This window comes from Mastigoproctus giganteus, chromosome 10, assembly GCF_048544385.1.
Source record: "Mastigoproctus giganteus isolate SK-2022 chromosome 10, ASM4854438v1, whole genome shotgun sequence".
Classification (NCBI taxonomy): Eukaryota; Metazoa; Arthropoda; class Arachnida; order Uropygi; family Thelyphonidae; genus Mastigoproctus; species Mastigoproctus giganteus.
This window is the reverse complement of record NC_143584.1, coordinates 97,163,215-97,451,572: the sequence shown is the minus strand read 5'-3', so window position 1 is coordinate 97,451,572 and position 288,358 is coordinate 97,163,215. Positions and strand designations below refer to the sequence as shown.

The 288,358-nt window shown below is 36.9% G+C and overlaps 1 protein-coding gene across 1 annotated transcript; it reads right to left on the bottom strand.

Annotated features, from left to right (window-relative positions):
* Window positions 1-113,206: 113,206 nt before the first annotated feature.
* LOC150079181 (intermembrane lipid transfer protein VPS13D-like) lies at window positions 113,207-273,926 on the bottom strand. The gene is made up of 10 exons (XM_090382984.1): window positions 273,845-273,926; window positions 271,655-271,772; window positions 260,119-260,247; window positions 239,734-239,875; window positions 226,921-227,096; window positions 206,457-206,653; window positions 198,069-198,277; window positions 191,022-191,195; window positions 173,110-173,403; window positions 113,207-113,395 (listed from the first exon to the last, which is right to left on the bottom strand). The coding sequence occupies exons 1-10, from the start codon at window positions 273,924-273,926 to the stop codon at window positions 113,207-113,209; spliced, it is 1,710 nt and encodes a 569-aa protein (XP_090239110.1).
* Between the last annotated feature and the right edge of the window lie 14,432 nt (window positions 273,927-288,358).

The window sequence follows — 288,358 nt, the reverse complement described above, 5'->3', positions numbered from 1 at the left end:
TTAACTAGACAGTTGAACTCGGATGGTTCAACCTCCTCGTATGTCGTCATGTCTGAAATGGTGTATAATTTATTTATATAATCTCGTTTATTGAGAATAACTACTGCATCACCCTTGTCAGCCTTTTGAATAATGATATCGAATTTTGTCCAAGCATGTGTAATGCTTTAGCTTCTTCTCTATGTAGTTTGGATCTAGAGGGGATTGTTTGGTTTATAGTAGTAGTGGCATGTGATGCAAGAAAGCAAGTGTGTGAGCTTATGCAGCATCAGCCAAAAAAAAAAAAAAAAAAAAACACACACCATTCCCTCCAAATGCTTGTCCAGTTCCTCCTTAAATTTATTCAACCTATCAACTTCCACAACGACAGATGGAAGTTTGTTCCAGCAATTAACCACCCGCTGGCTAAAGGCAAATTTCCACACATCAATTCTACATCTGTCCTTTCTTAATTTGAATTTATGCCCCCTTAGGTTTGTAATCTGAACAAGTGGAAGGATTCCATCAGAATTCAGGCGTGCTTAACCCATTCAAGGCCTTATACACCTCAATCAGATCACCACACAGGTGCCTAGTCTCCAGCCACTGCAATTTGCAGAACTTAAGCCTCTCTTGGTAAGAGGATCCTTTCATTCCCCTCACCAATCTTGTTGCCCTTCTCTGTACACGCTCAAGTAAATCTACATCCTTCCTAAAATGAGGCCTCCAGACCTGTACGCAGTACTCAAGGCGTGGCCTGACCACTGCCTTATACAGAGGGACAATTACCTCCTTCTCCCTGCTAGCAAAATTCCTATATATCATTGACAAAACCCCATGACATGATCTGGCAGCCTGTCTGCATTGCTCAGAAAACTTCATATCTGACTGCACAATTACTCCCAGGTCTTTTTCATTTTCTAATACCTTAAGTGTAGTACCATACAGTTGGTACGTTTCTCTGGGGTTACTTCTACCCATATGCAGTACTTTGCATTTGTCAAGGTTAAACTTCAGTTGCCACTTCTTAGCCCATCTGCCCAAATTATCTAGATCCTGTTCCAGTAGCAAACTGCCATTACTGTCATTAACAACCCTGCCAACCTTTGTATCATCTGCAAACTTCGACATTAAGCCTGATATACCTTCATCAATATCATTGATAATATACAAAACAACAGTGGACCCAACACCGAACCCTGTGAGACTCCACTAATAACATTAGTCCATGAAAAGCAGCACCCATTGATTACCACCCTCTGTCTTCTCCCACTTAACCATCCTTTTATCCATTTTAGCAACTTACTCTTAATACCATTCTGCTCCAATTTGTACAATAGTCTTCCATGCGCAACAGTGTCAAAAGCTTTCCTGAAATCCAAATATATAATATCAAAATTATTTTTTGCATCCAGTTCCTTTGTAACAACATCATAATATCCAATCAAATTTGTCAGACAAGACTTTCCCTTAACAAACCCATGCTGTGTCTGAATTATTGCTGCAGTCTTGTCTAGATGATCCTGCAATGCATCTTTAACCAGCGACTCCATTATTTTACCCGGGACAAAAGTTAAACTAACTGGTCTGTAATTACTCGTGTCGCCCTTCGATCCCCCTTTGTGAATTTGGGATACATTTGCACATCTCCAGTCCGTGGGAACCTCCCCTGAGTCCAAGGATGCTCTCATAATGATGCCTAAGGGTTTGCTTAGGTGCTTTGCTGCCTCCTTTAATATAACTGGATAGATCCCATCCACCCCAAGTGCTTTACTTATGTTTAAATTCAACAATTTCTCCTCCACTTTGCTCTCAGTTATTACAAAATCATTAAGTATCCTGCTACAATTTGATAACCTTCTGCCATTTTCAAAACTTAATAATTCCTCGTGTGTGAATGTAGATGCAAAATACTCATTCAGTTTGTTTGCTATCTGAGCAGGATCATCAACAGTCGAACCATCGATATCAAGTGGACCAATCAGATTCATCTCCTTCCTTTTAGAGTTTATATAAGTAAAGAAATCCTTGCTGTTTTTCTTAGCATCTTTTGCCAAGGATTTCTCATAATCTGCCTTCGCCTGCCTAACCTCTTTTGTGACCTGATTACAGACTAGCTTATATCTGCCATAGGCTTCTGAGTGGCTTGATAATTTATATGCATCCCATGCATTTTTCTTCTCTGTCACGAGTCTCATTAGTTCATTTGATAACCATTTTAGCCTAAACCTTGAACAATATTTCTTAATAGGTATGAAACTTTTAGTAGCATCCACAATTAATTCCTTGAATGCTTCCCACTTAGAATTTACTGTTGGTAACATCGTCAGTTGATCCCACTGTACAGAATTTAAAATTTATGATATGATACGCTATGATACACTTCTTTTCCAACCAACTCTCCTACTCCAACGCGCTAACAATTCTTTGTGAAAGTGATATAGATTTTATAAAATATGTGAAACATCTTCCCCACTGTCAGAACAGTAGTGTTCCAGACCCCTCGGTCTCAATATTGAGCCCTCAACCCAACTTCTGTCTACAAACACCATACCTCTGCCAGCTGTTGTTGTTGTTGTTATTGAGTTTAAAGACACAAGGGCAAATGAGGCCAAATTGTGTCTATTCATCGTTTAATTGCATAACCCTATCTTTATAGTTGTTAAATTATATACTTTTGTATAGACCAATACATTTTAAGTATATTAAAAGTTCTTCAATATTTGCATCGTTTCCTAGGATATGAGATAAATCAGGTGATACGTTAAACCTGGAAACTGATTGAAATGTGTTTGACCAGATGGTTGAATGCAAGGGACAATCAAGCAGAAAATGGCGGACCGTAAGCCGACTGTTACAGGATGAGCACTGAGGCGGGCTTTCTCCCAATAGCAAGTAAAGATGGGTATGATGCGTGTGTCCAATTCTTAGCCTTGCCAACACCACTTCCTCACGTCTGTTTGGTCTGAAGCAAGAGAGCCATAGCTTTGGTTCTTGCTTTATTTGGTAAAGTTTGCTGTTAATATTCCTTTTCCATATCTGCGACCAGTTGTTGTAACATGCTTTACGAATAACAGGCTTGTAATCAGAGTACAGAACCTGAGGATGTTGTGAGAGAGTGGGTTGAGGATGTTTAGTGGCAAAGTCTGCACTTTCATTTCCTGAAATGCCAGAATGGCCAGGGATCCAGCAAAACTTGATTGATTGATTCGACATGCTACAGAAGTATAGTTGGGAGTGAATTTCTTTTAATGCAGGATGAGAAGAGGAGAAATTCTTCCTTATGGCATAGATAGCACTGAGGGAATCCGTGTAAATTATTGCAGGTGAGATGCAAAGTTCAATAATCTTACTAAGTGCTAACTTGGTGGCATAAAGTTCAGTAGTGAAGATACTGCATGATAAAGGTAGTGTGGCTGAAATTGTACATGAAGGAAAAAGAAAAAGGAACAGCAGCACCTGCCATACTGTCAGTTTTCAACCCGTCGGTATATATTTTACAGGCATGGGAGTTAAGAGTAGCATGAGCTGAGTGCAACTGTCTCATGTTATTGGGAGGTATGACATTCTTCCCCCACTGGAGAAAATGTGTATCATGGGAGGCACAAACATACGTCCAAGGTGGAACAGGTGCAGTTGTGTTCTGAAAAATATTAGCTAAATCAATGTTCCAATTCTGAATAAGATCTCTGATCCTGAGTGAGGCAGGTCGATTTTCATGTGGTTTATTCTCATAAAAAGAATCCCACTGAGTGTGATAAAGATACTCCCAACTGGGGTGAGATGGAAGACTCTGGATCTTAGAAGCATAGAAAAGCAATAATGTTTTTCTATGAAGATGTAATGGAGGCTCGTGGGCTTCAATATAAAGACTTTGCATGGGAGAAGTCCTGAATGCGCCCAGAGCAGTCCTCAGGGCACTGTGCTGGATGACATTTAGCTGATCTAATGTGCTTTTCCTAGCTGAGTCATAGACGGGAGAACCATAATTTAGGCGTGAACGGATCAGAGATTTGTAAAGATGAAGTAAGGAGTACCGATCAGCTCCTCACGACATGGCTGAGACTGATCGAAGCATGTTCAACTGTTTCAGACAAGTAGTTCGTAGATACGTGATATGTGCTTGGAAGTTAAGCTTACTATCTAATATCAGGCCCAGAAATCTGATGCTGTTTACTACTGGTATCGGACTATTGTTTAGCCGTAATTCAGGATGGTGGTGGTGGACAGCACGTTTCTTACAAAAGTGAGTGGTGGTAGACTTTTGTTCAGCTAGTCGATATCCGTTGCATGACATCCAAGATTCAATTCTGTTAATGGCAAGTTGGAGTTGATGTTCAATTGTTCATGCTTTGCGATTGGCAGGAGATGGCGAGATCATCCGCGTACATATAAGCCTCCACAGTTTTGGGGATGTCTCTGGTTATGTTGCTGACTCAAATTGCAAATAACGTTGCGCTGAGTATAGATCCCTGTGGTACTCCTTCTTCCTGAATATGGGGTGTAGACAGTATGTTCTGATAACGGACCTGAAAAGAGCGGTGGCGCAGGAAATTCTGAATTATCAGAGGGAGATGACCCCCTTAGTCCTAGGTGATAAAGGTCCATAATAATACCATGTCGCCAGGTGGTATTAAATGCCTTTTCAATATCTAAATTGACCATGACTAGATGTTGCTTCATGACAAAGGCATTGCGAATATTCCATTCAGCTTTGATAAGGACATCAAGAGTGAATCTGTTCTTACGAAAGCCACTCTGATGATCTGTTAAAAGGTTCTCTGCTTCTAAGATCCAGGTAAGCCTCGTATGTACCATTCTTTCAAAAATTTTCCCCATGCAGCTTGTGAGAGATATTGGCCTATAATTGTTAACCAAAGAAGCCTTTGCCTAGTTTTGGTATGGCAAGTATGAGAGAATGACGCCAGGAAAGCGGATAAGCATTTTCTGAGCAGATTCGATTATAGAAGATCAATAGGGTACGTAAGTCCTCTTCAAGCAATTGTTTTAGTATGTAATGCAAATGTAATGTATGTCAAATGTAATGTATGTCATCTGGGCCGGGAGCACTGTTTGAAGATTTATTTAAGGATTCTTTGAGTTCTGTTATATTAAATGGTTGATTGTATGGAAGTGAGAGCCATGTGGAGAAGTTAATTTTGCGGCGTTCTGCATCTGCCTTGATGCGCTGAAAGGAGATCGAGTAGGAAGCAGAAGCAGTTATTGCAGAGAATGATTCTGCTAGCGCATTGGCGATTTCCTTAGGTGCCGATAGATCTTTCCCATTCCAACAGAGTATTGGAGAGGGTGGTTGAGTGAATTTTCCATTTAGTGCTTTAATTCTTCTCCAAATGAATCGTGGGTCAGTGTCTTTGGTGATAGTTGAGGCAAATGAGATCCAGGAGTCACGTTTGGCTTTTCTCCTAATCTGCCTTGCTTTGGCTTTAAGTCTTTTGTATTCTATTAGATTACTGGTTGTCGGAAACTTACGGAATTTGTTCCAAGCATGGTTTTCTCACGCTTAGCATTAGAACAATCTGTAATCCACCAGTTGTTATCGTGGGAGCACTTGTGAGGTTGTGACTTCGGGATTGAATTTTTTGCTGCATTTAGTATCTGATTGGTAATGTAGTTAGTTATGTCTTCAATTGGATGTTGCTGAACATAACTCCTGTCTAACTGGACCTGGGTACAGTAGCTCTCCCAGTTTGCCTTCTTGAACTTCCAGGTGGATCGGAACTGGAGATTTGCAGTTACCCGTGTTTGTAATGAGCAAACGATTGGAAAGTGATCGCTGTTTAGAGGATTGTTTAACACTGACCATGACATACTTGGGAGAATTGCTGGTGAGCAGTTAGACAAGTATATTGCAGAAGTAGATCCCGTAGATAGGTTAATATAAGTGGGAGATCCAGAATTTAGTATAGTTAGGTTGTTATTATTCATGAATGTTTCGATTAATTTGCCTCTTGTGTCAATCGCAGGTGATCCCCATAATGGATGATGGCCATTGAAGTCACCAAAAAGGCAGATTGGAGATGGTAGTTGCATAACCAAATTATCAAGTTCTGTATTTGAAAATGGTTGAGAAGGGGAAATATATATAGAAGTTAGGGTAATTGATATACCGATTGAAATACGTGCTGCCACAGCTTCTAGACTAGTTTGTAAATGAATTTGCCTGGACGGTATGTTTGATTTTATAAGCACAGTTACTCCTCCACGAGCAGGAGACTCCAAAATCCTGTCTTTTCTATATATTGTATAGTTTGTAAATTTTGGTGAAGCTTCATATGATAAGAAAGTTTCTTGTAGCATACTCCTATCGGATTGTATTGATTCAGTAAATCTTTTATGTCGTCAGAATTGCTTCTTAGTCCTCTGCAGTTCCACTGTATGATATTAGACATTATTTGAGTTTAGTTATGGTCGATTGTTCTGACTGTTTTTTAGAAGTGGAGCATTTCGGTCTGTCTTGCTTTATTTTATCTTTTTTCAGGAAATAGGAGCATACAGAATCCATGGTGTCATTTGAATGGAGTTCCAAAATGGGCTCCCCGTTATCTAAACGCTCATCTACTTCCATACTGTTGGTGGGAGTTTCCATTTGTTTTGAACCTGTGTCAGATTTCCTTTGCTCTGTGTCATATGGGACCGATGCAGTATCACTAGGGATACTGACTGGGGTATTTGTAGCTTCGCTAGTTTTATTTTGAGGATTTTCTTTTTTTGAATTTGAAAGAGTAGATTTAAGCCAATTAGCCATTGAGGTATTAGGCGGGATCGATACATCTGTTTGTGCTCCAGTAGATACATAGTTTCTAGTGCGTACAGCGTAGGATCGACAGCTAGGCATGCTCAACATAACTTGCCTACGTGCCTCAGGAAAAGTAACTTTATTTTCTATTTTATATTTTTGAATTTTTTTCCCTGTAATCCATAATTCGCAAGATTTGGAAAAGGCAGGGTGACTTCCCTTGCAGTTTGGACACGCAGCGTTTGCGGCCGAGCAATCAGCTTGAGTATGTTCTTTAGATCCGCAGATGGGACAAATGGAGTCACCTCTACATGCCTGCTGTGAATGACCATATTTCTGGCATTCGAAGCAACGAACTGGATTCGGAATATATGGTCTAATTCGACAATTCAAATAGCCAGCTTTGATTGAGGATGGTAAGTCTGGAGTACTGAATGTTAAAATGATGGTTCTAGTTGGAGTTAGATTCCCATCTTTTTTATTCGTGATTCTTTTTACACTTGTTACCTTTTGACTACTAAGTTCTTGGAATAGTTCTTCTTCGGAGACTGTAATTAGGTCCCACTCACTGATCACACCTCTTGATGAATTTAAGGTTCTGTGGGGAGTAACTGATACTGTCAGCCCCCCAAATGACGTTGTATTTAACAGCCGCTCAGAATGTTTTGAGGTGGCTGTTTCGATCAGGAGGTCTCCAGATTGTAGTCACTTCACCATTTTTGGTGACCCTGCAATAGACTCTAAACACTTTTGTATCAAGAATAGTGATAACTTGCCTACAGGTTGGATATCTCATTTGGATATTTTGCTTCCGTTCGAAGCCTTTTTGGGTGAACACAGTCATGGTCAATGTCGGAAGTCTCTTGTCTTGAGCTCAATGGCTCTAAAGGGGATAACTATTTGCACTGCTCCTGCCTCCCCGGCCCCGCCACGGGGAGGCAGGAGCAGTGCCGCTTGTGGCCAAGCGTAGAGGTTAGTATAGTTAGTAGGAGTACTAAATTAAAGAAAAAGGTTCTTTCCTTTCCTTCTTCTGGGCTCACTTCTTAGTGTTTTAAGAAAATGAAGCTACTTAACGAAAAGGTTTAATAAGTAAGGCAGAAAACAAAATAAAACCTAGTCGCTTACCAAAAAACGCTCTTTAAACACACAAGAATTGCTTGGCCACAGAAAATATGGCACCCGGGGCCACCTCTGCCAGCAAGGAAAACATTACGTAGATTGACAAAATTAAAACTTAAAGGTCTAAAAAGCTTAATGAATATGGAGCGATTATTCTCTTTGTTCCTGTAGATTGACATTAAAAGAGATGAAACTATGTGAAAATTCAATCAATATCCTTAGACCATTCTTATCATTCGAAGATTCGTCACTTATGCGCATGCGTGAAGAACAAACATTACAACATAAAACAAAGGTTTCAGATTAATTGTGTGTTGCTCTTATTCCTGTGAACATGTCACTTCTAAAAGTTTTAGTCCCACTTATGAAGAGAATAATCGCTCCATATTCATTAAGATTTTTAGACCTTTAAATTTTAATTTTGTCAATCTACGTAATGTTTTCCTTGCTGGCAGAGTATGGTGTTTGTAGACAGAAGTTGAGTTGAGGGCTCAATATTGAGACAGAGGGGTCTGGAACACTACTATTCTGACAGTGGGGAAGAAGATGTTTCACATACTTTATAAAATTTATATCGCCTTCACAAAGAATTGTTAGCGGGTTGGACTAGAAGAGAGACTAGTCCAACTTGGACTAGCATGTTGGTTGGAAAAAATGCATCCTATATCAAAAATAAAGGTAATCCCGGTTGATTTCATAATATAATAGAAATTAGAAACTACTAATTGAACACATCATCAGGGATGTCTGATTCAAATTACCTTCCACTCAACTCCTGGATTTTAAAAACACCAACATGGAAATAATGTACAAATGTTAAAGGAAGCAGTTGGCAAACAGTTTGTAAATTTCTGTGAATGTATCTCATCATTTTTCTTTTCTCTCCTCATTTAATTGTAATCGCACTGCTGCTCCTGCCCACCCGGCTACGGAGGCACCACATGTGTACTACTTGATAACAGGTTCTTGTACAATGGAACACAACGTTCACAATGATGTTATAAGAGTGATGCTTTTTGAAGTCGTCTGTAAAGAAATGTAATGTAAAGAAAAAAAAAACTCCAATTTATTTATGTCTTTCCTGTTGAACATTACGTGTAAAATTTCAGAACTGTACATTTTTAAATTGTATATTTATATATTCATAATTTTTAAGGGAACACCCTCTAAAAAGCCATTGGCTTATGTGTTCTCCCTCCCTTTTTGCTGTTATCTCCCAAAAAAAAATGTAACATAAAATAGGGATAAATAAATTATTATTATTATTATTATTATTATAGGAATTATCAAGCACTTAATAGCTCTCTATTATCAAAGTGTTAATTTCTGCACATAATGTATCTTCAAATAGTAACCCATACAGTTTTATGCAGTTTCAAAAATGTCTTTTTTTAATTTAAGGTCCTGAAGTCAACAAAGTTGTGTGAATGAGGAATCATGGACAAAATCAGTCACCATGCAGTCATCGAATATTTGAGGAAAAATACACTACTGCTAAAGGTAATTCATGAGGATATAGTTACAATACTGGGGGATGATGATGCCCCTTTCTATTTCGTGGTTAAGAAGTGGGCAGCAGAATTTAAATGAGGGAGGAAGAGCCAGAAAGATGACTCAATGAAAGTCAAACCAATTCCTTCTACTGGCGAGGTAATGGAATTGGTTTATTGGGATGCTGATGGCATGTTGCTAGTGGACTACCTTCAAAAAGCCAGACAACATGGACATATTACACAAACCTTGAGTTTTTTGCATGAAAAAAAAAACACCGAGGAAAACTCAGCAAAGGGATCTTGTTCCACCAGGACAGTGTACCTGCTCACATGTCTGTCATTACCAGGGCTGAACTGCATGAGTGCAACTTTAAAATAATGGACCATCCCACATATTCACCAGACCTAACATTATCACACTTTCACCTATTTCCTGAAAAAATACCTGGCCATCATCCACTTCCCCATTGACAGTGGCATCACTGCTGCAGTGAATGCATTCCTGGAGGTCGAAGAGAAAACTTTAATTGTGGCTGGAATAAATGCATTACAGCATCAGTGGCAAAAGCTTATTGTCTCTAATGTTGAACAGAACTATGTCAAAAAGTAACATGTTACCAGCCTCCTTAAATAAACCCTTCATACGCGGGACTATTAAAAAACATTCTTGTTTATACTCCGGCACGACCACCAGGTCAGAGGAGTTCACAATAAATTATTAATACAAACATTAATCATATTTAGCAATCACAGGCTTGAAACTTGGTTCACTATAAGAGCGGTGCAACTGCACTCTCACTCTTGACCACTCGGCTGTCAGGCCTGATTTATTTTAAACTTTGCATCATTATTCCTTTAACACAAAATGGGAGGTTGGCATAACCTGCCCTAGTGACTGTCTGACCTTTCTGAAGGAAATCCACTTATACAGTAGCTTCAGCATTTTCAACAGCGCTTTTGTGTACATTTCAGAACAACCCAATTATCCCCTCAAAGAATAAGCAAATTTATTTCTAAGCGATTATTTTAAAAAATTTTCTGATAATTATGTAAAATCATAAATTTAATTTCACCCCATGGAGGATTCTGTCTACTACATTATTTTCCCCCATTCCAACTCGTTTATTATTAATATTTGTATTTGCAGCAAAACAACTATAGCTATAAGGCACCATTGTACTGTGCCTGAAAAGTGCATGTATTCTATGGTATGATAGGTTACAGAGGAAAAACCATGAAAATTTTATCCAATAGCAACTAACTCAACCACAGTGTGAAAAAGACCATTAAATTCTGTCCAGATTGATGGGATTTGAAAACAAGCCTTTCCTCACAAGGTTAAGGACATTTATGGAAACCATTGTGTCACTTGCTACCCTGTACCACAAGATTGAGAAATATTGTCCCTTACCTCACATGTATCAATTTGTATCTTATTCATGTGCAATTGTTCTTGTGGCTATCAGTTGGGCTAGCTGTTATTTTACCAATAAATAATTACCAAAGTGTTGATAATTATTACATTTTAACAAAAGGCCTTTTGATATATCTTTAGATTCTGTTATTGCTAAACAGCAATAACAGAATCTAAAGGAACCAGCAACCAGAAACAGATAGATTCAACTAATTATAATTTGGACATACTGAATGGTGATAACAAATCATTCAATGTATCCCATTAATAACTAGCCTTAATACATTAATTTTATTTTGTATATATGTTCTTTTTTTTTTTTTTTTTTTTTTCCTAAGGGCTTTTTCTTTGTTTTAGCTCACGGCACACTTAATTTTCCCTCTCCATTTAACTGACGAGTCTATTTCTTTTTGCTCCTACTAGGACTTACAAGAGGCATTTGACAAGTTCATGGCCTAAGTATGAAGGGGTTTATCTGAGGAGTTTGGTAACAATTACTTTTCAACATAGCCCCCTTTGGATTCAATACACTTTTGTCAACAATGCTGCAATTTATTGAGGTAAAAGTCCAATGGTGCTACATCTATTGAATATGGGGGATAGTCCAGGATTTCGATCTTGCACTCATGCAGTGCAACAATGGCAATGAGAGACTTCTGAGTAGGGGAAGTGTTCTGGTGGAATAAGACACCTTTGTTAAGTTTTCCACAGTGTTTGTCTTTGATGTTTTCAAGCAAATGCCTCAACAGGTCAGCATAACCTGCCCAGTGACTGTTTGACCTTTCTGAAGGAAATCCACTAACACCCCTTCAGCATCCCAACAAACCAATGCCATCACCTTGCCAGCAGAAGGAATCAACTTGACTTTTTTTGGTGGGGAAGAAGAGCTGGGTTTCCACTATTTGGACCACTTGTTTATCTCTAGGCAAAGTGCTTGACTTGTGTATCATCCATGGTCACAAACCTTGAAAGGAAACTTGCTGGATCTGCTTGAAAACAATGCAAATGGTCACTTGACTTGAAAACTCCAGTGTTTTCATCTACTGTCAACAACTTTGGGCCCACTGTGCTATCATTTTCATAGCAATAACCTGCTATTATGTAGTACAAACATTCAGATGAGAATCTCAAGATGCTTGTAATTAACTGAACTGTCACTTGTCAATCATGCATTGCCATATCACATACACTCACAACAACTCCTGAAGTGACGAACATTGCAGATCTTCCCAGCTATCCCTCTCTCTTTCAAATTCTACTGCCCACTTCTCAAACAGGGAACAGTAAGGGATACCCTCGTCCAATGCTGTAACCATATCCTCATGAACTGCCTTCAGCTTAATTCCCCTTTTCTCCCAAATATTGGTTAACTGCACAGTGAGAAATTTTGTCCATCTCTCCTCATTCACACCATTTTGTTGACTTCAGGACATGAAAATCAAAATGATGTTATTGAAACTATATGAAACTGGAGGTCACTACACTGCTCAACAAAATTAAGAGAAAAAATTTTTTCATAAATATTTTATTGTGAACAATATCGCTGAAGACGAATATTTGATGTAATAGGTAAACTGGCATGCAAATTACGAGAATCCAATAGAAATCGATCTACCACCTTACAGAGCTGCACATTATGGATATTATTCAGGCCCATAAAAACACAGATTGTGACCACATCGGTTCATTCCTAGTTTTTGGTTTGCTCAGTGGGATAGCCACATCTCCAGGGTATGTCTGCCAGGGTCAAAAGTTGACATTGTAGAGCAGATAACATCTTTTAAGGACACATGGGTCGATGCTCAAAAAAAAAGTTGCAAGATAGGGTTAAATTTGAAAGAATCTGCAATCTTGCACAGACACGATAGGAGGGAGTATATATGAGAGCCTTATAAATCATGGGGTATAATTTTTCTCAGCGTGGTCTGTGCTTGTTAACAGGAGAGACTGCTTTCTACAGGGATGGGATACACTTAAATAGAAGGGTGCAAGAATATTTTCTGATGCTATTGAGGCAATGTTAGGTGGGTAGGAAACCTGCAAGCTTGGGGGGGATTCACAGACTAATATATTAACAGCAGCCGCAGGCAGAGGTGGAAATGATTCTTGCACTGCTTTTATGGGAATGTGTAGCAGCCCAGAAAGCCAGTTGCTGGGGATTTCAGGAACTGCTAGGGGTCATGAAACAAGTAAATACATGGGCTGAGTTAGAGAGTAACTAAGAGTAAAAACAGGTGCATGTATACTTGCATGTACACCAATGCTAAGAGTATAATAAATAAATCTGATGAATTTGAAGTGCTGATTAAGCACTGGAATTTGGGGAGTACAATGTGTACAAAAAGGATAGACGGGATAGAAAGGGAGGAAAGGTTATGCTGTTAGTTAAGAAACAAAATCTAAGGAAGTGCATCCAGTTCACATAGATGGACAGTGCAATGTTGGGTCAGTTTGGTGTGACATAAGAACTGGAAAGCAAAAATGAGTGCAGGTTTGTTATTGGCCTAATGACTCTGACAAGTACAATAAACAATTATACAGACAAATAGAGTGGGCCAGTAAATCAGAATGTCTTATAATGGGGGATTTTAACTTCCTAGATATTGACTGGAACTTGAGTTGGTCACTCACACACTAGCAAGGCTTTTCTAGATTTATTGGATGATTGTTTTATACAGCAGCATGTTAGAGAGGCAACAAAAGAGAGTAACACTATTGATCTGATTATCAGCAGTGATTATTCATACATTAAGAACTTACACATAAAGGAACCACTGGGTGGCAGTGATCACAGTGGGATTTAGTTAAAGATGTAACTACCTGTAACTACCATCAAGGGTAAAGGGAAGGGTTTTTGCTTTCGTAAAGGTGACTACAGTGGTCTCAGAGACTTTTTAGGTTCTATACAGTGGGACCAGCTGATGATGTTACCAACAGCAAACTCTAAATGGGAAGCATTTAAGGAAGTAACTTTGGAAGCCACTAGGCTTTTTGTTCCAACTAAGAAATACTGCTCTAGGTTAAGGCCCAAATGGATGTCAGATGAACTAATGAGACTCGTGGCAGAGAATACAAATGTATGGAATGCACACAAATTGCCAGGCAACACACAGAAACCTATGGTAGATACAAACTAATCTGTAATCAAGCCACAAACTAGGTTGACCAGGCAAAGGCAGATTAAGAGAAATCTTTGCCAAAGGAGCCAAAGAAAAACAGCAAAGACTTCCTTACTTATATAAACTCTAAAAGGAACGGGATGAATTAGATTGGTCCACTTGATATCAATGGTTTGACTGCAGATGATCATTCTCAGATAGCTTCTGAACTAAATGAGTATTTTGCATCTACATTCACACATCAGGAGTTATTCAACGAGGAGAGAGCCAGATGTTCATCAAACTCTAACAGGGAGTTAAATGATTTTGTAATAACTGAGAGCAAAGTGGAGGAGAAATTGTCAAAGTTAAGAAAGGCACCTGGAGTAGATGAGATCTATCCAATTATATTAAAGGAGGCAGAAAAGGAAGTAAGCAAACCCTTAGCCATAATTATGAGAGCATCCTTGGACTCGGGAAGTCCCCAATGACTGGAAATGTGCAAATGTATCTCCAATTCACAAAGCGGGATCAAAGGGTGACATGAGTAATTACAGACCTGTTAGTTTGACTTCTGTTCCAGGGAAAATAATGGAGTCACTGGTTAAAGAAGTATTCAAGGATCATCTAGACATGATAGCATATTAATTCAGACACAGCATGGGTTTGTTAAGGGGAAGTCTTGTCTGACCAATTTGATTGGATACTATGACATGGTCACAAAGGAACTGGATGCAAAAAATTATTTATTGATATCATACAGGAACGGAAATTCGACTTCACCTAAGTTTTGGCTGGTTGGTGTAATCTTAAAAAAATCGTGGAAACGTATTTTGCATTCCGTAGGAATAAATGGAGGTATCGTGATGTGAACCCAATAACGTTTTTTTTTTTTTTTTTTTTGTAATTTGTTCCAAGTCCTTGGAAGTTGAAAATTTTGCTATATTACTAAGCTATTTATCTCTCTAAAAGGTCATATTTATAATGGAAATTGCACTACCCTTTCCGGTTTATTGGGCTTTTCTATTAGTGCAATCTATCATAAACGGGTAGTAAACCCGATCTTATTGCCTTTGCAATAATACCAATAACTGCAATTGTGTGGGTTCATTATTATGGTGAAATGGATTCCCCTTCAGTGAAATCTTCAATGATATAAAACAGTGGTGTCCAACCTTTTCCAGTACAAGGTACATATTGAAAGATAGATTTGTTTCCCAGGCCGCACTGAGTGATTCGAGAAAAATTAGTGTGTTACATTTTCCCTATCCTGTTACATGTAAAAGGAAGTTTCAGTTTTCATGTTACCGTGTTTTAATTTCAGGCTATATATAAAAAATGGAAATTCCCAACACTTTTATGTGCAACAATCTGTCAGTGATTTGTTTTTTAGATTTTATTAAAATAAAAAAATATGACTTAATTTTGTTTTTTAAATGGTTTACTTTTGCCTTTTTTAAAAAATTACTTTACTTTTTTTTTAATACCTTACTTTTGCTTTTAAATGCTCACTTGAGAAAATTTATAGCCTGAAAAGGATCACTGCTTTTCAATATTAAGGTGAATAAATAAATATAATGATACCCCTAAAATGGAAAATATTAAAAAATTTTATTACATAGAATACACAACATTTACTGAACAAAACTTAACATTTAATGAGATGATTGAGGCTAAATGTTTTTAGATAATTGTTCAAAATTTTTTTGAAAATTTGTGACACCAATTCTCAATACGGAATGAAGATGCTCATCTGCTATTCTTTCTTTTTAAATCTTTATTTGATTTCATGTTTGAAACAATTTGCTCGCAAACATACATTGATCCAAACAAAGTAGCCATTTTCATGGCATTTTCTTTTATTAGTGGAAAATCTTCAGATGGGCGAGCCTTGTGGAATTCGTGTCCATCTACTTATTTTTGAACCATGTTTTGGCTTGAAGATCAATAACTTCAAATTGCAAGCTGGGATTATAGTTTTCAGCCATAGAAGTAAATGGATTCTCAAGCAAGCTTATGTCATGGGATCTCATATCAGCAAATCGACTTTCAAACTCGTCAAAAACTAAATGTAATAATGATAGGCAACGATTCTTTGGAAATGTGTTTTTCTGTTTTTCTGGTTTTTTTTTTGGTTTTTTTTTGTTAGTTCTTGGCGCATCGGCTTCTGTGGCCATAATGCACCTCCCAAGGTTTTTGCAGTACTTTGATCCAAGCCCGAGGTGGGATTCGAACCCGCGACCTTTGGGTTGCCAGGCAGGCACTTTACCCACCCGGCTAGCCCGGTCGGCGTGTTTTTCTGTTAGCTCGGTACAACGTTCAAAGTGAACTAAATTGCCCTTGCTCAATTTGGGATTTAAATAATAACAATGTATTCTGAAGACCAATTTCCTTTCCCTTGCAGTTTAAATTAAGACCATTTAAAGGACTAGAAATGTCTGTAAGAATTGCCAGATCAAACAGCCACTCCATATTTGATAGTTGTTTTTTGCCGTTTTCCCTTTTTCTGTCATAAAAATATCAATTTCATGATGCAGTTTAAAGAAACGATATAACACTTTGCCACGACTAAGCCATCTCACTGCACTGTGTAAAATTACATCATCATATTTAGCTTCAATTTCTAACTGTTGAAACATCGGGTGATTAAAGTCATGTGATCTTATATAATTTACAGTTGAAATAACCACATTCATTATATGTTAGAGATCTAATACATTTCCACACAGAACTTCTTGATGCACAATGAAGTGAATTCCAATCTGAGGTTCAGCTCCTATATCTTCATTTTCTTGGTTATTCTAACCATAAGTGCAATGTTTTTACCAATCATATTTTTTTTTTTACTGTCAGTCATGACTCCTACCAGGTTTTTAATATTTAACCCTAACTTTTCATTAGACTGGCAAAAATGTTCAAAAAGATTTTTACCTGTAGTTGTTGCAAGCATACTCTGTAGATTAGCTAAATCTTCAACTGGTACAAATTTATCATTAATTCCACGTATGAAGATAAGGAGTTGGGCTGAGTCCTTTACATCAGTATTGTCACTCAGTGATACACTAAAATATTTAATTTATTTTATACTTTCCACAAGTTGTTGGAACAAATTCTTTCCAAAATCTTCTACTCTTTGCATAATTGTTTGCCGAGACAAACTAATGTCTTGTATCATTGCTCGTTTCACTGGATACATTTCTTTCATACCATTTAAAAATGTTTAAAAAATTCACCATCACCAAATGGTTTACTTTCAAAAGCGATCAAATGTAAACTTGATAACTGACACTTACAGAAGATAAATTTCTTGATCAATACGTTTTCAGTCTGTTTTGTTGTTTTCTTAATTCCAATATCTTCTACTCTTTGCATAATTGTTTTTCAAGAAAAACTACAGTATATCCTTTAAAAAGTGATACAGTATCCTTACACAACAAACATACAGCTTTTTTGTCATACTCAATGAAGAAATAGTCTTCAGTCCACCTTTGATTAATAACACGACAATCGAAATTGATGTTTCTCTTTCGGAACAACTTCAATACAAATTAATAATAATTCAATAAAATGAACAAGTTATATCAAAATAGCAGAATTTCACAATATGAAAAGATTGATGTGTACATAACTGTATTTAGCATACAAGCTTAAGGTCAAAGTTTGCAAATGATACAAAGGTGGTAGGGTTGTTAATAACAGTAATGACAGTATGCTGCTGCAATAGGATCTGTAAAAGTTGGGTTGATGGGCTGAGAAGTGGCAACTGAAGTTTAACATTGACAAATGCAAAGTACTCCATATGGGTAGCAGTAATCCCAGAGAAATGTACCAACTATGTGGTGTTACACTCAGGGTAGTGGAGAATGAAGTGGGGGTATTTGTGCAGTCAGATATGAAGTTTTCTGAACAGAGTCCCTCAGTGCAGACAGGCTACCAGAGGGGTCTTGGGGGCTTGTCAGTGATGTACAGGAATTTTGCAAGCAGGGATAAGGAGGTAATTATCCCCTTGTATAAGGCAATGGTCAGGATACACCTGTAATGCCAGCATTTCTGAGGTATGACTGCACCCTAAGTGAGAAAATGAGGGAAAACATTGGTGTATGTTTTAAGCCTTGTGAGACAAGAAGACAAACTCATCATTAAATCTAAATAGCATAAAACTTACCAATTTCACTGTGTGGCAAGGTGCTGAGTCTTGTTGAAAAATGCAGTTTTGGATGTCTGTGTGGTGATCCCTGATAACGAGTTGCAGGCACTCCTCCAAGATAGCAGTGTAGGTTTCTGATTCATCATTCCGTAAATAAACTTAATTCACTCCATCCCTTTGCTTGTTATGCATCCCCAGACCATCTGACCAGCGGGGAACTTTACAGTCGGTGTTGTGCAGTCAGGATGGTACGCCTCTGATTTTCATCTTCTGACATATCGCTTCCCATCCGAGCCATGCAGGTTGAATCTCAATTCGTCAGAAAAGATGATAGTGTCCCATTGCTCATCTGTTCATGAAACAGCCGTTTTAGCCCAAGAAATTCAATTCTTCCTCATTTGTTGGGTCAACAAAGGCTTCTTCTTGGGCCAACAGGCATGCAGACCACATTCCGAAAGCAGTCTTTGGATAGTGTGTATACTTGTTCCAACACCAGAGGCCATCTCAATCCAGTTTTAGATCAGGAGCACTAGCATGGCGAAGGCATAGCCGTTTCAAATATCGATCTTGGGAAGTCACTCTCTTACGACTTGATCCATGTCTTCTCTTCAGATCACCGGTTTCACACTTTAATTTCAACACTTGGGATACTGTTGACTGGTCGTAGCCTATTTTATCAAAGATAGCACGTGTAGAAAGCCCTTCCTGGGATATAGTAACAGCAACATTTTTTTTTTTCTTGGTGTCAACTGAACATATGGAGCCATGCTTACACTTCCACAAAACAGGATATTAATGAGCATGTATACCCTTCCAACGATGTATTTATAGAAATGGCTGATGCAATAGCTTGCAATTACTGTATGATGCAACAGAAGCATCATCTGATGCGACAAACTTTGTATTGCGACAAACAAAATAACTGTTATCAAACAATATCTTATATGTTACTATAAATAACTACAAATGTTACTTTTTTTAAGGTGATGCAGTTTTTTCATCCACCACTGTACCTTCTCCACAAATGCCGGTGTTTCCAAAAGTTCAGTTCTTTCTCCCACTGTTTTCCTCTTGTATATTAATGCCCTTCTTGCACTGACCAGAAATCCTATCCATGGTTTTGCTGATGATAGCATATTCCATTCCACCTTCCAATTTGAGAAAACTTGCTCTGCACAAATAGTTTCAACTTCTCAAATATCCACTACCAATTCCTTAAATGCTGACCTCCATGTAATTCTCCAGTGAAGTAAAGATAACTTAGGTAATTTCAATCATTCTAAAACTCAATCCTGTCATATCTTGCAAGAAGGATTCTTCTGCTGCTATGCTTATTTTCACTGACATTCTAATTTCTAGGCAAGATCATATATCTCTATTAGGGATTACCTTGACTTCTAATCTCTCTTTGCATAAGCACATTACAAATATTGCTTCCTCTGCATCTAAAAAACTAGGTTTTCTCTTTCACTCGCAATTTTTTTTTTCTTCCAAACATCTGTTTACTCTGTATAAATTGCAAATCTGCCCTACCACCGAATATTGTTCCCAGATCTGTGGGGGGGGAATGTCCCCAAAACCGCTCTCAAACTTCTAAATTCCATTCAAAAGAGGGTAGTTAAGTTAATTAATGACTCCTCTCTAACAGAGTCTCTCCACTCTGTCTCATAGATTTTCTGTTTCTGCTGCATGCCTTTTCTATAGCTGCTTCCTTGGGCACTGTTCTTCCGAACTGGCTCCAATAATATCCGCCCTCTCCTCCAAAGCAATCCGAAAACATGCCACAAGCAGTCAACATCCTTTTACTGTCCAACTTCAAACTCAGAAACCAACTTTTCTTCTTCCTAGTTTATCCATTGAACTTCAATTTTCTTGAACAACATTCCTTCATATATGTTTCCTAATAATTAGAATCTACATAAATTCAAGTCTAATGTCAACAAGTACCTTCTTTCATCTTCTAACCTTCAGCCCACGCATGGCACTAAGTACTGTAGGTTCTAATATCTCTCGTGTTTGTAATTTTCATAAAAAAAAAATAATTAGGTGTAAAAAACACAAATTAATGCAATTAAAAATAAGAAAATTAATTTAATTAAAATAATTTTTAATTAATTTTCTTATTTTTAATTGCGTTAAATTGAATTTATTGTGTTAAATTGATTTTTAAATATCTTTTAAACTATTTGTTACTCTAATGTAAGTTTTTCTATTTTTCCGTTTTAATTTCTGGAGAGTATCATAAGGAAGTGTTCTACGTACTATACTGAGGTAAACTTCTCTTATTATTTTACAATGTAGAAACGTAGTGGTCAAAAATAAGCAAAACAACAGATTAACGTTCTCCCAGTGGCAAACAGGTCTGGCACAGAGAAGCAACCTCTATTAATCACTGGAAGCATTGCCACATTAAGTATTGAGAAACCAAAATGCTGGGATGTCATCAAAAATTTATCAAGAATGCATTTAGAATGCAAGATGAGCAGGATTGTTGTTGTTATTTGGTTTTTAGGAGCATTAGCAACTAAGACCATATTGCTCAGGGGATATGCAGTGGTCATTCCCTGACCTTTCCGCATCCTCCGTATTTGGTGGTTACAGGCTCGAACCGTGGTCTAATCAAGAAGCATGTGCTACGCACTGCTGCTCTTGCCCACCTGGGTATGGAGGCACCGTCTCAAAAGCAAAACAACACAAAATTAATATTCTTCAGGCAATGTATGATTCGTTTAGCATGGAATGAGGTTGACCAAAAAAAGATTACCAATTACTTAAAACAGTGGATTTGCTGCCCTGAATGATACAACCAATGAAGCTCTGTAAGCTTCTTCCTATATTAATTGCAAATAGTCCAATAATAGCAAATAAAATTTTGAGGATGTGAATTATTACCTAAACTTAAAGGGATTTGAAGACTATTCCAAAGTGGATGCAGATATTACATGTTTTAGGATAAGCATGAATGAAGAGGAACTCATTGAAGATGTAATATAAGCTGCAATTTGTAGTGATAAAGAAGCAGAACATACTGTGATTATTGAAAGGAATTATGCTGTTTGCAATTAGGCCTTGATATATATATATATAAGAATGTACACATATCCATAGATAATCTACATATGCGTATGCACATGTGTGTGTGATAGAGAGGCAGAGAGAGAGAAAAAATACTCATATTCAGTGGAAAGCTCTATAAATAATTGCGAATCGCCCGACACTGAAAAATTGCTTGGCACCCAAGGTCCTACATGAAGGAAAACACAACATGGGTTTGTTAAGGAGAAATCTTGCCTGACCAATCTGATTGGATACAATGATGTGGTCACAAAAGAACAGGATGTAAAAAATAATTCTGATATCATATACTTGAATTTCCAGAAAGCTTTTGATACTGTTGCACATGGAAGACTACTGTACAAATTGGAGCAGTATGGCACTAAGGGCAAATTATTGAGAGGGATAACAGGATGGTTGAGGGGTAAAAAACAGAGTGACAATCAATAGACACTGCTCTTTGTGGAATAATGTTATTAGTGGAGTTCTACATTCAAAAAAATAGCCATTTGTTATTTTCTGTATTTATCAATGATACTGATGAAGGTATATATCAGGCTTAATGTCCAAGTTTACAGATACAAAGGTTGGCAGGGTTGTTAATGACAGTAATAACAGTATGCTACTGCAACAGGATATAGAAAAGTTGGGCAATGGGCAGAGAAGTCGCAAATGAAGTTTAACATTGACAAGAGTAAAGTACTCCATATGTGTAGCAGTAACCCCAGAGAAATGTACCAACTGTGTGGTACTACACTCAGGGTGGTAGAGAATGAAAAAGACCTGGGAGTAATTGTGCAGTCAGATATCACGTTTTCTGAGCAGTGCAGACAGGCTGCCAGGGCAGGTCATGGGGTATTGTCAATGATATACAGGAATTTTGCTAGTAGGAATAAGGAAGTGATTATCCTTTTGTAAAAGGCAATGGTCAAGTCATACCTTGAGTACTGCATACAGGTCTGGAGGCCTCATTTTAGGAAGGATATACAGTTGCTGGAACAAGTGCAGAAGAGAAACAAGGTTGGTGAGGGGAACGAAAGGGTCCTCTTACCAAAGGCTTAAGTTCTGCAAATTGCTGGACTGGAGACTAGCCACCTGCAAGGTGATCCAATTGAGATGTATAAGGCCTTGAATGGTTTGAGAAAGCTCAGTGCTGATGGAAATTCTTCTTCTTACTCAGATTATGAAACTCAGAGGGCCTAAACTCAAATTGAGGACAGACAGTTGTAGAACAAATGTGCAGAAAATTGCCTTAAATAAATTCAAGGAAGGACTGCACAAACTTTTAGAGCGAATGGATGGGTGAAATGGGAAGTGTTTCTTTTTTGGCTGAGCTGTATAAAGCTTGCCTTCTTGCAACATATGCCTCTACTAGTACTAATGCTAATATGTTCCCATCTTTTTTGAAGTGAGCTAAAAAAGGAAACACACACATACAGGATCAAAATATAAATGTAAGAATACCCTAGAAATCTAAACAAGTAAGAATGATACTAAAAACACCACTAAATGGGTAGGGTTTATATTGTGATATATTATACCAAATTTTATTCTGAATTTTATTTTTTAAAGGTAGACTAAAAAATTACTAAGTTTTAAAAACCAGTTATGCTATGAAGAATTTAAAAACTTAAATTCTTAAGGATTAAGAATTAAGAATCTTAATTCTTAAATATGAATAAAGGATAGGTTTTCAATAATATATACTATACTCTCAAAGGATTCGGGTAATATTACTTTTCAATAAAATGATTACTTATCTAACTGCCATGATCCTCCTGGGAAAAGGAATAATTCTGTACAAATTCTAAACAACATTATACAACTAATAAATCTATCCCACACTTCCTTCCAAATATTCACAAGTCACATAGTCCAAAAGAATGGTTTTTGACCACACTCTGATCCAGCATTCCTGCTCATCCCAGATACATTCTACACTATTCAGCTCAAAATTCTGTGCCAGCAAGCAAAGGATTTTGCAACATTCTTCTCTATTCTTCTCTAAACTAGATTCTTGCATATGTCAATGTATGCAATAGTACATTCATTTCTAGAGGTGTAACAGTATAGTTGGGACAATTTTTTAACTCCTGTTGGGTAACTTTTTTCAAATGAATTTTGGCAGTATACAGGATGATTGGTATGGCAACCAACAATCAAATGTAACTGCAACTCTTAGGGCTCTACAATACAGTTCACGCTTGCTACTATTGACATCTGCGGTGCTACCATAATACTTGATACTTTCTTCTAATCCACATACAGATAGTCTGATCAATGTCTCTGAACTGGAAGCAAGGGAACCTCCAAATACTTCTGAGAGTATAGTATAAATCTATAAAATTCTTGAATGGAAATACATAAGAATATACTTACAACAACTGAATTTTTATCATATATATTTTCTGGTACAATTATCTCAGGAGCAGAAAGAGACATCTGTATATCCCACCTACTAGTCTCCAACTGAAAATAAATAAAATTAATTTTAAACAGTAACCACTGGTGAAATCTATATACCATTCCATACATAAATTTTTAAATCAAAAATAAGAATCAGCAAAAGCAGAGCTCAAGTTATAAGCAATTCTGTTTCCAAGTAAATTGGGCAGCCCACCTTGTTTCCACAACAATTAAAATTGATACAGATGGTCTTGTCAGAAGTTCCCAGATTCTGGTTACTTTCTGTTTTAAGAGTTTGTACAGCCATTTTAATGTTTTAACGTTACATTTTATATATTGTTTTCTGTTTTGCTAAATTTATTCTTTTCCTCCAGTAGGTTGTTATGATTTTTACAATTGTTAAGTGCATATCCTTAATGTACTGGAGGCATACAAATAATTACAATTTTCATATATTCTTGTGCTATTGCTATTTCTCTTCTGATGTCGGTACCGGAAGACAATCAGAGTAAGGGTAGATTTCAGTGTTCTATTTATAATGCTTAAGGGTTGGTTTAAACCAGAATCTTGAGAGTAAATTAGGAAGCATGCTAGTTTACTCTACAAGGATAGAGTAAACAGCAGGCTGCTGTAAATAATATTAAAAGCATCCAAACATTTTGTAAACCCTAATTTGAACCCAGAATCACACAATTAAACAAAATGCTACCAGAAAAGTTTTAGTAAAGTTGGCCTTAAATTTTCAAAGTGCAAAATGTGCTTCAACAATTAAGATCCACATTCAGTGTCATTTTCTGTGTTAAGTAACTAGTCTATTGCAGTGCAACAAACAATATATACTGCAGTAATACACATGTAAACAGATGTAAACCAAGTCTATAAAAATTTAATACATAATGCTTGAAATAAGTAGTATAGTATAAATATTAGTAGTGGCAAATGACACAAGAAAGCGAGCTTAAACAACATCAGAAAAAACAAAAACGAACACTTCCATTTCACCTATCCATCTCACTACATTCTTCCTAAAATGAGGCCTCCAAATCACTACGCAGTACTCAAGATGTGGCCAGACCATTGACTTATACCAGCAGTTCCCAACCTTTTTTGACTTGCAAACCCCTTTCAACATAATATTTTTATTGCGAACCACTAAGCCTATATAATCTGAAATTGTATAATAATTCTGAATTTTTATTATAAAATATTTCTGATACTACGTTTTTATAAGCGATACTGCGTAATAATATAAAATTATTTTATATTATTATCTTTGAAGATTAAAAAATTATATTATTTATCTTTGAAGATTAAAAAATTATATATCTTTGAGGATTAAAAAAGATTTGGTATAGAAAACATTTTTATTTAACACAATATACTGTAAGATAGCCAACTAATTATAAGACATGTGGGAGATGAGATTTCTTTTTTTGAAAATTCTTTACTTTATATTTAATTTATTTTATTTATTCTATCTTTGTTTATTATTAGATATAATTTTTTATAACCCCTTTACCACAGACAAATGGTACGGTACATATCGGCACATTCGCACCCAATCCCCACACTAACATCCTGTCATGCATTCTCACTATGTAAAGGTGCGACCCAAAACACAACTATATGGGTTTGTTGAGGGAAAGTCTTGTCTGACCAATTTGATTAGATATTACGTGCAGTCACAAAGGAGCTCTGAATGCAAAAAATAATTTTGATATCATATACTTTGATTTTATGTTGAAAAGAAGAAAATAGCCAATCGGTTGGTGGTAGAAGCGAAAAATGAAGAATGGAAAAGGAAATGCGCAACTATTAATAGCAAATTGGGCTTCAAGCAGTCAGTGGAATCGTGGAAGGTATTCCATGATTCCGGGGGTGTATACCAACGGAGAATACCAGTGGAGAATACCATCCGTAGTGCAACAAACAATATATAATGCAGTAATATGAATGTAAACAAACATAAACCAAGTCTATAAAAATTAAATGCATAACACTTGAAATAAGTAGTATAGTATAAATATTAGTAGTATAGTCTTATAATCAGTTTGCTATCTTACAGTATATTGCGTTTAATAAAAATGTTTTCTTTTCCAATTTTTTTTAATCCTCAAAGAAATATAATATAATTTTTTAATCTTCAAAGATAATAATATAAAATAATTTTTATTTTATTACTAATATATTACTAATATATTTTATCACTACTAATATTTATACTATACTACTAATTTCAAGTATTATGCATTAAATTTTTATAGACTTGGTTTACATCTGTTTACGGTGCGTCCGTAGCCAGGTGGGAAAGAGCAGCAGTGTGTAGCACACGCTTCTTGATTAGACTGGGGTTTGAGCCCGTCACCACCAAATACGGAGGATGCAGAAAGGTCAGAGAATGACCACAGCATATTCCCGGAGCAATATGGCCTTAGTTGCTAATGCTTCTAAAAACCAAATGACAACAACAACACAACACCTGTTTACATGCGTATTACTGCAGTATATATTATTTGTTGCACTGCGAATGGTATTCTCCGATGGTATATTCCCCTGATGGTATTCTTCACCTCGTCGCGGTGGAGGGGCTTGCGTGTCCCGATGACCCGGAGAGCTAAATCGGCGGTAGCTTAGCTACTGGTAAGTCCTCCCAAGCCAGACAGGTCAAAGGGTAGGGGCCAGACTAAGAGAGATACCCTGGTCCTCCAGGTTGGGGGTTGCTGCAATGAGCTAGCTCCTCATTCGGTGTAAAAAATACACAAATGCTAAACGACCTACAAGTGAAAATGAAAACGGACTGCACTTTCGGAATCGACTTGGCAAACGAAAAAGGACTATGATTTTTTGGGTTGCTGGAATATTCAAGGCCTTTCAACTAAAAGAAACTTTCTTCCGGATGAACGGCAAAAATTCAATTTAGACATCATCGTGTTATCAAAGACAAAGAAAAAGGGATGTGGAGAGGAAATAATGGGAGAACACTACCATTTTTGGAGTGGAGTCGATAAAAGTGAAAAAGCAAGAGCAGGAGTTTCTATTGCTGTTAAAAAGAAATTGAAACAACATCAAAAACTGGCAATTTATTAATGAAAGAATGATCTCATTGGAACTGACAATCTATGGGAGAGAAATATGTATTTTGGGAATATATGCCCCGACTTAGAGGGGGCTTAGAGGGGAACAGGTATCCTGTGCATTATCAGCCACTCAGCCAAAAACTGATGGATCCAATATCTCTCTATTACAGAAGATTTAGGAGAAGTCCGGTTGGCCTGCCTCACTAAAATCCACTCATGCACACCTTCTCGATGGTAAGCCCCGTTATGTCACTTAGGTGGCAACGAACGTGTAGAGTGGTTCTCTTCAAGACGCCTGGTCAGCGTGAAGAGGAAAAGACCAAACCCTCCAGCATATGACAGCACGACAAAAGAAATGTCCCTCGGTCCCCAGCAGCTTTCACTCTCCCTCTTACGGCAACAAGAGGATCAGAGTGGAAGCAGAGGGTGCTAAGAATCTCTGGGTACGACCAGGCTGCCATGCACGGAAACAGAACTTGGCCTGTTATAACGTAAGATCACTCATCAGTGAAGACAGGATATTAGAGCTGTAAAAGGAATTAGAAAATGTGAATTGGAATATCATCGGTTTGGTTGAAACAAAAAGAAGAAATGAATCACTTATACGTTTATCAAGTGGAAATCTGCTGCACACCAATGGAAACAGTGAAAGGAGTGAAGGTGGAGTTGGGTTTCTGGTCCATAAAGATTTTAAAAACAACATTTTGGAATTCAAAAGTACAATACCAAGGGTGTCAAGACTAATACTCAAGATTTCTAAGAGGTACAAGCTAAAGATTATAATGATTTATGCACCAACATCGAGCCATGATGATGAAGAGGTTGAAGAAATGTACACCGAAATTGAGAGTCATCTAGATGAGCAGAAAACCCACTACACTATTATTATGGGGGACTTCAATGCTAAGGTTGGAAAAAGGCAAAACAGCGCAGAAAGAGGAACTATAGGAAATTTTGGAATTGGTGAAAGAAATAAAAGAGGTGAAAGACTTGTGGAATTTGCAGAATCTCAAGGACTGTCAGTAATGAACACTTTTTTCAAGAAAAGGGTGAACAGAAAGTGGACATGGAAGAGTCCAAATGGATTAACTACTAATGAAATCGACTTTATCCTCACTAACAGAAGATATATTGTGAATGATGTTACCGTCCTGAATAAGGTAAATGTTGGAAGTGATCACAGAATGGTAAGATGTACACTTGATATAGATGTAGGAAAGGAAAGGAAAAAACTGACTCGACTAAATAATACAAAGGTCTTTGACATAACAGAGGAGCAGAAAAAGCAGTATGTACTGGGACTTAAGAACAAGTTTGAGCTTCTGCAGACTGATCAGGACCAAGATATCGACGAGGAATACTACAACTTTCTCAAAGTGATAAAGCCCAAGAAACCTATAGGGAAAAAGAAATCCAAAGAAGAAAAAATTAGTCAAGAAACACTTGTCATGATGAACCGAAGACGACAAATGAAGAGCAAGAAAAACACTGACAGGGAGAAAATTGAGTATACTGAGTTATGCAAAGCCATTAGAAAGAGACTCAGAGAGGACATAAGAAGATTTAACACAAGAAAAATAGAACAAACATTAAGGGAAAACAAAGGATTTAAATCAGCAGCCATGAGCAGTAATACAGAAAGACAAATGATACTGAAACTGAAGAATAGCGATGTTGTACTTATAAACAGTAGAGAAGGCATAATTAAAATAGCAGAAGACTACTATAGAGAATTATACAAGGAGCGAGGGACTGATGCCAGCAGTGGGGAAGATGGATTGCAAAGTAGCAACACGTACGACATACCCAATATTCTTCCTGATGAGGTAGAACGTGCATTGAAGAAAATGAAGAATCAGAAAGCCCCGGGGGAAGACGAAGTTACTGTAGAGTTGTTAAAATTGGGAGGAAGAGACATAACACAAAAACTCTCAAGGCTCTTCACAAAGTGCATTAGAAAAGGTGTGACACCTAAGCAGTGGAATAATGCAATCATAGTTTTGCTGCATAAGAAAGGAGATAAATCAGAAACTGGAAATTATAGACCAATTAGCTTGTTATCGCACATCTACAAGTTGTTCACAAGGGTCATAACTAAAAGATTAGAAAGAATACTTGATGAGAATCAACCGAAAGAGCAAGCTGGCTTTAGGACAGGATTCTCAACTATGGATCACCTTCACGTAATATCACAGCTAATGGAGAAAGCAAACGAATATATAACAAACACCATTATGCCTGGCATTTGTGGATTATGAAAAGACATTTGACTCCATACAGCATAAGGCAATGTTTCCGGCACTGGAAAGACAAGGCATACATACCCCTCATATTATGATTTTGAAGAAAATGTATGAGAATGCTACCTCCTTTATTAGACTAGACAAAGACAGCAGGAAATTTAAAATCGAGAAAGGAGTTCGACAAGGAGACACGATATCTCCAAAGCTGTTTACTGCTGCCCTTGAGGAAGCTTTCAGAAGATTAGACTGGTCGCAGAAAGGAGTCAATGTGAACGGAGAGTACCTAAACCATTTACGATTTGCAGATGATATTGTGGTCATAAGCCACGACCCCAAAGAATTAGAGGAAAATCTTAATCAGTTATGCACAGTTAATAAGGATTTTGGACTAAAGATGAATATGGCTAAAACAAAAGTAATGGCCAGTGCTCAAAATAGAAGGAACTGGAAAGTTGCTGGAGAGGCCTTCATCCTGCAGTGGATTGAAAATGGCTGATGATGATGATGATGCACCGCCGATACCTTGAAGGATGAATTTTGGGAGGATCTGAGAGAACTAATAGAAAAAAATCCCTAATCCCTAAGAAAAGAGATATTTCTAATGGGAGATTTCAATGCAAGAATAGGAACTGAAGAAAATAGTAAAGTTATTGGAAGATTTTTGGAGAGAAAGAGAGGAACGATAACGGAGATAGACTATGCAATCTACGTGAACAGTTTGACTTAAGAATAAACAACACATTTTTCCAACACAAGGATATCCATAAATATACTTGGTCACAGGAGACAAGACAAATTAGATCAGTTATAGATTACATTATTTCAAAACATTCAGGGTTGGTTGTGTTTTATTGGCGCATTAGCAACTAAGGCTATAATGTGCCAAAACCTGGACATTCAGGGACATATGTATTGAAAGATGTCAGAGTTTATAGAGGAGCCGAATGTGGATCTGACCATTTTCTTGTTAAAACAACACTGAGGTGGAACTGGATTAAGAAAATATGTATGGACAACCAACAATGCAGGGAAGGAGAAATGCTACAAGTGGATCAATTTAACGTTGACCTACTCCAGGATGACAGCATCAGAAACAACTTCACCCCGAGACTGGATGCTGCAATTAACATAGAGATAAAAGGTAATACTGAAGAAATCTACGAATATTTAAAAATTACCGTTAAAAAAATAGCTCGTGAAATCCTAGGCAAAAAGAAGAGCCAAGGACCAAAAAAGACCTCGATAACAGAGAGAGTAAGAGCTGCTGTAGAGGAAAAGAAACTTGCATATTAGAAATGGCTGGGTGATAGGAATGATGCATATAGGAACATTTATGTTGAAAAGAAGAAAATAGCCAATTGGTTGGTAGTAGAATCGAAAAATGAAGAATGGGAAAGGAAATGCACAACTATTAATAGCAAATTGGGCTTCAAGCAATCAGCAGAATTGTGGAAGGTCCTTAAAGACTTAAAGAGTTCAAGATGATGGAGGATTTTGGTGTACAAGACTCGGGCTTAAAAGTTTCTGTTAGGGAAGTGGAATTCATGCTGAAGGAAAGAATGGCAAATCACCTGGACCTGGAGGAGTTTACATGGAACTTCTGAAATATGGAGGAAGAGGAGTGGCTGTTCTGATACAAAAACTGTTAAATAGTATACTGAGAGGATAAGAAATACTGAAAGAAATGATAACAAGATATATTACATCAATTTATAAGAAGGGCAACTGGAAAAGCTGTTCAAATTACAGAGGAATATACGTCCTGAACCCGCTGTTAAAGATCCTTGGAAAATGGATCAGGAACCATTTAGAAGCCCCGAATCGAGGTATCAGAAGAAAGAAGTGGTTTTTCAGCAGGGAGGTCATGTATAGACCATATCTCAACAGTACAACAGATCCTTGGAAAAATGCCAATTAAAAGGGAAAAAAAATCTTTATGATTTTCATTGACCTTGAAAATGCATATGACAATGTTCCAAGAAAACTCTTATGGGAAGCACTGAAAGAGGCAAATATTGATGGACAACTGATTAACATTATTAAGGCAATTTACAGGAATAATAGATGCAGAATTAAAGTGGGATCAGCTTTGTCACCTGAATTCCACACTTCAAAAGGCTTATTACAAGGTTGTTGCATGTCACCAACACTTTTCAAAATTTATATCGACATCTGCCTATGATCCTTGTCAAAAAAATGCAATAAAATGGGATTGCCGATTAATAAGAACATCTACATTCACAATTTACTTTTTGCAGATGATCAGGTGGTGATAGCACAAGACTCAGAAGATGCAAAGTATGCATGTCGTCAATTGTTTGAGGAATATAAACAATGGGGTCTAAAAATCAATGCGTACCGGCACCAGGGTCATCAAAAAAAATCATAGTACAGATTTCCACATACATACCTATTTTTAATATTTTGTCTAGTAACATCATAAAAAATGTAAAAGAAAACAATATTACATACATACAACTTTGTTCTAATGTCATTAAAATTTTAAAAGAAAACAATATTACATAATTATATTTCTTTTTTGAAAAAGTCATCCATTTTTTTTTGTTTCATTACCCCCCAAGCCTTTTTGGGAGGCAATATTACGAATTTTACACAAAAGTAATGCTTGCAGAGCATTTGCTTCTTGTAACGCAAACCACTAAATGCAATTTGACAAATAGTTTCAGCTTCAGAGTGGCTAATTACATTTGTTGTTCCATTAGCAGCAGCTTTTTCTTCTTCTTCTTCAGTTTCAGAATCATCCGAAATTGTCATCACTCTTTCCACAATTTCATCTTCTTCCAAAATTTCACATCCGACATCCATTTTGTCCATATCCAGCGAATCATTTACTTCCTCCATCGAAATATTTTTAAAACCAGGAACATTCGAACACAGCTGCAAAATTTTCATTTCTTTTGGAATGGTTTCTGTATCATTTGAGGCGCCTCCGTAGCCAGGTGGGAAGGAGCAGCAGTGCGTATCACACGCTTCTTGATTTAGACCGGGGTTCGAGCCCATCACCACCAAATACGGAGGATAGGGAAAGGTCAGGGAATGACCACCACATAACCCCGGAGCAACATGGCCTTAGTTGCTAATGCTCCTAAAAACCAAAAATAACAATATAACTGTATCATTTGAATATATTTCTGGCCATAACTTATTCCAGCTTCTTTGTATTTTATGAACTGGAACATCATTCCAGGCATCGGCAACACTGAATATTGCATCTTTTATAGTGTAGCCTTTCCAAAACTCTATCAAATCTATTTTCTCTCGAAACAAGTTTCTGAATGAACATTTTGCGATAATGATGTTTCATACTTTCAATCACGCCTTGGTCCATTGGTTGAATGAGAGATGTCGTATTTGCTGGCAGAAAGTGGCATGATATTTTGCCATCATCACTTTTTAAATCACATATGTGTATGGGATGAGAAGGCTGTTGTTATTTAGTTTTTAGGAGCATTAGCAACTAAGGCCATATTGCTCCGGGGATATGCAGTGGTCATTCCCTGACCTTTCCGCATCTTCCGTATTTAGTGGCCATGGGCTCGAACCCTGATCTAATCAAGAAGCATGTGCTATGCACTGCTGCTCCTGTCCACCTGGCTACGGAGGCGCCTGGATGAGTAGGCGCATTGTCCATCAGTAGCATTACATAGTTTGTTTGTTTGTTTGTTATTTGGTTTTTAGGAGCATTAGCAACTAAGGCCATATTGCTCCGGGATATGCGGTGGTCATTCCCTGACCTTTCTGCATCCTCCGTATTTGGTGGTGACGGGCTCGAACCCCGGTCTAATCAAGAAGCGTGTGCTACGCACTGCTGCTCCTTCCCACCTGGCTACGGAGGTGCCTTTTATTACATATTGTGGTAAACCTTTTGATCCCAAATGTGAAGATACATGCGGTACAAATAATTTATGAAACCAATCATGAAATATATCTTGGCTCACCCACACATTGTTTTGTGAGAAGTATTTAAATGGCAAAGCATTTAAATTAATATTTTTAAATGATCTAGGCATTTTTGGTTTTCTTATAACAACCAAAGGCAATTTTTGACTACTGCTGGCATTAGCACATACCATTATAGTGATACAATCTTTTTGCATCTTATATCCCAGTTCCATATGTTCAGTCATTGAGGCCAGTGTCTTTTGAGGTAGCACTTTTCAATTAAGGCCAGTCTCATTGCAGTTGTATATTTGGTCTTTAACCAAACTTCAATCTGCTATTTCCTTCTGTAGTTTATCATAATAAACAGAAATTGCTGCATTATCTGCACTTAACTTCTCACCCTGGATTGATAACTGTCGAATACCATAGGAAAATTTAATTTTGTCCAACCATCTGATGCTAGCCTTGAATGAAGGATCTCTGCCTAGTTTTTTATTGATTTCAATGGCTTTTTCGATTATTATAGGTCGCGACAATGGAATTCCTTGGCTACGTTTTTGAAACATTGCAGTATCCAACTGTTCATTTTTAGCAAGCTTCATTGTTTTACGACTTTTAACCTTACCATCAGCGGTTTCCATTTTTGCCAGGTGGTTTTAAATTTTGTCTGCATCAAGCATAATATCATTTACTGTTTTCTTCCTATTCCATAAACCATAATTGTAGCACTTTCACCTTTTCTTAAGACGATTGATTATTTCAATTTTTTTGTAATAATCCCAACACTATTCGCTTATGTTTCTCTGTCATTTCAATTGGTTTACTAAATAAAAGTTATTAAAATGTGAAAGAAGAGGTTAAAGTACAACCATATACAGTGAGTTGCATACAAAGACTGAGTGACACATGGTGCTCACAATGCATTACGGCGTAGTGGAGTTAAGTGAGGGTTAACAGAGACTGATGGCAAATAGCATGACGGACAATCAAAGTTCTACTGTACTTAATATTTGATGACTTTAAAATGATAGGAATGTTACTTGGAAAAACAAAATTGTCTTGCTTTTTGTGAGTGGGACAGTTGGGCAAAGATCAACTGGGATGTCAAGATGTTGCCTTGCTTGTTTGCAGGGTGGTGTTATTTGTTTCCTGACGAAAAAGGGGCTCAGAGAACATAATTCATAAACCCCTGGTAGACCCAAACTGGGTTTGATGAAACAGTTTGTGAAAGTTTTATCTCAGGAAGGTCCCTGCTTCAACTACCTTTTTAATAAATTCCCATTGATCAGATCGATGGGGATTTATTAGAGATACTTAAACAAGAATTTTTGTTGATCCTCAAATTCGAAAACTAATGAGGGACCAGATTTTGAGGGAACTATCAATAAAAAAATAAAAAATAAAAAAACCACCATGGATTAGGTGTCTGTTGTTGAAAACTTAGGGCACAACAAGGATCCAGACTACAAGAATATAGTTAAAAATATATTAGTAAACTTCAAGAATCTGGGCTATAACATGAATGTCAAGGTATTTTTCTCAATTACTTCCCAGAAATCTAAGCAGTGTTAGTAAAGAGCAGGGTAAGATTTCACCATGGCATTAAAGACATGGAGACAAGGCACCATGGTTGTGGAATTTCAACATGATGGTTGACTATTGCTCGATGCTGAAGAGAGAGAGAGAGAGAGAGAGAGAGAGAGACTGTAAAGTAGAAAGAAAGAAATGAAAATTTGACCCATCGTAGATCAGTTTTTAAAATGAGGAATAAGTGTTCAGTGGACTTTTTACCACACTGCTGCCATTTTAATATTGTTTTCAAAAAAAGTCTGATAAAAGTAGCATTTTCTTATAATTTCAGTGCACAAATTCTGCCAAAATTAATCAAAATTTGTGAAAAATCAAATTTTCTTTTGTGACTTTCTAACACGTTGGAAACAACAGAAGTCATTTTTGAAATCAGAAAATGATTCAGAAACACCTTTTCCTGAGAAAAAGTTAGTGATTTTTTTTCAAAATGCAGAGTAGTGTAATCACTGCTGATGGCTGGATCAAGAATAATGCTTTCTTGTTGCTTCTAAAGCATTCAAAGAATTAATCTTGGAAGCTACTAGGCTTTTCATACCAACAAAGAAATATTGTTCAAGATTTAAGCCTAATTGGATGTCAGATGAACTAATTAGACATGAGACAGAGGAGAAAAATGCATGGGAAACATACAAATTAACATGTGACACAGAAGCATATGATAGATATAAGCTGGTCTGTAACCAAGTTACAAAGGAGGTTAGGCAGACAAAGGCAGATTACGAGAAATCTTTGGCACAGGATGCAAAGAAAACAGCAAAGAGTTCTTTACTTATGTAAACTCTAGAAGGAAGGGGATGAATCAGATTGGTCCACTTAATATCGATCTTAGAAAAGCCTTTGATACTGTTGCACATGGAAGACTGCTGCACAAATTGGAGCAGTATGGCATTGGAAGCAAATTACTGCTATGGATAAAGGAATGGTTGAGTGGGAGAAGACCGAGAGTGGTAATCAATGGCCACAGCTCTTCGTGGACTAATATTATTAGTGAAGTCCCTCAGGATTCAGTTTTGCGTCCATTGTTGTTTTCTGTATTTATAAATGATATTGATAGTAATAGTAATAGAGGCATGTGATGCAAGAAAGCAAGTGTATGAGCTTATGCAGCATCAGCCAAAAAAAAAAAAATCACTCCATTCCCTCCAAATGCCTGTCCAGTTCCTCCTTAAATTTATTCAACCTATCAACTTCCACAACGACAGATGGAAGTTTGTTCCAGCAATTAACCACCCGCTGGCTAAAGGCAAATTTCCGCACATCTAATCTACATCTGTCCTTTCTTAATTTGAATTTATGCCCCCTTAGGTTCCTAATCTGAATAAGTGGAAGAATCCCATCAGAATTCAGTGTGCTCAACCCATTCAAGGCCTTATACACTTCAATCAGATCACCGCGCAGGTGCCTAGTCTCCAGCAACTGCAATTTGCAGAACTTAAGCCTCTCTTGATAAGAGGATCCCTTCATTCCCCTCACCAATCTTGTTGCCCTTCTCTGTACACGCTCAAGTAAATCTACATCCTTCCTAAAATGAGGCCTCCAGACCTGTACGCAGTACTCAAGGCGTGGCCTGACAATTGCCTTATACAGAGGGATAATCACCTCCTTTTCCCTGCTAGCAAAATTCCTATATATCATTGATAAAACCCCATGACCTGCCCTGGCAGCCTGTCTGCATTGCTCAGAAAACTTCATATCTGCCTGCACAATTACTCCCAGGTCTTTTTCATTTTCTACCACCTTAAGTGTAGTACCACACAGTTGGTACGTTTCTCTGGGATTACTTCTACCTATATGCAGTACTTTGCATTTGTCAAGGTTAAACTTCAGTTGCCACTTCTTAGCCCATCTGCCCAAATTATCCAGATCCTGTTGCAGTAGCACACTGCCATTACTGTCATTAACAACCCTGCCAACCTTTGTATCATCTGCAAACTTCGACATTAAGCCTGATATACCTTTATCAATATCATTGATAAATATACAAAACAACAGTGGGCCTAACACCGAACCCTGTGGGACCCCACTAATAACATTAGTCCAAGAAGAGCAGCACCCATTGATTACCACCCTCTGTCTTCTCTCACTTAACCATCCTTTTATCCATTGTAGCAACTTACCCTTAACACCATTCTGCTCCAATTTGTGCAATAGTCTTCCATGCGCAACAGTGTCAAAAGCTTTCCTGAAATCCAAATATATGATATCAAAATTATTTTTTGCATCCAGTTCCTTTGTAACCACATCATAATATCCTATCAAATTTGTCAGACAAGACTTGCCCTTAACAAACCCATGCTGTGTCTGAATTATTGCTGCAGTTTTGTCTAGATGATCCTGCAATGCATCTTTAACCAGTGACCCCATTATTTTTCCAGTATTTCCACTATTTTTCCATTATATCTGTGTGACACCACGTCTCTGATATCCCAACAATATCAGATGATGATGGTATATCAGGCTTAATGTCCAAGTTTGAAGACAATACGAAGGTTGGCAGGGTTGGTAATGACACTAATGACAGTACACTGCTGCAACAGGATCTAGAAAAGTTGAGCAGATGGGCTGAGAGGTGGCAAATGAAGTTTAACATTGACAAATGTAAAGTACTACATATGGGAAACAGCAACCCCCGAGCAATGTATCAACTCTGTGGTACCACACTGACAGTGGTAGAGAATGAAAAGGACCTAGGGGTAATTGTGCAGGCAGATATGAAGTTTCTGAGCAGTGCAGACAGTCTGCAAGAGTAACTCATGGTGTCTTGTCAATGATATACAGGAATTTTTCTAGCAGGGATAAGGAGGTGATTATCCCCTTATATAAGGCAATGGTCAGGCCACACCTTGAGTACTGTATACAGGTATGGAGGCCTCATTTTAAAAAGGATGTAGCGCTGTTGGAACGAATACAGAGAAGGGCAACAAGATTAGTGAATGCAACAAAGGGTTGCTCTTACGAAGAAAGGCTTAAGTTTTGCAAATTAAAGTGTCTGGAGACTAGGCACCTGCAAGGTGATGTGATTGAGGGTTTTTTTTTTTTTTTTTTTTGGTAGTTGTTGGCGCATAGGCTTCTGTGGCCATAATGCACCTCCCAAGGTTTTTGCAGTACTTTGATCCAAGCCCAAGGCGGGAATTGAACCCGCGACCTTTGGGTTGTCAGGCAGGCACTTTACCCACCCGGCTAGCCCGGTCGGCTCTGATTGAGGTGTATAAAGCCTTGAGTGGCTTGAGCATGCTCAATGCGGATGGAATTCTTCCCCTTGCTCAGAATAATTGCCTGAGAGGGCATAAATTCAAATTGAGGAAAGATGGTTGTAGGATAGATGTGCGGAAGTTTGCCTTTAGCCAGCGGGTGGTTGATTGATGGAACAAACTTCCATCGTCTTTGTAGAAGTTGATAGCTTAAATAGATTCAAGGCAGAACTTGACAAACACTTGGCGTGAGTGGATGGGTGAAATAAGGGTTTTTTTTTTTTTTTTTTTTGGCTGATGCTATATAAGCTTGCTTTCTTGCATCATGTGCCTTTGCTAATGCTAATATTGCTGTATAAAACAGTCGTCCAATAAATCCACAAATGTCTTCCTAGTATTGAGTGACTAACCTTCAAATTCCAGTCAATATCTGGAAAGTTAAAATTCCCCATCATAAGACATTCTAATTTACTGGCCCACTATATATAGTTGTACACTCTGTATAGTTGTTAATTATACTTGTCACAGTAATTAGGCCTACAACACACTCCTAATCTCATTTTTATTTTTCCAGTGGTATTTGAAATATCTAAAAGGCAACCCCCGTATAACACAGTACTTTACAATACAGTTTTGCTCTAACACAATTGATAAATTGCGGCAATCCTCGCACAACACGGTACTTATATAACATGATTTTGCTCTAACATGGTTAGAGAATTTTGATAAACCTCGCATAACAGGGTATTTTTGAGCTTTTGTGCAGGGGAAACCTACTATTATGTTGGATGTAATTTTTCAACATTTCCAATCTTTTTGAATCCCCACTGTTGACTCACTAGTCAAAAAAAAATTATTGCGAAATCCCTGTATTTTATTTTGTTGGGAAATTCCTGTGTTACATTCTGTGCTATTGATCTTGTACTTGTTGAACTTTTGGAAAAATCTAGATTTCAAAGTTTTATTCCTATTGGATAGCACACCAGGTCATCCAAAAGATTTAAGTCATCCAAATGTTGAAGTTGTTCCTAACGCCACAGTTGTACTGGGTTAATAGTACTTCTTTCATTCAGCCGTTAGATCGAGGCATTATATCCACCTTTAAAACTCATTTCAAATATATTGCCTTTATTTCAAATAAAGGCATGGAAACATTTCTCAATTGTGGGCTGTTTCAGAATCATAGCTTTATTGCTCAAAGAAGTAAAACCTTCAATGTTAAATGTGTGTGTAAAAATTTTTGACCAGAATCAGTTGATTCAGGAAATATAGTCGAACTGGCAGAAAATATAATCGGTGCAATAGTAGAACTTGCTACGTTGGTAGGAAGGGAAAGTTTTGATGATATGACTACTGAAGCCCTCGTGGTAGCACAGTTGACAGAATTGCCCTCCTCCACACACCAGCTTGAAAAGACCCGAGTTCGAATCCCGTCGATGAAGGGAGGAATTTTTATGGGTCTTTTTCACAATGTGGCTGAGTTAGTCAGGCTCGGGCGAGGGTAGCATGGTTTTTATTCCCGGAAACTACAGTTTTTCATCCATCAAAACAGAAAATCTAACTCATGACACGCAACTTAAAGACAATATAAACAGAGCAACATGCCCTTAGTCACAGATGCTCCTAAAAAATAAAAAAAGATATGATTACTGAAGACGTTCAAGAATTACTGGTAGAAAAAGAAGGCGGCATAGCAGATTTGGTGCAAATGCCATCAGAGGTAAAATTAAATCAATTCAGATGATGATATAGCAGATGAAAATTCTAAACTTCCAATTTTACACTAAAAAGCATAGAGGAAGGCATAAAGTTAGCCAAGCAATTAGCATCTTATTTTTTAAATGCAGATTCTTCAAAGAAAGGAGCCCAAAGTTCAAAAGGGAGCTTCAAAAATACTTAGTTCCATACGATGAAATTCACAAAGATTTTTCAAGCAAAAAGCAAACAAACCCAGATTACTGATTTTTTTTAAATAGAGCAGAACATACACAAAATCCAGAATGGTGTATTTTTTGTTAGTTTTGTTAACAAAATAGTGTATTTTTGAAAACTTTTGGAATGTAACCTCCCCCTTTTTTTGTACTTTTTCTTAGTCCCATATAACACAGTTTCGCACAACACATGACATTTTACAGGAACCCAATAACCGTGTTATACGAGGGTTACCTGTATCAGCAAATATTCTTATTTCAAGTGTTAAGAAGAAACTAACACAAATTACACTATATTGTTCAGTAAACAATAATCTGTTATCATTAACAATTTTGAAAATGATCACAAATTTCCATCTGAAACCAAGCAAGCAATTTATTATTGAGTGTCAAGGTATATTTTACAACAATGTATTTTGCCTTATACTCTATTAACACATAGCCTAGTGACTATGTAATGTCTTGGAATAGTTACATCAGATAAATGGTCTCAAAAGTTACTTAACAAAAAAACTGATCTAAACTTACAAACTTATCTTCTCCTTCCAAAATTCTGTCTAACTTGTGTTTCAATTCAGCTTTAGTTTGCTCTTTCAATACTTCATAACGCATACGAGCAACAGCAGTCAGTTTTAAGTCACTTGGAGAGGGTTCATATCCTCCTGATTTACTTTTCAATGAGAAGAACTCAACAAGAGACTTAATGGCATAAGGATTATATACAACATCAAGTGAATGTAGATTCACAATTAACCTAAATTAATTAAAAAAAATAAAGTCATACACTGAATCATAAACATCACAAAAGCATAAAAAAATTACTTAATCTATGTAAATAAAAAATAAAATTTATTTAAAATTCCAGTATGAGTCCAATGTTCTTCAGAGTATGGCATAAGATCTAACACTTAATAATGAAAATTCATAAAAAAAAATAAATAAAATAAATAAATAAAAAAAAGCTAAAATAGATCAATCAGAGTGCAAGTCTACTACAAATTAAGATGTTTGCAAGTAGACATATTTATAATGGTCACACTTGATCATGTTATCAGTGGGGAATGGGCATCTACCAACATGCTATAGCACCCTATCAAACAAAAATTAAAAATAAAAATTAAATTATAGGACACTAATTTTAATATTCCTCCAGTATGGTCTTTACTTTTGATCTGTGTTACTGCTGATTATTTTTTTAATTGGGGAAGAATAGCAATAAAAATTTATTTTATGGCTCTATGACCATGAAAAAGATGCATTGAATACCCACATCTGTGTGGTGTGAATTTTCCATGGAATTCATATTCTGGTTTCATTTTCACATATATCATTGCTACAATCTTTAGCAACAAAGTAGTTTGGATTTTTTTTTTTTATAATAACAAGAATGCTATTATTCAAGGTGTTATTCGCCATTTTAAATTATTCTAGCCTTTTTTTTCCCCTAAAAATTACCAATCATTAATATAATCAGAATATAATCTGAAGCATATTAATATATGCTTCAGAGAATATGAAATGCAAAGCATTTTCAAATTATTTTCTTCATTTATTTATTTTATAATTTAATTTTTTCCTCATTCTGTTGAATTACACAGTAATTTTATTTTCAAAATCTTATTGGTTCACATGAAGATTTTGTTGAATTTGACTATGCCCATTTATGCAAATTGTTTACCACAGAACAATCACATCGCTCAACAAATTCAAAGTAGTATAATCTCCTTTCATAAATAAATGCTCTTAAAAAGTGAAACACTTACATATTTAAAACTAATCAAACCTTTTAACAATAAACTCTACAAAATTCAACAGAACTGTATTTTGTAGATTAAATGATTAGTTGCACATGGCAAACTAATCAATTACTAGTAACAGCAATGGTGCACTAAACTTGCCCTAAATTGCTAATACTATTTAGGGGGGGGGGGGGGAAGAAAGCACTAAAATTAAGATATTAAAATTAAACCTTGGTTACACAAATCATGTACTTAAACAGTGCCAAACGTTAAGTTATAAAAAATGAAGTCCAGGTATGTTTTTCTACCTAATGTTGTAAACATGTACTTTTTATTATTATTATTATTATTATTATTGGCCATATGGTACAAGGAAGCCTGAGGCTTGTGCTGCACCAGCCAAAAAAAAATTCCCAGGTTACCCCTGAGAGAGAAGTAGAAAGGAATCACCAAGAAAGAGAAGAATGATGATATCCAGCTCAGGACCCTGGGTTTGCCAAGCCCATACTAACCAGATGTGAGCCCCCGTGGTGATCACTACCTAGCATTAACCTTTAAAGCATATCATAAAATTCAGTAGGTCTGTAATTAAAAAAACCTCTCAATACTTGAAAATCAACACAAACTTGAATAAAAACCAGAAGAGTAAACTTATCAGAAAACCAAAAAACACCTAATTATGGAAACTTCCAACTAAATCAGAAGAATTGGCAGGTATGTAGAAGCCACAACAGCAAGAATGGGACATATCTTCCGTGCAACAAATAGTGCAAATGCTTACAGAAACCAGGAAAGGGATTACATTTCTTGGACCTAACAAGACCACATGAATCTTATCTTTAAATCAAAGCATCCATACAGTGGGACCAGGCCCTGCACATTAAAGAGTAGCTTGCCTTTGTATGCCTCTGAAAGAAAAGCAAACTATTTTCTTTATTATTTAATGAAAAGCATATAGTGACAAACTTGAACTGATGAATAAACATCACATTTTTATAAATCAAGATAATTAGATGTAGGTCACTCCTCCATATTAGCAAACACAAAAAGGACAGGGCGATGTCTTTTTTATGTTAAAATGGATGAATTGTATTGGGTGTTTAGTGGCAAATTGTACTTTTCAAGATTTGTGGTGCAATATTACTGTCTCATAAGAAATCTAGGTATATTTTAAAGTCACAACAAAATCGAGTATAAAAACCAATTTGTTTAAGAAATGTAGAGAATTCTGTTAAGGTTGGTATTTTCTCTATTATCACATGAAGTGTAAAGGGTTCCAGAATATGTGATAGGGATTGAATAGTGAATGCATATTGCAATCTATGAGAATGAGTCAAGAGTGACATTGTAACACTGAGGCAAGTCTTTCCCATTAAGCAAAAAGTTAGACAGGCATGACCAATGTGTGCCAAATGTGGTATTTATGCACATGTATGCTTTGATAGTCCCTATCAGAGACAGTAATTTGGAATCCCCTCTTTTTGATTTTCTCTGGCTTAAAATCTGTCTATACACCATTCTGACAAATTCATCTGCTGCCTATATTGTTCAGCAACCTCCACTAATCAACTGGAACTCTGACTTCCTTTCTTTGAAACTCCACTTTCTCCAGTCCAACTTTGTTAATAGTTAGATAATTTTCCTTGGTGACGTTAATGTTCAGAACTCCAGGTTGCTTACTTTTTCTAGTCGCATGGACACAGTTGGTCAATATGCTGAGGCCTTTCCAATTACTAATGATCTCACACACACACTGTTCATTTACCTACCAGAACACCAGACAATTCTAACCACATACCCAACACACTCTTGATCTTTTTCTCATGAACAAACCTTCAAAGCACACGGTAGAGTGGTCCTCTAGCCACCTCAAGTCTGAATTTGGTGATGTTGTCTTCCCCAATGGAGCATTTCTTTCATAGCCATTCTCAGCCACGTGTTGTCTGGAATTACAAGAATGCAAAATGGCATAGTCTGCAAGATTTCTATTCTTCTCCTTGATTAGCTTACTGTTAAATCTTGTGACATCAACATTTGCTCAGATTGTGTCAGTGAAATTCTTGTGGGTATGAAATCCTTTATCCACACTCCAACTTAAAATCTAATACTTAAAAAAATCTGAACCTTGTGTTTTCACTAATTGTGCTAAGAACGGCCTTAGGCACAAGCAATATACAATGAATACTGTATATTGCAACTGCCTCAGAGTAGAAAACTTGCTTCTTGTCCAAATGGTAGTCAGGCATTCTGGTCTTCTGCCAAAGCCATTGGCCACAAATTTACCCATCTATACCCCCACATAATTTAAAATGTGACAGTTCTGTTGCCTCCTCAGCTAAAGATAAAGCTGACTTATTAGCATCCCACTTTTCTTCTAATTCTTGTATTGATGATCTAGGTAAGCAACCACCTACCATTCCCAGTACAACCCACTCAGTATCTCCTGTAGTCTTCTGCAGAAGAATTTTAAACAATCTTGATGCCAAGAAAGCTCCAGGTCCTGATGGTATTTCTCCACTTGTTCTCAAAATCTGTGCACCTGTTCTGAATCACCTATTCATGCTTTTTATTCCACTGATGATTTTCCCTCTGCTTGGAAATTTGCTCATATCCAACTAGTACCTAAAAAAAAGATGACAAATCAATCCCTCTCATCCAATTATTGTCCAATGGCATTTACTGCTAATCTTTCCAAAATAAGGGAGAAATTCATTAACCACTTAATTGAGAAATTCATTAACCACAAACATCATCAATTTCTTAAATGCTGCTCTTGAGGTAATTCATCAATAAGGCAAAGATAACTTAGTTAACTACAATCATTCAAAAACACTGTCTTGTCCTGTCTTGCATCTCACAAAAAGGATTTTACGCTGCTCCGACAAGATGTGCCTGAAAAGTTTTAGGACAACATTCATAAAAAAAATCAAAATCCAAAGGGGGAAAAAAATTTATTTACCATTTAATCTTCAAATTATAGTCCCCATAACTCAATACACCACTTTGCACAGTCATAACAAAATCCCAGCAAAAGGGGCACCATTTTGAGAGGATTTCAGAGATCGAAAGCAGCATGATGAGGGAGTTAAAAAGGCTTCCACAAGATCACTTGTCCTGTTTAACTCCCTTATCATGCCAGTTTTGATCTCTGAAATGCTGTCAAAATGGTGCCCCCTTAATGTGGGATTTTGCCTTTGGGAACAGAAAATAATCATAAGATGCTAAACCCGGTGAACGGTGCTTGCTTTTTTGATGATGGCTCCGTTGAGTGAAGGCGCACCGTCATGAAGCAAGAACCACTGACCTGACTCTGCTATATCTGCTCTAACATGACAAGACATTCTTTCCAACACTCTATCCATCATTCTTCTATAATAATTAGCAAATAGTTTCAACAGCAGCCAATGTAATGTGCTAGTAGTATTGTTTAAAAAAAATCAGTACTGTAACTTTTCACACACACCTTATATGTTTGTTTTCAATGACATTCAGATTTCTAGATAAGACCATATATCACTATTAGGAATTACCTGACTTCTAATCTCTCTTGGCATAACAACCCCAGGGGCTCACATCTTGTGAGTATGGGCTTGGCACACCCAGGGTCCTGAGCTGGATATCATCATTCTTCTCTTGGTGATTCCCTTCTACTTTTCTCTCTCTCTCTCTCTCTCTCTCTCTGGGTAACTTGGAAATTTTTTTTTTAGCTGGTGCAGCATAAGCCCCAGGCTTCCTTGCACTATATGGCTAGTAACAATAATAATAATAAAAAATAACAATAATAAGCATGTCAGAAATATGGCTGCTCCTTCTTCTTCTGCATCTAAAAAGTAGGCTTTCTCTTTATCTCTGAGTGTTACTTTTCTTCTAAACAACTACTCACTCTGGACAAAGATATAGAAATATTGTTCGTACATGTGAGGTGGTGCACTCCAAACCCTCCATCAGGCTTCTAAGGTCAATTTAAAAGATGGCAATCATAGTAATAGTAATGGAGGCATGTGATGCAAGAAAACAAGTGTATAAGCTTATGTAGCATCAGTCAAAAAAAAAAAAAAAAAAAATTTCACACATGCAATCCCTCTAAACATTTGTCCACTTCCTCCTTGAATTTATTTAAGCTATCAGCTTCCACAACAACAGATGGAAGTTTGTCCCAGCAATTTACCCCTGGCTAAAAGCAAATTTCTGCACATCGACTCTACAATTGTCTTTATCTCAATTTTAATTTATGCTCCCCCTCAGATTCGTAATCTGAACAAGCAGAAGAATCCCATCAGAATTCAGCATGCTCAACACATTCAAGGCCTCATACACCTCAATCAGAGCACCTCACAGGTGCTTAGTCTCCAGGCGCTGCAATTTGCAGAATTTAAGCCTTTCTTGATAAAAGGACCCCTTCGTTCCCCTCACCAATCTTGTTGTCCTTCTCTGTACATGCTCAAGCAACTCTACATCCTTCCTAAAATGAGACCTCCAGACCTGTATGTGGAAAGAAGGCGTGGCCTGACCAATGTCTTATACCAGGAGTAGCCAACTTAATTTGTGATGTGATGTACTTTTTTTTCTTCAAAATTAGCCATGATCTACCATCTCAAGAATTTCATTGCACATGGTTAAAAAAGTTAATCAACACGTATTGAAAAATGTTCATAAATTGTAAAATTAAATACAATTCAGAATCCTTATTTTAAATTTATACGTATTTAATTTTTTTATTTTTTTGAAGACTAAATGTACAAGTTATAATAGTGCATTTAAGTCTTCAAAATATTATCATTATCTTCACCATTTGGAATCTCTCATATTGTGGAATTAACTTCACAATCATGATGGCATGGCTGCATTATCAGGGTACCTCTGCCCGCCCACCAATGAGTGAGCCAACAAACTCCAAAAACACATCTGGGTGGTGGTGCCCACCGAGAATAAATAACAATAGTCTCCTCTACTAGATAAGCGTTATTTATTTGAAGTAGCGCAATACCTGGTATCTCATTGTGAAGGTAGCCACAATATGAGATAAAATCAAACGATGCAGTTACACTACTTATGTAGTTTAAATTTATGGGTCAACTATGGTGTATTTACACTGATATTATAAAGTTAAATTTTTAATATATGTGAAGTTTGTGTCTTCTTGTCATCTGCCAAGCTTTCAAAATCAGGGATATATTGTGATAAGGCCAACCATAAAGAATCTTCTGTATGGAAGTCTGTAAGAGTAGAGCGATTCTTCGTCTTTATATGTTTCAAATATGAAAAGGTGGATTCACATAGATATGTGGAACCAAAACAGGAATTTAAAAGTTCACTGCATTTTTTTTACATTTGGGTACTTTTCTTGGCAAACGTATTTCCAAAAGTCCTTTTCTGATGATCTGGCTTTTAGGAAGATATCGTTTTGCAATGTAATAATTTCATTTTCAAGTAATATTTTCTCCATGTGAAAAATGTCAGCTATTTTTTTCTGCAATTTGTTTCGTATCTAAGTCAACATTAAATAGATAAGAAATATATTGAACAATGTCTTCAATTGTTTCAAAATCATCCACAACTTTCTCAATTTCAGAAACATATTTCTCACTATTAAATTCAAAAACAGGATATTTTTACAAATGTTCTTGCATATTGGCAAAATGATCGCATTTTTTTTTTTTTCTTTGAGATCCTTAGCCATTGCCAAAAATTGATATTAACAAGTAATTGACAACTTTACGAGTTAATTCATTCCTAGCGCAAGCTTGAAAAGCAAAAACTCGTAAAGCGGGAATTTATTTCCAATAGACAATGTTAAAAATACAGGTTACATTCTCAACAATGAAATTAGTTAGCTAATTAAAGTTTAAACAATGACTGATTTAGCCAAAGAAATGAAAACGTAGCCTGTAAATTCAAGCAAATTTTAATAATAAAGAAATTATTTATGACTTACAAATATGGAAAAGGTAAAGAAAGCCAACACGAGAATGACGAGAAACATCGGATAACTTACGCGGAAAATTAGTTTCCTGATACAGCACTCTAGCGCTGCTCGCTCGGTAAACAGACGGTACGTGTTATTGGTCTGGAGCAAAGTTGAGAATGATATATTGATTGACAGGTAGGCGTGGCAAACAATGTGTTGATTGGTGCGCAAACACAACACAATAATCAGTTTAGTATCACTTTAGTAGCACTCAGAAGCACTAATGGTACCTTGCCATAATAAATGCTTTCCATAAGGGTGAAAAAAGATCAGGTTACCTCAACTTGAATCCCGTGGGAGCTTGAACCCCTCCCGAAATGGAGGGGATAACCTAACCTTTTTTCTTTAGAATCATGGGTGGACTAGTGCATAAATTGTTTATTAACAAAATATTAATTTTTTATTACTGTACTTTTATTTTTAAGGTCAGGTTACGAAATATAACGAAAAATAAAGAAACTTTTTCCTTTTTTCGTAACCAAACCTAAATCAACAGTATAGTAAAAACACTCATGAACTCCAAAAATCTGCTTTTAATAATGAGAAAAAAACATAATTAAGAACATAAAAATGAAAAGAATGAAACTTTTATTAATTTAGTTTTCATCAAAAAATCAACTGTTTTATTTTCCTTAATATCTTCCATCTTTAAAAGATTCATCGCTACTATTACCTGTTTACCGTTCATCACAAAACTATTATGCACCATTCTTTATTCATAAATACACACTATAATGCCAACCAATGACTACACAGTAGCTTGTCGTCAGTCGCACCCACCACCAATCATTTAGTTTGCCACGCCTACCTGTCAATCAATATATCCTTCTCGATTTCGGCTCCAGACCAATAACACCTATCGACTGTGAACCGAGCAAGCAGCACTAGTCCAATGTCACAAAACTAATTTTCCGTATAAGTTATCTGACGTTTCTCGTCATTCTCATGTTGGCTTTCTTTACTTAGCCACAAATGTTAAAGAATGTTTATTCTTCATCATCATCGACTAAATGCACACTCGTTGATCACTCATTATTGGCTCTGCGCTCGTTGGTTTGTTGCACAAGGAATCGTCTTCTTCAGAAATGCTTCAAGAGATGTTTGTTTCCAAGATAATCTTCTCTTTTCTTTATAAATTTCAATAGCATGTATAAGCATTTTTTAACGGCACACACATATTGCAACTATCATGATTTGCACGGAATAACAAGTTTAAGAAGTTTAAAAAAAAAAAAGGTTGAAGAGAAGATTCTGAAAATTTATTTATGTTTTTTATATGAATGAACATTTCAGTGAAGGAGGAACACATTTCACGATAATAACGTAAAAAACCACACCATTCCACTTATCGGTATTTTTGCAAATGCAATAAGATCAAGTTTACTACCAGTTTATAATTGCTTGCAGCAACAGAAAAGTCCACTAAACCAGAAAGTACAAATTGTTTCTATTGTTTTATGGTCGTGACCTCCAGAAATGTGCTCCAGAAAAATGTCACAAAGCCAATCAAAATTGGTTCTTATAACAGAACATATGATAATAACGAAAGTATAGTGCATTTTAATGATTTGAATTAGTAACTAATACAATTTGCACTATAAAAACGACCTTTTAGAGAGTTATATAGCAAAAATTTCAACTTCCGAGGTCATGGAATGAATTACTAAAAAAACATTTTTGGTAATTCGTTCGTTTGTTTGTTTGGTAAAACAAGGTTCACGTTACAATATTTTCACGATATGATGGTGTCACTGGAATGGATTAATATCGTAAAGCGGGGTACACTGTATTGTATAGCTACACATGTGGTTTGAAATGCGCTATTTATGAATGTTTAACATTCATTTTTTGCAATTAGCATTCATATTTTCAATTTTGTTGATACTTGAAAAAAAAAAAAAAAAAAACTGGTAACCCAGGAACTCGTAAAGCGAAAACTCGTAAAGTGGGAACTGCCTGTATCTGCAGAAATACTAATAATCATGTCGTGCACATTTTTTTTTTTTTTTTTTCCTTGCAATTCCAAATTCAGATCACTTAATTTACTGGTAAAATCTGCCAAAAAGCTAGTCACACAACCACTCCATATCTTGTAGCTGCTGATAATCATCTCCCCATTGATCAACAAATTTTTTAATTTCATTCAGCAAATTTCGAAATCTCCGTAGATACTTACTAAGACTGAGCCACGTCACATCTGTGTGTAATATCGGATCTGGTTCATTTTCGTTGAGTTGCATTTTTGAAAAGTCTCCTGTGAAGAGATTGTCCTCTGATGGAATTTATGATTTTGAAAGCTATGTCCATAACACTTTTAGTATTTAATCTTTTGCTGGCTAACACTTGTTGGTGGATGATACAATGGTAACTCAAAAAATCTGAGAATTCATCATCCTATAGGCACAATGTGATGAATCAGTTAAGATGCCCAGTCACTGCTAAAGCAATGACTGGGTATCCTAACTCCATCTGTTGTTATTAACATAAGCTTAAATAGTGGTAATTTAATTTTTTCAATAAAATTTTTGAATGCATTAAATATATCAAGACCTCTAGTTCTTTTAATGAAACCATACCCAGCAGTTCTTCTCTAGTGGCAGAATCATCGAAAACCATACGAATAAAAACGAGCAATTGAGCTGTATCACTGACTTCTGTAGATTCATGCAGTTGTAAAGGACACACAATTAGTAAATGAGCACACAATTGTTTGCTCATATTTTTACTCATTTTTTCGATGCATTGCATCACAATATTTCGAGATAATTGCTGATCTTGAACTTTTAATAACATTTTTGTTCTTAAAATTTTCAAATGGAGTATCTGTTATTTTTAAAAATGCATCTTTGATTAATTGACCATCAGAAAATGGTTTGCATTTTTTTGCGAGATGACTCACTTTAAATGATGCTACAGTTACTGCTTTAGATTGTAAATTAGGTGTAATGAAGAAATTTTGTTATACAAATAATCTAGATTTAAGCTCTTTTAATTTATTTTTATTAAGTCACTATTAGGCAGAAAATCTGATTAGTATTTACCATGGAGTGAGTTGAAGTGCCTTTCTAAATTTCCTTTTCTGGGTGTGGCCACAGAAGCATTGCAAATAAAACAACAATGTTTTTCTTTTATCATTACAAAAAATTATTCTAGTTCCCACTCTTGATGAAAATGATACGTTTCACTCTTTTTTGTAGTATTAATTTTAAATCAAAAGGTATTAAATTAACATAAAGTACTGTCCAGTTATTAATATTAACTAAGCTAAATAAAAATTCGATACATACACTATGCTCTCCACAACGCAACTGTGTTAATTTTCGCTAGGGAAGCCTAGCGGTTGCGCAGCAACAAGAGAAGTTGCATGCTTCAATTTGTAATTTTATATTTGTAATAAGCTTATGCAGTGGGGCACATAATAATAACATTTAGATTTTGACTAATCCATTATATATATATTGTAAATTCATCATGATCGACCAAAATTAAAATCGCAATCAACTGTTAGATTGCAATTGACCTGTTAGCCACCCCTGCCTTATACAAAGGAATAATCACCTCTTTTTACCTACTGGCAAAATTCCTGTATATCATTGACAATAACCCATGACCTGCTCTGGCAGCCTGTCTGCATTGTTCAGAAAACTTCAAATCTAACTGCACAATTACTCCCAGGTCTTTTTCATTTTTTACCACCTTAAGTGTAGTACCATACAGTTGGTACGTTTCTCTGGGGTTACTTCTACCCATATGCAGTACTTTGCATTTGTCAAGGTTAAACTTCAGTTCCCACTTCTAAGCCCATCTACCCAAATTTTCTAGATCTTGTTGCAGTAGCACACTGCCATTACTGTCATTAACAACCCTGCCAACCTTTGTATCATCTGAAAACTTCAACATTAAACCTGACATACCTTCATCAATATCATTGTTAAATATACAAAACAACAATGGGCCCAATACCGAACCCCAGGAGACTAGACTAATAACATTAGTTCACGAAGAGCAGCATCCATTGAATACAACTCTGTCTTCTCCCACTCAACCACCCTTTTATCCATTTGTCGCAACTTACCCTTAATACCATACTGCTCCAATTTGTACAGTAGCCTTACATGTGCATCAGTACTAAAAGCTTTCCTGAAATCCAAATATATGATATCAAAATTATTTTTTGCATCCAGTTCCTTTGTAACCACATCATAGTATCCAATCAAATTTGTCAGACAAGGCTTTCCCTTAACAAATCCATGCATTGTCTGAATTATTACTGCAGTCTTGCTAGATGATCCTGCAATGCATCTTTATCTGGGGAAAATAATCAGTGACTTGATTATTTTCCCCGGAAATCATCAACAGTTGAACCATCGATCAAGTGGACCAATCTGCTTCAACCCCTTCCTCCTAGAGTTTAAAGAGGTCCTTGCTGCTTTTCTTAGCATCCATTGCCAAAGATTTCTCGTAATCTGCCTTCGCTTGCCTAATCTGCTTTGTGACTTGATTACAGACTAGCTTATATCTGCTATAGGCTTCTGTGCGTCACCTGATAATTTATATGCATCCCATGCATTTTTCTTCTCTGCCACGAGTATCATTAGTTCATCTGACATCCATTTAGGTCTATGCCTTGAACAACATTTCTTAATCGTTATGAAAAGCCTATTAGCTTCCACAATTAGTTCCTTGAATGCTTCCCACTTAGAATTTGCTGTTGGTAATATCATCAGTTGGTCCCACTATACAGAATTTAAAAACTGTCTGAGACCACTGTTTATGGAAGCAAGAACCCTTCCTTTTACCCCTGATAGTAATTATATCTTTAAGTAAATCCCACATCAGTACACTATGATCACTACTACCTAGTGGTTCCTTTATCTGCAAATTCTTAATGCACGAATAATCACTGCTTATAACCAGATCAAGAGTATTACACTTTCTGATTGCCTCTCGAACATGCTGCTGCACAAACCAATCATCCAAGAAATCCACAAAAGTCTTGCCAGTGTGCGAGTGACCAACCCACAAGTTCCAGTCAATATTTGGTAAATAAAATCCCCCATTATAACACAATCTGATTTACTGGCCCATTCTATTTATTTATACAATTATTCCGTATACTCATCCTACTCTCATTTTTGCTTTCCCAGTGCTTATGTAACACCAAACTGACTCAACAATGCACTGACCATCTATGTCTACTCGATGCACTTCCTTAGATTAATTAGCCATGTTAATTAGTGACCCATGTCTTACAAAATCTCTCTACTCTGCCTCAGATATTCTGTTTCTGCTACATCTCTCTCTCTCTCTCTCTCTCTCTCTCTCTCTCTCTCTCTCTCTCTCTCTCTCTCTCTCTCTCTCTCTCTCTCTCTCTCCTAAGCCAGTCCGAACAAGTGCTGCCACATCATTCAGCATTTATTTAATGACCGAGCATCCAACTTAAAGAACCAAGTTCTCTTCTTCCTCACTTATCCCTTCAACTTTCTAGAAAAACTTTTTTTACATGCATTTCCTGATAATTACAATCTAAAGAAATTCAAGTCTGATGTCAAGTATTTCCCTCTGTCTTCTTAACCTTCAACCTGTACTGAATACTATCAGTTCTAATACCTTTCATGTTTGAGGTTTCCATTAAAAAAAAAAAAAAAAAGCAGGGCACTGCAAAAGCACACTAGAAAGATTTTGTTCTGTAAATAATTCTAAGTTATATAGCAAAGGTTGTTATGTAATCAAAAATAATATAGGGATTTGAGAATGCCAAAATGCCATGCAGTAGCAAATGCTTTCTCAACAGCATTGATAACTATAACCAGGTGTTCATTTCCAATAAAAGTATTTTTCTACGTGATTCAGCTTTTATCAAGAAATCCAAGGGGGACCTCATTTTATGAAAGCCATGTTGAAGATTATTCATGAGATTCTGAAATTCAAATACCATGTAAGTAAATTATGAATTATTTTTTCTAACAAACCTTATGTTTATTTTCAATGACACTCAGTTTTCCAAATTGTCAGATATTGGTGTTACATAACCACATATAACTTGTAAAAAATAATGGTCAATAATTTATGAAAATTAAATAGTCTTTTCTGGGTTTCAGACAGAACAACTGAGCATCTTCAGGAACTGGGATAAACATTCTTGCTGAATATTCTATTATAATAGTTTAGTAAAAAAATGCAAAGCAGTGTCATCTAAGTGCTTCAACATTACATAACATATACTCTATTTATTGATTCCCATAATTCAAATATTGTAAGCGATTGGTTATAAGGGAAAAATAGTAGTGTGTGTGCAAATTTATATTATTGTTTTCTGTTGAAGTTTTCGTTTTTTTAAAAGATTCATCATATGTATTGATACTTGGGAGAATGCATCTCCAGGATTTTCAATATCATAAGAAGGGAGAAACTGGAGAGGTTCATATAGTTGGTAAACTAAATAAAGTATCTTCTTTTTCTTGGCTCTTTCTTAGTATTTTTAAGTAAGAAAGGCTACTTAAATGAGAAATATACAGCTATCTACGAAAAATGAAAATATCAATCAGTCAATGGAGAGAAAATGCTATTTAAGTTAACAAGAATCACTTTTCCACAGAAATTCTTGGAACCAAGACCAATGGCTCAATGGAAAAAATATTCAATAGATAAATGTCACAATCCTGCATGATAATGACCATTACTCCAGCATGCAGATGTATAATACAAACATAATAAAAATATAATCATAGGGTGTTCACGTAAGTTTAATTCAATTAGTTTATTTAATTTAAAGGAAATACATAGAGTATTTTTTTTTTTTTTTTTTATTATTATTATTTACATAAGCCAGGTGCGCATTATAGCCTAAGTTGCTGATGCGCCAATAAAACTCAACATAAGCCAGGCCTCAATTAGCATATTACCTATGATCAGCTGAAGAATTAACAGGTTTTCTTTCATAAAGAAGCTCAAAAAGGGGACTCTCTAAAGATGCTTCTGTAGGCTTTTGAAAGAAGTGAAAAGATCTTGGATAAGTAAAATTGGCATTAGCACATTTGGTCAAGCTATGGTTAGATTCCTAAAAAAAAAAAAAATTAATTAAAAATTAATATCAAGTAAAAATTAAAAATTCTGAAAATCCTCTCTTTCTTGCACAGGAAATTTGTTAAGAATATTATGTATTTGTGAAAACAAATACATAATATTCTTCTTATAAATTTGTTTGAAATATATAAGAAGAATTTGTTAATTCTTCTTATGTATTTCATTTAAATTGTAAAGAGAAATTTTTTTAACTCACACAAAGAAATGTAGCACCTTTTGAAATTAGTATTAGTAATGGCCACATAGCACAAGGAAACCTATGACTTATACTGCACCAACCAAAAATAAATAAATAAATAAATAAAACATACAAATAAAATAAAATAATAATAAAAAAATACTAACGTATAGGTAAGTGCAAAAGCATCAGTTAACGTAGCTATCTACCAAAGTAGTTAAGTTAAATTGGCATCTCATATTGTGAATACCTTTGAGTTGCCATGGTATTGTACTACCTCAAATAAGTAACACTTCGCCAGTGGAGAAGACTACTGTTACTTATTCTCGGCAGATACCACCACCCAGATGGTACCATTTCAAAGCTTGTTGGCTCTTCATCAGTGGATGGGCAGGTAGTCTTCTCCATTGGCGAAGTGTTACTTATTCGAGGTAGTACAATACCATGCAACTCATTGTGAAGGTATCATTTCTAACCATGAAAATTTCATCCTCATTCATTTTACTTATGCCTCTCAGAGCCTTAAACACCTCGAGTCTCCTCTAAGGTGCCTAGTTTCCAAGCTCTGCAACCTGAATATTTGAAGTCTTTCCTCATACGGATGCCACTTTTGCCGATCTCACCAGGTGGTGGGATCAGTAAAAGGTTGGTTGGTTTTATTTTTTATTGGCGCATTAGCTGCTGAGGCTATAATGCGCCAAGACCAGGTCGTATATAAAAAAATTTTAAACTTTCAGTGACCTACTTAGTTAGGTCACTATGTCAAGATGTAAAACATATGTATAAAAGAAAAATGTAAATTTTATATAAGAGCAAAAATGTTTATTGACTTTAAAAAGGTAAAAACAGCAGACACATGGTCATTGTCAGATAAAATCTGACTGAGTGTATACGGCTCAGTCAGATGATTAAAAGCGGTAAAACGGATATTGCTAAAATCTGGACAATCAATTAAGATGTGTCTAAAGGTTAAAATTGTGCCACAGGACTCACACATAGGAGGGTCATCAGCCCTCAGCAAAAATGAATGTGTCAAATGACTATGTCCTATGCGGGTCCGGGCAAGAACAACTTCCTCCTTACGATTCCTGCGCAGACTAGACTGCCACGGTTCAATTACAGGCTTTATACGATATAGTTTATTCCCAGTCTGTCTATTCCACGAGTCCTGCCATTGGGAGTGTATCTTCTGCTGTATTGTTTGCCTGTAGTCTGTATAGGGGACTGACAGGCAGCGATTGTTATTGGGGATTGCTGATTTGGCTGCGGTGTCAGCCAAATCATTTCCTTAATCCCAACGTGGCTCGGAATCCAGCAGAAGCGGATATCATATTCACGTTCCCGGAGGAAGTGAATCTTCTGCTGGATACTAGACAGAACCGTATGAGCATTATATCTCACAGATATTAAAGCCTGTAACACACTGAGAGAGTCAGAATATAAAATGAACCGTTGGTATTGGCATTCACTAATGTGATCCAAGGCTAACTCTATAGCGTGCAGCTCTGCAGTAAATATGCTGCATTCAGAGGGAATCTGCTCCGATGTAGTGCTGTCTGTAAAGACAGCAGCAGATCCCACGTATGATTCCGACTTCGAGCCGTCTGTGTAGACTGGCGCAAAGTCGGAATATTCAGTTCGGTGTGCTGAATGAAGCTGCAGGTAGACATATGATGGAGTGTCCGACTTTCCCCAGTTTCTAAGCGACAAGTCGCATGCCGGGACACGAGCATGCCAGGGTGGAAAGGGTTGCTTTGATGTTTGGGCAACCTTGTCTACCTTGATATTAAGTTCATTGAGTAGCTCTTGGAGACGAATACCAAAAGGACGATTGGCAGTCTTACTAGTATTGTACAAGTTTTCCCATCGTGGCTCAAAAACGAAGGGCCACGTAGGATGGTCTGGCAGGGATTTCAGTTTTAAAGCATACTTTAAAGACAACTGCTTACGTCAAAACGATAACGGTGGTTCGTTTGCTTCGACGTATAAACTCTGGACAGGAGATGTTCGAAATGCTCCAGTAGCGATACGTAGGGCCTGATGATGGACAGGATCCAGCCATCGAAGGGCACTGTCTCTGGCTGAAGAATATACTTGGGACCCATAATCTAATTTGGATCGCACAAGTGCACGGTAAAGCCGTAGAAGGGTGCATCGGTCTGCACCCCAAGATAAGGAGGAGAGCGAGCGTAGCATATTAAGGGCTCTTGTGCACTTTGTGCGGAGTTGACGAATATGATCCAAAAAGGTCAGTTTTTTATCGAATATGAGTCCCAAGAATTTTGTGTTCGCTGCTACTGGAATAGCATTTTGTCCGAGCCTTAATTCAGGTTCAGGATGAAGATTACGCTTGCGACAAAAGTGTACGCAAACGGTCTTCTCCGGCGAGAACCTGAAGCCATTAGCAAGTGCCCAGGAATTCAGACTATCAATGGCTTTCTGCAGTTGTCTTTCAATAACCCTCATGTTGCACGACTGGCAAAAAATGCTAAAGTCGTCCACATAGAGGGCACTGTTTACAGTTGGAGGAAGTTGTTCTGTGATGGAATTAATTTTGATGGCAAAAAGCGTGACACTTAATACTGATCCTTGTGGTACTCCCTCCTCTTGGCTGAAGGAACGAGAGAGTGAGGATCCCACACGAACTTGGAAAGATCGCTTGGCTAAAAAGTTTTTAATAAAAATGGGGAGTTTCCCCCTAAGACCAAGGCTATGCAGATCTTTTAAAATGCCAAATCTCCAAGTTGTGTCATACGCTTTCTCCATATCAAAGAACACCGACACCAAGTGTTCGCGTTTTAGGAAAGCATCCCGGATGGATGCTTCCAATCTAATAAGATGGTCCAAAGTGGACCGGTTCCTTCGGTAGCCGCACTGGATGTTGGAGAGAAGGTCATTTGATTCGAGATACCATATTAAACAAGAATTAACCATTCTCTCCAGGATTTTGCACAGACAGCTAGTCAGAGCAATAGGACGATAATTGGTGGTGACTTTTGGATCCTTTCCTGGCTTAGGAAAGGCAAGAACGATTGCCTTTCGCCAGGAGTCTGGAAACTGTCCTTCAGTAAAGATTCTGTTATACAGAAGGAGCAGACAATCCATAGATTTTGGTGAAAGATGTTTAATCATTTCATAATGGATGCCATCTGGTCCAACGGCACTTGCTTTGGATAGAGCGAGGGCTCTTTTCAGTTCCTGAATAGTGAAATCCCCGTTGTAGGGATAAAAGCTCTTAGATTTAAAGTTAAGTGCCTGTTTTTCGATTTTATATTTCAGGACCAGGAACTCTGGGGAATACGAAGATGTTGCAGAGATGTTAGAGAATGTTTCCCCAAGAGAATTGGCTATTGCAGTTGGATCTGCAATAGCGCATCCATTATAATCTAGGATTGAAGAAGGGTGGGATGTATATTTTCCCTTCATTTTCCGGATTTTATCCCAGACTACCTTAGAGTTGGTAGACTGGTTAATAGATGACGTAAAACGGATCCACGATTCCTTTTGACTCTGACAGCGAATGTAGCGTGCTTTGGCTCGTGCAAGCTTGAAGGCTATTAGATTAACAGTGGTAGGATAACGGCGGAATATCCCCCATGCTTTGTTTTGAGCCTTTTTTGCTGCTGTGCATTGTGAATTCCACCAAGGTTTGGGAAATGGTGGAAACCGGGCAGATGTTTTTGGGACAGCATTCGCAGCTGCTTGGACAGTGACTTCTGTGATGTACGTTACTGCGTCATTGATAGGCTCCTGACTGACTGTACTGAGGTCAAAATTTGCCTGATGTTGGAAGGCATTCCAGTCAGCCTGATCAAACTTCCACCGTGGTAACCTAAAAGGAAGACACGGTCTCCCGCTGTGTAACAAGGTTATCACAGGGAAGTGATCACTTCCGTATGGATTCTCCTCCACTTCCCAAGTGAGTGAAGGGAGTAGAGAAGGGGAGCAGATAGAGAGATCAATGGCAGAAAAAGTACGGGTAGGCATGTGGAAGAAAGTATTTGTTCCACTGTTTAGAAGGGAAAGGTCATTGTCATTTAGCATATGCTCTATGACTCGTCCCCTTCGGTTGATGTTAGCACTACCCCACAGGGTGTTATGTCCATTAAAATCCCCGAGAAGTAAGAAAGGGGGAGGCAACTGCGTTAGAAGATCATCAAGGTCTTGCTGGGAGATGTCAGTCCCAGGTGGCAAATAGATAGAGCAGACGGTTAATAAAAAACCCACCGTAAGGCGAATTGCAACAGCTTCTATGCTAGTTGTAATTAGCAAGGGCTGCACTGGGGTCTGGTTACCCACAAGGATAGCCACTCCCCCATGTACAGAGCCATCTGCAATCCTATCTTTACGAAAAATTGTGGTGTTATGCATCGTGGGATCGTCATTTGCCTTTAGATATGTCTCCTGCAACTGGCTCGTGCTTTTGCAGGAGGGCCTTGATGTCATCAATATTTCTCCGGAATCCACGACAATTCCATTGTAGGAATTTAGCCATTATTTTGGCTTGGTGGGTCCATCAGGCGGCTTCCGAGGTGCTGAGGGCTTACTTTTGTCAAGCTTGGATTTGTCTTTTTTGGGGAAGAATGGATGCTGTCCCGTGTCCATTTCTTCCTCCGCAAAGAGTTCCAAGACTGAATCTTCGGGTACCTCCTTCTGCTCGACATCCATCTTTTCTTGGGTACTAGGGGGGACTTCCCCTTTCTTATTCTTTTCTTTCATAATTACCCTTGTTACTTGTGGAGCATTAGGAGGTACCGATATAGGAGTGGCAGCTGATTGGTCCTTCTGTGCAGGTTTTTGAGAACTTAAGAGGTAACGCGCGATGGGAGTGAAAGACTCCTTTGGAGGAATGGTCATGTCCGTCTGAGTTCCGACGGAACATCTCCCTGCTACCTTCTGGGCGTAGGTAGGTTTGTTGATGTTGAGCGGTTTCACTGCTTTCCTTGCCTCCTGGTACGATATGTTTAGCTCTGCCTTCAGCCGTTGTATTTCTTTTTCTTCTTTCGACCTCTGGCATGCTCGTGAGTAGGCCGGGTGTTCTCCCTCACAGTTAATACAGGTGGGTTTTACGGCTGAACATGCTGTTGTTTTGTGGTCCTTTGCACCGCATCGAGTGCATGCAAGGACTCCACGGCAGGCCATTTGAGAATGTCCGTACTTCTGGCATTTAAAACACCGTAAAGGGTTCGGAACGTACGGACGCACTGAACAGTTGATGTATCCAGCTTTAATCTCATCAGGAGGTTTGGGAGAGTTAAAAGTCAGGATGATGCTCCTGGTTTTAACAATTTTTCCATCCCTTCGCGCAGTAATTCTCTTGACGGCAAGAACTCCCTGGGGTTTTAATTCGGAGCAGATTTCCTCCTCGGTTACGTCGAGAAGGTCCCACTCCGAAATGACACCTCTCGATGAATTGAGTGTTCTGTGTGGTGTCACTGTTATAGGGATTCCTCCGATTGATGTTACTCGGAGTAGATGTTCTGACTGCCTGTCATTTTTTGTTTCAATCAAGAGGTCCCCAGAACGGAGCCTCTTAACTGACTTGGGTGAACCTGCTAACCCATCCAACCCTTTTTGAATGAAAAAGGGGGACATTTTACCAATTGGTGTCTCATTGGTAGAATGCATAATTAAAAACCTTGGGACAGGCCCTGATGGTAATTCCGTCCGCTGCCTCTTTTTAGCAATAATACTATCTGTTTCCTTTTCATTGATTTCAGATAGGGACCGGGTTGGGGCCCCTGAAGAAGTTTGTTTATCAGGATTCATATAGGTTTTATAAGTTTCAGTGCCCGGGCTCCCCACCCACCACAGAGCCCAAAGGGATGCCCACTACCCGGCATGCAATAAATGCGCTCGGGAGTGGGACGCCAGGGCTACCCAGACACTATACCCGCACCGCCGCCAGCCTGAATCCTGTCCCTCGGACCATGAGGGTAGGGGCGTGGCATTAACACGGTTGACCCTCGCAGGCGAACCTACTAGCTGATTGATCCTAGCCGGGCCTTCCAGGACCACCCGTCTTGTCGAAGCAGGGACCAAAGTGGTGTATTGAAGCTGGGCCCCTCAACAACCAGGATCCCCCTTTCCGAATTTCCATGGGTCGCAGCGCACGGCAAACATGCCGGATTCCATTGATGTAAGCCCGGAACCTAGGCTGTGGGCGTTGGATCCCAGTGATGCTAGTCTGGAAGTCCAGCAGCGTCACTGGGAGGTCCCCTCACCACGTACAGGTGCCCACGTCGAGGGGATCAGTAAAAGGAAAGATGGGTAACCAGGTGAGTTAAACATCTTTGGACCCTTTCAAGAAGAACAATGTCTTTCTTTAGATGCAGCCTCCAGCTTGAACACAGTATTCCAAGTATGGTCTAACAATAGCTTATATAATCCCTTATATAATGGGATTATGATGTCCTTATCTCTAAAGGATAAGGTGTTATAAAGGAATTTTTCTTTTTCTAAGGAGTGTAAGCAATTCAATGCCTAGATTAAGTAAACCAAAACAAATCATAATTGTTACTATTTAGAAACATCCAGCCAAAAATATGCAACAAAAAGAAGAATTTGTTAATTCCAAGTTAACAAATCATAGTGGGATACTTCAGCACTTAATAGCATAAAATAAAAATATTGTAAATACAAGAAAGAAGTGGTGACCTTTCATCTCAAATATACAAATTTGTAACCAAAAGTTATGAGAATGTTTTAAAAATAAAAAATCAATTAACTTAACTAATTTGACATTGTAACTTAATACACCAGGTCCAGCAATTCTGCTATTGCTGTGAGCATATGTAGAATTTTTTTATCATAATACCATCAAGTATCTCCACAAGGTGTAATTAAAACTCTTTCTCGTGAATTTTATCTGATAAAATATGAAATAACAGAATCTATAAGGGAAATCACAAACATTTTTTTCTTTGCTAGAAACTGTGAGAGAAAGCAATGTGTGGATATGCTGCCAGGATAAACCACCCACACTCCATTTTGCCATTTCTCTGAACTATTATTTTTTGTTTTTCATGATTTTTTTTCAATATAGATTTTTCCACAGACAGTTTAAAACCAGAGAAGGAATAACATTTAAATTCATTATATTCTACAACAGTACAAAATTTTTTTTTCATTGTTTAGCATTATATTCATTATAGTCTTAAGCTTCACTGAAACATTTATATGGGGAAAGATTTGGCCCTTGATGCTTGTTAACTTAGTGTTTTTACAATACATCCATATGAAATAAAGTATTTCAAAATAACAACAAATCACAAAAAAATAAAAAAATGATAGACTGTTTGTAAACACCCACTAATTAATAATGCCTAACCAATAGTGTTGAATAAAATTTAGGAATGGAAAAGACTAATAATAAAATATTTAATACAGTTAAATATTTTATATGGTTAAAAATATTAAATATATTTTTTAAAAAGTGTACATTGAACTTATTTGGTAAACATCTGGACAGAAAACTCTGGAAGGCAAGCACACATGAAAATGCAAAGAACCGTATGAAGACTGTGGGGTGAAAAGTTTTATCATGCATATTTAAGTTCCCAATATATCAAAGTTATGAAGATTATATTGTAATTTTATCAAAGGAAATATGGTCTTTTTTTCTCATATTAACAAATGTTAATATGAGAAAAAAATTTCTCATATTAACAAATGTTATTTTACATTAACAAACCTTTTTCTGATCCCTCAAGAGAATGATACAAAAATAAAAACATTTAATCTAGATCAGAGAACACTAAATAAAACTTAATAATGTGACAGGTGCTCCTATCATTTAGGCCTTGACCTTGAAAGAAAAATAAGTGAAAGTTAACATAGATGATCTGACCATTGAGTGAAGTAAGTCTAATTGAATCAGGTACAGTGCTCAATTGTCACACATTTGGAGTGGTTGACTCCTAACATTTCCACTTTTGAATTAAGATATCAAAATTAAAATTGACTCTTGCTCACTGAAAGGAAAAGGCAAAAGGACTAAATTCTGTGTAAATTTCAGGCGAACACCATCTGCACCACACCGATTATATCAAGTAGGAAAAAATGTCACATATTCAAGCTAAAAATGGAAAAGAATCCCTAGACAATAAACTCTTTACAATAATTAGCATTAGTAGAGGCACACGATACAAGAAAGCAAGCTTATGTAGCATCAGTCAAAAAAAAAAAAAACTCTTTCCATTTCACCCATCCATTCATTCCAAATGTTTGTCTAGTTCAGATGGAAGTTTGTTCCAACTATCATATATCGCTGACTAAAGGCAAATTTCTGCACATTTATTCTACAATTGTCTTTCCTCAATTTGAATTTATGTCCCTTCAGGTTAGTAATCTAAGCAAGAGGAAGAATCCCATCAGCATTGAGCTTGCTCAAATCATTCAAGGCTTATACACCTCAATTAGATCACCTCACAGATGCCTAGTCTCCAGACAATGCAATTTGCAGAACTTAAGCCTTTCTTGGTAAAAACAACCTTTCATTCCCCTCACCAATCTAGTTGCCCTTCTCTGTACTAGTTCCAGCAGCTCTACATCCTTCATAAAATGAGGCCTCCAGATCTGTATGCAGTTCTCAAGGTCTGGCCATTGCTTCATACAAGGGGATAATCAACTCCTCATCCCTGTGTATCATTGACAAGACACCATGAGCAACTCTTTCAGCCTGTCTGCACTGCTCAGAAAACTCCATATCTCACTGCACAATTAACCCCAGATCCTTTTCATTCTCCACTATCCAGAGTATACTACCACCCAGTTGGTACGTTATTCTGTGGTTACTGTTACCCATATGCAGTACTTTGCATTTGTCAATGTTTAGCTGCACATGGTCCTCCATGTGCAACCAAAACAGCTCATACTTGGTGAGGCATGGAAGCTACAAGATTTCTAAATGTCTTGTGATATCTGGTACCAACATGTAACCAGCAGATCCTTTAACTCCTGTAAGGTCCATGGTTGAGATGCAGCAGATCGGAGTTGCTGTTCCAACACAAGTCACAGATGCTTGATGAGATTGATGTCTGGGGATTTTGGAGGCCAGGGCAATACCTGGAAGTCTTTCTCGTGTTCTGCGAACCAGTCTCGAACAATCGGGGTGGTGTGGCATGGCGTATTATCCTGCTGAAAGACGGAACTGCCAGAGGGTAAGACCGTTGCCATGAAAGGGTGTACCTGGTCAGCAATGATAAATAAATAAATAAGATCTTTATTGTACAGTTCACCGGTACACGCAGGTACCACGACCATACAATACCCTTCACGGCACCATGCCAGGGGTTAACAAGCGGCAGAGATAATAAAGGAATTGTAAAGATTAATTATAGGCGAATTATATTAAAAATAAATAAATAAATAAAATAAAATAAAAAAAAGTACTCATAGCAGATAACAATGACTTGAAAGGAAAACTAATACAAAATAACAAAACAAATTGTGATAACAAAAGATTTTCCTCGAGTCCAGTTTTCTGAGAGTCTCTTGCGATCTGAGATCTGAGATCAGTTGGTAGTTCTGGAGACCACGTGCAGATCTAGGATGATCCGTCTATACTTTTTATCATCTATGATTTTAAATAAGTCAGCATCCAGGGATTGAACCAGATGGAGCTTCTGATAAGGGAGGAACCGATCTTTCAAATGTAGTCTCGAAGGAAGAGCAAGAAGCTTGGGAGTGGAGCGGACACCTGGTTGGGGAATCCGCCAGCACACGGTGTCCCAAACGTTGGGTGCTGAGACTCTCCCAGCAATCATTTTTATGGTGAAGATGAGTCTTCTCTCGTGCATTAATGCTGAAAACCTGGTTAAATTCAGCGCGTTGGCCATCGGTGTTGTGCGCTGCTGTGGTGGGAGATGACACTTCCAGGTTGCCCATTTCAGGAGCCAGTATTCAGCGGCTTTTAATGGTTTAATTGTGGTGTCTGCAGCTGAGCCCCTCAACTCTACTCCATACAGTACACTTCCAAAAATCATCATCCTGATATACATTTCTATCAGGTTTGTGTTGTAAATGTGTAGCAAGTGCTGCTTGGCAACCCACCGTTTCTTGTTGAATTTAGCACAGAGTTCTTCTATATGATAATGGAATCGTAATTTTCTGTCAAAGATCACACCCAGATCTCTTTGCTTTTCAACGCAGGGGATCGGGACTCCGTCAATTGCAGGCTGAATTATGGTTGGTATGGGTTTAAGTGAGAATACCATGATGGCAGATTTCTCAGGGTTCACTTGCAGGTCAAAATTCGAGAGGTACTGCTGTACTTCTGATAAGGTCTTGTTGATGGTTACTGTGGCGTTTTTGGCTTCATCGGTCAAATTTATTTTTGGGAAGATCTTTAAATCATCTGCATATGATATCATATCTGTTCTATTGTGTATTAGTGGGTAGATGATAGCAGTGAAAAGAATTCCGGACAGGACTCCTCCTTGTGGAACGCCTGCTTGTAAATGTCTAGTATACCTTTGTTTAGTATACCTTATCTAGTATACCTTTGATGTTTAGGTATAAGTATATTTGGGTCTAACGGCTCCTGGGATTTCTCCCATCTCCACGTATGTACATTGCATCGGACAAGCCAGGGATTTAAAAGTATATGGGTAGCATGTTGTGCCCTTGTTCATCCAGACTGTTAGCCACCGGCCCCTAATGGGACCTGACGTTACCATGCCATGCCATGGGGAGGCCAGCTGGGTGTTATAGTACTGTGGCAGATCTTGACACCTACTTTCCTGGGATTTCAGTAGCGGACCTATTAAAAAAAAAAAAAAGTGCTTGCAGTTTGTCATAGTGTTTGTTAAAATAATTTAGAAGAAGCTTGCAAGAGGCTATACACTGAAATGATATTTTTTATATGCCTAAATGGGTTGGGCAAGAAATTTTGATGTAGTTAAATTTGGATGTGTAGGGCTGAAAACACCATGAGAGATGTTTAGGTAAGATGTCAATGAGATTAGGAGCCCAAAAGAGTGATGCACAGCTAAGCAGTTTAATTTTGAATTTAAATTTTGGTTGTGTGGAACATACGTTGTGGTGTTTAGAAGTAGTGGGGGAGAGAGAGACTGAAGGCTAGGGGGAAAAGATAATGGATGGATGACTGGACCCAGGGTATCCCAGCATGACACCGCCACCACCAGCTTGTTTTTGTCCCACAGTGCATCCTGGCACCATCACTTCCCCAGGTAAACGACACACACGTACCCAACCAGCCACATGGTGCAATAGGAAATGTGATTCATCAGACCAGATGACCTTCTTCCAATCACTCAAAGTCCAGTTTCGCTGCTCGTATGCCCATTGTAGGCGCTGTCGCTGGTGAGCCGTCATTAGCATGGGCATTCAGAGGGGCCTGTGACTACACAGCCCCATTTCAGCAGGGTTCAATGTACTGTGTATTGTGACACATTATTCCCGCCACCAGCATTCTAATTACCGGCAAACTGCGCTACAGTTGCCCTACTGTTGCCAGGCCTTGAATGGGTTTGAGCACACTGAATTCTGATGGGATCCTTCCACTTGTTCAGATTACGAACCTAAGGGGGATTAAATTCAAATTAAGAAAAGACAGATGTAGAATAGATGTGCAGAAATTTGCCTTTAGCCAGCGGGTGGTTAATTGCTGGAACAAACTTCCATCTGTCGTTGTGGAAGTTGATAGGTTGAATAAATTTAAGGAGGAACTGGACAGGCATTTGGAGGGAATGGTGTGATTTTTTTTTTTTTTTTTTTTGGCTGATGCTGCATAAGCTCATACACTTGCTTTCTTGCATCACATGCCACTACTACTACTACTACTACTACTACGTACCATCTGAGAGTGCCTTAGCTCACCTCGAGTATGAATGAGCCGTGGTTGTCCAACACCTAACCGGCGGTTCATCGGTTTTCCCTCCTCGGACCACTTCAGGTAGGTACTAACCATGGCTGACTGTGAGCAATCTACCAGCTGTCATTTTGGATATGCTCTGACTAAGTTGCCTAGCCATTACAATTTTGCCTTTGTTCAACTCGCTTAAGTCCACTGCTTTTCCCATCTGAAGAACAAGAGTAACACTGATTAACGGATCTCAGTATGGGTATTTTTTATACAGAGTCCAGACCTGCGCATGTGCCATAGTTCACCTGCAGTTGCTTCGATTTGCATAACGACTCGCTGGTCAAATTGTTTTGGCTCACTGGTGTATTTCTCCCATCTATAGATCAGTTATTTAATGCCTTGATCATAGAAGTCCGCACTTTTTGCCAGAAACCACGAATCCACTTCACTGGTGACTCGATAAGACAAATGAAGGCGGCACCCATGCAATGGTTTCTTCATTTCTCAAAAGAGGAAGACGTCTGACAGTGCCAGGTTAGGAGAATAGGGTGGGTGTTTCAGTAGTTTGAAGCTTCGCACAGTGTAAATGACGGTGATATGAATGTTCCTACTATCCTAGCTCCATTGCTATCTATTTTTAGTCTTTATTTATTTAAAATACTCCTTTCTCTCCCTCCCTCCCCATCCTTAATTTAATACCTCCCCCTATACTATGTGATTTTTCCAAATTTATTTATTGAATCATTCAAATCCTATCTATACATAATTAAATCCTACACTAAATTCTACATATTAATATTAAATATATTTACTTTAACTTTATCCTTATTTTTATCTAAATAAATTACACTGCATTGGGACTACCTTGTTCATACTGCATTAGAATGTGCTAATTTAATTTTCATTGCTTTTTGGCCTATCACTTTTCTTCTACTACAAAGGAACAAGTATAGAAACAGTTCCTGATACATGGTCAGGTGTAGTCCCCTGATGAAATACCTGATCATGTATCAATATTTATTTATTTCAGCTGACATCAGATCAAGTATATTTGCCTTACCTATATTCGACCATTTTCTAAATATGTTTCCCCCCCCCCATATCTGAAGACAGCTCTAACGCTATCATTTTCTTTTCATTTTAATTTTATTTTTATTTTAAAATTTTTATTTAAATTTTATTTAAAAATTTTATTTTATAAAAATTTTACTTTACATTTCTTCCACTTTCTATTGGTTTGGTAATTCAGTCCATAATTCTCTTAATTTATCATAACCTTTAGGATATTAACCTTTTTTTTACCTTTCACAAATCTATAACACACCTTTTTCTACTTTCCAACACCCTTCTAGTTACTGGTACTATGTGTAATTTTGACATCACTTTATGCATACTTTATTCAAAAATATTAACACAAACACATTAAAGGAGGCAGCAAAGGAAGTAAGCAAACCCTTAGCCATAATTATGAGAGCTTCCTTGTTGGACTCAGGGGAGGTACCCATGGACTGGAGATGTGCAAATGTGACCCCAATTCACAAACGAGGATCAAAGGCTGACACAAGTAATTATAGAACTGTGAGTTTAACTTCTGTTCCTGGAAAATTAATGGAGGCACTGGTTAAAGAAGCACTGCAGGATGCAGGATCATCTAGACAAGACTTCAGTTATAGCTCGGACACAGCATGGTTTTGTTAAGGGGAAGTCTTGCCTTACCAATTTGATTGGATACTATGATGAAGTCACAAAAGAACTGGATGCAGGGAATAACTTTGATATTATATACTTGGAACTTAGAAAGGCTTTTGATACTGTTGCACATGGAAGACTGCTGCACAAATTGGAGCAGTGTGGCATTGGAGGCAAATTGCTGGTATGGATAAAGGGGTGGGTGAGGGGGAGAAAACAGAGAGTGGTAATCAATGGACACTGCTCATCGTGGACTAATGTTATTAGTGGAGTCCCTCAGGGTTCAGTATTGGGTCCATTATTGTTTTCTGTATTTATAAATGATATTGACGATGGTATATCAAGCTTAATGTCCAAGTTTGCAGACGATACGAAGGTTGGAAGGATTGTCAAGGACATTACTGACACTATGCTGCTGCTGCAACAGGATCTGGAAAGGTTGAGCAGATGGGCTGAGAGGTGGCAAATGAAGTTTAACATTGACAAATGTAAAGTACTAACATATGGGAAACAGCAACCCCAGAGCAACGTATCAACTCTGTGGTACTAACTGACAGTAGTAGAGAATGAAAGGGACCTGGGGGTGGTTGTGCAGGCAGATATGAAGTTCTCTGAGCAGTGCAGACGGGCTGCAAGAGTAGCTCATGGTGTATTGTCAATGATATATAGGAATTTTTCTAGCAGGGATAAGGAGGTGATTATTCCCTTGTATAAGGCAATGGTCAGGCTACACCAAGAGTACTGTATACAAGTCTCATTTCAAGAAGGATGTAGAGCTGTTGGAACGAGTACAGAGAAGGGCAACAAGATTAGTGAATGGAACAAAGGGGTGCTCTTACGAAGAAAGGCTTAAGTTTTGCAAATTACAGTGTCTGGAGACTAGGCACCAGTGAGGTGATCTGACAGAGGTGTATAAAGCCTTGAATGGTTTGAGCATACTCAATGCTGATGGGATTCTTCCTCTTGTTCAGAATAATCACCTGAGTGGGCATAAATTCAAATTGAGGAAAGACAGATGTAGGATAGACGTGCGGAAATTTGCCTTTAGCCAGCGGGTGGTTGGTTCGTGGAAGAGACTTCCATCCCTTGTCGTGGAAGTTGATAGCCTAAATAAGTTTAAGGCTCAGCTGGACAGGTATTTTGAACGAACAGAGGGGTGAAGTAAAAGTGGTTATTTTTTATTTTATTTTATTTTTTTTTTTGTCTGATGCCGCATAAGCTTTTTTTTTTTTTTTTTTATGTGAACCCCAAACACGAGAGGTATTAGAACCTATAGTACTTAGTACCGTGCTTGGGTTGGAGGTTGAGAAGACGAAAGAAGATATTTGTTGACATTGGACTTGAACTTCTGTAGATTGTAATTTTCAGGAAATACGTATGAAGGAAGGTTGTTCCAGAAAACGGCAGTTGAATGAATAAATGAGGAAGATGAAAAGTTGGTTCTGTGGGTTTGAAGTTGGACAGTAAATGGATGTTGGCTGGTGGCGGCACGTGTTCGGACTGTTTTGAAAGAGAGAGCATGAATTATAGAAGCCAATTCAGAAGAACAGTGCCCATGGAAGTATTTGTAAAAGAGGCATCCAGCAGAAACAGTGCGTCTATGAGAAAGCGAGTGGAGAGACTCTGTTAGAGATGAATCATTAATTAACCTAACTGCCCTCTTCTGAATGGAATCAAGAAGCCTGAGAGAGGTTTTGGGGGCACCACCCCAAATGTGGGAACAATATTCCATGGCAGGGCGGATTTGCGATTTATACAGAGTGAGCAGCTGTTTGGAAGAAAAGTAACGCCGAGAGCGAAAGAGAAAACCAAGTTTTTTAGATGCAGAGGAAGCAATATTTGTAATGTGCTTGTGCCAAGAGAGATTAGAAGTCAGGGTAATCCCCAAAAGAGATATATCCTTTTGCCTAGAAATTGGAGTGTCACTAAAGATAAGCATAGGAGCAGAAGAATCCTTTTTGCGAGATATAAGACAAGACTGAGTTTTAGAAGGGTTGAAATCAACTAAGTTGTCTTTGCCCCACTGGAGAATTACCTGGAGATTGGCATTTAAGGAATTGGTAGCAGATTTTCGAGAAGTTGAAGCTGATTGAGCAGGACAAGATTTCTCAAAACGGAAAGTTGAATGCAATGTGCTATCATCGGCAAAACTATGGATAGGATTTCCAGTCAATGGAAGAAGGTCATTGATATACAAGAGGAAAAGAGTGGGGGAAAGAACTGAACCTTGGGGGACACCGGCATTAGTGGAGAAGTTAGAAGACAGAGAGCCATCTACCATCACCCTCAGTGAGCGATCAGAGAGAAAACTGGATAGCCAATTACTAAAAACAGTTGGCAAACCATAAGATGGAAGCTTGTTTAGAAGACCTTTATGCCAAACACGATCAAAAGCCTTTGAGATGTCAAGAGCAACTACTTGTGTTTCACCGAACCTTTCCATTGAAGTAGTCCATAAATGAGTAACATAAGCCAGGATATAACCAGTGGATCGACACTGACGGAACCCATACTGGTGATCGTTGATCAGACGGAAGGTTTCTAGGTAGTTTAAGAGTTGGCGGTTAATTGATTTCTCCATTACTTTAGAAAGAGTAGAAGTAATTGCAATGGGACGATAATTGGATGGGAGGGATTTGTCACCCTTTTTAGGAACTGGCTGGATATGAGCAAATTTCCAAGCAGAAGGAAAAACACCTTTGGAATAAGAAAGTGAAAAAAGGCGGCAAAGAATAGGAGTAAGTTCAGGAGCACAGATTTTGAGAACAAGGGGAGAAATACCATCAGGACCTGGACCTTTCTTAGCATCAAGATTCATCAAAATCCTTCTGATATCCTTTTGACGGAAGACCACAGTAGGCATTGAATGGACCGTGTTGGGAATGGTGGGAGGTGTTTTACCAAGTTCATTAATACACGAGCTGGAAGAAAAATGGGATGCTAGCAGGTCAGCTTTATCCTTGGCTGAAGTGACAACAGAACCATCTGGTTTGGACAGAGGTGGAAGCAGAGATGGGCAAAAGTTGCGGCCAATAGCTTTGGCGAGAGACCAGAATGCTCGGCTACCATTAGGGCAAGAAGCAAGTTTTCTACTCTTAGCCTGTTCAAACTCTAGTTTGGACTGATTAATAACTGCTTTACAATTGTTGCGAGCTTTGGTGTAGGCAGAAAATGAAACTGAAGAATTAGAAACAAGCCAATTACGATATGCAATATTCTTCTCTTGAACAGCCTTAGCACATTTATTGGAAAACCAAGGTTTAGATAAAGGACGAGATTTTAAAGTGGAGTGTGGGATAAAGGATTCCATTCCTGCAAGAATAATTTCACTGACACGATCTAAGCAAATGTTGACATCAGAAGTTTTGAAACAGTAATCAGACCAAGGAAAAGAAGAAAAGAAGTCTCGCAGGTCATCCCATTTTGCATTCTTGTAATGCCAAACAATACGAGGTTGGGAATAGCCATGAGATAAGGGTTCCATTGGAGAAGAGACAATCACCAAGTTGTGATCTGAAGTGCCTAAAGGACCTCTCACTTCGACCGTGTACTTAGAAGGGTTGTTTGTGAGAAAAAGATCAAGCGTATTGGCTGTATGATTCGGATTGTCCGGTATTCTTGTAGGTAAATGAACAATCTGTGCTAGGTCATTAGTAATTGCAAAAGCCTCAGCATCTCGACCTGCTCAGTCGGTGTGACTAGAAAACGGAAGCCAGCTGGAGTTGTGAACATTAAAATCACCAAGGAAAATTACCTCACTGTTAGGAAAGTTGGACTGGAGAAAGTCAAGTTGCAACGAGAGGAAGTCAAAGAGCTCCAAGTGATTAATGGAGTTGGGAGAACGGTAGAGACAACAGATGAATTTGACACAATGAGGTAGAGAGATTTTAAGCCAGAGAAGATCAAAGAGAGGAGATTCCAAATTGCCAAGTCTCTGACAGGGAATATCAGAACGGACATATGCACAATTACCACCTTTGAGGCGAAAGGAATCATACAGCGAATAATTTGGGCATCTGAGATGAGCAGTAGTTGAATCAACCGATAACTGAGATTCTGTCAGAAAAAGTACATGTGGTTTGGCAGACTGCAAGTGGAAATGGACATCGTTGAGATTAGAATTGAGACCACGTATATTTGTGAAATGAATTAGGAAGTCCTTGGGAGGTTTAGATATTTTCGCAGATAAGCTTGTTCTATTAGTTTGACAATTCATGGCGTATTCAATAGTAAGAAAAAGTGGGTGGGACATGCTGTATGAAGTAATGAAATTTTTGGATATGGCGTACATGTGGTAAGAATATACCCAGATCCTTGACATAACGTGGCCTCGACAATGCTCCCCGCATACACACTACTCGGACTCCCTCCAGTCACTATCAAGGTAGCAAGATTATACACTAGCTGATCCGGAAGTTCGGTCCGGTGTACTAACTAGCGGCCGGCATGGGAAAACCGTTTTAGAGCTGTACCCTCGAAATGTAAGGAATATTGGATCTCACCACGACGTTCATCAAAACCTCAAAAGTCATCAATCATACTGCATGATGGAAGAGATAGGGAAGGGTTGACCGGAACTTAGCTCTAGAGACTAAACATGGGTTCCACCACTTCAAGCCTCCAATAAGCAAAGTGGTGGTATTTCACCGGTTGATGAGAGTCATCTACCACCTAGTACTGCCTCGTAACATAGAGGGGCGGCGTTCCTCCATGTGGTGTGGACGCCACACCTCAACCCCTGCTTACGTTGGTTCACACCTGGGTGGTCACCCACCATGTGCTTGTGCATGGAGGTTATACCCAGGATTACTAACAGTCCCACCATCGTGAAGGTGCAAGCAGAGGTTTGGCTGTCACAGACCGTCCGGACTTCGCCGAAATTGGGTCCACTTGACTTGAGTGTCACCCGAATATCAGTTCCATCAGCGTTTTAGACTCCAAGGTAGCAAGTACAGCTTGTCTGGCATATCTGAGAGAATGTCTGTGACAACCTCAAGGACCAAAGCTTGCTTTCTTGCATCAAGGCTTGCTTTCTTGCATCAAATGCCTCTACTAATGCTAATCCTATATATATAATCTTGAATCCTCTAATACTGCTTTGCGCTTTTAGATGCATCTGTAATACCTAGTACTGCGTACAGATCTGGAGGCCTCATTTTAGGAAGGATGTAGTTTTGCTTGAGCATGTACAGAGAAGGACAACAAGATTGGTTAGGGGTATGAAGGTTGTTCTCTTACCAAGAGAGGATTAAGTTCTGCAAATTGCAGCAGCTGGAGACTAGACACCTGCAAAGTGATCTGATTGAGGTGTATAAGGCCTTGAATGGGTTGAGCACATTGAATTCTGACAGGATTCTTCCGCTTGCTCAGATTATGAACCTAAGGGGGGGCATAAATTGAAAGTGAGGAAAGAGTTGTAGAACAGATGTGCGGAAATTTGCCTTTAGCCAGCGAGTTATTAAATGCTGGAACAAACTTCCATCTGTTGTTGTGGAAATTGATAGCTTAAATAAATTCAAGGAAGAACTGGACAAACTTTTAGAAGGAATGGTTGTATTAATTTTTTTTGGCTGATGCTACATAAGCTCGCGTGCTTTCTTGCATTACATGTCTCTATTACTACTACAACCTGAATTTATGACAGAATGAAACTAAAGCTTTAAGGATTGATTTTTTGATGTTAATAAGGAAATTGTTTATTATGGATAAATTAAGAGTAGCATGGTCCCAAGCACTGAGTAAGTTATTAAAATCAAACTTTATATTTTTGTATGGATTATGTTTTTTGTTACCACATGATTGTCTGTGTTTTTTAGTTGCATGATATGACTAAGATTAAATAATTTGTAAAATAATTAAATAATTAGCATATATTGATCATTACAGAAACAGAGAACTTCTTGTCATTTTTTGCCTTCAGTCTGGGTGGTTGGCCCCAGTTGAAGTCATCTGGATTGTGGGTAAACAGCGATAAGTTTTTTTTTTTTTTTGCATTTTCTTAGTTTCCTGCTTGGTATTATTTGACTGATTTGCCTTCTCTATTATTATCTTTAATATTGATTTTACACATTTTATATACATTATGGTTGTAATGCATAATTGCTCCGCAACTGCATTGACCCATAAATATTATTTACAGTTTGTTACAATTATTAACTTTCTTTCCTTAATACTCATATATATATATATATATATATATATATATATATATAAAAAAAAAAAAAAATTAAAAAAAAAATATATATATATAAGAATTAGAAATAATTAACAAAAGATATAATAAGATGGAAAAGTTATTAACAACAACGTGCCAGGCCTAATGGAAGAAAATAAGAGAAAAAGAATGTTAAGAACCTAATAAATCAAGTGGAATTAATGGCTGAATCAACAAGCCAAATCATATTTACAAAAGCTAGAAAGGAAGTGGAAATTAATGAATATTAAAAAATAGTGATAAAATAGAAATAAAAATAAAATTGAAAATAAAAATAAATTGGTACATAGATCAGGTATTTCATCAGGGGGACTACACCTGATCATGTACCAAAACACTGTTTCTATACAAACCCATGTTGATGGAGGTAGCATTAAAGAATAATAATATTGTGGGGAAAAAAAAAAAAAAAAAACAGGATATTAATAGTAAAAATAAAACCTCCAGAAACGTAAGTAAGGTAGTCCCAACACTGTGTATATTTAAGTAAAACTGTTGAATTAAGTTAAGGTGAAAAAAAAAAAAAAAAAAAATGTATAACAGGCAGCAGCATAGAAATGGGAAGTAATACAAAGTAGGGGAGGGAAAAGGTAGTAAAAAAAGAGAGGCGAAGAGAGCGAGAATAAGAAAAGAAGGAATGTCCGAATCGCCCTCGTATTGCACTAATAGTTCAACAGCCGGAAAAATAAGAGTAGAAAGTAGAAAAACGTAAAGAGAAGGAAAAGATTGTAAAAGATACTAGGCAAGCTAGGTGTGTAAGTACCCAACCTCTTAGAGAGGGCCTTGGCAGTGAAGATGTTAGTAGAAGAGGAAAACTAATACCGCTGGCCTGTGATATGTTTTTTGTTAATGTCAGATGTAGAAAATATAGTGAAAAAACAAGTAAAAAGAAGAAAAATTAAGAAGAAGAATAAAATTAATGTATTTTCCGGCTTATAAGACGCGGTTTTTTTTTCGCGAAGAAATACTCGGAAAATCACCCTGCTTCTTATATGATCGATGTCAGATTAGGCCTAAAGACTACCGGCAATGCATTTTCGATGACAGAGTGCCGGTAAACTGAGTTCTGAAAACTTCCCTTTAAAATTCACACCAATTTTACTTAAGATTTATCTGTTGAAATATATTTTTAACAATTATCAGTGGTTACAATCTATGGCAACAATACATACAAGTAATCTTTTTTTCATGGAAAATTTGTTGAAATCTGCGTGATATGAATCACGCAATCAGACGTAAGTAAAAACTTGTTTCATTTTCCCATGTGTTTGCTTCCTCTATAATATGATCTTGCACTTTTATGGTATTCCTCTATGACTCGCACTTTTATGGTATGGCGGGCTAATTAGACTGGATCAGGATTTTTCAATTCCAACCGTCTTTTACAAAGAGAAAGTGATGAAACAAACGTTTCATTATTGGATGAACATTTACCCAAGCATATACCATTAAAAAATATTTTTTTTAAATAAATGTAACTCCATTTAATTTATTTTTAATACCTACCCCCTGATTACGTCCCGTATCATGCCAGGTCACCATATTTGTTTACATCAGTCGGTAAAAGATCGCTTCTTAGTTTCACCGTAAACAGTATTGAAGGATAATAGAAGGGTTATTATTTTTTCCAAAATATGTGGCCAAAACTAGGGTGCGTCTTGTATGCCCGTGCATCTTATAAGCCAGAATGGTAAATACCTCTAAAATTATGTAGCATCAATTAGTAAAATGCATAATAAACATGATTAATAAATAGAATATAAACAGGGAGAGCTATGACGACGGTGAAGTTGCTTAGTAGGAAAAAAAAATACAGAATTTTTCTACTAAGCAACTTCACCATCGTCATAGCTCTCTCTCCCTGTTTATATTCTATTCATTAATCATGTTTATTATGCATTTTACTAATTGATGCTACATAATTTTAAAAGTATTTAATTTTATTCTTCTTCTTAATTTTTCTTCTTATTCTTCTTTTCACTTTTCTTTTTACTTGTTTTTTCACTATATTTTCTACATCTGACATTAACAAAAAACATATCACAGGCCAGCGGTATTAGTTTTCCTCTTCTACTAACATCTTCACTGCCAAGGCCCTCTCTAAGAGGTTGGGTACTTACGCACCTAGCTTGCCTAGTATCTTTTAAAATCTTTTCCTTCTCTTTACATCTTTCTACTTTCTACTCTTATTTTTTCCGGCCGTTGAACTATTAGCGCAATACGAGGGCGATTCGGACATTCCTTCTTTTCTTATTCTCGCTCTCTTCGCCTCTCTTTTTTTACTACCTTTTCCCTCCCTTACTTTGTATTACTTCCCATTTCTATGCTGCTGCCTGTTATACATTTTTTTTTTTTTTTTTCACCTTAACTTAATTCAACAGTTTTACTTAAATATACACACTGCGTTGGGACTACCTTACTCATGTTTCTGGAAGTTTTATTTTTACTATTAATATCCTGTTTTTTTGTTTTTTTTCCCACAATATTATTATTCTTTAATGCTACCTCCATCAACATGGGTTTGTATAGAAACACAGTGTTTCGGTACATGATCAGGTGTAGTCCCCTGATGAAATACCTGATCTATGTACCAATTTATTTTTATTTTCAATTTTATTTTTATTTCTATTTTATCACAATTTTTTAATATTCATTAATTTCCACTTCCTTTCTAGCTTTTGTAAATACGATTTGGCTTGTTGATTCAGCCATTAATTCCACTTGATTTATTAGGTTCTTAACATTCTTTTTCTCTTATTTTCTTCCATTAGGCCTGGCACGTTGTAGTTAATAACTTTCCCATCATATTATATCTTTTGTTAATTATTTCTAATTCTTATTTTATAGTTGTATCCTGTTCTGTAGCCTTGCACAATCAGGTACATCTATTTTCTTATCTTCTTATTTTCTTCTTTTCTTTAGCATTAGCATTAGTAGAGGCATTTGATGCAAGAAAGCAAGCTTATGCAGCATCAGCCAAAAGAAAAAAAAAAAAAAAAAAACCACTTCCTCTTCACCCCTCTGTTCGTTCGAAATACCTGTCCAGCTGAGCCTTAAACTTATTTAGGCTATCAACTTCCACGACAATGGATGGAAGTCTGTTCCACCAACCAACCACCCGCTGGCTAAAGGCAAATTTCCGCACGTCTATCCTACATCTGTCTTTCCTCAATTTCAGTTTATGCCCTCTCAGGTGGTTATTCTGAGCGAGAGGAAGAATCCCATCAGCATTGAGCATGCTCAAACCATTCAAGGCTTTATACACGTCTATCAGATCACCTCGCTGGTGCCTAGTCTCCAGACACTGTAATTTGCAAAACTTAAGCCTTTCTTCGAAGAGCACCCCTTTGTTCCATTCACTAATCTTGTTGCCCTTCTCTGTACTCGTTCCAGCAGCTCTACATCCTTCTTGAAATGAGGCTTCCAGACCTGTATACAGTATTCAAGGTGTGGCCTGGCCATTGCCTTATACAAGGGAATAATCACCTCCTTATCCCTGCTAGAAAAATTCCTATATATCATTGACAATACACCATGAGCTACTCTCGCAGTCCGTCTGCACTGCTCAGAGAACTTCATATCTGCCTGCACAACCACCCCCAGGTCCCTTTCATTCTCTACCACTGTCAGTGTAGTACCACAGAGTTGATACGTTGCTCTGGGGTTGCTGTTTCCCATGTGTAGTACTTTACATTTGTCAATGTTAAACTTCATTTGCCACCTCTCAGCCCATCTGCTCAACCTTTCCAGATCCTGTTGCAGCAGCAGCATAGTGTCAGTAGTGTCCTTGACAACCCTGCCTACCTTTGTATCGTCTGCAATCTTCGACATTAAGCTTGATATACCATCATCAATATCATTTATAAATACAGAAAACAATAATGGACCCAACACTGAGCCCTGAGGGACTCCACTAATAACATTAGTCCACGACGAGCAGTGTCCATTGATTACCACTCTCTGTCTTCTCCCCCTCAGCCACCCCTTTATCCATAGCAGCAATTTGCCTCCAATGTCACACTGTTCCAATTTGTGCAGCAGTCTTCCATGTGCAACAGTATCAAAAGCCTTTCTAAGATCCAAGTATATAATATCAAAGTTATTCCCTGCATCCAGTTCCTTTGTGACTGCATCATAGTATCCAATCAAATTGGTCAGGAAAGACTTCCCCTTAAAAAAACCATGCTGTGTCCGAGTTATAACTGAAGTCTTGTCTAAATGATCCTGCAGTGCTTCTTTAACTAGTGCCTCCATTAATTTTCCTGGAACAGAAGTTAAACTCACAGGTCTATAATTACTTGTGTCAGCCTTTGATCCTCCTTTGTGAATTGGGGTCACATTTGCACATCTCCAGTCTGTGGGTACCTCCCCTGAGTCCAAGGAAGCTCTCATAATTATGGCTAAGGGTTTGCTTACTTCCTCTGCTGCCTCCTTTAATATAACTGGATAGATCCCATCCACCCCGGGTGCCTTTCTTGTGTTTATCTTCAAAATTTTCTCCTCCACTTTACTCTCAGTTATTACCAGATTCTCTAGCTTACTGCTAGAGTTGAATACACCTCTGGCATTCCCCTCGCTGAATAACTCCTCATGTGTGAATGTCGATGCAAAATATTCATTTAGTTTGTTAGCTACCTGAGCAGGATCATCAACAGTTGACCCATCGATATCAAGTGGACCAATCTGATTCATCCCCTTCCTTCTAGAGTTTACATAAGTAAAGAATTCTTTGCTGTTTTTCTTTGCATCCCTTGCCAAAGATTTCTCGTAATCTGCCGTCGCCTGCCTAACCTCCTTTGTAACTTGGTTACAGATCAACTTGTATCTATCATAGGCTTCTGTGTCACATGTTAATTTGTATGTATCCCATGCATTTTTCTTCTCTGCCATATGCCTCATTAGTTCATCTGACATCCATTTAGGCCTAAACCTTGAACAATATTTCTTAGTTGGTATGTAAAGCCTAGTAGCTTCCAAGATAAGTTCTTTGAATGCTTCCCATTTTGTATTTGCTGTTGGTAACATCATCAGTTGGTCCCAATGTATAGAATTTAAATACTGTCTCAGACCATCGTAGTCGCCTTCACGAAAGCAATAACCCTTCCCTTTACCCCTAATGGTAGTTACCTCTTTGAGTAAATCCCACTTCAGCACACTGCGATCACTGCCACCCACTGGTTCATTTATCTGCAGATTCTTAATGCATGAAGAATCACTGCTGATAATCAAATCAAGAGTATTCCTCCCTCTAGTTGCCTCCCGAACATGCTGATGTAGAAAACAATCATCCATTAAATCCACAAAAGCCTTGCTAGTGTGTGAGTGACCAGCCCCCAAATTCCAGTCAATATCTGGGAAATTAAAATCTCCCATTATAAGACACTCTGATTTACTGGCCCACTCTATTTCCCTGTACAGTTTCTTATTATACTCATCAGAGTCATTAGGCCTATAGCACACTCCTACTCTCAATTTTGATCTCCCAATGCTTATGTCACACCAAACTGACTCGACACTGCACTGTCCAGCGATGTCGACTGGCTTCGCTTCCTTGGATTTTGTGTGTTTCTTAACTAATAGCATAACCCCTCCCCCCTTCCTATCCAGTCTATCCTTTCTGTAGACGTTGTACTCCCCAAATTCCAGTTCTGCATTCCTTATATCTGTGTGACACCATGTCTCTGATATCCCAACAATATCTGCCTTTGATGTTTTGAGCAATACCTCAAATTCATCAAATTTATTTACTTTTCTCCTCTCTCTTTCCGTTTTCCTTGTTTCCTTTTCTCTTTCTTATATTTCTTACCCTTTTATATATACTACTGCCCATATGTAAAACCCACCAATAATAGGTAACATTCAAACAATTAGAGACGAAATACTACTATATATATATATATATTTTTTTTTTTTTTTTTTTTTTTTCCACAGTGGAACTTCTCTATTACGAACTTCTATTTAACGAATTTCTCTATATTACAAATTTTTCTCAAAACATTGCACCTTGAAACAAAATTACATGTAAAATTAACCCCATATAGCAAAGTGTTAATAAACGAATTTTATTAACGAATTTTAAAAAATATTATTAAAAGCATTTTTGAAGATTTTCAAGCATTTACTGCTAAACAGCTGCTCAAATATACGGCCTCCTTCTCTCCGAAATTGGCGCATTAGCATCTGGAATTAATCATCCTTTTAGTGAATACTTGTGGCCATTGACGCCCATAGGAGGGTCTGTTTCATTTTTGTTACAGTTATAAAACCAAATGAGTTTTCTTAAAAGTGGTCATAAACTTTACAATAAATAGGGTAGATTTGTAAATTGATGTTGGCTCAGGGGAAAACGGAATTCGCTGAGGTAAGCCTTTAGCGACTGCGGCAGAAATACATAGAATGCTACCATAGTCGGTTTTTAGTAACGCCTACTGAGTGACATTCGCTTCTCACCTAAACTGTACCATGTGACCATCCTGTGAATCATTATATGACATGTCCGTTCTCGTCTATTGGGACTCCCAGTAGATGATTTCATGAATTTTTTTTTTTTTCCAATTTCGTTCTTTTAGAACAATTTGTTATCAATCAAGTAGACTATATGCTCTTGTATTTTTATTTTTTTTTCTGAAAAGTAACATACAGCATACATTTACCATAAATTTTCTTTCGTGTATATATGAATGAAAGTCATATATTTCTTCAAAGTGATTGATAGGAAAAGTCATGTGATACTGTTTAATTGGCAAGCAAACGTCATTGAGTAGGTGGTACTAACAATTCACTATATGGCCAGCGCAGCGAAGTTTGCGGTGTATGTATCAGCAAGAGCTGCATTCGAGTAATTTTTACAATTGCGGAAACAATGTCAAAGAGAAAGTGTTTAAGTATTTTTTTTTTTTTTTTTTTTTTTATGAAAACCCCAAACACGAAAGGTATCAAAACCTATGGTACTTAGTACCGTGCATGGGTTGAAGGAGAAGTATGGGGGAAGGGGGGGTGCCGGAAACTTTGCTCTAGAGACTAAACATGGGTTTCACCACTTCAAGCCTCCAATAAGCAAAGTGGTGGTTTTTTAATGATAAAGTAAAGATTCTTCATGATATGACCAGGGTTTTAAGAAAAAAGATATTGCAGAGAAATATGGCATACCTGCAAGCAGCTTATCTACGATTTTAAAAAATCGAGAATCAATTTTAAATGCAATTGAAGGAGGAGCAGACAAGAAGCGAATTAAGTTGTGTATATACGAAGATGTTGATAAAGCTGTTCTAAAATGGGTGCATATGATACGTGAAAGAATATACCAATATCAGGTCCAATAATTAAGCAAAAAGCTCTGAAATTTGCACAGTCACTGGGACATACAGAATTTAATGCAAGCACTGGGTGGCTACATAAATTTAAAAAGCACCACAGAATTGTGGAAAAGTTTATTTGTGGATAAAGTATTAATGTAAGCGAAGAAGATCGCAACAGTTGGAGGAACAATACCTTAAAGAAGATTTTGGAAGAATATGAACCTAAGGATATTTTTAATGCTGACGAAATGGGTTTATTCTTTAAATGTTTACCGAATAGAACACTTGCTTTTAAGGATGATAAATGTTTTGGCAGAAAAAAAAAGCAAAGAAAGAATCACTGTGCTAGTTGGAGCAAATATGACAGGAAGTGAAAAATTAAGACTTTTAGTCATCGGAAAATCAAAACACCCAAGATGTTTTAGAGGCACAAAATCTTTGGAAGTTGACTACACCTTTAATAAAAAAGCATGCATGACAAGTGATATCTTTGAAGACTGGATATTAAAACTAGCCAAGCATATAACAAAAGAAAAAAGGAAAATCATGTTCGCAATTGACAACTGTCCGGCACATCCTGCCAGTATTTCTGCCAAACTTAAAAGTGTGAAGTTGTTGTTTTTACCACCAAACGTGATGTCAAAACTCCAGCCAATGGACCAGGGCATTATTAAAAATTTTAAATTTCATTATCGAAAGAGAATAATAATGAAGATTGTCAATGCGTTATCAGAAAATAGAAACTTGGAGATTCACACTTTTGGTATAGCCCTTACATAACCAAAAAACAGACCGAAATGTATCAGAAACTCAATACCCCTCTCCACTATTACAGATTATTTTTCAACTAAAAGGCAAGTCTTACTGTTCTGTTAATTTTATCTTTTTATCACTATATTGATAATCCTAGGCCCAAAAGCACAGATTACAAAATGTAAACCTGAAAAAATAAATTAATAAGTTACCATGCTGTAGCTTACCCTGTTCTGTGGCGCTATAAGAAATGGAAAGATGCTATCACAACTAAGTCTGTCGTGAAGATATAATGCACCAAGCTTAATCTCAAAAAGAACAGAGCTACTTCTAGGTCTGGTTTCTATAACTGTCTTAACATCTGAAAATTCTAATTCCAAAAGAGGGACAGAGTTAGATAGCCTCTCCAAAAATGATTCATGTGAATCATTATTATCCAAGTGAACTTTTGTTAGAGTAAATGATCCTTGAGAAAGACAAAAGTTGAGTTGTGCAAATACAGTATCCCTTCTTAAAAGAGTGTCATTTTCAGCACTATCAAGGACATCCAAAATCTCTTCCTCTATAAAGAAAAGAAAAGAATAAAATTAACTTTTCATTTCATATAAAACAAGTTTAATGAAATTCCAATTTTAAAATAAAAAATAAATAAAAAAAATAAAATTAATGTCAGCAGAAGAAAATGATATCTGTAGAAAGGGTGAATCGAAGTGCTTACTAATAGCAAATTTCTGAAGACCAGGGTATCTACACACAGAGCTCACCAGGGGAGGGTGAGTGTGCTTGCATGTGGAGGGATGCATACACAATGATGGTGGCTATCCAAGTGATATTTGTATCTATAATTGATTAAAATTAAGCAGCTTGTTTCAGAGGTACCTTACCATAATCACATGGTTAAGAATAAAGATTTAAGATAAAAAGCAATCAGTATAAATTGAGAATCAATAAGTAACCTGTATAAATTTAGAGTCAAAGGTCATTAATATTAAATAATAAAATAAACAAATGTAGACCTTACAATGTTTAATTAATGAATACTAGTTGATATAACCATTCTTAGCCTTGTGTCATTTAGCATTATGAGAATGTCAAATGGGATGATCTAAGTGATTTCTATTCCTCTTTTCCTTAGTTGTATTACTGTTATAAACTTTCAAATTCCAATGTTTGCTCAGATCATATCAGTGAAATTATTCCTGCAGGAATGAAATCCTCTATTCTGCATTCCATCCTAAAAACCTGTTCTTTATCTATACTTTGGTTTCTGTACTAATGTGATAAAGCTGTTCCAAATAAGAATGTGGCATATTACAATTGGCTTGTAAACTCCCTAAATTCATTTTCTGCAAACACTAAACTCACAACAATTGCAAAAATGCCATCCATCCAAACTTGATTTTCACCAGGCTAAAAGTAGAAACCTTGCTTCTTGCCCAAACTGTAGTTGAGCATTGTGATATTTTGCCAAACTACCGGCTACAACTTCTCTCCAACTAAATGCCCACATTTTTACAATCCGACATTTCTACTACATCCTCAACTAAAGATAAAACAACTTATTACCATCCTACTTTTGGCATTAGCGTTTGTAGAGACATCATATGTCTCTACAAACGCTATTCTGTATAAGCAAGCTTATACAGAATCAGCCAAAAAAAAACCTTCCCATTTGACCTATCCATTCGCTCCAAATGTTTCTCTAGTTCTGCCTTGAATTTAAGCTGTCCACTTCTACAATGATAGATGAAAGTTTTTTTCAGAAATCAACCACCCGCTGGCATAAGGCAAATTTTTGCACATCTATTCTACAACTGCCTTTCCTCAGTTTAAATCTATGTCCCCTCAGGCAATTAATCTGGGCAAAGAGGAGGAATCCCATCAACATTGAGCCTGATCAAATCATTCAAGTCCTTATACACCTCGATCAGATCACTTCACAAGTGACTAGTTTCCAGACACTGTAATTTGCATAAATTAGAAGTCTTGTCTAGATGATTTGTACACTAATCTTGTTGCCCTTCTCTGTACTCGTTCTAACACCACTACATCCTTCTTAAAATGAGGCCTCCAGACCTGTATACAGTACTCAAGGTGTGGCCTAACCAATGCCTTATACAAGAGGATAATCACTTCCTTATTCCTGTTAGAAAAATTCCTCTATATCATTGACAAGATACCATGAGCTACTCTTGCAGACAGTGCACTGCTCAGAAAACTTCATATTTGACTGCACGATTATCCCCAGGTCTTTTTCACTTTCCACTTCCCCGAGTGTAATACCACACAGCTGGTACGTTCCTGTGGGGATACTGGTACCGATATGCAGTACTTTACATTTGTCAATGTTAAACTTCAGTTGCCACTTCTCAGCCCATCTGCTCAACTTTTCTATATCCTGTTGAAATAGCGTACTGTCATTAGTGTCATTAATGACACTAATGACAATACGCCAATCTTTGTATAGTGTGCAAATTTAGACATTAAACCTGATATACTTTCATCAATATCATTAATAAATATGGAAAACAACAATGGATCCAACACTGAACTCTGGAGGACTCCACTAAAACCATTAGTCCACTGAGCAGTTTCCACTGATTACCACAATCTGTCTTCTCCCAATGAACCATCCCTTTATCTATAGCAGCAATCTGCCCCCAATGTCACACTGCTCCAATTTGTACAGTAGTCTTCCACGTGCAACAATATCAAAAGCCTTCCTTCCTAAGATTCAACTATATGATATCAAAATTATTCTTTACATCCAGTTCCTTCGTGACCACATCATAGTAACCAATCAAATTGGTCAGACAAGACTTCCCCTTAACAAATCCAATCTGAGTCTGAACTTTAACTGAAGTCTTGTCTAGATGATCATGCAGTGCTTCTTGGATCAGTGCCTCCATTAATTTCCCTGGAACAGAAGTTAAACTAACAGGTGTGTAAAGTTGTGTCACCCTTTGTCCTCCTTTGGGAATTGGGATCACATATGCACATCTCCAGTCCATGGGTACCTCCCATAATTATGGCTAAGGGTTTGCTTCCTTCCTTTGCTGTATCCTTTAATATAACGGATAGATCCCATCCACCTGGGTGCCTTTCTTATGTTTATCTTCAAAAGTTTCTGCTCCACTTTGCTCTTGGTTATTACAAAATCATCTGGCTCACTGACAGAGTTTAATTCATCTCTGGCATTCCCCTCCCTTCATAACTCCTCATGAGTAAATGTAGATGCAGAATACCCATTCAGTTTGCTAGCTACCTGAACAGGATCATCAACAGTTGAACAATCGATATCAAGTGGACCAATCTGATTCATCCCCTTCCTTCTAGAGTTTACATAAGTAAAGAATTATTTGCTGTTTTCCTTTGCATCCTTTGCCAAAGATTTCTAATAATCTGCCTTTGCCTGCCTAATGTCCTTTCTGACTTGATTACAGACTAGCTTATATCTATCATAGGCTTCTGCGTCACCTGTTAATTTATATGCATCCCATGCATTTTTGTTCCCTGCCACATCTCATTACTTCACCTGACCATTTAGGCCTAAACATCGAACAATATTTCTTAGTTGGTATGAAAAGTCTAGTAGCTTCCAAGATTAATTTTTTGAATGTCCCATTTAGAAGTTGCTTTTAGTAATATCATCAGTTGTTCCCATTGTATAGAATTTAAAAACTGTCTCAGACCACTGTAGTCACCTTTACAAAAGGAAAAACCCTTCGCTTTACCTTTGATGGTAGGTACATGTTTGAGTAAATCCCACATCAGCACATTGATCACTTCCACCTAGTGGTTCCTTTATCTGCAGATTCTTAATGCATGAAGAATCACTACTGATAATCAGATCAAGAGTATTACTCCCTCTAATTACCTCCTGAACATGCTGCTGTACAAAACAATCATCCAATAAATCCACAAAAGCCTTGCTAGTGTTTAAGTGACCAACCCGCAAGTTCCAGTCAATATCTGGAAAATTAGAATCCTCCACTCTATTTCTCTGTACAGTTGTTCATTATATTCATCCAAGTCATTAGGCCTGTAACACACTCCTACTCTCATTTTCTCTTTCCCAGTGTTTATATTACACAAAACTGACTGAACATTGCACTGTCCACATATATCAACTGGCTGCACTTCCTTACATTTTATTTTGCATTACTAATACCATAACCTCTCTTCACCTTCTATCCTATCTATCCTTTCTGTACACATTGTACTACCCAAATTCCAATACTGCATTATATCTGTGTGACACTAGGTCTCTGATATCGCAACAATATCTGCCTTTGATGTTTTGACCAACACCTCAAATTCGCCATATTTTTTATTTACCAAACTCCTAGCATTGGTGTACACACAAATATACATGCACCTGTTCTTGTTCTTAGCTACCCTAACACAGCCCATGTATTTACTTGTTCCACGATGACACCCAGCAATCTCTGAAATTCCCCACACCTTGTTTTCTAGGCTGCTGCTCATTCCAGAAGAAGCAGTGAAAGAATCACTTTCACCTCTGTCAGCAGCTACTGCTAATCTATTAGTTCGCTAGCAGTTTTCCAACCCACCTAACGCTGCCTCAATAGCATCAGCAAATATTCTTGCACCCTTTCTATTTAAGTGTATCCCATCCCAATAGAAGAAGTCTCTCCTGTTAACAAGCACAGACCAGGCTGAAAAAAATTCTACCCCATAAGCCTTGCACAGTCTCTCCAGGGCCAAATTGATTGACATGGCTCTCATCATATACTCCCTCCTATCGTGTCTGGGCAGAATTGTAGATACTTTCAATTTCAGCCCTAACTCTCAGCTTTTTTTCAACATTGACCTGTACTTGTTAAGTAATTCCACCATTCTCCTACTCTTAATATCGTTAGTACAACATGTACAACAATCTCACCTTTTGTGCCCTTAAAAAATGATATCTGCTCTACAATGTCATCAACTTTTGCCCCTGGCAGACATACCCTCGTCCTGTTCCACCTATCCATTTTGCACAATATATTCACCATTTCCCTGACAATAGAGTCACCAACAATTTTCTTCTAGTTCTTGTAAGAACTACCTTAATAAACCACTTCCTAGCACAAAACGTGCACTAAATTCAAAGCTCCCATGGTCTTCCAACAGAAGGATGTTAAAAAAATTTCTAAATATCTTCATACTACAAAAATGTTAAATACTAATTACAATTCATTGCAATAACAAAAACATTAAATGCTTAATAAAATTAATGTAATTTAATATATGTTTAATTAAATACTAAATACAATTCATTGCATCAATAAAACTACAAAAATGTTAAATAATAAATACAATTCATTGAAACATTAGGTTTCACATAATCAAAGTATTAATCATTTGTTGGTTTCCCCCACCCGCCTTTTTTGTTTATAAGGACTGTGCGCTTTATGGAAAGAATAACTGAAGTTAATTTTCCTACAGTTCCAAGGAAAGCACAGATAGACAGATGATGCTTTAAGAAGCTGATGATTTCAAGCTTCCGGACCTGATGGCATTTTGGCACCTGGGGTGGATGAGAACTGTCAAGTTATATTAAAGGAGGCAGCAAAGGAAGTAAGCAAACCCTTATCCATAATTACAAAAACGTCCTCAGACTTAAGTGAGGTCCCCATGGACTGGATATATGCAAATGACTCCCCAATTCACAAACGGGGATCAAAGGGTGACACGAGTAATTACAGAACTTAACTTCTGCACCAGAGAAAATGATGGAGTCGCTGGTTAAGGCAGCACTGCAGAATAATCTAGATAAGACTGCAGTAATAATTCAGACACAGCATGGGTTTGTTAAAGGGAAGTCTTGACTGACAGATTTGATTGAATACTATGATGTGGTCATAAAGGAACTGGATGCAAAAAATAATTTTGATATCACATACTTGGATTTTAGAAAGGCTTTTTTGATACCGTTGCACACAGAAGAATAGCAGTAGTAGTGGCATGTGATGCAAGAAAGCAAGTGTATGAGCTTATGCAGCATCAGCCAAAAAAAAAAAAAAAAAAATCACACCATTCCCTCCAAATGCCTGTCCAGTTCCTCCTTAAATTTATTCAACCTATCAACTTCCACAACGACAGATGGAAGTTTGTTCCAGCAATTAACCACCCGTTGGCTAAAGGCAAATTTCCGCACATCTATTCTTATCTGTCTTTTCTTAATTTGAATTTATGCCCCCTTAGGTTCGTAATCTGAACAAGTGGAAGGATCCCATCAGAATTCAGCATGCTCAATCCATTCAAGGCCTTATACACCTCAATCAGATCACCGCGCAGGTGCCTGGTCTCCAGCCACTCCAATACAGTACAAATTGACAGTATGGCACTAAAGGCAAGTTGCTGCTATGGATAATGGGATGATTGAGTGGAAGAAGACAGAGAGTGGTTATCAACAGGCACTACTCTTCATGGACTAATGTAGTGGAGTCCCCTAGGGTTCGGTGTCGGGTACCTTTATTGTTTTCTGTATTTGTCAATGATATTGATGAAGATATATCAGGATTAATGTCCATGTTTGCAGATGATATGAAGATTGGAGGGTTGTTAATGACAGTAATAATAGTACACTACTGAACAGGATCTAGAAAAGTTGAGCAGATAGGCTGAGAGGTGGCAACTGAAATTTGACATTGACAAATGTAAAGTATTGTATATGGGTAGCAGTAACCCCAGAGGAAAAGTACTAACCGTGTGGTACTATACTCAGAGAATGAAAAGGACCTGGCAGTAATTGTGCAGTCAGATAAGAAGTTTTCTGAGCAGTTGCTCATGGTGTCTTGTCAATGATATACAGGAATTTTGTGTGGCGCCTCCTTAGCCAGGTGGGAAGGAGCAGCAGTGCGTAGCACACGCTTCTTGATTAGACTGGGGTTCGAGCCCATCACCACCAAATACGGAGGATGCGGAAAGGTCAGGGAATGACCACCGCATATCCCAGAGCAATATGGCCTTAGTTGCTAATGGTCCTAAAAACCAAATAACAAAATAACAAATAACAGGAATTTTGCTAGCAGGGATAAGGAGATGAATGTCCCCTTGTATAAGGCAATGATCACTCTACAACTTGAGTACTGCATACAGGTCTGGAGGCTTCATTTTAGGAAAGATATAGAGCTGCTGGAAAGGCTACAGAGAAGGGCAACAAGATTGGTGAATTGAACAAAGGGTTGCTGTTACCAAGAAAGGCTTAAATTCTACAAATGCAGCATCTGGAGACTAGGCACCTGCGAGGTGATCTAACTGAGATGTATAAGGCCTTGAATGGTTTCAGAAAGCTTAATGCTGATGGGATTCTTCCTCTTGCTCAGATTACTCACCTGAGAGAACAAATTCAAATTGAGGAAAGGCAATTGTAAATAGATGTGTGGAAATTTGCCTTTAGCCAGCAGGTGGTTGATAGTTGGAAGAAACCTCAGTCTTTGAAGTGGAGGTCAACAACTTAAATAAGTTCAAGGCAGAACTAGACAAGTAAACAGAGGATGGGTGAAATGGGAAGATTTTTTATATTTTATTTTTTTTATAAGCTTGTTTTCTTGCATCATATGCCTCTACTAAGGTTAATGCTGAATAATTTAGCTCCATGTTAGAATTTGATACACTTCTGAGATCTTCATTCCAAAAAAATTCTTCACATGCAAATGCAAAATATCTACTATGTTCATCAGCAATGTGAGCAGGATCATTAACAGTTAAACTTTTCGTATCTAAAGCCCCACTGTGATTCATTACCTTTGTTCTGAGGTTTACATAAGTAGTCTTTCATGCTTATCTTTGTAAACTTTGCGAGATTTCTCTTAATCTGCCTTAGACTGCCCAGCCCACTTTATGACTTGATTGTAGACTAGTTTATACCTACTGTATGTTTCGATATATTCTCTGATAATTTATATGCATTCCATGTAATTTTCTTTTCTGCCACTAGTCTCACCATTTCATCTGCCATCCATTTAGTTCTAAGCTGTGAACATTTTATACTAACTGTGAGATACTATATAGTCACTGCATAACACCTTATAATTGATATAAAGTCTTGGAGTTTCCATGTATATTCCCCATTTAAAATTTGCCATCAGTAACACCATCATCATCATCAGCCATTTTCAATCCACTGCAGGATGAAGGCCTCTCCAGCAACTTTCCAGTTCCTTCTGTTTGGAGCACTGGACATCCATTTACTACCCAAAAACTCATGAATTTCATCTATCCATCTCCGCCTTTGTCTTCCAGGTTTTCTTCTAGCTCCTCTTGGGTACCATTCTGTTATTTTCTTAGTCCATCTGTCATCATGTCTTCGAGCTATGTGTCCTGCCCAAGACCATTTTAGTTCTTTAGTTTTGATAAGAATGTCCTTTACTTGAGTTTGCTACCTAATCCATGTGTTTCTCTTCTTATCTAACAGTCTGATTCCCAATATAATTTGTTCCATTCTTCGCTGTGTAGTTCTCAGCTTCTCTTCCATTCTTTTGGTGAGTGCCCAAGTTTCACTTCCATAAGTCATGGTGGGGAGTATACATTGGTTCATTATTTTACGTTTCAGACAAACTGGGATATTGCTCTTCAGTATGTGACTATATTTCCTGAATGCGATCCATCCAAAATTTATTCTTCTCTTGACTTCCAGCCATTTATCATTATTACAGCTAATAACTTGTCCCAGATAAGTATATGACTCCACCTTTTCAATTACTGCCCCTTCAATCATTATTTCCCTTTCTGTGGCATACTTGTTCATCATTACTTTTGTTTTAGCCATATTCATCTTTAGTCCAAAATCCTTACTAACTGTGCATAACTGATTAAGATTTTCCTCTAATTCTTTGGGATCGTGGCTTATGACTATAATGTCATCTGCAAATCGTAAATGGTTTAGGTACTCTCCGTTCACATTGACTCCTTTCTGCGACCAGTCTAATCTTCTGAAAGCTTTGTCAAGGGCAACAGTAAACAGCTTCTGAGATATTGTGTCTCCTTGTTGAACTCCTTTCTCGATTTTAAATTTCCTACTGTCTTTGTCTAGTCTGATAAAGGAGGTAGCACTCTCATATATTTTCTTCAAAATCATAATATGTGGAGTATCTATGCCTTGTGTTTCCAGTGCCCGAAACATTGCCTTATGCTGTATGGAGTCAAATGCCTTTTCATAATCCACAAATGCCAGGCATAATGGTGATTTATATTCATTTGCTTTCTCCATTAGCTGTGATATTACGTGAAGGTGATCCATAGTTGAGAATCCTGTCCTAAAGCCAGCTTGCTCTTTCGGTTGATTCTCATCAAGTATTCTTTCTAATCTGTTAGTAATGACCCTTGTGAACAACTTGTAGATGTGGGATAACAAGCTAATTGGTCTATAATTTCCAATTTCTGATTTATCTCCTTTCTTATGCAGCAAAACTATGATTGCATTATTCCACTGCTTAGGTGTCACACCTTTTCTAATGCACTTTGTGAAGAGCCTTGCCAGTTTTTGTGTTATGTCTCTTCCTCCCAATTTTAACAACTCTACAGTAACTTCATCTTCCCCTGGAGCTTTCCGATTCTTCATTTTCTTCAATGCACGTTCTACCTCATCAGGAAGAATATCAGGTATGTCATATGTGTTGCTACTTTGCAATCCATCTTCCCTACTGCTGATATCATTCCCTCGCTCCTTGTACAATTCTCTATAGTAGTCTTCTGCTATTTGAATTATGCCTTCTCTGCTGTTTATAAGTACACCATCGCTATTCTTCAGTTTCAGTATCATTTGTCTTTCTGTATTACTGCTCATGGCTGCTGATTTAAATCCTTTGTTTTCCCTTAATGCTTGTTCTACTTTTCTTGTGTTAAATCTTCTTATGTCCTCTCTGAGTCTCTTTCTAATGGCTTTGTATAACTCAGTATACTCAATTTTCTCCCTGTCAGTGTTTTTCTTGCTCTTCATTTGTCATCTTCAGTTCATCATGACAAGTGTTTCTTGACTAATTTTTTCTTCTTTGGATTTCTGTTTTCCTATAGGTTTCTTGGGCTTTATCACTTTCAGAAAGTTGTAATATTCCTCATCGATATCTTGGTCCTGAGCAGTCTGCAGAAGCTCAAACTTGTTTTTAAGTTCCAGTACATACTGCTTTTTCTCCTCCTCTGTTATCTCAAAGACCTTTGTATTATTTAGTCGAGTCAGTTTTTTCCTTTCCTTTCCTACATCTATATCAAGTGTACATCTTACCATTCTGTGATCACTTCCAACATTTACCTTATTCAGGACGGTAACATCATTCACAATATATCTTCTGTTAGTGAGGATGAAGTCGATTTCATTAGTAGTTAATCCATTTGGACTCTTCCATGTCCACTTTCTGTTCACCCTTTTCTTGAAAAAAGTGTTCATTACTGACAGTCCTTGAGATTCTGCAAATTCCACAAGTCTTTCACCTCTTTTATTTCTTTCACCAATTCCAAAATTTCCTATAGTCCTCTTTCTGCACTGTTTTGCCTTTTTCCAACATTAGCATTGAAGTCCCCCATAATAATAGTGTACTGGGTTTTCTGCTCATCTAGAAGACTCTCAATTTCGGTGTACATTTCTTCAACCTCTTCATCATCATGGCTCGATGTTGGTGCATAAATCATTATAATCTTTAGCTTGTACCCCTTAGAAATCTTGAGTATTAGCCTTGACACCCTTGGTGATGTACTTTTGAATTCCAAAATGTTGTTTTTAAAATCTTTATGGACCAGAAACCCAACTCCACCTTCACTCCTTTCACTGTTTCCATTGGTGTACAGCAGATTTCCCATTTCAGTTAATCCCACTGAAAAGGAAAGTGAAAAATGTCTGAGACCATTCTAGTCACCTTTATGAAAACAAAAGCACTTTCCTTTGGCCTTGACATAGTTAACTCTTTAAGCAAATCCCACTTCAATACACTCTGATCACTACCACTTGTTATGCTATCTGTAGATTCTTAATGCATGAAGAGCCATTGCTGATTATTAGATGAAGGGTACTGCTTCCTCTTATTGCCTTTTTAACATGCTGGTGAAGAATACAGTCATCGAATAAATTCAGAAAAGTGTTATCACTTATGAGAGTGACAAAACCACAACTAACTATATAGAAAGTTAAAACCTCCTGTTGTAAGACACTGATTTACTGATCATCACTCTCTCTCTCTCTCACACACACACACACACACACACACACACACACACACACACACACACACACACACACACACACACACACACACACACACACACACACACACGTTGTTTGTTACACTCATCACAGTCACAAGGACCATAATACAGCAGGCCCTCGTTATAACGCTGTTCTTATATTATAACCCATATCCGACTATAACGCTTTCACAAATCACTATAACACTCTTTAACAGATTACATTTTTGGCATATTTAACGAAATCATTTCATTTGATGGAGTTGATAGCTTGAAAAACAGCATTAAAACGTTTCCCATGCCAACTTGAAAAATTTTCCCAAGCTCAATGAAATTTTCTCGCACGCTAATTTAATTGCAGTACAGTGACTTGTTACGTAGTTCCGAGATCAATATTTTAAAAAATTATCAAGTATATTGCTTTTAATATTTGCGTTATATGCATTTATCTGAAGTCTAGTCATCACTCAGTACAGTATTAGACATCATGCATAATGGACTGTTTACTCGAACATCGCATCATAATTAATGCAAACAATGAAGTTACATTTTCAAAGAGTTAATAATGGTGGATGAAAAAGCAACAATGTATGGATGCAGTACGAAGACTACAAATGTAAGAAAAAGACTGAATTTGAAAATTAAATTAGACATTTTGAAACGAATCGATTCTGGTCAACGACAAGCGGATGTGTGCCATAATTTAGGACTGGCAAGTTTAACTGTAAGAACAATTATAAAAAATAAAGAATTAATTTTATCAGTGGGAAAGACAGCTGTTCCACTGGAAGCAACTAGGGCTAGGCCAGCTATTAGGATTGAAATGGGGAGACTAACTAATTTTATTGAAGATAATAATTATATAAAAAAAAAAAAAAAAGACAGAGATTAGCCTATATGATGATCTGAAGAAAACTCACCAAAAAATAAAAAAATAAAAAATGTGGAACCATTTAAAACTAGTAAGGGCTGGTTGAATAGAGTTAAAATCCAGAGAGAAGCTGTAAGTGCAGATCAAGGAGCCAAAACTTTCAAAACAGAACTTGTTAAAATTATTGAAGAGAGGTATTATGTGTTATACTTCTCAACAAGTTTTTAACATAGATGAAGCAGGACTTTTTTGGAAACATATGCCTAAAAGAAGTTTCATATTGAAAGAAGAAAAAAACATGCCAGGTTTCAAAGCGGCGAAGGATCGGTTTACTTTATTGTTGGGTGCTAATGCTGCGGGAGATTTAAAATTAAAACCTCTTTTAGTTTAGCAGGAAGAGGGCCAAAGTATAACCCAAAATCGACACATTTTTCATGATTAAATTCATCAATTAAATTATCATCATTCATCATCATGGACTTGGTACCCGTCTTAGGTCTTTTAAGACCTGTTCCATTGTAGCTCTTGGAGGTGGTCTTGATCTCGCTATCGTTGTGGTCGACCAACATCTCTCTTGCCTGTAGGTTTGTAGTTAAAGGCTAATTTTGGGATCCGGTCTGGGTTCATTCTTTCTATGTGGCTGATCCATTTTTCCTGATACCGTTTTATGTCATTTACTATGTTATCTACTTTTAATTTCTCACAGATATCTAAATTTCTTTGGTGGTCTTAAAAATCTCATTTGTGCTGCTTCTAGTTTCTGTGCATCTTTCTTATTTATGACCCAAGTCTCACAGCTGTAGAAGAGGGCTCATTTTGAAGTGATGTTGTGCAGTCGTAATTTTGTTTCAGTTGTCATTTGTTTTCTGAAGTGGCATTTAATCATTCCATTCATTTTATTATATTTTTATAGTTTATAGTGTGGATGTCTTTCCCTTCATTTGATATTAAATTTCCCAAATAGGTGAAGTCAGATATTTGTTCTATTATTTTATCATCAATAACAATTTTGACGCTTAGTATGTTTTTTCCACATAATCGTATTTATTTTATTTTTGAGGTGGAGATTTTCATCTCGTACTTTTTACTATTTTATTAAGTTCATTTGCTGCTATTTGTAGTTCATCTTCAGATTTTGCAATTATTACTTGATCTTCAGCATATAATATAGTTTGGATTTTATTCCTGTTGTTCAACTGTATTCCGCTGTTAATTGTTTGTGTCCATTCTTTAAGAATTTTATTGATGTAGATATTAAATAAGTTTGGTGGTAGTCCACATCCTTGTTTCACTTCTTTATTGGTGTTAATTGGGTCTGATAGTTGCCCATTAGAATATTTTATACAGACTTTTGAGTTTTTATATAGGCTTTGGATCACTTTCTGGAGTTGGGTTGGGATATTTTCTTCATGTAGAATCTGCCAAAGTTTTTCCTGGTTTACATTGTCATATGCTTTTACATAATCAATAAACAGCAGAAATGTTGGTAGATTGAATTCTCTTCTTTTCTCCAAAATGTGTTGTAGTGAGAAAATGGCATCTATTATGTTTCTCCCTTTTCTGAACTCACATTGTTCTTCTTCTAAGAATGGTTCACTGTATTTATTAAGTTTATTCTTTAGTATATTAGATTAAAGCTTTGCAGCAGCTGATAGCAGTGTTATCCCTCTGTAGTTGTTAGGGTTATTTCTGGAGCCTTTTTTGTGTAAATTGATTACTATTCCTGTTTCCCAATCTTTGGGTATCTGTTGCTTATGCCATATGATGTTAAATAATTTTAGTAGTGCTTTATTTAGTAAGGTGCCCCCATATTTAAATAGTTCTACATTCAAATTGTCTATGCCTGGGCTTTTTCGGTTTTTTTAATATTAACTCTAGTTCTTCCATTGTTATATTTTCTTCATCTTTGGTTATCACAGATTCATCTTCCAATTCCCTAGTGCCTGGGTTATATCATAGTTTGGAATAGTGTTGCTTCCATTCTGCTTGGGAGATGGAGTTGGTTTTTATTTGATCATTTGTGTCTAGTTGTAATTTCTTAAAAATTTTAAAACCTCTTCTATGTGGGCCCATGATATCGCATTCTAAAGATTTAACAAATTTATCCCAGTTATCTCGTTGGATTCTTCTGGTTAGTTTTCTGACTTCTGCTCTAAGCTTTTTATATTTTATGTGTAGATGTAGGTCTTTAGTTTGTAGGAACAGTTTATAGGTCTTTTTTTTCTCATTGATTGTTTGTTTCAATTCTTCATTCCAAGTTCTTGGCCAGTTTTTATTTTTTATAGGTTTATATCCAAGACTTTCTTCAGCAGCTCCCAGAATTGATTTTTTCATGTTTGACCAGATTTTCTCAACATTATCACTTTCATCTGATTTGAGTTTATCTTTCAATCGACTTTCATACAGGAATTTAGTGCTTTCATCTTCCAACAAATGTATTTTTAATTTCTTAGTAGTTTTTGTTGGTATTTTCTTCTTTTTATTAAGATAATTTCTTTTTATTTTGAAAGTGCTTTCTACTAGGTAGTGATCACTGTCAATTTCACTGCCTCTGAATACTCTAGTGTCTCTAATTTTGTCATTTAAATTTTCATTAATGATAATATAATCTATTATAGACTTTGTGTTTGTTGCTTCCCATGTGAATTTATGGATATTCTTGTGTCTGAAAAAAGAATTTGTAATTTTAAGTTTATTAAAAATACAGAAGTCTATCAGGCATCTTCCATTATTGTTGACCACGGTTTCGCCTTCTGATCCTATACATTTGTCTACTGATTAAACACCAACCCTTGCATTAAAATCTCCTGCTGGTATGAGATACTCGTTTTTGTTAGTTTGGTCTATGATTTGTTGTAATTCGTCATAAAATTCTGTTGAAATTCGTCATAAAATTCTGTTGAAATTCGTCATAAAATTTAATTTATAAATCAATTAAAATCAATTTAGATCAAATAAATTCATGATTTTAACTGGAATTTTAAGTTTAATTTTGATACGTAAGTAGTTACCACATAATTATATACATATGTAATGTACAAATATTTGAATATTAAATATTTTGACCGACATTTGTGCATATTTTCACTACCATTTATTATTGATTAGAAAATACCCTATGGCACTGACTGCAACTCACAAATACATATGTTACCTTATGGGAATGCAGCATTCGCAGAGCACGGATTCACTTAGCGCTCTGTTTTTCCAGAACGAATTATCAGCGTTAAGCGAGGGTCACCTGTACACTAATACTTACATTTTTGTTATTCCAAAGCTTACATCACACTAAACTGCTTCAACATTACACTGGCAACCCATGTTTAATTGTGTGCACTGTCTTAGATTCTAATTGACTCTTAACCAAGAGCATAACTCCTTCTCTCCCCTCCTGTCCTGTCTGTACACGTGATCATCATATTCATAATCCACATCCCTTATATCTGAATGGTACCACATCTCCAATATCCCTACAATGTCCATGTTCAAAGACTTAACCAATACTGCAAATTCTTCAAATTTGTTTATTACGCTCCTAGCACTGGTGTAAATGTTGGTGAAGTATACATGCACTTGCATTTACTTATAGTCATCATAATACAGCCCACATATTTGCTAGTTCCATGAGTACCCCAGCAGATTTTGTAATACCCATCACCTTACTTTTGAATCTCCTGCATGTTCCAATATAAGGACTTTCACCTCTGCCTGCAGCCACTGTTCAGATATTAGTCCATGCAACCCCCTTCACTGCAGACACTGTTCAGATATTAGTCCATGCAACCCCCTTCCCCCAAAGCTAGCAGTTTTCTGAACCACCTAACACTCCCTCAGTAGCATTAGGACTAACCCATATTTCACCCCCCCAGCAGCAGATGATCTTACAAGATAGTTTGAATAATTTGTCTTCATCCAAACTTTGTTAATCCTTTATTTTATCCAACATCCAAAATTTTAATAAACTTTGTAAGTTCTCTAGGCAGTTAAACTATTTCTGAACTTTTAAACTATCCTACAGAGAAATGTTTAACTTTCACAATTCAGTATCATAAAATAATATGCACTTCTGTCAAATTTAATACCAATTAAAAATCATACTTTAAACAGGGAGTTTCTCCAAATGCTCTGTCTAATATCACTAAAAAAGAAAATATACTTTTATGGTCAGGGTTAAAACAGTTAACCGTGAGTATCCAAACTATTCAATCAAAAAAACTCTATACAGGCAATGCTCAATTTAGACCAGTTTGATTTGCATTTATCTCCACTTACAACACAAACTGCACTTGTCAGGTTATTATCAGATTAAATTATTACATGGGGGATGCAGTTTTTCTGAGTTAAGTTTGCAGCTTGTCTGTGTCTCAACACACTCAATCTGTGTATTTCTGAAATTTTTGATTTCATAATTCATCCTTAAACATGACAGGTAAAATGAAAAGCATTAAATTAATGATTCTCTCTTCCCTCAGCCAGCTTGGAAACTAGACACCTTAGAGGATACTTGAGACGTTTAAGGCTCTGAGAGGCAATACTAAAATTAATGACGATGAAATTTTCAAGGTTATAAATGATTCTAGAACTAGGAGCCATAAATTCAAGTTACAGGGAGAGATGTTCAGACTGGACTGCAAGAAGTTTTATTTTAGCCAGCGAGTTATAAATTACTGGAATAAGTTACCTACATGGATGGTTGAGGCTGACAGTTTGGAGAAATTCAAAGGTCAGCTGGATAGTTACGTATGGGAGGAGGGAAATGCATAGGTTGTCTCTTTCCTTTTATTATTCATTAAGTATGTATTTTATTTAATTTTATTATTATTATTATTATTATTTTATTTTATTTTTTGGCTGGTGCAGCATAAACCTTAGGTATCCTTGTACCATATGGCCATTACTAATACAGGAACTAACCAACTTACGTAAGGGTTGTGTTCCCCGGAACACTACGCAAATCGGAATTCCCCCATGTTTGTGCAGCACTTGCAACTGTGCTCGCTGAATTAATTAAATCAAAAAAGAAATGTTCAACGAACATGTGAACAGAATTATTTATTGTATTTCTTCAATTTTTATCTAATCTGCAGGAAAAATTACAAAAGCATGCAATTTAAAAAATTTAAAAATTAAAATTACAAAAAAAGAGAGGAGACAGGCATAACTTCAGTAAGTTTTACCTCTCGAGAATTGTTGCCAGAATCAACGCCTTCAGCTGATAAGTACGCCGCTGTGGAGATTTAGAAGGGGCCGGCTACTCAACCTTATGAAAGAACATACTAATGGAAGATTGGATGGTGCCTTTTCTCTTTTCATCATACATTTCTTTGTAACAAGCAAGCATGCATATCATTCACCCCTCTGTTAACTTTTAAGAATTGTCAGGATCCATCTGACGGAGCCCAGTGGTCAGGAGCGAGAGTGCATAGCACGCGCTCCTTGAGTGGACTGGGGTTCAAGCCAGTGACTTCTAAATACGATAAATATTTGTATTGATGATTTATTGTAAACTCTACTGACTTGGTTGTTGTGCCGGAGTATAAGCAGAAAATTTCTCAAACCTCGCCATTGCCATCTCTCTGGTGACGAAGCATCTCGGCTCCTCATTTGGTTCATCTTCAGCTTTGTCAGCATTTTATTCTTTCACTATCGCTGCCTGCCAGTCAATAAGTTCTTCGTTAGATAATTCCTTCTCTTCTTCCTCTATTAACTCCTCCACGTCTCTGGCATCAACCTGCAACTGAAGTAGCTCTGCAACCTTTACAATCTTATCTGTAACCTCTTCATATGATTCGTCTTTTTCAAATCCTTCGAAGCCTTTTACATGCCGTGAGCATATTTTCTTCCGTGCGCCATTCAAACAACTTTTAGTAATTTCTGTCCAGGCCTTATTAATGTTTAAGATGGTATGGTAAATACTGTAAGATTTTCAAAAATCTCTTAACGTAAATTTTTTCTCATCTTCTACTGCAGACAATGCCTGAGCAAATCAATTTTGTTTCGTTTCCTGGCACTAAAACCGCTTGCACTTTCCGTTGGTTGCTTTCCCTTCACCATTGTAATACGTAAATAGGAATGAAGAGGTTTTTCATAACAATCATATAAAAAATTTTCCGAAATTTGTTTTCATATGATTGACGATTTCAGTGAAGGGGAACACATTTCACCATAATAACGTAAAAACCCACACATTGCAGTTATCGGTATCATCGATGCAATAAGATCGAGTCTACTACCCGTTTAAAATTAGATGCACTAATAGAAAAGCCCAATAAAGTGAAAAGTGCATATTGTTTTTTGGTCGTAACCTCCAGAAATCTGGAGGTTTGTTTCTAACACGGCATGTTTCTAACCTTTAGAAAAATACCACAAAGGCATTCAAAATTAATTCTTATAACGGGAACATATGATAATGACGAAAGTGTAGTGCAATTTCCATTATAAAAAGTACCTTTTAAAGGGATAAATAGCTTAGTTAAATAGCAAAAACTTCAACTTCCAAAGTCTTGGAACGAATTACCGAAAAAAAAAAAAAAAGTTCACGTTACAATATTTTCACGATGCCTCCATTTATTCCTCCAGGATACAAAATATGTTTCCACGATTTTTTTAAGTTTGCACTGGCCTGCAAAAACTTACGTAAAGTCGAATTTCCGTAAGTCGAGTTTTACTTAAGTTGGGGATTTCCTGACAGCAGCAAAATTAAAACCCACTTCAGTCTGAAATGAGAAGATAACTGAACTTTGCTCACAGAACTGGACAAACAATCCATAAAGTACTGAATGTATATTAAAACATTTAATATTCACATCCATAAAGTTTTAGAGCCATGATCAACAGTGAAATCTCCTATTATACAATGATTTCCACTGCAGATTTGATCCTGACTTCAGCTCATTTTCTAGGAAAATAACCATAAACAACTTGCACAGTTATCAAATTTTTACTTTCAAAAAAAGTTGGAGATCATTTGTAAGCAGGAAGACAATTACCAGTTTTTGGCCCAAAACAGGCAAGAAAGAGCTTTTTTACAAAGAGCAAGAGTACTTCCCAAAAGCAGGAGGAAAAAAAGGAGGCTTTTTACAGCTCTATTTTAATAAAAAATACACATTTTATATTAAAATAGAGCTGAAGGATTGTTTACCACCACAGTAAGCTGTTAAACATTAGCTTACCTAATATTTAATTGTCTGTGGATTTTTCTATTTGGATTGTCTGTTAAGGCATCAACTGATTATGATTTGTTTTAGAAAGACACTGTCACAGATTTTTCCTTATCAGAAGTGCTCAGTTAAGTTTTGTTCATAATAATAGCCATACTATTTAGACTGGGGCTGTTGGGAGCAGCACTTAGAGTTCACCAGAAAGAGATTTTAATGCTGTTTTTGTTTTTCTAAATTGGCTGAATATTATCTCACATTCAGCATTGCTATAAAGAATTGTTAAAATACCAAGCATCACTTGGGATATTTGTTATCCTGCATATAAATTATCAGTCAACACAGAAGCCTATGGCAGATATAAGCTAGTCTGTAATCAAGTCACAAAGGAGGTTAGGCAGGCAAAGGCAGAGTAAGAGAAATCTTTGGCAAAGGATGCAAAGAAAAACAGCAAAAACTTCCTTACTTATATAAACTCTAAAAGGAAGGGGATGAATCAGATTGGCCCAGTTGATATCAGTGGTCAGACTGCAGATGAAGAGAGCTGCTGAACTAAATGAGTATTTTGCATCTACATTCACACACGAGTTATTCAAGGAGGAGAGGGTCAGATATTCATCAAACTATAACAATGAGCTAAGTGATTTTCTAATAACTAGAGCAAAGTGGAGGAGACATTGTTGAAGTTAAACCAAAAAAAAAGGTATATATGGCCCAATGGATGGAATCTATCCAGTTATATTGAAGGAGGCAACGAGGGAAGTTAGCAAACCCTTAGCCATAATTATGATATCATCCTTAGATTCAGGGGACATCCCCATGGACTGGAGATGTGCAAATGTATCCCAAATTCACAAATGGGGTTCAAAGCATGACACAAATAATTATAGACCTGTTAGTTTAACTTCTATTCCAATGAAAATAATGGAATCAATGGATAAAGAGGTGATACAGGATCACTAAGACAAGACTGAAGTAATAGTTCAGACGCAGCATGGGTTTGTTAAGGGGAAGTCTTGTCTGACCAATTTGATTGGATACTACGACGTGGACACAAAAAACTGGAAGCAAAAAATAATTTTGATATCATATACTTGGATTGCAGGAAAGCTTTTGATACTGTTGCACATTAGCATTAGCATAGGCATTTGATGCAAGAAAGCAAGCTTATGCAGCATCAGCCAAAAAAAAAAGAAATAAATAAATAAAAAATACCCACTTCCACTTTACCCCTCTGTTCGTTCGAAATACCTGTCCAGCTGAGCCTTAAACTTATTTAGGCTATCAACTTCCATGACAAGGGATGGAAGTCGGTTCCACCAACCAACCAACCACCCACCCACCCACCCACCCACCCACCCACTGGCTAAGGGCAAATTTCCTCGTCTATCCTACATCTGTCTTTCCTCAATTTGAATTTATGCCCTCTCAGGTGATTATTCTGAGCAAGAGGAAGGATCCCATCAGCATTGAGCATGCTCAAACCATTCAAGGCTTTATACACCTCTATCAGATCACCTCGCTGGTGCCTAGTCTCCAGACACTGTAATTTGCAAAACTTAAGACTTTCTTCGTAAGAGCACCCCTTTGTTCCATTCACTAATCTTGTTGCCCTTCTCTGTACTCGTTCCAGCATCTCTACATCCTTCTTGAAATGAGGCCTCCAGACCTGTATACAGTACTCTAGGTGTGGCCTGACCATTGCCTTATACAAGGGAATAATCACCTCCTTATCCCTGCTAGAAAAATTCCTATATATCGACAATACACCATGAGCTACTCTTGCAGCCCGTCTGCACTGCTCAGAAAACTTCATATCTGCCTCCACAACCACCCCCAGATCCCTTTCATTCTCTACCACTGCCAGTGTAGTACCACAGAGTTGATACGTTGCTCTGGGGTTGCTGTTTCCCACATGTAGTGCTTTACATTTGTCAATGTTAAACTTCATTTGCCACCTCTCAGCCCATCTGCTCAACCTTTCCAGATCCTGTTGCAGTAGCATAGTGTCAATAGTGTCCTTGACAATCCTGCCAACCTTCGTATCATCTGCAAACTTTGACATTAAGCTTGATATACCATCATCAATATCATTTATAAATACAGAAAACAATAATGGACCCAATACTGAACCCTGAGGGACTCCACTAATAACATTAGTCCACGATGAGCAGTGTCCATTGATTACCACTCTCTGTCTTCTCCCTCTCAACCACCCCTTTATCCATAGCAGCAATTTGCCTACAATGCCACACTGCTCCAATTTGTGCAGCAGTCTTCCATGTGCAACAGTATCAAAAGCCTTTCTAAGATCCAAGTATATAATATCAAAGTTATTCCCTGCATCCAGTTCTTTTGTGATTGCATCTTAGTATCCAATCAAATTGGTCAGGCAAGACTTCCCCTTAACAAAAACCATGCTGTGTCTGAGCTATAACTGAAGTCTTGTCTAGATGATCCTGCAGTGCTTCTTTAACCAGTGCCTCCATTAATTTTCCGGGAACAGAAGTTAAACTAACAGGTCTATAATTACTTGTGTTGCCCTTTGATCCTCCTTTGTGAATTGGGGTCACATTTGCACATCTCCAGTCCATGGGTACTTCCCCTGAGTCCAAGGAAGCTCTCATAATTATGGCTAAGGGTTTGCTTACTTCCTCTGCTGCCTCCTTTAATATAACTGGATAGATCCCATCCACCACAGGTGCCTTTCTTGTATTTATCTTCAACAATTCCTCCTCCACTTTACTCCCAGTTATTACAAGATTCTCTAGCTTACTGCCAGAGTTGAATACACCTCTGGCATTCCCCTCGTGAAATAACTCCTCATGTGTGAATGTCGATGCAAAATATTCATTTAGTTTGTTAGCTACCTGAGCAGGATCATCAACAGTTGACCCATCGATATCAAGTGGACCAATCTGATTCATCGCCTTCCTTCTAGAGTTTACATAAGTAAAGAACTCTTTGCTGTTTTTCTTTGCATCCCTTGCCAAAGTTTTCTCGTAATCTGCCTTCGCCTGCCTAACCTCCTTTGTAACTTGGTTACGGATCAACTTGTATCTATCATAGGCTTCTGTGTCACGTGTTAATTTGTATGTATCCCATGCATTTTTCTTCTCTGCCATATGTCTCATTAGTTCATCTGATATTCACTTAGGCCAAAACCTTGAACATTATTTCTTAGTTGGTATGTAAAGCCTAGTAGCTTCCAAGATAAATTCTTTGAATGCTTCCCATTTTGAATTTGCTGTTAGTAACATCATCAGTTGGTCCTACTTTATAGAATTTAAATACTGTCTCAGTCCATCGTAGTCGCCTTTACGAAAGCAATAACCCTTCCCTTTACCCCTAATGGTAGTTACCTCTTTGAGTAAATCCCACTTCAGCACACTGTGATCACTGCCACCTAGTGGTTCGTTTACCTGCAGATTCTTAATGCATGCAGAATCACTACTGATAATCAAATCAAGAGTATTACTCCCTGTAGTTGCCTCTCGAACATGCTGATGTAGAAAACAATCATCCAATAAATACACAAAACCCTTGCTAGTGTGTGAGTGACCAGCCCCCAAATTCCAGTCAATATCTGGGAAATTAAAATCCCCCATTATAAGACTCTCTGATTTACTGGCCCACTCTATTTCCCTGTACAGTTTCTTATTATACTCATCGGAGCCATTAGGCCTATAGCACACTCCTACTCTCATTTTGATCTCTCAATGCTTATGTCACACCAAACTGACTCAACACTGCACTGTCCAGCAATATCGACTGGCTTCACTTCCTTGGATTTTATGTATTTCTTAACTAATAGCATAACTCCTCCTCCCTTCCTATCCTGTCTATCCTTTCTGTAGACATTGTACTTCCCAAATTCCAGTTCTGCATTCCTTATATCTATGTGACACCACGTCTCTGAAATCCCCACAATATCTGCCTTTGATGTTTTGAGCAATACCTCAAATTCATCAAATTTATTTACTAAACTCCTAGCATTGGTGTACACACAAGTATACATGCACCTGTTCTTTTTCTTAGCTACCCTAACACAACCCATGTGTTTACTTGTACCCCAATGATTCCCAGCAGTCTCTGAAATATCCTGCAGCTTATTTTCCAGGCTGCGGCTCATTCCAATAGAAGCAGTACAAGAATCACTTTCACCTCTGCCAGTGGCTACTGTTAATCTATTAGTCCTTGTATCCCTCCAATCTAGCAGTTTTCCGACCCACCTAACACTGCCTCGATAGCATCAGCAAACATTCTTGCACCCTTTCTATTTAAGTGTATCCCATCCCTATAGAAACAGTCTCTCCTGTTAACAAGTACAGACCAGGCTGAAAAAAATTCTACCCCTTGAGCCTTGCACAATCTTCCCAGGGCCGAATTGATCGACAGGGCTCTCATCATATACTCCCTCCTATCGTGTCTGGGCAGAATTGCAAACACTTTCAAATTCAACCCTAATTCACGGCTTTTTTTCAACAGTGACCTGTACTTGTTAAGTAATTCCGCCGGTCTCCTACTCTTAATATCATTAGTGCCAATGTACAACTATATCACCTTTTGTGCCCTTAAAAGATGATATTCGCTCTACAACGTCACCAACCTTTGCCCCTGGCAGACATACCCTGGTCCTGTTCCACCTATCCTTTTTACAAAGCATGTTTCCCTGACAATTGAGTCACCAACAACTACTAGTTCCTTTGGGACCAGCACATTCTGCCTTGGGGGCTGCCGCTGTGTTGCGTGATGACCAAGTGCAAGCTCTAGCATTGGTGTGGGCAGCTGAGAGCTTGATGGGTCCCTCACTTTTAATCCTTCGAGGGCATCCACCCTGTCCTACAAGTTCTCATATAGGCCCATAACAACACTGAGTTGTCGCCTGATTTCTTTACACTTGCATCGCGCATACACAAAGACATCCCCCGTGGCAGTATCATGTATCGTACCCGACTGCTCCACAAACATCAAGCAAGTAGTGCATTTTAATAGGCTGTGATTCAGAGGGCAACTGCCCCCCTCAGTTCTCCCCTGAGCCACACCACTCCTTAGCTTGAGCCTTTTGCTTTGCTGCTCTGGTCTCAGTCATGATTTCGGTTTAATTTCAATAAAATTTCAATTTCAGTACAAAATTAAAACCCTAAACTTATATCCCAACACAGTTATAACTCTATATTTATGTTTCAGTATCGAGTGTTATCTACAAAATCCCTTTATATAACTTCCGTATCAAGTTAAGTATTAATTATTTATTTTTTATTAATTATTTATGTTACATAACCCAAGTCGTTATATGTATAGTTAAAAGTACAATTTAATTGACAATGAAGTTCAACAAGATTAATAGATTTTACTGATTAATTGACAATATTATGTACTGTACTATACTATATTAAGCTTATGCTATCTATTTCGAGATATTTTGTATCTCGTACAATGGCGCCAATTTACAAACGGTAAACACGTGGATTTGATACCCTTTCCGATACTAAGTAATACCTACAAAATCTCTATCTAAGTTACTTTAAACTAAGTATCGTAAATAGGAATATAAAGCTACTCTAGAAAATAAGTTAATATGCCAATTTAAGCTAATAAAACAGAAAATAAATCAGAAAAAACTTCTCTGTTCCAGGAGCGGCAAAAATTTACGTCCGCACAGGCTACTCTCGTTCCAAAATTTTTTGGAAGACTGCTGAACAAATTGCAGCAGTACAGCATTAAGGGCAGATTGCTGCAATGGATAAAGGAATGGTTGAGTGGGAGATGGCAGAGAGTGGTAATAAATGGACACTACTCTATGTGGACCGATGTTATTAGTGGAGTCCCCCAGGGTTCAGGTGCTGGACCCATTGTTATTTTGTGCCTTTATCAATAATATCAATGAAGGTATATCAGGCTTTATGTCCAAGTTTGCAGATAATACAAAGGTTGGCAGGATTGTTAATGACACTAAAGACAGTATGTTATTGCAACAGGATCTAAAAAAGTTAGGCAGACGGGCTCAGAAGAAGCAACTGAAGTTTAACATTGACAAATGCAAAGTACTGCATATGGGCAGCAGTAACCCAAGAGAAATGTACCACCTTTGTGGTACTACACTCAGGGAGCTGGAGAATGAAAAAGATCCTGGGGTTAATTGTGCAGTCAGATATGAAGTTCTCTGAGCAGAGCAGTTCATGGAGTTTTGTCAATGATATATAGGAATTTTGCTAGCAGAGACCAGGAAGTGATTATTCCTTTGTATAAGACAATGGTCAAGCCACACCTTGAGCTCCTGGGATTAATTGTGTCGTCAGATATGAAGTTCTCTGAGCAGTGCAGACAGGCTTGCAGTGCAGACAGGCTTCCAGAGCAGGTCATGGAATTTTGTCAATGATATACAGTAAACCCCCGCTATTCGTGGTTTCACGTATTCGCGGTCGCTGATTTAACATAAAATGAAACCTAAAAAAATGTGAATTTTAAAGCGCCGTGAATATCTTCCGGCATAAAAAAAACATGGGCGTGGCTAAAATTATCTTTCCCGGTCAAAACAGCGCTCAGTGGGTGGGGGGGTGACAAAATCGCGAGCGTGGATGTTTCTCGCTAATCCTTGTTCGGTATGTGTTATGCGCTTGCCATGGAAGGTTTCGTCGTTTGTTTTTAATTTATATAATTTTAAAATTGAATAAATTTATCAATTTATAAATTGATATGCTTACAAAATTGATAAATCTACCATTTTGCGGTGTAAAACAGACTTTTTCGAGTGTGTTAACGGAAGAAAGTGACTTTATTTGGACAAGTTCTTTCTAACCCATACAAAAATGTGGCTACGAATAACAAGGGAAATGTGAATGTGAAATTATCAAAGAAGGTGATGACACTGGCGAATAAAATTGAGTTATTAGACAAAATTTCTAATGTTGAAAGTGTCTTCTCAGTGGCAAAACATTATAAAATCAATGATTCGACGGAACGATCAATCAAGAAATCGGAAGAAAAAATCCCATAGTGTCCGTGAAAACGCGCTAATGGCTTCAAAAATTTGCTCTGTAACTTGTGATGTTAAATTAGAAAAAAATGGAAAAGCTTTAAATCTGTGGATAGAAGACCAAACTCAAAATAAAATTCCATTAAGTTCACTCATTTGTGAAAAGGCAAAACTCCTTTATCAACACTTTAGCGAAACTGGTAATAGCACTGGCGGATAAGTTATTTTAGTTAGCAAAGGCGCTGGTTTGAAAGATTTGTTTGAAATTTCTAATAAATATTACATTTAATATTAAAGTGTTTCTTATTTTCGTTTCGATGCCATATGCTTGCATTTCACTATGTACATAGTCATATTATGAAGGTACCTATAATACATACATAGACAAAATTTTAGACTAGTTTTTCTTACATATTTCATACTTTGGAAGCCATAACTCAGTATTCGCGTTTTCAGTATTCGTGGCATTTCTCAGGAACATAATCCCTTTACTGTATAGGAATTTTGCTAACAGAGACCAGGAAGTGATTATCCCTTTGTATAGGGCAATGGTCAGGCCACAGCTTGAGATACTGGGGGTAATTGTGCAGTCAGATATGAAGTTCTCTGAGCAGTGCAGATAGTAGTAGTAGTAGTGGCATGTGATGCAAGAAAGCAAGTGTATGAGTGCTTGTGCAGCATCAGCCAAAAAAAAAAAAAAAAAAAAAAAAAATTACTGTCTTTCCTCAATTTGAATCTATGCCACCTCAGGTTCTTAGTCTGAGCAAGTGGAAATATCCCATCAGCATTGAGCCTGCTCAACCCATACAAGGCCTTGTACACCTCAATCAGATGACCTTGCAGGTGTCTAGTCTCCAGCTGCTGCAAGAGGAATGAAAAGGATCCCTTCATTCCCCTCACAATCATGTTGCCCTTCTCTGAACACACTCAAGCAAATCTACATCCTTCCTAAAAATGACACCTTCAGACCTGTAGGCCATACTCAAGGCATGGCCTGACCATTGCCTTATACAGAGAGACAATCATCTCCTTTTCCCTGCTAGAAAAATTCCTGTATATATAATTGACAAGACCCCATGACCTGCCCTGGCAGCCTGTCTGCATTGCTCAGAAAATTTCATATCTGACTGCACAATTACTCCCAGGTCTTTTTCATTTTCTACCACCTTAAGTGTAGTACCACACAGTTGGTACATTTCTCTGGGGTTACTTCTACCCATATGCAGTTCTTTGCATTTGTCAAGGTTAAACTTCAGTTGCCACTTCTTAGCCCATCTGCCCAAATTATCTAGATCCTGTTGCAGTAGCACACTGCCATTACTGTCATTTACAACCTGCCAACCTTTGTATCATCTGCAAACTTCGACACTAAGCCTGATATACCTTCATCAATATCATTGATAAATATACAAAACAACAGAGGACCCAACACCGAACCCTGTGGGACTCCACTAATAACATTAGTCCACGAAGAGCAGCACCCATCGATTACCACCCTCTGTTTTCTCCCACTCAATCATCCTTTTATCCATTGTGGCAACTTACCCTTAATACCATTCTGCTCCAATTTGTACAGTAGTCTTACATGCACTATGGGATCAAAAGCTTTCCTGAAATGCAAATATATGATATCAATTTTATTTTTTGAATCCAGTTCCTTTGTAATCACATCATAATATCCAATCAAATTTGTCAGACAAGACTTTCCCTTAACAAACCCATGCTGTGTCTGCATTATTGCTGCAGTCTTGTCTAGATGATCCTGCAATGCACCTTTAACCAGTGACTCCATTATTTTACCTGGAACAGAAGTTAAACTAACTGATCTCTAATTATTTGTGTCCCCGTTCGATCCCCCTTTGTGAATTGGGGATACATTTGCACATCTCCAGTCTGTGGGAACCTCCCCTGAGTCCAAGGATGCTCTCACAATTATGGCTAAGGGTTTGCTAAGTTGCATTGCCGCCTCCTTTAATATAACTGGATAGATCCCATCCACCCCAGGTGCCTTTCTTATGTTTAACTTCAACAATTTCTCCTCCACTTTGCTCTCAGTTATTACAAAATCATTAAGCACCCTGCTACAATTTGATAACCTTCTGCCATTTTCAAACATTAATAACTCCTCATGTGTGAATGTAGATGCAAAATACTCATTCAGTTTGTTTGCTATCTGAGCAGGATCATCAACAGTCGAACCATCCATATCAAGTGGACCAATCAGATTCGTCCCCTTCCTTTTAGAGTTTATATAAGTAAAGAAATCCTTGCTCTTTTTCTTTGCATCCTTTGCCAAAGATTTCTCATAATCTGCCTTCTCCTGCCTAACCTCCTTTGTGAATTGATTACAGATGGGCTGCCAGAGCAGATCATGGAGTTTTGTCAATGATATATAGAAATTTTGCTAGCAGAGACCAGGAAGTGATTATCCCTTTGTATAAGGCAATGGTCAGGCCACACCTTGAGTACTGTGTACAGGTCTGGAGGCCTCATTTTAGGAAGGATGTAGAGTTGCTAGAACGAGTACATAGAAGGGCAACAAGATTAGTAAGAGGAACAGTTTACGAAGAAAGGCTTATGTCTGCAAGTTGCAGCATCTGGAGACTAGGCACCTGCAAGGTGATCTGATCGAGGTGTACAAGGCCCTGAATGTTTTGAGCAGGCTCAATGCTGATGGGATGCTCAGACTAAGAACCTGAGGTGGCATAGATTCAAATTGAGGAAAGACAGTTGTAGAATAGATGTGAGGAAGTTTGCCTTTAGCCAGCAGGTAGTTTATTGCTGGAACAGACTTCCCTCTGTTGTTGTGGAAGTCAATAGCTTAAATAAATTTAAGGCTGAACTAGACAAACGTATGGTGTGACTGGATGGGAGAAATGGGAAGGGGTTTTTTTTTTTGGTTGATGCTGTATAAGCTTTCTTTCTTGCATCATGTGCGTCAACTAATACTAAAAAGATTTGAAAACTGTTAGTGAAATACATTTGTAGATATCACTCTTCAACATATCTAGAAGTAATGACCTCAATACATGGATATGGGGTATGCTGGATTGAAGAGCTATGTTCAGATTTTTAAACATTCATATAACATTTAAAAGAAGCAAATTGCTTTATTCAAGTCAGAGGAGAGGAATATGAGCAGACTTTTCTGTCCAAGCCAGGATAACATTCCTACAGCTTTCAGTTTTCTTGTATAAGAATTACTTATATCAGAAGTTTGCAATTCACTTGTTCTTTTTACTTAAGTTCATCAATTTGTCACCTTTCAAAACTTTTGGATTGTGAAATGGATTTTAACACATCAGTGGAACTCACTAGTGATCATTTGTTTGGTAGCTCTCAAAAGTGCTCATATTGCCGTTTTCAACTCGTCTTTAAACACACTTGTGAGAGGATGCCACTGTAACAGTATTTGTAACAGTCTAGTTACAAATTTAACAAAGGCAGCCAAATGCACACATACATGCACTTTAAAATCTTTTTTATTTTAGTGGAATGCACAAGTTTAAATTGGTTTATGTTAGGGATAAAGTATTTGCAACAACAGTTTCTGATTTGTCAATATTAAAGAAAAAATAATTGAAGAAATCTCTTCATCTTCACCTTAAATGTCTAAGAAATGTATGATAAGAGGTTGAATACAGATTTGACATCTGCAGAGCTACAAGAGGGGTACATGTTCAAATTTATTGACATACATAAAAAATTTGTGAGCTATTATTTGTAACTATAATTAGTGTAAATATGTATCCATTCCAAAATTATGAACCTTTGATAAAGTAAAAATTTTTTTCAGACATCCAGTATTGTTTACCACTTCACTACTACAGGAATTGGCATGTCCTCTCTGACCCCATGATTATGTTTCCAATATTATTAATTTTTTTAAAAAATTCATATTTGACTGAACAAATACTTTTAAAAAACAATATAGATTTGGAAATTACCACAGAGCTCATTATGATCCATATTTAACAAAATATTGTTTATAATATCTTCACTGAAGAAGAAGAACACAACTTGAACAGGTATATATATATAAAATCATTAATGGAAACTGCATGAACACCTCCCTTTTTGCATTATATCTCTTATTGTACTCCAGCTTTTAATTATGGAGACAAAAACTTTTTTTTCTTTTCTGTATCAAACTGACTATAGTAAATATAATCCGGTATTCTATTTACTGTTATTTGAAATGTAAATAAATATGTTTCTTTTATTCCTTTAAATTAACTTAATTCATTTCCACTTATTAGTCTTATGATGATCTTAATTTTATTCTTTTAAATAAATTTGATCCATTATGCAAATTTCATAAATATTCATAACCAATGATATTGTAACAAATGTAAAATTAAGTAGTTTTTAGTTTAAAGATTGAAGGTGCCTCCGTAGCCAGGTGGGAAGGAGCAGCAGTGCGTAGCACACTCTTCTTGATTAGACCGGGGTTCGAGCCCGTCACCACCAAATACGGAGGATGCGGAAAGGTCAGGGAATGACCACCACATATCCCGGAGCAATATGGCCTTAGTTGCTAATGCTCCTAAAAACCAAATAACAACAACAGTTTAAAGATTTAAACTATGTTCAAGTCCTACAAAGTAGGCACTTGGTGCTGTATTAGCTCCTGAAAAATGTCTTTTTTTTTTTTATGTTAATACACTGTTCACAAGATCTACATTGAAATTTAATTATGTATGAACCATAATAATATTAAATTTAATTCAGTGATCTCTATGTGCAGTGCAATGTTTATGATTACTGTTTCCTGTGTTTCACATGGCTTTCAGCACTCTAGTTCATAAAAATAAAATTATTTTGCAGAGGTGGATGGGAAATTTCAATCACATAAACTGCATTACCTACCTAATTTTATTTTGAGATCTTCTTCAACACTTGTCCCTTCTAATTTTGACAATTTTGTTTGTGTGCAAGTATCTTTCTCTTCTTCACACATTTCTTTGTAAGATAATGTATACCATCCTGTCCATGCTGGAAACCATCTCTGTAACAGGCTTTGCCCTTTTGACTTTGAAACAGCACTTTCCTAAAAACAGACACAAAAAAACTGTAGACTTCCTGTCACATACACATTCTATTGCAGTTAGAAATTTATAGCAAAACTTCTTACACCTAATTGCATATCAGTAATCCAAAATTCAAAACAATAACAAAATTTTAATTTGATTTCAAATAAATCCATTTCAACTTCAATAACACTTTGTCTTATAAGAGAAAGAAACCTAAGCAGCATTTTTTTTTTTATCATATGATGTGAGCAAAACACAAAGGAACCAGTTTTTTCCTGCTTCCTTCGTGTATCGTGGCCGTGAGATCCAACCGAATAGTGCAGCACCATTGTGATATCCAAGCCCAAAGCGGGATTCGAACCCGCAACCTTTGGATTGCCAGGCAGGCAGGCACTTTACACACATGGGCTAGCCCAGTCGGCTAAGCAGCAATGAAGCCTGCCCACATCACTTCATCCAAATATTTACCTGTGTTTCCATTAAGGTTTTTACTATATTATTACCACTCACATGTAAAATGAATAATAGAGTTTATCAGATTGCTATCCTAAATTACTATAAGGTGACGTTTCAGGCATCTTACCAATACCCATCATCAGACTATGCTGCTGACAGACTCCTCTTGCCGATGCTCCCAGAAACCTGATGGGAAGTTAAAAAATAAAAGAAGCAACTGCTGTGTATGGGATGTATTCAATTATATTAAGGGAAGCAGGTGAGCAGACCCTTAGCCATAATTATGAGAGCATTGTTGGATTCAGAGGAAGTCCCCATGGACTCGAGATGTGCAAATGTATCCACAATTCACAGAGATCACAGAGTGATATGAGTAATTACAGACCTATTAGCTTAACTTCTGTTCCAGGGAAAGTAATGGAGTCACTTGTAGAAGAATTAATGCAGGACCATCTAGATAGGTGTGCCATTATACTTCAGTCATACAGCATGAGTCTGTAAAGGGGCAACCTTGTCTGACCAATATGGTTGGATACTATGATGCAGTAACAAAGGAAATGGATGAAAAAAATTATTTTGATATCATATATACCTGGATTTTACGAAAGTTTTTGATACTATTGAACATAGACTGTTGTAAAAATTGGAACAGTTCTCCAGGAATGCTGGACCTATTGTTGTTTTCTGTATTTATTAATGATATTGATTAAGGTATATCAGGCTAAATGTCGCAAGTTTAAAGATTATATGAAGGTTGGCAGAGTGGTTAATAACAGTACTGGTGGTATGCCACTACAACAGGATCTATAAAAATTAGGCAGTTGGGCTGAGAAATGGCAACTGAGATTTAACATTGACAAATGCAAAGTAGTACATATATATGGGAAGCAGTAATCCCAGATTAAAGTACCAACTGTGTGGTACTACACTCAGGGTTGTGGAAAATAAAATGAACCTAGGAGCGATTGTGCTGTGAGATATGATGTTCTCTGATCAATGCACACAAGCTGCCACATGGGGTCTTGTCAATTATATACTTCAAGGAGCTTTAGGAACTTTGCTTGAAGGGAAAAGGTGATTATTCCATTGTAAAAAGGATTAGAGCTGCTGGAATGGACACAGAGAAGGGTAACAATATTGTTGAGGGGAACAAGGCATCAGTTCTGCAAACTGCACCATCTGGAGAACAGGCACCTGTGAGGTGACCTGATTGAAGTGTTTAAGGCTTTGAACGGATTAAGCAAGTTCAATGTTGATGGGATTCTTCCTCTTGCTCAGACTACACACTCAAGAGGGCATAAATTCAAACTGAGGAAGGATGGTTACAAGACCGACATGCAGAAGTTTGCCTTTAGCCAACAGGCAGTTGATTAGGGTAACAAATTTCCATTTGATGTTGTGGGAGTGGATGGCTTGAATAAATTCAAGGAACTAGAGAAACTGTTGAAGGGGGAATAGATAAGTGGTGGGAAGGGGTTTTTTTTTTTTTTTTTGGCTGATGCTGTATAAACTTTGCTTTCCTGCATCATTTGCCACTACTAATAATAATACTAAATGAAGAAATGTTATAATGCATTGGACCTCTTATTATATATGGACCTTTTAATAGATTGAACCTCTGAAAATACCATCTCTTACTGTATTCGTGGCTCTAGTTAAGTAACCAAATAAATAAACATTAATTTGAGCCACAGTAGTACACACATGCACACACAGTATCAAATCCCTAACTCAAGTGCTTTTAGGTGAGGGTAAATACTTATTGACTACTCTTCATATAGGCTTAGCAAAGTAGTACATATGGAAAGTAGTACATATAAATGTAACCAATGCATTTAGCGCTACGCACTTTTTACAATATATTCTTAAATTTTACATATATCTCATTTTACATTCCATTCAAGCTGCTTTGCACTTTGATATAAATTCCTTATCCCATTTCTACTCAAACTCTAATCCATCCAACAGTTTTGTCTACATCATAATAAATGGCTTTCTTCCTATCCTTATGTGCATGTGTGTACAATTTAGAAAATTATAATTAAAACAGGTATGTATAGATTGCCAGCTTATAAGAAAAAGAAGAATAAAAAATGAAATAAATGAAAAGTTCAAAGAAGCTTAAAACCTAAATCATATTATAGACAACACACACACACACACCACATAAATTAACCATGAAAATAAACAGTTCAATGATAAATAATGCATAATATCAAATTTGATACTTGGGGACTTCATAATTATATGTCAAAGGGGAGGGAACGAGCAAGTTTCTAAAACCAAAGTACATAAAAAGTACATATAAAGTGCTGGAAAAAAATTAATAAAATAAAGAAAATAATAATAATAAATTGAAGCTGTTTATATGCCCCTCAGTGAATAACAAAAATTTTCATTATGTTGAAAGGATGTTATATAGATAGTTCATAAAATCAGCAAACGAAGAATGAAATGTCTAAACATTGATGTAATACTACTAATATAATATAATCTAATTCAGAATACGTTCTACAATATCAAACATGAAAATGAAGACTATACATTCTGCAAACGTATACAGTCAGATTAATTTGTAAATTATGTATTTACAGAAATCACTGTATATAGCATATATGAACAGTACCTGCATATACATATTTTGTACATGTTAAGCATTGAGGTTTCTGGGCATTTCCAGCGATTAAAAGAGGAAGCTTCTCTGTGCCAGATATGTTTACCACAAGGTAAATATTAATCTATTCCTTTGCCAACCACAACATTTCTCACTTTTAAATGTAAACATTTGATCCAATAACAACTTATAAATAAAGAAGTCCAGCTTTGTCGGCATTGAAGATGTTGTTCAAGACATATGTCAACAAAATATATTTTAAACAATTCTTCTGCCATTCCTTTATAACTTCAGTGTCAACAGCTGCACTTTCTCCACACATTTTTGTAAGACAGTTCTAGAATGAGAGACTATATCTTCTAACTCAAAACAGCACATGAAGAAGTGTGAAATATATAAATTATATATTTATATATTTCACACAACATAGGTGTAAAAATCATAAGTTGCATTGTGTTCATTGTAGAGTTTGTCAGCCTATAAAAAGAAAAGAATGATAAAATTTCTAGAACTATCCATCAGAAAACTTGAAATATTCAATATTCATCTAATGCACAAACAATTTAGCCTTCATTTTTAAGAGATTTCCAGCTAAGGCAACATTTCTTGCATGCATCATCACTAGCCATTCCAAGAGTACCTTTTCAAAAACCAGATACCTGGTGAAACACGCCTATGGATACCTTCACGTGTAGCACAAGCAACAAAAGCACAAGGACCCATCATGCATTGTGCCCACTATACAAGCAGGTGGTGGTAGTTGCTTAAAACGGAACATGTTTTGCTGGCAAGAATTAAAATCCCTGGTGCATATGGACCAAAGCTTCACTGGTGAGGTCTGCTGGCAGCTTTTAGGAGGCCATGTGCATCCTGCCATGTTGCATTTTTTCCCCAACCAGAAACAGGATCTTCCAAGATGATAATAAGCTATGTCATTGAGCCTGCACCGAGCACAAGTGGTTTGAGAAACACAGTGACAATATCACCCATCTTGACTGGCCTCCAAATTCGCCTGACCTCAATCCAGTTGAACACTTGTGGGATGTTTTGGAACAAGACGTGAAGTGTGTGGACATGCAACCGTCATATATTCTAACACTGTGGAAAGCATAGCAGATCCCTACAGATGTCTTCAGACATCTAGTAGAGTCAAAGCCTAGGTAAATAGCAGCTGTTATCTGATCATATGGTGGCCCAATATGGTATTAGGTAGGTGGTCATAATTCAGGGTGTGTGCTTGCATGCACATTCTAAAAAATATAAAGCAACTTATAAAAATAAGCCAACTAAAACAGTAATTGTTAAAAATAGATTAAATAAATACAGGTTCATGTTAATCTGGAATACAAAACAATATCTTCTAACTCAAAACAATATATGAAGAATGTTGTGTGACATATATAAATTAGAAATGACAAATTAAAATAGGTGTAAAGATCGTAAGTTGCTGTGTTCATTGAAGAGATTGTCAGCTTATAAGAAAAACAAAAGAATGATAAAATATGAAGTAGTCAAAAAGCTCAAAGTGAAAACCTAAACCTGATTGTAGATACATAACATTATGTACAGAAATATGAATATGTACATACTGTTATGTATCTAGTATGAATAAATAATATATAATATATCAAAGTTGGTTTTTTTTTTTTTTTTTTTTTTTTTCCCCACAGTGGATAATCTTTATATGCCAATGAGAAATGAACAGGTTACTTGAGTATATATGATAAACAAAATTAATAATAATCTAAAGAAAATAAAAATAATGATAACAGTAGTAATAATAATAATAACAGCTGATCAAAGAAAGTTTACCATATTACAAGTACAAGCCATACTAGACACCTGTACCGACAAACTATGCTGAGACCTTACCATAATAACGGACAACACGATCCCACACAACAGACCAGACATAATAACCCTCACTGACAAGAAGGAAATGGCTACCTAACCAATCGATATAGCAGTGCCCAACACCAGCAACCTAAGACAAAAAGTCAAAAGGAAGCACTCAGACATAAGACAAAAAGTCAAAAGATATGTGGCACATGGAACAATTAATGACCATCCCAATCATCATGTCAGCCAACAGCATAGTGCTAAAGATCATCCTTAAGAACCTATACAGCAGCAATAAGCCTCCCAGAGAACGACTCCACAATCCTAAACACCTTTATGATAATAAGGGAGTTCCTAACAAAAACAATAGCAACCAGACACAACCAATCATTCCATGCATTTGGTACCAGTACCATCAATTTTTTGAATTTTTCACTCACCAAAAACCAATTTTTGCCCCCATCAAGAATCCCTGTTCTAGACCAAAAATTCATTCAAACTTTATAGCAACACGGAATGATGAATCAATTTAAGTTTGTTTTAGGTATTTTAAGTTAAAACTTCACTTCTTTGAGATTTTTTCAAACTTCTTTTGATATCCTCTCTTAAAAGTTCCAAACAGGCAGGTCTTTGAGATATATAAGGTCTAATGCAATCTACCAGGTTTTGGTAAATTATGTTCTCACTTCAAACTTCTTCACAATTTGCTTTATGATCTTTATTGTGGGTGGTTTATGTCTTAAAATTGTCTTGAACTTTTTTTTTTTTTTTTATGAAAACCCCAAACATGAAAGGTATCAAAACCTATAGTATTTGGTACCGTGCATGGGTTGAAGGAGAAGTATGGGGGAGGGGGGTGCCGGAAACTTTGCTCTACAGACTAAACAGGGGTTTCACCACTTCAGGCCTCCAATAAGCAAAGTGGTGGTATTTCACCGGTTGATGAAAGTCATCTACCACCTACTGGCACGAAACTTCTTCAGCATTTGCACATTTTGCATATAACTTCACAATTTCAATCCTTTCAATTACAATTTCCCTCTCCAATAGATAAAAAAAAAATCATGAATTATTCTTAAAATAAATTATACATATTTATATCAGCAGTTAATCAGACTACCCTATATTTTTCAAATATAGCACGAACAAAGTTAACAACAATAAATTGTCCAGCATAAATCATATCTTATAAGCATACTGAAATACTAGTTGGTAATTCCACTAGCTATTAGTGAATTGCCACTAATAGCTACTGATAATTCACTGGATCCAGCATACAAATTATATACCTTAGTTCTGAAACATTCCTAGGATGTGAAAATGGAAATGTGATGGATTGAGTGCAACCATCGGAAAGCACTCTTTTTTTTTTTTTTTTTTTTTTTGGATCAATCATATCAAGTAGAGACTCACTAATAATCAAGTATAGACTTCAATGCTTGGCTGATTTTTTTTATTTATTTATTTATTTATATATATATTTTTTTTTTTGTTGTGAAAAAACAACAAGGTTATAATGCGCCATTCAATGCTTGGTATAACCTAAGGATCCAATGATCTTCTCCCCCATGCTGTTGCTGACAAGGCTTTAAAAATACTGAGCACTTACCAGAAAGCTGGAAGATGCTCAGTATGCTTGAAGTCCTGATATGTTTGATGTATTCCAAAAAGGTTAACTATTTTTCTAAAGCTAGCTTTAAAAACTTTACCATTGGTTTTACCAGAATTGTTCATACTTCTAATTTTCATTCAAGATATGGTGAAGATTATGGTTTTGACAAAAGTATATGCAGTTTAAATGCATTGTTCTTGACCTATTTGCTGAGTGTTGAAATTCTATAGCTGTCGTTCTATAGTTCTCACATTCTGGGATTGGCTGGATATACTAAGATTATCAACATAAAGAGTACGTATTACTGTGGGTTGTAACTGCTCTGCAGCAGCATTTATCTTAATTGAAAATAGGGTGTGTGCTTAGGAATAACTCTTGTGGTATTCAATCCTCTTGGTAGATTTCAAAGTGGTAATAGTCCCTAACTAGTAGTCAATATTGAAGAATATGGTTTCCTTGGTGTTCAGTTCCAATTAAGACATCTTGAATGCTTTCTTCCATTTTCACTAAATGATCCAACATGGATTTATTCTGTCTGAAATTAAACTGTGCTTTACTCAGTAGGGTATTTCTCTCTCTAGTACCACTATTGTTACTATTTCCTCAAAATTTTTACAGGGACATCTAGTTAGCATTAGCATTAGTAGAGGCATTTGATGCAAGAAAGCAAGCTTATGCAGCATCAGCCAATAAAAAAAAAATAATAAAATAAAATAAATAAATAAAAAATAACCACTTCCACTTCGCCCCTCTGTTCGTTCGAAATACCTGTCCAGCTGAGCCTTAAACTTATTTAGGCTATCAACTTCCACGACAAGGGATGGAAGTCTGTTCCACCAACCAACGACCCGCTGGCTAAAGGTAAATTTCCTCACGTCTATAATACATCTGTCTTTCCTCAATTTGAATTTATGCCCTCTCAGGTGATTATTCTGAGCAAAAGGAAGAATCCCATCAGCACTGAGCATACTTAAATCATTCAAGGCTTTATACGCCTCTGTCAGATCACCTCGCTGGTGCCTAGTCTCCAGACACTGTAATTTGCAAAACTTAAGCCTTGCTTCGTAAGAGCACCCCTTTGTTCCTTTCATTAATCTTGTTGCCCTTCTCTGTACTCGTTCCGGCATCTCTACATCCTTCTTGAAATGAGGCCTCCAGACCTGTATACAGTACTCTAGGTGTAGCCTGACCATTGCCTTATACAAGAGAATAATCACCTCCTTATCCCTGCTAGAAAAATTCCTATATATCATTGACAATACCATGAGCTACTCTTGCAGCACGTCTGCACTGCTCAGAGAACTTCATATCTGCCTGCACAACCACCCCCAGGTCCCTTTCATTCTCTACCACTGTCAGTGTAGTACCACAGAGTTGATACGTTGCTCTGGGGTTGCTGTTTCCCATATGTAGTACTTTACATTTGTCAATGTTAAACTTCATAATTCATTATTGTTACTATTTCCTCAATTTGCCACCTCTCAGCCCATCTGCTCAACCTTTCCAGATACTGTTGCAGTAGCATAGTGTCAGTAGAGTCCTTGACAACCCTGCCAACCTTCGTATCATCTGCAAACTTGGAAATTAAGCTTGATATACCATCATCAATATCATTTATAAATACAGAAAACAATAATGGACCCAATACTGAACCCTGAGGGACTCCACTAATAACATTAGTCCACGATGAGCAGTGTCCATTGATTACCACTCTCTGTCTTCTCCCTTTCAACCACCCCTTTATCCATAGCAGCAATTTGCCTCCAATGCCACCCTGCTCCAATTTGTGCAGCAGTCTTCCATGTGCAACAGTATCAAAAGCCTTTCTAAGATCCAAGTATATAATATCAAAGTTATTCCCTGCATCCAGTTCTTTTGTGATTGCATCATAGTATCCAATCAAATTGTTCAGGCAAGACTTCTCCTTAACAAAACCATGCTGTGTCCGAGCTATAACTGAAGTCTTGTCTAGATGATCCTGCAGTGCTTCTTTAACCAGTGCCTCCATTAATTTTCCAGGAACAGAAGTTAAACTAACAGGTCTATAATTACTTGTGTCGCCCTTTGATCCTCCTTTGTGAATTGGGGTCACATTTGTACATCTCCACTGCATGTGTACATCCCCTGAGTCCAAGGAAGCTCTCATAATTATGGCTAAGGGTTTGCATACTTCCTTTGCTGCCTCCTTTAATATAACTGGATAGATTCCATCCACCCCAGGTGCCTTTCTTGTGTTTATCTTCAACAATTTCTCCTCCACTTTACTTTCAGTTATTACAAGATTCTCTAGCTTACTGCCAGAGTTACTGACAGAATAAGGTAGAGAGAGCGAGGTTCCGAGTCTCTGACAGGGAATATCAGAATGGAGATATTGACAAGTACCACCTTTGAGGCAAAAGGAATTGTACAGCGAGCAATTTGGGCAACTGAGATGAGCAGTGGTTGAATCAAACGATAACTGAGATTCTGTCAGAAAAAGTACATGGGATTTGACAGACTGCAAGTGGAAATGGACATCGTTGAGATTAGAACTGAGACCACGTATATTTATGAAACGAACTAGGAAATGTTTTGGAGGTTTGGATCTTTTCGCAGATGAGCTTACTCTATTAGTTTGATAATTCATGGTATATTCAACAATAAGGAAAGTAGGGATGGACATGCTATATGAAGTAATGAAATTTTTCGATATGGTGTACTCATGGTAAGAATATACCCAGATCCTTGACATAAAGTTGCCTCGACAATGCCCCCACATAGACACTACTTGGACTCCCTCCAGTCACTATCTGGCAGAATAGAGGTAGCAAGATTATACACTAGCCGATCTGGAAGCTTCCTAGAGAGTTACCAATAGGTTCAGTCTGGCGTATTAACCAGTGGCCGGCCTGCGAACACACTTTTAGATCTGTACCCCTCGAAATGTAAGGAAGATTGGATCTCGCCATGATGTCCATCATAACCTCAAAAGTCATCAATCATACTGCATGATGGAAGGGTTGACTGGAACTTAGCTCTGAAGACTAAACATGGGCTACACCACTTCAAGCCTCCAGTAAGCAAAGTGGTGGTATTGCACCGTTTGATGAGAGTCATCTACCACCTAGTATTGCCTGATAACACAGAGGGGTGGCATTCCTCCATGTGGTGTGATCGCCACACCTCGACCTCTGCTTACATTGGTTCTCACCTGGGTGGTCACCCACAGTGTGCTTGCGAATGGGGGTTATACTCAGGATTACTAATAGTTCCACCATCGTGAAGGTGCAAGCAGAGGATTTGGCTGTCACAGACTTCACCAAAATTGGGTCCACTTGACTTGAGTGTCACCCGAATATCTGTTTCATCAGCTTTTTAGACTCCCAGGTAGCAAGTACAGGTTGTCTGGCATATCTGACAGAATGCCTGTGACAACCTCAAAGACCCTATTAAACCTGTATGTATTAAACATAATGAAAATGAATCAGTATGGATTAGACATATGTGGACTTCTCATATTGCAAAGGATTTCATAACACACACATGAAATGTTATAGGATGATTCCATTTTGCAAACATGCTTGCTTCTTTTAGTTTACTACATACTACATGTTAAAATTTGAAGGATAATGAGTTTATGCAGACAACTTTTGCAATGGTTTTTCCTGAACCAGTTGCATTTCACTGGGTTCTGCAATAATATTTCCTTCACATTGTAGTGGTCAGAAGTGCACATCATATTCCACATGGTTTACTAATTTTCTGGTTTAATGTTAATATAAGATGTATCCCTGAGGTTTTTTTTTCTACTTGGACATCTAATATACTCTGCTCTTACTCTAACTTTTTTTTTTTTTTTTTGCTGCTGCTGTACAAGCCTCGCTCCACCAAGAATTTAGATGTAGTGGGAAGCCTACTGATGCTCACGGAATTACAGTTTTTTTCTGCACAGAGGATTTTCCAAGTGAATAACTTCTAAGTTAAGTGTTGCGAAACAACTATATTTTTCATAATGTTGGAATTGGCTGGGATGCCAGGAAAACTGGCTGGGACTGCCTAGTACGATAAATAAATTAAAATAATAATAATCTTGGAATTAACCAAGGATGGCAGAGGGACTCTCTATCAGGATTTTGATCACTGCTAAGAGGATTATTATTCAGGTAAAATATTATTATACAGTAAATAAAGTAAACCCTCAATTTTACCAAATAATATGGGGAAGGGGTTGTCTGTTTTTGCCAAATGACTGCTCAATCAAGATTTTTCAAACACATTTGTAGCCCACATAATCAAAAATTGAAATGGTTACTCTGTATAGGTATATATTAGTAACAGAGAAGAAAGAGTACCCCACCATATTCCATTTTTATGCAATCTTTTTTTTACAAAAATGTATGCAGCATAGCCTTGATTAGTACAAAATTCAATTTAGTATGAATTATAAAATGATATCAGACCTTATTTGATAAGAGTCAAAATTCGGCTAGTATGAGTTTTTATTCCAAATTGGGAAAAAAATTGCATGTAGTAATAGTAGTGGCATGTGATGCAAGAAAGCAAGTGTATGAGCTTATGCAGCATCAGCCAAAAAAAAAAAAAAATAAAAAAATCACATCATTCCCTCCAAATGCCTGTCCAGTTCCTCCTTAAATTTATTTAACCATTCAATTTCCACAACAACAACAGATGGAAGTTTGTTCCAGCAATTAACCAACTGCTGGCTAAAGGCAAATTTCCGCACATCTGTCTTTTCTTAATTTGAATTTATGCCACCTTAGGTACGTAATCTGAACAAGTGGAAGAATCCCATCAGAATTCAGCATGCTCAATCCATTCAAGGCCTTATACACCTCAATCAGATCACCGTCCAGGTGCCTAGTCTCCAGCCACTGCAATTTGCAGAATTTAAGCCTCTCTTGGTAAGAGGATCCCTTCATTCCTCTAACCCATCTTGCTGCCCTTCTCTGTACACGCTTAAGCAAATCTACATCCTTCCTAAAATGAGGCCTCCAGACCTGTACGCAGTACTCAAGGCTTGGCCAGACCACTGCCTTATACAGAGGGACAATCACCTCCTTCTCCCTGCTAGCAAAATTCCTATATATCATTGACAAAACCCCATGACCTGCCCTGGCAGCCTGTCTGCATTGCTCAGAAAACTTCATATCTGACTGCACAATTACTCCCAGGTCTTTTTCATTTTCTAGCACTTTAAGTGTAGTACCACACAGTTAGTACGTTTCTCTGGGGTTACTTCTACCCATATGCAGTACTTTGCATTTGTCAAGGTTAAACTTCAGTTGCCACTTCTTAGCCCATCTGCCCACATTATCTAGATCCTGTTGCAGTAGCACACTGCCATTAACAACCCTGCCAACCTTTGTATCATCTGCAAACTTCGACATTAAGCCTGATATACCTTCATCAATATCATTGATAAATATACAAAACAACAGTGGACCCAACACCGAATCCTGTGGGACTCCACTAATAACATTAGTCCACGAAGAGCAGCACCCATTGATTACCACCCTCTGTCTTCCTGTTGCAGTAGCACACTGCCATTACTGTCATTAACAACCCTGCCAACCTTTGTATCATCTGCAAACTTCAACACTTACTCTGATATATACCTTCATCAATATCATTGATAAATATATAAAACAACAGAGTACCCAACACCGAACCCTGTGGGACTCCACAAAGTGGAGTCCCACTTCGTGGGAGTCCACGAAGAGCAGCACCCATTAACAACCACCCTGTCTTCTCCCACTCAACCATCCTTTTATCCATTGTAGCAACTTACCCTTAATAACATTCTGCTCCAATTTGTACAATAGTCTTCCATGCACAACAGTGTCAAAAGCTTTCCTGAAATCCAAATATATGATATCAAAATTATTTTTTGCATCCAGTTCCTTTGTAACCACATCATAATATCCTATCAAATTTGTCAGACAAGACTTTCCCTTAACAAACCCATGCTGTGTCTGAATTATTGCTGCAGTCTTGTCTAGATGATCCTGCATTGCATCTTTAACCAGTGACTCCATTATTTTACCCGGAACAGAAGTTAAACTAACTGGTCTGTAATTACTTGTGTCACCCTTCGATTACCCTTTGTGAATTGTGGATACATTTTCACATCTCCAGTCCGTGGGGACCTCACCCGAGTCCAAGGATGCTCTCATAATTATGGCTAAGGGTTTGCTTAGTTGCTTTGCCGCCTCCTTTAATATAACTGGATACATCCCATCCACCCCAGGTGCCTTTCTTATGTTTAACTTCAACAATTTCTCCTCCACTTTGCTCTCAGTTATTACAAAATCATTAAGCACCCTGCTACAATTTGATAACCTTCTGCCATTTTCAAACATTAACTCCTCATGTGTGAATGTAGATGCAAAATACTCATTCAGTTTGTTTGCTATCTGAGCAGGATCATCAACAGTCGAACCATTGATATCAAGTGTACCAATCAGATTCGTCCCCTTCCTTTTAGAGTTTATATAAGTAATTTATATAAGTAAAGAAATCCTTGATGTTTTTCTTAGCATCTTTTGCCAAATATTTCTCGTAATCTGCCTTCGCCTGCCTAACCTCCTTTGTGACCTGATTACAGACCAGCTTATATCTGCCATAGGCTTCTGAGTCGCTTGATAATTTATATGCATCCCATGCATTTTTCTTCTCTGTCACGAGTCTCATTAGTTCATTTGATAACCATTTAGGCCTAAACCTTGAACAATATTTCTTAATAGGTATGAAACTTTTAGTAGCTTTTACGATTAATTCCTTGAATGCTTCCCACTTAGAATTTACTGTTGGTAACATCGTCAGTTGATCCCACTTAGAATTTACTGTTGGTAACTTCAGTTGATCCCACTTAGAATTTACTGTTGGTAACATCGTCAGTTGATCCTACTGTACAGAATTTAAAAACTGTCTGAGAGCACTATACTCACCTTTATGGAAGCAAAAACCCTTTCCTTTACTCCTGATGGTAATTATATCTTTAAGTAAATCCCACATCAGTACACTGTGATCACTGCCACCTAGTGGTTCCTTTATCTGCAATTCTTAATACACAAATGATCACTGCTGATAACCATATCAAGAGAATTACCCTCTCTGGTTGCCTCTCAAACATGCTGCTGCTGAAAACAATCATCCAATAAATCCACAAAAGTCTTACTAGTGTGTGAGTGACCAACCCACAAGTTCCAGTCAATATCTGGGAAGTTAAAATCCCCCATTATAAGACATCCTGATTTACTAGCCCACTATTTCTCTGTACAATTGTTCATTGTACTCATTCGAGTCATTAGGCCTATAACACACTCCTACTCTTATTTTTGCTTTAGCAGTGCTTATGTCACACCAAACTGACTCAACAGTGCACTGTTCATCTATATCAACTGGATGCACTTCTTTTGATTTTATGTTTTTCTTAATTAACAGCATAACACCTCCTCCCTTCCTATCCTGTCTATCCTTTCTGTACACATTGTACTCCCGAAATTCTAGTTCTGCATTCCTTACATCTGTGTGACACCATGTCTGTGCTATCCCAACAATATCCGCCTTTGATGTCTTGACTAACACTTCAAATTCTTCAAATTTATTTACTATACTTTTAGCATTGGTATACATGCAAGTATACATGAATACCAATATGTGGGTTAACAATGACTCACACCACAAAACACTCACTCATCAGTCTATCTGTGCCTATTGTTGTGTGAACGCATGCTGCAGCTTGTTATCCTATATATGGCATAGTACTGTACAGTCATTAATACATTTTAAATTTTGATAAACTGCCTGTAGCATATATGGACAAAAGGAAGAATACTTGTAGTGCAAATAATGCAAGCACAAAAAAGAAGAGGCATGTTATTACATTAGAACAAAAATTTTATGAAATAAAACAACATACACGGGGCGATAACAATCCTAAAATAGGCTGAGATGTGTGAATGCATGAATCTACCGTACGTAATATTATAAAACACACAGATGAAATAAAAGAAAAATGTAGAGTTGCATCAGATTTTGTGGCTTCCAAACAACTATTACTAGGAATAGAAGCATTACAATGATAGAAATAGAGTGTCTCTTATCTGTGTGGGTGGAAGACTGCAACCAAAAACGTATTCCTCTTAGAAAAGCAGCAATTCAAATAAAAGCTTTGCGTCTCTTTACTGCAGTGAAAGAAAATGGAGTTCATGCGGAAACTGAAGAAACTTTTATTGCAAGCAATGGTTGGTTTGCCCATTTTGGAAATCGAATGAACATCTGCCACAATAAGGTATAACGGAAGCTGGGCGTGCATATTATTTGTTGATACATACTCTCAAAATTATTTTCTACTTAAACACAAATTGCATAAATAAATTAATATGATCAACTAATTAATACCCTTCGCAAAAATGCACCATACACATATTATGTTGTGTGCTTTGGTAACCCAAAATATACAACATGATACTGTCTGATATAAATCACATTTCATTGCTATTACAACTGTTATATATATACAGTGCAATCTTGATATAATGTGCCTCTTCACACCAGGATTTCGGATATAAAGCAGATATGATCATGTCACCCAAAATGAAGTATATTTAGGATTGAAAAAACTGCAAAGAGCTAAACTAGACAAAAATATACATGAACTGACAAGTGATTTATGGAAAAATCACGTGACTTCACTTTGGCACTATGCTAGGCCAGACAGTTTGCTTTTGATTTAGGTTTCTCAAAACAGTAGAATCTAGGGCATTAAAAATAAAATAAATACACAGCAAAATTAGTAACTAGGACTGAAGAAATGGCTACCGAAATAAAAAATTTTATAGTTGAAGAAAAGTTAAAAAGATTATCAAAAGAGTTGAGTCGCGAAACAAAATGCAGCACATTTAGCGAATGTGGAATTCTAGAAAGAACGATCCATGGTTGGATGAAAGAGGAAATAAAATTGCATTGATTCATAAACCACAGAAGATGAATGCCTCCAATTAAAGAAATCTTCTGTAGAAACTGCTTCTGCAGTTTCTACAGAAGCTTAGTGAAGGAGTATGATAAATGGGGCAATTTTGAAAGCAGAGGCACTTAAAATTAAGTGCCTGTGCTTTCAAAACTTATGCTCACATAAGCTGTTTGTTATTTGGTTTTTAGGAGCATTAGCAACTAAGGCCATATTGCTCCGGGATATGCGGTGGTCATTCCCTGACCTTTCCGCATCCTCTGTATTTGGTTGTGACGGGCTCGAACCCAGGTCTAATCAAGAAGTGTGTGCTACGCACTACTGCTCCTTCCCACCTGGCTACGGAAGCGTCGCTCACATAAGCCTGTGCTTAGTTGAGCATAAGCTACTTGGTGGAGATGACATAATTAAAGCTTCTGAAAGATGGCTTTGGAGATAGACGGCTCGTCCTGGGATATCCCAGGTTAGTCTTGTACAATTTTTTCAAAGCAAATCTGCATTTGGTGAATTACAGAAGCAGCTTTTGTTGAATTTCTGTGTAATTCAAGATGGTGATTTCACAGATGAACAATTGTACAACTGTGACGAAACAGTGCTGTACTATAAACTTCTCCCCAACAAGTCTCTGAATATTAAAAAAGGATCCCAACAAAGCAGGCATGAAAACTAACAAAGGGAGAATATTACTGTGTTACTTTGGGCAAACAAGAGTGGAAATCTCAAGATTAAAGTTAAGCCATTGTGCATTGGTAAAAATCGAAGTGCCCGATGTTTTAAGCATGTAAAAAATCTCTACCTCTGATTTATAAAAATAGCTTCAATGCTAGGATGACGAGTGATAGTTTTGGTTCACGTTCTGAAAATGAGTTTGTATCACTATTGAGATACCACTTTATTTCCAAAAAGGTTGAAGAAAAGGCACTGTTACTGTAGGATCACTGCCCAGCTCATTATTCAGCTTATGGCCTGAAATCAAAGAAGAGCAATATAAGATATCAGAGCCATGTTTTTGCCAAGGTCCAGATACTCAGTATCTGGAAAGTTAAAATCCCCCCATTATAAGACATTCTGATTTACTGGCTGACTATTTATGTGCACAACTACTCATTATACTCATCAGATTCATTAGGCCTATAACACACACCTACTATCATTTTCCCTTTCCCAGTGCTTATGTCACACCAAACTGACTCAACATTGCATTGTCCACCAATGTCGATTGGATGCACTTCCTTAGATTTTGTGTTTCTTAACTAACGGCATAACCCCTTCCTATCCTTTCTGTACACATTGTACTCCACAAATTCCAATTGTGCACTGCTTATGTCTGTGTTACACCATGTCTCTGTTATCACAACAATATCCACCTTTGATGTCCTGACCAGCACTTGAAACTCATCAAATGTATTAACTATACTCCTAGCACTGGTGTACATGCACCTGTTTCTACTCTTAGTTACCTTAACACAGTTCATGTATTTACTTATTCTACTGACTCCCAGCAGTCCTGGAAATCTCAAGCATCTTGCCTTCCAGGCTGTGGCTCATGCTAATAGAAGCAGTGCAAGAATCACTTTTTGTCTCTGACTGTGGCCACTGTTAAGCTTTTAGTCTGTGTATTCCCCCCCCCCAAGCCAGCAGTTTTCAACCCACCTAACATTGCCTCGATTAGCATTTGAGAAGATCAGGGTAAACTATATGTAAACCATATTAAACCTTGTGCATCGTGCACAGTGGCATTTCCAGGATGGTTGAATGAAAAATTTCAAATGAATCCTATTTGCAGTGCCAATGATACTGAAGAAACAAAAAGGCAATTTTCAAGAAACAAGGACTTTAAATGAAATTATGTCATCTCGAAGATGAACAAACAGACCAACAATGGCAAAGAATATACGTACCAACTCAAGATAGTCATCATCATCATTTGATTGCTGAAGTAGAACTAAATGAGATTATTAGAGCCTTAAATTCTTCTAAGAGTATAGCTGGACTTTTCATCCAGATTAGAGGGATGGAACATATTCACACAATCATATCTGCATATCACAGCCACCAAATAATTTAATATATAGTATCTCTATGACAAAGATCTCAGATGGTAAAACTTTCTCGTTCATTCCACAAATATACATGGTGTTAGTTCCAATCTCAATGATGTTCATTTTGACGTTGTAGAGCGAATATCATCTTTTAAGGGCACAAAAGGTGATATAGTTGTACACGTTGGCACTAATGATATTAAGAGTAGGAGACCGGCCAAATTACTTAACAAGTACAGGTCACTGTTGAAAAAGAGCCGTGAAATAGGGTTGAATTTGAAAGTGTCTGCAATTCTGCCCAGACACGATAGGAGGGAGTATATGATGAGAGCCTTGTCGATCAATTCGGCCCTGGAAAGATTGTGCAAGGCTCAAGGGGTAGAATTTTTTTCAGCCGGGACTGTACTTGTTAACAGGAGAGATTGCTTCTACAGGGATGGGATACACTTAAATAGAAAGGGTGCAAGAATGTTTGCTGATGCTATCGAGGCAGTGTTAGGTGGGTCGGAAAACTGCTAGCTTGGGGGGAGACAAAGACCAATAGATTGACAGTAGCCACTGGCAGAGGTGAAAGAGATTCTTGCACTGCTTCTATTACAATGAGCAGAAGCCTGAAAAACAAGATGCATGATAATTCAGAGACTGCTGGGAGCCATTGCGGTACAAGTAAACACATGGGTTGTGTTAGGGTAGCTAAGAATAGAAACAGGTGCAGGTATACTTGCGTGTACACCAATGCTAGGAGTTTAGTAAATAAATTTGATGAATTTGAGGTATTGCTCAAAACATCAAAGGCAGATATTGTTGGGATATCAGAGACGTGGTGTGACACAGATATAAGCGATGCAGAACTGGAATTTGGGGAGTACAATGTCTACAGAAAGGATAGACAGGATAGGAAGGGGGGAGGGGTTATGCTATTAGTTAAGAAACACATAAAATCCAAGGAAGTGAAGCCAGTCGACATCGCTGGACAGTGCAGTGTTGAGTCAGTTTGGTGTGACATAAGCATTGGGAGATCAAAATTGAGAGTAGGAGTGTGCTATAGGCCTAATGACTCTGATGAGTATAATAAGAAACTGTACAGGGAAATAGAGTGGGCCAGTAAATCAGAGTCTTATAATGGGAGATTTTAATTTCCCAGATATTGACTGGAATTTGGGGGCTGGTCACTCACACACTAGCAGGACTTTTGTAGATTTATTGGATGATTGTTTTCTACATCAGCATGTTCGAGAGGCAACTAGAGGGAATAATACTCTTGATTTAATTATCAGCAGTGATTCTTCATGCATTAAGAATCTGCAGATAAACGAACCACTAGGTGGCAGTGATCACAGTGTGCTGAAGTGGGATTTACTCAAAGAGGTAACTACCATTAGGGGTAAAGGGAAGGGTTATTGCTTCCGTAAAGGCGACTATGATGGACTGAGACAGTATTTAAATTCTATACAGTGGGACCAACTGATGATGTTACCAACAGCAAATTCAAAATGGGAAGCATTCAAAGAACTTATCTTGGAAGCTACTAGGCTGTACATACCAACTAAGAAATATTGTTCAAGGTTTAGGCCAAAATGGATGTCAGATGAACTAATGAGGCGTATGGCAGAAAAGAAAAATGCATGGGATACTTACAAATTAACACATGACACAGAAGCCTATGATAGATACAAGTTGATCTGCAACCAAGTTACAAAGGAGGTTAGGCAGGCGAAGGCAGATTACGAGAAATTCTTGGCAAGGGATGCAAAGAAAAATAGCAAAGAGTTCTTTACTTATGTAAACTCTAGAAGGAAGGGGATGAATCAGATTGTTCCACTTGATATTGATGGGTCAACTGTTGATGATCCTGCTCAGGTAGCTAACAAACTAAATGAATATTTTGCATCGACATTCACACATGAGGAGTTATTCAGCGAGGGGAATGCCAGAGGTGTATTCAACTCTAGCAGTAAGCTACAGAATCTTGAAATAAGTGGGAGTAAAGTGGAGGAGAAATTGTTGAAGATAAACACAAGAAAGGCACCCGGGGTGGATGGGATCTATCCAGTTATATTAAAGGAGGCAGCAAAGGAAGTAAGCAAACCCTTAGCCATAATTATGAGAGCTTCCTTGGACTCAGGGGAGGTACCCGTAGACTGGAAATGTGCAAATGTGACCCCAATTCACAAAGGAGGATCAAAGGCTGACACAAGTAATTATAGACCTGTGAGTTTAACTTCTGTTCCAGGAAAATTAATGGAGGCACTGGTTAAAGAAGCACTGCAGGATCATTTAGACAAGACTTCAGTTATAGCTCGGACACAGCATGGTTTTGTTAAGGGGAAGTCTTGCCTGACCAATTTGATTGGATACTATGATGCAGTCACAAAAGAACTGGATGCAGGGAATAACTTTGATATTATATACTTGGATCTTAGAAAGGCTTTTGATACTGTTGCACATGGAAGACTGCTGCACAAATTGGAGCAGTGTGACATTGGAGGCAAATTGCTGCTATGGATAAAAGGGTGGTTGAGGGGGGAGAAGACAGAGAGTGGTAATCAATGGGCACTGCTCATCGTGGACCAATGTTATTAGTGGAGTCCCTCAGGGCTCAGTGTTGGGTCCATTATTATTTTCTGTATTTATAAATGATATTGATGATGGTATATCAAGCTTAATGTCCAAGTTTGCAGACGATACAAAGGTTGGCAGGGTTGTCAAGGACACTACTGACACTATGCTCCTGCAACAGGATCTGGAAAGGTTGAGCAGATGGGCTTCGAGGTGGCAAATGAAGTTTAACATTGACAAATGTAAAGTACTACACAAGGGAAACAGCAACCCCAGAGCAACGTATCAACTCTGTGGTACTACACTGACAGTGGTAGAGAATGAAAGGGACTTGGGGGTGGTTGTACAGGCAGATATGAAGTTCTCTGAGCAGTGCAGATGAGCTGCAAGAGTAGCTCATGGAGTATTGTCAATGATATACAGGAATTTTTCCAGCAGGGAAAAGGAGGTGATTATTCCCTTGTATAAGGCAATGGTCAGGCCACACCTAGAGTACTGTATACAGGTCTGGAGGCCTCATTTCAAGAAGGATGTAGTGATGCTGGAATGAGTACAGAGAAGGGCAACAAGATTAGTGAATGGAACAAGGGGGTGCTCTTATGAAGAAAGGCTTAAGTTTTGCAAATTACAGTGTCTGGAGACTAGGCACCAGCGAGGTGATCTGATAGAGGTGTATAAAGCCTTGAATGGTTTGAGCATGCTCAATGCTGATGGGATTCTTCCTCTTTGTCAGAATAATCACCTGAGAGGGCATAAATTCAAATTGAGGAAAGACAGATGTAGGATAGACGTGCGGAAATTTGCCTTTAGCCAGCGGGTGGTTGGTTGGTGGAACAGACTTCCATCCCTTGTCGTGGAGGTTGATAGCCTAAATAAGTTTAAGGCTCAGCTGGACAGGTATTTTGAACGAACGGAGGGGTGAAGTAGAAGTGTGTTTTTTTTTTTTTTTTTTTTGGCTGATGCTGCATAAGCTTGCTTTCTTGCATCAAATGCCTCTACTAATGCTAATGCTAGCCTAAGTCCTCCAAGCCAAATTCTGGATTATCAGTTGCTTTATCCACTACTCAGCTCAGCTTCCCTAATTATTCTCTTTATGATTCCTTTTGCTTCAAAGGTGATACTTGTTCACTATGATTCAAGTGAACAAGTCTCTGACAAGGAATTCAATCTGATATTCCTTGTCAGAGACTTCCTAATTTGGAATCTCCTCATTCTGATCTCTTCTGACTTAAATCTCCATCCTAGTCTGTCAAATTTATCTATTGCCTCTAGCCTTCTCCCAACTCCACTAATTACTCTGAACTCTGACTTTCTTTCTTTGAATCTCAACTTTCTCCAACCTGAATTTCCTAAAAATGAGGCAATTTTCCTTTTTGATTTTAATGTTCACAACTCCATCTAGCTTCGGATTTCTAGTTGCATGGACCAAGCTGTAGGAGACGCCAAGGCTTTCAAGAATTACTAACAACCTCAACTCAGCTTGTTCATTTACATTCTAGAATACCAAACACTCCTAACCACAAAGGCAAAAATCTTGATCTTTTTCTCACAAACAACCCTTCGAAGTATGTGGTTGACGTTAGTGGTCCTTTAGGCACCTCAGATCACAACTTGTGAATGGTCATTTAACAAATGGACAACCCTCACACACACACACACACACACACACACACACACACACACACACACACACACACACACACGGCCTTATGCTGTTTGGCATTAAAAGAAACTGTTTTAAATCTCCTGATCCCAATGTTTGCTCAGATCATGTCAGCGAAATTATTCTCATAGAATGAAATCCATTATTTCACTTTATAACAACATCCTTTATCTAAACCTTTGTTTTCCAATAAATGTGCTAAATATTAGAAAGGAGTTCTCAAGCATCAGGATTAGACATAAGGAAATATTGCTGCTTCTGACTTCAAACAGTTTATTAAATTAAACAATGATACAAAATTAGAAACTGAAAATATAAATAAATATATACAAGAATTTAAAATCAAATCTTGTATATATAAATTACAATTCTTGTAAAATAAAATAAAACAAGATTATATACAATTGAAATATAAAATAAGACAACCAAATAAAATTGCTAAAACATACATGCTTTATATAAAATAAAATGAGAAGCTTTCAAGGCAACAGGCCTCTTCTTCAGCTTGATACGATCAACAACAGTCAAATTATAAGAGGAAACCTCATACCTGTACTTGTGCTTGGGAGTCTAAAGTGCTGATGGAACTGATATTCGGGTGACACTCAAGTCAAGTGGACCCAATTTCGGCGAAGTCCGGATGATCTGTGTCAGCCAAATTCCTCTGCTTGCACCTTCACGATGGTAGGACTATTAGTAATCCTGGGTATAACCTCCATGCACAAGCACACGGTCGGTGACCAACCGGGTGTGAACCAACGTAAGCAGGAGTCAAGGTGTGGTGCCCACACCACATGGAGGAATGCCGACCCTCTGTGTTACCAGGCAGTGCTAGGTGGTTATATTTCGAGGGTACAGCTCTAAAATAGTGTTGCAGGCTGACCGCTAGTTAATACACCGGACCGAACCTATTGGTAACTCTCTAGGAGACTTCCAGATCAGTTAGTGTATAATCTTGCTACCACTACTCTGCCAGATAAGTGACTGGAGGGAGCCCACTGTTGAGGGGGACTGTTGAGGCCAAGTTATGTCAAGGATCTGGGTATATTCTTATGTGTACGCCATATCCAAAAATTTCATATAGCATGTCCCACCCCCACTTGTTCTTACTATTGAATACACCATGAATTGTCAAACTAATAGAGTAAGCTTATCTGCGAAAAGATCCAAACCACCCAAACACTTCCTAATTCATTTTACAAATATACGTGGTCTGAATTCTAATCTCAACGATGTACATTTGCACTTGCAGTCTGCCAAACCCCATTTACTTTTTTTGACAGAATTTCAGTTATCAGTTGATTCAACTACTGCACATCTCAGTTGCCCAAATTATTTGCTGTATGACTCCTTTCGCCTCAAAGGTGGTACTTGTGCATATGTCCGTTCCGATATTCCCTGTCAGAGAATTGGTAATTTGGAATCTCCTCTCTTTGATCTTCTCTTTCTTGAAATCTCTCTACCTCATTGTGTCAAATTTATCTGCTGTCTCTACCATTCTCCCAACTCCACTAATCACATGGAGCTCTTTGACTTCCTCTCTTTACAACGACTTTTCCCAGTCCAACTTTCCTAACAGTGAGGTAATTTTCCTTGGTGATTTTAATGTTCACAACTCCAGCTGGCTTCCATTTTCTAGTCACACTGACCCAGCTGGTCGAGATGCTGAGGCTTTTGAAATTTCTAATGACCTTGCACAGATTGTTCATTTACCTACAAGAATACAACCAACATGCTTGATCATTTTCTCACAAACAACCCTTTTAAGTACATGGTCGAAGTGAGAGGTTCTTCAGGCAACTGAGATCACAACTTGATCTCAATTGTCTCTTCTCCAATGGAGAAGAGACAATTGTCTCTTCTCCATTGGAGAAGAGACAATCACCAAGTTGTGATCTGAGTTGCCTGAAGAAGAAGAGACATTGGAGAAGAGACAATTGTCTCTTCTCCAATGGTGATTGTCTCTTCTCCAATGGAGAAGAGACAATCAAAAAATTTTATATGTTCATGGCTACTCCCAACATCGTACTGTTTGGCATTACAAGAATGCAAAATGGGATGACCTGCAAGATTTCTTTTCTTCTTTTCCTTGGTCAGACTACTGTTTCAAATCTTCTGATTTCAACGTTTGCTCAGATCATGTCAGTGAAATAATTCTTGCATAAATGGAATCCTTTATCCCACATTTCACTTTAAAATCTCGTCCTTTATCTAAACCTTGGTTTTTCAATAAATGTGCTAAGCCTGTTCAAGAGAAGAATGTTGCATATCGTAATTGGCTTGTTTACAATTCTTCAGTTTCATTTTCTGCCTACACCAAAGCTCGCAACAATTGCAAAGCAGTTATTAATCAGTCCAAACTAGAGTTTGAACAGGCTAAGAGTAGAAAACTTGCTTCTTGCCCTAATTGTAGCCGAGCATTCTGGTCTCTTGCCAAAGCTATTGGCCGCAACTTTTGCCCATCTTTGCTCCCACCTCTGTCAAAACCAGATGGTTCTGGTGTCACTTCAGCCAAGGATAAAGCTGACCTGTTAGCATCCCATTTTTCTTCCAACTCATGTAATAATGATCATGGTAAAACACCTCCCACCATTCGCAACACGCTGCATTCAATGCTTCCTATGGTCTTCCGTCAAAAGGATGTCAGAACGATTTTTACGAATCTTGATGCTAAGAAAGCTCCAGGTCCCAATGGTATTTCTCCACTTTTCTCAAAACCTGTGCTCCTGAACTTACTCCTGTTCTTTGCCGCTTTTTTCACTTTCCTATTCCAAATGTGTTTTTCCTTCTGACTTGGAAATTTGCTCATATCCAGCCAGTTCCTAAAAAGGGTGACAAATCCCTCCCATCCAATTATCGTCCCATTGCAATTACTTCTACTCTTTCTAAAGTAATGGAGAAATCAATTAACCGCCAACTCTTAAACTACCTAGAAACCTTCCGTGTGATCAACGATCGCCACTATGGATTCTGTCAGTGTCAATCCACTAGTGATATTCTGGCTTATGTTACCCAATTATGGACTAATTCAGTGGAAAAGTTCAGTGAAACACAAGCAGTTGCACTTGACATCTCAAAGGCTTTCGATCGTGTTTGGCATAAAGGTCTTCTAAACAAGCCTCCATCTTATGGTTTGCCAACTGTTTTTTGTAATTGGTTATCCAGCTTTCTCTCTGATCGCTCACTGAGGGTGATGGTAGATGGCTCTCTGTCTTCTAACTTCTCCACTAATGCCGGTGTCCCCCAAGGTTCAGTTCTTTCCCCCACTCTTTTCCTCTTGTATATCAATGACCTCTTCCATTGACTGGAAATCCTATCCATAGTTTTGCCGATGATAGCACATTGCATTCAACTTTCCATTTTGAGAAACCTTGCCCTGCTCAATCAGCTTCAACTTCTCAAAAATCTGACACCAATTCCTTAAATGCCGATCTCAAGATAATTCTGCGGTGGGGCAAAGACAACTTAGTTGATTTCAATTCTTCTGAAACTCAGTCTTGTTTTATATTTTGCAAAAATTATTCATCTGCTCCTATGCTTATCTTTGATGACACTCCGATTTCTAGGCAAAATGATAAATCTCTTTTGGGGATTACCCTGACTTCTAATCTCTCTCTTGGCACAAGCACATTACAAATATTGCTTCCTCTGCATCTAAAAACTTGGTTTTCTCTTTCACTCTCAGCGTTACTTTTCTTCCAAACAGCTGTTCACTCTGTACAAATCGCAAATCCGCCCTACCATGGAATACTGTTCCCACATCTGGGGTGGTTCCCCCAAAACCTCTCTCAGGCTTCTTGATTCCATTCAGAAGAGGGCAGTTAGGTTAATTAATGATTCATCTCTAACATAGTCTCTCCACTCGCTGTCTCACAGACTTATTGTTTCTGCTGCATGCCTCTTCTACAGATATTTCCATGGGCACTGTTCTTCTGAATTGGCTTCTATAATTCCCGCTCTCTGTTTCAAAAGAGTCGAACATGTGCCGCCACCTACAAACATCCGTTTACTGTCCAACTTCAAACTCACAGAACCAACTTTTCATCTTCCACGTTTATTCATTCATCTGCTGTTTTCTGGAACAACCTTCCTTCATACGTATTTCCTGAAAATTACAGTCTACAGAAGTTCAAGTCCAATGTCAACAAATATCTTCTTTCGTCTGTTGTTGTTATTTTTGGCGCAAGGGCTGCTTAGACCATATTGCACCTATCAGTGATATGAAAGTTATCAATGGTGACTGTTGTGGAAACAGTCAGAGACGATCATATAATTTTATTCGTTTAAGAAAACAGAATAACTCGAAGGGATTAGCATCGTTGCCTATGATATGAGAGAGTTTTAGAGGTTCTTTTAGATTTGGAAGGAAGCTGAATGAGCATTGCCGAGCATGTTTGTACAGAGTGCATTCAACAAGATCACTAAGTATAGGCCAAATGGGATGGATGGCCAGTGGCTTTGAATTTTAGCAGCATAATTCAGAAGTAACACCTTTCTTTTGAGGCAGAGTGGAACTTCATGGGCTTCAGCGTAGAGACTTTGTACTGGCGATGTTCTCTAAGCACCTGTAGCAATCCTGAGGGCAGAATGTTGAATAGGAGCAAGCTGTACTAGCACACTATCTCTAGCAGAGTCATAGACCGGGGGCCCCATAATCAAGACAAGATCTAATTAGAGTTCTATACAGGTGAAGTAAAGTGTAACGGTCTGCACCCCATGTTGTAGAAGAAAGAACTCTGAGAATATTCATTTTTTTCTGGCAGGTTGTCCGGATATATTTGATATGTTCTAAAAAATTAAGTTTCCTATCAAAAATTAGACAGGAGGCAAATGCTACTCATAACCGAGATAGGATTATTTGTCAGGTGTAGCTCTGGGTCAGGATTCACTAGATTTTTGATGAGATAGTGGGTAACTGTTCTGTGTCATAAATAGTTCAATATTGTTTAGTGAGATTTGTAGTTGCCTTTCAATGAAGTTCATATTCGGCGAACTGCAGGAAACAGTCAGATCATCGGTGTAGAGGTACGAGTTCACAGTGTTGGGAATACATTTGGTAATATGATTTATTCTCAATGCAAATAAAGTAGCACTGAGAACTGAGCCCTGTGAGACTCCTTCCTCTTGTATATAGATTTGCGAGAAGACTTGTCTGTAGCGAACTTGAAAAGATCTATACTGAAGGAAGTGATGTATGTAGCATGGTAAATGACCTCTCAGGTCAAGGGAATGAAGATCTTTCAAGATACCAAAACACCAGTGGTGTCAAAGGCCTTCTCTATGTCAAGGCAGACCATGACAAGATGTTCATTTCGGATAAATGAATTCCTGATATTTGTTTCAGCTTTGACCATAAGATCTAGGGATGAGCGATTTTTTCTGAAACCAAGCTGGTTATCAGAGATTAGATGTTTTGAATTCAGATAGCATGTTAATCGGCAGTGTATAATTTTTTTTAAAGTTTTACTCAAGCAACTGGTAAGAGAAATGAGTCTATAATTGTGAGCGATAGAATGATCTTTCCTTGGTTTGGGAATTGCCAGTACATAGGAGTGATGCTAGAGAGTAGGGTATGAATGTTCAATAAATATACGGTTGTAAAAGGTCAGCAGCACGGATAATGATTTATTGTCTAAGTGTTGAAGCATTATGTACACTCCGTCAAGACAAGCAGCATTGTTCTTTGAGGAATATATAGCTTCTTGAAGTTCGATCATAGTTAGTGTTTGATTGTATGGTAGAGAAGCAGTGGTTTTGAAGATAAATTTTGATTTTTCGGCTGAATCTTTGATCTTCTGAAATGACAGATCATATGAGGTCGAGGCAGACAACTGGGGGAATACTGTCCCCAGAGTATTCGCAATCTCTACAGGAGTAGAGAGCTCCTGTCATTCCAGTTGAATATTGGCAAGGATAATGGAGGAAATTTGCCATTTAGCTATCTTATTTTTTTCCATATTATTTTTACCTGTATTTTTATTTACTGAAGTTGCAAATCGGATCCAAGAGTTTTTTTTAGCTTTCTTTCTGATGTGTCGGGCTTTGGCTCTGAGTTTCTTATAATTTATAAGATTATTGGCAATAGGGTATTTGCAAAATATATTTAGGTTTAGGCCTAAATGGATGTCATATGAACTAATGAGACATATGGCAGAGAAGAAAAATGCATGGGATACATATAAATTAACATGTGACACAGAAACCTATGATAGATATAAGTTGATCTGTAACCAAGTTACAAACGAGGTTAGGCAGGCGAAGGCAGATTACGAGAAATCCTTGGCAAAGGATGCAAAGAAAAACAGCAAAGAGTTCTTTACTTATGTAAACTCTAGAAGGAAGAGGATGAATCAGATTGGTCCATTTGATATCGATGGTTCAACTGTTGATGATCCTGCTCAGGTAGCTAACAAACTAAATGAATATTTTGCATCGACATTCACACATGAGGAGATATTCAGTGAGGGGAATGCCAGAGGTGTTTTCAACTCTGGCAGTAAGCTAGATAATCTTGTAAAAACTGAGAGTAAAGTGGAGCAGAAATTGTTGAAGATAAATGCAAGAAAGGCACCTGGGGTGGATGGGATCTATACAGTTATATTAAAGGAGGCAGCAAAGGAAGTAAGCAACAAACCCTTAGCCATAATTATGACAGCTTCCTTGGACTCAGGGGAGATACCCATAGACTGGAGTTGTGCAAATGTGACCCCAATTCACAAAGGAGGATCAAAGGCTGACACAAGTAATTATAGACCTGTGAATTTAACTTCTGTTCCAGGAAAATTAATGGAGGCACTGGTTAAGCACTACAGGATCATCTAGACAAGACTTCAATTATAGCTCAAACACAGCATGGGTTTGTTACGGGAAAGTCTTGCCAGACCAATTTGATTGGATACTATGATGCAGTCACAAAAGAACTGGATGCAGGGAATAACTTTGATATTATATATTTGGATCTTAGAAAGGCTTTTGATACTGTTTTGCACATGGAAGACTGATGCACAAATTGGAGCAATATGGCATTGGAGGCAAATTGCTGCTATGCAAAAAGGGATGGTTGAGGAGGAGAAGACAGAGTGGTACACTGCTCATCATGGACTAATGTTATTAGTGGAGTCCCTCAGGGTTCAGTGTTGGGTCCATTATTGTTTTCTGTATTTAAAAATGATATTGATGATGGTATATCAAGCTTAATGTCCAAGTTTGCAGACAATACAAAGGTTGGCAGGGTTGTTAAGGACACTACTGACACTATGCTGCTGCAACAGGATGTGGAAAGGTTGAGCAGATGGGCTGAGAGGTGGCAAATGAAGTTTAACATTGACAAATGTAAAGTACTATATATGGGAAAGAGCAACCCCAGAGCAACGTATCAACTCTGTGGTACTACACTGACAGTGGTAGAGAATGAAAAGGACCTGAGGGTGGTTGTGCAGGCAGATATGAAGTTCTCTGAGCAGTGCAGATGGGCTGCAAGAGTAGCTCATAGTGTCTTCTCAATGATATGCAGGAATTTTTCTAAGAGGGATAAGGAGGTGATTATTCCCTTGTATAAGGCAATGGTCAGGCCACACCTTGAGTACTGTATACAGGTCTGGAGGCCTCATTTCAAGAAGGATGTAGTGATGCTGGAACGAGTACAGAGAAAGGCAACAAGATTAGTGAATGGAACAAAGGGTTGCTCTTACGAAGAAAGGCTTAAGTTTTGCAAATTACAGAGTCTGGAGACTAGGCATCGGCGAGGTGATCTGATAGAGGTGTATAAGGCTTTGAATGGCTTGAGCATTCTCAATGCCGATGGGATTATTCCTCTTGCTCAGAATAATCACCTGAGAGGGCATAAATTCAAATTGAGGAAGGACGGATGTCGGATAGATGTGCGGAAATTTGCCTTTAGCCAGCGGGCAGTTGGTTTGTGGAATAGACTTCCATCACTTGTTGTTGAAGTTGATAGCCTAAACAAATTTAAGGCTCAGCTGGACAGGTATTTCGAACGAACGGAGGGATGAAATGGGAGTAGTGGTTGTGTTTTTTTTTTTTTTTTTTTTTGGCTGATGCTGCATGAGCTTGCTTTCTTGCATCATATGCTTCTACTAATGCTAATATTCCTCGTTCATTTTTTTCCTTTTTTGGCATTCTTGCATTCTTCATTCCACCATTAGTTTATGGGTCTATAGGGGTCTGACTGTGATTGTGGGATGGCAATAGATGCAGCTTCTAGAATTTGTTTGGTGATGTGATCAGTGGCTGTGTCAATTGGGAAAGATTCGATGATCTGTTTATCTAATGAAACATGAGAGGTATAGTTCTTCAAATAGGCCTCTGGGGTTGGGTATACTCATACTATGATTTTTAGTGTTTCTCACCAACCACGGAATGAAATGAAAGACGAAAAGCCAAATTTTAAAATTTAATATTTACAATGAATTATTTACAAACAAAATACCATATTACTGATAGTAATTTTAAAATAAGACAACTGTAATATACAATACCGAATTTAAAATGCAATAAAATATACTAGGTTAAAAGCGCTAAAATACTAATTGAAGCTTTCTCAACAGTGTTCTCAACACTGTTGAGAAAGAAGGCAGAAGCCTTTGAAAGCTTCAGTTAGTATTTTAGCGCTTTTAACCTAGTATATTTTATTGCATTTTAAATTCGGTATCGTATATTACAGTTGTCTTATTTTAAAGAAGCCTTTGAAGGCTTCAGTTTTCAGAAGCCTTTGAAAGCTCCAGTTAGTATTTTAGCGCTTTTAACCTAGTATATTTTATTGCATTTTAAATTCAGTATTGTATATTACAGTTGTCTTATTTTAAAATTACTATCAGTAATATGGTATTTTGTTTGTAAATAATTTATTGTAAATATTAAATTTTAAAATTTGGCTTTTCGTGTTTCATTTTATTCCATGGTTGGTGAGAAACCCTAAAAATCACAGCATGAGAGGTATACTTGGCCCAATCTGCCTTGGAAAATTTCTATTATGTGGTTTTCTGCAGTTGAAGAGTGTGATGTTTGGATTTTACAGATTAATGGGTAGTGGTCACTGTTTAGTGGATCATCTAGAGCTGTCCACTCAATATTAGGAAACAGGATCGGAGAGCATATAGATAGATCTATTGCAGACACTGTTCCTGTTGGGAGATGGATGTAAGTTGGTGAACCAGTATTTAGGATGGTTAAGTTTTGTCTGTCAATAAGCATTTCAGTGAGTTGCCCTCGTCCATCTGCATTGGGAGAACCCCACAACGGATGGTGTCCATTAAAGTCGCCCAATAAACAGAGAGGAGTTGGCAACTGCAGGATAAGATTTTCAAGTTCGTGAATAGTACAAGGATGATTGGGTGGTAGATAGATCGAAACAAGAGTCAGAGTAATGCCAATTGCTATTCGAGTAGCAACGGCTTCTATAGAGGTTTGTAAAGAAATGCGTCTGCATGGGACTCGCGAATCTATGAGAATGGCTACTCCACCACGAGCATTATTTGCAACAGATCTCTCTTGTCTGAAAAGAGTATAGTTTTATATCAAGGGAGATACCTGAGGCGTCAGATATGTCTCCTGTAAGCAGATGCCCACTGGATTATGCTGCTTAATTATGTCGTATATGTCATCAATATTGCTCCTGAAGACTCTACAATTCCATGGGACAACGTTGTTCATTGTTTAAATTTAGATGAAGGAACTGAATCTGACTGCTTTTTGGAAGTCTGTTTGACATGGTCAATTTTAACTTTATCTCTTTTTGAGAAAACAGGTCTTGTGTCTATTTCATCCTCTGGATGGATCTCCAGAATGGTTTCGGTATCATCTTGACTGGAAATTTCATTAATATCCATAAGGGAGGAGTCAAATGTCTGTTTTCGATTATAATCTGCATTATCTGCTTGGACGGATCTTACAGGAGCTGCATTGGCAGAAGGTGGTATCGTGACTGGTGTGTTGTTAGCTCTGCTAGAAATCTGTTGCTTTGAAGGTTGAGGTACAGAACTGAGCAGGGAACGAGCCCATTCCGAAATAGAGATATTTGGAGGAATTGAGGTATCAGTCTGGACTGCTACTGAATGAAACTTTTTAGAGGCTTCAGCATACATGCATCTAGGTGTCATAGGTTGTATTTGCTTTCTTGCTTCTGGGAATGGAACTTTCTTTTCTATTTTATATTTCTGGATTTTTTCTCATACTTCCATTGTTCACAATTTTTAGAAAAGGCTGGATGGTTGCCTTTACAATTGGAGCAGAGCAGAGCCTGGGCTTTACAGTCAGCCTGGGAATGATCTTTTGAACCACAGTTAGGACATACAGGGTCTCCTTGACAGACTGTTTGTGAGTGTCCGAATTTCTGACACTTGTAACATCTTATTGGGTTTGGAATATATGGGCGAATGCAAATATCCTGCTTTTATTGATGAAGGTAAAATTAGGTGAGCTGAATGTCAAAATTATGCTGCGAGTTGGAAGGAGTTCGCCATCTTTTTTCATCATAATTCATTTTGCCTGCGTGACTTTCTGACCCTGCAGTTCCTGAACAATTTATTCTTCTGAGACATTCATTAAGTCCCATTCAGAAATAACACCTTTGAATGAATTAAGTGTGGCATGTGGGGACACCTTAACTGGAACTCCACCAAATGAGGTGAGTCTGAGTAGAGACTCAGAGTGTTCGGAGTTGGTGGTCTCAACAAGCAGGTCGCCAGATTTCAGTCGTTGTACCATTTTAATCGGTGGAAAATTGTCACATTCCATGTTTTGCTCCTTTTGGCCCTGGGGGTTGGTTTTACCATTCAGATTTCCGGCCCCGCCACAGGGAGGCAGGAGCAGTGCCACAAGGTGACCAATCGGCTAAGTTAGTTAGTTAGTACTAATAGAAATAAAAAACAGAAAGGTAACTTTCCTTTCTGTGAGCCTTTGCCTACTTCTTCCAGTGCAAAAGAGCTACACTAATTAATAAATAAAGAAAATGGTTGAAACAAAATATAATCTATAACTTGAAGGCTCTTTGGAAATAACGCTTTGAGATACGCACAGAAATCGCTTGATCACGGAAAGTTTGGCACCCGGAGCCTTCTTTCGTCTTCTCAACTTCCAACCCACGCATGGTACTAAGTACTATAGGATTTAATACCTCTCGTGTTTGGGGTTTACATTAAAAAAAAAAAAACTTTTTAGTAGGACTGTAATTCTCTCGACACTCAATCGTGGATGAATGTATTATTATATGAACCCACCCCATGTACTTAGTCTTAAATAAATCAAATTAAAAATAGCTACTAATTGAAATCCTCAAGCATTCAATTCTCATATTACACCAAGCGCATCGAGAGGAGCCATAGACAGTCAGCAGCTACCAATCACCAAAAAAACTAACCAATATCGAATGCTACCATAATAATTGAAAAACAATTCTTGCAAAAAATTTTAAAACCAAAAAACAAACATTCATCAATACACAAACAAATTAAACTTTAAAACCGTTTCAACTTCTTTAAGTGGACCAACTTATTCGGATTTTCCGAAGGATTCTTCTTGTTCACAAGAAGTACAAAATCACATGTGAATGATATCCCCGTTATACTTAGCCATATCCCCGTTATACTAGTCATAATTATGAGAGCTTCTTTGGACTCAGGGGAGGTACCCATAGACTGGAGATATGCAAATGTAACCCCAATTCACAAAGAAGGATCAAAGGCTGACACAAGTAATTATAGACCTGTTAGTTTAACTTCGGTTCCAGGAAAATTAATGGAGGCACTGGTTAAAGAAGCACTGCAGGATCATCTGGACAAGAATTCAATTATAGCTCAGACACAGCATGGTTTTGTTAAGGGCAGGTCTTGTCTGACCAATTTGATTGGATACTATGATGTAGTCACAAAAGAACTGGATGCAGGGAATAACTTTGATATTATATATTTGGATCTTAGAAAGGCTTTTGATACTGTTGCTCATGGAAGACTGCTGCACAAATTGTAGCAGTGTGGCATTGGAGGCAAATTGCTGCTATGGATAAAGGGATGGTTGAGTGGCAGAAGACAGAGAGTGGTAATCAATGGACACTTCTCAACGTGGACTAATGTTATTAGTGGAGTTCCTCAGGGTTCAGTGTTGGGTCCATTGTTGTTTTCTGTATTTATAAATGATACTGATGATGGTATATCAGGCTTAATGTCCAAGTTTGCAGACGATACAAAGGTTGGCAGGGTTGTTAAGGACACTCCTGATGCTATGCTGCTGCAACAGGATCTGGAAAGGTTGAGCAGATGGGCTGAGAGGTGGCAAATGAAGTTTAACATTGACAAATGTAGAGTACTACATATGGGAAACAGTAACCCCAGATCAACGTATCAACTCTGTGGTACTACGCTGACAGTGGTAGAGAATGAAAAGGACCTGGGGGTAATTGTGCAGGCAGATATGAAGTTCTCTGAGCAGTGCAGACGAGCTGCAAGAGTAGCTCATGGTGTCTTGTCAATGATATACAGAAATTTTTCTAGCAGGGACAGGGATGTGATTATTCCCTTGTATAAGGCATTGGTCAGGCCACACCTTGAGTACTGTATACAGGTCTGGAGGCCTCATTTCAAGAAGGATGTAGTGATGCTGGAACGAGTACAGAGAAGGGCAACAAGATTAGTGAATGGAACAAAGGGTTGCTCTTACGAAGAAAGGCTTAAGTTTTGCAAATTACAGAGTCTGGAGACTAGGCATCGGCGAGGTGATCTGATAGAGGTGTATAAGGCTTTGAATGGCTTGAGCATGCTCAATTCCGTTGGGATTCTTCCTCTTGCTCAGAATAATCACCTGAGAGGGCATAAATTCAAATTGAGGAAGGAAGGATGTCGGATAGATGTGCAGAAATTTGCCTTTAGCCAGCGGGCAGTTGGTTTGTGGAATAGACTTCCATCACTTTTGTTGAAGTTGATAGCCTAAACAACTTTAAGGCTCAGCTGGACAGGTATTTCGAACGAACGGAGGGATGAAATGGGAGTAGTGGTTGTGTTTTTTTTTTTTTTTTTTTTTTTGGCTGATGCTGAATAAGCTTGCTTTCTTGCATCATATGCCTATACTAATGCTAATGCTAATATATAAAAAATTATTGAAACCTCACACAAGATTATTTATATAGACCAATGTATGAATTACTTTACATACTTGTGCATTAAAGTCCACGAGTCGGAAATATTATAAGGTCTGCGTATATTAAGTACTAATTCATTTCTAATGTTTCAGCAATTAATAATTTAAATTATTCCTGCTGTGTACTAAGGATTTTCGATTCATTAAAAAGGAACATGTGTCCATCATTGAACGCATGAAACGCAAACTCCGAGGCACCTGCTCTAACCGATGCCACATGCTGCCGTATACTTATCGAAAGTAAATTTTGGGTATGAGCCAATATAACCGGAATTGCACCCACCACAAGGAATATTGTAAACAATGTTATTAGCTTCCATGGTAGGGACTACACCAATTGCTCTATGTTTCAAGATGGCATAGAGTTTGCTCATGGGTTGTGCAACAATCTTAAATTCAGTGTTCTTAAAAATGTTAATGAATTGTGTGTACCAATGCTGTATAGACAGAACTTTAATAAAATGTTTATGATCCGCTCTGCTATTTGTTGTACCTGTCTCCAATTTATATTTTGCCTGTTGACTAATTTGCATAATGATACCTAACGAATAACACCTATTTAAAAATCTTTTTGTAATTTCCATAAGCTCATACAATAAGGAATCCTGCGTGGAGCTGTATTTATATGCATTGTGAAACTAATTAAAAATAATGCTCCATTTATATGTGAAAAGATGATAGCTTGAACAGTGCAAAAATTTTCCACTATTCGTCGGCTTCCTATAAATTTTAAAATGTATATTTTCACTAACCCTAGTTAAAGTAAAATTCGGAAAATTTATGAATTTGTTCTGCAGGATTTATATTTCTAAAGTGACCTTAAGTCTGGTGTGTATGCTATTAAATGTATCCAGGACATTAGCATTAGCAGAGGCATATGATGCAAGAAAGCACGCTTATGCCGCATCAGCCAAAAAAAAAAAAAAAAACACACTCCCATTTCACCCTTCCGTTCGTTCCAAGTACCTGTCCAGCTCAGACTTAAATTTATTTAGGCTATCAACTTCCAAAACAAAGGATGGAAGTCTGTTCCACCAACCTCTGTCTGTCTTACATCTGTCTTTCCTCAATTTGAATTTATGCCCTCTCAAATGATTATTCTGAACAACAGGTAGAATTCCATCAGCATTGAGCATGCTCAAACCATTCAAGGCTTTATACACCTCGCAGGTGCCTAGTCTCCAGACATTGTAATTTACAAAACTTAAGCCTTTCTTCGTAAGAGCAACCCTTTGTTCCATTCACTAATCTTGTTGCCCTTCTCTGTACTCGTTCCAACAGCTCTACATCCTTCTTAAAATGACGCCTCCAGACCTGTATACAGTACTCAAGGTGTGGCCTGACCATTGCCTTATATAAGGGGATAATCACCTCCTATTCCCTGCTAGAAAAATTCCTGTATATCATTGACAAGACACCATGAGCTACTCTTGCAGACCGTCTGCACTGCTCAGAAACTTCATATCTGCCTGCACAATTACCCCCAGGTCCTTTTCATTCTCTACCACTGTCAGCGTAGTACCACAGAGTTGATACGTTGATCTGGGGTTACTGTTTCCCATATGTAGTACTTTACATTTGTCAATGTTAAACTTCATTTGCCACCTCTCAGCCCATCTGCTCAACCTTTCCAGATCCTGTTGCAGCAGCATAGTGTCAGTAGTGTCCTTAACAACCCTGCCAACTTTTGTATCGTCTGCAAACTTGGAAATTAAGCTTGATATACCATCATCAATATCATTTATAAATACAGAAAACAACAATGGACCCAATACTGAACCTTGAGAGACTCCACTAATAACATAAGTCCACGATGAGCAGTGTCCATTGATTACCACTCTGTCTTCTCCCACTCAACCATCCCTTTATCAATAGCAGCAATTTGCCTCCAATGCCACACTGCTACAATTTGTGCAGCAGTCTTCCATGTGCAACAGTCAAAAGCCTTTCTAAGATTCGAATATATGATATCAAAGTTATTCCTTGCATCCAGTTCCTTTGTCACCACATCATAGTATCCTATCAAATTGGTCAGGCAAGACTTTCCCTTAACAAAACCATGCTGTGTCCAAGCTATAACTGAAGTCTTCTCTAGATGATCCTGCAGTACTTCTTTAACCAGTGCCTCCATTAATTTTCCTGGAACAGAAGTTAAACTAACAGGTTTATAATTACTTGTGTTGCCCCTTGAGTCAACAGATACCTCCCCTCAGTCCAAAGAAGCTCTCATAATTATGGCTAAGGGTTTGCTTGCTTCCTTTGCAGCCTCCTTTAATATAACTGGATAGATCCCATCCACCCCAGGTGCCTTTTTTATGTTTATCTTCAACAATTTCTCTTCATTTTCCTCTCAGTTATTACAAAATCATCCAGCTCACTGCCAGAGTTTAACTCACCTCTGGTATTCCCCTCCCTGAATAACTCCTCATGGGTGAATGTAGATGCAAAATACTCATTTAGTTTGTTAGCCACCTGAACAGGATCATCAACAGTTGAACCATCAATATCCAGTGAACCAGTCTGATTCATTCCTTTCCTTCTAGAGTTTACATAGCTTTCTTGTTTTTATTTTAATCCTTTGCCAAGGATTTCTCATAATCTGCCTTTGCTTGCCTAATCTCCTTTGTGACTTGGTTACAGACCAGCTAATATCTATCATAGGCTTTCGTGTCACCCATTAATTTATATGTATCCCATGCATTTTTCTTCTCAGCCACATGTATCATTAGTTCATCTGACATCCATTTAGGCCTAAACCTTGAACAATATTTCTTAGTTGGTATGTAAAGCCTAGTAGCTTCCAAGATAATTTCTTTGAATGCTTTCCATTTTGAATTTGCTGTTGGTAACATCATCAGTTGGTCCCACCGTATAGAATTTAAATACTGTCTCAGACCATCGTAGTCACTTTTATGAAAACAAAAACTCTTCCCTTTACCCCTGATGGTAGTTACCTCTTTCAGAGACCGTAGCCAGGTGGGAAGGAGCAGCAGTGCGTAGCACACGCTTCTTGATTAGACCGGGGTTCAAGCCCGTCACCACCAAATACGGAGGATGCGGAAAGGTCAGGGAATGACCACCACATATCCCGGAGCAATATGGCCTTAGTTGCTAATGCTCCTAAAAACCCAAATAACAACAACCTCTTTGAGTAAATCCCACTTCAGCACACTGTGATCACTGCCACCTAGTGGTTCCTTTATCTGCAGATTCTTAATGCATGAAGAATCACTACTGATAATCAGATCAAGAGTATTGCTCCCTCTAGTTACCTCCCAAATATGCTGACGTAGAAAACAATCATCCAATAAATCCACAAAAGCCTTGCTAGTGTGTGAGTGACCAACCCACAAATTCCAGTCAATATCTGGGAAATTAAAATCCCTCATTATAAGACACACTGATTTACTGGCCCACTATTTGCCTGTACAGTTCCTTATTATACTCATCAGAGTCATTAGGCCTATAACACACTCATACTCTCAATTTTGATCTCCCAATGCTTATGTCACACCAATCTGACTCGACACTGCACTGCACTATCCAGCGATGTCGACTGGATTCACTTCCTTGGATTTTATGTGTTTCTTAACTAATAACATAACCCCTCGTCCCTTCCTATCATGTCTATCCTTCCTGTACACATTGTACTGCCCAAATTCCAGTTCTGCATTCCTTATATCTGTGACACCACGTCTCCAATATCCCAACAATATCTGTCTTTGATGTTCTGAGCAATACCTCAAATTCATCAAATTTATTTACCAAACTCCTAGCATTGGTGTACATGCAAGTATACATGCACCTGTTCCTATTCTTAGTTACCCTAACACAACTCATATGTTTACTTGTACCGCAATGACGCCCAGCAGTCTCTGAAATACCCTGCAATTTGTTTTCCAGGCTGCTACTCATTCCAATAGAAGCAGTGCAAGAATCACTTTCACCCCTGCCAGTGGCTACTGTTAATCTATTAGTCCTTGTATCCCCCCCCCAAGCTAGCAGTTTTCCGACCCACCTAACACTGCCTCAATAGCATCAGCAAATATTCTTGCAACCTTTCTATTTAAGTGTATCCCATCCCTATAGAAGCAGTCTTTCCTGTTAACAAGTACAGACCAGGCTGAAAAAAAAATTCTACCCCTTGAGCCTTGCACAGTCTTTTCAGGGCCGAATTGATAGACAAGACTCGCATCATATACTCCCTCCTATAGTGTATGGGCAGAGTTGCAGACACTTTCAAATTCAACCTTAATTCACGGCTTTTTTTCAACAGTGACCTGTATTTGTTAAATAATTCTGCCGGTCTCCTACTCTTAATATCATTAGTGCCAAAGTGTACAACAATATCACCCTTTGTGTCCTTAAAAGATGATATCTGCTCTATAACGTCATCAACCTTTGCCCCTGGCAGACATACCCTGGTCCTGTTCCACCTGTCCTTTTTCAATTCCTACTATTAGTTCACACTCTCCCTATATATATATATATATATATATCTTGTTCAAATTTTCAATCGTTAATAAAATACTTTTTATTCATCCACTCAAGTTCAAATACATTTTTTTAAACTTGTAGTGGATGACACTTGATGTTAATACAGTTTTTTCAAATATTAATTCATTAATTAAATTTAATTAATTAATTTTAGTTTTATATGGGAGAAAAAAATTTCTCTTATATAAGATATTTAGCAGGATATAAATTTAGGAATAAAATTCAAATCAACAGGCAGTAGCTCAATCGGTAAAATGCAAGGATTTCAGTATTTTTCACGTGAAGGTGAAGAATGAGAGTTCAATTCTTGCGAAAATCAATAATTTTTTGATAAATTTTTGTTATTCATCCACTCAAGTTCAAATACATTTTTTTAAACTTGTAGTGGATGACACTTGATGTTAATACAGTTTTTTCAAATATTAATTCATTAATTAAATTTAATTAATTAATTTTAGTTTTATATGGGAGGAAAAAATTTCTCTTATATAAGATATTTAGCAGGATATAAATTTAGGAATAAATACCGTCAGTGGCGAAGCATGTAGATCGCTGGAAAAAAATTTCTTTTTCAGATTCTTTTTTCATTCTGGGTCAAGGCGGGAACAAAATGGAAAATGAAACATGTGAATAAAAATAATAGTCCAACACCATATATAGAAAGGAAAATGGAAAATTGCAAGGAAATTCGCTTCCTATTTTGCCACTTAATATTGTGATTCTGTCATATGTATATACATATTTATATTAATTGTAATTATTTAATAAAAAGTAACTAAAATAAAATTTTTCTTTGTTGACCTAAGTAGGAATTGACTTTAAAATTTTTTTTTTTTTATATTACTTGTTACATAGCATGTTCCCCGTTTCCCTGACAATGGAGTCACCAACATTCTATACTATGTGTCTATTAGTAATTATTAAGATATCATCCAGATACCTACCGTAAAACATTATATTTGGGAGACGCAGCGTTAAATATATTAAGGACTAATTTCCTTTGAAGATCTTATTCAGATAAATTTCAGCAACCAATCCACTCAAGCTTAGCCCCCATCGGTAGCCCGAATATTTGCTTGTATATTTTACCTTGGAAATATATATAATTGGTTTGAACAAGAAATTTAATCAAATAGAATATTTCATTCCTTGGTAAATTTGACATATTTAAACTAATTGCCTGATCAATGATAAGGTCCCATACTGCGTCTAGAGCATATTCTACATGTACATTAGTGTACAGGGAAACAACATCTAAAGATAATAATTCATCATCTCCATTTAGCGTTTTTGCTTTTAATTGGTTAAATACTATATTCGAATTCTTTAAACTGAACTTTAATGTTGAATGCAAAGGTTTAATAATGCTGTATAGATACGTTGCGAGCGAAGCAAAAGCTGTGTTTCTGGAAGAGACAATGGGTCTAAATTGATATCCTATTTTATGTAGTTTAACTTGTCCGAAAAGAGTTGGTACCGCATTAGTACCTAGTTTTCAGTTTTTAAAATGGCTATCAAAATAGTCTTTTTTTCTGTACTCAGTTAACTTGCTATTAAATTGTTTAATTAGGTTGTCAAAAACTGCTTTCTCTACAACCTGGTAGGTAGAACTATCAGATTACTAAGTTTGTCTATAAAATCAATTTTATTTAAGACCATAACTGTATCCCCCTTGTCAGCTTTCTGTATAATAATATTGTTGTAATTTCTGGAGACCAATGCTCTCTTCTTTTGATAACCTAGGTATATAAGGGTCCCTATCCTGATTAATAATTCCAGTTATCTGTTATATAAATCCTTCCCTATTTTTTGTGTTCCTTAACCCAAATTCAAATTGATTAAGCACTTTGTTGAGCATTTTCCCTCTGACAGATATTTAGAGCCCTAAGGATGTATGGCTTAATGGTTCCAGACCAAACCTATAATTGTGGCTTTACATCCTCACTTGTACATTACATGTAAGTAACCATTACCACCATAGAAAATTCCATAATGTTGAAATTTATTTATAACTAGTTTATATGTATGCTTGATAATTTTTTTTCATTGTTTCTTATTGTACTTGTAATTTTAAAAAAATAATAAATTTTTAACTGTTTTAGGAGACAACTTGTTAACAGCAATGAGTGTGGCCCGGAAATGTGGAATGATTCCTCATGCTGAGTATATAATAATTGTTAATGGATTTCCCCCTAATCAGCAAGAACCAGCAAAGTTGGAAATGAAATATGCCGAATTTTCTAAGTTTTCTTCAGAACTTTCTCTCAGTGAATTCTTCAACAGTAAAAATAATGTTGAGGTTGTATTTTCTTGTATATATTATTACTATATATACAATATATAATGTATTTATATAGTCATTGCAGAAGTTTTTTTATAAATGTATCCTTTTAGTTTAAAAAAATAATAATAAAAAATAAATATATATATTGTTTTTTTAAATAATTAATATAAATGTCTAAATGATTATTTTCAATTTATCACTTGCAACGTTAATGCTATTGTCGTGTGGCAATTAGACATTATACGTGCTTGATATATTATAGTTTGATTGTTTAAACTACTTCAATTTTCTGATATTTATTTTCTATAAAGGTATTAAGGTGTAAACGGAACAGGAGATTCAGTTAGAATGTGTAGTCTAACCTATTCCTGGGAGTCTGTAATGGTATTAAAGATATGATTAATACTTAATGAAGTTAAAGTTAAAATTATAATTATTTTAACAAACTTTAAATAGTATTAATTAATCATCAAATCAATATCAACTAAACATTCCTTTACCTGGTCATCTACCTGCTACTTCATCGGGGGCTTTGAGCGGATTGATAGCCAGATTAAAGGAATGTCTCATAATTACCCGTTTCTGTTAACTCCTTATCAGTTTTGCCATTGTATTGAGATTATTTTTGCTCTTATAAATTATTTAGTTAATTGAATATGGATAGATATAATTTAATTTGTAATATCACATAATTTTAATTTTTGGAAAACTTTAATCTTAGCATCGTAATCAGCAAACTGGTGGAGGAGAAACAAAGCCCAACGGGTAATTATCGGAATAAGGGAAAAGAGTACGGTATACTTACGGTATCTGTCGGAAAAAGAGGGGTTAGTCCCGTTCTCTGTTTGTTATATAACAGGGTTGGTTTTGAGTGCGCAGCTGCGCCTATTGTTAATTGATATTGTTGCAGTGCGGTGCAATTTGTAGGTCATGAGATGAGAAGTCTGATTTCTACGTACGGCGGGGGTGGGGGGCTGAGTCCGGGGGGAATACTTCCGATTTATTAGAAATTACGTGGTGAAAATAATATATACACGAATTGGTTGTTTGTTACAGTAATACCCCGACTTACGCGAACTCGGAGTTACGCGGTTCTTGGTTTGAGGTAGATTCTTGAGGTAGAGAGATTTTAAGCCAGAGAAGATCAAAGAGAGGAGATTCCAAATTGCCAAGTCTCTGACAGGGAATATCAGAACGGACATATGCACAAGTACCACCTTTGAGGCGAAAGGAATCATACAGTGAATAATTTGGGCATCTGAGATGAGCAGTAGTTGAATCAACCGATAACTGAGATTCTGTCAGAAAAAGAACATGGGATTTGTCAGACTGCAAGTGGAAATGGACATTGTTAAGATTAAAATTGAGACCACGTATATTTGTGAAATGAATTAGGAAGTGCTTGGGAGGTTTAGATCTTTTCGCAGATAAGCTTGCTCTATTAGTTTGATAGTTCATGGTGTATGCAATAGTAAGAAAAAAGTGGGTGGGACATGCTGTATGAAGTAATGAAATTTTTGGATATGGCGTACATGTGGTAAGAATATACCCAGATCCTTGACTTAACGTGGCCTCGACAATGCTCCCCGCATACACACTACTCGGATTCCCTCCAGTCACTATCTGGCAGAGTAGAGGTAGCAAGATTATACACTAGCTGATCCGGAAGCCTCCTAGAGAGTTGCCAATAGGTTCGGTCCGGTGTACTAACTAGCGGCCAGCCTGCGAACACCGTTTTATAGCTGTACCCTCGAAATGTAAGGAATATTGGATCTCGCCACGACGTTCATCATAACCTCAAAAGTCATCAATCATACTGCATGATGGAAAAGATAGGGAAGGGTTGACCAGAACTTAGCTCTAGAGACTAAACATGGGTTCCACCACTTCAAGCCTCCAATAAGCAAAGTGGTGGTATTTCACCGGTTGATGAGAGTCATCTACCACCTAGTAAAAAAAAAGTAAAGTGCAGCCATTATCAACCCACTGCAGGATGGAAGCCTCCTCAACAATTCATGCTGAGGGAAATGGACCATAATCTGTCACGCTGGTCCAGTGCGGGTTGGCAGATCGACCGTATTCAGCAGTCAGGGGCTTGAACCCGGTCTACTCAAAGAACGTGTGCTACTGCACTCCTGCTCCTGCCCACTCGGCTACAGAGGCCGTTACCACCTAGTACTGCCTGGTAACATAGAGGGGCAGCGTTTCTCCATGTGGTGTGGGCGCCACACCTCGACCCCTGCTTACGTTGGTTCACACTTGGGTGGTCACCCACCATGTACGTGTGCATGGAGGTTATACCCAGAATTACCAACAGCCTCACCATCGTGAAGGTGCAAGCAGAGGATTTGGCTGTCACAGACCGTCCGGACTTCGCCGAAATTGGGCCCACTTGACTTGAGTGTCACCCAAATATCAGTTCCATCAGCGTTTTAGACTCCCAGGTAGCAAGTACAGCTTGTCTGGCATATCTGAGAGAATGTCTGTGACAACTTTAAGGACCAGCTTAAAGATTTAATTACCATCAGGGGTAAAGGAAAGGGTTTTTGCTTCCGTAAAGGTGAGTACAGTGGTCTCAGAAAGTTTTTAAATTCTGTACAGTGGAATCAACTGATGTTGTTACCAACAGTAAATTCTAGGTGGGAAGCATTCAAGGAATTAATCGTGGATGCTACTAAAAGTTTCATACCTGTTAAGAAATATTATTCAAGGTTTAGATGTTTAACTGTAAGTGGCTGTGAACAGTGCGCACGCTGTGGAGGACCGTTTCCTGCAAGCAGATAGAGATGTCTGAGGCGAGTGTGAACTATATGAGTTCTGGCTAAGATTACTTCTTCTTTTCTATTTTTATGAAGCCTAGAAATCCATAATTGTGGTTCAGGTTTTATTTGAAATAGTCTGTTATTTGTTTGCATTTTCCACAGAAGTGTCCATTGTTCCATAGATATTCTTCATATATTATGTCTATAATCAGGATATGGGACTAGGTCATTTGTTGAGGATATGTTGGAAGTATGCTTTGCAGCATTATCTGCACATTCATTTCCTGGAATACCACTGTGGCCAAGGATCCATGAAAAGATAACAGTTTTCTGATGCTCATGAAGATGCATCAGCTTGTGTTTTATGAGATTTAATAAAGGATTGTTAGATGGGGAAGTGCTTTTCAAAGCTAAAAGATCACTCTGTGAATCAGTATATATTATACTTTTATTTATTGACAGCAGTGAGATGTTTTTCAGAGCATGCTTAATGGCATGGAGCTCAGCAGTGTAGCTGCTGCATTTGGTTGGAAGTGAAATTGAAACAATTGTATTAGGGAATACAGCAGCTGCACCCACTTGATTGTTGAACTTTGAACCACCAGTATAGATCTTGGTAAAGTGGGGGATACTTTTGTGAGTGAGCAAAATGTAGTTGTTGGATGTTAATATTTGCTATAGAATCTTTACCCCATTTCTCAAAGTATTCATCAGAAGAAAGTGTGAAGTTAGTCCACGGGATATCCGGATCTTTTGATTCTCTGAGGATATTATCAAGCTGAATGTTCCAGTTTTCTGTTAGATTCTGCAGCCTGATACCAGTAGGCTGAATTGTTCTAGGTTTATTTGCATAATAGGTTTTCCACTGAGGGTCATGCAACAGTGGCCAAACAGGATGAGTAGGCAGGCTTTTAATTTTAGCTGAGTAGTTTATCAGCAACATCTTTCTTCTGAACCTAAGTAAAGGTTCGTGAGCCTTAGCATAAAGACTTTGAACTGGTGATGTTCTGTATGCACCTAGGGTTATCCTAAGAGAAGAGTGTTGGATGGGTGCAAGACGGGCCAAGATGCTCTCCCTAGCTGAGTCATAAACACATGCTCCATAGTCTAGCCGAGATCTAATTAGAGATTTATATAAGTGGAGCACGGTATAACGATCAGCACCCAAAGATGTACTGGAGATGACCTGGAGTATATTCATTTTCTTTGTGCGAGTGGTTCTTAGATATTTGATGTTCTCCTGGAAGTTTAACTTCTTATCAAAAATTAGCCATAGGAGGCGAATACTGTTCACAATTGGTAGAGGATGATTGGCCAAGTGCAACTCAGGTTCAGGATGCATTCTGCGCTTGGTGCAGAAATGTATGGCTGCAGAAGTGCGGCTTGACAGTTTGTATCCATTTTGTGCCATCCATAATTCAATGTTATTAATGGATATTTGTAGATGCCTCTCAATATAGTTCATATTCTGGGAATGTTAGGATATGGTAAGATCATCTGCATAGAGATATGAGTCAACACTGTTTGGAATGCTGTTTGTGATGTTATTTATTCATATTGCAAACATAGTGGCACTAAGAACAAAGCCTTGTGGGACTCCTTCTTCTTGTATTTATATTTGAGATAAAACCTGCTGATACCTAACTTGGAAAGATCTGTGCTGAAGGAAGCTTTGAATAAAATATGGTAAATGGCCTCTCATATGAAAAAAATGGAGATCTTTTAGGATACCATAATACCATGTGTTATCAAAGGCCTTCTCTATCGTGGCATATCATGAAAAGTTGTTGATTTCTGATGAATGCATTTCTTATGTTGGATTCGGCTTTGGTCATGATCTGTTCTTCCAAAAGCTAAACTGATTATTACTGATTATGTTTTGGGATTCAAGGTAATAGGCGAGTCGATGGTGAACCATTTTTCCAAAGCCTTACTCAGGCAGCTGGTTAGAGAAATTGGTCTATAGTTGTTAGGAATCGAATGATCATTTCAGGTTTAGGTATGGCTATTACATAAAAATGTCGCCAGGAAGTAGCAAATATATGTTCTGAGAATATCCTATTGTAAAAAGTTTAGCAATGAAGATGATAGTGATTTCCGATTGAGGTGCTGAATCATTATATTATAGAGTCCATCTATAGAGCTATTTCTTGAGGTATATATGGATTCTTCCAGTTCAGATATTGTGAGTGGCTGGTTAAAGGTAAAGGATATGTAGCTTTGAAATTCAGTTTCCTCTTCTCAAGCTTCAGATTTAATTTTTTGAAAAGATGGTTGATATGCAGTTGAGGCGGCCAATTCACAGAACACAGTTCCTAAGGCATTGGCAATTTCCTCAGCAGATGAGATCTCCTTCCCATTCCAATTAATAATAGGAGAAGTCAAAATATGATATTTACCATTTAGTTTCTTTATTTTTTCCCAGATTATTCGGGTATCAGTATCTTTGTTGATTTGATTGATTGAACTATATTGTCTCGGCCTCTTGAAGTTAATAAGGTTAGCAGTGGTGGGGTGTTTGTGAAAGGTGTTCCATGCTGCGCTTTTTTCTCTTTGTTACAATCGCCATTCCACCAGTGATTGTTATGCCGATGGTTTCTTATTTGAGACTGTGGGATGCATCTGCATTGTGATATGATCGGTGACAGTGTCAATAGCAGAAGACTCTATGATGTCAGCATCAAAAGATACATGACAGGTAAATTTTGTCCATTATGCTTTGGAAATTCTCCATTTTGTTTTGGTTTCTGTTTGTTTGGAATGGGTAGTTTGAATACTATATATCAGTGGATAGTGGTCACTGTTTAAAGCAGTGGTTTTCAACCGGGGTGCTGCGGCACCATAAGGTGCCGCAACAATATTCCAGGGGTGCCAATTTGGGTTTAAGTTACTTAAACTTATTATTATTTTTTAATTTATATATTTAATTTATATATTTGTTTCATTATAAAAAGGTGTACAGTATCTTTTTAATTTTGTGGTGATTTAAAATTGATGTTTACACTAGTAATTTGTATTATGAAATGTATTTTTTATAATTACATTATTATAATAAATATCATATAACATATATATTTTTTAATATTATATATATATATATATATATATATATATATATATATATATATATATATATTTAAATCATGGCTTAAAAGTTTAACATAAAATAAGAAAATAAATAAATAAATATTAATCTATCATTAGAGGCAGCAAAATGCACATCCTCCACATGAAGCCCAGATATATCCAATAATTCAAAATTAAACAAAATAAAATAAAACGTAAGCCAGTAGTATAGCAAAAAATGTAGAGCGAAAAATTAACATAAAAATAACGTAAAATAAAATGTTTTATTTTATTTTGAATTATTGGAGATTATATATATATATATATATATATATATATAGCATCCATAAAATTACTGAGTTTAGGTTGTAAAGATGTAAAATTATAGTTAAAGTGTAATATATAGAACACCCAATTAATGCCATCAAACGATCGAACATTACATCGGACGTTATGTATATACTAAATAGATACGTTATAGTGTAAAGTAAATATCTTTAAAGTTTGAAAATCCATATAGCCATAGTCCTGCCATATCTCCAGTATACATGAAAACCAAAATATAAATCATATTAAGTAAATTAATAAAATAATAAAATAATAAGCCCAACACAGGAAAAATATTTTGCAAGGAACTTTGTCGAGGGCTAAACCCTTACAAAATAACCAACCCATGCTAGACTGAGCCATCGGTTTCTGTTATCATCTGCCTGTATACTAAAGCCAAAATTATATAATAGTGGAAATGTGGAATAATTTAGTATAACATTAACGTAAGATTTGAGACAAATGTAAGTCTAGAATGCCAAAACAACAAGTGTCGTACCGTAATACATAACAACAATTTATAAATGATACAGGCTGGATGATATTTAGCCCGACCGATCGCTACCACATTATAAGCACAACTGAGTAATTATTAAAATTTTTTGCTGCACACAATTTAGCATAAAATTTTGCAGAAAATAGCTAATAAAGCTAACCGAAGGAGAACGGAAAAATGTATAGTATAGCAATAGTACCTCACTCCCCCTCGAATTACTCTAATAGTTCGCGAGGTATGAAAAATAAGGCAAGAGGAAAGCTAAAAGCAAAAAGAAAGAAAAGGTCAATTTATCGATAGTACATCGGATATTAACCGGGAGCGTAACTTCCCGACCCTAAAAGTAGGGATCCTGGTTAGGTAGTAAAGGCCTGTAAAAATATATCAATCGAATAAAAAGAAAAAGAAGAAAAAGAAAAAGGAAAAAACGGAATGGCTAATTCCTAATAAAGTTTACTTTAAGTAGGACATAAATAATGTCAGATAAAGTCAAATTGTCAGTAATGCTAAGAGAACGAAAGACGGAACCTGTCAGATAAGGTCGAATTGTCAGTAATGCTTAGAGAACAAAAGAGGGGACATGGTAAAAACCCCGTAAGGAATCTACCAAGCATACTTTACCGTAGCCCAAGGCGGGAAAAACAAAACGCCTGCAGCAACCTCACTAGACTTATATAACTACAAAGCGTCATGCGCCACCTAAGATTTGTCAAGAATTAGCCGGTGTTTTTTGGATGAACAAAAGCATAATAGCGCCCTCTATAATAGAGAAAACAAAACCAATAATACTCAGATGTAGAAGAGAAATCCTAGTATAATATAGAATTCATTCCTACTGTAAAGAACCCATATAGGTACCACTTTTCTAAGGCGTAAGCTATATATAGCGAGTTCAAAACAGCAGTCCCTAGTATGTACATGTATATACAAAGGCTAATTAGTACACCACTCGCTATATCTATACCCTATATTAAAAAACAATAATGATTACATTAAGACCACGGCAATATCCAAAATGTATATAACAGTTTAATAAACTGCCTGCCTAATATTTTCGATAATTTCCAACTGGTTTAAATTATCGTGGTACTTTTTTAGTGCTATGGATAAAGCAGTACTCATATGTTTCAAAATGAAATTATATGGGAAACCGTTATCCAATAATTTATGCTTAAGATCGATAAGCGCATATATAACATCACTTTTATTATTACAAATATATACTCTTCTGATAGTTTGTGTCACTATAATGTTTTTAAGTATACGTACAGAGATATTAGTACCCCAACGGGTTAAGTCTATAGTTTTGAAATTGAATTCTTTGCGTTTGTCAAATAGCTTGGTAGATAGTGTATTATTATTAATCTGAATATCTATGTCCAGATATGCTACTTTAAAAGGGTCACCGTTGTTAGTGACTTCTAGAACCAACTCCTGCGGGTAGTGTTTAACCGCCTCTGTAAGAAAGCTAGTATTGTTGAACACAATTAGGTCATCAATATATCTGAACATATGGATATCTTTAACAAAGTTGTTTTCAAAATGATGCAGATATAAGTTGGCGATGAGACACGAGCTACTCGCCCCCATGGCAATGCCAGCATGCTGTATGAAAATATTACTACCATTATAAATATAGCTGTTGGAAATACAAAGATTAATCAAGTTATCCCAATAATTACGTTGCAGGGTAAAATTTGGCTATATTCTGTAAAATAATTATTTAACACCAATTTTAGACTATCATGTGGGATGCTAGTAAATAAATTTTTGAAATCATATGTATTTATATGTTTGATGCTTATTACGGTACGACACTTGTTGTTTTGGCATTCTAGACTTACATTTGTCTCAAATCTTACGTTAATGTTATACTAAATTATTCCACATTTCCACTATTATATAATTTTGGCTTTAGTATACAGGCAGATGATAACAGAAACCGATGGCTCAGTCTAGCATGGGTTGGTTATTTTGTAAGGGTTTAGCCCTCGACAAAGTTCCTTGCAAAATATTTTTCCTGTGTTGGGCTTATTATTTTATTATTTTATTAATTTACTTAATATGATTTATATTTTGGTTTTCATGTATACTGAGATATGGCAGGACTATGGCTATATGGATTTTCAAACTTTAAAGATATTTACTTTACACTATAACGTATCTATTTAGTATATATATATATATATATATATATATAGAGAGAGAGAGAGAGAGAGAGAGAGAGAGAGACAGAGAGAGAGAGAGAGAGAGAGAGAGAGAGAGAGAATCGGATCTAACAGAAAAAAAAAATGAGTAGGGGGTGGCGCTATTAAAAAAAAAGGTTGAAAGCCACTGGTTTAGAGGATTGTCGTGTACTGCTCACTCTACAGTTGGAAAGATGATCCGAGAGCAAATTGAGAGATTTATTGCAGTAGTTGACACAGTAGGAAAATGGATGTAAGTCGGTAAGCCAGAATTTAACAGTGTTAGATTCTCTCTGTCAAGTAACATTTCAATAAGCTCACCACATCCATCTGAGACCAGAGAATCCCATAATGGATGATGTCCATTAAAATCTCCTAATAAACAAATAGGAGATGGTAATTGAGAAATAAGATTTTCCAGTTGATGAATTTTATATGATGTAATGGGGGGGATCATGCGCTTCAATGTAAAGACTTTGGATCAGAGAAGTATTCAAAGTTCCAAGCGCTGGATGACTTTCAGCTGTTGCAAAGTACTGCTTCTGGCAGAGTCATAAACTGGACAACCATAGTCTAGGCGTGAATGGATTAAAGTTTTGTAAAGATGCAGTGAAGTATATCAATCAGCTCCCCAAGACATGGATGAGATCGACTGAAGTATCTTCAAATGCTTTATACAAATATTTTGTAAATGAGTGAGGTGAGCTTGGAAATTAAGCTTTTTATCTATCAGTCCAAGAAATCTAACAGTGGTAACAAGCAGTATTGGAGTATGGTTTATTTGCAAATCAGGATCAGGATGGAGGGCCCAATGCTTGCAAAAGTGAGTGGCAATGCATTTCTTTTCTGATAGCCAGTAACTATTTCGTAAAGTCCAGAATTCTATTGTAGTTATGGTAAGTTGGAGCTGCCATTTGATGGTATTGATACTTTGAGACTGAAAGGAAATGGTAAGATCGTCTGCACACGTATAGGTTTCAACTGTTTTTGGGATTTCTTTCGTCATGCTGCTAACTCAGATTGCAAAAAAGTGTCGAACTAAGTACTGATCCCTGCAGGACTCCTTCTTCCTGAATGTGAGAAGCAGAGAGTAAGTTTTTATATTGTACCTGAAAAGAGCACAACTGCAGGAAATTTTGAATTATTTTAGGCAAATGGTCCCTAAGTCCCAGATGGTAAAGATCCTTAATGATACCAGGTAGTGTCAAATGCCTTTTCAAGATCTATTTTGACCATAACTAGATGTTGTTTCCTGACAAAAGGCATTTCAGATATGAGATTCAGCCTTGATGAGCACGTCTAGGGTTGATCTGTTTTCCGAAAGCCATACTGATTATCTGGTAAGAGATTCTGTAACTCCAGGATCCAAGTGAGCCTTGAATGTACCATATTTTCAAAAGTTTTTCTCAAGCAGCTCGTGAGAGATACAGGTCTATAATTTTGAACCAGGGAAGGATCTTTACATGGTTTTGGTATGGCAATAATGAATGGCGCAAGGAAGAAGGATAGGCATTTTTGGAGAAGATCTGATTGTATAAAATCAGCAAGGTACACAAGTCCTTCTCAAGTAAATGCTTCATCATAATGTAATGAATACCATCTGGGCCTGTGGCACTGTTGGATGATCTATTTAATGATTCTTTGAGTTCTGTTAATGTAAAAGGTTGGTTGTATGGGAAGGAGCAGTGCGTGGAGAAGTTGATTTTATATCGAAGAATGCATAAGAAGCAGAGGAAATAATTGTGACAAATGATTCTGCTAATGCATTAGCAACTTCCTCAGGAGCAGACACGTTTTCCCTTTCCAGTGAAATATCAGAGAGGACAATCTTACAAATTTTCCATTTAGGGCCTGTTTTTTCCTCGATGTTTTTTCCTCCAGTGTCTTTTGTAATGGTTGAGGCAAAAGCAATCCACGAATCACATTTCACTTTCCGTATAATTTTTCTCTCTTTAGCTTTAAGTCTTTTATAAGTAATTAGGTTATTGGTGGTAGGATACTTGTGGAAATTATTCCAAGCACAGTTTTTCTCCATTTTGGCATGAAAGCAATCCGTATTCCACCAGTGATTTTGGTGAATGTGATATGGTTTGGATTTTGGAATAGAAGCATGGTCTGCAGTTAGAATCTGATGGTGATGTAAGTGGCAACATCTCCAATTATCAACTGTTTTTCAACATAAAGCCTGTCTAGAGATATTTGGGTGGAATAGTCATCCCAATTAGCCTCATTAAACTTCCAAGTGAATCTTTGATCAGGATTGGAGTTACCCGTTTGTAATGTGCAAATAATAGGTAAATGTCATTAAAGGAATCAGTTAACACTGACCATGTCGTGAAAGGAAAGTGAACAGATTGGTAAGTCAATTTCAGAAGTAGATCCTGTAGGTAGGTGGATATAGGTGGGAGAACCAGAGTTTAGTAAATTTAGATCATTATTATTCAAAAATTCTTCAATCAATTTGAGCCTTGCGTCCATTTTGGTGGATCCCCACAATGGGTAGTGGGCATTAAAATCACCTAAAACACAAATTGGCATTGGGAGTTGTTTAATGAGGTTATTGAGTTCTGAATGGGGAAATGGTATTGAGGGTGGAATATAAAAGGAAACAAGGGTAACTGAAACATCGGATGTGCTTGGACGGTGCGTTAGAAATAATAAGAATGTCTAATCCTCCATGGGCAGGAGACTCAGAGATCCTATCTTGTCTGTAGATGATATAATTTGAAAGTTTTGGTGAAACATGCGGTGACAAGAAAGTTTCCTGTATGCAACACCTATGGAGTTGAACTGAGAAAATAAATCCTTTAGGTCATCAGTATGACTGACTAGTCTTCTGCAATTCCATTGCATGATGTTGTGCCTCATTTTGGTTTAACCGAGGATGATTCTTCTGAATGTTTTTTGTACAAGGAGCATTTTTTGTATTCTTTTTTTGAGAAGGTGGGGCATTTGATATCCATAGTGCCATTCACATGAAGTTCTAGTATGGGTTCCTCATAATCTGAGAGTACATCTACTTCCATACTCTTTGTGGTTTTCTTGTGTCTTTAGGTTTCAATTTTTCATTAACATGCGAGACCGTTGGAGTGCCAGCTGGAATGCTAATTGGAGTGTTGGTTGCTTTACTGGTTTTAGTTTGAGGTGTGTCCTTTCCAGAGTTTGATAGTGTTGTTTTAACCCAGTTAGCTAGAGATGTGTTAGGGAGAGTATTGATACATCCGTTTGAGCTGATGTTGAATGGGTGCTTTGAGTGTGAGATACATAAGAACAACTGGGCATGGTCAACATAACTTGTCTGTGTGCCTCAGGATATGTCACTTTATGTTTTATTTTATATTTTTGAATTTTCTTGTCTATTTTCCACATTTCGCAAGATTTAGAAAAGGCTGGGCGATTTCCTTTGCAGTTGGGGCAAACAGGAGTTGAGGCTGAACAGTCTGCTTGAGCATGCTCCTTGGAACCACAAATAGGACAAATGGCATCACCTCTACATGCCTGCTGGGAATGTCCATATTTCTGACACTTAAAACAATGAATGGGATTAGGAATATAAGGCTGAATTCGGGAGTTTAAATAGCCAGATTTTACTGAGGATCTGTGAAATCTGTGGTGCTGAAAGTTAAAATGACGGATAGTTGGGGCAAGATTTCCATCTTTTTTAGCCATTATGCGTTTGGTGCTGGTTACTTTTTGATTACTCAGTTCTTGAACTAATTCCTCTTCAGATACTGTAAGTAAGTCCCATTCAGTTATGATGTCTTTCGAGGAATTTAAGGTGTGTGGAGTAATAGATACTGGCAGCCCACCAAATGTTGTTGCTTTGAGCAGCCACTCAGAATGTTTGGAGTTGGCTGTTTCAATAAGGAGGTCTCCGGCAATGGATTCCAAATATCTCTGTATTACAAATGGTGACAATTTGCCCACAGGCTGAGTGGAGAGGGAATGTATTATGAGAAAATTTGGCATGTTGTTGCACCGCGCGTCTTTTCGAAGCCTTTTCGGTTGATTACAGTCATTATCAATGGATGTGTCTGGTCTGGAGCTTGAAGGCTCTAGAGGTGGATACTCGTTTGAATAGATGGTTACTCATTTTAGCCCTGGAGGATAACTTTTCCCCCAGGTTATCAGCCCCGCCACAAGGACGCAGGAGCAGTGCTGCTCAAAGGCCGAGCGGTTGAAGTGTTAGTTGATTAATAGATCTAGAAATATAAGAAAATAAAGAAAGGTGGTTTGTTTCCCTTCTGTGCTCTAACTTGTGACTTTCAAGTATAGAACAGGTTTTAAAGAAAGTCTGTTGATGTAAAGGTAGCAACTGAAAAAAAGAAATAACTTTAATCACTTATCAAGAGCACTCTATAAATAACAAGAATATCGCTTGGCCGCAAAAAACGCTTGGCATCCGGGGCCAAATGGTTGAATACCACACCTAATCAGGTGTATCCTTTTATGCTTACAGTTTATGCATCTGTTACCAATTATTTCCAGTAAGAAAGTGTGCCTGTCACACTGCATAAATCATTTGGGAAATAATTCCCGAATGATTTATGGCCTGATTTTAGATATTCTGTTGCACAGGGAAGACATCTGTGTAAATTGGAGCAGTACGGCATTAAGGACGAGTTGCTACAATGGATAAAAGGATGGTAGGGTGGGAAAAGACAGAGAGTGGTAATCAAGTGGTATTGAATTTTATTTATTTTTGTCTTTACACTTTTTACTTTTAATAATAAAATTCAGGCAGCATAACACAGCTCTTCGTGGACTAATGTCATTAGTGGTGTCCCCCAGGGTTCAATGTTGGATCCACTGTTGTTTTGTATATTTATCAATGATATTGATGAAGGTATATCAAGCTTAATGTCAAAGTTTGCAGATGATACAAATGTTGGCAGGGTTTTTAAATAAGAGTAAAGATGGTATGCTGCTGCAATGGAGTTCCCTAAGGTTCAGTGTTGGGCCTGTTGTTGTTTTCAGTATTTATTAATGATATTGATGAAGGTATATCATGTTTAATGTCCAAGTTTCCAGATATGAAAGTTGGCAGTATTGTTAATGACAGTACAGTATACTACTGAAGCAGGATCTAGAAAAGTCGAGCAGATGGGCTGAGAGGTGGCAACTGATGTTTAACATTGACAAATATAAAGTACTATATATGGGTAGGAGTGACCCAAGAGTAACATACCAACTGTGTGGTACTAAACTCAGGTAGTGGAGAATGAACAAGACCTGGGGGTAACTGTGCAGTCAGATATGAAGTTTTCTGACAGTGCAGGCAGGTGCAAGAGTAGCTCATGGTGTCTTGTCAATGATATACAGGAATTTTGCTAGCAGGGATAAGCAGATGATTATCCCATTGTAAAAGGCAATGGTCAGGCCCCACCTTCAATACTGCATACAGGTCTGGAGGCCTAATTTTAGGAAGGATGTAGAGCTGCTGGAACAAGTAGAGAAGTGCAACTAGATTGGCGAATGGAACAAAGGGTTGCTCTTACGAAGAAAGGGATAAAGTTCTGCAAATTGCAGTGTCTGGAGACTAGACACTTGCGAGGTGATCTGATTGAGGTGTATAAGACCTTGAATGGTTAGAACAAGTTCAATACTGATGGGATTCTTACTCTTGCCCAGATTACTTGCCTGAGGGAACATAAATTCAAATAGAGGAAGGACAGTTATAGAACAGATGTGTGGAAATTTTCCTTTAGCCAGCGGGTGGTTGATTGCTGGAATAAACTTCCATCTGTCGTTGAAGTTGGCAAGCTTAAATAAATTCAAGGCAGAACAAGACAAACATTTGGAGTGAATGGATGGGGGAAATGGAAAAGTTTTTTTTTGGATAATGCTATTTAGGCATGCTTTGTTGCATCATATGCTAATGCTAACTTAAGACAATACAGGTAACTATAGACCTAATGACAGGGATGAGTATACTAAACAGCTATACAGAGTAACAGATTGGGCTAGCAAATCAAAATGTCTCATAATCGAGGACTTTAACTTTCCAGATGTTGACTTGATTTTTGTGGTTTAATCACTCACAGACTAGCAAGACTTTTGTGGATTTCTTGGATATCTGTTTTTCTACAGCAGCATGTTAGAGAGGCAAAACAAGAGGAATCACTACTTATAATCTTGATCTCATTATCAGCAGTGCTTTTTTCATGCATTAAAGTTCTGCAGCTAAAAGACCTACTGGGTGGCAGCAATTGCAGTGTAGTAATGTGGAATTTAATTAAAGACGTAAGTACTGTCAAGGGTAAAGGGAAAGACTTTTGCTTTTGTAAGGGTGACGACAGCAGTCTCAGACAATTTTTGAGGTGTCTCCGTAGCCAGGTTGGCAGGAGCAGCACACGCTTCTTGATTAGACCAGGTTTGAGCCCGTGACCATCAAATATGGAGGATGCAGAAAGGTCAGGAAATGACCACCGTATGTCCCTGGAGCAATATGGCCTTAGTTGCTAATGCTCCTGAAAACCAAATAACAAACACATAAATAACAAAATTTTTTAATACTGTTCAGTGGGACCAACTGGTGATGTTACCAACAGACAGCAAATTCTAAATGGGAAGTATTCAGGAAAGTAATCAAAGAAGTTACTAGGCTTTTCACAACAAAAAAGAAAAACTGTTCAAGGCTTAGACCTAAATAGATATCAGATGACCTACTGAGATATGTGACAGAGAAGAAAAGTGTATGGGAGGCATATAAATTATAAGGTGATACAGAACCCTTTGGTAGATATAAATTAGTCTGTAATCAAGTCACAAAGGAGGTTTGGCAAGCTAAGGCAGATTATGAGAATTCTCTGGCAAAGAAAAAACAAAAAGACTTCTATGCTTATATTAACAGCAGAAATAATGGTTTAATCGCATTGGGCCACTTGTGTATCAGTTAACTGTTGTTGACCCTGCTCTGGTTGCTGAAAAATGAATAGGTATTTTGCATCTACATTCACACATGAGCAATTCTTTAGGGAAGGGGATGCCAGAAGTTTATCAAACTCTGAAGAGCTAAATGACTGTGATAGCTGAAATGAAAGTGGAAGAGAAATTGTTGAAGATGGACATAAAAAAGGCACCTTGGGTGGATGGAATCTATCCAGTTATATTAAGGGAGGTAGCAAAGGAGGTAAGCAAACCCTTAGCCATAATTCTGAGAGCATCCTTGGATTCAGAGGAGGTTCCTATGTACTGTAGATTTGTACAAATGTATCCCCAATTCATAAAGGGGAACGAAAGGCAGCATGAGTAATTACAGATCTATCAGCTTAACATCTGTTCCAGGGAAAATAATGGAATCACCGGTTAAAGAAGTAATGCACGATTATAGGCCACATCTTGAGTACTATATACAGGTCTGAAAGCCCCTCTTTTTAGGGAAGGACGTAGATCTGCTGGTACAGATGCAGAGAAGGGTAACCAGACTGGTGAAGGGGACAAGAGGATACTCCTACCTATAATGCACCCGTGGGGAGATCTGATTGAGTTGTTTAAAGTCTTGAATGGATTGAGGAGGGTAAATGTTAATGGGATTCTTCCATTTGCCGAGACTACACACGAGTGGGCATAAATTCAGTTTGAGGAAGGATGGTTGCAGGATAGATGTGTGGAAGTTTGCCTTCAGCCAGTGTGTGAAAGAGTAGACAAATTATTGGAGCATACAGATGGGTGAACTGCATAAGGGATTTTTTTTTTTTTTTTTTTTTTTTCAGCTGATGCTATATAACCTTGCTTTCTTGCATCAGTTGCCTTTACTATTACTTACTGTCCTTCACTGGCCTGCTCAATCACAGCTCTCACCAATCAAACATCTGTCAGATGAAGTGGAATGTGCTGTTTATGACAGGGTTCCACTGCTATCTGGTCTTAGAAAATTGTGGAATATGAACAAGTCCACATGTGCTGTGGAATCATCCCTGTGGAATGCTTTCAGAAGTTTAAGTTTGTGGAGAGAGAGAGAGAGGGAGAGAGTCCATGACCTGATGACATGAGGCTATTCTGAGGGCTTTTGGGGATGCTACTGGCTATTAGGTTGGTATAATTAATAAACTGGCTACTAAATGAATAACAGGGAAAAATAGGGAAGGAGGAAGAGAGAAATATGGAAACCAAGATCTCAGAAAACTTTGAATTTTTGTCATAGATTCATTGGTTGTCAGTGCAATTTCTGATCATGCCATGGAACCTTTATGATTGCTCAAGGACCATGAGGAAAACTGCTACAGACAAACAAATGCAAAGACAAATCCACTGTAAAACTGATACCTTCATGATCCTTAATGGTATAAAGTACTGTGTCAAGAAAGTACAAGTCAGAGCCTCATTATCATCTTATTTCAGCATTGAAAGCACCACCAATGAAAACACTTAAGTCTGATTGCAGCAGATGACTCTAATCAACCGGTGCAATACCACCACTTTGCTTTTGGAAGCTTGAAGTGGTGAAACCCATGTTTAGACTCTAGAGCAAAGTTTCTGGTATCCCCTGCCATCTTGTCACTCTCCTTCAACCTATGCACAATACTAAGTACTATAGGTTTTGATAACTTTCATGTTTGGGGGTTTTCATAAAACAAAAAAAAAAAAAAAAAAAAACTTTACCAACTGCCCTTTCATTCGGTGTTCCAGGCTTGCAGAACATCCCCTCCCCAACCACCATATAATCTGGAAAATTAGAACGACAAGAGAGAAGACAGACTTGGAGTGTTAATGCAGATAACCCTCATATTTTACCATTGTAATCTAGAAACGAGTGTGAGAGAGGGAAGTGAGGATATGTGTCCTGAGGATTAATCAGGACCTGATGCTCATGTTAAATAAGAAGTAATTAATAGAATTCACTGTAAGACTTATGAAAAACTTTTAGATTTTGCATATAGATGATCTAGCCCTGCAATTTAGCATACAATAAATTATATATAATTCTTAAGCAGAAGCAGAGTATCCATGAAATTAATCCAAACAGCATTTTTATGAGAGTCAAAATTTTATATTTATCATTCTGAAAAATTTCTTAAAGAAAAACAGAACAGCAGAAAACTTATCTTGCTGGGCAATAAAATATCTAGTATTACTCTGATTCTTAAATAAAAATTGCTATGATTAGTCACACATTTATCAGTGAAAAACTATTTACCAAAAAAAAAAAAGAAAAAAAAAAAAGTACTTTATATTTAAAACACTAAAATCAAAAAACACCTCTTACCTTAAATATTTCTGCTTTTATGTTAGGCATGTTGACTTTGTGACTAGTTAAATGAATTGCAGGAAGGTGCCGCTGTTGATCTTTTTTTCCTGGTGGAGTTAGGAAAAGGACAACCTGCTTTTCAGCATCTCTTAACTGATTATCAATTTGCATAGTTTTGACACTTCCATCCAGAGACTGATTAGTTGCTGATTTATTATACTCAAGAGTAATACTACAAAACATAATATATATTAGTTCTTCACTGAAGCTGTTAACAAGGGAAATTCCAAGGCCACATAAGCTGATGCATAACTGAAAATAATGAACAGATTCAAAATAAATGTTATGTCCTTTAAAATTACATATATTAGTACAGTTTTTTATTATTATTATTATTAAAATAAATTCAGGAGCTTCACCTTTAAATAAAGGGTAATATTTTTGAGACCCTCCTCTCTCTCTCAATTTTTTTTTTATTAATGAATGAGACATCTATAATGGGAAAACTGTTGAAAAATTTATTTAGAACTACTTTCTTTTAAAATATAAAAATAGAAAAGCCATCCTACTATGCAGGCAATTTGCTCATATGCAACTTAATTGCTCCCTGGCTCTGTTAGCAAACTATTTATCTCATATATGGCGAATAAGGTCAAAGTGGCAACACAAATATAGTCACTATGACACGATTTTCCAGTCAATTAATCACTTCGATGACTGATTTTATTCAGTGAAATTACTCTCATAGCTGCTTGGAAGTACCTGTCATGTATTGATGAGTGATATCTGACTGATTAATTAGAAAAGCATATTTCTCATAAACCTTCAGAATTTAGCAGTTCTCCAAAAGTCTGGCAGAAAAATGCATAAGCAAATGCCATGTGGATATATTAACATATATCATATGCAAATGCCATATGAATATATGCTAAACACCAAATTGGTACATTGACATTCTGATTGGCATTTGAAGCTTATAACAGTTTTACACCAAACATGAGATAAAAAAAAAATAACAACAAATGAACACTATATGTTTCAACAACAAATAACTTGTGAATGAATTTGGCAAAGTTCATTTACCCTGTGCAAAAACTGACAAAACAGATATTTGGATTAATTCAAATAAAAGCATTCGCATTTAGTAGAGCATATGATGCAAGAAAGCAAGCTTATACAGCATCATCCAAAAAAAACAAAAAAAACCCCTCCTTTTGCCATTCCATTCTCTCCAAATGTTTGTCTGGTTCTGCCTTGGATTTATTTAAGCTGTCCACTTCTACAATGACTTTGAAGTTTGTTCCTGAAATCAACCACCTACTGGCTAAAGGCAAATTTCTACACATCTATTCTACAACTGTCTTTTCTCAATTTGAATTTATGTCCCCTCAGACAATTCACCTTGGCAAGATGAAGAATCCCATCAGCATTGAGTATGCTCAAACCATTCAAGGCCTTGTACATCTCAACAGATCGCTTCGCAGGTGCCTACCCTCTAAACACTGAAATTTGCAAAACTTAAGCCTTTCTTCATAAGAGCAATCCCTTGTTCCATTCACTAATCTTTTTGCCCTTCTCTGTACTCATTCTAGCAGCTCTACATCCTTCCTAAAATGAGACCTCCAGACCTGTATATATTCAAAGTGTGGCGTGACCATTGCCTTATACAAGGGGATAATCACCTCCTTATCCCTACTAGAAAAATTCCTATATATCATTGACAAGACACCATCAGCTATGCTTGAGACCCACTGCACTGCTCAGAAAACTTCATATCTGACTGCACAATTACCCCCAGATCCTTTTCATTCTCTACCACTGTCAGTGTAATACCACACAGTTGATACGTCACTCTGTGGTTACTGCTACCCATATGCAGTATTTTACATCTGTCAATGTTAAACATCACTTGCCACCTCACAGCCCATCTGCTCAACTTTTCTAGATCCTGTGGCAGGAGCATTCTGACATTCATTAACAACCCTCCCAACCTTGACATCGTCTGCAAATTTAGATCAATATCATTAATAAATACAGAAAAACAACAATGGATCCAACAATGAACCCTGGGGAACTCTACTAATAACATTACTCCACAAACAGCAATGTCCATTGATTACCACTCTCTGTGTTCTCCCACTCAACCATCCCTTTATCCATAGCAGCAATTTGCCCCAAATACCACACTGCTGCAATTTGTATAGCAGTCTTCCATGTGCAACAGTTAGAAAACCTTCCTAAGATCCAAGTATATGATATCAAAATTATTCTTTGCATCCAGTTCTTTTGTGACCACATTGTAGCATTCAATCAAATTGGTCAGAGAAGACCTTCTCTTAACAAACCCATGCTGTGTCTGAACTATAACTGATGTCTTGACTATATGATCCTGCAGTGCTTCTTTGACCAGTGCCTCTGTTAATTTCCCCAGAACAGAAGTTAAACTAACAGGTCTTTAATTACTTGTGTCCCTTTGATCCTCCTTTGTGAATTGGGGTCACATTTGCACTTCTCCAGTCCATGGGTACCTCCTATAATTATGGCTCTCTCATAATTAAGGAAAAATTAAAGCAAAAATAAAAACTACCTGTATCACCAACAAATAAAATACATTTAAAGTGCTGGTTTTTCATCTCACAGTCAGTACAGACTAAACAATGTCCAACACTAAAGGGCGATTTTGAATATATATATAGAGAGAGGGATTTAAGCAGAACTCTACCAATTAACTTTATACCACACAGAAGTCAATAAGTTCAATAATTGACCTTTTAAACAAAGTCAATTTCTGTAGATCAATAAAATTAAAACAAATTATATGCAGATCCATTGTAAAAATTAAATTAAATAAATATTAATCATGTATGTTTTATGGTTTATACAAATACTTGCAACAAGGTAAATTTCACATTGTATTATAATGTGAAATAACTGCAATGTTTCTACCACTGGTATACAGTATAAAATAAAATCTGAATAAGAAATATTCTCAATATTTATTGACACTGGAATAGTTCCAGTGACTTCTTCTTGTCTATAAAGACTATGAGTCACTGGAACTGTTCATAACCACTTGCAAGACAAAATAATTATGACCAACTCACTAAAATGCAAACAATATACCATACCAAAAACAAGCAAAAAACAAATAATATTTGATAAAAAGAAGCACATAATAATAAAAATTGTGTAGTGAGAAATATACTCATAAGTAATAAGCATGGAACCAAAATTGGGAACAAGTACAAAAATTCAACTTGAGGATAGTGATTTCCAATAGACAGATGGATGGATGGATGGATGGATGGATGGATGGATGGATGAGAGAGAGAGAGAGACTGTTTTCAAGCCTTATAAAAAAGTTTATGAAAATGAGAAGAAAAATGATTTAGATTGTTTACCATTTTCTCTGTAGAATATTTTAGACCTCTTCACAGAAGTCTGTGAAACACTGATTCTGACTATTTCTAATAATGTTTTCTATTTGTAAAATAATAAGAGGAGTTTACCTCAATATAGTACATAGAACACTTTCATATATTACTCTCCAGAAATTAAAACGAAAAAATTGAAAAACTTACATTAGAGTAACAAATAATTAAAAAAATAATTAAAAATCAATTTAACCCAATAAAACTCAATTTAACACAAAAATCAATTTAACGCAATTAAAAATAAAATTAATTATAGGAATTTTAATGAAAAAATTCCAAACGATTTTTCATTCCTGTGATCACCACATACTGTCGAAAAACAATTTTTCTTTCCTGAAACTGACAGTTTCAGGAAAGAAAAATTGTTTTGCAATTTTTTCGTTAAAATTCCTTTAATTAATTTTATTTTTAATTGCGTTAAATTGATTTTTAATTGTGTTAAATTGAGTTTTAATTATTTTTTTATTATCTGTTACTCTATTGTAAGTTTTTCGAATTTTTCGTTTTAATTTCTGGAGAGTAATATACGGACATGTTCTAAGTACTATATTGAGGTAAATTCCTCTTATTATTTTACAAATATTGATAGCAACGTAGAACGTATTGAGAATCACAGCTCTGGTTCATACTAACTAAATAATGTTTTCTAAAAATTTACACTCTTAACTATGAATTTGTCACAGACATTCTCTCAGATATTCCAGACAAGCTGTACTTGCTACCTGGGAGTCTAAAACGCTGATGGAACTGATATTTGGGTGACACTCAAGTCAAGTGGACCCAATTTCGGCGAAGTACAGATGGTCTGTGACAGCCAAATTCTCTGCTTGCACTTTCACGATGGTGGGCCTGTTAGTAATCCTGGGTATAAACCCCATGCGCAAGCACACTGTGGGTGAACACCCAGGTGTGAACCAACTTAAGCAGGTATTGAGGTGTGGCGCCCACACCACATGGAGGAATGCCACCCCTCTGAGTTACCAGACAATACTAGGTGGTACGTGACTCTCATCAACTGGTGCAATACCACCACTTTGCTTATTGGAGGCTTGAAGTGGTGGAACCCATATTTAGTCTCCAGAGCTGGGTTTCGGTCAACCCTTCACCATCTCTTCCATCATGCAGTATGACTGATGACTTTTGAGGTTATGATGAACATCGCGGCAAGAATCAATCCTCCTTACATTTTGAGGATAAAGCTCTAAAATGGTGTTCACAGGCTGGCCGCTAGTTAGTACACCGGACCGAACATATTGGTATCTCTCTAGGAAGCTTCCGGATCATCTAGTGTATACTAGATGATCCGGTATAATCTTGCTACCTCTACTCTGCCAGATAGTGAATGGAGGGGAGAGGGGGGGCATTGTCGAAGCCATGTTATGTCAAGGATCTGGGTATATTCTTACCATGTGTATGCCATATCCAAAAATTTCATTACTTCATACAGCATGTACCCCATCCTACTGTTTCTTACTATTGAATACACCATGAATTGTTAAACTAATAGAGTAAGCTTATCTGCAAAAAGATCTAAACCTCCCAAACACTTCCTAGTTCATTTCACAAATATACGTAGTCTCAGTTCTAATCTCAACGATATCCATTTCCACTTGCAGTCCACCAAACCCCATTTACTTTTTCTGACAGAATCTCAGATATCAGTTGATTCAACTACAGTAAACCCCCGCTATTTGTGGAGGTTACGTTCCTGAGAAATGCTGCGAATACCGAAAACGCGAATACTGAGTTATGGCTCCCATAGTAATAAAGGGGATCCGTTCCAAAGTATGAAATATATAAGAAAAACTAGTCTAAAATTTTCTCAATGTTTGTATTATATGTACCTTCATAATATGACTATGTACATAGACAGTACATAGTGAAATGCAAGCATATGGCATCAAAATGAAAATAAGAAACAGTTTAATATTAAATGTAATATTTATTAGAAATTTCAAACAAATCTTTCAAACCAGCGCCTTTGCTAGCTAAAAAAAACTTATCCCGCCAGTGCTATCACCAGTTTCGCTAAAGTGTTGATAAAGAGTTTTGCCTTTTTACGAATGATCAGTGAACTTAACGGAATTTTATTTTGAGTTCGGTTTTCTATCCACAGATTTAAAGCCTTTTCCATTTTTCCTAATTTAACATCACGAGTTACAGAGTAAATTTTTGAAGCAATTAGCGTGTTTTCACGGACACTACGGTGGATTTTTCTTCCGATTTTTTGATTGATCGTACAGTTGACTCTGATTTTATAATGTTTTGCCACTGAGGAGACACTTTCACCATTAGAAATTTTGTCTAATAACTCAATTTTATTCGCTAATGTCATCACCTTCTTTGATATTTTCATATTTCACATTCCCTTGTTATTCGTAGCCAAATTTTTGTACAGGTTAGAAAGAACTTTTCCACAACAAAGTCACTTTCTTCCGTTAACATACTCGAAAAAGTCTGTTTTACACCGCAAAACAGTAGATTTATCACTTTTGTAAGCATATCAATTTATAAATTTATTCAATTTATAAGCATATAAATTAAAAGGAAACGACGAAATCTTCCATTACAAGCGCATAACACATACTGAACAAGGATTAGCGAGAAACATTCACGCTCGCGATTTTGTCACCCCTCTCTCCCCCCACCCACTGAGCACTGTTTTGACCGGGAAAGATAATTTTAGCCACGCCCATGTTTTTTTATGGCGGAAAATGTTCACGGCGCTTTAAAATTCGCATTTTTTTAGGTTTCATTTTATATTAAATCAGTGACCGCGAATACGCGAAACTGCAAATACGAGAAACCGCAAATAGCGGGGGTTTACTGTACTGCTCATATCAGTTGCCCAAATTATTCACTGTATGATTCCTTTTGCCTCAAAGGTGGTACTTGCGCATATGTCCATTCCGATATTCCCTGTCAGAGACTTGGTAATTTGGAATCTCGTGTTTTCAATCTTCTCTGGCTTAAAATCTCTCTACACCTTATTCCGTCAAATTCATCTGTTGTCTCTACTCCACTAATCACTTGGAGCTCTTTGACTTTCTCTCTTTGCAACTTGACTTTCTCCAGTCCAATTTTCCTTGGTGATTTTAATGTTCACAATTCCAGTTGGCTTCCGTTTTCTAGTCACACAGACCAAGATGGTCAAGATGCTGAGGCTTTTGCAATTACTAATGACCTCGTACAGATCGTTGTTCATTCACCTACCAGAATACTAGACAATCGAAATCATACAGCCAACATGCTAGATCTTTTTCTCAAAAACAACCCTTCTGAGTACATGGTCGAAGTGAGTGGTCCTCTAGGCACCTCGGATCACAACTTGGTGATTGTCTCTTCTCCAATGGAGCCTTTATCACATGGCTATTCCCAATCTTCTGTTGTTTGGCATTACAAGAATGCAAAATGGGATAATCTGCAAGATTTCTTTTCTTCTTTTCCTTGAGCAGATTACTGTTTCAAAATTTCTGATGTCAACGTTTGCTCAGATTATGAAATTAGAACGGAATCCACACTCCACTTTAAAATATCGTCCTTTATCTAAACCTTGGTTTTCCAATAAATGTGCTAAGGCTGTTCAAGAGAAGAATGTTGCATATCGTAATTGGCTGTTTTCCAATTCTTTAGTTTCATTTTCTGCTTACACCAAAGTTCGCAACAATTGTAAAGCAGTTATTAATCAGTCTAAACTAGATTTTGAACAGACTAAGAGCAGCAAACCTGCTTCTTGCCCTAATGGCAACCAAGCATTCTGGTCTCTTGCCAAAGCTATTTGGCCACAACTTTTGCCCATCTCTGCTCCCAACTCTGTCTAAACAAGATGGTTCTGTTGTCACTTCAGCCAAGGATAAAGCTGACTTATTAGCATCCCATTTTTCTTCCAACTTGTGTATTAATGATCTTGGTAAAACACCTCTTACCATTTCCAACATGCTCCATTCAATGTCTCCTGTGGTCTTCCATCAAAAGGATGTCAGAAGAATTTTGGCAAAACTTGATGCTCAGAAAGTTCCAGGTCCTGATGGTATTTCTCAACATGTTCTCAAAACCTGTGCTCCTGAACTTAATCCTATTCTTTGTGGCTTTATTCACTTTCTGGAATTCCTTGTAGGAATTCCAGAAAGTTGCAATCCTGAACACCTGTAGGATAGTCAGAGAGTTTCCTCGACCAACAATAACACCAGACATAACAACAACAGCCCTGTGTACTTGGTAGCAATACCCATCACGAGGTGGAATCCTCAATCAGGGAGAAATAATATAAGAGCAATAATAAATAATAATAATAACTACTGATTAGAGCCCAACAAACGATCTTAGTTATTGTCCCTTGTAAATGTCTCTACAAAATATGCATGTTCTTTGCATGACACAAAATAGTAAGTAACACACAGTACTTAGGATTTGTTCAGTGTTGTTAATTGCAGTTGTAAAAAGGGTGGCGTGGAGTCCCAGAGAAAACTTAGAACAACAATATTTTGAAGTGAACTTAGAATATCCATTTGTGTAGAAAGTTTTGGATGCCTTACTGATGTCAAAGCAAACCATTACATGATATTACAATCTCAGGAATGCATTCCAAATGGTATTTCCGTTCTTACTGATATATCCAGTGTTGATCTATATTTTACTACACCAAATTGTGCTGAATGAAGGAGGGTTTTTTTTTCTAGATACCATACCAACCAATGGTTTTTTTTTTTTTTTTTTTATGAAAACCCCAAACACGAAAGGTATCAAAACCTATAGTACTTAGTACCGTGCATGGTTGGTGTTGTTGTTCGGTTTAACGACACAAGGGCTACTAAGGCCAAATTGTGTCTCTTCATCGTTAATTGACAAAAAGCATATTGTTAGAGAAATTACATTATATGCTTCCGTACAAACCAATATGTTTTAGATATGATAAAAGTTCTTCAATATTTGCTTCATTTCCTAAGATGCGAGATAAATCAGGTGATATATTCAATGTAGAGAGTGACTGAAAAGTGTTTGACCGGATGGTTCAATGTAAGGGACAATCAACCAGGAAATGACGGACTGTAAGTTGCGTCTGACAGGATGGGCACTGTGGTGGGCTTTCACCCAATAATAGAAAGAGATGAGTATGGTGAGTGTATCCAATTCTGAGTCTTGCCAGTACCACTTCCTCTCGTCTGTTTCTTCGGAAGCCAGACAGCCACAGCTTTGGATCTTCTTTTATCTGGTAAAGTTTATTGTTAGGGTCACTTTTCCAGGTCTGTGACCATTCATTGTAGCAGGCTTTGCGTATTACAGACTCAAAATCAGAGAAAGGAACCTGAGGATGTTGTGAGAAAACGGGTTGAGGATGTTTAGCGGCAAAGTCGGCACTTTCATTTCCCGGAATGCCTGAATGGCCAGGGATCCAGCAAAACCTAATTGACTGATTGGACACACTGCAAGCAAATAGCTGGGAATGAATCTGTTTCAATGTAGGGTGAGAAATGGAGGAATTCTTCCTTATGGCAGAGACAGCACTAAGAGAATCTGTATAAATTATGGCAGATGAGATGGAAAGCTCAATTATCTTACTAAGCGCTAACTTAATGGCATATAATTCAGCTGTGAAGACGCTGCAGGCAAGCGGTAGTGTGTCTGAAATTGTACATAAAGGAAAAACTGCCGCAGCACCTACCATACTCTCAGTTTTTGAACCATCCGTATAAATTTTACAGGCATGGTTGTCCGTAACATGAGCTGAATGTAACTGTCTGATGTTGCAGGAAGGTATATTTTTCCCCCACTGGAGGAAGTATGTATCTTGAGAGACAGGCACATATGTCCAAGGAGCAGCAACAGGTGTAGTTGTGTCTTGGAAGATTTCATTTAAATCGACATTCCAAGTTTGAACAAGCTCTTTGATCCTGAGAGTGGCGGGTCTATTTTCATTTGGCTTGCTCTCATAGAAGACATCCCAACAAGTATTATAGAGATACTCCCAACTTGGGTGCGATGGTAGACTCTGGATCTTAGCAGCGTAGTGAAGCAGTAGTGTTTTTCTACGCAGGTGTAATGGAGGATCATGTGCTTCAATATATAGACTTTGGATCGGAGAAGTCCTGAAAGCTCCCAACGCAGTCCTCAGAGCACTGTGATGGATCATATTTAGCCGTTTTAAAGTAGTTCTCCTGGCAGAGTCATACACTGGACAACCATAATCTAGCTGTGAACGGATTAAACTTCTATAAAGATGTAGCAAAGTACACCGATCAGCTCCCCATGACATAGATGATACCGAACGAAGTATATTCAAATGCTTTAAACAAGAAGTTCTCAAATAACTGATGTGAGCTTGGAAATTTAGTTTGCGGTCTAATAGTAGTCCAAGAAATTTAACGGTATTAACGAGAGGGATTGGAGTATTGTTTATTTGTAATTCAGGTTCAGGATGGAGAGCTCGCTTCTTGCAAAAGTGAGTGACAGTGCATTTCTTTTCTGACAGTCTGTAACCGTTCCGTGAAGTCCAGGATTCTATTTTGGTTATGGCAAGTTGTAGCTGCCGTTCAATGGTATTCATACTTTGAGATTGACAGGAAATGGTAAGATCATCTGCATACATATAAGTTTGAACAGTTTTTGGGATATCTCATGTCATGCTGCTAACTCGGATTGAAAACAGTGTTGGACTAAGTATTGATCCCTGCGGGACTCCCTCTTCCTGAATGTGAGATGTAGAGAGGACGTTTTTGTATCGGACTCGAAAAGTGCGCAATTGCAGGAAATTCTGAATTATTTCTGGCAAATGACCCCTAAGCCCCAGATGGTAAAGGTCCATAATAATACCATGCCGCCCATGTAGTATCAACTGCCTTTTCAAGATCTAAATTGACCATGACTAGATGTTGTTTCGTGACAAAGGCATTTCGGATATGAGACTCGGCTTTAATGAGGACATCTAGGGTTGATCTATGTTTTCGAAAGCCATACTGGTGATCTGGAAGGAGATTCTCCGACTCCAGGATGTAAGTGAGCCTAGTATGAACCATTCTTTCGAAAATTTTTCCCATGCAGCTCGTAAGAGATATTGGCCTGTAGTTTTCAACACAGGAATGATATTTTCCTGGTTTTGGTAAGGCGATAATGAACGAATGGCGCCATGAAGATGGATAGGCATTTTCAGAGTAGATCCGATTGTAAAAAATTAATAGGGTTCTCAAGTCTTCTCCAAGTAAATGCTTTAACATAATGTAATGAACTCCATCTGGACCTGCAGCACTATTGGAAGATCTGTTTAATGATTCTTGAAGTTCTATTAACGTAAACGGTTGGTTGTACGGGAATGAACGACGCGTGGAGAAGTTAGTTTTATACCGTTCTGCACCTGCTTTGATATTCTGGAAGGAGGAGGCATAGTTGGCAGAAGCTGATATTTTTGCAAATGATTCTGCTAATGCATTTGCAACTTCTTCGGGAGTAGAAATGTCTTTCCCTTTCCAATGAAGTATTGGAGAGGGCAGCCGAGCAAATTTGCCATTTAGTGCCTGTATTCTTTTCCAGATGACTTGTGTGTTCGTGTCTTTGGTAATGGTGGAGGTAAAAGCAATCCATGAATCCCGTTTCGCTTTCCGCCTAACTTGTCTAGCTTTTGCTTTTAGTCTTTTAAAAGCAATTAGGTTACTAGTGGTGGGACACTTGCGGAAATGATTCCAGGCGCGGTTTTTTTCCTGTTTGGCAATTAAACAATCTGTATTCCACCAGTGATTTCTGTGTTTTCGATATGGTGTGGATTTTGGAATGGAGGCCTTAGCTGCAGTCAGAATCTGATTGGTTATGTAGGTGTTGACATCATCGATATGTTGACTTTGAACATAAAATCTGTCTAAGCGTATCTGGGCAGAATAGCCACCCCAGTTTGCCTTTTTAAACTGCCAAGTGGATCGTTGGTCAGGATTTGAAGTTACCCCTGTTTGTAGCGAGCAAATAATTGGAAAGTGATCACTGTTGAAGGGATCGGTTAATACCGACCATGTCATGATTGGAAATATGGATGGTGAACAAATTGACAAGTCTATTGCGGAAGCAGATCCGGTTGCTAAGTGGATGTAGGTAGGAGATCCAGAATTTAATAAATTAAGATCATTATTATGCATGAATTCCTCCATCAATTTGCCTCTTATATCCATTGTGGCCGATCCCCACAATGGATGGTGTCCATTAAAGTCACCAAAAAGACAAATTGGAGTTGGGAGTTGTGCAATGAGGTTGTCAAGTTCTGAAAGCAGAAGTGGGGCAGATGGCGGAATATAAACGGAAACAATGGCAAATGACATACCAGCTGCAAGGCGAGCTGCCACAGCTTCTAGGGTAGTTCTCAATTGGATCGGCTTGGATGGTATGTTAGCGTTAACAAGAATAGCAACTCCTCCACGTGCAGGTGATTCTGAGTTCCTATCTCGTCTGTAAATGGTATAACTTGAAAATTTTAGCAAAATTTGGGGTGACAAGAATGTTTCCTGTAAGCATACACCTATGGGATTAAATTGAGCTATTAAATCTCTTACGTCATCAGAATGAGTGCTTAGTCCTCTGCAATTCCATTGTATGATCTTATTCATTATTTAGGTTTACCTGAGGGTGATTCATCTGACTGTTTTCTGTACGTGGGACATTTTTTCCGGTCCTTTTTTGAGAATGTGGGGCATCCAGTTTCCATGGTGTCATCTGCATGGAGTTCTAGAATAGGTTCCTCATTGTCTAGCAGCTCATCTACATCCATGCTTTTGGAGGGAGATATCCGTTTTTTTAGAGACTGATTCAGATTTTAATTGTTCTTTTCCAACTGGGATTAATGGGGTATGAGTAGGAATGCTGATTGGAGTATTTGTGGCTTTGCTAGTTCTTTTTGGATGATTTTCTTTCTTTGAGGTTGAAAGCGTAGATTTGAGCCAGTTCGCTAGAGAGGTGTTAGGTGGAACTGATACTTCTGTTTGAGCTGCAGTAGAAACGAAGTTCCGAGTGCGAGCTGCATAGGAACGACTACTAGGCAGGGTCGACATAACTTGTCTACGTGCCTCAGGAAAGGTGACTTTATTTTCTATTTTGTACTTTTGAATTTTCTTTCCTGTAATCCATAGCTCACATGTTTTGGAAAAAGCTGGGTGACTTTCTTTGCAGTTTGGACAAACAGGGGTTTTTACAGAGCAATCCGCTTGAGTGTGATCTTTAGAGCCGCAGATGGGACATATGGCCTCACCTCTACATGCCTACTGCGAATGCCCGTATTTCTGGCATTAGAAGCAGCGAACGGGATTCGGGATAAATGGTCTTATACGACAATTCAAATAGCCAGCTTTAATTGAGGATGGTAAGTCTGGCGTACTGAATGTTAAAATGATCGATCTCGTTGGAGTGAGATTTCCATCTTTTTTAGTCATAATCCGTTTCACATTTGTAACTTTTTGACTACTTAGTTCTTGAAGTAGCTCTTCTTCGGAGACTGTAATTAGGTCCCACTCACTGATTACACCCTTTGATGAATTTAAGGTTCTGTGTGGAGTAATTGATACTGTGAGCCCACAAAATGATGTCGTGTTTAAGAGCCGCTCAGAATGTTTAGCGGTGGCAGTTTCAATGAGGAGATCTCCGGATTGTAGTCTTTTCACCATTTTTGGTGATCCAGTAATTGATTCCAAATATTTTTGAATCAGGAAAGGTGACAATTTGCCTACAGGTTGGGAGGATAAGGAATGAATCACCAAGAAATTTGGTAATTCATCATGGCATTCAGGTTCCCTTCTGAGCCTTTTGGGCTGGTTGGTGTCACGGTCGTTGTCAGGAATTTCTGACCTTGAGCTTGATGGCTCTAAAGGTGGATAATTACTTGTATCCATGTTAGCTCCTTTTGGCCCTGGGGGTATATTTTTACCACCCAGATTACCGGCCCCGCCACGGGGAGGCAGGAGCAGTGCCGCTTGTGGCCAAGTGTATAGGTTAGTACAATTAGTAAGACGAATTTAATTAAAGAAAAAGGTTCTTTCCTTCTTCTGGGCTCTCTTCTTAGTGCTTTTAAGAAAAAGGGCTACTTAACGAAAAAGTTTCCGTGGCCAAGTGATTCTCGTGCGCTTTTGAATCGCACGAGAATCACTTGGCCACGGAAACGCTTGGCACCCGGGGCCACCGTGCATGGGTTGAAGGAGAAGTAAGGGGGGGAGGGGGATGCCAGAAACTTTGCTCTAGAGACTAAACATGGGATTCACCACTTCAAGCCTCCAATAAGCAAAGTGGTGGTATTTCACCGGTTGATGAAAGTCATCTACCACCTATACCATCATTTTGAGAATTTTGCAAAGGGAATAATTGGTCACACTGGGAATAGGAATAGTTAGCATTAATAGAGGCATACGATGCAAGAAAGCAAGCTTATGCAGCATCAGCCAACAAAAAAAAACAAACAAAAACCCTCCCATTTCATCCCTCCATTCATTCCAAATGCCTGTCCAGCTCAGTCTTAAATTTATTTAGGCTATTAGCTTCCACAACAAAAGATGGAAGCCTGTTCCACCAATCAACTACCCACTGGCTAAAGGTAATGTCTGGAAATCTATTCTACAACTATCTTTCCTAAATTTGAAACTGTGCCCCCTCAGGTTCTTAGTCTGAGAAAGACGAAGAATCCCATCAGCATTCAGCTTGAACAACCCATTCAAGGCCTTATACACCTCAATCAGATCACCTCACAGATGCCTACTCTCCAGGCGCTGCAATTTGCAGAACTTAAGCCTTTCTTGGTAAGAGCACCCCTTTGTTCCCCTCACCAATCTTGTTGCCTTTCTTTGTACTCATTCTAGCAACTCTATATCCTTCCTAAAATGAGGCCTCCAGACCTGTACACAGTACTCTAGGTGTGGCCTGACCGCTGCCTTGTATAACGGGATTATCACATCCCTGTCCCTGCTAGCAAAATTCCTATATATCATTGACAAGACTCCATAGACCTGCCCTAGCAGTCCGTCTGCACTGCTCAGCAAACTTCATATTTGGCTGCACAATTATCCCCAGGACTTTTCACTTTCCACTTCACTGAGTGTAGTACCACCCAGTTGGTATGTTTCTCTTCGGTTATTGCTACCCATATGCAGTACTTTGCATTTGTCAATGTTGAACTCCAGTTGCCACTTCTCAGCCCATTTTCTCAACTTATCTAGATCCAGTTGGAGTAGCATACTGTCTTTACTGTCATTAACAACCCTGCCAACCTTTGTATCATCTGCAAACTTGGACATTAAACCCGATATACCTTCATCAATATCATTGATAAATATACAAAACAACAATGGGCCCAACACCGAACCCTGGGGAACTCCACTAACATTTGTCCACGAATAGCAGTGTCCACTGATCACCACTCTCTGTTGTCTCCCACTCAACTAACCCTTTATCCATTGTAGCAGCTTACCCTTGATGCCATACCTCTCCAATTTGTACAGCAGTCTTCCATGTGCAACAGTATCAAAAGCTTTCCTGAAATCCAAGTATATGATATCAAAATTATTTTTGGCATTCAGTTCCTTTGTGACCACATCATAGTAAGAAATCAAATCGGTCAGACAAGACCTTCCTTTGACAAACCCATGCTGTGGCTTAACTATTACTGCAGTCTTGTCTAGAAGATCCTTCAATGCTTCTTTAACCAGTGATTCCATTATTTTCCCTGGAACACAAGTTAAACTAACAGGTCTGTAGTTACTTGTGCCACCTTTTGAACCTCCTTTGTGAATTGGTAATACATTTGCACACCTCCAGTCCATGGGGACCTCCCCTGAGTCCAAGGAAGCTTTCATAATTATGGCTAAGGGTTAATCATAGTTATGATTAACCTGACTAACTAAGGGTTAGTTAGTCAGGTTCATCAGATCTTTACCTGGTTTTTGCACAAAACATACTATAGCATAATGGCATTGTTTAGGAAATGTATCTTCTAAGCAAAGCCTAACAAACAGATTAAGGAGTGACTAATGATTCAACACGAAATCCTCTGTGATCCTGCAGCACTAGGATGTTGAGTGGACCCCACATAGCTCATGGATAGTAGGTTGGAGACTAGGCATCGGCGAGGTGATCTGATAGAGGTGTATAAGGCTTTGAATGGCTTGAGCGATACCATACCAATCAATGGTTTACCATCATTTTGAGAATTTTGCAAAGTCAATTGGTCACACTGGAAATAGGAATAGTTAGTCAGGTTCATCATATCTTTACCTGGTTTTTGCACAGAACGTACTATAGCATAATGGCATTGTTTAGGAAATGTATCTTCTAAACAAAGCCTAACAAACAGATTAAGGAGTGACTAATGATTCTACAGTAAATCCCCACTGGTCCTGCAGCACTAGGATATTGAGTGGACTCTACATAGCTCATGGATAGTAAAAGGTAGATTATATTCTTTATTTCATTTCAAATAAAAAGTTAAATTTTGTCTTCCTGAATTGGTTTTGTACCTTCTTCAGAAGGCTGATGTATGGTTTTCTGTTAGTGATGTTGCTGCAAAATTCTCTAAAATGCTGATAATTTGTGAGGGTTCAGCAATACTCATATTCCTGTCCATTCCATGATAGGCATATGAGGAGTCTGATATTCAACTCATTTTCCTAACTGTTTTCCAAATTTTACATTTTGGGGTTGCTTCATTTACAGATGAAATTAAGTGGATCCAAACAATCTTTTTTATTGCAGCATCTAACAAACCTTCTCTTGCTTGAACAAGTTTGTATTGAATAAGACTAGTTGAGCAGTGATGAAAGCTGATCAATCTTTATTTTGTTCTTTTTAACTGTATGGCATTCGGTGCTCCAGAAGATTTTTGGGCGTACTGACTGTTTTGAGGAGAATTTTGGTTTGGCTTTTTTAGAAGCATGCAATATTTGTTGTGTGGCATATTCAGCAACTTCATTAGTTGAAGTTTTCTGAATTATTTGTGGGTAAAGTATTGCTAATTTTTTATAGATTTGTCAACCTGCTTCAGTGAGCCACAAGAGATTTTTTCTAGGGCAAAAAGAGGACTTGAGTAATTTAATTATTATTGGAAAATGGTTGCTATTAAGTGGGTAGTTGTTAATTTTACACTTTACAGTAGGATACACAGTTTCTGAACAGATGCCAAATCTATTGCAACATTCGTTCTGGAAGGAAGGTAAACTTATGTAGGTGACCCATCATTTACGACAAAAAGGTTCTTATTGCCTATAATTTGTGCAATTCATTTTCCTCATTGATCTATGTGATTATTACTTCATAGCATATGGTAACCATTTATATTTCCCAGGACACAAAAAGGTGTCGGTTTTTATGCTATGAGATTATCTATCTCATTTTGTTGGATGGAATAAGTTGATGGGATACACAAGGAGCAGATTGTAATATGGATATTAATAGCTATCTGGACTGTTGCTGCTCTAGGGGAGGGTTTGGTAAAATAAGTTTGGCTGGAACATATTGAACATAGAGAACCCATCTTTTGATGGGTTCTATCTTTTCTAAAGATATTAAACTAACACAGTAATAGTAATAGAGGCATGTGATGCAAGAAAGCAAGTGTATGAGCTTATGCAGCATCAGCCAAAAAAAAAAAAATCACTCCATTCCCTCCAAATGCCTGTCCAGTTCCTCCTTAAATTTATTCAACCTATCAACTTCCACAACGACAGATGGAAGTTTGTTCCAGCAATTAACCACCCGCTGGCTAAAGGCAAATTTCCGCACATCTAATCTACATCTGTCCTTTCTTAATTTGAATTTATACCCCCTTAGGTTCCTAATCTGAATAAGTGGAAGAATCCCATCAGAATTCAGCGTGCTCAACCCATTCAAGGCCTTATACACTTCAATCACACAGTTTTGGCATATCCTGTGTGTTTTCAAATGTCTCCAGAAATCAAGATATATTGGTGTGCATTTAGAAATACGACTGTACAGGTTGTCAATACTGGCTAAAAAACTATGACATTCCACTGAAGCTGGTCTCATTACTTATTTCTTGTTAAACTTTCAGAGCATTTCCAAGGTGCAAAAGTTTATTGCTTTTCATCCTTTATTTATTTATTTTTTTTGGGAAGAAAGGCTTTCCCATTTCTATGTCTTCCTTGAAAAATGCAATTCAATTGCCCCAAAGCCCACTTTTGCAGAATACCCTATTGAGGGAGTGAGTGAGTAATGGGGAGAGGGGATTAAAATGTATATCCAAAATTTGGATAACTCCATCATCACCCCTCATGGTGGTATAAAGAATTAATTCATGACACAGAGAAGCCAGTTGCCTATTTCATTCATCCTTTGTAACTGTGTACATTGTATTAGTAACATAGAAATAGAACAAAATAAATGCACAGTATAATAAATAAATAAACCTATTCTAATTAATTTAATCTCTTCTATTATTTTGCTTTGCAAAAACTGACATGAAAATTTATCATCCGTCTAACAAATTACATTACTAGCTTTGTAATTAAAAGAACATGAAATACAAATTACCTGTAATTCAAACTTTTTATTGCTTGTAGGTTTTACATTTATTACATCAGATTTATTGGAAGTACTAGGAGTAGCAGCAGTGCTATATGCAAGTGATTCTGAAGAATTAATGGTTTTCAAACATTCCTCAATAACTACCCAGTCTGAGGTTTCCGAGGTCTTTGAAATAAGATGCTGAGAAAAAAAAAAGAAATGAGAAAAAATATATAATGTCTAATAATGTGCAAATGAGAGACTTTTGATTTGACTATTTATTTTAGGTACACAGGATAAATTTCAAGCAGTTATATAACATTATACTCAGCTTCCATGTATATATGTACATATGTATATATACATAAACAATATATTATATAAAAGGAAAAAAGGGAGGGAGTTTTATGGACAAGGGCAACTGACAGATAGAAAGACCCAATGACCATAATAAATATATGTGACATAAGTAATAGAGTTAAGAAATGCAGAAAAAGAGTAAATGAAACTAAAGAAATTACAGCAAAAAAAAAAAGAAAATATACAAATAAAAATTAAAACAGATAAGTATATTGTCATTTATCACACAACCCTGAAGTTATCAAGAGCCAACCATAGAACTGCATGAAAAGATGACAATATAGTCTCTGTTTCTAAAACAAAGCACATGCAGTGAAATACAGAATTAAAAAATGGCAAATTTAGAAAGGATTTAATAAAATTAATAAATCTGAAATTTATGAAGTTGAGGCCAAAAGGCGTATGGGAGAGAAACCATAATGCAGGCAGTCATGTGGTTCATGGTTGACTCAACAGAGGAAAGGAAAATGTACAAACGAAATGGTGAAATAACTTGCCTAACCAACTAAGCCAAAATGAAACCACAACCAAAAAGGAGATGTAACAAAATATCTAGAACATAAAAGAATAAAACAATAGAGACCTCAAGTGGTAAAAAAATAAATAAACAAAATTAAAAAAAAAAGAAAGCAAGAGAATGAAAAAAAAAAAAAAAAAAAGAAAAAAAAAGTAGTATAGGATGAATATAGTTTCTCACTACAAGCGTTCATAAAACTAGTGGCTCATAAGACATAAAATGAAGAATATAGGAAAGACTGAAAATATTTAGGGCTAAAGCCTCAACTTACAGGAAATTCACTAAACATAACAGGTTAGTACATTAGCATCACATAAAAGTGGTCCATAATTTCTACCTCAAATACAAAAGTAGTCTGTGTTTCAAGAAAAGGGAAACAGTAGTGGAGATCATTTCTTGTTTGTTGAATGATAAACAGAAACTATGGTAAACATGATTCCGAAAGCAATCTGCACAGCTACAGCCTTCATGAGGTCTGCAGTGGGATATGTCAGGTAGGGAATTCATAAGGATGGCAGTGCCTATACAACCAGTAGTTATGCTATTTCTGCCCTGTCGCTAAACAGTGTAATTCTAAATTGGTGGGTTATATTTCTGGAGTATTACAAGACTATACTCTGTTTGATTAGATCATACATTTGAATTTAAAGCATGAATATGATTTCTGTTTGCTTCTTGGATCCAATCTGATTAGCAGTCTGGTTTCATCTTTTCTTTTATGACCAAAAATTGGAAGTCTAGTGCATGGAGGTCTGAAAACGCTCACTCTAATGGTGTCAATTGGTTTATATTTATAGTCACTGCATGAGGCTGAACCTTCTTTGTAGGGGCTGGTGCTTTCAGTTTTATTACATTTGGTGTATTTTAAGGAGGACCTGTAATTGGAGTATTGTTCGCAAGATCTATAACACAGTGATCTTTACAAGACTGCTGTGAAAATGAGAATATTTTGGCCCAATCAGCAATTGAAATAATTGGAAGTATTGATAGTTCTATTTGTGTTGCAGTTCACTAGTAATTCTGTATTGCTGATACACAGGCTTATTTTGATATATTGAGCAAAAAAAACTCCTTCCCATTTCACCCATCCATTCTCTCCAAATGTTTGTCTAGTTTTGCCTTGAAATTATTTAAGCTGTCAACTTCTACAAATACAAATGGAAGTTTGTTCAAGCAATTAACCACCCGCTGGCTAACGGCAAATTTCCACACGTCTATTCCAAAACTGCCTTTCCTCAAATTGAATTTATGTCCCCTCAGATGATAAAACTCAGCAAGAGGAAGAATTCCATCAGCAATGAGCTTACTCAAACTATTCAAGTCTTTATACACCTCAATCAGATCACCTCACAGGTGACTAGTCTCCAAATGCATTTTTCCAGAACTTAAGCATTTTTTGGTAAAAGCAACCCCTCTGCTCCCCTCACCAATCTCATTGCCCTTCTCTTTATTCATTCCAGCTGCTCTACATCCTTTTTAAAATGAGGCCTCCAGACCTGTGTACAGTACTGAAGGTGTGACCTGACCATTGCCTTATACAAGGGATAATCACCTTCTTATCCCTGCCAGAAAAATTCTGTATATCATTGACAAGACATCATGACCTACTCTTGCAGACTGTCTGCTTGTTTTTGTTTGTTATTTGGTTTTTAGGAGCATTAGCAACTAAAGCCATATTGCTCCAGGGATATGTGGTGGTCCTTCCCTGACCTTTCCGCATCATCCATATTTGGTGGTGACGGGCTTGAACCCTGGTCTAATCAAGAAGCGTGTGCTATGCACTGCTGCTCCTGCCCACCTAGCTACGGAGACACCTAGACTTTCTGCTCTGCTCAGAAAACTTCATATCTGACTGCACAATTACTCCCAGTTCCTTTTCATTCTCTAACACTCTGGAGTTACTGCTACCCATATGCAGTACTTTACATTTGTCAATGTTTAACTTCAGTAGCCGCCTCTCAGCCCATCTGCTTAATTTTTCTAGATTCTGTTGCAGTAGTGTACTGTAATTAGTGTCATTAACAACCTTGCCAACATTTATATCGAAGGTATATAAGACATTAAGCCTTATATACCTTCATCAATATCATTAATAAATACAGAAAACAACAATGGACCCAACACTGAAGCCTTAGGGACTCCACTAATAACATTAGTCCAATGATTACCACTCTCTGTCTTCTCCCACTCAACCATCCCTTTATTTATAGCAGCAACTTGCCCAATGCCACACTGCTCCAATTTGTACAGCAGTCTTTCATGTGCAAACAGTATCAAAAGCCTTCCTAAGATCCAAGTATATGATATCAAAATTATTCTTTGTGACCACATAATAGTATCCGATCAAATTGGTCAGACAAGATTTTCTCTTAACAAACCCATGCTGTGTCCGAATTATAACTGAAGTCTTGTCTAGATGATCCTGCAGTGCTTCTTTAACCAGTGCCTCCATTAATTTCCCCGGAACAGAAGTTAAACTAACATGTCTGTAATTATTTGTGCCACCATTTGATCCTCCTTTGGGAATTGGGGTCACATTTGCACATCTTCAGTCCATGGATACCTCCCCTAAATTGGAAAAAATGTGTTGGAATTTGCACAGATGGAGCAGGTGCAATCGTTGGAAAGCTATCTTGTGTAGGTACCAAAATTAAGACAGTAGCACCAGCATGCAAGTCTGTGCACTGTGTAATTCATCGTGAAGCTTTAGCTGCAAGAAATATGCCATTTAATCTAAAAAAGGTTTTAGATGAAGCAGTAAAGACAGGGAATTTTATAAAATCTCAAGTTCTTAATTACCGATTATTTAGCACTGTTTGCAACGAAATGGGGAGTGCTCATAAAAAACCGTTACTTCACACAGAAGTGAGGTGGCTTTCTTGAGGAAATGTCCTTCATTGTCTTTTTGAGTTGCACTCCAAAGTATATAATTTTCTTTAATCAGAAGATGCCAAAAAAGATAATTTCTTGAATGAAGAGTGGTTATGCAGACTAGCTTATTTAGTGGATATTTTTTCCCAAATGAATGACTTGAATCTGAGTTTGCAACGAACAACTGGTACACTGTTTGATTCTAGTGATAAAATTAATGCTTTTAAAAGAAAATTTAAAACTAATGGAAGAGCAGTATTAAAAAACAATGAGCATTTTATCCAAGAAAATAACATATCTATGACCAAAAATGTGACTGACGACATCCGTGAACATATTAAAATCTTCATACACAAGTTTTTAAAAATATTTGCAGGAAAACTTTACAGTACAGAATTGGATTAGGAACCCTTTACATTCCTGAATGAGATCCCAGAAGATGCAATGTACAAGGAGCCATTCATAGATTTAGTGTCTGTGGGGGCTTAATGTTGAAGTTTAAGAGTTCAAACTTAAAAAAATTTTGGCTATCTGCCAAGAATATCCACTACTGTCTGAGCAAGCACTGAAAGTTTTAATACCATTTAATTCGACTTACTTGTGTGAGGCTGGATTTTCAGCAAAGACTGCAATGAAAAATAAATATAGAACTTTGACGAATATTGAATCAGATGTTCGACTGAAATTGACACTAATCAATCCAGATATCCATTCACTAGTAAAAGCAAAACAGATTCAAAATTCGAAACAGAAAAAATTCAAGTAAAGAGGAAATTGTTTAACCACATATTATGTGAAAATATAAAAACCTCATTTATAAATTGTATTTTCTTAATTGATAACTTCGTTTTTCTGTTTTTAGTAGAATAGTTTGGTTTTCCTTACCTAATTATTTACGTGACTTTTCAAAATACTTATATACTCATAAATTAACACACAGGTATGTCATAAGATACCAATGTGGTTGACTAGTATGCGGTCTTATAAAGGTTGGGAACCTCTGATCTAGATATTTACTTTTTCAGCATCTCCCTCTCAAAGTGTATACAGCATATAAGCTTTGATATATTCAGTTAAAGAAGAAATTTTTATAAATACCAGAACTTTTCAGTTGCTAATTACTGCAGATTTCCAATTTATCCCATACTTCTCAATTAGAGATATAATAAAAAAATATATCACTGAATCACTATTTACAAACATCTATGTCTTGGAAGGATAAAAACTACTGCATTCACTGATTGCATTACATTTAATTACAGGTAAATTTTTGTAAACAGCAAACAACCTATTTTCTTTGACTAAAAAAACACATCTAGAATAGTAAAAAACTGATAAATGTTTAACAAAGACAAAGTGTAATGAACTGATAAACAATAGCATTTTATTAGAATTTGTTTCTGGCTGCAATTAGTGCATTTACTTGAAAATATCTGTTTGAGCTGTTCTTGTTTGGTTTTTAGGAGCATTAGCAACTAAGGCCATATTGCTCCGGGGATGTGCGGTGGTCATTCTCTAACCTTTCCGCATCCTCTGTATTTGGTGGTCAAGGGCTTGAACCCCGGTCTAATCAAGAAGCGTGTGCTACGCACTGCTGCTCCTGCCCACCTGGCTATGGAGGCGCCGAGCTGTTCTGCAACCATCCTTTTTCAATTTATGTCCCCTTATATCAGTCATCCAAGAAAGAGTAGGAATGAAAACAGTATTTATTTATTTTTCTCAATCCATTTAAAGCTCAAAATGCATCAATCAGGTCTTCTTGCAGATGCTTAGTTTCCAGATGCTCTAAATGGAAGTATTTCTTGATAAGCATATTCTTTGTAGACACATGACTAATTTTGCTGCTCTAATCTGCATCTGTTCCAACAGATACATACATTTCCTAAAATGAGGCTTGCAGATCTGTGTACAATAAACAAGATGTAGCCTAACCACTACCTTACACTAAGTATAATCACTTTCTTGTACCTGCTGGCAAAATTCCTGAAAAATGTTGACAGAACCAATGAACTGTCCTAGCAGTCTGCTAGCACTGCTCAGTGAGCTTCAGTATTGGACTGTCCAATTATACCTAGTCTTTTTATTTTTTTGTTCTCCACTAAGAGAACAAAAAACACCAGCACAGCACAGTGCTGGTAGGTGGGCAGGTACCCCACAGGTACCAAATGGTTTAAAAACAGTGATGCCTGAGTGGCGGTACTGAATTGAAAAATAAGTAAGAGCATTCTTTTTTAACAGGGAAATGTTACTCATTTGAAGTATAAGGGAAGCCAACTCGAAAAGGATTTTACAATATGAAATGTTCTAATAATTATGCCTAAATATACAAATTTCAGTTTGTCTTAAAATTAAATTATGTAGTAATGATGCATTTGCAAACAATGTCACAGATTATATCCTTAATAAATTGTACATCAATACACTGTAATCATTACTACCTGGTGGTTCTTTATCTGGAGATTGTTAATGCATGAAGAGCCATTGCACATATCCCCTTGATTTCCCTTTGTGGCCACTTTAATATTTTGGTGTAGAAAACATTCATCTAATAAGAGAAAAGTTCTACTACTGTATGAGTGACCAAATCATAAATTCCAGTCAATATCTGGAAAGTTAAAAACTCTCAAGATCATTCTGGTTTACTCCTCACTATCTCTCTCTCTGTATATTCATCACAGTTTTTTGGCCTACAGTATATTCCCACTATAAATTTATGTTATCCCAGTACTTAGGTCACACCAAACTAACTCAACCTGACAGTGAACACCCATACCAACTGCGTGCACTGCTTTTGAATCTATGTGATTCTGAACCAACAGCATAACGTCTCAGTATGACCTAAAATAATCAACAAATGATTTTTAAATGGCCTAAAAATTTATTATGAAGATATTGCACTTTGAAAATGTGAAAAATAAAATAAATAAATAAGCAAAAATGTTATGTTATAAATTAACTAATCAATTAACTTTTTTTTTAGCAGTGTAATTAGTACACCAAAAACAGAGTAATTTAAATTTATATATCTATTAGAATTATATCAGTAGGAATTTTATTTTTCCGTTAAGTTTGATAATCACGTTCAATCTCTGCATCATGAAGGGATCAAGATGTGAAAACACCAAGCAAGGCTTGTGGGATGTTTTTGTTTTTTTTTTATAATTAAAATAGATGTTATACTGTTATTCAAACAGGAAAAGATATTTGTGAAAGGTGTTTTGTATAAAGAAGGATATCTGACAAAAAATATTAAAAAATAAGATTTTTGAATCCCATTAAAATGAATCCAACATTAGGTTACACAAATTATGAATTATGAAGTTTACCTTTTGCCTTATATCACTTATGCATAATACTCTAGTTGGTCCATCTGGAATTACTTTTACAGCTAAAACACCGGAACCTCCACGTAGCTTCTGGCGGCTTACAGCTTGTTCAAGAGGTATGCCATTATCCATTGTCACATAGCAAATTGGTTGACTAGGACCAAGCACCACATCATTCCCTAAACAAAATAATAACTCTGATACATTAACTATGCAGAAAAAAATATTAGATTTAAAAAGAAAAATGGTGTTTTTACTGACGTTCAAATATTTAGAAGCTATAAGATATGGAATTATTTGAATTGCTAGAGTGTGGGTTTGGTTTGGTTTTGATTTTATTGGCGCATTAGCTACTAAGGCTATAATGCGCCGCTAGAGTATGGGCAACACAGAATTGTCCACTATATCAGTGCAGGATTCAGCACTGATAGTTTATGGTTCTAAAACCAACAGTTCGAGTCTGAACCATATGAAGTAGCTCCACATGATAAATCCCTCTGAACCTTATACCTTCATGAATAGCAAAGTTAGTATAATCACTTTCCTCCTCCACACTGGGTGGAAAATACCTAAGTTCAAATTCCATCAATGATGTGAGGAATTTCATCCAGCAAATTGATCATGGAACACATGCAATTTACAGACATTATATATGGCACAATATGACCTAAGTTACTGCGACATGTGAGGATGATTGTGATGACCGAAGAACTACGTATCTGTCAACCTCCTAAAATGAGGAGAGTTGCAAAAGTTTGGGAAATTGGGTTGCCAGGCAGGCACTTTACCCACCTAGCTAGCCCAGTCGGCACATCTGCTGTGCATGAAAGACCACTACAAAGTCCATATGTTACAGTATGGTGTGGATTCACAGAAGATTTTATAATTGGACCAGTTTTCTTTGAAGAATATACACCTCATGGCCCCCCGTAAGGTGTACAGTAACTAGTGCACAGTACTGCGCTCTTCTAAGAGATCACATTATTCCCACTCTGCAAGAAAGGTAATGCTTGGAGACTGTAGTGTTCATGCAAAATGGTGCCCCTCCTCACATTGGTCGACAAGTGAAGGAACTGCTCCGTTGAACATTCGGAAATGATCGAATCATTTCTAGAGACTTTCCGCATTTCTGGCAAGCCCGATCAACAAATCTCAATCCCTGTAATTTCTAGCTATCGGGATATCTGAAAGACAGTTTACCATGGCAAGCATTAAACAGCATGTAGCCAATATCCCCAATGAGATACTATGTGAAACTAAGTCACACACAGTCCTCCGTTTTCAGAATGTCATCTCAAGTGAAGGAAAATGCATAGAACAATAACTGCAGATTTCTAAGTTCTGATATTAAAATCTAATCCTAAGTTAAATATTCCATCTCATGTTTACAGTGCCAATTTATCCCCTGGTGGCAGAAATTTGAACTAATTTTTTTATTCTACAAATCGCTTCCCCATACCCTAAATGACACACTCACCAATTTTCACACCACTATCTCTAACCATTTTGACACTAGGATCTCCTGAATAGGGAAACTTACTTTATAACCATTCGGTATATACAAAGGGTACTAGGAAAGTTTTGCAATATGATGCAACAATGAATCACGGGAAGCTGCTTGTTGCTGCATGTTGAGACATGTTCATACGTGCATAGTAGCCGCCGCGCCAAGTCGATGGGCTCAGTTATTCATTAGTAGTGAGAGTGTAAAGTGCTTGCGATGGCATCGTGGTCACGAAATGAGATAAGGACAGTTTTGCGGTATAATTTCGTGCGTGGTTTAACCATAGACCAGTGCTTAGAAGAAATGACTCTTGCACTAGATGATGATTGTCCACATCGTACAACGATATTCAGGTGGTATAGAGAATTCCAAAGGGGAAATTTCACTCTGGAGGATTCTGAGAGGCTGGGAAGGATACGAACATCAGTTACGGAGGAAAACGTTACTGCTGTGAGGAAAATGCTTGACGAAAACAGGCGAGTGACCTACCAATAGATAGAGGATACTTTGGGCCTAAATGCACCAGCAATTCGTTCGATTCTGCAAGATCATTTGCACGTGAAGAAACTTTGTTCTCTCTGGGTGCCGCATCAACTGACTGAAGAGCAGATGACGCGACGTGTGACTTGGTGCCGGGAGATGTTAAAAAAGTTTGATAAGGGACAATCTCGGTATGTGAACAACATCGTGACAGGTGACGAGACTTGGCTGTACTATTACGATCTGCCGACCAAGGCTCAAAACAAAGTTTGGGTCTTTGATGATGACGACACACCCGTAATTGTCAGAAAATCCCGATCTGTAAAGAAGAAAATGATAGCTGCGTTTTGGACACGCAGAAGACAGTCACAGCTAAGTGGTATACTGAACAATGCCTGCCTAAAGTCATTGGATCTATGAAGAACCTGCGGCCAAAGTCAAGAATGGACACCTGGTACCTCCATCACGATAATGCTCGAGCTCACACACACACACACACACACACACACACACACACACACACACACACACACACACACACACACACACACACACATGTGTGTATATATGTATATATATCACCTTATTCTTACCACAAAATTTTAAAATTTTGTTCTCAACACGTGGCTACAGCACACGTGTACCATAGCATATAGAACATGTCGGAAACAGAAGCAAGAACATTGCTGTCTTTCTCATAATTTCAGTGGATGACCTCTGATGAAGAGACTGAAATTGTGAAAAACACTGAAATGTAATCCTATTTTGGTTGCCTTTTCACTTCTTATTTTTAATTTCCTGTCTCTTTGCATGATTAAATAGGTGTGTCCCTCTGGATTTATTATTAATATAGAATTACTGTGGACACAGAGCGAAACGGAGACAGAATAAATTATGACAAGTTTAATAATAGGAAAAACACATACATAGATTAGATACAGAAAAAAAAGCTTTTGGTTGTTTTTGTTATCCTTCCTCAGTCAAACTGACAGTTAAGAGTGGAACATGAAGGCATGTACTGCCAATCATGTACATGAACTGCGTGATTAACTGTTGAATGTTGAAGCCTGTTTCTGTGATGCATGTGGATGTTGCCAGCGTTTGTCATTAATCAGAATTGTTGTTTCGATGATAGGGTGGACCTGACATCCACTGCTCCTGTTGACTGAGGTACTGGAGCATGTGATGTTCAACGACTCCAACCAGGCGTGTTGTGGATAGTGGCAGGACCTATCCACAATCACGACATCGAAGTATGGGTTAACGTTGTGGTGAGTTGCCCAAATGTGTTCGGCAATACCTGAGTGTTCTACATCTGTTAAGTGGATTGCTCTTTTGTGTTCCGAAAGACGTTTTCCGAGCCATCTCCCAGTTTCCCCAACGTAGTAGCAGTCTACCGCATCTCTTGCCATGACTGCACTAGCTGCTACATTGGGGAAAATGGAAGATGGCTCAGAAAACGTCTTTCGGAACACGAAAGAGCAATCCACTTAGCGGATGTAGAACACTCAGCTATTGCCAAACACATTTGGGCAACCCACCACGACATTGACCCACACTGCGATGTCGTGATTGTAGATAGGTCTCGCCACTATCAACGATGCGCCTGGTTGTGGAGTCGTTGAACATAACATGCTTCAATACCTCGGTCAATAGGAGCAGTGGATATCGGGTCCACCCTATCATTGAAACAACAATTCTGATTAATGACAAACACTGGCAACGTCCACATGCATCACAGCCACAGGCTTCAACACCCAACAATCGTGCAGTTCACGTACATGATTGGCAGTACATGCCCTCATGTTCCACTCTTAACTGTCAATTGACTGAGGAAGGTTAAGAAAAACAACCGAAAGCTTTTTTGTATGTATCTAATCTAATGTATGTATGTGTTTTTCCTATTATTAAACTTGTCATAATTTATTCTGTCTCCATTTCGCTCTGTGTCCGCAATAATTCGATATTAATAATCCGTCTCTTTCTTTTTCATACCATATTTCGCTACATTCCTTATCCATTTAGTAGAGTTCACTTCTGGTGTATACCAACGCCTCCGTAGCCAGGTGGGAAGGAGCAGCAGTGCATAGCACACGCTTTTTGATTAGACCGGGGTTTGAGCCCATCACCACCAAATACGGAGGATGTGGAAAGGTCAGGGAATGGCCACCGCATATTCCCGGAGCAATATGGCCTTAGTTGCTAATGCTCCTAAAAACCAAATAACAAACTAACAAACAATCTGGTGTATACCGTCGATTCAATAGGTTTAAACCAAAATCTTCTTCTTCACACTTTCTACATACAATATATATATATATACAGTGTAACCCCCAGTGGAACGTAACCCCCGCTATTCGCGGGGGTTACGTTCCTGAGAAATGTCGCGAATACCGAAAACGCGAATACTGAGTTATGGCTCCCATAGTAATAAAGGGGTTCCGTTCCAAAGTATGAAATATATAAGAAAAACTAGTCTAAAATTTTGTCTATGTATGTATTATATGTACCTTCATAATATGACTATGTACATAGACAGTACATAGTGAAATGCAAGCATATGACATCGAAATGAAAATAAGAAACAATTTAATATTAAATGTAATATTTATTAGAAATTTCAAACAAATCTTTCAAACCAGCGCCTTTGCTAGCTAAAAAAACTTATCCCGCCAGTGCTATCACTAGTTTCGCTAAAGTTAAAGGAGTTTTGCCTTTTCACGAATAATGAGTGAACTTAACGGAATTTTATTTTGAGTTCAGTCTTCTATCCACAGATTTAAAGCTTTTTCCGTTTTTTCTAATTTAGCATCACGAGTTACAGAGCAAATATTTGAAGCAATTAGCGCGTTTTCACGGTCACTATGGCGGATTTTTTCTTCCGATTTCATGATTGATCGTACCGTTCACTCATTGATTTTATAATGTTTTGCCACTGAGGAGACACTTTCACTATTAGAAATTTTATCTAATAACTCAATTTTATTCGCTAATATCATCACCTTCTTTGATATTTTCACATTTCTCTTGTTATTCGTAGCCATATTTTTGTAGGGGTTAGAAAGAACTTGTCCACAATAAAGCCACTTTCTTCCATTAACACACTCGAAAAAGTATTTTACACTGCAAAACGGTAGATTTATCATTTTTTAAGCATATCAATTTATAAATTGATAAATTTATAAGCATATAAATTAAAAGCAAACGACGAAACCTTCCATGACAAGCGCATAACACATACTGAACAAGGATTAGCGAGAAACATCCACTCTCGCGATTTTGTCACCCCTCTCCCCCCACCCACTGAGCGCTGTTTTGACCGGGAAAGATAATTTTAGCCACACCCATGTTTTTTTATGGCGAAAATATTTACGGCGCTTTAAAATTCACATTTTTTTTAGGTTTCATTTTATATTAAATCGGCGATCGCGAATAGGCGAAACCGCGAATACAGATACCGCGAATAGCGGGGGTTTACTGTATATATATATGATCAAATTAATCCAAAAATTAAATAGAGAAATAAAAATTACTAAAATATATATTAAAATAAATAAGAAAAATAACAGAAAAAAAGCTAACATCAGTGGCAGCAGAAAAGCACAATCCACTACATGTTGGGTATAATAAGCTAAATTAAAATAGGATATTGTCAGTAGAATGGCAAATCAGTAAAGTGAAAATGAACTGAACCAAATAAAATAACGATAACAGAAAAATATGGGGGGGATAAAGAAGAAAAGGATAGTGTTGAAGCAACATTCCTAAAATAATTTATAAATTAAGCCAATTAAAAGAAATTTAGTGGCGCCCCCTCGATGGCACCAGTTTCCGAATTACGTGAAATCTCACTAAGGTGGAAATGTAAACTAACAACATTACATGACCAAATAAACTGAAAATTAATAAAATAAAATAAAATATTTTATTTCTAATAAAATCTTTATATTACATCATATCATAACCAAAACTCTTTCTCATCCTGATGCACCTTTAATTCCTGGCCCATAGTCTGTAAGTCAATCCTAGATTTCTTTTTTCCAAAGGCAAAACATTAAATTGGGTAGGATAAAACCATTCTTACTGGACACACACACACACACACACACACACACACAGATTCAGACACACAGATATACACACACACACACAGAATGAATCTCATTCACATGATTTGCCATTCTGTTGATATTTAAATTTTCAGTTGACATCTAAGAGTCCATGTTTGTAACCAATCTAACCATTCTTGATCACCACAGAAATCTTGCTGAGTAAGTTAAGTTTCCCAAGTCTTTCTAATCAAGATTATTAAAAGTAAATCTACTTTTCCAAATTGGGTGTTTTTTTTTTGTTTTTTTTTGTTTTAACAGTGACCCAAACATGAAAGATACTGGAACCTATATAACTTTAGGACTGCATACTATTTAATATAGCAGAAGAAAATGCTGGCCTAGTAGCTGTTCTACAATTTATCTGCACCTGATGGAGTCAGTGATAGAGATTTTGGCCATATAAATCTAAAAAACACAAAGGCGGCGGCAATTGCATATGAACGTATGTCCAAACTTACATGTGGTTTAAATAGGTCTTGGAGATCAGTGGATTATGCATATAATCATCAAGAGTGCTATTTGATAATAGTCAAATTGATCACTGACCAGAATAGTAACATCTTTGGGTATTATTCCATTGTTTATTGCATGATTTATGAATATTTTGTAATTCTGTACAGAATGAACAACTGCAATTTAAAGTGTCTCTCATGGACACAAAAACATACTACACATCTTGAAACCTACTCTGATCAATGATCGAATTAGGTCATGTTGATCCACTGACAATATACTTTTGATATAATGGCTTATTTTACCAATCTGTGGACAAATTCCATGGAAAAGTTTGGTGAAAATCAGCAGTTGCTCTTGACATTTCAAAGGATTCTGATTGTATTTGGCACAAAGGTCTTTTAATTAAGCTTCCATCTTATATTTTTCCAATTGTAATAGTTTTCTCTCTGACTGCTCACTGTGGGTGATGGTAGACAGCTTTCTGTCATCATCTGTAGTGTAGTCGTCTAACTTTTTCACTAATGCAAGCGTTTCTCAAGGTTCAATTCTTTCTCCTAATATTTTCCTCTTATTTATTAATGCCCTTCTTCTGTTGACTGGAAATCTTATCCATAGTTTTGCCAAGGACAGTACATTGTATTCCACCTGAATGTTTGAAAACCTCACCCTGTACAAACAGCTTCAACTTCTCGAATATCCACTACCAATTCTTTAAATGCTGATCTACAGGTAATTCTCCAGTGGGGAATAGATAACTTAGTTAATTTCGATCCTTACAAAACTCAGACCTGTTTTATACCTTACAAAAAGGATTCTTTGGTTCCTATGCTTATCTTCGAAGACACTCATTACTAGACAAGATTACATATCTCTATTAGGAATTACCTTGACTTCTTGGCTTAAGAAGTCAGGGTAATCCTAATCTTTCTTGGTATAAGCACATCACAAATATTGCTTCCTCTGCATCCAAAAAACTGGGTTTTCTCTTTTTCTCTCTTGGCATTACTTTTCTTCTAAAGAGTTACTCACACTTTGTACAAATCTCAAATCCTCATTAGCATGGAATATTGTTCCAACATCTGGGACAATCCCCACAAAATCTCAGGCTTCTACACTCCATTCAAAAGAAGGCAGTTAGGTTAATTAATGACCTATCTCTGACAAAGTCTCTCCACTCTATCTCACAGATGTTCTGTTTCTGTTGCATGCATTTTCTACAGATACGTCTGTGGATGCTGTTCTTTTGAATTGAATTCTATAATTTTCCCTCTATCTTCCAAACCAGTCCAAATATGTACCACAACTAGTCATCATCCTTTTACTGTACAACTTCAAACTCACAGAACCAACTTTTTTTCTTCCTCATTTATTCCTTCAACTTCCATTTTCTGGAACAACCTCCTTTCACATGTACTTCCTGAAAATTTCAATCTATAGAAATTAAAGTCTAATATCAACAATTATCTTCTTTTATCTTCTCAACTTTCAACCAAGCATGGCACCATGTACTATGGGTTCTACAACCTTTCATGTTTGGGGTTTTCATATATATAAAAAAAAAAAAAAACTGTATGAGGTGTAACTACAATGGTAGTCATATCTTGTACAGTTTGGTCTTTTTGATCATGCACTCTGGTTTTCCACAGCATGCATTATCAAGAGGAGTGATGCTAGTGAGAGATTTTTTTTTTGGTACTTTGCCATTTTGTTAGATGATTTCATATCTTTTGCTTGTCTGCCACTCACTTTACATGTATTAAATATTATGCCTCATAACATTATTAGCTGGTAAAACAAGCAGCATTTTTTTAATGACACAAATTAACCAAAACTTACCTGAAGTATGAGACTTTACCATGGTTTTCAGTCTTTCTTCCAGCACATTTGTTTGAAAAAATGTCACTGACACTTCGGAGTAGTTATCAATTCGAAATGGAGGTGGCATTTTATCGGTATCACTGAACACAATAAAAAAGGTCGCTCCCTGTAGAATAACTTCAACTCGCAAGAAATAGTGCTTCCGTTGATCATCTCTTGAAAAAGTAATCAACAAATTTGCTTATTTATTCTTCAATTTTATCAAATAACTAGTTTTCAAATTGTTTGTTCTTTATATACAGATACCAGAAAAAAATGAGTAACTCCTGGTATTTAGAGCATATCACAGATTGAACAAGCACTTCTGCATTTCTTTGCTTACAGCATGGAAACTAATGATATTATGAATTATTAATGATACTGATGAAGGCATATCAGGCTTGATCACTAAGTTTGGAAAATGAAGTGAAGGCTGTAAGGCTAGTTAATTAGTTATGTGACTACAACAAGATCTAGAAAGATTAGGCAAATGGGTGAGAAATGGCAAATGAAGTTTAACACTGACAAATGCAAAATATTGCATAAGGGAAGCAGTAATCTCAGAATAACATTAGCTATGTGGTCCATGCTTGGGTTATTTAAGAATGAAAAATACCTGGTGTAATCATGCAGTCAGATATAAAGTTCTCTGAGAACTCCACATGGGCTGCTAGGACAGCTCAAAAGTTTTACATGATACAGGAATTTTGCAGTAGAGATAACAAAGTTATTATTCCATTGTTTAAGGCAATGGCTAGGTCACACCTTGAATCTATTGAAACAGATGCAGAGAAGAGCAACGAGATTGGTGTGGGGAACAAAAGGGTAAGAGCACTCTTTTGTTCCCCACATCAATCTCATTGCTCTTCTCTGCACCTGTTTCAACAGATCCATGTAAGGATTCAGAACCAAGCAAGAATTCAGCTCTGCACATTGTAGTACCCGAAGACTAGGCACCTGCAAGGTGAATAAATTAAAGGATGAACAAGAAAAACTATTAGAAGGGATGGACAGGTGATGTGGGAAGTGTTATGGTTTTTTTTTTTTTTTTTGACTGATGATGTATTAGCTTGCTTTCTTATATCATTTGTCATTACTAATACTAAGACTAATTAGAGTATAAGGTTAATCCATTTTCTCTATTTAGGGTATATCACCTGCGAATGAAAAAGCTAGGGATTTCACCATGAAACATGGGCGTAGAAAAGATATTATTAAGTGGCAGAAAAGAGTGATATTTGGTTGGTCTAATGAATTTTCTATCAAAGCAGTAGTCAAATTTGTTGGTGCTTCAGAAAGAAAAGTAATAAGAGTTTCTAAGGAATGGGATGAGTCAAAATCAATTAGAAATCGATGCAGATTTCTAATCCTGTGATCAAAAGTCTGTGTTAAATGATCATGATTGGTGATGAATATTGTAAATGAAAAACAATTTCAAACAAGCCAGACATTAACTACTGCTAACAGTTAACTATGGACCTCATCAGCCAATTCCTGATGATGTCCTCAGCCAATTTCAATAAAATTTAAAAAAGTTTAAGTTCTATACGTAAAAAAGTCCAGCTAAAAGGCATAAAAATTGGACTTTTGATGATTGGAAAGTTGTGGTCTGATGAATCCAAATTTTACCTATACTTTAGTGATGTCAGATCTGTATGAGAATTTATACAGACTAGTGCATAGTGTGGTACAAGCTAGTGATGGGTCAGTAATGCTTTGGCAATCTTTCAACTATTATGAACTGGATCCCCTATTTTGCTGAGCATTTGACGGACATCATGATTTTGATTTCTGTACACCTGTATTCCAGGATGACAGTCAGTTCACAAGGTCTGTACTGTTTTACACTGGCAAAGGCCACAAGGGAGTGGAAGGGCATTTAAACTAGGCAGCCAAGTCATCAAATATAAATCTAAGAAAGAGCATACAGGACTATGTTGAACCGAAAGTAAAAACACAACAGCATCCATAAAAAATGAATGAATTATGGGCTCAATTGTTTTTGGAATGTCTTAATAATAATATAAACTATTTAAGGGGTCTAACTCAAAACCCTATCAATGAGAATTCACAAAAATATTCATGCTAAAGGAGGGGCCACACATTATTAACTGAAAAATTATACAGGTGGCTAATTTTTTGTCGGATATGCACAGTTAAATTGTTTTTTTGATAAAGAAAGACAATTTTAAGAGCAGTGTAAAACTTTAACAAAAGCTATCGGCTAAGTGCTACAAAAATAATCCTGAGGGGTTCACATCTGGTGAGTATGGGCTTGGCTCACCCAGGGTCCTGAGCTGGATATCATTATTCTTCTTTTTCTTGGTGATTGCTTTCTACTTCTGACTCTCTCTCTCTCTCTCTCTCTCTCTCTCTCTCTCTCTCTCTCTCTCAGGGTAATTCAGAATTTTTTCTTTTTTTTGGCTAGTGCAGCATAAGCCTCAGGCTTCCCTGCACCATATGGCCAATAATAATAATAATGATTCCAGACCTTTTCATGTGGAATAAAACTTGAGAGCAAATCACCTTCCCCCACAGAATCCTTTTGAATGAACAACAGAACTGCCAGCTGGCATAAATATCCAAAACTACTGTTGCTAGTCATTTTCACTGTTGTACATAAAGACTTTTTAAGTTGTGTTTTCAACATTTTATTATAATCATTGATGTAAAATTAATAAAACATTGATGTAACATAAAATTATTATTTCTGATTGCAAAAATTTGAAAACAAAACTTTATTTATGAAATAAACTGGCTTTTAAAAATTAATTTGCACAATTTAAACAAATGACAGTTTTTCTCAACAGTTCCTTTCCACTTTCCACATACATACTTTTTATACATAGTGCACATTTCTGTAATTTTGTTTGCCTTGCATCACCTAATTTGGCATTGATGCTTTTTGAGAATTTGACAAGGCCACTGTTGTTACTGGTTTGAGCTGCTGCTTTCTGGAAATCTATATATTCTTTTCTGAGTTCTTCAGCTAGATTCAATATAAAATCTCTTCTCTTCTCTGCATAACTTTACCTCTTACCTTTATAAATAATCCAAGCTTTTGATTACTGCAAGATCTAATATATTATAAAAGCCATGAACTGGCCATCTATATGAACCTGCTTTTTTGTTGAATTTTTTTTGCCATTTGGTCTAAAACATCAACCCCATACAGTAATACCCCAACTTATGAGAACTCTGAGTTACCGGTTCTTGATTTTTTCGTTTGGTGTATATCTAAAATTAGCTTACCAGTGATTTGGAAGTCAAATCATAAAGCTTGGGTGACAGCTTCCGTTTTTGAGGACTGGTTTGGTCACCACTTCATACTCGAAGTCGAACGTTATTGCAAGTCTAAACAGATTCCATTTAAAGTGATGTTTCTTATTGACAATGCACCCGGTCACCCTAATTAATTTTGATCCACGTGTGAAAGTTGTGTTTTTGCCTCTAAACACAACCAGCTTGCTTCAACCGATGGACCAGGAAGTCATCAAAACATTCAAAGCTTACTACACGAGGCGTTCGTTTGCATGTCTGAATGAAGCTATGAGACAAAATATTGAGATTAAATAGTGAATCTAATCAACAAAATAGTGAGTTAAATACTTTTGGAAACAATTCAATGTTTTAGATGCCGTAAGAATCATTGAAGAATCTTGGGATGAAATTCACAAAAAAACATTGAATGGTGTCTGGAAGAAACTTTGTCCATTTTTTTTCAAAAACGAGACGAAAACAACACCAGAAACTGATCATGTCACTCATGTGATAGAAGTTGTTAATCTTGCCAGGCAATTAGATTTGGAAGTCAATGGTGATGATGTCAACGAGCTGTTGAATTCACATAGTCAGGAGCTAACAATGAATGAGCTCATAGAGATGGGTGAGCAAAACGTCACTGAAGTATCCGACACTTCAGACCCAGTTCCACCAGAAAAGCACATGACAATTGCAAGCTTGACAGAAGGTCTCAGCTCAATTGAGAAGGGCTTAAAAATTTTAGAAAACATAGACTCCAACAAAGAACGTGTTATAGCTACAAAGCAAGGAATAAAAAAATCATTAGCTTGCTACGAAAAAATTCTGCACAAAAAAAAGAAGGCGCTGTGTCGTCACACAAATTTGTTAGATTTTATGAAGCCATCGACATCGAAGTAACTTTTTTACGTAACTCATTTATTTTTTTAATACATATTTTATATTAATATGTATAAAGAACTGCAATTTTATTAAATATTTTTCTTCTGAACTAGTGTTTTTATTAGTCCTTGGTCCCAATTAAACAAAATTTATATGTATTTATATGCAAAGTTGTACACCGACTTACGCGAATTCGACTCAAGAAGCGATTTTCGTCGGACCCACCTATCGCGTAACTTCGGGGTATTACTGTACTTTGTTTTGTTGCACTTTAACAGTGTGTCAGACTTCTTCTTTGTACCATTACCATTGCAACATTTTTATGAAGTGTAGTCAAGATTATGATTTTCATTTGCTTTGGCCTAGTAATTCGTCAGAGTGCAATTATCAAGTTTGAAAATTGAGGTGGAATATAATTCTGCCTTCTTTTTTATGGACATTGCAGCTTCTTTACGAGCATTATTCACAGTTTCCACTAGAGAAGTATTTTTTATTTTTTTTTGGACTAATTTCTTCATCAATTCAAAACTGGTAAATAAGTTATTGGCAATTACATTTCTACCTTGATTCAAAAATGGTTCCATTAGTTTCAGGAAAACATATTCAAAAAGTGGTTAACTAGCTGGATGCATATCGTCAATCCCAAAGTAAGAAGAGCCATTCAGTAGATATTTTGAAGTTGTGTCAGCTGCACATTTTTCTTTTAAATTTTAGCACTATACTTAAAACTACCAAAGCACACAATTTGACTGTTTGTAAAATCCAATAAAATTAGCTAATTTATACAGTTAATAAAGTTTTTGTATTTAATTATTTTGTGGTAAACATTTCTGATTTGAATCACCCAGGTATATGTTTACACATCTGTGCATGCAGCTTCAAGTCTAAGTGTGTGCAGGAGTCACTATTATATATTACTGCACTGCACCATTTTAGTTTAGTCTAAGTGAAACTTTAAGTGGAAAAGTTTTGATTTAAGTGGGAAAAAATTTATAATATTTTATCAATTTTTATAGTGCTAGTTTGACTGCATTACTAAAATGTGTTAATCTTGTGGTCTTACTCAAGAGCAGATTCAAATATGTCTAGGGGGAATTAAAAACACTACCTGAAAATGAGTATGGAGAGGAGAATGGAGAAGAGTTTAGACAAGAAGAAAGTAACAAATGGATTTCTAATGGAAGTGGCAAGGAATCTAGTAGTTGTGAAAATAATACTTCTGATTCTAATGGGCCTCAATTTTTTCATGATGCAATGTCACATAACTTTTGTGAAATTAGGTGGTTCATAAGATTCAACATACGTTATTCAAGGAAGGAGTATATAAAAAATGATAAATTTGCTTTAGCTTCGGAAATATATGGTTAAAATTTATTTCCAATTGTAAAGCTTGCTAAATACCTGTAACAAACATTACAATATATGAGGGGCTATTTCCAACAAGACTGCAGCAATAATTCAGACACAGCATGGTTTGTTAAGGAAAAGTCTTGTCTGCCAAATTTGATTGGATAATATGATGTGGTTACAAAGGAACTGGATGCAAAAATTAATTTTGATTTCATATACTTGGATTTCAGGAAAGCTTTTGACACCGTTGCGCATGGAAGACTACTGTACAAATTGGAGCAGAATAGTATTAAGGGTAAGTTGCTACAATGGATAAAAGGGCGGTTGAGTGGGAGAAGACAGAGGGTGGTAATCAATGGACACTGCTCTTCATGGACTAATTTTATTAGTGGAGTCCCACAGGTTTCGGTGTTGGGCCCACTGTTGTTTTGTATATTTATCAATGATATTGATGAAGGTATATCAGCCTTAGCGTCAAAGTTTGCAGATGATACAAAGGTTGGCAGGGTTGTTAATGACAGTAATGGCAGTGTGCTACTGCAACAGGATCTAGAAAATTTGGGCAGATGGGCTGAGAAGAGGCAACTGAAGTTTAACATTGACAAATGCAAAGTACTGCACGGGCAGAAGTAACCCCAGAGGAATGTACCAACTGTGTGGAACTACACTTAGGGTGGTAGAAAATGAAAAAGACCTGGGAGTAATTGTGCAGTCAGATATAAAGTTTTCTGAGCAATACAGACAGGCTGCAAGAGCAGGTCATGGGGTTTTGTCAATGATATACAGGAATTTTGCTAGCAGGGAAAAGGAGGTGATTTTCCCTGTGTATGAGGCAATGGTCAGACCACGCTTTGAGTTCTGTGTATAGGTCTGGAGGCCTAATTTTAGGAAGTATGTAGATTTGCTTGAGCGTGTACAGAGAAGGGCAACAAGATTGGTGAGGGGAATGAAGGGATCCCCTTGCCAAGAGAGGCTGAGACTAGGCACCTGCAAAGTGATCTGATTGAGGTGTATAAGACCTTGAATGGATTGAGCACGATGAATTCTGATGGGATTCTTCCACTTGCTCAGATTATGAACCTAAGGGGGCATAAATTCAAATCGAGGAAAGACAGCTGTAGAATAGATGTGTGGAAATTTGTCTTTAGCCAGCAGACGGAAGTTTGTTCCACCAATTGCTGGAACAAACTTCCATCTGTCGTTGTGGAAGTTGATATATTAAATAAATTCAAGAAGGAACTGGACAAACATTTAGAGGGAATGGTTGTGTGAATTTTTTTTTTTTTTTTTTTTTGTCTGATGCTACATAAGCTCATACGCTTGTTTTCTTGCATCACATGCCACTATTACTATTACTATAGATAGATGCCGATTCACCCAGTATACAGCCAAAAACCAGACAAATCTGGTATAAAGTTTTGGGTGGCAATTGTGCATATTGGAAAGTTAGGAAATGTCATGGACTCTCACTTCTGTAGTTAAAAGAGCTGCAAAACTTTAAAAATTTAAAGGAGGCAAATTGTCAAATTGACCATCACAGTGGTTCTAGTATTAAACACTGAGTGATATGCCAACTAATGATACACTACAGTGCAACATCAAGAAATAATCAAATTAATAAAGCTTGTTTTAATTACATAAAATCAAACTACTGTAGGTCCCATTATCTGTAGAATATTTCCATTCATAAAAAATAAAAGAAACTATTTAATTAGGTCAATAAAAGAAAATGAGCAATTATACTGTTCTTGCTATGACTATACTTCCATAACATTGCTATTTAAAAGTGTTCATTTGTGAAACTGAAGTAGAATACTTAACATATGAAGTGATTGTTCAGCTGACTGCAAGAAAGCTGAAATAATTCTGAAATAGAAAGCCAGTTATACAAAATATAGGGTCAACAAACACTGGCATTACAAATGTTAATTTTTATTATTATTATTTTTACAATACCTAGTTTTGAAATTAGTTATGAAACTTTAACTATTTAACTTTCCGAGTTATGAAAGGATTTGGAAAGCACCAAAGAAATATACTGCATATTTCCTGAAACTACCTTGTTTCTTTTGACCCGTAAATGCATTAGCATTAGTAGAGGCATTTGATGCAAGAAAGCAAGCTTATGCAGCATCAGCCAAAAAAAAAAAAAAAAAAAAAACCCACTTCCACTTCACCCCTCTGTTCGTTCGAAATACCTGTCCAGCTGAGCCTTAAACTTATTTAGGCTATCAACTTCCACGACAAGGGATGGAAGTCTGTTCCACCAACCAACCACTCGCTGGCTAAAGGCAAATTTCCGCACGTCCATCCTACATCTGTCTTTCCTCAATTTGAATTTATGCCCTCTCAGGTGGTTATTCTGAGCGACATTTGACCTGTGTGAAAATCCGTGAATCAAATTAAGAGTTAACAAATATTCCAGGAACGTGCTGAGATACTTAAAGCCCTTTGTCAGATTTTTAGGATGCTCTCGATTAGTGTGAATTTGATATGCATGCCATAACAAACAACCAAACTTAACTTCAAAGGGGAGTCAAATGTAAATTCTCATAAATTCAATGCAGATTTTCAGTTATCAGGGGCCCCACAATGCTATTCCCTCCCCCTTCCCCCAATTGCTTGGCATGCTTTCAAGTCTAAGACTGGAAAAAAAAGACTAGAACATCTCGGCATGTTTGTTGATTATTTATATGGTGTTTTTTTTTTTTACAAACTGGGTATACTTCATTTGTTCAGAGATAATGGCAGCAAAAAGTTGATTCTACTTTCATAACATCCCATCCTTGCCATAAAAATCTTTTCAAACTTAACAGTATTTCTAAATTAAAATTTCAGGCCAATCTCCTTGAGGCAGAAAAGTATACCAGTTGAAGTTTAAACTATTCACATTCTCAATTCAGCTATTGTTTGAGTACTAAATCCATTATTAGGTCTAAATACATCAATCAGGTCTTCTTGCAGGTGATTTGTTTCCAGATGCAGATTTTTTTTTTTTTCATCGTAAGAATAACCTTTTGTGTCCTTGACTAATCTTGTTATACTACTCTGCACTGATTCTAAGAGATCCACATCCTCCCAAAAATGAGGCTTCCAGAATTGCATACAGCACTCAAGATGCAGCCTAACCATTTCTTATATACAAAGGGTCCAAACAACACCTTCTCTTTGATGGCAAAATTCCTGCATATCACTGACTGAACCCAGTTAACTGTCCTAGTGTCCTGTGAAATCTGAAAACTTCATGTCAGAATGAAAAATTATCCCCCAGGTCTTTTTTTTTCTGTACTTCCCAAGAGTGTTGTACCATCCAATTAGTAAATTATTCTGGGATTACTGCATTCTGCAATATACCTTGCATTTTTCAAATAAATCTCAATTGCAACTTCTCGTCTCATGCCCATCTAGATAATTTTTCTAAGTCTTACTGCAGCATTATACCCTGATTTCTATCATTAACCACTTTGAATTATTGTAATTGTAGATACGAAATATTTATTCAGTTAGTTTTTCAGCAATCAGAACAGGATCAACAATAGTTATGTCATTTGTATTTAGCAGACCCATGTGGTTCATTCTCTTCCTTCCAGAGTTAATATAAATGAAGAAATCCCTAGCCAAAGACCCCTCGTAACCTGCGTTAGACTACCTAACTTCCCTTTATGACTTGATTGCAAACTAATTTGTATTTATTCTATGCTTTTGTGCCCCCCTAATAATTTATAACCAGCTCATGCATTTTTTTTTTTGTGTTAGTAGTCTCATCACTTCATCTGCTTTTACTTTGAAGAGTATCTCTTAGTTCATATGAAATCCACCATTACTTCCCTGAATGCTTCCTATTTAGAATTTGCAGTTGATGCCACTGAAAAGAATTTAAAAACTGTGTCACCCTTATTGAAGTAAAATTCCTTCACATTATCCTTGGCAGTAGTTACACCTTTACATACATTACACTTCAATCATTGTTCCCTACTGGTTATTTAATCTGCAGGTTCTTAATGCATGAAGAGTTACTGCTGATAACCAGATAAAGAGCACTGTTTTCCCTTGTTGCTTCTCTAACCTGCTGGTTAGAAAGTAGTTATCCATAACTGATAGTTTCCCTATAACTGATATTCATACAACATCAAATATTTGATAATCTAACCAATATTTCAAATTACTGAAATTTATTTACTATACCTGTAGTGTCAGTGTACAAGCAGGTATATTAGCATTTGTTTTTACTCCTGGTGCCCCTCTAACACATCCCAGGAAATACTCCTATGTGAAAACAATGCATGGCCCAATAGGTGCACCAATAGGCCCTACAATCCTTCACACCTTGTTTTCATAGTTCCCGTGTGTCCCAATAGAAGCAGTTGAAGAATCAATTTCACTTCTGCCCTATGGTGGCTGTAAAGCTAGTTTTTATATCCTCACATCTTCCAAGCTAGCAGTTTTCCAACCCATCTAACACTCAAGTATTTATGCACCTCTTTTATTTTAGGTGTACCCCCCATCCCCCTAAAAACATTCACCCCTGTTAATAAGCACAGATCAAGCTGAGAAAAATTTTACCACAAAAGCCTTGCACAGTCTCTCCAGGACTGAACTGATTGCAATGCACTTACCATGTCCTTCCTCCATGCCTAGGCAGAACTGCAGACAATTTCAAATTTAATCCTAAAATCATGACTTTTTATCAACGTTACCCTATTCCTGTTAAGTAAATCCTCAGCTCTCATATATTAGCACTAACATGCACAATAATATAACCATTTTGTGCCCTTAAAAAATTATAACTGCTTTACAACATCATTTTGCCCCTGCAGATCTACTCTGAGCCTATTCCACTTATTCTTTTTACACAATATATTTCCTGTTTCCATGACAATACAGGCACAGAAAATAACTACCTGCTGTGGAACCAGTGCATTCCACCTTTAGAATTGTCACTGCTGCCTGATCCATGAATGTAAGCTCTGGCATGGATGTGGCAGCTGAGTGCTTGATGCTCCCATTTTAATTCCTTCAAAGATATCAAACCCTGTTCTGCATGCTCTCATAAATGTCCATCAGAAAGCTGAGTTTGCATTTAATTTTCTCACTCAAACACACAACAAAGACATACATTGGTTGTGTCATTTCCCATTACAGATTGGTCCAAAACATAGCAAATTTAAACCTCACTGTAAATGGCATACTTATAGTAAAATATTCAAGTAAAAAAATAGAATAAAACAATAAAAAAAATAATAAAAATAAAGGACATATAAAACATAAAATGACATCAGAAGGTAGCTCTTATAACTATTATTGGTTACTGCTCTTCCAGTAAAGTTTATGTGAATTTTGATGGTATTTACTTCACACCATGGCTAAGATAGTTGGAGTGAGGAGGTTCTAGCATATTTTGCAAATTTTGTACATTCAGTGGGGACACATCTGACTGTAAGTACCGTGTCAGAGAGATACAGTGATGATACCAAGGAGGATCATCAGCTCTTAAAAGTTAAGTATGGGTGATATTTGTATGCTCTTTGCAGATCAGCTAATATTACCTGCCACTGGCAATTTTATGTGAAGCTTGAAAGTCACTGTTTGATGGTTGACTCAATAATTCAAAGGTTATTGTTATGTTGATTTTACCAAATCAATGGCCACTGAGACATGTTTCTTCTGAATTACTGATCTATAGTTTTAAGGTAAAACCTGTAAAATCTGGAGAAGCTTTGGTTTGGTTTGGTTTAGATTTTATTGGTGCATTAGCAACTAAGGCTATAATGCACCCCTGGAGCAGCAAGAGGTATATTTTCCATATGACAGGTGGCAAGACCTAAGAACCTTTTAAAATAAAAAAAAGCCAATGAGACCAGAAACACTGACTGAGATATACTTCCTTATATCATACAGTGGGTGTCTACTTACTGTGATTAACTGAACCTTGAAAACTTAACAGTAAGTGAATTTGTCTGAACAATCTGTGAACGATGAAGACCCATTTTTTTTTTTTTTTTTTTTTATTAAAAATTCTCTAAATAGTTGCTTTATGTTATTATAATGATATATGGATGGTGTTTTAAAAAAATGTATTCATGACCGTTTTTTAAAAAAATGCGTATGTTAAAATAAACCCAACTGGAAATTAAACTAATAAACACTAAAAATTTAAAGAAAATTTTAAATGAAGAATTTTTTTTTTTTTTTTGGAAACCTGCTCAAAAACGTTGTTTTGGCAAGTTGTTCTAAAATAAAACAACCCCATCTATGGAATTCTTCTAAAGGTGGAGAGGAATGAGTCACATTATACTGAAGATGGGGAAGTATAAGTCACATTCTTGTTACAGAAGGAATCAATTTTGTCGGTTTTGGTTTCAGCATTTATCTCATTCAGGGTAAATGCATGCTTAATATGAGAGTAAATTACTAAACAAACACCTTGAATGTGCTGTAAAATTTCTTTTGTAATTTTACAAAATACAGGTTCGAAAAATTACAGTAATACAGGTTTAAAAAATTACTTCATAAAACATAATTCATAATACAATTTCTTCATTAAAGATACCTTCAGAATGAGACCAAACAAGCTCCTCATTTTCACAGGCAAGCACATTTGGCAATAATTTTTTTTAATGCATTCCAAAAGAAAAACTTATTATTGTGGATATCACCGTAAGAAAACACCCACTATATTTACACTTGCAAGCAAGCTTGACTTCAGTTCTTAGAAAATTAATACAGTCAATGGTCAAAGAAGTGTTGCAGGGTCATTTTGATAGCAATTCAGTTATATGGATATCACAGCATGGTGTGATTAAACAGAGACGTTGTGTGACCAAATTGATAAGATACTACGATACAGTAATAAAAGTACAAAAAATAAATTTTAAGACATCATATAATTAGACTTCAGTAAAGCTTTTGACACTGTTCCACATTAAAGGCTGCTGTACAAACTGGAGCAGTGTGACACTGCTATGAATAAAGGGGTGGTTGAATGGCAGAAGACAGAGACTGATTATCATTGAACAATGTTTTCTTCTTGGACTAATGTTATTAGTGAAGTCCCTCAGAATTCAGTGCCTTACATTTTCAATATTTTTTAATGATATTGATGAAGGCATATCAAGATTACAGTCTTCAGTTTTCAGATGATACAAAGGTTGTCAGGGTGGCTGATGCAAGAATGAAGGCATACTATGGCCTCAAGGCCTAGAAAAGTTGGTCAGATGTGCTAAGAAGTGGATGTTTAACATCAATAAATGAAAGGTATTGCATGTAGGCAGAAGAAATCTCATAATAACATAAAATTAGGAAATACCAAGGAGGTGGAGACAAAAGAGGCCCAAGAATAATTACACAGTCCAATATGAAGTCCGTGAAGAGCAAGGAAAAGCTGCTAGGACAGTTCATGGGATTCTGTCAATGATACACAGGAAATCTGTCAGGAGCAGATAAAGTGATTATCCCATTGTGTAAGGCAATAGTTAGGCTGCACCTTGAGTACTGCATACAAATAAGTACATGGGCTGATGATGTTACCAACAGCAAATTCTAAATGGGAAGCATTCAAGGAAGTGATCGTGGAAGCTACTAGGCGTTTCATACCGATTAAGAAATACTGCTCAAGGATTAAGCCTAAATGGATGTCAGATGAATTAATGAGGCTCGTGGCAGCTCAGTGGAGAGCAAAGTGGAGAAGAAAAATGCATAGAAAAATGAAAAATTAAAATATATATATATATATATATAAATTATCAAGCGACAGAGAAGCCTATGATAGGTATAACCTAGTCTGTAATCAAGTGACAAAGGATGTAGTAGTAGTAGTAGCATGTGATGCAAGAAAGCAAGTGTATGGGCTTATGCAGCATCAGCCAAAAAAAAAAAAAAAAAAAATCACACCATTCCTTCCAAATGCCTGTCCAGTTCCTCCTTAAATTTATTCAACCTATCAACTTCCTTCAAAGACAGATGGAAGTTTCTTCCAGCAATTAACCACCCGCTGGCTAAAGGCAAATTTCTGCACATCTATTCTACATCTGTCCTTTCTTAATTTGAATTTATGCCCCCTTAGTTTCGTAATCTGAACAAGTGGAAGGATCCCATCAGAATTCAGCGTGCTCAACCCATTCAAGGCCTTATACACCTCAATCAGATCACTGCTCAGGTGCCTAGTCTCCAGCCACTGTTAGGCAAGCGAAGGCAGATTGTGAGAAATCTTTTGCAAACGATGCTAAGAAAAGCAGTGAGGACTTCTTTATTATATAAACTCTAGAAGGAAGGGGGGGGATTATCGGATTGGTCAAGTTGATATCGATGGTTCGACTGTTGATGATCCTGCTCAGGAAGCTAACAAACTAAATGAGTATTTTGCATCTATATTCACACATGAGGAGTTATTAAGGGAGGAAAATGACAGAAGTTGATCAAACTGAAACAGGGTGCTTAATGATTTTGTAATAACAGAGCACAAAGTGGAGAAGAAATTGTTGAAGATAAACATAAGAACGGCACCTGGGACAGATGGGATCTATCCATTTATATTAAAGGAGGTGGCAAAGGAAGTAAGCAAACCATTAGCCATAATTATGAGAGCATCCTCGGACTCATGGGAAGTCCACACAGACTGGAGATGTGCATAAGTATCCCGAATTCATAAAGGGGATCTAACAGTGACCCGAGTAATTACAAACCAGTTAGTTTAACTTCTGTTCCTAGGAAAATAATGGTGTCACCGGTTAAAGATGCATTGCATCTAGACATGACTGCAGTAATAATTCAAACAAAGAATGGGTTTGTTAAGGGAAAGTCTTGTCTGACCAATCTGATTGGATACTATGATCTGGTTACTAAGGAACTGGATGCAAAAAATAATTTTGATATCATATACTTGGATTTCAGGAGAGCTTTTGATACTGTTGCACATGGAAGACTGCTGTACAAATTGGAGCAGTATGGCATTAAGGGCAAGTTGCTGCAATGGATAAAGGAATGGCTGAGTGGAAGATGGCAAAAAGTGGTAATAAATGGACACTGCTCTACGTGGACTAATGTTATTAGTGGAGTACCCCAGGGTCCAGTGTTGGGCCCATTATTGTTTTGTATTTTTATCAATGATATTGATGAAGGTATATCATCAATATCACTGATAATTAATGTGGAAGTTTTCAGATGATACAAAGGTTGGCAGGGTTGTTAACGACAGTATTGACAGTGTGCCACTGCAACAGAATCTAGAAAAGATGGGCAGATGGGCTGAGAAGTGGCAACTGAGTTTAACCTTGACAAATGCAAAGTACTGCATATGGCTAGAAGAAACCCCAGAGAAACGTACCAACTGTGTGAGACCACACTTAGGGTGGTAGAAATTGAAAAAGATTTGGGAGTAATTGTGTAGTCAGATATGACATTTTCTGACCAGTGCAGACATGCTGCTAAAGCAGGTCATGGGGTATTACCAACGATATACAGGAATTTTGCTAGTAGGGAAAAGGAGGTGATTATCTCTTTGTATAAGGCAATAGTTAGGCTACACCTTGAGTACTGTGTACAGATCTGGAGGCCTCATTTTTGGAAGGAAGTACAGTTGCTTGAGCGAGTATAGACAAGAGCAACAAGATTGGTGAGGGGAATGAAGGGGTGGTCTTAACAAGAAAGGCTTAAGTTCTGCAAAGTACAGCATTTGTAGAATAGGCACCTGCAAGTGCTCTGATTGATGTGTATAAGGCCTTGAATGGGTTGAGCAGGATTAATTCTGATGGGATTCTTCCCCTTGCTCAGATTACAAACCTGAGGGTGCATAAATTCAAATTGAGGAAAAGCAGTTTTTGAACAGATGTGCAGAAATTTGCATTTAGCCAGCAGGTAGTTGATTGCTGGAACAAAGTTCCATCTGTCGTGGAAGTTGATAGCTTAAATAAATTCAAGGAACTGATCAAATGTTTTTTTTTTTTTTTTTGGGCTGATGTTATATCATGCTCTCTTGCATCATGTGCCTCTACTACTACTAGATATGGAAGTTTTGTTTTAAGAAGGATAGGGATCTTTTAGAACTGGTGCAAAGAAGAGTCCTTGGAAACTAGGCATTTGATGGAAAGATGAGGTGGGTTATTTATTTATTTTTTTATTATTACATTTTTATGGCTGATGCTGTATAAACTTGCTCCCTTGCATGATTTTCCACTACTAATTCTATTCTCTCCTATACTAATATAGATCAATGGTGAGAAATATATACCTCAAATAGTATTCGCCATATGGTGCAAGGAAGACACAGGCATTTGCAGCACTGGTAAACAAACAAACAAAAAAAACTAATACGGTGGCAGACAAAAAAAAAAATTGCATCACTTGTGAATTTTGCAAATAATGTGTTTTGTGCTGCATTATGGGTTGCAGAAATGTTCAAAATGCATTTGTTAGATGGGATATATATCTCTGTGAATGAAATCCAATGAAAAGACTCCACCTGATATACTCAATTGCCATAAATATCTTCCCAAAGGGTAAAATATGTAATTAATGGAAATATGAGAAATCATGCAAATGGCAATCATGACAACCAAACATACATTTCATTGCATTAACGTGTACTAACCGAAATGACAAGTTAACATAATAGTATCATGTATTGTAAATCAGAAAAATAAGTCCTCAACATTTTGTTGTTCCTCCTCAAGCTGCAATTACAGTTGCAATGATCTGCATAGAGTTAATCAACTTCTGCATATACGTTTGCCCAATTTCATGGTACCACACACTTAAAATGCTCTCCTGCAGCTGAGTCTTACTTGTTGGCATCGTCAAAGCAATTTTAGATGACATTGTGTACCAGAAATTTTCAATAGGGTTCAAATCTGAACTGTTGCTGGGCCAGTCCAACACTGTAATGCCAGCATTTCTGAGGTATGACTGCACCTTAAGGGAGAAAAACGAGGGAAAACATTGGTGTAAGTATGCTTTAAGTCTTGTGAGACAAGAATACAAACTCATTATTAAATCTAAAGAGCATAAAACTTACCAATTTTGCTGTGTGGCAAGGTGATGAAGTCCTGTTGAAAAATGCAGTTTTGGATGTCTGTGTGCTGATCCCTAATAATGGGTTTCAAGCACCCCTCCAAGATGGCAGTGTAGGTTTCTGCATTTACTGTTCTGTTAATAAACTTAATTCGCCCAATCTCTTTGCTTGTTATCGATCTCCAGACTATCTGACCAGCGGGGAACTTTACAGTCGGTGTTATGCGGTCAGGATGGTATGCCTCCGATTTTCGTCTTCTGACATATCGCTTCCCATAAGAGCCATGCAGGTTGAATTTCAATTCATCAGAAAAGATGGTGTCCCATTATTCTTTTGTCCATGAAACATCGTTTTAGCCCAAGCAAGTCGCTTCTTCTTCATTTGTTGGGTCAACAAAGGCTTCTTCTCGGGCCGATAGGCATGTAGACCACACTCCAAAAGCCGTCTTTGGATAGTTCGTGCACTTGTTTCAACACCAGAAGCCATCTCAAAGTCCAGTTTTAGATCAGGAGCACTAGCATGGCAATTATGAAGGCATAGCCATTTCAAATATCGATCTTGGGAAGGCGTAGTCATTCTCTTATGGCCTGCTCCAGGTCTTCTCTTCACATCACCAGTTTAACACTTTAATTTCAGCATCTGGGATACTGTTGACTGGTGGTAGCCTATTTTATCAGCAATAGCATGCATAGAAAGCCCTTCCTGGGACAGAGCAAAAGGTACACTTTTTTTTCCTGGTCAACTGAACATATGGAGTCATGCTTACACCTCCACAAAACAGGATACTAATGAGCATTTATATCCTTCCAATGCCATATTTATAGAAACGGCTGATGCAATAGCTTGCAATTACTGTTTGATGCAATAGAAGCATTATCTGAAGCAATACCTTTGCTTTGCGACAAAAAATGACTGTAATCGAACAATATCTTATATGTTTCACTACAAATGTTACTTTTTTTTTTATGGTGATGCAGTTTTTTGTCTGCTACTGTAGATAAGAAAATACAAATTAAACTATCCAGTTGACCTTTGAATTTATTCAAACTGTCAGCTCCAGCTAACTGCAAGGGCAATTTACATACATTATTCATTTGGTGCACATGCTGAAATCTGAGGGGAGGTTTAAAAGTTTATTCATTTTTTCCAGTTGAGAAACAGTTTCTTACAGTTACATTATTAGCTATTGCAGTTGCATTATTATCTGTGCCATTTTGTTGCTAAGGTTAGGAACAAAATGCAATAATATGCAAGGTCTTGACCACTTGACGAGTTGTTGTCAAAGCTGTCTTTATAATATTTCTACTGACAGTTTTGTTCACATAAGAATCAGTTTTGAACGCTTCTATGATATTTTTCTAAAGCATATTTCTGGAGGTCATGACCATAAAACAATAAAAACATGCACTTTCTGGTTTATTGGTCTTTTCTGTTAGTGCAATCTAATCATAAACAAGTAGCAAACTTGATCTTATTGCATTTGCAATATTATCAACAGCTGGAATTTTATGTTATTATGGTGAAATGTGTTTCTCCATCAATGATTGACTTTAACATAAATAAATTTTCAAAATCTGCTCTTCATTTCCATATTTGAAGTTTCGTAAACAAAAATTCCGCAGGTAGCAAAATTCGCCGCAAAATCTAAAATAGTGGTAGTAAATACCTGACCGCACAATAGCAAAACCATGCAAATCGAGGGATGACTGTACTTGGATTTCAGGAAAGCTTTTGATACTGTTGCACATGGAAGACTGCTGTACAAATTGGAGTAGTATGGCATTAAGGGAAAGTTGCTACAAAGGATAAAGGGATGGTTGAGTGGGAGACAACAGAGATTTATAATCAATGGACACTGCTCTTTGTGGACTAATGCTATTAGTGGAGTTCCCCAGGGTTCGGTGCTGGGTTTATTGTTGTTTTGTGTATTCATCAATGATATTGATAAAGTAATTGGGCTTAATGTCCAAGTTTGCAGATGATACAGATGATACAAAGGACAGGGTTGTTAATGACAATAAAGACAGGCTCCTGCAACAGGATTTAGAAAAGTTAGGCAGATGGGCTGAGAAGTGGCAACTAAAGTTTAACATTGGCAAATGCAAATTACTGCATATGGGTAGCAGTAAACCAAGAGAAACATACCGTTTGGTATGGTACTACACTCAGAGAGGTGGAGAATGAAAAAGACCTGTATGTAATTGTGCAGTCAGATATGAAATTTGATGAACAGTGCAGACGGGCATTTAGGGCAGCTCATGGAGTCTTGTCAATGATATATAGGAATTTTGCTAGCAGGGACAAGGAGGTGATTATCCGGTTGTACAAGGCAACAGCGAGGCCATACCTTGAGTACTCTGCACATGCCTGGAGGCCTCATTTTAGAAAGGATGTAGAGTTGCTAGAACGAGTACAAAGAAGGGCAATGAGATTGGTGAGTGGAACAAAGGGTTGGCATTACCAAGAAAGGTTTAAGTTCTGCAAATTGCAGCACCTGGAGACTAGGCACCTGTGAGGTGATCTGATTAAGGTGTATAAGGCCTTGAAGGGGTTGAGCAAGGTCAATGCTGATGGCATTCTTTCTCTTGCTCAGATTACAAACCTGAGGGGGCATAGATTCAAACTGAAGAAAGACAGTTGTAGAATAGATGTGTGGAAATTTGACTTTAGCCAGCAGGTAGTTGATTGCTGGAACAGACTTCCATCTCTAGTTGTGGAAGTCGATAGCTTGAATAAATTTAAGGCTGAGCTAGCCTTAAATTTATTCAAGGCATTTGGAGTGAATGGATGGGTGAAATGGGATGTGGTTTTTTTTTTTTTTTGGCTGATGCTGCATAAACTTACTCTCTTATACCGTATGCCTCAACTAATGCTAATATGTAACTATATGATTACATTTATGAGTATTAGAATTTTTCAAATGCCTAGAAAATTTTCAAAAAATTCTTCTAAAATTTAACTATTAAACCCATTCAACAAAAAGTCTGGAGCTAGTGGGCAGGATCACATGGTTAAATTTTCAATTACAGCAGGCTCTATGAAGTGAGTTTTTCCAAGAAATTTTGAAATTTTGTAAAAACATTAAAACTGTGCACAAAAATGCATTAAAAATTTAACATTTTCTTATTTTTACTTAATTGCTCAATGCTAGAGTAAAAATATATCCCAAAATCGAATCTGAATTTTTAAATAAATTTATATATAGAATTCAAAAGAAAATTGTGAATAAAATCTTTCCTAAATCAAATAGGTCAAATGTAGTGTTTTCACACTGTGGAACATACACCTCACAATGTAATGCTCATTCAATGTGTTGCTATACTTAACTTATTTCCTACTGGATTTTTAAATAAAACTTGGAATGATATTCCACAGACCTTCTATGATTTAATAAAATAAACAAATAGAAAAACATAACTCAGAATGTATTATGCAGTCAATATTTTGGCAACTATTGTTTATTACATCCTGTATTTTATAATATAAAAGATAATATAGTTCATATTTCTGCTGTGATTAATATAATAAGCAAATAGTAATAGTTCATTATACATATATATATTTAGTAAACTGATAGTGGGAGAAGAAAAAAAAAGTAAAAGCTGCTCATCAAAATAAATCACTACATGTGTGAAATGCAAACATTTCTTTTCTGTCATCTGGCCTACTATCCATTATTTCCCCCATTCAGAGCACAACAATAAAAAATATCTATTGGTTCAGCTACAATATACAGCATAATTGTATATTGTATTGATGTGGATTTCTGTTTGTTTGATTTTAATGAATCTGGGATGGCTTGGCAGATCTTTCTAAAAGATCTAAATATAAAATTTCATAAAAATTCATCCAGTGGGAGTTGAGGTACTACATGTGGATGGAGAGATATACAATAGGCAAATATGCCTTAAAGGTATTTACATAAATCACAAAAATGAAACTTACCTCATATTTATATGAAAGGAATCAATTGCTTCAATAGTAAATCCTCCAGACCAATGACAATCAGGTTTATCAGCTAAACGTACACATAGCAAGTTATCCAAGTCAAGTCGGGGCCAATGAAAAGGAAGGCTGCATTTCTGTACAGCACTAAACAAAGTGTGACGACCTAACTGATCCTAAATGGAAAATTTTATTTTTTAAAGGAAATTTGTGTGAACAAAACCAAAATTTCAAACCAAATAACAAGTAATAAATAAAATCAAAACAAATATTATTTATGTTAAAAATTAAACCAACAGCTTCTAGTTACAATAATTAGTTACACACAGTGAAACTAATTATTGTACTCTGGTTCAAAAGGAATTAGTTTTATTAGAAGACTCCATTGTTAGGGAAACGGGAAATATTTTTTGTAATAAGGACAGGTGGACTAGAACCAAGGTATGTCTGCCGGGAGCAACTATTAATTATGTCACCAACAGACTGTTAGATTTTAAGGGGGATAAAGAGAATATTATTATTCATGTGGGGATTAATGACATTAACTTACATAATCTGACGATTTGTTAGACAAATATAGGACCATGCTGAAGGAATGCCGTGAGTTAGGTCACAACGTCTATGTGCCTGCAATTCTGCCCAGGCAAGATAGGAGGAATTATGTGCTGAAAGCCTTGTGGATTAACTCAAGACTTGGAGGATTCTGCAAGGCTTGTGGGGGGAAATTTCTATCAGCTTGGCCCGCACTTGTAGGTAGAAGGAATCTGTTTTGTAGAGACGGGATACATCTATACATCTAAACAAAGGTGGTGCAAGAGTTTTTGCCAGTATTATTGAGGATACTTTAAAGGTTCAGAGAAACTGCTAGTTTGGGGGGCAAGAGTAATTGTCTAATATTATCATTTATCTGATAATATTGGTCAAATTAACGCTTGCACAACCTCATGATTTCTTGTTTGTTACTGCAACAGAACATATTAGCAAGAGGTTCTGAGGGTAGAAACTTTTCAAATGAGCAGCCAGCTAATGCCAGGGAAGCGAGCTTAAATAACTTTAAGGGATGTGTCAGGGTAGTTAACTATACAAGAGCACTAAGTCTAAACAGTACAGTAATGTCAGAAGTGTCGTCAATAAAACGAGTGAATTCGAACTGCTGGTTAGGACAAGTAACGCTGACATAATAGGGCTTACGAAAATGTGGTGCCACCCGGACCCAGTAATGTAAAGGGGCCTGAATTCCGATGATATTTTAATTTTTTTAAATATAAAAATATGGTTGCTTCTTAATATAATACTTTCATTTAAAAAAAAAAAATTCAATATTGGATTATTTATATTACAGTAAACTTATTTATTTTATAATCAGATGTTAAAGAAAATTAATTTTTGCCTATTTTAACCTATTTTATTTTAACTTATAATTTAACCTAGTTTTAATGCAACAAAAACCCCCAATAATGCCAATGCACATTTATAACTGTTCGCTTTCTCAAAATGCTATTCCACTTTTGCTTATCAACGACAGTTTTCAACTAAGCATAATTTCAGGATCTTAAAAAAAAATGGCAAAAAGTTTGAAAGAACTTGGTTGATATACTCAGAAAAAAAAAAAAAGGATGTCATTTTCTGCTTTTGCTGCAAATTATTTTGTTATGCAAATATTCTCTTGAAAACTACTGGGTTCTGTTCTTGGCATCATTCACAAGATGATTTAATGAGAACTCTCAAAATCATAAAATATGTGGTGCTTCCGTAGCCAGGTGGGCAGGAGCAGCAGTGCGTAGCACACGCTTCTTGATTAGACTAGGGTTCGAGCCCGTGACCACCAAATACGGAGGATGTGGAAAGGTCAGGGAATGACCACTGCATATTCCCAGAGCAATATGGCCTTAGTTGCCAATGCTCCTAAAAATCAAATAACAAACAACATAAAATATGCATGCAACAGTGGGAGGAATTAGAGCTATAGTTAAAATCCTATAAAATTATGGATGTTGTAAATCTAAATTTGAATGAGAAATTAAAAAAAAAAAAAAAGGTTGGAGAATGATTTTTGGAATGAGAATTGAGATAATTAAATTTTTAGCTTCATGAAATTGGCACAGAGAAATCAATGAAAAATTATTTGAACAAAATATTGGAAATTTTTTGGGACAAAGAGTACAAGAAAGAATTTTACAACAAAATAGAAGAGCTTTTTATGTTCCATGTGTCGTGCATAATTTAAATTTAGTTGTATCTGATTCAGTACATTCTCCAACAACAGCAGAATTATTTTTTGGAACATTACAAAGATTATACACGATTTGCGCTGCTTCGCCAAGTAGGTGGGATATTTTAAAAAGGCACGTAAAAATGACTGTGAAATCTCTACCAGAAACAAGATGGGAAGGAAAGATAAAAGCTGTTGAAGCAGTATGATATCAGTTGCAAAATATTACCACTGCATTAAATGAAATCAAGGAACAGGCCAAAGAAAAAGATGCAAAATTGCAGTCTGAAATACAAGGTTTGTTAACAGAAATTACTTTCTCTTCCTCTGGAATGGGCCCCCAGAGGAACCTGGCCCACCTTTCGGCTACATCAGGTGGGTCAGCGTCTCGAATTGGGATGTGCAAGCACTACTCTCCCATAGTATGGATGAGTATCCAGAATCATGTATCCAGATGATTGATCCTTCTGGGTAACCAAGAGGTCAGAACAGAACACACACATAATACACACAAACCTACATCATTCACATATCTGGCCTATTTGTAGTGATAATGTTCTTCACAGAGACATGAGACGGAGTTGAACTGACGTTCTAGGAGCCGCCCTTTACATATACACATATCCATATGCCCGACAGAAATTACTTCTTTTAAATTTATTATTAGTGTAGTTTTTTGGTATGAAACATTGAGTATTATAAATAAAATAATAAGTAAAGTAAAGTAATAAAGCCATGTAAAGTAATAAAGCCATGTAAAGTAATAAAGCCATGTAAAGTAGCACAATTGATACAAACACTGCAATTATATTGATAGAAGGTGTGCTTAGTCAACTAAATGAATTTAGAACATCAGGATTTAAATTGTGTATACATAAAGCTATAGACATTGCAACTGAGTTGGAATGTTACTAGAAGTGTGAGTTTCCAGAAAAATGTGCGAATTTACCTGTAAAGAAATCCAACTTTTGCAGCATGTTTAAAAAATAAAACAAATTTGGTTCCTTAGAATTACTGACACTTATTCAAGAAAAAAAATTTAGTTCAATTATATCCCAAAACCACCATTTCTCTTCGGAATTATTACCATTGGCAATTACGGTTACATCTAGAGAGAGAGGAGTTTAAGACTCAAAATGATTAAACCTTGGGAGCAACAACTGACCAAGAAAGAATTAATGGATTGGCTATTATATCAATAGAACAAGATATACTAAAAGATGCAAAAACATTAGATGTTACAGTATACGCAAATTTATTTCAAGTAAATATAGTAAGGTAATGATGTAAAAACTTTTAAGTTTATAGACATAATGTACTAGCCTTTAAAATTTAAATAAATAATTATGATTTGAACAATTTTTGGGTGTTTCCTTTTTTTAATTTTCGAATTCAACCTTAAATTTTTGCTAGGGGGGGGGGGATCCCAGATGAATATATCGCCCGGGGCCTACAGAAATCTAGGTACGGCACGGACCTGGAGATAGGGGATGTTGAGTTTCAATACAGTATGTATAATGTTTTAGTAAGGATAGGGAAGAGAGAAGGGGTGGTGGTGGCAGACATGCTTCTTATCAAAAGCAGCCAGAGCGTGATGAAAGCTTTCCTGGATTCAGATGTTTTGCATGCTAGTATAAAATCTGTATCGTGTGAGATAGTTGGAAGCAAAGGTATAATAAGAGTAGGAGTAATCTACAGGCCAGGTAATTGTGAAGATTATGATGAGAACCTCTACATGCAAATGGAATGGGCAAGTAAACGTGAATGTCTTATTATGGGTGATTTTAATTTGCCTTTAATTGATTGGAGAAAATGGGAAGGAAACTCCACATGGGAGACAAAATTCTTAAATCAACTAGATGATTGCTATTTGAATCAATGTGTCAGGGAAAGTATACTCTAGACCTGATCATCACCCATGAAACAGATGACATAATAGGGCTGACAGTACAGGAACCAATCATGGAGTTCTACGGTGGACGAGAGAGAGAGAGAGAGAGAGAGAGAGAGAGAGAGGGGGGGGGGTAGCTTGTTGTTTGTTATTTGGTTTTTAGGAGCATTAGCAACTAAGGCCATATTGCTCTGGGATATGCGATGGTCATTCCCGGACCTTTCCGCATCCTCCGTATTTGGTGGTGATGGGCTCGAACCCCGGTCTAATCAAGAAGCGTGTGCTATGCACTGCTGCTCCTTCCCACCTGGCTATGGAGGCGCCTTTAGGGGGATAGCATTAGTTAAAGGCAAAGGAATGGATTATAATTTCAGGAAAAGGAAATTACAATGGCTTATTGTGCAACATGGCCTCTATTAACTAGGTAGATATCTCACAGAGAGCGAATACAATTGAATTATGGTATACTTCTAAAACATTAATCACAGAAGCCTCAAATGCCTATATACCATTAAAAAAAATACTCCATGAGTAGGTTTCCAAGTTTGATGAATAATGAAGTTGATAGATTACTTGAGCAGAAAAATACGGCATGGAAAAGTTACAGATCAATAAAAGTACTGAAGTCTATAACAGCTACAAATTGATCTGTAATAGGGCCACAGAAAAAGTTAAGCTGGCAAAGGCAGTTATGAAAAATTGCTGGCAAAGAGAGCAAAGAAGGGGGATAAGGAATTCTTCACATATATAAATGCAAAGAAGAGAAGGACAAACCAGATCACCCCTTATGTAATGGACGTGGGATGGTATTAGATACCCCCAACTGAAGTTACAGATGAACTCAACAGTTACTTTGCATCGATATTTACAGAAGAAAACCCTTTGTGTCAATGAGAAATTATGGGAATGAAGTTGAAAAAAAAATGTAATTAATGATGTTGAAATTTCACATGTTTATTTATAGAAAAACTTTTGAGCCTACAGGTGAGTAAAGCTCCTGGGGTTGATGGCATATACCCTATAATCTTAAGGGAAATGGCAAGTGAGTGCATTGAACAATTGAGGCTAATTAAGAGAGCATCACTGGACTTGGGAGTGACTCTGTTGGATTGGAAAATGCCAATGTATCTCCAATACATAAGGGCGGGTCTAAGAGTGAAGTGGGAAATTACCGGCTGGTTAGTATAACTTCAGGTATTAGGGAAAATCAAGGATACTCAGCATAGTTTTGTAAAGGGAAAATAATGTTTAACAATCTGGTTAGCTATTTTGACAGGGTCACTCAAGAGCTGGACTTAGGAATAATTTCGACATTGTTTATTTGGATTTCAACAAAGCATTTTAATCAGTCCCACATGACCTGTTATTTTATAAGCTGGAAGTGGTTGGAATCACAGGGAAAATCCTTAGATGGTTAGCTGGATGGCATCAGGGCAGAAGGCACAGGGTTATGATAAATGGTTATTCCTCAAATTGGGTTGACGTAAGAAGTGGGGTTTCACAAGGATCAGTATTAGGACCACTGTTGTTTTTTATTTTCATAAATAACATTGATGAAGGGATAGAGGGCATGATGTCTAAATTTGTAGATGATGTAAAGATTGGTAGCAGTGCTGGACCAAGGTATTTTTGTGCCCCCAGGCATGGGCTCTGCTAGCCCATGCCTTAATTTGGCACTGATTGGTAGAGTAGTTAATGATCACTGCCAAGCAGAGCTTCTTCAGAGTAACCTAGATAGACTTCAGGAATGGTCAGAAAAATGGCAGCTGTGCTTTAATCCAGCAAATTGTTAGGTATTGCACCTGGGAAACAGTAACCGTAAAATAACTTATACACTTGGTGGAGTTGAACTAAAGCCGGTAGTGGTTGTTATTGTTTGTTATTGTTTGTTATTGTTATTTGGAGCATTAGCAACTAAGGCCATATTGCTCCGGGATATGCGGTGGTCATTTCCTGACCTTTCCACATCCTCCGTATTTGGTGGTGACGGGCTCGAACCCCGGTCTAATCAAGAAGCGTGTGCTACGCACTGCTGCTCCTTCCCACCTGGCTACGGAGGCGCCAACTTGGAATACTATGTTCAAGTATGGAGACCGAAGCTAAAGAAAGATATTGTGCTTCTTGAAAGAGTCCAAAGATGGGTAACTCGCCTGGTTAGATCAGCAAAAGGGCATCCATACAAGAAAAGACTTTGAATATGGGATTCTTCCTCTTGCTCAGAATAATCACCTGAGAGGGCAAAAATTCAAACTGAGGAAAGACAGATGTAGGATAGATGTGCAGAAGTTTGCCTTTAGCCAGCGGGTAGTTGGTTGGTGGAACAGATTCCATCCTTTGTTCTGGAAGTTGATAGCCTAAATATATTTAAGGCTGAGCTGGACAGGTATTTGGAATGAATGGAGAGGTGAAATGGGAGCGGGTTTTTTTTTTTTTTTTTTTTTTTGGCTGATGCTGCATAAGCTTGCTTTCTTGCATCATATGCCTCTACTAATGCTAAATGCATGCAGGTTGCAGAGCTTGGAAATGAGGCATCTTAGAGGAGACTTGATTGAGGTGTTTAAGGCTCAGAGAGGCAAAAGTACAATGAATGACAAAATTTTCACAGTTATAAATGATTCTAGAACAAGGGGCCATAATTTCAAGTTACGGGGGGGGGGGGTGATGTTTAGACTGGATTGCATGAAGTTTTATTTTAGCCAGTCTTACCGGAATAAGTCACCTACATGGGCAGTAGAGGCTGACAATTTGGGAAATTCAAAGGTCTGCTGGATAATTACTTATGTAAGTAATTATCCAGCAGACACATAGAGGAGAGAAACACATAGGTTGTCTATTCCTTTTTCTCTTATTTATTTATTTGTTTTTATTATTATTTTATTTCATTTATTTTTTGTTATTTTATTTTATTTATTTTTGTTATTTTATTTTATTTATTATTATTATTATTTTTTTTTTGGCTGGTGCAGTATAAGCCATAGGCTTCCTTGCACCATGTGGCCATTGCTAATACTAACAGTCGGCAGCCAAGGAGGTAATGAATTTAAAACTACTGCAGAAATATGCTGGAAATGCATTTCTCAAATTCGAACTAAGTGTCTGAGGCACAGTCCTACTGGTTTTTTTTCACTTGGCTTGCAATCATAATTACTCATCAATAGTGGATCATGAATAATGGACCAATTTGGATGTAATGGCTAACTGTATATTTTTTCTGCATACATGCACAGCAGATAATCTCACTGAAGGTGCAGCAGGGCTTCTGATGCATCTGCATGCAAAGTGTAAATTGGTGAATTTCTAAAGCCCCAAGAGCTATGCAGAGAGCACTAGGGAGAATGGTATCTGCTCAGTCTGTAATCTGCTAATGGTATCTGCTCAGAATGTAACATGCTTAGTCTTGCTGAAGCATATATAGGAGATCCATAATCCAATCAAGATCTAATCAAAGTTTTGTATAAATGTAGTAATGTGTACCTGTTGGCTCCCTGGGTCATTGAAGATACTGTGCACAAGATGTTAAGTCTTAATATATGTTCATGCAAGTTTAGTTTCCTATCTAATGTTAAGACTAAGAAGGAGAAATGTTGAACAACAGGTAGAGGAAAATTATTTAAGTATAAAGCCAGTTCAGAATTAAGACCAAGAATTTTACAGAACGGTATAACAGCTGATTTTTCTATATACATTATTTCCCACGCTTCTATTTCGTTTATGGATAATTGGAGCTGTTGCTCAATCATGTTCATGCTTTATGATTGAAATCATCTGTGTACATATAGATTTCCAGTAAAGGTGGCATAACCTTTCTGATATTGTTCACCCTAAGTGCAAACAGGGTTGCACTTAATATTGAGCCCTGGGGGACTCCTTCCTGTTGTATATGTATTGTCGATAGGCAGCCTTTATATCGTACCTGAAATGTTCTGGCAGTAAGGAATTTCTCTATAAATTGGGAAAGTTTTCCTCTGTATTCTAACTGAAATAGATCTAGTAGGATTCCAAATCTCCATTTGTGTCGAAAGCTTTTTCAAGATCTAGATTTATCATCACCATATGCTGTTTTCTTATAAATGCGTTTCCAATATTTGTTTTGATTCGGAAATGTAGATCTAGCACAAATCTATTTCTTCTGAATCCAAATTGGTGGAGAGAGAAAACCATCTCTTTTTCTAGCAAACCATGTGAGTCTGTTATGCACCATTAATTCGAGGATTTTTCCTAAGCAGGTGGTCAATGAGATAAGGCGATAGTTATATGTACTGGAAGAATCTTTTATGGGTTTGGGAAATGCAAGAATAATTTCATGTCGTTATATGGATGGATACAAGTTGTTAAGAAAAATTCTATTATATAAAGCTAGTACAATATCCACAGAATCAGAGTTTGGGTGTTATATCACAGTATAATAAATGTCATTGGGACCTGGTGTGCCATTAGGCAAATTGGTAATGGTTTAAGTAATTCCTCTTTTATTAAAATGAGATTATACGAATGAATGTGGTAGAGAAATTCAACTTACTTCATTCAGCTTGTTCTGTATATTTTTCAAAATCAGTGCTGTAGCTTATAACTGCTGATGTAGAAGTGAAAGATTTGGCCAGAATTTCTGATATAACCTCTGTTGAGGAAAAGTCTTGCCCTTTCCAATAGAAAATTGAAGATTGTATGCTGGGATACCTTTCACTCAAAGTCAAACTTTTTTTCCACACCAAAACAAGGACTTGAGTTAGCATGTATGCAAACATGATCCAAGAATTTTTTCTATGCCTTTCTCTGAATTCGGCTTACTTCAGTTTTAGCTTTTTTTTTTGTATATAATCAAATTCACTGTAGTTGGATATTTCCAGAATTCGTCTCATGCATGATTTTGTTTTGCTTTTGCTGTCGCATGCATTCTACCATGAGTTGCACCGTGCCTGCCTTGCCTTACTCATTTGAGGTATTGTAGTTTTTGATGCTTCTAACAATTGTTGATATATATGACAGCATCATCTATTGGCAGGGTTTCTATTAAATGCATATCCAACTGGATTAATTAAATATACTTACTTTTTTTTTTTTTAATGAAAACCCCAAAAAATAGAGGTATTAGAACCTATAGTACTTAGTACCGTGCATGGAGGTTGAGAAGACAAAAGATGATATTTGTTGACATTAGATTTGAACTTCTGTAGATTGTAATTTTCAGGAAATATGTAAGGTTGTTCCAGAAAACGGAATTTGAATGAATAAATGAGGAAGATGAAAAGTTGGTTCAGTGAGTATGAAGTTAGACAGTAAATGGGTGTTGGCTGGGGTGGCACATGCAGCAGAAACAGAATGTCTATGAGACAGAGAGTGGAGAGAATCTTAGAGATGAGTCATTAATTAACCCAATTACCCTCTTCTGAATGGAATCTAGAAGCCTGGGAGAGGTTTGGGGACACCGCCCCGGATGTGGAAACAATATTAAATGGTAGGGTGGATTTGCGATTTGTACAGAGTGAACAGCTGTTCAGAAGAAAAGTAACACTGAAAGTGAAAGAGAAAACCAAGTTTTTTTAGATGCAGAGGAAGCAATATTTGAAATGTGCTTGTGCCAAGAGAGATTAGAAGTCAGGGTAATCCTCAAAAGTGATATCATCTTGCCTAGAAATCGGAGTGTCACCAAAGACAAGCTTAGGAGCAGAAGAATCCTTTTTGCGAGATATAAGACAAAACTGAGTTTTAGAAGGATTGAAATCAACTAAGTTGTCTTTGCCCCACTGGAGAATTACCTGGAGATCGGCAGTGGATATTCGACAAGTTGAAGCTGATTGAGCAGGGCAAGGTTTCTCAAACTGGAAATCAATGTGCTATCATCAGGAAAACTATGGATAGGATTTCCGGTCAATAGAAGAAGGTCATTAATATATAAGAGGAAAAGTGTAGGGAAAAAAATTGAATCTTGGGGGACACCAGCATTAGTGGAGAAATTAGAAGACAGACAGACATTTACCATCACACTCAGTGAGCGGTCAGAGAGAAAACTGGATAATCAATTACGAAAAATAGTTGGTTTACAAGAGATTTATGCCAAACACGATCGAAAGCCTTTGAGATGTTAAGAGCAACTGCTTGTGTTTCACCAAACTTTTCCATTGAATTTGTCCATAAATGGGTAACATAAGCCAGAATATCACCAGTGGATCGACACTGATGGAATCCATACTGGTGATCACTGATCAGACAGAAGTTTTCTAGACAGTTTAAGAGTTGCCGGTTAATTGATTTCTCCATTACTTAGAAAGGGTAGAAGTAATTGTAATGGGACAATAATTGGATGGGAGGGATTTGTCACCCTTTTTTAGGAACTGGCTGGATATAAGCAAATTTCAAAACAGAAGGAAAAACACCTGTGGAATAAGAAAGTGAAAAAAGGCAGCAGAGAACAAGAGTAAATTCAAGAGTGCAAGTTCTGAGAACAAGTGGAGAAATACCATCAGGACCTGGAGCCTTCTTAGCATCAAGATTCGTCAAAATCCTTCTGACATCCTTTTTACAGAAGACCACAGGAGGCATTGAATGGAGTGTGCTGGGAATGGTGGGAGGCGTTTTACCAAGATCATAAATACATGAGTTTGATGAAAAATGGGATGCTAGCAGGTCGGCTTTATCACATAGTAGTGATGAAGAAATTGATGACAACTTGTCAACCAATGCTGGTAGAGAAAATTAAAGACAAAGGAAGGTAACTGATGTTTCATTCAAACCTTTACCCCTTTACTTTTCAAACTGTGGATTTCTTTTAAGTCATTCAAGTATTCCAAAAGTGAACTTGGATAGTTTCAGCTTTTTAAATGATTCTTCGTTTGAACAAATTTGAATGGAACAAATAGTTATGCCAATAAAACTCTTTCAAATAAGCTACTTCCTGATTGTTCCATATGGTCCAACTTGGTTTCAGTTTTCAATAAATGAACTAAAGGGTTTTTTTTTTTTTTTTGTGTGATTATTACATGGGACTAAATGAAAAAACTTCTATGAAGGAAGAATGTGGAAGTGGTGGAAGAGAAGAAACAGTCTGGTATTGTGAGTGGTGCTCCAGAAAACCAGGATTACATCATATTGAATGTTTCAAGAAATACTACACATTAAAATCATATAAATAATAAATATTTAAAATGCTTAAAATGTTTTCATAATGTTTTATCAATCAGTTTAATATAATAACTCACATAAACTGGAAAATAAATCATTTTTGAAGGGCTGATATTCAGTATTAAGACAGCAGAAGTAATGCTGAACCACAAAGGGTTAAAGATAAATGTGATCAGTGAAATATAAGTTCCAGATTCCTTTCTTAATATTTACAGATTGTTAAATGTGGACTTTTTTTTTGCAAAATCTGACTGATTTTTAAGAATTCTGAATTGTAAAAAACTGGATTTTGCATAGTTTAGTGTACATGCATTTTTAAAAAAAAAATTTAAAACTTTAATTAAGCAAAAATATATGCATATGTGCACATTTTAAATTTCACATATTTAATGGATTTTTGAACTGGAAAATGAATTAGGCTAATAGCTTTATAATTTATAGCTACAGAATTTTTTCTTTTAAAATTTAAACAGAATTATTATTATTTTTTGAAAATAAAAGGTATAAAAGCACACAATTTTTGAACACTTAATTCTTTTATTACAAGCTAAAAGCGCAATTATATATGGCAATCAATTAAGAAAAGATATTAGGTGTAGTGCCACCATGTTTGCAATAACTGGGCATCACTGCTGCAGTGTTAAGTATTTCATTATCAAGTTGTTGCTTCTAATTAATTTAATAATTTAATTTATAAATATCAAATTCAGTAACTGAAGCATTTGCACAAATGAAAAACCAAAATTAATAATCAGAATATTATAAGAACAATGGCAACAGCTGTGTTTATAAGATGAATCTGTGGTGTAATGGATAAAACAGTTTCATGTGTGTTTATATTACTCTAGCTATATGTGAAAAAATCTACATGTAGGCTCTTTTTCTCCAAACTATGTAGCAGAACTGCCATAAATTCACTCGGAGGACTTTACTTTTCTATAATTTTCCATTCCAATTGTTGATAACTCAAGAACTGGTAAAGGAGATAACAGTGCTTGAGTTATCACAAACCATACCATCTCAATAGAGAATTTGAGTTTTTCACTACAGAAATTTCTTGGTCATTCTTTTATACTTTCAAAATTTATGCACAGGTAGGTTTTTATTTTCCTAAAATTTACATTATATCTTGGCTGACTTTTAAAGTTTCATTCTCTATTTATCTGGCAATGACAAGAATTTTACGTTTTTTTTTTTCACTTTTGTTAATCGCAGCAGCTGTCAGATTTACTTCTATATTTTGAATATCATGTAAGAAAACAGGTCTTGAGTGTCGAGAAGCACAGGATAGAAAATTTCTTACAACAACTGACACACCATCGGTAGGTGAAAAAGAGTTAAAAACAAACTTTAATATAATTACATCTAATAAATACTAAAATGGAATAAATAAGTAAATAAAACCTACAAAGATAAATAAAAAGCATTAATATTAAATCAATAAAAGCTTTAAAATACATTAAGAAGAATTCCAAGGTGAGGTGCCTTTTTTTAGTTTAAAATAATGCATAGCATATTGGGATATATTCAAGTATATGTCATTTATTCAAAGGACACTGTTATGAGAAATACATATACACAAGAAACTTACATTTTTTGTTGCAAACTTTTGAGCAAATTCTAATTTGTGACTGCTTTTGTTTTCAAGATGAAATCGTGGGGAAAACGTAACTATGTTTGTATCCCGATAGCGTCCCCGTCCAACTCGAACATCAATTCCAATAATATATACCCTAAAAATAAAGAATAAATAAAATTTGACTTACAACAAATATATGATTTAAAAATATTTCTTCGCTAAATGCCTAAGAGTATGAAAGAGTTTGTTTATGGATGGTTACTGCACATACATCATTTCTACTACCACATTGGAGCTTCTAATGGAAATATGGTGTTACTGTTTTTGTAATCAACTAAGGTAAGTGTTAACATTATGTCCATATGTTTCTGTAGTGATGATGCCATATAAACCATATATTTGAAAGCATTTGTTTATGCATGATAACTGCACATGCATCATTTCTACTACCAAGGTAGTATGAATGTATCATTTAATAATATCTCATATCGTGAATACCTTCACAACAAGTTGCCATGGTATTGCACTACTTCAAATCAGTTATGCTTCACCAATGGAGAAGACTAATGTTACTCATTCTAGGTGGATACCACCATCCAGACAGCAACATTTCGATTTTTACTTCATAACTGGGTTGTCACTGTTGCAACAACACGGTGCCTGCTCACCTACCGATGAGTAAGCCAACAAGCTTTGAAACGGTGCCATCTGGATGGTGGTGGTATCTGTCAAGAATAAGTAACATTAGTCGTCTCCATAGGTGAAGCGTTACTTCTTTGAGGTAGGGCAATATCATGGCAACTTGTTGTGAAGGTATTAACAATATGAGATATAATTAAATGATGCATTCATACTACCTTGGTAGTAGAAATGATGCATGTGCAGTTATCATGCATAAACAAATGCTTTCAAATATATGGTTTATATGGCATCATCACTACAGAAACATATGGACATAATGTTAACACTTACCTTAGTTGATTACAAAAACAGTAACACCATATTTCCATTAGAAGCTCCAATGTGGTCAGTGATATGCAGTTATATCTTCTTAATAAATCAAATTCTTAATTTTTCTTATATTTATTATAATCTTATATTTGATTTTTATAATCAAATTTAAATTAGTATACAATTAAACTACTATAAAAAAATTTTCATTATAGAGTTATTTTGCTATTTTAGCAACTAGTGAATTTTCTGAATATTTGATAGAGAAACTTACATTTTCTTAACATTATAGGAGAAGAAGAAATATTAGTATTGGCAATATGGTGCAAGGGAAGACCAGAATTTTGCTACAATTGTCAAAAAAAATATTGTTTAGATAAAATGACTGGGATTTAGCATTAGCAGAGGTATAGGATGCAAATAAGCAAGTTTATATAGCATCAGCCAAAGGAAAAAAAGAAAAGCTTCCTATTTCACCCATCCATTCATTCCAAATGTTTGTCTAGTTCTGCTTGACGTTATTTAAGTTGTTGACCTCTACCAAAACATATGGAAGTTTGTTCACCCACCGGTTTTTATCAACCACCGGCTGGCAGAAGGCAAATTTTTGCACATCTATTCTACAATTGTCTTTCTTCAATTTGAATTTACGTCCGCCTCAGGTGAGTAACCTGAGCAAGAGGAAGAATCCCATCAGCACTGAGATTGCTGAAACCATTCAAGGCCTCATACACCTCAATTAGATCACCTTACAGGTGGGTGCCTAGTCTCCAGAAGCTACAATTTGCAGTACTTAAGCCATTCTTGGTAACAGCAACCCTTTGTTCCACTCACCAATCTTATTGCCCTTTTCTGAACTTGTTCCAGCAGCTCTATATCCTTCCTAAAATTAGACCTCCTGACCTGTATACGGTACTCAAAATGCGGCCTGATCATTGCCTTATACAAGGGGACAATCACTTCCTTATCACTGCTAGCAAAATTCCTGTATATCATTGACAAGACCTCATGAGCTACTCTTGCAGCCTGTCTGCACTGCTCAGAAACTTCACTCTGACTGCACAATTGCCCCAAAGTTTTTTCATTCTCCACTACCCTGAGTGTAGTACCACACAGTTGATACATTACTCTGTGGTTACTGCCACCCATATGCAGTACTTTACATTTGTCAATGTTAAAACATCAGTTGTCAACTCTCAGCCCAACTTTTCTAGATACTGTTGCGGTAGTGTACTGTCATTACTTCATTAACAACCCTCCCAACCTTCATATCATCTGCAAACTTGGACATTAACCCTGATACGCCTTCATCAATATCATTATAAATACAGAAAACAATGGACCCAACACTGAATCCTGAGGAACTCCACTAAAAACATTAGTACACAAAGTGCAGTCCATTGACTACCACTCTGTCTTGTCTCACTCAACCACACTTTTATCCATTGTAGCAACATGCCCTTAACACTGTACTACTCAAATTGTTACAGTAGTGTTCCATGTGCCACAGTATCAAAAGCTTTCCTAAAATCCAAGTATATGATATCAAAATTATTTTTTGCATCCAGTTACTTTGTGACTACATCATAGTATCCAATCAAATTTTTCAGACATGACTTTCCCATAACAAACCCATGCTATGTCTGAACTATAACTGCAGTGTTGTCTAGATGATCCTGCATTGCTTTCTTAACCAGTGCCTCCCTTAATTTCCCTCGAACAGAAGTTAAGCTAACAGGTCTGTAATTACTCATGTCACCCTTTGGTCCCTTTTGTGAACTTGGGACACATTTGCACAATTCCAGTCCATGGAGACCTCCCCTCAGTCCAAGAAAGCTTTCATAATTATGGCTAAGGGTTTGTTTACTTCATTTGCTGATTCCTTTAATATAACTGGATAGATCCCATTCACCCCAGGTGCATTTCTTATGCTCAATTTCAACTATTTCTCCTCCACTTTGCTATCAGTTATTTCAAATTCAATTAGCTCCTTGCTAGAGTTTGATAAAACTTATGGCATTCACTTCATTGAATAACTCCTCATGTGTGAATGTAGATGCAAAATACTCATTCAGTTTGTCAGCTACTTCAGCAGGATCATCTAAATCGAACGATCGATGTGAAGAAAACCAATCTGATCATCCCCCTCCTACTAGAGGTGACATAAGTAAACATGTCTTAACTGTTTTTCTTTGCATCATTTTCCAAAGGTTTCTCATAATCTGACTTTGCTTTGCTAACGTCCTTTCTGACTCGATTACAGATTATCTTATATCTACCATAGGCATCTGTGTCTCCTAATAATTTATATGCATTCTATGCATTTTTCTTCTCTGCCCCGAGTCTCATTAGGTCATCTGACATCCATTTAGGCCTCGTTTTTAGAACAGTATTTCTTAATTCATATGCAAAGCCTAGACACATCCAATATTAATTCCTCGAAGGCTTCCCACTTAAAATTCACTGTTTAAATGCCATCAGTTGATCCCACTGTAGTCACCCTTACGAAAACAAAAACCCTTTCCTTTACCCATGATGGTAGTTACATCTTTATAAGTAAATCAAACATTAGCACACTGTGATCGCTACCACCTAGTGGTTCCTCTCTCTCTCTCTCTCTCTCTCTCTCTCTCTCTCTCTCTCTCTCTCTCTCTCTTTCTCTGGAGATTCTTAATGCATGAAAAATCGCTGCTGATAATCAGATCAAGAGTATTACTCCCTCTTGTTGTCTTTCAAATATGCTGCTGTAGAAAACAATCATCCAATAAATTCACAAAAGTCTTGCTAGTGTGTGAATGTTGTTGTTATTTGGTTTTTAGGAGCATTAGCAACTAAGGCCATATTGCTCTGGGAATATGCGGTGGTCATTCCCTGACCTTTCTGCATCCTCTGTATTCGGTGGTGACGGGCGTGAATCCCAGTTTAATCAAGAAGCGTGTGATATGTACTGCTGCTCCTTCCCACCTGGCTACGGAGGTGCCGAGTGTGTGAATGACCAACCCACAAGTTCCAGTCTATATTCAGGAAGTTAAAATCCCTCATTATTAAACAATCTGATTTACTGGCCCCCTCTATTTCTCTGTATAGTTGTTCATTGTTCTCATTAGACTGATTAAGCCTATAACACACTCCTACTCTCAACTTGGTTTTCCCAGTATTTATGTCACACCAATCAGACTCAACACTGCACTGTCCACCCATGTCAACTAGATGCACTTGCTTAGATTTTATCTGTTTCTTAACTAACAGCATCACTCCTCCTCCCCTTTCTGCATTCCTTATCTTTGTGTGACATCATGTCTCTGATATTCCAAATTGGTGCTAGTTAAGACATCAGCCTTTGATGTCTTAACCAGCACCTCAAATTCATCAAAGTTATTTACTATACTTCTAGCACTGGTGTATATGCAAGTATACATCACCTGTTCTTACTCTTATTTACTCTAACACAACCCATGTATTTACTTGTTCCACAATGACTCCCAGCAGCCCTTGAAATCCCCATTACCTCCCTTTCCAGGCTGTTGTTCATTCCAATACAAGCAGTGCAAGAATCACTTTCTTCCTGCCTGTTGCTACCATTAATCTATTAGTCAGTGAATCCACCTAAGTTAGTAGTTTTCCTACCCACCTAACACTGCCTCGATAGTATCAGCAAATATCCTTGCACCCTTTCTATTGAAGTGTATCCCATCCCTGTAGAAACAATCTCTCCTGTTAACAAGTACAGAACATGCTGAAAATAATTCTACTACATGAGCCTTGCACAATCTCTCCAAAGCCGAATTGACTGACAAGGCTCTCATGACATTCTGTCTCCTATTGTGTCTGGGCAGAATTGCAGACACTTTCAAATTTAACCCTAACTCGCGACTTTTTTTCAACATTGACCTGTACTACTTAAGTAAGTCCGCAGATCTCCTACTCTTCTTAATGTGCCAATGGGTACAACAATATCACCCTTTGTGCACTTAAAAGATGATATCAGCTTACAATGTCATCAACTTTTGCCCCTAGAAGACATACGTCCTATTGCATCTATTCTTTTTGCACAATATATTTACCTTCTTCCTGACAATACAGTCACAGACAATAACTAGCTCTTGTGGGACCAGCGCATTCTGCCCTGAAGGTTGGCGCTGTGTTGCCTGATGCACAAGCGTGAGCTCTGGCATTGAGTTGGGCAGCTGAGAGTTTGATGGGCCCCCATTTCAATTCCTTTGAGGGAATCTACCCTACTCTTCAGACTCTCATACCATTGGAACACTGAGTTGGCGCCTAATTTCTTGACACTCTGTGCACCTTACACACAAAGACGTCCTCCTTGGCTAGATCATGTCCTGTTCCAGAAAGTTTCGCAAACATTTCACTAGTTGCACATTTCTTTAGGCTGTGATGAGTTAGAGAATCGCACCCTTCGGTTCTACCCTGAGCCACAGCACTCCCACTACTTCGTGCACGTTGCTTTGCTGCTCTAGTTTGGCTTTTTGTTTGTTTGTTATTTGGTTTTTAGGAGCATTAGCAACTAAGGCCATTTTGCTCCGGGATATGCGGTGGTCATTCCCTGACCTTTCCGCATCCTCCGTATTTGGTGGTGACAGGCTCGAACCCCGGTCTAATCCAGAAGTGTGTGCTACGCACTGCTGCTCCTTCCCACCTGGCTACGGAGGCACCTTCTAGTCTGGCGTGTGATTTCCACTTAAATACGATTAAATTAATTAAGAATGAAAATTAATAAGGTTAATCAATTTAATTGATTAATCTATTATACTATACTATAGAGCACTATACTAAGCTAATGCAGTAATACGTATTCTGTTTATAGTGCATTCTGTTATATAGTTATTTACCTTATACCTTAGTTATCACGTTCGAGATATACGCTATCAAGCTACACTATACCATAACAATCACAATACAGGTAAACCTTGATATATGCGTTTTTGATCAATGCGAGTTTCCGCTAATATGGCCTCAAACGTTAATACCATTCCTGTATATATGCCCTCTAAAATTTCGAACAGTGCTACTGATTATGAAACAAAAAAATTTTAACAACGCAAAAAAAAAAAAAAAAAAAAAAAATGCCCAAAAAGTTGACGCTGTTATTGAAGAAATTAGCATCACTGGAAAGGATCTTGGCTTTGAAGATGATTCCCATAATATCAGAGAATGCCTGAATTCGCATTCATAGCCACGGATCTTACAGAATTGGAGCAACAGCGTGCTTATGATGAGAAAGAAGAAATTTCATTAAAGGAACTCGAAATTTCATTAACTGTGGAAACTGTTAAACAACAAAGTATGGATTTAGATTCGAATGTGGAAAGAAGTATACTAGTTCGCCCAATCCTAGAAAATAAAATTAGCTGCTATCGTAAATTTTATGAAGAGAAAAAGAAGGCTACAACTATTAAAACGATGCTAAAAATATATTTTTCTAGAAAGTAGCATATCCATTTTTCAGTCAATTTGTAGCTGATTTCTTTAATAAACATTTTTTTAGCTTACTTGCTTTTCATTATTCTATCTATGTAAAACTTATTTTAAAGGCCTAAATTAAGTCTTCTGACAAATCTTCCAAAACATCATGGATGAATTAGAATTTTTCCCATTGGTTTTTTAACTTCAATATATGCTGTTCGAGATATAGGGTACACGCGTTGCATGAATTAACCACATATATAGAGGTTTAACTGTATTAATTAGTTATATCCTTAGCTAAATACAAAAGATATATGCCCAAAAAGTGATTAAAACCTTCGAACTACTTATTTATTACAATTAAAACCCTACTATTCTTCTGTGCTACTGGTTACGCTACGATATTCCCACCAAAAACAATGATTTTTTTTTTTTTTTTTTGATTTGGTAGTTGTTGGCGCATCGGCTTCTGTGGCCATATTGCACCTCCCAAGGTTTTTTCAGTACTTTGATCCAAGCCCGAGGCGGGAATCGAACCCGCGACCTTTGGGTTGCCGGGTAGATACTTTACCCACTCGGCTAGCCCGGTCGGCCCAAAAACAATGATACAATAGCAGTACGAGTAGTGAGCTGAAACTTACAAAGTCACTAGCTACATTTAAAAAATAAGCTAACAAATGCTATTAAGCCTATTTAATCAATTTGTAAAACACAAATTAATATGTTAACTAATCAAAAATATGATAAAATTTCAAGGAAAACTTGTCTGCTTGAAGCAGACACCTATTTCATATAAATGATATTTCTGGTAACTAGAATTCTTAAACCCCAATTTGCAGCCTAATCGGAAATAGAAGTTATGGCAAAAATAAATGGTGTTAAAAATCTAATTAACTTATAAAATGTTTTATTCAATTAAGAAAAATCATATTATTCAGGCTGGTATGTAATTACAGTGAATGCAGATGTAAATAAAAGCAACAAGATTAGTCAAAAGGATACTTATCAAGAGAGATTTGAGTTCTGTGAATTACAGCGTCTAGAAACTAGGCACCTGCAAGATCAGATTAAAGTGTTTAAACATCCCCCCCCTCTCTCTCTCTCTCTCTCTCTCTGTGTGTTGGATGATACACACAAAGAAATATAAATTTAAACTGGAAATAGCTGATTGCAGAATAGCTACATAAATATTTACTTGCATCCAGAAAGTACCCGATCTTTGGAAAAAACTTCTATCTGGTTATTTGAAAGTCACTGGTCTGAATAAATTTAAGGAAGGATTACACAAATGATTATAAAGATAATGGTATTTTTTTTTTTTTTTTTTTTTGGCTGATCGATAAACTTGTTTCCTTCCATTATATAATGCTGCTAATAGTAATAGTGGCCAATACATGAAGATATATCAGTTGAAATCATTGAATGGAAAAATCAGGTTACAATATTCATCATGGAAATGAATTATTTAATGTAGTATACTAGAGGGGCTTAGAGGGGAAAACAGGTATTCTGTGTGGTATTCTTTTTTGTACTAAGAGGGTGGTGCAAAGCAAAATGTAGGTATTAAAATAGTCATATTCTAGCGTCTTTTGACGTAGTATCTCTATACACCAACGTGCATATTACAGGCTTTACGACAGTTTTTAACAACAGACGACACCTTAATAAAACGTACCTCTCTTTCCATCAATAATATCATTGAACTCACCTCACTATTACTAGATGCCAGATATTTCAGATTCAATAACAAAATTTTTCAACAAATATTCGGTTTACACATGGGCTTAGGCATTTCTGCTCCTCTGTCTGAAATTTATTTAGCTACAATAGAGAATCAAATTTTACAACCTTTTCCTTCAGAAATAAAATTATACACACCTTACGGAGATGATATACTCATAATAGGTAATAGATCCACTATAGACAATCTTTTTTCAAAATTTAATTCAATACATGATAGATTAAAATTCATTCTTGAAATTGAAACGAACAATCAAATCAACTTTCTTAACCTTACCATTTACAAAACAGGCACAAAACTAGGTACAAAGATTTTCAGAAAAAATACACACACAGGAAAATACCTACATTTTGCTTCGCACCACCCTCTTAGTACAAAAAGGCTGTTAGTACAACAAATCCATAATGCCATAAAATATAATTCCTTACAAAATGACTTAACTAACGAACTTCAATACCTCACAGAAAAATTTATAGCTAGGAACTACCCAGCCCAACTTATCCAACACACCATTTCTGCCGCCAAAAGTAAAATTAACAACCCACACAAGCCCACTACTAAGGCAAATGCACGCATCATCCTCCCTTACCATAGCGAACTTGCTGGACAGTTCAGCCGGGTATTTACAGGCACAGATATCTCCCTCATTTTTTCAGCTTATAATAAACTCAGATTCTTATTTAATACTTACAAAAAGTACCCGACTACCGATTTGAACAATATAATTTATCTGATCAAATGTCAACCAAACTGTGATGCCAGCTATATTGGTAGTACTAGCACAAAGTTTGGTTCTACCAAAACCTCTAATACTCGTGCATACTACCACTATAATAGGTTTAGAATTGGACAATCTAGCACGGAACTTACAATACATGTCCATACCCACAATCACATTCCTCTAATCGATTCCGCTATCACTATTATTAAACTTAAAACCAGCCACAAAATTCTTCAATATGAAGCTCTCATTATTGAATGGTTCCAACACCATTCTAATCTCAATATTATAAATGTGAAACTCCCCTTTAATCTTTCCCTGGCTTGGAACACATTTGAGATTCCTATGTGTTCCAAAGAGCATCACGAGAGTATAGATAATTCTTTAAATACGGCATGCGTCTACTCCTCACTTAACTTCGCCAACTGAAGACGTTATAACTTAACGAAAGTCCGTTGTTATCACTATTGGCATTATCAATTTTTTTCATTTAAGTTCTAGATTAACTACTTTCTACCTTATGACAACCAGGGACGGAGTGGTGCACTTCTGCTTCCTTGCACTTATCCTAAATTCCGTTAAATTAACTTATTTTTTATTCCAACTTAATTCATTAATTTAATTATTCCATCTTAAATTTAGCCATCAGTCTCTTCATAAAACTATTGCAGATTACATTCAAGGTGAATACCATACATTAAGCAATTGCTATTTAATACTTAGTCTAGTATCATGGTATTATAAGAATTCTATAACTTTTATATTTGTTTCTGTATGAACAATGGAGACAATTTACTCATAGGCTGACTAGTAAGTGAGTGGATGATTAAGAACGATGGGCAAGGTTGCTCCTTCCGATCAGTATTTTGTCTCTTTGGATTATTGTTCTCAATACCCTGATGGTCTTTGTTTGCAATGTTTGCTCCTATTAGCCCAAGGACTTTTCTGCCAAAGTTTCCAGCCCTGCCACAAGGAGGCAGGAGCAGTGCCGCTAGGAGACCAAGTGGTTCAAGGGTTAGTTGGTTAGTGAACTAGAAATATATAGATAAAAAAAGAAAGGTTGGTTCCCTTTATGTGTTCTAACTTGTGGCATTCCAAGTATAGAACGGTTTTAAAAATGAGACTGTTTAGAGAAATATAGAAACTTAAAAATAACTTTAATCGCCTTTGAAGAGCATTCTATAAATTGCAGAAATATTGCTTGGCGTCGAAATACGCTCGGCACCTGCGACCAACTGAACTTAGTCAGCAATAATTAAAGCAATAATACACCACCCACAATTCCATCTCAATGCCTTCTCCATTGTAAAAGAGCAAAAAAATTACAAAAATCAGATCCTGTGGAGGTAAAGTCAGCATATCCAACAAGCATGGATACGGATGATACTAACAGTCAAGAAGAACTACTTGTAATACATGAAGACGATGATATGGATGTTAGTAATAACTCAGGATGTCCCACATTTCCCAGAAAGGAAAAATAAAAATCAAAACTTGACCATTATAAACAATCCACTCATAAAAAAGCAGACAGATTCATCTTCCACATACAAAAACAAATAATGGAACCTATTATACAATGGAATTGCAGAGGCTTTCACAGCAACATCAACAATATCCATGAACTAATTCACCTGTTGATATTCATGAATTAATTCACTTCTTGCTTCAATTCTGTTGTCACATTCTTATAAAAAAGCAATTTGACACCCCAAATCTCCACCTAATTCAAAATTTATAATATTTTCAGGCAAGATACACTGGACACTAACAGTGCTCATGAAGGAGTAGCTATACTCTTGAACCCAAGATTCCTCTTCAGACACATTCCATTGCAAACCTCCTTAGAAGCTGTCGCCATACATGGTGTAATTGGTATCACTGTGACTTTAGTCTCAATTCATCTTCCAACTAATCATCCATATACTATTCAGAAAATTGAAGATGTTATTTTGCAATTACCACCCCCAATTCTGTTTACTAGGTGACTTTAATGCATACTACTCATTATGGGGTATCTCCACCTCAGACAGATGTTGAAAGCTTACTGAAATGCTGATCGACAGACAGAATTTAATGCTATTGAATACTGGCTCACCTACCTATATTCATTTCCCTACGAGATCAACCTCTGCAATAGACCTTTCCATTTTCTCTCCAATCCTCTATCCAAGTATTGATTGGGTAACTCTTAATGATCCTCTTAATATAAAAAATTTAAACATCCTATTCCTTACCAACAGATAATCTAGTAAAATGGAAATTTTCAAAGGCTGAGTGTATAAAATATAGCACGCAAATCCTGTATCATCCAGACCTGTTCTGAATAATAAATCAAATGCTAACAGCTATGACTGATGCCATTCCACAATATCAAGTTAGAAATAATTGAAAATTAAATTACTGGTGAATAGATTGCAATGATGCAAAAAAAGAGAAAAATGAAGCATGGAACCTATTCTACAAACATCCAACCTCTTCCAATCTTATTAGTTATAAATGACTTAGAGCAAAAACAGCCCATTATATTAGATGGAAACCAAAAAAAGAATCTTGAATTAAATTCAATTCTCCAATTAATAAAAATACAGTTATCAGACTGATCTTCAGAAAAATAAAACAGTTAAATGGTAAATTTTCTCTGATATCTACTTTACTCCTTAACCCTGTTTTCCCAATCAACCACTTATGACCAATTGTTTCAAAAAATTAAAGGTGTAACTAAGAAATCCAAACTGAATTTCACTGATACCCGTGCTTTACCTTATAATCAACCATTTACCATGCTTTAACCACAGCAATCTCTTACCAGCTCGACAAACAGTGCTGCTGGCCATGATGTGATATATATATATATATATATATATTTTTTTTTTTTTTTTATGAAAACCCCAAACACAAAAGGTATCAAAACCTATAGTACTTAGTACCGTGCATGGGTTGAAGGAGAAGTACGGGGGGGGAGGGGGATGCCGGAAACTTTGCTCTAGAGACTAAACATGGGTTTCACCACTTCAAGCCTCCAATAAGCAAAGTGGTGGTATTTCACTGGTTGATGAAAGTCATCTACCACTTCCATATTATATGATGATCCAAAATTTAGATCAAAAATTGCTACCTTCACTGCTGATCTTTTTTCAATGAAATCTTCACTGAACATACATTCCCAAGCTCCAGGTGTCAATCCTATGTAATGGCAATCTCAAAACCTGGTAAACACCATTCCATTCCTCACAATTACAGACAGATTTCTCTTACCAGCTGTCTGAGCAAAACTCTCAAAAAATTATTTATTGTCATCTCACTCATTATCTTGAGTCTCAAAACTTCATTAACTACAATCAATTAGTATTCCAAAAAAAAAAAAAAATCAATCATCATTGGATCTCATGATTAAAGCTGAAGCAAACATCAGGAATGCATTCATCATAAAGGAATATCTCGTCATGATCTGTCTTGACATTGAGAAGGGCTCTGACACCACATGGCATTTCGGCATCATAAGGAATCAACATTCTCCTTGCCTGAGATGCCATTTTTCATCCAAAATTTTTTTCAACAAATATAATTTCATGTTTGTTATTCACAAACTCTCTCTAAAAACTTTGTCCAAGAAGAAGAAATCCCATGAGCATATTATTTCAATACCACTTTATTTGCAATTAGAATGAATCATATAATCAAAATCATTACGAAAACAGTGGATTCATACCTTTCGGCTGATGATCTTAAAATTTCCCGCCATTCTCAAAACATGAACTACATTGAGTGAAAACTGCAAACATCGATAAACTGCACCCGGATATGGATGGCACAAAATGGTTATAGACTAACCAACCAGAACTCTATTGCTATTGACTTCTGTACCAGACATAAAATGCATCCTGAACTGGATTGGGATAACCTTCCTCTTCCAACAGCAAATAGTTTTTGTCTACTAGACTTAATTTTTGGCGGCTAGTTAAATTAACAAAAGCACATTGAACATCTCCAGACTGCTTGCCAAAAAAAAATTAACATACTCAGAGCATTATCAGCAACAACCCGGGGAAGAGATCATTACACTTTGCTTCACTTATTTAAATCCATAATCAGATCACACTTGGAATACATCATGCATGTCTTCGATTCTACTAGGGAAAGTGCTTTATCCTGCCTCAACCCTATTCAATATTCAACTATTAGGATAGCTCTAGGTGCTTTCAAAAAATCTCCAGTGCAAAATGTCTGTATGTTTAAACCTATGAATGTCTTCTAAATACCAGGTGAAAGATGTTATAACTGAATTCCACAACCAACATCCAAAGCCAGTCGACCCATCCTAATTGGTCAATACTTAATGCTCCACAGTTTATGAACTTTTATAGAAACAAACCACAGGAAAATTTGCTTACTGGTATTAGGCTAAAGGAACTAACAGAAAGCTGGAATACACACTTCAATAAAGTCCTCCAAGATCCTATCAATACCGACCCTGTGTGGTCTGGCATCATGCCATCTCGTGAAAATTATTTCCACTAATGGGGAAAACACTCTAACAGACATTAAAGTCCAATAGCTACACATTGCTCATACACAATCTTATCCCAATTTCGCTAAGATATATATGATGAATTGAAGTCTGAGAGTGGAACAGGTGCAGCAGTGGTACTCCAACACTACCATTTCTGTATAACTTCCCACAGAATGTAGTTGTTACAGCAATGAATTATATGCCATAAAGCTTGCTCTAGAAAATATTTTCCATCTCTCAATCCAAAAGAGCATAATATACAGATTCAAAAACTGCCCTATTAGCCATGCAAAACACGTCTCCACCTACTTATCCATTGCTCATCAGAACAGAGTTGATTCATTTCAGAGAGCATCAGAAAAAGGTTGTCTTCTACTGGTCCCACACTATATTGGAATACCATACCAGGATATGAAACTGCAGACGATGCTGCCAAACATCCACCCAGAAGAGACTCGATGAATTTTCTTGCACTGTTCGCTGATTACAAAATGCATATACAAAATATAAGTAAACGGTGATGGACACTTCAGTGGCAAATGCAAATACATAATAAACTCCTTCAAATTAAACCTGAAGTCCACAATTATGGGTTTCCAGCTTCCATAAGAAACAAGAGGTAATCCTATCCAGAACCTGAATAGGCCATACTCATCTGATTCATCTATTCTTATTGTCAGGTAATGACCCTCTGCAGTGTATGCACTGCCACACACTACTTACAATAAAATAAATACTCCTGGACTATCCCCTGTATAATAATGCCCATCTTTGTTATTCACCTCTCTCTCTCAAATTTAGGGGAATTTTCATTTGGCCATATCATAAGCAAAATATCTAATTTTACAGAATTTTTCTCTTTCCTGAAACAAAAAGGATTATATAAATGTTTTTACGGCAGCTAAGTAGTATAAACCATATTGATGAGTGCAATACGGTCAAAGTCATTGCGCTATAAAATGCAGCAGCAGCAGCAGCAGCAACAACAACAACAACCACCAATACAAAATTAAAACAGATACAGTCAGTCCTCGTATAACACGTGTTTACATTACACGAATTCGATCATACATGATTTATAAATAAGGGAACGATATCATATATAACACGAATCGAATTCGCTTATGCATGATTCGCCTTTGTGTTTACAAGAAATGGCAGTCGAACGCGGAATCACCCCAACTGAACAACATGATAGGAATGAAGAGAAGATTCTGAAAATGTATTTATGTTTTTTTATATCAGTGAAGGGGAAACACATTTCACCATAATAACGTAAAAACACACCAATTTCAGCTATCGGTATTATCGCAAATGCAATTAGATCGAGTTTACTACCAGTTTTATAACAGATTCCACTAGAAGAAACGCAACTGGAAATTGTTTTTATTGTTTTATGGTAGTAACCCCCAGAAATGTGCTTTAGTAAAATGTGAGGTGTTAATAGTGTGCTTTTACTCTGCCATTACGGTGTTGTTTATTCAGTTGCTACATGTGCGCAGCTTTGTTTATGTGTATCAAGCATGCCTTCTCATTTTGTAATTGTGCTTTATTCCCTAAAAATTAGTAAAATACTTTAAAGGAAGTGTTAGTGAAGACACTACAGATTCAGAGAGAAAAAGAAAAGCAATATCGATAAACAGAGGCGGACTGGGTCAAAAATTCTTACCTGAGAAAATTTGTAGTGGCCTCATCTAGCGTTTATGGCCTCTGGCCCACCGGGGTTTCCCCGATAAGGCTTATAGCCAGTCCGCCTCTGTCGATAGAAAAAAAAAAATGAAATTGTGAAACGCTTTGAGCAAAATGAAAGATCGTGTGATACTGCTCGTGCTACAGGCCTAAATGAGGCAATGCCAAGAATTAGAAAGAATGTTGTTGTTGTTATTTGGTTTTTAGGAGCATTAGCAATAAGGCCATATTGCTCCGGGGATATGCAGTGGTCATTCCCTGACCTTTCCGCATCCTCCATATTTGGTGATCACAGGCTCGAACCCGAGTCTAATTAAGAAGAGTGTGCAATGCACTACTGCTCCTGCCCACCTTGCTACGGAGGCGCCATTAGAAAGAATGCAGAGAAAATAAAAACAATTTTTATTACAGGAACAACTCAAAGTGTAATTAAAATCCATTAGTTTAAGACACAAAGAATTGGAAGAGATGGAACGGCTGTCATCTGTTTGGATAGAAATAAAAAAAAAACAAGTTTTCTTACGATAGAAGCAAAAGCATAAGCAATATTTTATTACGTAATAGTCGTAATAAAATACATAAGTATTTTATTACGATTATTTAGTGTGTTTGGTAATGTTTTATTAAAAATGTGCATTCAATCTTGGATGGTTGGCACTAACCCTATTTTTCCCATAGGGCCTGTTATATTGCACGATTTTGCATTGCACGAGGATTTCTAGGAACACAACTATCGTGCAATATGAGGACTGACTGTATTATCAAAACTAATGAAGAGATATTTGAAAATTTGCAATAACAATAATTAAAATCATGGAGGAAATTAGCAATATTAAAGGTTTATCAATAATAATGAGTATCAACAAGATCAAAAAATATAAAAATATTTTAACAACATAAACAATAGCAAAACACAGAGTATTTATTTAAAAAAAAAATGGTAGTAATTCTGTTGCACACAAGGTAGTGGTGAAAAAAAACCCCAAAAATTCTGTTAAGATTATGGGTGGGCTTGCAGTGATCTTTAAGCCATTTAACAAGATGGGAGAGGGGGGGGGGCTAGTTCAAAGATCTGACACCAAAGCATAATTAGAAGGTATATAATATATAAAAAATGTGTGTAAATGTGGCAAAGTATATGGAGGTGAGACTGTAAGAAAATTTCAAATGCATATAGATGAACACAACAAACATATGGCTAAAGGGAACATTAAATAAATATGTTACAATGCATTAGGACATATAATGATAGGAATTTTGCAGTGGGGGAAGTATATTATTTAATCTCTAGTTATTTTGAGGATAGAGCTCTCTTAGTTTACTCTGTTACTTGCTCTGTTAAAAGGAATGTCACAAGGGGCTGGGATTGGTCCTTGGGCTGTATTGCTGGACCATGGTCCTTGATGGGTGGCTCGTGACGGAACACGAAAATGTTATCAAGGTAGCATATGTTGACAACTTGGCGGTTTTAATTTTTGGAGAGTCACGTCCTCAATTAGAACAACATGCAAACAATGTTCTTCAGGATTTGGACAACTGGTGTGTTGTTCATAAGTTAAAAATTTCAATTGATAAAACAAAGCAGATGCTTCTTAAGGGAAATTTAAATTTAAATAGGCCTTCTACCTTAAAATTGAATAACCAAACCATTAAATTAGTCAGGAATTATAAGTCTCTTGGTATTATCATGGACGATCGGTTCAGTTCTTCGCTCATGCCCGATATCTTGTTCAAAAAATTAAAGTACTGACTGGAAAGAACATGAGAATCTCCAAGAATGTATGGGGTATAAAACCTGTCACTTTAAAGTTGTATTACAAATGTGTCTTCTTACCCATTATTTTCTCTGCTGCTGGCGCTTGGGGCTTCCATATAAATAATGACTCAGTTAGAAAATTTCTTACTTGGGTTCAGTGCTTTTCTATTCTGGTCATAACTAGGAACTGCAGAACTGTGTCTACGGTAGCTCTACAGGTACTGAATGGAAGGCTTTCTATTCAGTATGAGGTCATTTGTCATTATTTACAGTTTTTTCTTAGGAAGGCTATTCCTGTAAGGTTAGGAGAGTATGCTATAGATTTGGATATGCCTGTCAAGGAAGATAATGAAAGCATTAGGAGAAAACTTATAAATAGTTATCAGTTTTCATGGACGGCTGCTAATTTAGGTAGAGCTACATTCAAATTTTTTCCAAATGTGTCAGAGTTTCCTAAGCAAAAGGTGTCCTGGTTTTGTCCAGGCCTAAATTTATCATTTCTACTTTCAGGGCATGAAAATCTGAACTCCAAGCTGTTTGCTTTGGGGTTGGCTGCCTCGCCACTTTGTATGTGTGGTGTCCCAGAAACAATAGAACACTTAGTTTTTAATTATAACTTGTACGTAGATCTAAGACAGGAATTACAAGTCCTGACTGATGTTTACCTGGAGGATGAATTACGTCGTTTGGTGGAGTTGTTTTTTTGTTTTTTTGGTTTTTAGGAGTATTAGCAATTAAGGCCATATTGCTCCGGGGATATGCGGTGGTCATTCCCTGACCTTTCTGAATCCTCCGTATTTGGTGGTCACGGGCGTTTGGTGGAGACAAAGGAAAATTATATGGTCTTCTCTAGTTTTGCAGATAAGGTGTTTAAAAGCTGTTAAAGACTTTTGGGTAGAAATCACTAGAGTTTGTTAATTTAATGCGGTTTTGGTTTTCAACTCGTTCTGGAATGGGTATATGTTTTCTTTTTCTAACTGATCTTTTGAAGCTCTGTTCCTTGCTGAACAGGCTGGAATTAGGTTATTTTACTGGTTAGGTTATTAGGTTAATTAGCTTAAAGATAGACATAATGAACTGATAGTTTTGTTAATGGTTTTGATTTAGTTTGAACACAAAGTATGGGTGAATATATTTGGGTTGCCTTGATATAGGTCAACCGATAGAACTAATTAGGACTGGGAAATATTGAAATGATTGTCTTAATTTCACACATACAATTTTTGGTTACTTGAAGTTTTTGAAAGACTGACTATATAATAACACAGCTATCGGGTTGTCTATAGGAAGTTACCACGTAAGCGAAGAGGTAATTTTGTATGGTAATTTGCGAATGAAGTTAGTACAGTTATGATGATGTTGTGTCAAGGAGTTTAATGGTAAATAAATTGTGTTGGTATTGTGGTGGGTCTGTGTTATGTTGGCACTAGATGTTGGATATAGACCAAGGTTACATCCAAATGCAAAAGTGTAATTTTATATATAGTTATTCTTTAATTGAAGCTAAGATGTAAAGGAGTGCAAATTTTAATTAATCAGTATTTAGCCATACAAAAGAAGAATTTTTGGTTAAGCACCCTAATTCAGATGAGCTATTTAACTTTGATACATAAGTATTATGTGTATGTTGCTATTGTGTCAATGAGTTTAATGGTAAGGGAATTATGGTGGTCTGTGTTAAAATGGGTCTAGACCAAGTTTACATGATGGTTCTACATCCAAATGAAAAAGTGTAATTTTATTGTATATAGTTATTCTTGAATTGAAGTTAAGATGTAAATGAGTGTAAAATTTGAAAGATTTGGAATATAGCCATACAAAAGAAGTATTTTTTTTTTTTTTTTGGTTAAGCTCCCTGGTTCAGATGAGCAATTTAACTTTGATGTTTAAATATAATGTGTTGAAATTGCTGTTTTATTATTATTATTATTAGCCATATGGTGCAAGGAAGCCTGAGGCTTATGCTGCACCAGTCAAAAAAAAAATTCCCGAGTTACCCTGAGAGAGAGAGAGAGTGCGTGTGTGTGTGTTTGCGTTTTTTTTTTTTTTTTTTGGTAGTTGTTGGCGCATCGGCTTCTGTGGCCACAGTGCACCTCCCAAGGTTTTTGCAGTACTTTGATCCAAGCCCAAGGCGGGATTCGAACCCGCAACCTTTGGATTGCCAAGCAGGCACTTCACCCACCTGGTTAGCCCGGTCGGCTGACCAGGTGGGTAAAGGGGTTTGTGTGTGTGTGTGTGTGTGTGTGTGTGTGTGTGTGTGTGTGTGTGTGTGTGTGTGTGTGTGTGTGTGTGTGTGTCAGAAGTAGAAGGGAATCACCAAGAAAGAGAAGAATGATGATATCCAGATCAGGACCCTGGGTGTGCCAAGCCCATACTCACCAGATGTGAGCCCCTAGGTGTGGTTCATATCTGGTTGGAAGGATGTTTATTTGGATTTGCTCTGGTCTGGCCTGTTTTGTTGTGCCAGTGATTGGTTTCTCTTTTAGTTATAAGACAATATGAGTGTTTTTTTTTTTTTTTTTTTTTCATGATTACTATATATATAAGATAAATTTTTGGGTGATTTCCAGAGTGGCAATCATGACCAAATTGTGATGTAAATAGTGTATAGGTTGTGGTGACAAGACTGTTGTTTACTAGTCACTCTGCTGCTGCTTTTTTTTTTTTTTTTTTTCAGGGGATGTCTCCTTCTTCCTCCCCCTTCTTTTCTGCCCCTCCCTTTCCCACATTTCCCCTTTCTCTATTCATACAATCTTTGAGATTTCAAGTTCTCTTGAAATCTCAATTAGAGAGTCTCTACCTGGTTGTGGAACTGGCTGTGTCCATGTGGCTTGGGATGGAAGTCAGGGGACCAGGTGTTCCATGCCCCCTGGCTGCGAAATGCCAGGCGCCGGCAATCAACACCCAACATAACAAAATACACATGTACATAACATAACACAACACAACACAGTTGATGGCCTTGGCCTAGTGCCTTTAGAAGCTACAGTGCCATATAAAGGAAACCTTGGAGGTCGCAACAAAGTACAAAAAAAAAAAAAAATAAATAAATAAATTTTATCCAGTTAGCTTTATAAAACTTCCAGCTGTTTTTATTTCAGTTTAAGGAGGACAGTTAGTATAAAGTGTACATATTACTGGAAAGTAATATGCACTGAAGGATGTCAGTAACTGGCAGTGTCCATCCATTCTCTAGTTCAGCTCCAAACACTACATGTGTTCTTTGGCAGTGGCTTTTTTCTTATATAGATCATGAAAATTATAATCTGTAGAAGTTCAAGTCTAATGATGAGAAGTAGCTTATGTCTCCCCAAGTCACCACAACACTAGAATATTATTAGTTCCAATAAACTTTTCATTTTTGTTGCTACTATTAAAAAGATTAAAACAGAAACAAATTAATAAATAAATATCATCATTTAGAGTTTGACTTCCTTTATCAGTGAAGAAAAAGGTGGTCATATTCAAAAGAAACCTAAATATAATGAAGTAATATTCAATATTATGTCACAAAGAAAAATGTATTTATTTTTTTCTTCTTTTTTTTCAATAAAAGCAGTTGTATGATAACCATTCAACAATTATAGTACAAAATTACTCACCAATCAGGTCTGGAATCTCTAGCAGAGACATAAAGCTGCTGAACTCTCGCTCCTTTGTTTAAATGAAAACGAGAACACCAAAGAGGCTTGCTCTGTGGATGTAGTGATTTTCCAACTCGCATGTTGCACCTAATGAAAACATCATGTAAAAAAAAGTCAGTTTTAACATGTGGCACTTGTTAAGATGAAGAAAAGTGAAAAATGAACACTGGGCATGAAATATTTTCCATATCATGTTATGCTTGCATCTCTTTTGGACATGAAATACAAAATTTGATATAAAAAAAATTTAAACCAACTTCCTGATATAAAGACAACTAGAACGCATTAAATGTGCAAATGCAGATTCAAATTACAGTAAGCTCTCGATTTGATTTAATGGACTTCGGATTTAACAGACAAAAATTACTCTCCTAAAGGAAAAAAATTTAGAACCTTTTTATTTATTTGCGAATAGCATGGACCTAAAATTTCAAGGGAGTGATGGATGGCAGTGGCATTTTCAAAAGCACCATGGCATTGTTAATAAAAGAACCTGTGGTGAATCTTTAGGCACAGATGAAGAACAACCTGAGGCTTTCACAAAATATCTAAATGACCTAATTAAAAATGAGGGCCTAATTTTATCACAGCTTTATAATGCTAATGAGACTGGGCTTTTTTATCGTGCTGTTCCTGAAAATACCCAGGCTTACAAGCATGAAACAAGCACCCCTGGTTGTAAGCTAAAAAGGAGCGAATTTCAGTTTTAATTTGTGTAAATGCTGGTTTGCATCGGCTTAAGCCTATGGTAGTTGGTAAGGCAAGGGATTTAATGAACCAGTTACTGGTGACATATTCCCACTCAAAAAATGCCTGGTTTACAATGAATATTTTCGGTGACTGGTTCTTTAACCATTTTATTCCTGATGTGCGAAGCAATAAGACAGATGTGTTGAAAATTCTTTCTCATGAAATAAAGCCTGTTTTACTGCTAGATTATGCACCTACACACGCTAAGCTGAGAGGTTAGTTAGTTAGCAGGGATGGGAGAATTAAATGTGCTTATCTGTCTCCTAATGCTACTTCACTGATACAGTCGATGGATCAGGGAGTAATCGTTGTATAAGAAGAAGTTTTTGGAAGAGGTGATGGTTGTTTTGGAAGTAACAGAAGATGTAGAAGATACAAGAGGCACCAGGACACTGCAAAATTTATATGCATACATCAGATCTGCTATCTTCAACTTAGCGTCTGCATGGAAAGATAATAAGATTACTACCTTGGCCAATGCTTAGAAGAAGTTGTTGTATGAGGCAGAACACATGGAGTTTAAGAATTTTAAAGCTTTTTTTTTTAACCCTCTGAAATGGATTTAAATGAAAAAACTAATGTTCACATTGAAAACAACTTTGTGTGAGTTTTAAGAAGAACAAAAAAAAAAAAAAAAAAGTCGTGGAAACACTCCATTAGTTACATTGTATAGTTTTTGATGTGTTTAATTAAAATATAAAGTGTGGTTCCTGTCGTAAATTTATTTTTATATTTTTACAAGATGTTTTAGTGGCGTGTATAAATTACTTAATGTACATTATAATAATATTTTATTCATACTTATACATTATCTATTAGAATAAGTAGCGACCTGGAGCGAGGGGGTGTTGGGGGTTTTAGGGACAGATGGCAGTCATTGTGAAACAGGTGGGTATATGGGATGTGTTAGAGTAACTAAAAATAAGAATAGGTGCATGTATACTTGCATGTATACCAATGCTAGAAGTATAGTAAATAAATTTGATGAATTTGAAGTGTTGGTCAAGACATCAAAGGCAGATATCGTTGGGATATCAGAGACGTGGTGTCACACAGATATAAGGAATGCCGAACTGGAATTTGGGGAGTACAATGTGTACAGAAAGGATAGACAGGATAGGAAGGGAGGAGGTGTTATGCTGTTAATTAAGAAAAACATAAAATCAAAAGAAGTGCATCTAGTTGATATAGATGAACAGTGCATTGTTGAGTCGGTTTGGTGTGACATAAGCACTGCAAAAGCAAAAATAAGAGTAGGAGTGTGTTATAGGCCTAATAACTTGAATGAGTACAATGAACAATTGTACAGAGAAATAGAGTGGGCTAGTAAATCGGAATGTCTTATACTGGGGGATTTTAACTTCTCAGATATTGACTGGAACTTGTGGGTTGGTCACTCACACACCAGTCAGACTTTTGTGGATTTATTGGATGATTGTTTTTTGCAGCAGCATGTTCGAGAGGCAACCAGAGAAAGTAATACTCTTGATCTGGTTATCAGCAGTGATCATTCATGTATTAGGAATTTGCAGATAAAAGAACCACTAGGTGGCAGTAATCACAGTGTACTGGTGTGGGATTTACTTATAAAGATTTAATTATCATCAGGGGTAAAGGAAAAGGTTTTTGCTTCCGTAAAGGCAAGTACAGTGGTCTCCGACAGTTTTCAAATTCTGTACAGTGGGATCAACTGACGATGTTACCAACAGTAAATTCTAAGTGGGAAGCATTCAAGGAATTAATCGTGGAAGCTACTAAAAGGTTCATATCTATTAAGAAATATTGTTCAAGGTTTAGGCCTAAATGGTTGTCAAATGAACTAATGAGACTCGTAACAGAGAAGAAAAATGCATGGGATGCATATAAATTATCAAGCGACTCAGAAGCCTATGGCAGATATAAGTTAATCTGTAATCAGGTCACAAAGGAGGTTCGGCAGGCGAAGGCAGATTATGAGAAATCCTTGGCAAAAGATGCTAAGAAAAACAGCAAGGATTTCTTTACTTATATAAACTCTAAAAGGAAGGGGTTGAATCTGATTGTCCAATTGACATCGATGGTTCGACTATTGATGATCCTGCTCAGATAGCAAACAAACTGAATGAGTATTTTGCATCAACATTCACACGTGAGGAATTATTAAGGTTTGAAAATGACAGAAGGTTATCAAATTGTAGCAGGATACTTAATGATTTTGTAATAGCTGAAAGCAAAGTGGAGGAGAAATTGTTGAAGTTAAACATAAGAAAAGCATCTGGGGTGGATGGGATCTATCCAGTTATATTAAAGGAGGCGGCAAAGCAACTAAGCAAACCCTTAGCCATAATTATGAGAGCGTCCTTGGACTCAGGGGAGGTTCCCACGGACTGGAGATGTGCAAATGTATCCCCAATTCAGAAAGGGGGATCGAAGGGTGACACGAGCAATTACAGACCAGTTAGTTTAACTTCTGTTCCTGGTAAAATAATGGAGTCACTGGTTAAAGATGCATTGCAAGATCATCTAGACAAGACTGCAGCAATAATTCAGACACAGCATGGGTTTGTTAAGGGAAAGTCTTGTCTGACAAATTTGATAGGATATTATGATGTGGTTACAAAGGAACTGGATGCAAAAAATAATTTTGATATCATATATTTGGATTTCAGGAAAGCTTTTGACACTGTTGCGCATGGAAGACTATTGTACAAATTGGAGCAGAATGGTATTAAGCGTAAGTTGCTACAATGGATAAAAGGATGGTTAAGTGGGAGAAGACAGAGGGTGGTAACCAATGGGTGCTGCTCTTCTTGGACTAATGTTATTAGTGGGATCCCACAGGGTTCGGTGTTAGGTCCACTGTTGTTTTGTATATTTATCAATGATATTGATGAAGGTATATCAGGCTTAATGTCGAAGTTTGCAGATGATACAAAGGTTGGCAGGGTGGTTAATGACAGTTATGGCAGTGTGCTACTGCAACAGGATCTGGATAATTTAGGCAGATGGGCTAAGAAGTGGCAACTGAAGTTTAACCTTGACAAATGCAAAGTACTGCATATGGGTAGAAGTAACCCCAGAGAAACATACCAACTGTGTGGTGGTACTACACTTACGGTGGTAGAAAATGAAAAAGACCTGGGAGTAATTGTGCAGGCAGATATGAAGTTTTCTGAGCAATGCAGACAGGCTGCCAGGGCAGGTCATGGGGTTTTGTCAATGATATATAGGAATTTTGCTAGCAGGGAAAAGGAGGTGATTATCCCTCTGTATAAGGCAATGGTCAGGCCACTCCTTGAGTACTGCGTACAGGTCTGGAGGCCTCATTTTAGGAAGGATGTAGATTTACTTGAGCGTGTACAGAGAAGGGCAACAAGATTGTGAGGGGGAATGAAGGGATCCTCTTATCAAGAGAGGCTTAAGTTCTGCAAATTGCAGTGGCTGGAGACTAGGCACCTGCGCGGTGATCTGATTGAGGTGTATAAGGCCTTGAATGGGTTCAGCACGCTGAATTCTGATGGGATCCTTCCACTTGTTCAGATTACGAACCTAAGGGGGCATAAATTCAAATTAAGAAAGGACAGATGTAGAATAGATGTGCAGAAATTTGCCTTTAGCCAGCGGGTGGTTAATTGCTGGAACAAACTTCCATCTGTCATTGTGGAAGTTGATAGGTTGAATAAATTTAAGGAGGAACTGGACAGGCATTTGGAGGGAATGGTGTGATTTTTTTTTTGGCTGATGCTGCATAAGCTCGTACACTTGCTTTCTTGCATCACATGTCACTACTACTACTACTATTATAATAACATTTTAATACATCCTGTACATTGTAAGTTCATTATTAATATGTTTTTAAAATACATTCGATTTAATGGACTTTCGGCAACAGCAGACACCTTCCCCCAATTAGTCCATTAAATCAAGGGCCTACTGTAATTTAAAATTAATTATGAAAACATTTGACATGTATATACCATAAAGTACATTTCTTAAGCACCTCTTTTGTTCTGAACATTATATAGATCAGTCAAGTATAGATAATTTTTTTAAGATACTAGATCCTTGTATCCAGTCACCTAGGTAAATCTTATATATGTGTAGATCTTATAGATCTTATAGATCTTTCAACATAATATTTCAGCCTTTTTAGGAGTTTATATTATTATTATCATTTTATATATTATTTTAACATTTATATTATTTTATATAAATGTTAGTTTATATAAAATAATATAAATATTATTTTATATAAAAAAGGAGTTTATATTATTTTAACATTATTATCCCAGAGGACAAAGACATTTTGAAATGTTAGTACTATCATAACTTATTCCATTTTATTTTTTACTTCACTTTAACTTTCTACACAAAATATTTTCCATAATTAACATTCATGCACTTTCATGTGCAGTAGTCTATTTGCTCACTAACTGCCCTTGAATACCAATTTTCTGAATACATTTCCTACCTATAAACAGATGTCATCAAGGTAGCAAACCAATACCTTCATGCACAAATCACCAATGATCATCAATACCCTATTGGTGATCATTGGTGACTGAATCACTAATACCCTATGTACAAGACAATACAACTGATATAAGTTTAATTTATTTATGAATTGTGGGGCACGCTGTTATTTCTGAAGTTACATTATGTTTCCTATAAGAGCTGCTACTGTTGTGAAGTAGCGGATGTGAACAACCAACTACAAAGAACATAGACACAAAATGAACTGTAATGGGAGGAGGAACACCAAGTACAAGAACTACAACTCAAGTACAACTAAAGTAGCCAAAGTGGAAACAGATGAGGTCTCTCTATTGTGTCTTTTTTGATTCATTTGAAAATCATGCTTGTTATCACCAAGTCAAGAGCAGATGAATGTAGGCATGGAGAGTTATTTGTTGAAGGAAAAGAAAAAGACCATCAAACTTTGCTGTGATTCTTAGAAAATGCTGGCGGGTTCTATAATATAGAAAAAATCAGGAACTATTAATTCTCACATTGAAGTAGTGGTTTCCTATGGGAAACTAGCAGCTTTGTGATAATTTCTTACACTTCACATGATTTTAAGAAAATTATCAAGCTTACTAAAATCAATGAAAATAATTTGACTTTGCGAAAATTCCAACAATTCAATCCAATCAGTTGTGTGATCTCCGTAGGCAGTTCAAAATATGATAATTTAAACCTCCGGGAAGAATGTTTTCAAATCTAAAAAATAATATATTGTTATATTAGCTACTGAGAATTACTTTCTTATTTTTTGACAGGAAAACAGCCTCCCCAGGGAGTTTAAAATGCCATCATATTTGCAACAAATGATTAACAGAACATTTTTTGTTTAGTCAAATTGCTTTATTTCAATAAATCTAATCATTTGCTCAAAATTACATGGAGTGCAATATTTGATTTTATTGTATTTGAATCATATACATAAAATTGGCTCTATGACAGTTTAACGAACTCCTCAGAATGGTGCAACAAATTTCCTCCTATAGTCTTACAGGTGCCTGCTATTCGTTCCTCCCTCCTTAAAAAAAAAATTTAAAACTGGCATTAGCATGCACGCGCACACAGTACATATTAGAATCATACTGTGAAATTAAAAATTGATTCAATTAACCTACAGCTTTCCAAAGTGGGTGAGGTATCACCTGGGTGTCACAGCATGTTCCAAAGGGCGTCACCATTCTGGAATCATATCAGCATTGTTTTCATTCTGATTTCCTTTTACTATACTGATGTAGTTGATTGAATAAAACACAATTATTGAGTAATACATTAAAAATTAATGACATTTATTTCCTCAGTGCATTTACTATCAACTTAAAACTAACCAACAGAAAGGGTAGGATGTCAGCTAATTACAAAATTTCTGGGTAGTGTGTCAAATTATTTTTGGTTATCACAACAGTGTCAGCATAAAAAATGTTTAGAAAGCACTGATTTAACTGAATGATTCAATTATCAGGATTTTTTTTTTTTGTAAAAATAAAGATTAAAAAAAGTTTATTCATAGTAATTATAAATTCTACAATCATATACAGTAAATTAATGCAAAATATTATCTAATATAACTATATATAATAAAATAATACATTCAATAATGGTTATGAAAAAATATGTTCAGTATCTTTTACTTAGCATATAAAATTATAACACTGAATGGTGAAAAAAAAAAAAAAGCTATTAATTAATTAACTGCCCTCCCTTAAGAAGCTATCTAAAGTTGTCTGAATCATGCCCTCTTTAAAAGTCAATGTTTTCTAAACACATCCTTTGATTAAAAATTTTAAAATATATAAATTTAAATGGTTACATATCAAAGATTGTAATGTTTTCTTGTTACTACACAACTGAATAACAAAGGATTAGTAAAAAAAAATTGCAACAGGAAGGAAGGTCATTTTAAGATAGCATGCTTTTTGAAAGAGATCACTACAGCCACACTAAGAGAAACATACTTTCCCCCTCCCAAAAAAAACCAATAACAGTACAGTCTAAGTAAGTGTGTGCTACGCACTACTGCTCCTTCCCACCTGGCTACGGAGGCGCCTGTCAAAACTGCTGGGAGCTGTTTGGACAAAAACTTGGCAGTCTCAACCTGGGTGATTTCATTTACATGTGCTAACTCCTTTCTGTGAACAGAATAGCCCAATGAAATCAGAAAGGGGGAATATGCCAAAGAATTCTGGATCACACTACCAGCTTTTAAGATTCAATAAAACAAATATGATTCTAAAAAGAAAATAATTTTGCACAATGTTATGGACAAAATCGCAAAACATGAATTATTATTCATGTTTTGCAATTTTGATTCAACAAAATGATTGATTCAATTAACAAAGATCTACATTTTAAAGGTCACATTAAACAATACATTCCTTTTATATTGTAAAAATTTTCCAGTACATGCTGCAAGCTCTTATCTGCACTTACAACTAACTGCATGCACAGTTTATAACAGTATGAATGAAAACTGGAGATCACACTTGTTCGCATCAGCTTAGCCATACAAAAACTCAAATTGAAGAATTTCTTTGGAATTTGATAAAATCAAATCAAGAGATATATAGATGGACATAGAGGGTATTCTTGCATAAAAAAAGTAGTGTGTTTTATTTACAACTTTTTTTTTTTTTTTTAAGTTTTATTTTTTTATGAATATTTTGAAATTCAGATATGACTTTTGACAATAACTTCTTTAGTGTTTGAGCAATACCGTACAAATAACAACATACAATATTTTAAGCATTCATGTACAAAGTTTTCATTTTTTTAGAAAATTTCGAAGTTCCACAAAAAAAAATTGCTCTGAATGGCTAGCTTACATAAAGATTCATGAGGGATCCAACCAAATTCAGCAAACACATTGCTGAAAGAGTTGTTAAACACTGATCTGCAAGTAATATTTTAAGGTGGAAAAGAAAACAGTTTACTACTGAAATTCAGGTTTAATATTTATATTAAACTTCAACTTCAATTCTAAAATTTAGACCAGTCTTGTTTAAAAGAAAAATAAAAAGAGTCTGCTGTTGCCATCTAATCTTTCTAGGCAAGGCCCCCTATCACACTGCATTCTTATACCATTTGACACTAATACTGATCTTTATTGGAGATAACAAGAATTCTATTTTCTTTCTTGCTCTGTAAGCATAAGCACATTACAGATACATGCTTCCTTTGCATTGAAAAAAAACTAGGTTTTCTTTTTCTGTTCTCCATGCTACCATCTCTCTGAACATTTGCTGATTCTTTACAAATGTGAAATCTTCCATACCATGGGAATAATGTTTCCACATCTCGAACTGTCACAAAAAGTTTTTCTAGGCTGCAAGGCTCTATATGAAGGAAGCCAGTCATGTTAATGATCCAATTCTTACAATCTCTCTCTCTAAAACACACACACACACACACACACACACACACACACACACACACACACACACACACACACACACACACACACACACACACACACACACACACACACAGTTTAGTTTATACTGCATGCTTTTTCTATAGCTGTTACCAGAATCCATAAACTGTCCAACTCTAAACACAGAGAAAAAACTTTTTCCCATCAACATTTATCTCTCCTGCTGCTATTCTTTGAAAAAGTTTCCTTCTATAATTATACCTTTCATGATTGGATCTCAACATAACAAAACAAAAAACAAGAAAAAAAAAACAAACCACATTTATGTACAGTTAGTTCTGCTATAGCACAGCACATGTGTTCCTAAATATCTCTGCATTATCATATTTTGTACATTAAAAACAACAGAGCTTATGGGGAAAATAGGGATAGGGGCACAGCACTCAAAAAAATTACCACTTGTTATGCATCATTTGAAACCGTTCTACATGAAAGTGTCACAGCCAAAAGGGCATATCTGAAACCGAATAAAACTGCTAACACAGGTTTAAACATCTTAAATTTCTAATAAATAAATAAATATTACAGTAAATATAGCTTTAAAAATAGGAATGAAGAGAATATTCTGAAAATTTACTTATGTTTTTTAATATGATTGAAGATTTCATGGAAGAAGAAACATTTCACCGTAATAACATAAAAACCCACAGAATTCCAGCTATCTCGGTATTATAGCAAATGCAGTAAGATCAAGTTTTCAGTTAGTGAAATCTAATTATAAACTACCTGTTTATAATTAGATTGCACAAACTGAAAAGCTCAATAAACCGGGAATGGCAAATTGTTTTTATTGCTTTATGGTAGTGACCTCCAGAAATGTCCTCCTCTGCTCAAGCTATCAACACCTCACGAAATTTCTGTTCAAACAGAAAAATGTGAGCTCTTTACTTCATAAACTTGAATGCACTGCTGTGCAGGTCACTACGTTCAGGTTGGTGCCAGATTTTGCATTCACATGGTGTTACCCACAGATTAAATCCGGCATGAGCCAACGTGAAAATCACATTACACTCACATTGTTCCCTAATATATCAGTCATGTTAGAGCAAATTCGTGTTTCGAAAATGCACATTATAGCAGAACTGACTGTACTTCTGTTACAGGTGTTTCCATCCAGCACCCCCTTAAAAGTTCTGAAACACAGAACAAGCAGTGCCATGTTTTTATGTGGTTGGTACCGGGTTTTGCATTCACATGGTGTTACCCACAGATGAAATCCGGCATGAGCCAACGTGAAAATGACATTACACTCACATTGTTCCCTAATATATCAGTCATGTTGGAGCAAATTCGTGTTTCGAAAATGCACATTATAGCAGAACATTACAAAAGCTTTGTAAAAGTGTGAGTGAGTGAGTGAGTGAGTGCGGACACAGATTAAAATGTTCAAGATATTTGTATTTTTCTTAAGTAATATATATTTTCAATAAAAAAAATTCTACACATAAATGAAAGCTACTTTGAAGTGAGTATCAAAAAACAAGTTGAAGTAATCAAATACAAGATTAAATAATTTTTTACTATCATTATACACCGATGTACCAACACATTATGACCACCTACCTAATATGATGTTGATCCTGTTCGTGCAACCAAAAAGCTCGTACCCAGCAAGGCATGGATGCTACTAGATTTCTACATCTATCTTGTAGTATCTGGTACCAACACGAAACCAGCAAATCCTTCAACTGCTATAATGTCTGTGGCTGAGATGCTGCAGATCAGAGTTTCTGATCCAACACATGCCACAGATGCTCAATGGGATTGATGTCTGGGGAATTTGGAGGCCAGGGCAATACCCAAAAGTCTTCCTCATGAAGTCTCCTTTCCGCAGACCAATCTCAAACAATCTGGGAGGTGTGGCATGGGGCATTATCCTGCTGAAAGACTGCACCAACAGAGGGGGAAGATCGTTGCCATGAGAGGGTGTACCTGGTCAGCAATGATGTTTAGGTAGGTGGTAGATGTCAGAGTGCTCGGCACGTGGATGACTGGACCCAGGATATCCCAGTAGACCATCGCCCAAAGCATGACACTGCCGCCACCAGCTTGTTTTCAACCCATTGTGCATCCAGGCGCCAACACTTCCCCAGGTAAATGATGCACACATACCCCGCCGTCCACATGGTGCAACAGGAAATGTGATTCATCAGACCAGACAACCTTCTTCCAATCACTCAAGGTCCAGTTTCAATGCTCGCATGCCCATTGTAGGCGCTGTCGCCGTAGTTAGCATGGGCACTTGGAACAGCCTGGGGCTACGCAGCAGGGTTCGATGCACTGTGTGTTGTGACACATTACTCTGTCACCAGCATTCCAATTACTGGCTAGTTGTGCCACAGTTGCCCTTCTGTTGCCATGTACAAACTGCGAGAGCCTTCGCTCACCTCGAGCATCGATGAGCCGTGGTCGTCCAACACCTCACTGGCAGTTCATGGGTTCCCCCCTTTGGACCATTTCTGGTAGGTACTAGCCACGGCTGACCACGAGCATCCCCACCAGCTGTGCCATTTCGGATATGGTCTGACCCAGTCCATTACAATTTGGCTTTTGTCAAACTCGCTTAAGTCCGCTGCCTTTCCCATCTGAAGAACAAGAGTAGCGCTGATTAACGGAGCTCATTATCAGGTATTTTTTATACTGTGTGCTGACCTGCACACGCGCCGTAGTTCACTTACAGTTGCTTCAATTTGCATAACTCGCTGGTCATAATGTTTTGGTTCATCAGTGTATATGCATGATATATTGACATCTTAAAAATCAAAGCGATCAACTCACCTCCAAGGTTCTACTTAAAAATCAAAGTGATCAACTCACCTCCAAGGTTCTATAATAGGTTCCCATCCCGATAATGCTCTATTATAGTAATCACCTCTAAACGTAAAATTTGAGCTGCTTTCCTTTTCTTTTTTAAATGAATGATATATGATTAATTCTGAAAGAAAAGGTTATATTTCTATTAAACAATTATTATAAACCTGCTACATAACTTTTAATAATTATTTTTGTGCATGCACACACACAAAATTACTCATATTTGTAGGATCTATATTCATTACAATTTTAAAAACTTGTAAGAAGTACTACTGCTGCAGGCTAATTCTTGTTTTCCTGTTATTATTTTCATAAGGCCTCAGAATTCTCTCATGCAAGGAAGCAAGGCAACATTGTACAAGGGAATAGTTAGGCCACATACTGAGTATCGCATACAGGTGTGGCAGCTTCATATAAGGAAGGATGTAAATCTGGTGAAATGGGTGCAGAGAAGGGCGACAAAATTGGTGAAGAGAACAAAAGGGTGGTCTTAATAAGAAAGGTTTCAGTATTTCAAATTGCAGCATCTAGAGACTAGGCACCTGCAAGTTAATCTGACTGAGGGTTTTTTTTTTTTTTTTTGCTGATGCCTTATAAGATGGCTTTCTTGCATAATTTGATGCCACTATTAATATATAGATGGAAAGGCATTTAATGAAAGTAATTACAGTAGGCTATGCGTCAAGGTCTAGCAAAATTGGGGAGATGGGCAGAGGTAGCAATTGAAATCTAACAGCAAAAAATACAAGGCATTCCATATGGGTAGCAGAAATCCCATATTAACATGCCAACTGTGTGGTATCACACTCAGAATGATGTAGAATGAAAAAAAGATATGGGACTAATTGAGCAGTCTGACATGAAATTCAGGAAAACAAGATGAGATGTCATGGTAGACAGGCCATGAGGACAGCTCATGGTGTTTTGTCAATAATATACAGGAATTTGGCTGGCAGGGATAAGGAGATAATTATACCATTGTAGAGGCAATCACAAAGCCATATCTTCAGTATCATACACAGGTCTGGAGGCCTCATTTTAGGAATGACGTTGATCTTTTGGCATTAGTTCTGCAAATTTCAGCATCTGGAAATTAAGCCCCTTCAAAGAGATCTAAGATTTTAAATAGAATGAGTTAGCTAAATGCTGATGATATCCTTCCTCTTTTTCAGATTACACACAATGGGGGCATAAATTCAAACTGAGGAAGGATGATTGCAGGATAGATGTGGAAATTTGCCCTCAATTAGAATTTGATTGTTTGAACAAATTTCCATCTAGTGTTGTGGAAGTGGGTAGTGTGAATTAATTCAAGGAAGTACTAGAGAAACTCTTGGATCATCTTTTTCACAGACCAAATATAAAATTGCATGAAAATAAAATCCATGAGAATCATATGTAATAACTTGATTATTGGGTTACCAGTAATCGAGTTGTTACATATGATTACCAAGGATTAACTCAATTACCATATGTAATAAACTGATCGATAACTCAATCAAATTATCACATACAGACAAAGAAACAATTGTGATTTCTGACTCTGATTTTAATGAAATTTTAGATTGATTTCACAAATCTTTGAAGAATGCTGAAATATAAAATTTTACGAAAATCCATGCACTGAGGGTCAAGTTATTATGTGCATATGTACAGATGGATGTGGTGAAGACAATAGGTACATTATGCATATATGCTAACATGCCTAAAAATCAACCTTTATGGAAGTAAATATATCAAAAAATATCTGGAAAAACAAATAATTAGGAGAATTAATCAATCAATTAAAAGGGAACAAAATCAATTACAAAAAGTGCACACATCACACAACTTGCATCTTGTTGAAAGACACAGTCTTTTTACAAAAAACTGAGTTCTTCCAAAAGGACAGAAAAACTCTGTCACTAACTATATTACAATATTGAGATGGAGAAGGGGTCAACTGAGTAAAAATGACAGATTATCTGTCATAAATCTAGTAAGTTGGTAGCAATGGACGTGATACTTATACATGGTTTCTGCTAATGCTAAAATCAAAATATTATTTGTAGAAAATCTGAAAATATTCACAGCAGATTGTGGTTAATTAAAAGTTAAAGTTAAATATGAAGTTCCTGGAGGTTAAAACAAACAAAAAAATGTAGGCAACAAATAATTCACAAAAAGTAATCTGGTCTGGAAAAAAAAAATTACCTGTAATTGTTAGTTCAAAAAGAGGTACATCTGCGCCTTTGCAGTCATCAATTATGCAGAGACAGCCACATGAAATTCTCATTTCTAAACCATTCAAGGCTACTTTATTATAGGAATCACATTTAATTTCATCCTGCAATTTACATAAAGGGTCCACATAGACAGTTGCATGCTGTGTTAGCCAAAGGCCAGCATCTTCTACATTGCCCTTGCAACTATTCAATGAATGAATGCAGTCATCTTTACTAAATCCCATTTCCATTAATGATGCAACAGATTCCTCTAATAGGAAAGAAAAAGGGGAGGGGGAGAACGTGGTATTAATAATTGTTGGCAATTATATTATTATTTTTTTAATAAGTGCAGGAACAAATTAATTACAAAAATAAAAAGTATAATTTTATAAACAATCTTAAAAACAATATCATTAAACATAGTGTACTGTGTACCAGAGATGTAGTAACTCTGGATGAAACTGTTATTTTAATTAGATTGCCTTGTGTAGAGAAACAATAATGAATCATGATTCAAAAACAATAATTTAACGAATCATTAGACTGTACTGTAATTAATTGAAGGTCACTTATTAATTAATAAGTTATTGATTGGTTAAGGTGATTGACTAATTGAGGTTGACCATTGTTTTTAATTAGATTAATTTGAATAGGGAAAGTGTAAACAAGGCTTTTAAGGTCACAGATGGTTACAGGTGAGAATAGCAATGAAAGGGAGGAATCCTTAGGGGCAAATTCCAGCATAGAAAATAGTTTTAATGGGTCCATAAAACTCAGTAAATCTAAAAAAAATTACAAATGATTAAAGAAAATGAAGGGCTATCAGATCTCGAGATTTACTATAGCCAAATTCAAATTAGAAGGCATAGTGAAAAAAAGAATTCAGGAAGCCACACAGATGTTAGAAACAGAAACTCTGGACCAGTTCATCAGTGTGATGAGGAAACCATTCTCCATTAAAAATACCTTTTTAGAAGGGATTAGGTTATTAAATAATTGTGAACAGACGGGCCCACGAAAATGCGGAAGATTACCATAAAAGGTTCATGGAGGTTAAAATGTCCAATAAAGTATCCAAAGGGGAATGGGATGTGTTCAACAAAATCTTAATGGGAAAATTTTTGGAGGGGGATTACGGATAAGTACTGCAAAGAAATATTACGCAAAAATCCGAAATCCCTAACTCCCCAGCCCTAAAACCAGCCAAAGAAGAAAAAAGACTAGACAACCATTACCACGGGGGCATAAGAAAGGATATGAACACATTAATAGTGGAAAAAGAAGCTGAAGAAGGCAAGAGTAAAGCTACAAAAGAAGATAAGAAGATAGCATATTTAGAGAAACAGCTAACAGGGTTAGAAAACAAATTTAAAAATTGTTAGGGGAATTTATGAGTAAGAAAGGCATACCAAACAATAATGAAGGACATACAAGCTACTCACAACCCTAGAGAAATCACAATAGGGCATATGTAAGGGCATAGTGTAAGGGCATAGGGCATAAGAAAATGGAAGGTTGATACTAAGGTAGATGAGCAGGATTGGAATAAAATAAGGTGTTATGCGTGTGTGAGAGAAGGGCATTGGGCTAAGCAGTGTAAGTACTGAAGTGAATGGACTAGGAGAGATAGTTATTACTCCAGCAAGGAGTGGCAGATGAGTGCAGTCGGGGTGTGATACACTTGGAGGGAAAGCGAAAATGAAATATACCTGAAAAGAGAATGGGTATGACAAAGAAACCGTGACAGAAGAAGGCAAAACATAAAAGAGGAAAATTTAAACTGAAGAGGTCTCTCAAAGGTGCCCGCTGTGGGGGAATAATCGACAAATGTAATGATGTACAAGGGGGCGAAAATCTGATTCAAACCGTAAGTGAAAGAAACATATCAGACAGACTCTTATATCTAAAGGGAGACATCAGGGGTGTAAAAGGGAAGTTTCTGGTGGATACAGGGGCAACGTGTACTATGTTAACGTGGAAATACTTTAATAAGTACAAAAAACAGAAAGGGGGTTTAAAGTAAAACAACACAGTGATTACATATTAAACAGGGTAGGTGCCACAGAAATGCTCTGATTATGAAGTTGAGGATGGAATAAGAATAGAGAGAAGAAAAAGAATACTGTTCTACTCATTCCTGGCATCATCGAGAGTGACAAACGGACACTGTGAAGCTATAGTGGGGATGGACTTATTGAGAAAATAGGGAGTGTGTATAAATATAAGGGATGGTGCGGTAATCCTTGCAGGGATAGACCGTGGGGAGTCCAATAACGAGACCAGGCAAGAGGGAGGACCTCACATCACTACAGTAAAATGGGCAGAGCAAGGCAAATTATACGTGGTAGAAGCAGAAAGGGAGCAGTTGCTAGAAGAATTGAGAAAGGTACCAACATGTATTCGGTGAAAAGATAGTCAAACTAAAGTGCATTAACTTAGTAGAGCAGGAAGTGCACATTACTCAGGATACACCAATATATACACAGCAATACTGAATTCTGCAAGCACTTCTTGGCACCCTCAGAAAAGAAATATCAGCGATGGAGAAGGCTGGAATAATCGAGCATTCGGTCTCCAAATGGAATAGCCCATCGCTTATGGTAAAGAAAAAAGATGGCAAATACAGAATAGTACTGGACCTGAGGAGAGTGAACCTAGTCATCAAGCAAATAGATTTCCCGCTACCCAATATTAGTGAAATGTTATGCAGTTTAAAGGGGGAAAAATTTTTCTCCAAACTAGACTTACATTCAGGGTATTTCCAGATCCCTCTGAGAAAGGAAGATCGAAAGTATTTTTCATTTTTGACTCCTTTCGGGAAATACTCCATGACAAGAATGCCTCGGAGTAAAGAATTCCACAGCATCCTTTCAGTGTTTAATGAACACCACATTGGCAGACCTGCTGGAGAAGGGAGTGCTTTGCTTTCTGGACAACATTTTAGTGTATTCCACCACACTAAAGGAGCACTCAGAATTGCTAGAAGATATTTTTCAGAGAATGGAAGATGCGAACCTGATGCTGAAAGGGTCTAAATGTCAGTTTTTGATCCCGGAGATAGAGTATTTAGGGCACACCATCTCTAAACATGGGGTCACACCAAGCGAAAAAAAAATGTAGAGACCATATATTACTTGAAGCCCCTGAAAAATGTGAGAGGAGTAAGGAGGCTGTTAGGAATGATTATTATCAGAAATATATAGGAAACAGGGCTGGGATAATGAGGCCATTAGTGAAATTAACAAAAAAGGGAGAGAAGTTTACATGGTCAAAAGAAGCTGAGGATGCTTCTTTCCACTAAAAGACATACTCGTTAAGCAACGAGTATGTCTTCATACTAATTCATCCCACTAAAAGACATACTCATTAAGCAACCTATATTGGGACATCCGGACAGATGCAGACCCTTTTATCTAACTTGTAACGTCTCTGGTGACACCATAGCCGGGGATATTAGAGCAAGATGGAGTGGAAGGCAAGAAAACGCTAGGGTACTGTAGTAGACACTTAAGCCTACACGAAAAAAATTATTCCACAATTGAGAAGCGCTAGCAATGTTCTCGGTTGATAAATTTAAATATCTATTAAAATGCCGAAAAATCTAAGTTTTATCAGTTCACAAGCCTCTGCTGATTCTAAAAAACATCAAGGACAAAAATAGTAACCTAATAAGATGGCGCATGCAGTTACAAGAGTATGATCTGGAAGTAAAATATATTCCCAGTAGTAAAAATGTTGTAGTCAATTATTTAAGCTGGGCCAGCTATTACCCCAAGGAAGAGGAAAGCCAGGAAGGTCTCAACGTAAACACATGTGATGCCAAGAAGACCGTAGAACAGGTTACAATGAATGAAGTAACTAAATGGGGAGAAACCGATATCATAAGAGAAGAGATGCATACTTAATGGATATAATAAGAAAAATAGAGACTAACAGGAGTTGGAAGCTATGCTGCTCAATGGGTTCTCATGCACAATCCATTGGATCTTCGGGAACAGTATCGGAGAACATATTGATAGATCTATTGTGGAGCTGCTCTTTGATGGTAGGTGGAAATGTGTGTGTGCGCGCCATCATTCAAGATCAAGAGGTTGTTCTCGTTTATTATTTTTTCAATTTGTTTACCCTTCTGATCTCTTTTGGGATCGCCCCATCGTGGGTGATTTCCATTTAGGTCATGTAAAATGAGAAATGGAGATGGTAGTTGAACAATCAGCTCTTCAAAATCTTTCAACGGGAAATCTTGACTAGGAGGTATATATATTGACATTATGTTAATGTTGAAGCTTATTGCTAGTCAGACTGTGACTGCTTCTATGGGTATGTTCAACGTGATTGCTTGGGATGCCACGTGTCTGTTAACTAATATTGCAACTCCTCCTCGCGTTGTTGTATCTGATATGGGGTCTTTTCTATATATTGTATAATTTTTGATTGTATTGTGGTTGCTTATTGTAAGCAGATGCTTACTGTAGGCAGAGACTTATTGGATGATGCTGGGTAATGAGGTCTATGATATCATTAATGTTTGAGCGAAACCCTCGACAGTTCCACTGGATAAGGGTATCTGTCATTTAGGGTTAGATAATCCATCAGATTGTTTCCTTGGGCTGTTTTCACTTTGTCTGCCTTGGTTTTATCTTTCTTTGGAAACTGGGGTCTTCCCGTATCCATTTCTTCTTCTACAAAAAGTTTGAGTATGGGATCCTCTCTGAGGTTTATTACCTCTGTATCCATTTGTTCTGCCATTTTACTTTCTTTGATTACTTTTCTTCTTACACTTTCTGCATTTTACGGTGGAAAAGACAGAGGTGTATTGACCATTTTTTCTTGTTGCTTTTGTGTTTTATACAATTTGCGAGCCCATTCTGAGATTGATTCTCTTGGAGGAATTGTCACATTTGTTTGTGTTCCAACAGATACTGAATTTGGAAATCTCGTTTCCTAAGTCCTTTTTATTGTACTACTAACTTGAGCATAACTTGGTTTGTAATCTCTTAACATTTTTTGGTGGGCCAACATATCTCAAGGGTCTTTTGTATGAGAAAGGATGACAACTGGTCTACCGATTTCTCAGTGTTTGAGTGTATAATAAGGTAAGTTGGGGCATTTCAAGTTTTTATATCCGTGTTCAGTCTCTTTGTGGAGACAGAATCATTTCTTTCGCCTTTTCTAATCATTTTAATTGTATCTCCGGGAGGACTAGATTCCTCATATCTTAGATCAGTTATATTCGGATCTACGTACCCAGTAAATTCCCGGGGATTGGAGTCAGTTCACTCCATTTCACTCTGGCAGGGCTTTTCCCTACCAGGTTACTGGCCCCACCACATGGAGGCAGGAGCAGTGCCACTCTGTGACCAAGCACTAGGGAGTTGGCACCTCCGTAGCCAGGTGGGCAGGAGCAGCAGTGCGTAGCACACTCTTCTTGATTAGACCGGGGTTCGAGCCCGTGACCACTAAATACGGAGGATGCGGAAAGGTCAGGGAATGACCACTGCATATCCCCGGAGCAATATGGCCTTAGTTGCTAATGTTCCTAAAAACCAAATAACAAACAAACAGACGAGATGGTTAGTAGTTAATATGTAAAAGAAAAGAGAAGAAAAGGTGCTTTCTTTCCTAATTTAGTAAAGTAAATTTCTTTACTACAGCTTGGTTAATAGTGTGTTAATGATACTTTAAATAAGGAAACAATTTCTGTTTCAAGAAAGAGTGCTAATTCGGAGCAATATCGCTTGATCAAAGAATCGCTTGGCACCTGGGGCCCACGTAGAAAGAGTGCTAGTACCTCCAAAGATGTTCCACTGGGTACTCCATACCTTTCATTCTAGTAAACTTGCTGGGCACTTTGGTTATGTTAAGACAGAGCAAATTAAAGGGCATTACAAATGGGAGGGTATGCTTAAGGAAATAGAAGAATATTGTAGGACCTGCCATGAGTGCCAAATCAGGGCAGCTTTTATAGGTAAAGCTCCGCTGCAGCCTCATATAGAGCCTCAACAACCCTTTGAATTAGTCGCTCTTGACTTAATTGGGCCTCTTCCAGTTACTAAGGGGGAACATATATATATATATATATATTGTCTGTAGTGGATGTTTAAAGATATCCAGAGGCTTTCTCCCTGAAGGGACAAACCACTCAAGAAATAGCTAATGTATTCATAGAGCGGTTTTGTAGTTTGTAGAGCATTAGCTATTTCTTGAGTGGTTTGTCCCTGAAGGGACAAACCTTCAGGGACAAAATAGGAAGAAATAGCTAACGTATTCGTACAAGGTGTGATATGTCGGTATGGTTGCAGCCATTCTATACCTACGGACCGGGGTTTGAATTTTCAATCCGAGCTAATGCTGCAAATATGCGACATGTTACAAATAAAGATGCTCAGTACTTCGGCATATCGACCAGAGTCAAACAGTTTCTGTGAAAGGTTTAATAAAACATTAAATTGTGTTTTAACTCATTTGGTCAGGAGAACAGGGAACGACTGGGAAGAGCAGTTGCCAATTGCACTATTCGCCATTAGAACGCGAGTACATAAGAGTATAAGGGATACGGCAGCTTTTCTATTAATGGGGATGGAGTCCAAATTCCCCATAGATTTAAATCTGAAGGGCAATCAAGCTGAATATCCAGATATTAGTGAATTCAAGAAGAAATTAATGAATAAATTTCAAAGTGCCCAGTGAATGGTGCAGGAAGCCAGTACAAAGAACAGGAATAGAATAAACATGTGTAGGAAGCACAAACAGTTTAACGTGGGAGACTGGGTGCTTCTATCAAATTTTGGAAGGTGGAATAAATGTGCATTGAGGCCCTATAGAATTCTAGAAAAAACATCTCCAGTGAATTATAAAGTAAAACTAATTAGTCAACCTGGTACCGAAAAGATAGTAAACGAAAATCATAAGAAGCCATATTTCATAAGTTGTGATAGGGTATTTAAAGACCCACCCCCCAACAAGATTAGAAGGGGAGGCAGAAAACAACCAATGCAGGTACAGAAGACCAGGAGAGTTGACCTGAGAGATAAACCCGGTGAAGCCATGGACAGGAAGGGAACATCCTAGATAAGGAAGAAAGTGAACTACAGAAGGCTCCACCAAGGCAACCTCGCCGTGAAGGGAGATAATTAGAAAAACAAAAATGGGTTTTTTTTGTCTTTTTGGAGGAGGTGACATATGTAATATAAATCTTATATAGATATAAGTTTATGTGTATACAGAATGCTACAGAGGGCAAAATAATGATATATACTTAACTTATTTATACATTATTTTTTTTTTAAATTATGGTACTACTTGGGAGCGTCAGGTTTGTAGTGACCCCAACCAACCTGCTAATTATATTTAAGCCTGGCCCTGGTGGAAACATAAAAACAACAAAATTAATGAAATATTAAAGAAAGTTGGAGAAATTGGCAAAAGTTATTGAAAATTAATGAAAATTAACATTCTTCCTCATGGCCATACCTCTGCTACTCCTCAGGGGCTTTGAGCAGACAAGCCATACTAGAGGAATGCATTAAACATACCCCTTCCTGTCTAGTATGGCTATATGTCTGCCCAAAGACCCTGAGGAGTAGCAGAGGTATGGCCATGAGGAAGAATGTTAATTTTCATTAATTTTCACTAACTTTTGCCAATTTCTTCAGCTTTCTTTAAAATTTCATTAATTTTGTTGTTTTTATATGTATCTTTACAGCAAACCCCCGCTATTCGTGGGGGTTACGTTCTTGAGAAATGTCGCGAATACCTAAAACGCGAATACTGAGTTATGGCTCCCATAGTAATAAAGGGGTTCCATTCCAAAGTATGAAATGTATAAGAAAAACTAGTCTAAAATTTTGTCTATGTATGTATTATATGTACCTTCATAATATGACTATGTACATAGACAGTACATAGTGAAATGCAAGCATATGGCATCGAAATGAAAATAAGTAACAATTTAATATTAAATATAATATTTATTAGAAATTTCAAACCAGCGCCTTTGCTAGCTAAAAAAACTTATCCCACCAGTGCTTTCACCAATTTCGCTAAAGTGTTTATAAAGGTGTTTTGCCTTTTCACGAATGATGAGTGAACTTAACAGAATTTTATTATGAGTTCCGTCTTCTATCCACAGATTTAAAGCTTTTTCCATTTTTTTAATTTAACATTACAAGTTACAGAGCAAATTTTTGAAGCAATTAGCGCGTTTTCACGGACACTATGGCAGATTTTTTCTTCCGATTTTTTGATTGATCGTACCGTTGACTAATTGATTTTATAATGTTTTGCCACTGAAGAGATACTTTCACCATTAGAAATTTTGTCTAATAACTCAATTTTATTCACTAATGTCATCACCTTTTTTGATCTTTTCACATTTCTCTTGTTATTCGTAGCTATATTTTTGTACGGGTTAGAAAGAATTGTCCACAATAAAGTCACTTTCTTCCGGTAACAAGCTCGAAAAATACCGTTTTGCAATGTAAAACAGACGATTTATCACTTTTGTAAGCATATCAATTTATAAATTGATAAATTTATTCAATTTATAAGCATATAAAATAAAAGCAAACGACGAAACCTTCCTTGATAAGCGCATAACACATACTGAACAAGGATTAGCGAGAAACATCCACGCTCGTGATTTTGTCATCACCCCTCTCCCCCCCACTCACTGAGCGCTGTTTTGACCGGGAAAGATGATTTTAGCCATGCCATGTTTTTTTTATGGCGGAAAATGTTCACGGCGCTTTAAAATTCACATTTTTTTAGGTTTCATTTTATATTAAATCAGTGACCGCAAATATGCGAAACTGCAAATACAGATACCGCGAATAGCGGGGGTTTACTGTATTTTTATATGTAATCAAGCTGAATATCCAGATATTAGCTATCCACACCAGGGCTAGGTTTAAATATAACTAGCGGGTTGGTTGGGGTCACTACAAACCTAATGCTCCCAAGTAGTACCATAATTTAAAGAAATAATAAAGTATAAATAAGTTAAGTACATACAACCCATGCACGCATAATGTTTAATTGTCCACCGACAATAGCATTAATGGCATAAGTATTGGCTCCAGCGACAATAGCTGGAGCCAATACTTACGCCATTTAATATTTAAACCTAAATGTCTTTTGACATAATTCCAATATATATATATATATATATACAGTCCATTCCGGTTATTTGGGACACATCGGGACTAGTGCATTTTGGCCCGATTAAGCGGCTGCCCCAATTATCCGAAGTTTCACGTAAATATTTAAAATAGTTAAAAATACAATGTAACTCCCCCCCCCCCTCTTTTTTTTACAATTGGTTCACTGTACAATCAAATCACGTTACCACGAACTCAACATAGTAAAGTACCGTTCACTATACGATGTGCAGTAAGCGCCGGTCATTGTGATCACGTTTGTGAATTGAATTTTACTTCTATTAAACAGCGATTCTAATTAGCGAAAATAGGAGGAATGTTATCCACAGGCTATAAAAGCAAAGATATGTTAAGCACAAATTTACCCTTTATTACCTTACCAATTAAAAAATTAAATGATACGTGAAAATCGGAATAATTAATACGTACTGTACGTACATACGAACTAGTTGACATTTCTGTTCACTCACATTTGTGGGCGGGGAGAGGTTAAAATTTAAAACAGTAAAAAGATAAGCAATCAATAACAAAGAACACAGCACACACAAATTGCAAGTAACACAATACGCACAAGTGAGAACCGACTAACGAGTTACAAAGCTTTGAAAATAGGAATGAAGAGAAGATCTGAAAATTAATTTTTTTATATGATTTAAGATTTCATGGAAGTGTAAACACATTTCACCATAATAACCCACAGAATTCCAGCTGTCGATATTATCGCAAATTCAGTAAGATCGAGTTTACTGTACGTTTATGATAGATTTCACTAACAGAAAAGCCCAATAAACAGGTGACTGCTAATTGTTTTTATTGTTTTATGGTTGTGACCTCCAGAATTTCGACCGAACCACGTGGTACCGTCGGAGACAATCGTAGGGTAATCTCCAGTGCTACAGTCTCCTGCCCCGATTAAACGGCATGCTGTCCCAATTAAGCAAAGTAAACCCTGGCTATTTTCTTGATCGGTTTCTGTTTTTTTAAGATTTGCCCCAAATAAACGGCTGCCCCGATTAACCGGTGGCCCAAATAACCGGAATCCACTATATATACAGTGGATTCCGGTTATTTGGGCCACATATATATATATATATATATATATATATATATAATTATATTTAAATAATGTTGGAAAAGAAGTATTACTTAATAAAAATAAAAAGGAGGGTACAGCACACATCAAAGGCAGCAAAAAGCACATTCCTCTACATGATGCTTGAAACATAGTCATATAATAAATTAGAATAAGGTTTAAAATAATAAAATAATGCCAGCAGTACGGCAAGACAAGAGCGAAAAAACAAAGTTAAACATAAATTCAAATTTAACAGGGAGGGAAGAGAAAGGTAACAAGAATAAAAATATATTGCAACGGAAACTCTAAATTAATTTAGAAATTCTAATTATACGAATAATAATTCATTGAAATTTAAAGCCAATTAAATAGAAAATTTAGCGGTGCCCCCTCTGATGGACACAAGGTCCAAATTTATGTGAAATATCACCAAACAGAGATTTAAACCATTCACAATAAAACAAAACAAAAATAGAAAAAATAGACTGACCATTATGCCCCATCTCAACAGAGGACCACAAGGCCAATAATGGTCAGGGAATCGCTGCATTTCGAACGCTAAACAAATCGCCGCAAAGGCGAAACGATCGCAAGATCAGTCTGCCACACCAATCCCCAGATTGAACTGCCAATGCAGGGAATTGAACAGCGGGGGTCCTGATGCAGCGAAAATCAAAAATAGAACAGACAAGAGCACTCCAGTGCAAAGCCACACTACTGACAAAAGTAAACTTAACCCGTTTATATAAACAAATAATAAACTATAGATGGCAGTACAGGCGCAGCATTAGCAATTCGCCCAATACTATCATGTGACATAATTATATTTAAATAATGTTGGAAAAGAAGTATTACTTAATAAAAATAAAAAGGAGGGTACAGCACACATCAAAGGCAGCAAAAAGCCCATTCCTCTACATGATGCTTGAAACATAGTCATATAAATTAGAATAAGGTTTAAAATAATAAAATAATGCCAGCAGTACGGCAAGACAAGAGCGAAAAAACAAAGTTAAACCTAAATTCAAATCTAACAGGGAGGGAAGAGAAAGGTAACAAGAATAAAAATATATTGCAACGGAAACTCTAAATTATTTTAGAAAATCTAATTATACGAATTTAATTGGCTTTAAATTTCAATGAATTATTATTCGTATAATTAGATTTTCTAAATTAATTTAGTGTTTCCGTTGCAATATATTTTTATTCTTGTTACCTTTCTCTTCCCTCCCTGTTAGATTTGAATTTAGGTTTAACTTTGTTTTTTCGCTCTTGTCTTGCCGTACTGCTGGCATTATTTTATTATTTTAAACCTTATTCTAATTTATATGACTATATATATATAGGCTTGAGAAATTAATAGAGGGTGAGAATTATAAGATACATATATCTTATAGTATTTTTGTATGTGATGAGAATTTAAGTTCAAATATTGACTGGAATGGAATCAGGAATAAGACTACTCTTGGAAAAAAAGAACAATCGCAATGAAAGTAGTTTAATGGGATGTTTTGATGTAAGTGGATGGCAAGCTACAGGGGGGGGGGGGCAGACAACTTACATGGAATAGAAGGGTCACAGAGCTCGAGGGGAGAGAACTTAGTAAAAATAATACAGAAAAACAAAGTGTCTGTGATGAGTGAGATTTACAGAAATAAATGAAAGGTCATGGCTGTTAAGGAGACAGCCAGGAATAAAGTTTTAGTAGTGAGAGGGGGAGGGCACTGTTTAAGTGCACCTGCATGAATTCCAAAGATGGTCAATGCAACAGGCATGACTAAAGGAGGGGTAGGTGGGTCGGATTGCCAGCCAGAACATTCTGGAAACTTTGAAACAATATGATGTTCTCTGCTACGAACGTAGTACCATCCACCAATCGGATTAAATCCAAGAGAGGGGTAGTAGAGGGCCGGCAACTGAATTAGGAAGAAGTTGCTTAAAAATGTGGGAGGTGATTGGCCAGAGTGTAAATTTGAGAGGAACAAAGAAAAAGGCATGAAAAATAAATGGGAGAGAGAAAAAAGTTGGGATTCGGGCAAAAAGAGTGCAGTCCTGATAGAGTGCAGTGGTCAGAAGGAAAGTGCCATCAGGTTAAGAATGCAGCTATGTAAGTGAGGTTATTTTTGGGAAAGGGATGTGGACAAAGAATGCAGTATGAGAAGCAGAGTAGGGAAGACAGCAGAGCATTGTTGTTATTTGGTTTTTAGGAGCATTAGCAACTAAGGCCATATTGCTCCGGGGATATGCAGTGGTCATTTCCTGACCTTTCTGCATCCTCTGTATTTGGTGGTCACGGGCTCGAACCCTGGTCTAATCAAGAAGCGTGTGCTACGCACTGCTGCTGCTGCCCACACGGCTATGGAGGCACTTCACACAGCTGAGAGAAAGGAAACGAAATAGAGCAAAGAAATGGAAAGCTCAATCCAATTCTACTTATGTAAGGAAGAGTAATTCGGGGAAAGAGAAGACCAAACCAGTATTGCGCAGCAACCACTAGGAAGACTGGTAGCCATAGGAGCCCTGAAGGAGAGGACCTTATCGAGGTAACAAAAGGAAGTTTAAGAAAGAAACCAAATGCAAGTCCTTTTTTTTTTAATATTATAGAAAATCTAAAACATGAGTAAGACTGATGGACCTTTCTGTTCCTGGAATTTGTACTGAAAGAAGTAATATGTAAATATAATATAACTAACAGATTTAAAAGCCAGGGAGCGTCTTTGGTAAAATTAAGAGTAAAGAGTGATATTAAAAGATGTGTAAGCCATCTGTGAACTAAAGGCAGTGATCTGATAAGGATTCGTAATTCTGATTTATTACCAGAGAATATTAAAGACGGTGAGAATGTTATGTCATCCTTAGTACTAAAGTGTTTAAGAATATATAAGTATGTATAGAGACTTTAGGTGTCAATCATAAGCATAAGAGAGATTGTGTTACCTAAACCATAATCTAGTAATTGTATAGGCTATTAAGGCCATAAATACATACAAGTAAATTTGATAGCATTCAGGAGTGTAGAGACTTCAAGAGGATTTGTGTTCCAGAATCATGTCTGTATAGTAAATCTCAAAGGATATATATATATATATATATAATACCAATTATAGGTGTAATTGTAGAGAAGCTAAATGAGGTATGAATCATCTGAGTCAATAATTTTATTCCAGAACAGCAATGTATTCATGCAAGAAGTATAGAGCGAATTGTAATTACATTGTATATATATATGCCAGTTCAATGTTGTAATATACAGCCAGTTCTCGCTTTAAGAGTTCCCGGGTTTACGAGTTTTTTTTCCAAAGTATCAACAAAATCGAAAATATGAACATTAATTGCAAAAAATGAATGTTAAACATTCACCATTCCAAAGCTTTGTTTGTTTGTTATTTGGTTTTTAGGAGCATTAGCAACTAAGGCCATATTGCTCCGGGGATATGCGGTGGTCATTCCCTGACCTTTCCGCATCCTCTGTATTTGGTGGTGATGGGCTCAAACCCCGGTTTAATCAAGAAGCGTGTGCTACGCACTGATGCTCCTTCCCACCTGGCTACGGAGGCGCCTGCATTCCAAAGCACGTGCATAGCTATACAATACAGTGCACCCCGCTTTACGATATTAATCAGTTCCAGAGAGAGACCATCGTATCATATCGTTAAAATATTGTAATGTGAACCCAATAACACTGTTTTTTGGTAATTCGTTTCAAGATCTCGGAAGTTGAAATTTTTGCTGTATAACTAAGCTAACAGTTCTCTAAAATGTCATTAGCGTGGTATGTAAATTGTATTAGTTACCAATTCAAATCATTAAAATGCACTACACTTTCATTGTTATCATATGTTCCGTTATAAGAATCAATTTTAAATGCTTCTTTGTAATATTTTTCTAAAGCACATTTCTGGCGGTCCCTACCATATAACAATTAAAACAATTTGCACTTTCCAGTTTATTGGGCTTTTCTGTTACTGCAAGCAATTATAAACGGATAGTAAACTCGATCTTCTTGCATTTGCAAAAATACCGATAGCTGGAATTGTGTGGTTTTTTTACGTTATTATGGTGAATTATGTTTCCCCTTTACTGAAATCTTCAATCGTATAAAAAACAAATTTTCAGAATCTTCTCTTCATTCCTTTTTTTTAAGCTTCGTAAACTTATTACTCCATGCAAATCGCGTTAGTTGCAATTTGTGTGTGCCATTAAAAAATGCTTATGCTTATGCAATTGTGAAATTTATAATTAAAAGAGAAGATTATCTTGGAAACAA

Coding starts and splice junctions, on each gene's coding strand:
- LOC150079181 (XM_090382984.1), bottom strand. CDS start 273,926: ATGAGAATTTCATGTGGCTGTCTCTGCATAATTGATGACTGCAAAGGC. Junction 260,248..271,654: donor CCTATTATAGAACCTTGGAG/GTGAGTTGATCA, acceptor TGTTTTCATTAG/GTGCAACATGCGAGTTGGAA. Junction 239,876..260,118: donor AGAGATTCCAGACCTGATTG/GTGAGTAATTTT, acceptor CTTTATTTTTAG/GGTATATATTATTGGAATTG.